Source organism: Salmo trutta, chromosome 22 (assembly GCF_901001165.1).
Source record: "Salmo trutta chromosome 22, fSalTru1.1, whole genome shotgun sequence".
Taxonomy (NCBI): Eukaryota; Metazoa; Chordata; class Actinopteri; order Salmoniformes; family Salmonidae; genus Salmo; species Salmo trutta.
The window spans coordinates 19155586-19443943 of NC_042978.1; the positions used below are offsets into that span (position 1 = coordinate 19155586).

The window sequence follows — 288358 nt, forward strand, 5'->3', positions numbered from 1 at the left end:
CTCCGGCCAAACCCTAACCAGGACGACGCTGGGCCAATTGTGCATCGTCCTATGGCTAGTTGTGATACAGCCTGGAATCTAACCAGTGTCTGTAGTGACGCCCCTAGCACTGATAGGCAGTGCCTTAGACCGCTGCTCCACTCGGGAGTTAAGAGAATGCCAAGAGTGTCCAAAGCTGTAATCAAGGCAAAGGCTACTTTGAAGACTCTGAATTCTGAAATATATTTTGATTTGTTTAACAGTTTTTGGTTACTACATGATTCCATATATGTTATTTCATAGTTTTGATGTCTTCAGTATTATTCTACAATGTAGAAAATAGTAAAAATAAAGAAAAAACCCTTGAATGAGTCGGTGTGTCCAAACTTTTGACGGGTACTGTGTGTATATATATATATATATATATCCTTGAGGAGAATAAATAGTCAAAATAACTGGAGTAAAAGAAGATAGTTAATGTCTGAGTTGTTTATTAGAATAAGAAAGTTGACAGAGAGCAAAGTCTCCATGCTAAGTGACAGGCAGAGCTGAGGACAATGTTGAAATGGTGTTCAACTGCTGAAGGGTATGTGTGTGTGTGTGTGTGTGTGTGTGTGTGCGCAGTTGTTTGAGGGTGCATGCATGTGTTTGTGTGATGGACAGATTTGCGGACACAAGCACACACACTTGCATGTACTGTATAAATTCACACGTTGCTACTTCTGTACACACAGAGGCTGTGTCATGCAGCTACTGCACTTAAATTACATTTAAGCATTGAGATTATGTACACACAGGGACACGTTGTGTCATTTAATGACAGTGTCCCTGGTCACAGGCAGGGACAGACAGCCTCTGGTGAGAGCCACAGGACTGCAGGAGTCTGTCACTGTAGCAGGAGACTCGACTCTGGAGGAGTGGGAAAGGGGGAAAGTTCTCTTTGTTGTGATTCCAGTCTGTATCGCCTCCTCCTCTCCTCTTCTCCTCCCAGACACAACTCAGACACAGCACAGGCATCAGAGTGGGAGCAAATACTGAGATGCTGTTCACAGTACAGAATCTTCATCATCATCATCTTCATCAACTTCATCATCAAACTCACACACCAAAGAGGAAATAGAAAATCCAATACAACAAATCCCAAAAACTCAAACCAAATATTACCACAGAAACAAACAAAAAAAACATGACAAGAATGATCAAGAATGAGTGCCGACTAAATAGAATGCTCTCTACAACTTTACAAAAATGCTAACTTTTTTTGTGCTTATCTTTCAATGATAAATATGTCTGCTGCCCGTGTTTATTCCTCAGCAGATTGGGTTACATGTCTTCTTATTTGGTTTGGGTCTTTCTAGGGCATCCCATCCTGGCATTGGCAGTTTCTGGCTGGGTGGCATTAGCTAAATCACTGGGTTACTCAGGAAAACAAGCCAACAACATACAATGGCATGGTCTCAGGGACACACACAGTCCATGATATTTATACACACAGATCAGGTCATGTGGGTTGGGGGTGGGTGGTGGGGGTGGGGGGAGAGAGAGGAACACTCTGTGAGCTACATATCATGTCCAGCAGAAAGTAATGGCTGCCAAAGAAAGCAATTTACTGCATCAGCGGATTGCAAATGTAGATAAAGGGTTAAAACATTTAAAAACTGATTTCAAAAGAACAAAGATTTTTGAGCGCTTCACAGTAAATTACCCAGATTTCTCATTCTGGTGTTGACACATTTAAAACTACCTCTGTTTGATTGTAGCTGCTAATACAACATACAGAGAGGGAAAGGCTGATTGTGTGTATGTGTCTGTCTGTCTGTGTGCAAGCCTGAAGGGTTGTATTATGGGGAACCACAGATTCCTTAACTGTTTAGTCATGGTGGACTAAGATAATCATGTGTGGCTCTTCCAACGAGCAAATCCCTGGGTCTGAGCCACAAGTTTGGCCTCCCTCCTCCCTGGCCTGGGGATAACAGCAGATCGTAATTCAATTGGATCCTGAATTTGATTAGGGCGCAGTGTGTGTGTCTTAAGTGTGTGTATGTTTATGTGTGTGTAACTGTGTGACTGTGTGTGTATGGGGGGATAGCTGCAGAGGAGAGTGGGTGCTCGTCACCCTCTTGATGTGTCTGTGCTAATCTTCTCAGGGGCTCATCACGCCATTAGGGGCTGGGATGTACTTTGCCTAATCAAGCATGTTTAGTGAAACAGTGTAAGGGAGCTGGAGCACGCCTGGCTGGGCAGGCAGAGCAGGCCTCAATCACACACTGCACTTAGGGGACACCACTGGCTGGGAGAAAGAGAGGAGACGAGAGGGGGCACCAGGGGGCCACTACTGCTTCAAGGCCCCATATTCTCAACCAACACTCCTCTCAGGGCTATAATGGAGATAGGAGGAGGACGACGACGACAACGTGGAGGAGTGGTTTTGTCTACTACAGTATGGAATGTGCTATTTCAATATACTCCCCAACCCACCAACTACTTTACTCATTCATGGCAGCACTCACTACTAATATACTTCAAGTACACAAAAACCAACACACTCACATGAACGCACACATGCATACACACGCATTCAGTTGTTGCTTTGTCTCCCTGGACTCAGCCATGAGTGGGTCTTTTTACCCAGCTAGATCATGTGCTTACATTCCATGAATCTCTTTTAGTATTCTACCTCAGTGGTTTAGCCCTTTACATTAAGACAAACAAATCCACCGTCCAACCCGGCTCCTCTCCTCAGCCCACCACACAGCTGGCCAGGCCTCCCCTCTATCTGCTCCCCCGTTTCAGAGCAGTTCTGAATGTAGCCATAGCTTTGTATTTAAGCCCTGCTAAGATGTATGTTCGTGCTCTCTGGCTCTGTTGTGTGTTTCTCTAACACCACTCTCTACCAGTCCTACCCAGATCAGCCCAGCCTCTGCTCCTCCCATGCCCCTCCAGCTCCATCTCTCTCCTGCTCTCCTCCTCTGCTCCTCCCAGCCCACAGACCCACTAATGAAGCCAGTCTATGCGCTCCCATGCGTGTTGCCGACCAGCACTCAGGGTGAGGGTGCAGTTAACACTGATTTGTGAATGTTGGGGGATTGCGGCAGAAATCACTCAGATAATGGCTACCGGGCCAAAGAACTAGGGGGAGAACAAGGAGATTATGGACAGCTTCCGCTGTAGCCTGAAACAGAGCAGCATCCACACACACAAGTCATGACACGGATGAAAAAACACGAGCCACCGGATCTACAGACAGGGGAGTGAGCAGAGAGGCGGACAAAAAGAGAACATCAAACAGAGAGAGAGAGAGCGGAGGGAGACAATCCACGCCCAAACAGTTCTACTTTGCTTTGTTGAGCCAGTGTCCCTTGTGTATAGACGCTGAAAGGCAGGGATATAGAAGTGATAGCAGTCTGAATGATGCCAGTCTCCCAGCCCCATCGGCCCATCCCTGGCCTACCACCCTGACTGGTCCCAGCCCCAGTCCCAAACGGTGCCAGTGTCTGTGAGGGGGCCGAAGGGATGGGTAGGGGGGCGCTGCTGTCCTCATTGATATTCCGCTGGGCTGGGGCACTGGGTTCGCCCCTCCGGCCCTGACTCTTAACGGCTATTTGTTGCAGCCATCTCCTCCTGCTCCGGGGCACAAAGAGGCTCAGTGTCAGGGAGAGGAGCCTGAATGGAGCTCCCCAGTGGCAGGGCCCTGGGCCCGCTAACTCCCACAGCCAGGCTCACATTCCCCTACATGGGCTATGTGCTCTTCTCTCCTGTCCGCTGGCTTGCCGGGTAGCCCAGGCCTCAGGTCAGGTCACATAGATCCAGGGAGAGACAGACAGAGAAGGAGGAAGGGAGTGGGAGGGACAAGGTTTTCTTATACCGCTGTGCCCTCTGACTGTGTTTCGCTGTTCCCTCCACTTCTCCAAGGAAACAGAGATATTAAGGTACCATCCTCATCTCCTCCCTGATGGTTTTTGTCCCCTCCACCTTGACACGTTCAAGTCCAGTGCTGTTGTTGCTAGATCTGGGCTGCAGACTGGGGGAGGAAACCGTTACAAGGTCTGATTCTAAATGCATAATAGAGATTTAGAAACACACTAGAAATGTGTGGTTTTTCCATGATTGTTAACACAATGGGACGGATCGTTGACATCATTATCAAGCTTATTCCAATAAGATGGTCCAGTGTGTTGTATGCTCACATTAAGACAGGAACCCTTTCCCATACTGCATGATCCAGTGCCACCTGGCATTGCTAATATCTATCAAACACAAGCTGACTGATAGAGCTGACTGATAGAGCTGACTGATAGAGGTGGCCAGAAAAAAAACAAGGAAAAGCACATGGTTGTCTGCTGGATGCTGGCACAAAAGCAAAGCAGAAATAAAAATGTCACACCCAAAGAATGACTTGCAGAGCACAAGATAGTAGAATGAGACCTTTCACCACTGGAACTGAACTAAATTATCAGTGAAGCGGTTCTCATTTCTTTTTGTTTTTCCTTTTTCACAAAATGTCCCTTCCCTCGCACCCCTTCCTAGTCCTTGAGGTTGGTTTTATGGTGTCCAGTCCATGCTCTGTGGGTTAAACCACGTACGGAGCAGAGGGGTGCACCTCTCAGGGTGATAGCAGAGCTGCAGCCATGAGGAGAATAACCTCATCTCTTTAACTCTCTCTCTCTCTAAACTGCTGGCTTCTGGAGACCCAGTCTCTTCAGTCAGTTAGACAGTCAGGCTTCACGCCGGGGGATGTCAGAACATTGAATGACAGTGAGAGAGGACAGACAGGGCAGATTTCGGGAAGGGAGAGTGAGTCTGAGGGGTATTCCAGTTGCTGAGGGGAAATGGGTTTCAGAGAGGGGGGTTCATTGCGCTCTTCTCTTCACTGGCCACTAGGGGTAGGCTCGCCCACGCTCTTTCCCATTAGGTGACTGAAGTCGGCCAGGCCGTGGTGGTTGGCCCGGATCAGGCCCGGGCGCTGGGAGGGGTAGGGAGCTCCGTTATTGCTGTTATAGTTGAGTCCCTCGTGAGTCCAACGGGGAGGCTCCCCAAAGTCCATCTGGGTGCTGGGGGCTGAGACCACCCTCCTGCGGTCTGGGGAGTCCTGTGGCGTGGCTGGGTAGTTGTATTCACCTGCAGAGTTCCTCAGGGTGGTCCTGGGTTGTCCCCCATGGGGCTCCCGGTTGCTGGCCAGGACCAGGTAACGTGTTCGCTCCGTGTTGGGGGGCCCCACATCCCCTGGGCCCTCGTGCCTGCCACCTCTCTCCTGCAGGAACTTGGAGCTCAGGTAGATGACGGAGTTGGCTGGGCAGGGCATGCCCACTGAGGTGAGGAAGGTCTGGCTCTGGTCCCAGTCTACATCTCTCATGCTGGGTGGAGGCCGTTTCTGCTGCAGGGGGGTCTGTTCTGGAGTAGGTAGGCCTGGATCCATCTCTCCTTTAGGCCAGCCGTTGGGCATTACGAACGGGTTGTCTGCCTGGGAATGTGACCGGGGTCTCTCGCTACCGCTGGTACGTGTCACGCTCATCACTGAGCCGCTCCGGCCCTGACCCAGCATGTTCTGCTCCTTGTCCCCTTTACGGCTCCTGTTGGCTCCTGCCCCTCGTGTGCGGTGGCGATGACTCATGATCCAGCAGACAGCCAAGCCCGACAGCACCGCCCCCGTGGCGAAAGCTGAGACTGCAGACACAACCAGCAGGTTGACTGACACCAGACCATCTGGCTCGTCAATGAAAGACTCCTGCAGGAGACCTACAGACAAAGAGAAAGACAGACAGATGAACAGAGACACAGAAAAGGCTGTCAATAAGTCAGTGGATACAGTGGATATGTGAAAGAGGGTTCAGACACTCCTGGGGAACAATGATGTTGAAGAGAAAAATACATTATAAAACAACAATACATTTCTGCATTTAGCCTTCATCAGGGTTCTAAAGTCAGTAGACAGAGCACAGTTAACATCATCTCAGTAAAGTGGGAGATTACAGCTTGAGAAAGTGGCCTATTTCCCTGTGCCTCAGTGGGTGGGGAGGAATGCTCTTCTGCGAAGATATGCTATTGGTGTAACGGCTAATTGTGTTCATTACCTAAAGTGGATGGTGATTTTAATGGCTGTAATAACTGTCTTCCTGATTGAGAATATCTCCCAACCCCGAAGCGTTGCGGAACATTTACTTTGCAGCGGAAGATGCCTGTACATTCCGGAATTAAAGGGATAGTCCGGGACTCTGGGAAGTGGATAAAGGCCTTCATTGAACTATCCTTTTAAAATCGAACTATCCCTTTAATAGTCAGTAATTGCTTTAAGTTGCATACTGTATTAACACATGCACTTCACAAAGTTATTTTTTTCTAACGGCATGAGAAAGGATTTTTAAAAATACAATCACATCTGAAAGAGGACTACGACAATATGCTTATTTTCCCTGCAAAGAACTTGAGAGAAGCTCCTCTGGAGAATGGAATATATGAATTACTAAAGCAGTGGAAAAACAGTAGAGCACAAAGCTGCTGCCATGGATCAATTAAGAAAATGTCAGGAGAAAACTTGTTCTTTGCAGTGCAAGCACCAGGGACAATACCAATAGAAAACAAAGAGCTTACTCCCAGCCAGATGAAGAAATTAGGAAAAAACTATGAAAGAGTGAGCGAGAGAAAGACAGAGAGGGAGAGGGAGAGCAAGACAGAGAGGAAGAACGAGAGAGAGGGAGAGAAGAATAGCGAGAGAGGGTGAGGGATGAAGAAAGAGGAAAGAGGCCTTCAGCAAACTACTGCAATAGAGGCCCCAGACAAACAGTAAATGTTTCTTAAATTACTAGAACAGCAAAGGGATGGTGATGGGTGTGTCAGGGAGATAAGACCCACAGGAAATAGATGGATGTCATTAATGGATGGATGTTGGGAGCCACTTATTCACCCTGCAAAGAAAGCAGAGAAAGAACATGCCAGAATGCAGGGAGCAGAGGTCTGCTTTAAACAAACATACCTTTATCATCTGACAAATTTATTGTAATGGAGACAAATGGCAATAATTAGGAGCAGGTAGGAGAAACCAGCTAGTAGCTAATTAGTGGGTTTTGGGGCTTGGCGAGACAGAGTATTATTCTCCATGCGTTGACACGAGGCAGGGAATGGGGACAGCCTACATTAAAAACCATAACAATAGAAGGTGCGAATTGAAAGGCCACAGTGAAAAGGATTTAGTGCTAATCAAGTTGCCATCTTGGTCAATCTAGGTCCTTTTATACTCTAATTAGTGTTTGATCACTTATTTAATAGACCTTGGAAATACATGGCGGATCGCTGGGTACCATAGTTACAGTGAGTGAATTATGTGTTGTGTGTCTATTGCATCTTCAACTATAGAGTGGATATCCACAAAGTACCTGTATGGGTTTTTGGATTCATATTAACGTGACTGATTTTCCCTTTTCTTCTTTCCCTCTATCTGTCACATAGAGAGCTCATCATTCTGCTGGCTAAGCATAGTCCTTCCCATTGTGCTTGTGTTTTCTGCTAAACACTCATTTATCTCTCTCTCTCTCTAAACATATCCCTGATCCATCATCACCCATCCAGCCTAAAAATTTCCCTGATTCATACACTATTTATTTTCTCTTTTCGGACCAATATTCAACTTGGATTCACTGCCAGTATCTATTATATTACTCTGGAAAGTACTGTGCTCCTAAATGATGATGTTCAGTGGCAGCCAGGCAGCAGAGAGAGACAGTGGGAAAAATGACATTGTCAGGATACGGCACTGCTGTCATATTTATTTACTGTGGCCTCTGTTTTATTCCTAAACCAATGAGGTAATGAATTGGTTCATGGGTTTGGTCATTCCTAAAAACCACAAGCCTTGATGGCTCTCTAACAACTTTGGACCATAATTTCATCCACATCTGGAAATGTTCATACTTCACTTACACTGAGGAGTTCCCATTCCTTTTTCCCTTTCACATTTCTCCCTGAAAATGCACGGCCGGGGTTCACTATGGAACTTCAGATTCAATTCTGTACGGTGCAATAATACGCTGTCATCTCGGTGTGGGGAGAGGTTGTGATGAGCGTCTGTATTCCCACACCTCAACTGGAGAATACGGCGAGGAGGGTTGCCCTTTCCTGGTAATGATACTGAACCACCATTGAAATGCATTCTCCCTATCTGGAGCAGCATCATTCTCCTCCTATTCAGACCCAATGTGTCTCCTTTTTTCTCCTCACAGAGAGACGATGCACATCGCACTCTGAAAGGCCTAGGCCATTAGTGATTGTCGCCTTTGGAGCCACTCTGCTTTGTGTCAATGGCTGGGGGAGACAAAGCAGCTGGAGCAGGGAGGGGTGAAGCGGGAGGAGAGGGGAGGGGGACAGGTCTCTCTCTCTCTGTCCCACCGGGCTGACAGCAACCCTCTCCTCGCCGACTCACTTATTAAACCTTAATGGAAGCCGCCCTGACTGTCAGCCTGACGAACACTGAGCACGTCTTGGGCTTGCAGCTTCAATTACAGGAGAACAACACTGAGGCAGGAGCAGCCTAGTTAGTGGAGGAGATGGGGAGGAATGGGCCAGGCGGAGGGATATGGCGCTATGAAGGCAGACTAACTAACTGCTATGTGTTTGTGTTTCTTTCAGGGGGTAGTCACCAAGCTACGGAGCACACACTCTTTCACAGTCTTTCATTTCTATGTTGCGGTTAATCTTCCCCATCTCTCTCTCCATTCGTCTGCAGCCACCGTCTTCTGTTCCCTCGCTTCCCTGATCTTCTCCTCCTCTCTCCTCCATTCCAGTGGCATGTCCTTTAATCTTCTTCTCTCTCTCTCTCCATCTCCAGGGATATGCCTCTGATTCCTTCCCTCCATTCCTCCACCCTCCATCTCAACCCTGCCTCGCGCCCTCCTGCCCTCTCTCCCTCTCCTTCTCCCCCATGGACCCTGGCTCGGAGTAGCCCAGCCTAATGAAAAGACACAGTGGCCCTGGCTCTTGGTTAAGATTCCCTTCATTAAAACACTGGCAGCGTATGGATTTGCTCTGCCCATGCTTGCAAATTGGCTGGCCTTTTAGCGGTGGGGTTATTGATTTTCAAACCCAACATGGTGTCAGTGAGGCCGGGTATGTGGTGACTGGAAACATGCAGTTATTAACTGTGATGCTGCCTGCTGCAGTGTAGGGGGATAGAAACTACTGTACCAGCGAGTGGGTTGGCTCACACATGAAACACATCCTGCTTTCAAACTACAGCACAAAAGCAGCAACACACTCCCGATGGACATGCATATGACACAAACATATCTGAGGTTGAGTGGGACTGACAGTATCCGTGTTATAAAATGATCTGAGGGACTTTGATCTAGGAACCTACTGTTTCTCTACATGGCAATGTATTTGTATGTACCCTGTGCATGCACGTGTCAGTGCATGTGTGTACTGTATATATGGACGTGATTGTGTGTGTGTGTGTGTGTGTGTGTGTAATAGATGAGAATAAGGGACTGCACTCATGGTTCAGTGATTTAGCTCATTATCCTCTCTTTATCTTGCTACCATTCTTTCTCTCTCTGTTAACAGACAGACTGCAGGCTCTATCTTGCTACTTTCTCTCTTTGTCTCTATTTTTCTTTCTCTGTCTTTCTCTCGCTCCCTCTTACTCTGTTGGAAGTCTGCAGGCTCTTTCTGGGTTGTTCTCTCTCCCTCTTAACCTCTTCCTCTCTCTCGCTCTCCTGCTGTAATCTGGGTCCCCCTCCTCCACTGCTCTTCGGTCAGACAAATTGGAGTTTCAGAGTCTAAGCCTTGCTACACCATAAACACTGTGTTTACTCATAGGGCTGGTGGTCATGGCACATATAGTTCCTCTGACCTCATTACCAAGGTAGAGTAGTGACTGAGTGAGATCGCTGGAGGTTGTGTAGAACCTTATAAGGTCTGGTCTGAGGTGCCTTTACTGATCAATATGGCAAAACATTTATGAACCCCAGCATGTGTTTTCAATTAAAATTCCATAGCATATCCACAAAAATCTGCTATTGGAATCAGGCTTTCACATTTCCATTAAACATATTAATGTTTTACTTAAGGTAGCTAATTCTGTTCTAATTGCATCCACTCAGTAGTCCACTGTGCTGCTACAATGCCCGCTCTGCTGCTTGGGGTAAATGATAGAGTACAGTTGATTTAAATAAGGGTGTGTTAAATTCAAATCCATTGCAGGAAGTTAGCTCCCTCCCATGCTGTGGACAATTTGTTGAGCGGTAAACTGTCAGTCAGTTAAGTGGTTCGTTTGTGTTATACAAAGCATGATTTTTTATTTTAATACATTCTAACCTTGCTTTTCATATCATGCCAGCCTTTTGCAACAACTTAACAAGGTGGATGCTGTTAGCACTTTCAGCTGCATTCAATCCAAATAAAACAGCTGGGCTGTGGATTGTTTTTCAGAAAAGTGTGTCTCGAAGGGATGCCGTTTCCAATAACACCCTGTAGCCTACGGTTATGGTTTTGGCTGGCGTTGGGTAGTAATTTATATCCTCAATTTAGGTGCAAAGGAAAAGAACACCGTGTAAACTATTAATAAATATTCAGGAGATGCGTCACAGGCAATAAATTATAAACTTGGGCCGTGTTATTAGTCTAACGATCCACCGGGAGTTCCAATCTCTCATTCCCTAATCACGTACCTCGCAATTTCAACTTAATCTTTCTCACATGCTAAAGACATACATCTAGTGTGCCATGGCTGTATGCACCATGATATATGACCGCAGGGGAAAACACACTACTATTTGTTGAGGTTAACACCTCAGTGTTGAAGTGTTGGATTTGTTCCCATCACACATTGCTGAAGGTTTAGTAGGTGGATGATTAAACCATCCAGCCTTGGTGCCCATCTGGTTGACTGATTGAATCTTTTCCTCTGCCCTGCTCCTCTTATTTACGACACACGTTTTATAAAATGTCTCCTGCACCATACCTCCGCTCCTCCATGGGTCCTGGCTCTAAAAATGCCTCCTGTACACAATGAGGCCAATCCTCAGAAAGATGAGGCATCAGACACCTAGTTTGTATCCTGACAGGCCTACCCCAGGTGGTGAGGGTAGGCAACAATTCCCTCCGCCAAGCTGATCCTCAAAACGGGGGTCCCCCAGGGGTGTGTGCTCAGCCCCTTCCTGTACATCCTGTTCATCCATGACTGAGTGGCCACGCACGACTCCAAATCAATCATCAAGTTGTAGAGGCGCAACAGCACCTCTACAACCTCAGGTGGCTGAAGAAATTTGTCATGGCCCCTAAGATCCTCTATTACCAGGCCATCAACCTGTTTAACAGCCATCACCAGGTGATGCACACCCACTCACACAAAACACACACACACACACAAGCTAGCACACACACTTCATACTCACGAACAATGTTCCCCATATTTTTCAGGCACTGAGCAAATTTCAAGTCTGCTGAGCGCAAATTTGAACATTGCGAAAATGCTGTGCAACTTCCAGCGTGCGTTTACTGTGAACACTGAGGCTGTACCCGCTTTAAGTTACAGTTTTAACAGTGGCCATGTAGCCTACTGTGGCTATTCTATCATAATGTAGGCCTACCAGAGTTGCCTACCACCAAAACAATGGAGCTAATGTATCCCATTACTTTTTAACATGGAAATAGCTGTTCTTTCATTCAATCTACAGTAGCAGCCAATGTGTGGTGTTCAATGTAAGCCTACATTCCATAAGGAGCGGCAGGTAGCCTAGTGGTTAGATCTGTCATTCTACCCCTGAACAAGGCAGTTAGCCCACTGTTCCTAGGCCGTCATTGTAAATAAGAATTTGTTTGCCTAGTTAAATTAAAAACATGCAAGGCTTGACATTAACCTGTTTATCCACTTGTCCTTCAGACAAGGAGGTGACTGAAAATATGTTGTCTGATGCAAGAAACCCCTTTACAAAATAAAATACATTATTATTCCTATACCATTATTACAGAAAATCTGACAAATTATGCTATCCTCTGCCTTTTGGCTACTTAGTTTCTTCAAAATACAACACTGCCCCTCAATTTTTCTTTTACCTGACTGGCTTTTCAAAAATGTCTAGAAATGTACCCATTTTGTGCTCTTGTAGGAAGCAATCACTCCCCTATTGCTGACTACAAATGATCTATAACTGGGCTAATAACTCACTAACTAGCAAATGAAATGAACAAAATGTGCACACATGGCTACATGCAGCTCTCGCTTTGATCTCAAAACAAGCGCATCTACTCATAAAATGGCACAGATCCATACAGTATGCTGCAATTGTCTATTTGCATGTAGGCCTACTGCAGGTCTGTGTAGAGTACCGGCAGAGTGGTGCTTGTCAATGCAATAGAATCCTATTCCGATGCGTTCTGCCTACAACAAAATCTCTTGCATAGTTAGTTTTGCATTCTGAGTCTTGCGTAGTTCGTTTTGTTTTGGTATGTTGCATTGGAAGTGGCTAGTATTGCGTTGATTCGATTACAATTCCCACAGTAAAAGGAAACGTTAATAGTGTTAACAGGGAAAACTCTAGAAAGTTGAGTGAAGTTCAATCTTCTGCTTCTCTGTGGGTTGATATTGTATTTCTTCTGCGGGGCAGTCGCACATACACTTACACACACACTCACAGCCAACGCTGCTATCCCATGTTATAGCGACATTGAACCACTGGTCAATTCCTGTTTCACACTGTGTATTTAAATACTGTATCCCCGACATAGCTTATTCTAATATTTCTTCTACTGTACATTGTATTTTAGTTACACTGTTTATACACATTGGATATTTATTTATATACTGGATTCTTGACATAGCTCACTCTATATTTTATGTACTGCTGTACACTCTTGACATTCGACTGCATTCTTAGGATGAAGCAACATAAGCATTTCGCTGCACTGCTATAACACCTGCTAAACACGACCAATACATTTTTATTTGATTTGTTACCTGCGAACAGAGTGCTGGATTAGGGAGAGTGGCAATCCCACGGGTCTCAAAAGGATGTCACTCTGTGGGGGTTAAGAATGAGGCATTATGGGGCTCTGGGACCAAACTAACTGCTGTTAAGAACACCATTTCTCAACCATGCAGCATAAAGATGTCGGATCTTAACTTGATCACTCTTTTGTCAAAGAGAATTTTCCTGCTGGATCAGGAAATTCAAATGAGTCTCATGAGTCCCTGAAAAAGAGCAGTTCTCTTTCTCTCCATGTGGGGGCAGTCGAGTCATTGGGATCAGGGCTTGCAATCAAAATAATACCCGTTTTACATTTTTCATTGACAAGCTATAAGTGAATTATTGATGACTAGAGCTGGAAACACATCAGATGGCTTCCACAACATCTGAACAATGTCAGAAAAAAATGGGATTGTTAGACCTAACAACTAGAAATGGGCAGGTGTGTTAATAAGTGGTGTCAGGTGTGGTCACGGGACGTTTCCAAGTGTCCTTAAACCTCTCCAATATGTCTGTAAATTAGATAATTCCAGTGCTATTACATATTTGCAATCCCTAAATGCCATTTGTTCAGTATAAAAACACAATTTCTACCATATCAACCTCACTCAAACATTGTGGTGTTATGGGGTATCCAGGATACATTCAAGTGTCCTTTCAACCTCTCCAAAGTGTCCGAATGTGGTAATTGCACTGTTTTTACACACTGGATGTGCCTAAAGGTTACACTTTACTATAAAAACTAAATTTCTACAACACCAACCTCTCTCAAACATTGTGGTGGTGTTGGGGGACATACAGGGTATATGGATACCTACAGCGCGTAAGCAGGCAACATCATATTTTTGATGCACAAAGATATAGTCACTCGGTGGACATTCGATGTTGCAATTAAGTCATACATTCCTACCAACCTAAAGATTAATTTGATACCCCCCATGTAGCTAGAGCTCAAACACAGAACATATCAAAGCTTACCTTGAATGTTTGCTGATAAATAACAGCAGGTCACAGGCAGACAAATAAGATATCCTCATGATCTGTGGAGTCCTGGCTTTCAGTGTGTATCAACAAATTCTGTGTTTATTTCGTTTATGCTTCACAACACTGACCGGAATGTAGATAGCAGCCATCTTGAAATGAGGTCATCGGCTCGGCCTGCCCTTATAAATGTGTTTGCCCATATATGGTAGTAAGTCATACCAAAGATTTGAAGGTACCGATCATTAGTCAATATACTCAGCTTTCCACAGACACCCTGCTTTTGCAGATAGGGGCTACCGTTCTCATACCAGACTGAATTGAATTTAAAAAAAAATCAAATAGGGTCCCCAAATATACATTTAAGAACATAAGATTAATAATAAAATAATAACAAATAGGCTACACCAACAGTTTCCATTCATACAGTAGATTTGACATGGTAAATGATTAAATACTTTATTTCTATTGTAAATCGCCCTTAGTCTGTTTGAAAAAGTTGTTCCGATTCCAATACCAACTAGAGGGCGAATATACAGTACCAGTCAAAAGTTTGGACACACCTACTCATTCATGGGTTTATCTTTATTTTTACTATTTTCTACATTGTAGAATAATAGTGAAGACATCAAAACTATGAAGTAACCAAAAAAGTGTGAAATGTCTTTCCTTCTTAATGCGTTTGAGCCAATCAGTTGTGTTGTTTCAAGGTAGGTGTGGTATACAGAAGATAGCCCTATTTGGTAAAGACAAAGTCCATATGGCAAGAACAGCTCAAATAAGCAAAGAGAAACGACAGTCCATCATTCCTTTAAGACATCAAGGTCAATCAATCTGGAACATTTCAAGAACTTTGAAAGTTTCTTCAAGTACAGTTGCGAAAACCATCAAGCACTATGCAGTTGTGTAAAGTACTTAAGTAAAAATACCTTAAAGTACTACTTAAGTCGTTTTTTGGGGATATCTGTACTTTACTTTACTAGTTCTATTTTTGAAAACTTTTACTTTTACTCCACTACATTCCTAAAGAAAATTGTCTAACTCACGCACTTATCAAAATAACCTCCCTGGTTATTCCTACTGCCTCTGATCTGGCAGACTTACTCAACACAAATGCTTGGTTTGTAAATTACATCTGACTGATAAAGTGTGCCCCTGGCTTTCCGTAAAAACATGTTTTTTTTAATCATGCCGTCTGGGTTGCTTAATATAAGGAATTTGAAATGATTTATACTTTTACTTTTGGTACTTAAGTATATCTAAAACCAAATACTTTTAGACTTTTACACAAGTAGTATTTTACTGGGTAACTTTCACTTTTACTTGAGTCATTTTCTTTTAAGGTATCGTTACTTTTACTCAAGTATGACAATTGGGTACTTTGCCAACCACTGGTGCAACGATGAAACTGGCTCTCATGAGGACCGCCACAGGAAAGGAAGACCCAGAGTTACCTCTGCTGCAGAGCATTAGAGTTACCAGCCTCAGAAATTGCAGCCCAAATAAATGCTCAAGTAAGTTCAAGTAACAGACACATCTCAACATCAACTGTTCAGAGGAGATTGCGTGAATCAGGCCTTCATGGTCGAATTGCTGCAATGAAACCACTACTAAAGGACACCAGTAATAAGAAGAAACATGAGCAATGGACATTAGACCGGTGGAAATCTGTCCTTAGGTCTGATGAGTCCAAATTTGAGATTTTTGGTTCCAACCTCGGTGTCTTTGTGAGACGCAGAGTAGGTGAACAGATGATCTCTGCATGTGTGGTTCCCACCATGAAGCATGGAGGAGGTGTGATGGTGTGGGGGTGCTTTGCTTGTGACACTGTCAGTGATTTATTTAGAATTCAAGGCACACTTAACCAGCATGGCTACCACAGCATTCTGCAACAATACGCTATCCCATCTGGTTTGCGCTTAGTGGGACTATCATTTGTTTTTCAACAGGACAATGACCCAACACACCTCCAGGCTGTGTAAGGGCTATTTGACCAAGAGGGAGAGTGATGGTGTGAGGCATCAGATGACCTGGCCGCCACAATCACCCAACCTCAACCCAATTGAGATGGTTTGGGATGAGTTGGACCGCAGAGTGAAGGAAAAGCACCCAACAAGCTTGTGATAATCTTAGTGCAATCGATGGTTGCAATAGGCCGCTTGTTATTTTGGTTTATTTTCCATTAGGCTACATTCTGTAGGCTAACCGTTAGCCTATCCATTGTTACATAATGAAAGGTGTGAAAACTAATAATAGGCTACTGTGTTTCCCTGGCTGAGTTGATAAGCTGATTTGGGCCATCAGTTGATTGACAGATGTAGGCCTACTGTAGAATGATACACTTTTCTCCAGTGTGGATGCTCATCCACGTTTTATAGTTAGGCAGCAGGCTATGTATAATTTATCAATATAGTTCTGGTCTTTGGTGTGGATTGAAAGCCTGTATTCTGTGGCTTTAATATTTCATTTCATAAAGCTGTCAAGTTGTTTATGCATTTGAGTCTATCCAAAGACAATTTTGGTGAGCTGAGACACTTTATTTCAATATTTTTAAGAAGTAAAATGAATAGTCTGATAATTTACACAAAGAAAACACATTTAACTTTTTGACCTAATGTAGGCTCAGGCTGGTTACTACAGTATAATCGCTCAGCATTGGGTGTGAACTCATGAGGCTTGGAGCCTGGAGCGCGCTACGTAGACCACTGCACTACGGCAGTTCACAATGCTCTAGCAAGCACTAAGAATACTATGAATACTGATGATATATAGGTGCGTCGTTTTTTTAATGATTGTGTTTTAAGCTTTCCTGAAACCTTAACCACTCGCAATTAATGCCTAAACTGTTAACATTTGAGTTTCTTCTGTTTTAACTCTGTATCCATGCGGAATTAACCCTGTAACCACACAGAATGAACGCATCAAAAATAGACCTTAATCTATGAGTCAAAGGGCAGTAGGCCGGATTCAAACCCATGTTGACTCTGGCATATGTGTGCCGGGTCAGTGGCTAGAACCGCTGGAACACACAGGCATTGTGGAAAACCAATAATTGACTCTGCCTATTGCTTGCCTTCAACATACAATAAAACAAATCGATCTAAAACAATTGCTTTTCCCTAACGTAAAATACATCTACCCCCTACAAATATGTCAGTTTATTATAATCCACATTAGAATTCACACGAGATGCGCTGTAGCCTGCCAATGGAGGTATGGTGGGCATTGTATATACAAACACCACTTCCAGCTGCCCCCTGGTGGTGGTTATAAATATTTTTTCAGCTAAAGGGGTCAAATTAAGATCTGACATCTGTAGAACGCAGCTATCATCACCAGATCAGCACTCTACAGTTCGACATGAATGTGTATCATTGGGGTTCTTTATTTCCTGTTGACATGCAGCAGCCCAATGGTGGTGTGTTAGCCAGCGGTAGGGCCCCTCACGACCGCTGTTTGCTCTCTCTGATACCAGCTGATGGATGAAAGCTGCTAGCCTATCAGTTTTCACCCTGCTATCTGGTCTCTCTTTGCTCTCCCTGCTCTCTCTCTCCTGCAGGTGGCTGACAGATGACTCCCCATCTCTCCTGCCTCTCTCTCTTCACCACACTCCTCACAGGAGAGACCCACGTGAAAGAGAAGAAGCCCTCCAGGAGTTCTCACATCTCTCCAGATATTCAGGATTGATGCTGCCCTCTTTGAAACGAACTGCACCCACCCCCCGCTCATCCTCTGCAGAGGAACGTAGGCCCTCACATTTCACAAACCCGCACCTCTTGTGTAGCGAGGGGCGTCAGAGCTGCAGTTCAAGCATCTCAGATCTTTGCTCCATGGCTGAGATGTGTGCGAGTGGAATGGTAGGCTGGCGTCTGCTGTGTGTGGGTCGCTTCACCCTCCCTCTCGTTGTGTGAGGAGCGGAGCGAAGACAGCCAAGCAGGGATGATTTCAGCATAGTCAAGGTCACCAAGCCCTCCCATAGCAGACAGAAATGGACTTCTGCAGTGTCTCAGCCGGGTTCAGCGTCAGGGAACCCATTTGTCATCTGGAGGTTTAAATGCTGTACTTACTACTCCCACAATGTAAATATAAAGCACTAATCTTTATCCCAATGTAAATATATAGCACTAGTCTTTACTGGCTCCTTTCAGGCCTCAAAGAGGAACACTCCCTAACCCACACCAACCCGCACCAATAAGAATGACCCGATGTCGTAAATTTGCCAACTAATTTTCTCTCCCTCCCGCTTCCACTCCCCCGGAGTCCTTGCTCTGCAGTTGTCACCCACTAACATCACGCAACTGCTTCGGTTCACTCATGCTCTCGCTTCATTGATGTGCTGTGGACCTCAATTAAACTGATTGCAACCCGCTGTTCTCCAAGTCAAAACACCGGCTTGCTTCTGAAAATATTTTCACAGTGCCATAATTGCTTCCATCTGTAACTGCTCGACTCGCTGGTGAAGGCATGTCATTATGCCTGAGTGCTTTCACGGCGGTGGGGAAGGAGCAAGTGGCGAGAGAGTGACGAAGGAGCGTAAGAGTTGACTATTGCCTTTTGTCTTTGTTCACACCAGTAGTGGTACGTGGGTAAAAATCGCTGGGGAAGCCAAGCCAGAATAAAATCCATATTACAACCTATGTGTTGTGATAATTGTGTTGTTTGCTCTATAACCTGCTAGTTCATATGCCTTGACACCCTGATATATAGGCCTAAGGCCGAGACAATGAGAAGACAGAGTGGCAGAATAATTTCAACCACACATTTGTTTCATTACAAAACCGGAGAGCAACATCAGTCTGGTGAAGTCGACAAAACATATTGTATGTTACAAACAATTACACGACCTACAGCATGGTCAAGCAAGGTAATGTTTCCGACATTTCGGACTACTAAACAACTATTAATTTAGAACCACGTAGAGTTACCGCAAGTCGCAAAGAAAACAGGAGCTGTGTCCACTATTCCAGCATCATCAAATAATCTATCCTTAGTCTAATACAGTGACAAGTGAAAGATACCAAAAACAATTTAGTCCAATTAACATAAGCTAAATATGATGCTGCTGTCCATGGATCTGATTTCTGTGTGTGTGTGTGTCTGTGCGCGAGTCTGTGTGTTTGTGCAAGTACAAAAATGTTGACTCCCCCGACTTGTAGAGTAACACCAGTGCCATCCTTCTCTCTTTCATGTTGACGAAACGGTCTATCACTCTGTCATACAGTACACACTTTTATTTGTTGTTGTCCTGCTACCTGGCTGAAATGCTTTCTCGCTAGCCTAACTTAATTTGATGGGCAACGTTAGCTAGTTAACATTAGCTTTCTACATCTAGCTACATATTGAACTTCCATCTTCTCAAGCCAGGGGCACAACAATGTATGAATTAATGGTTGGATCAGAACCACAAGTTATAATCATTGGCCAGTATGGAGAATTAAGTAAAACCACAAGTCCAAATCCCTATCTCCATCAAATCAAATCAAATCGCATTCTCACATAGATGTTCCTTTTGTCCAGGTGGGAAAGGGCAGTGTGGAGTGCAATAGAGATTGCATCGTCTGTGGATCTGTTGGGGCGGTATGCAAATTGGAGTGGGCCTAGGGTTTTTGGGATAATGGTGTTGATGTGAGCAATGACCAGGCTTTCAAAGCACTTCATGGCTACAGACGTGAGTGCTATGGGTCTGTAGTCATTTAGGCAGATTACCTTAACATTCTTGGGCACAGGCACTATGGTGCTCTGCCTAAAACATGTTGGTATTATAGACTTGGACAGGGAGAGGTTGAAAATGTCAGTGAAGACATGCTCGCAGTACACATCCTGGTAATCCGTCTGGCCCAGCGGCCTTGTGAATGTTGACCTGTTTAAAGGTCTTACTCACATTGGCTGCGGAGAGCATGATCACACAGTCTTCCGGAACAGCTGGTGCTCGCATGCATGTTTCAGTGTTATTTGCCTCGAAGAGAGCATAGAAGTAGTTTAGCTCGTCTGGTAGGCTCGTGTCACTGGGCAGCTCTCGGCTGTGGTTCCCTTTGTAGTCTGTATTTGTATTTTTTATGGATCCCCATTAGCTGCTGCCAAAGCATCAGCTACTCTTCCTGGGGTCCAGCAAAATTAAGGCAGTTTATACAATTTTAAAACATTATGATACATTCACAGATTTCACAACACACTGTGTGCCCTCAGGCCCCTACTCCACCACTACCACCTATCTACAGTACTAAATCCATGTGTATGTATAGTGCATCTGTTATTGTGTGTGTGTGTGTGTGTGTGTGTCTGTGCCAATGTTTGTGTTGCTTCACAGTCCCCGCTGTTCCATAAGGTGTTTTTATATCTGTTTTTTAAATGTAATTTTACTGCTTGCATGAGTTACTTGATGTGGAATAGAGTTCCATGTAGTCATGGCTCTATGTAGTACTGTGCACCTCACATAGTCTGTTGGACATGGGGACTGTGAGGAGACCTCTTGCAGCATGTTTGTAGGGTATGCATGGGTGTCCGAGCTGTGTGCCAGTAGTTTAGACAGAAATAAAAGTAGTGATAAAGTCAATCTCTCCTCCACATTCAGCCAGGAGAGATTGAGATGCATATTATTAATATTAGCTCTCTGTGATCATCCAAGGGCCAGCTGTGCTGCCCTGTTCTGAGCCAATTGCAATTTTCCACTTTTTTGTGGCACCTGACCACACGACTGAACAGTAGTCAAGGGACAAAACTAGGGCCTGTAGACCTGCCTTGTTGATAGTGTTGTTAAGAAGGCAGAGCATCGCTTTATTATAGACAGACCTCTCCCCATCTTAGCTACTACTGCATCAATATGTTCTGACCATGACAGTTTACATTCTAGTGTTACTCCAAGCAGTTTAGTCATCTCAACTTGCTCAATTTCCACATTATTACAATATTTAGTTGAGGTTTAGGGTTTAGTGAGTGTTTTTTTCCAAATACAATACTTTTAGTTGTAGAAATATTTAGGGCTAACTTAATCCTTGCCACCCACTCTGAAACTAACTGCAGCTCTTTGTTGAGTTTTGCAGTCATTTCAGTCACTGTAGCAGCTGGCGTGTATAGTGTTGAGTCATTCCGCATACATAAAAACTCTGGCTTTACTCAAAGTCAGTGGCAAGTCATTTGTAAAAATGTAAAATAGCAAGGGGCCTACCCTGGGGAATTCCTGATTCTAACTGGATTATATTTGATAGGCTTCCCTTAAAGATCACCCTCTGTGTTCTGTTAGACAAGTAACTCTTTATCCACATCATCGCAGGGGGTGTAAAGCCATAACACTTAAGTTTCTCCAGCAGCAGACTACGATCAATAATGCCAAAAGCTGCACTGAGGTCTAACAAGACAGCCCCCCCACAATCAGTTTATCATCAATTTCTCTCAGCCATCAGTCATTTGTGTAAGTGCTGTGCTTGTGGAGTGTCTTTCCCTATAAGCATGCTGAAATTCTGTTGTCGATTTGTTTACTGTAAAATAGCATTGTATCTGGTCAAACACATTTTTTTCCAGAAGTTTACTAAGGATTGGTAACAGGCTGATTGGTCGGCTATTTGAGCCAGTAAAGGGGGCTTTCCTATTCTTGGGTAGCGGAATGACTTTAGCTGCCTCCAGGCCTGAGGGCACACGCTCTCTAGTAGGCTTACATTGAAGATGTGGCAAATAGGAGTGGCAATATCGTCTGCTATTATCCTCAGTAATTTTCCATCTAGATTGTCAGACCCCGGTGGCTTGTCATTTTTGATAGACAACAATAATTTTTTCACCTCGTCCACACTGACTTTGCGGAATTCAAAAGTACAATTCTTGTCTTTCATAATTTGGTCCGATATACTTGGATGTGTAGTGTCAACGTTTGTTGCCGGCATGTCATCCCTAAGTTTGCTTATCTTGCCAATGAAAACGTCATTAAAGTAGTTTGCGATATCAGTGGGCTTTGTGATGAATGAGCCATCTGATTCAATGAATGAAGGAGCTGAGTTGGCTTTTTTCCCCAACATGTTATTTAAGGTGCCCCAAAGCTTTTTACTATCATTCTTTATTTAATCTATCTTTGTTCCATAGTGTAGTTTATTTTTATTTAGTTTAGTCACATGATTTCATATTTTGCATCAGTTGGGCTTCCAGACTTAATGCCATATCTTTTGCCTCATCCCTCTCAACCATACAATTTTTCAATTCATCATCAATCCAAGGAGATTTAACAGTTTTTACAGTCATTTTCTTAATGTGCGTGCTTATTAGTAACTGGAATGAGTCGTTTCATAAATGCATCAAGTGCAGCATCTGGTTGCTCCTCATTACACACCCCAGACCAGCAAACATTCTTTACATCATCAACATATGTCTGTAATGGTTTGCAAGCCCTGCCACATCCGACGAGCATCAGAGCCAGTGTAGTACAATATGATCTTAGTCCTGTATTAACGCTTTGCCTGTTTGATGGTTTGTCGGAGGGCATAGGGGGATTTCTTATAAGCTTCTGGTTATGTGTTACGCTTTTCTTGTTCCCCATTTTCCCCTGTTAGTGTGTTTGTGTCCTGGGCATTACTCCTTGAAAGCGGCAGCTCTAGCCTTTAGCTCAGTGTGGATGTTGCCTGTAATCCATGGCTTCTGGTTGGGGTATGTACGTACCGTCACTGTGGGGATGATATCATCAATGCACTTATTGATGAAGCCAATGACTGATGTGGTGTACTTCTCAATGCTATCGGAGGAATCCCGGAACATATTCCAGTCTGTGCTAGCAAAACAGTCCTGTAGCTTAGCATCTGCTTCATCTGACCACTTTTTTATTGATCTAGTCACTGGTGCTTCCCGCTTTAATTTTTGTTTGTAAGCAGGAATCAGGAGGATAGAATTATGGTCAGATTTGCCAAATGGAGGATGAGGGAGAGCTTTGTATGCGTCTCTGTGTGTGAAGTAAAGATGGTCCAGTGTTTTTTCCCTCTGGTTGCACATTTAACATGCTGATAGAAATGTGGTAAAACGGATATAAGTTTCCCTGCATTAAAGTCCCCGGCTACTAGGAGCGCCGCCTCTGGGTGAGCCTTTTCTTGTTTGCTTATGGCGGAATACAGCTCATTCAATGCTCTCTTAGTGCCAGCTTCTGACTGTGGTGGTATGTAAACAGCTACAAAAAATACAGATGAAAACTCTCTAGGTAGATAGTGTGGTCTACAGCTTATGATGAGATACTCTACCTCCGGCGAGCAATAGCTCGAAACTTCCTTAGATATCGTGCACCAGCTGTTATTTACAAAAATACATAGTTCACTGCCCCTTGTCTTACCAGACGCTGCTGTTCTATCCTGCCGGTACAGCGTATAACCAGCCAGCTGTATGTTGATAGTGTCATCGTTCAGCCACAACTCCGTGAAGCATAAGATATTACAGTTTTTAAAATGTCCCGTCGGCAGTTTAATCTTCCGCGTAAATCATCGATTTTATTCTACAAAGATTGCACGTTTGCTAGAAGAATGGAAGGAAGCGGGGTGTATTCGATCGCCTACGAGTTCTCAGAAGGCAGCCCGCCGTCTGGCCCCTTTTTCTCCACCTCCTCTTCACGCAGATCACGGGGATCTGGGCCTGTTCCCGAGAAAGCAGTATATCCTTCGCGTTGGGCTCGTCAGACTCGTGAAAGGAAAAAAAGGATTCTGCTAGTCCGTTGTGAGTAATCGCAGTCCTGATGTCTAGAAGTTATTTTTCGGTTATAAGAGACGGTAGCGGCAACATTATGTACAAAATAAGTAAAAGAATAAGTTACAAACAACGAAAATAAACAAACAAAAAACAATAGGTTGGGGATGTCTGCCTTCCTCTCCGGAGCCATTTTACAGCTACCTCCATTTGACAGCTCCATCCATGTATAATTTAGGAAAAGGCCAGTTTTAGCTAGCTAGCTAGCCACTGGAGGGCAGAAACACAAAGAGATGCAACAATTCAAGTTGTTTCTGTCAATGACGTATGCTCTCGATGCGATGTGATTGGAGAGAAGCCAAAACCAAACTGGCTTCCCTTGACACTTTTTTTTGGTGTACCAACACCATTCACAGTTGAGGTGACAACAATATCATACTCTTTTGCAGCAGACAGCATCAGATAGATGGTCTACACATACAGAGGGGCACTGTTTTGCTCGCTCGGATGCTTTCTTCAGTGAAATACATTCAGCCTCTTGTGAATTGAAGGAAAATTATGAAACACAGAGAGCCAAAAGATAAATAATTTTATATGTTCTCTTTTGTTTTGTTTTTTGTCATTTTGAATACATGCCACTGGTTCACACAGACGGAAACACACTTGGCTTCCCAGTGACGTCTTTCTGGAAAAAGGCAGATTTGAAATGTGCTGACTTGGAACAACAAGGGATTTTGCAAGTGGGACTCAGTGTTAATTGCGTCTATGAAAATACTGACAAACATATTTGTCAAACTGTAACAAGTGCGCTGAGAGTCGGGAAGCAAGTTCAGGGAGTGAGTGTTTTAATAAATAAACTAAACAATGACCACGAAATACAAACAACGCACCGACATGAAAACAGAGTCAATAACACCTGAGGAAAGAACCAAGGGGAGAGACAGATATAGGGAAGATAATCAAGGAGGTGATGGAGTCCAGGTGAGTGTCATGAGGCGCAGGTGTGTGAGACGATGGTGACAGGTGTGCACGAAAATTAGCAGCCTGACGACCTAGAGGCCGGAGAGGGAGTATATGTGACAAACACCTATTTCTCAGTGGCAATTGACAAGACAATAACTGACTAAATAGACTCAGAACAAACTATAACTAAAATAATTGTTCATTTCAGTAGACAAAAACGAGACAAGACAAAATCATCTCTGTGACTAAACTCTGCCTAGTAAGTCGACTGCACAAGAGCTTTTGCTTTTCAGTGTTATTTGTTTGGTCCAATTAAAAGCATGCATGACATTAGCAGAATTGTAAGGCTTCTTATTGCAATGTTGCAATGCTGTTATTAGTAGAAAACAAATATCATGCCCAGGTCATTCACGAGTCACCTCTCTGCCCAGCAACCGTACTCCAATCTGGCAGCAAAAAATCATTGATGCAAATAAAGCACACGCCATGGCTACTCTCCCGGTGGTACAAGCTCCAGGTAGAAAAGTGGAGCCACTTTACTTATCGAGCCAATTCAAACAAGATCAAATGCAACGTTTCTACAGGAGAAGACAGTGTTTGCACCCACAAGTTGACTCAAGAGACATCTGAAAGTATATCATTCCAATATTTAATCTCAGGTAATAACCGATTGTCACGATTGTGTGTAGGAACGGACCAAGGCGCAGTGTGAATATCGTTCCACATATTTATTTATAATGTGAAACTATGCAAGACATACACTAAACAATAAAAAAAACAACAAACTGTAACGACAGAGGTGCAACATGCACTTACTCAAAACAATCTCCCACAAAACAAAGGTGGGAAAAACAACTACTTAAATATGATCCCCAATTAGAGACAACGATGACAAGCTGCCTCTAATTGGGGGATCATCCAAAAACCCCAACATAGAAAAACAGAAACTAGACCCAAACAACATAGAAAAATTAAACTAGAATAAACCCCCCAGTCACGCCCTGACCTACTCTACCATAGAAAATAAGAGCACACAATGGTCAGGACGTGACACCGATTGATAACTCTAGCTAGTTAGTTTGTTGCAACCTATCAGACCACTACTTATGACACAAGTTTTATTACAATATAGCTACAGTATAACTAAATGGTCAAGACTGCGACCATTTAGTCACATTTTGCAACCCTTTGACTTGGCTGTGCGAGTAAAACATTTAATTAGTCGCATCAGTGCGAGCTGAACATTCATTAAAAGGTCACTGCAATCAAATGTCTCAAAACGTTGTATTTTTTTGGCAGTTAAAACCATTATTTGGTCAAACAGTAAAGTGTATTATCCTCATGATTCCTGTAATGAAAGTGTCAGCTCAGCCCCTAGGGCCTGTTTCCCCGGGGCCTGTTTCCCGGGGCCTGTTTCCCCGGGGCCTGTTTCCCCGGGGCCTGTTTCCCCGGGCCCTGTTTCCCCGGGCCCGGTTCCCCGGGCCCTGTTTCCCCGGGGCATGTTTCCCCGGGGCATGTTTCACTGGGGCCTGCTGCTGTGATGAGTGAGACTCTCTCTCTCCCCCGACAATCACTGGATGATGTTGCACATCAAAATATCTTGTATCATGGATACCTGCTTAGACATCTTAGATGAAATAACTTACTTATTGAAATAACTTACTTATTGAAATAACTTACTTATTGAATAACCATCGCAGACGTCTATTACACAGTCTAAAGCACATAATGACTTTATAAGGTGATTACACATTTTTTCGACAACATTCATGTGTCCAGTTTTCTGACGGCGAGGAGAATATTTCATCAATGTCCCACCAAACATACACAGAACATGGTTCCCACGTTCTCAGAACATAAGATAATGTTCTAGCCATGTTTCATGGGAATGTTGCAAGAACATTCGTGTCCACATTTTTTGTTTGTTTTTATCATTACACAACATGTCTTGTTACTGTTGCCAAGCCAATCAAGGCCCTGATTGGTGAACTATTGCTCCATTCATAGCTCTTTGTCTGTTGGCAAGGTCAGGGATACTCCCACACAGTGCTTTTAACATACTGTTTTCAACTTACATATTTGACACAATATGACATTCATGATTACATTGTGCATGTTCAATTAATCTCCATCATCTTCTTGAAATCCACATCACATACTATGTATATCATAAATTGAAAAGTAACAAAAATGGATGTAGCATGGATGTTTATACTTGGTGGGATGTTGATGGAATATTCTCCTAATCCTCAGAAAACTGAACTCAGGAATGTTCTTGCAACGTTCTCATAAAACGTGTCTAGAACATTAATATCTTATATTCTGAGAACGTGGTAATCATGTTCTGTGTATTTTTGGTGGAACATTGATGGAACATTGTCATAACCTTCAGAGAACTTGACACATGAATGTTCTTGCAAAGTCTCATGAAATGAGTCATTAATACTGTATATTCTGAGAACATTAACCACATTCTAGATAAGTTCTGTTTGACATTAAGGGACAGTTCTCCTAACTTTAACACGAAAACATGCTTAAAATGTTCTCAGAAGGTTTCTGCTAACATACAGTTGAAGTCGGAAGATTACATACACTTAGGATGGAGTCATTAAAACTCGTTTTTCAACCACTCCACAAATTTCTTGTTAACAAACTATAGTTTTGGCAAGTTGGTTAGGACATCTACTTTGTGCATGACACAAGTCATTTTTCCAACAATTGTTTACAGACAGATTAACACACATAATTCACTGTATAACAATTCCAGTGGGTCAGAAGTTTACATACACTAAGTTGACTGTGCCTTTAAACAGCTTGGAAAATTCCAGAAAATGATGTCATGGCTTTAGAAGCTTCTGATAGGCTAATTGACATCATTTGAGTCAATTGGAGGTGTACCTGTGGATGTATTTCAAGGCCTACCTTCAAACTCAGTGCCTCTTTGCATGACATCATGGGAAAATCCCCCAAAAATCAGCCAAAAAATTGTAGACCCACACAAGTCTGGTTCATCCTTGGGAGCAATTTCCAAACGCCTGAAGGACCACGTTCATCTGTACAAACAATAGTACGCAAGTTTAAACACCATGGGACCACGCAGCCGTCATACCGCTCAGGAAGGAGACGCGTTCTGTCTCCTAGAGATTAACGCACTTGGGTGCGAAAAGTGCAAATCAATCCCAGAACAACAGCAAAGGACCTTGTGAAGATGCTGGAGGAAACAGGTACAAAAGTATCTATATCCACAGTAAAGCGAGTCCTATATCGACATAACCTGAAAGGCTGTTCAGCAAGAAAAAGCCACTGCTCCAAAACCGCCATAAAAAAAACAGACTACGGTTTGCAACTGCACATGGGGACAAAGATCGTACTTCTTGGAGAAATGTCCTCTGGCCTGATGAAACAAAAATATAACTGTTTGGCCATAATGACCATCGTTATGTTTGGAGGACGCTTGCAAGCCGAAGAACACCATCCCAACCGTGAAGCACGCAGCATCATGTTGTGGGGTTGCTTTGCCGCAGGAGGGACTGGTGCACGTCACAAAATACATGGCATCATGAGTAAGGAAATTTATGTGGATATATTGAAGCAAACAATCTCAAGACATCAGTCAGGAAGTTAAAGCTTGGTCGCAAATGGGTCTTCCAAATGGACAATGACCCCAAGCATACTTCTAAAGTTGTGGCAAATTGGCTTAAGGACAACAAAGTCAAGGTATTGGAATGGCCATCACAAAGCCCTGACCTCAATCCTATAGAAAATATGTGGGCAGAACTGAAAAAGCGTGTGCAAGCAAGGTGGCTTACAAACCTGACTCAGTTACACCAGCTCTGTCAGGAGGAATGGGCCAAAATTCACCCAACTTATTGTGGGAAGCTTGTGGAAGACTACCCGAAACGTTTGACCCAAGTTAAACAATTTAAAGGCAATGCTACCAAATACTAATTGAGTGTATGTACATTTCTGAACCACTGGGAATGTGATGAAAGAAATAAAAGCTGAAATAAATCATTCTCTCTACTATTATTCTGACATTTCACATTCTTAAAATAAAGTGGTGATCCTAACTGACCTAGGACAGGGAATTTTTACTAGGATTAAATGTCAGGAATTGTGAAAAACTGAGTTTAAATGTATTTGGCTAATGTGTATTTAAACTTCCGACTTCAACTGTAGATAGAATGTTCCCATAACTAACGGAAAACTGGACACCCAAACATTAGGGATTACATTACAAAAACATTCTCTCTCCCTAGAACTGTTAGCTGGGACACCACTTTAGGGTTCTAGCCTTTTCTTATTGACTTTGTTTAACATTTTGCGAGAGCTAAAGGTCCCTTACAACAAATGAAATAGTAGACGGTTGAAGTCTAGCCCGACACTTAGCCGAGCTTACCCTGCTGAAACCAATACTCCTGCCAGGCAGGTCACGACCTGGAAAACCTGAACTCTGCGGCCGCGTGGGGCAATAACCGCTGGTAAGTGGAGCTGACATGTTTGATCATCCGTTGACGCCAGGGATAAATCCTGCTCATTATTGTTTTTACACCTCTGGAATTTATTACCTGACATGTTTAGAAGAGGTTTCAGAACTGACTGCGCTCAATGTAAACATGATTAGAAGTATACATCCAGCATTTGGCTTAGGAAGCTCTGGGGACAGAGTGATTGAGTTGTAGGCTGTCGGCCTGATGCGAGGTAGGATAGGCCCTCAGCATGCAGAGCCACGCGCATGCAAAAGCACACACGCACACGCACACACACAGCTCTGATTGGACTCAACTGACTGAGCAGCCCTTCACCACAGGTCAGCTCAATTAAAAGCTGTGTTGTCTACATCTGCTTTGATCAGGCCTGATTTAGAGGAGACAGGCATAACAAGCTCCTGTCCTGATCTCTGAAGATCTCTGTGTTGATGTGTAAAGGAAGAGAGACAGCGACCCTCTTATCTTGGACTGGGCTGAGGTAGACCACCATGGGATATACTGTACATGTACTGAACTTTTGATACAACAGAGGGAGAAGTTGAGGGAGAGGGCGAGAGAGTGTGAGAGTGAGAAAGAGAGCGAAAGAGGTGGGAGCAAAAGCGAGGTGAGAGAGTAGGAGCAGGCAGCCTTCATGTGTCACCTGGCAGAGTTACTGCTTCGTAACGGGAGCATTGACAACTTGGTGACACCAGAGACGGCGGTAGCCTCCTCACTCCATCTGTTACGCCCCTGTCCATGACCCCAAGCTCTGCCACGCCTCCGTCCTCACCCCCCTCATCACCTTCTTCCCTCATCCTCTCCCTCGCTCCTCATCACCTTTGTCCCTCACCCTCTCCCCTCATCACCTTCTTCCCTCATCCTCATGGCTGCAGACTGCTTTATAGATTCACTCCTGATATTTATTTGACTCAAATCGAGCCAAAGAGCAGATGAAAATCGATTCCCCCTCCTTTCCTTCGTACGGCTACTTTTCTCTGGCTAAGGAGAGGGAGAGGCAGTTAAAGGCAAGTTATCAGAGCTGTCCATCCATCTCCCTCTGTGGGCCGCCGACAGGCCTGGACTGGGGGGAGGGAGTGGGGTCTGGCTTGCGCTTGGCTGTAGCTTCGGCTGTGTGCAGTGTCACCACTGAGGAGCTGCAGAGCCCAGCTATGCTCCCTCACTCAGGGAGAGTGAGGAGGGAGGGAGGGAGAGGGTGATGAATGTTGCATTACCCCATAGAGAGACGGATGGAGCATGGCAGGCTCTCTTCTATCTGCCTGCTGGAGATTCAGACAGGTGGGATATGTCAGATAGAGGTATATGGACTCAGCTGAGATTCTTCTGTCTAATCTACCTCAGAGATTTGCAGACTCACACCTGTGTGTGTGTGTGTGTGTGTGTGTGTGTGTGTGTGTGTGTGTGTGTGTGTGTGTGTGTGTGTGTGTGTGATGGACTGATGTGACAATTCACAGGTTTCAAATAGTAACACTGAATGATAAAAGTCATAACTCGTTTCCTTTCTACTTGCAGCTTTTTGTCTTCTTCAGACTGTCTATTGAGTCTGTTGATGGCTACAGAGATCTGTGTAGACCATCTCTGAGTGTTGTACACTGGGGAAGCTATGTGCTGTAAAAACTAAAATAGCATCAATATCAGACAGAGGAAGAAATTGAAGCACAAGTTCATCACTTTCTAAGACACAGCGCTTAATGATTCTGGCAGCCCATATGATGCTTGTGCATCCTTTTGGCAAGCGTACACAGGGCTATTCAGCACCATTCATCTTGTGACAACCAACAGCACCTTTCTCAGCAGAAGTCAGGACCGCAACGCGTTTGTCATGTCAGTATCAGAACCATTATCTAAGACAGATCAGATGGGAGAATCCTGGCAACATCCTCAAAGAGACGCTGGGTGCTGAGGCTAATGCACCTTTATGTATACTGGCCGACACAGGGTCAAGCTAGCTTAGAGGAAGACTCACAAGCCACCGGACCAGCACCGACCGACCAACCGACCGACAGACCGACCGACCGACCGACAGACAGACCGACAGACAGGGACCAGGGGGGTGCAGAGGGCTCCAGGGGTGAGGGAGCATCTCCAAACAGCCCCTCTGAAGACTGTTATGTAATATTGATATGTGTGGCTCTCCAGGTGCATGGCAGATGAACTTAGAGAACTTGAAGAGGCGGAGGACTCATTTGCACGAATGCCTCATCAGAAGTAGTGGTGGGATCAAAAGAGCCAGGGAGTCGAGGAGATTTCTGTCTGAGGGATCGCTTTGCTTTGCTGTGCCGCCGTCATTTTCATATCAGAAAACAACTAGGAAAACATCAAGGCGAGGCTACCCAGAGACGCATAATAATTAGCCAGAAGTAGAAACAACTACAAAGAAAAGCTACAGAAGAGCAAAAAGAGAGCTTCTGAACATTGCCAAAAGACAGAGTAAACAGAGAAGAAAACAAATATGGGTAAAACATAAATGGGGATTTCTACATCTGCATTGCTTGCTCTTTGGGTTTCAGGCTGGGTCTGTATAGAATTTTGTGACAACTGCTGATGTAATAAGGGATTTATAAAATACATTTGATTGATTGATTAATGATGATATGGAGCTAGACAGCAGTAGTAGCGGCAGGTAGCATAGAGGTTAAGAGCGCTGGGCCAAAAGGTCACTAGTTCGAATCCCAGCGACGACTAGGTGAGAAATCTGTTGATGTGCCCTTGAGCAAGGCACTCAACCCTAATTGCTCCGGTAAATTGCTCTGGATAAGAGCGTCTGCTATATTACTTAAATGTAAAATGTAGATGTATGATGTTCTACCCTAGAGTAGGCAGTTATGTAAGAAACACTGAATCAACACAAATACAGCTTAACATTAGAGGATGGCAATAAACAGAAAGAAACACTTCTCTTACCATCACAGTCGCCCAAGTGGGACACGTTCCCGTGTTCTATGTCCTGCTCGAACGGCAGTCTGGAAGAGGGGAAAGACAGTAATTTATCAATTCACACATAAACAACACATAGGCCTACTGCAAGCTTTGGTCACTGACAGAAACCTCTGCTTTTCTCTGGTAAACAAAACATTGTACCAGCAAAGGACAGGAATACTTTTTTGTGTGGAGTTGAGAGAAATAATACTGTATTGTATGTCCCCAACTCTGAAAGCAGGTCTGGATCTTTCAATTCGTACTTAAAAAAAGTATTTACCATTTCTACTTTTTAAATAGGAGACCTTGTAAAATCAAAAGGGGCTTTGACATTATATGATGAAGCGACAAAATAAAAATAAAAACGGGTGAGTTCCAACGGCAGTGAGACCAGACCAGGTGCATTGACCTCCCCTGGAGACAGCAGGCCACTCTTAGTCATGGCCCATATCCACAGAATCATCAGCTAGTTAGACTGTGAATGTATACCATAAAGGTCCTCTAAAGAGGAGAAATAACAGCAGTTTGTGCTTCAAAATGGCCCCTGTCCAATGAGGTAATTTAAACATGGGAAGTGCTCAAGGCTAGAGGGAAGGCTGCACCGCCACAGCCACAGCCAGAGACAGCTCACTGGGATGTGTCTCCTGCTCTACAATTAGTTGAAAAGGCCCAAACAACAAGCAGGCCAACTGAGTGTTTCACTGCCTGAGAATAACTTTGAGAAGTAAGTTTACACTGGAGTGGTTGGAGGGTTATTGTGGATATATTGCTCACCCTGATAGGGTATATTGTGTTGGATAAATGAAAGCTGCAGGCTGTAATCTTTAGTGTAGCTGGGTAAGAAGGCAATGTTTTGTCACAATACCCTCAATGGTGAGAATGTGAATAAGTTTAAGGATTTATTGTCCCCGAGTCTAAAGGAGAGCAGATTACAGGTACAGTTATGATTGAAAGAAATATGAAGGCTAATAAACAGATGCAAAACACCTACAGTAATAAAACAATATCAACAGATAGACTAATCAGTAAGGAACTTAATTATCTTTGTTCCAATATAGTCCATGTTACAGTCTTCCATTCCATCACCCAGCATTGTTTTCACTTTTCCAAATGGAATTTATCCTCAAACTGGAACTGGAACATCACTTGATACAGGATCAATGGACAGGTTGACCGCCCTTGCTAAATCAAATCACAACACAGGGCCCTTAATTGTATAACGGTGAGGCCGTAAGGTGCTCTTTAAAGCTCTGTTGTCTGTAACTGCTGGCGCTCTACCTGTGTTTGCACACATAATTCAATAAGCAGCCTCTCTAAAAAGAGATTTGATTTCACTGGGCTGGGCGGACGTGAGGCAGAGCGGGAGGGAGTGGGAGGGTTTACAGCCCAGAACAAGAGGTGAGCTGCCAAGACAGCCAGGAATCGTTCTGTGGCAGGCGTACAAGAGCAATGCAACCCTGACAAAGATGTACACCCAGCTCTGGATATCAAGCTGTGTTGAAGAATGCAGCATTGTTGTGAACACACAATGGCAATAGCAGATATCCTGGATGAATAAATGTACACAGCTCGCTCTGACAGGATAACTAAATGAGGACATGTTTGCCTAGCCACAGCTTGTGTTGCAGGCTTACAACTGTAGGCTCTGTCAGAGCTTAGGCCTAACACTCAGTATAAATAGAGAGTGTCACAGCAACCCAGGTAGTCCAGGCATCGACTAGGCAGAGAACTGGGCAGAGAACCAGACAGAAAACCAGACAGAAAACCAGACAGAAAACCAGACAGAGAACCAGACAGAGACCAGGTATAGATATGACAGAGGTCAAATGGATGCCAGACAGAAACAAGACAAAGGTACAGGCCAGACACGGGGCAGGTTGATAGCAGACAGGGACCAGACATAGAACTAGACAGAGGCCAGTGCTGTGCCCTCGTTCCCCCCCAGCGCCTCACCTGGTCCCGGGCCTGAGGAAGGAGCAGGTGCTTCCTCTGGTCCAGCCACAGTAGGGGTCCCTGGAGGCGATGCAGTTCCTGGAGATAAACAGAGTAAACACAGTCTTTAGTGATGCACCACCCAGGGCAGATAGACACCATGGATTCATTGAACACATTACACGTTTGACATATAGGTTACTGTATGTCACGCCTCACTAGGTTTAGAGTCTGCTGGCATCAAGGCAATAAGACTCAGTGGTGAGTCGTCAGCAAGGCCAAACAGCAAGCGAGTAAGACGTGTGTGTGTACGTGTGTGTGTACGTGTGTATGTGCTTGTGTATGTGCGTGTGTATGTGCGTGTGTGTGTTGAACTACTGCGCCGAATAGATTTACTGATCTGTCGAAGAGCACTTGGGGATGTGGTAAAGTAGTTTGGTGCACCGAGGGTTGGCTGTATAAGTTGGCAGATGGCTTAGGGCCTGACTAAAGGTGTGATTGTAATGATTGGTAGTGAGCGGATGTGTTACAGATATGGTGTGTGTGGCTGAGAGGCGTGTGTGGGCTACAGAGGTGTGGGTGAGGGGTGTGTGTGGGCTACAGAGGTGTGGGTGAGGGGTGTGTGTGGGCTACAGAGGTGTGGGTGAGGGGTGTGTGTGGGCTACAGAAGTGTGGGTGAGGGGTGTGTGTGGGCTACAGAGGAGTGGGTGAGAGGTGTGTGTGGGCTACAGAAGTGTGGGTGAGGGGTGTGTGTGTGGGCTACAGAGGAGTGGGTGAGAGGTGTGTGTGGGCTACAGAGGAGTGGGTGAGAGGTGTGTGTGTGGGCTACAGAGGAGTGGGTGAGAGGTGTGTGTGGGCTACAGAGGTGTGGGTGAGGGGTGTGGGTGGGCTACAGAGGTGTGGGTGAGGGGTGTGTGTGGGCTACAGAGGAGTGGGTGAGAGGTGTGTGTGGGCTACAGAGGTGTGGGTGAGGGCTGTGTGTGGGCTACAGAGGAGTGGGTGAGGGGTGTGTGTGGGCTACAGAGGAGTGGGTGCGAGGTGTGTATGGGCTACAGAGGAGTGGGTGAGAGGTGTGTGTGGGCTACAGAGGAGTGGGTGAGAGGTGTGTGTGGGCTACAGAGGAGTGGGTGAGGGGTGTGTGTGGGCTACAGAGGAGTGGGTGAGAGGTGTGTGTGGGCTACAGAGGAGTGGGTGAGGGGTGTGTGTGGGCTACAGAGGAGTGGGTGAGAGGTATGTGTGGGCTACAGAGATGTGGGTGAGGGGTGTGTGTGGGCTACAGAGGAGTGGGTGAGAGGTGTGTGTGGGCTACAGAGGAGTGGGTGAGAGGTGTGTGTGATGTGTGTGTGTGGAGCTGAAAGGTGTGTGTGATGTGTGTGACTTACTTCATGCAGCGTGAGTAGAGCTGGCATCGTGCCACAGGGACCCTGACCACACAAGAGGGGAAGGCCAGCAGCAGAGACTGGCTCACCCAGTCCAGAGTCAGGGACAACAACTGCCTCGCCTGCGGAGAGTCCTCCCCACACCTAAAAACACAGAGAGACAGTGAGAGTGTTGCCTTATTGCACCTGCACAACACATAGTTGGCTAAGACGCACCACACCATGATGAGGTCACGCTGACTTCATTATATCACACACTAACTGAACACAACACTACTCTACATGATCTCACTGCACATCATATCAACACAACACATCACTGCTTCATTAAGTATAACTCAAACCAGTTTATGACTAAAAGCACAACAATAAAAGTGAAAGCAGGAAAAGGCCTTCGGAAGCATGGCAATGCCTGCTTGTCACAGTGTCATCTTTAGTATGCAGTGTGTTGATGGCTGATGACTGAGACCTGGGGTTGGATGGACATCAAAGCCACCAGCTACACCCTGCATTAGCTCTAATTGGTTCTTAGCACTTCCATATTATCCAAACACCTGCCTTTGTAGGCTGGATTTATATATATTTATATACATATGTGTACTCCTGCATGGGCTTATTTGGATGGCTTATGGTAATAAACATGGCTGACAGCTGAAGAGTCATTAGGGGGAATCTATCACACACTACAGTACCAAGTTGTTAGTCATACCTCACAGCAAACAAACTATGTGAGAAACCAGACTGACGGAAGGAGAGAGCGAGCGATGGGGAGGGGGAAGAGAGCGAGAGATGGAGAGAGAGAAAGAACGACTAAACAAGTAAACAAAATAAGTAAAATGGAGACAGGTTGAGAAATAATGAAAGTGTGGCCCATTAATCTCTCCGTTTCCCCCGGGTCATTTCATGGTTCATTACCAGGTCCAAAATATAACATATAATCATTATGTCAGACAACCAATCAAAAAACAATTTGGGCTTTGAGGATCTCTATCTGTGATGTGTTCCCGTTGCCCCTGCGATGGTGGCGGGGGCCGTCTATCTACCCTGGGCCCATTAGGGGAGTTAGTCTGGGGTTAAGGAAGGGCAGGGTGGGAGAAGGCTGATCTGATTACTCCATTCCCTCTCTCCTGATTAGCTGGCTCCCTGCTGTGAGGGGGACTGCCAGCCCTGTCACACACCCCTATACCAGGCTCACAGCCACACCACTATCACAGCACAGCAAATCACCCCCAAACACACTCAAACACCAGCACCACCGCTGCTATTCCTGCAGCCTTAACTCATCTGCCCTCTGATCTGATTCCTCTGCTCCCCATTTAGTTGTTTGTGGAATGGAACCTCACATTGACGCCTACATGAATGCGTTGTTTTGAAGGGTGGGAAGTAACGGTTTTAATCTCCTTTCACCTGCCAACGAGGTTTGTGCTGCTGTGCTACAGTGTTTCTTACTACAGTAAATGAGCCCCGTTTTCCCCTCAGTCTGAGCAGAGAATAGATCAGGGGGCACAATTAGCAGCGTCGCCGCCATAGCTCGAGTTAGGAGACTCTTGCTTAAACATTTCTAATTGGGCTCATTGAAAGATAACCAAGTAATACCCCATCTGTTTGCTTCCTATCCCCCCCTGCGGTCCCATGCATGTGTTACAGTGAAACACTTAGAGATAATTAATAAGACCATCACAACAGCACCCATTAGAGACTGTCTGTAACCCGTTAACCCTTACTTGTCAGGGATGAAGCCCTCCAGCTCCTCCAGAAAGACATTGCTGCTGGACACGGTGTTGTCCCGGTTGGGGACGATCAGGAACTTGAGGATGGTCCCCCGGCTGGAGCCCAGGAAGAGCACTGTGCGGTTTCTGTAGGGGCCAGCCTCCGTGTCCATCACCATCTTATTCAGCTGGTACCTAAGGGGAAGAAGACAAGATGATGATATAGAGACACTGTGTTTTTCACCCAATCCTCTCTTGACTCCTCGTCCTGATTAACCAATAGGCTATTGTGTTGATCTGACAGGATTTGAGTTAGCAATATAGAGATAATTCCATCTAGCCTATCAAACGGCATAGTGGAGCTTCTGTTACAATAACTAAGCTTACATGATCCTATCAAATAGGGTAGGGTCTAGGGCTCAATTTGGGACACAACCAATCTGCATACCTCTTACTGTCATTCACTAAATGAAATTCACACAGTAAAATATTCATCCAATTTACATACAGAACTAATTACCAAGAGCAGTCATTAATATCATTCAGATGAATGGACTTGTCTTGAAACAATAGCACCGTAGCTGAACTACACAAGTCTGTGTGTATGAGTCAATGTTCTAAAATAGAAGAAGTCGTTCCACTGGGTAATTCATATTCCACATACAACTTGTCACAGTAATAGTCTCCTCCCTCTGGCTCGGCTGGTGGCCATTGTAGTTTGATGCATCCCAGCTGCTTGCCTCCTGCAGCAAACTCTCACAGCGAGCGGATCAACCGACCGGCATAAACAGAAGGAGAACCAGCCCAGAGGCTAATTTGTGTCCATGCAAATATGTGTGTGTATGTGTATGAGTTTGCCCTGAGACATGGCAGTAGACTCCTATGGTGTCTAATGGTATGAAGCCATACAAGTGTGCATGTCTCAGGGAAACAGCACAGGATGCAGGGAAACAGCACAAGGTGTGTGCGAAAGGTTTCCTAGTTCTGAGTCTGTGATGTCCCCTGATGCGATCACAGAGCCTCACCTGACCATGGTCCTGACAATCCAGGGCCTCTGTCCCAGAGAGGGCACGGCCTCGTCCATCAGGGGGTGGGTCTTCACAAAGTTCAGCATCTCATCGGGGAAACCATTGGATGAGTTGAACCTGGAGCCCTGAACAGCACAGCCACCTGGCCTGTTGGAGGAGGGTGAAACACAGGGTTTAGCACAGGCTCCCCCTTACTGAGGCACAGGCTCCCCCTTACTGAGGCACAGGCTCCCCTTTACTGAGGCACAGGCTCCCCCTTACTGAGGCACAGGCTCCCCCTTACTGAGGCACAGGCTCCCCCTTACTGAGGCACAGGCTCCCCCTTACTGAGGCACAGGCTCCCCTTTACTGAGGCACAGGCTCCCCTTTACTGAGGCACAGGCTACCCCTTACTGAGGCACAGGCTCCCCCTTACTGAGGCACAGGCTCCCCCTTACTGAGGCACAGGCTCCCCCTTACTGAGGCACAGGCTCCCCCTTACTGAGGCACAGGCTCCCCTTTACTGAGGCACAGGCTCCCCCTTACTGAGGCACAGGCTCCCCCTTACTGAGGCACAGGCTCCCCCTTACTGAGGCACAGGCTCCCCCTTACTGAGGCACAGGCTCCCCTTTACTGAGGCACAGGCTCCCCTTTACTGAGGCACAGGCTCCCCCTTACTGAGGCACAGGCTGACCCTTACTGAGGCACAGGCTCCCCCTTACTGAGGCACAGGCTCCCCCTTACTGAGGCACAGGCTCCCCCTTACTGAGGCACAGGCTCCCCCTTACTGAGGCACAGGCTCCCCCTTACTGAGGCACAGGCTCCCCTTTACTGAGGCACAGGCTCCCCCTTACTGAGGCACAGGCTCCCCCTTACTGAGGCACAGGCTGACCCTTACTGAGGCACAGGCTGACCCTTACTGAGGCACAGGCTGACCCTTACTGAGGCACAGGCTGACCCTTACTGAGGCACAGGCTGACCCTTACAGAGGCATAGGCTGACCCTTACAGAGGCACAGGCTGACCCTTACAGAGGCACAGGCTGACCCTTACTGAGGCACAGGCTGACCCTTACTGAGGCACAGGCTGACCCTTACAGAGGCACAGGCTGACCCTTACTGAGGCACAGGCTGACCCTTACTGAGGCACAGGCTGACCCTTACTGAGGCACAGGCTCCCCCTTACTGAGGCACAGGCTGACCCTTACATAGGCATAGGCTGACCCTTACTGAGGCACAAGCTGACCCTTACAGAGGCACAGGCTGACCCTTACTGAGGCACAGGCTCCCCCATACTGACCCATTTCAGTGTTATCTGTGGTCAGTTAATGGTGTCTTACACTCTTACACTTTAGACTCACATAAAGTACATCAATATGAGACAGGAGATGATTGCCAGGTAAGGCAATACTGTACCTTGGTTTGGGAATGAGCTCGTCAGGAACAGGGGTCCATATAGACTCAGGTGACTTCTGCTCCTTGAATCTCCCATCAAACACCCCAGCCAGCTGCTCCATGTCGAAGGCACACACAGCCGAACCAGGGATACTACAGAGAGAGAACCAGATACAATGGATAAGGCAGGGGTGGATAGAGTGGCGCAGCGGTCTAAGTCACTGCATCGCAGTGCTAGAGGCGCCACTACAGACCCTGGTTCGATTCCAGGCTGTATCACAACCGGCAGTGATTGGGAGTCCCATAGGGCGGCGTACAATTGGCCCAGCGTCGTCCGAGTTCAGCCGGGGTAGGCAATCATTGTAAATAAGAATTTGTTCTTAACTGACTTGCCTAGTTAAATAAAGGTTACATTTAAAAAATATATAAATGGACAATAAAGGTTATATCCTGAATGACATTGAAGTTGGCATACAAAATGGAAGTTTTGTGTTAGGATCCGGGAATACAAAGGAAATAAGTAATCAACAAATGAGGAAATACTCAGAGGAAATACTGTAGAAATACTGGCTACAACATGTTCCAGTAAAATGCTTGCATACCTTGGCTGCTGCTAAACTCCTATTGAACTCACTGACCCAGAATGGAACATCTGCTGTGAAAAGAAGCTAAGTCCCCCCACACTGAACGAAGAGCTACAATACAGTTACTGTAGTGTCGAGTGTGGTAGTTAATGGAGGTGTACACCAGAGAGATGGAGGGAGAGAGCCATGTCAGGACAACAGGGGGTGAATACTAGCGTCTCTCTTTCTCTCGTCTCCTGCTCCGAGAGCTTCTCTTCCCTTTGAGACCTCATGTTTTTGCTAAGAAGTTGTGTGAGTCTGTTGAGTGACTAGGACTTCTCTGGTACAGCACAAAGTGAACCTTAGGGAGTGACTCAGTGCCTGCCGAGCACTTCACGCCTACTCTCTTTTCCCTTTCCTAACTCTGACACTACGTCCTGAGAGAGTGAGGGGTGAGAGAGAGAGAGGGTGAGAGAGAGTGAGAGAGCTGCAGAGAGGGAGAGAAAGAGAAAAAGTGAGAGAGCACTGCATAGAAAGGGGGAGAGAGAGAGAACGTGAGAGAGCACTGCATAGAAAGGGGGGGAGAGAGAGAACGTGAGAGAGCACTGCATAGAAAGGGGGAGAGAGAGAACGTGAGAGAGCACTGCAGAGAAAGGGGGAGAGAGAGAGAAAGTGAGAGAGCACTGCAGAGAAAGGGGGAGAGAAAGAGAGAAAGTGAGAGAGCACTGCATAGAAAGGGGGAGAGAGAGAGAGAAAGTGAGAGAGCACTGCATAGAAAGGGGGAGAGAGAGAGAAAGTGAGAGAACACTGCAGAGAAAGGGGGAGAGAAAGAGAAAAAGTGAGAGAGCACTGCAGAGAAAGGGGGAGAGAAAGAGAAAGCAGCAGAGAGAAAGGCTCTCTCACTCTCACTTTGCTGCCCACTCCAATACTCCATTACTTCAGTGTTTAGGTCAAGTAGTGCCTGTGCTCAGGTCTTGACACAAACCGACAGATGGGCTTATGGGCTCTCCCCCTGCGTTGCCCCTGTGCCCCTAGGCCTGCTGGAGTAGGTATCCAGGGATCCTCTGAGAACTGTTTGTTTGGGTAAGCTGTCTGAGTTTTGCCTCTCTCTGCTGAGAAACCAGAGGCTTTTTCCAGCAGGGTGACATGCTAACCTAATACATCATTTGACCAGGTCAACCTCTCTCCAACTGTCTGGCAGCCTACCCTGCCTTTGCCTCTATATTTCTGTATTCTGTTCTCTTCTCCTTCTTCTCTCCCAGTTTCATTTCTCTGTCCTCTCTGCTGTTTCTTGCTCTCTCTCCTGCTCTCCCTCTCATCCCCTCTCTCCTTCATCTCTTTCATCCTCTGTTTCTCTTCTGATCTCTCTTTGCTCATTTGTTTGAAATGAATTGGCATCAGTTTGGCTATGTACAGCTGTTGAATTGTGCAAATAAAGGTCATTCAAATTTGATGTGCAGTGAGAAGGGTTGACTGACAGTCAGTACAGGCTGTAGGAGGCTAGTGGAGGGGTCAGACTTCATGCCAGACCACACCCTCACAGTTTAACCAGCAGACTGACAGCTCTCTATAGCCCAGCTCCAGTGACAGCATGACAGCTGATGGAGGCTAGTGGAGAGGAATGAGTTCTTCAGTTGAGGCCAAGGTTCAAGGAAAGGTGAGAGGATTGTTTATTTTATTTTATCCACCTGGGTCTTTACATCTTTTATGTCTCTTCCCCCTCTCTGCACACAGATTTACCTTCTTCAACCTTTCTGCTTTGTCTTTCTATACTTCTCTCATCTGCTTTCTCTCTGCCTCTCTCCGTCTCTCTCCGTCTCTCTCTGTCTCTCTCTGTCTCTCTCTCTCTCTCTCCGCCTCTCTCTGTCTCTCCGCCTCTCTCTGTCTCTCCGCCTCTCTCTGTCTCTCCGCCTCTCTCTCTCCGCCTCTCTCTCTCCACCTCTCTCTCTCCGCCTCTCTCTCTCTCTCTCTCTCTCTCCGCCTCTCTCTGTCTCTCCGCCTCTCTCCGTCTCTCTCTCTCCGCCTCTCTCTCTCTCTCCGCCTCTCTCTCTCTCTCTCTCTCTCTCTCCGTCTCTCTCTCCGTCTCTCCGCCTCTTTCTGTCTCTCCACCTGGTAAGGCCCAAGTATGTATTCAGCTCCTGCCTCAACCCAGGACCCAGGGGAGGTATCCAGCTGTGACTGCCACCGCATCTCCCTGGTGGCACAGCCTCACTACTCTCCTGTCAACTGGAGACGGCTCCCTCTGACACCATGTCATCCTAATAGCTCCTATGAGGCTGGGTCTCCAGAGGGCCTCCTGCTCTGACTAACTCCGAAGCACCGCCACAAAGCGTTAGATTTTACAGTGAATGCTGCAGAGGAAGCGGAACTCCTTCGTAGGCGACTCTTTCGTTCACATGCGCACGGCTGGCTGGTGGGGCGCCCCGGCTGACTGAAAATGGTCTATACTATATCTTTGTCTATAAAAATGTATCTGAGCTGGATGTGATTGAACAGGAAGCATATGCAATCCTTTCATTTCCTTCCTTGTAGACAGAATAAAATATGGTTGTGAGAATTACTTGAAAAATGTACTAGCCTAATCCGTAAGTTTACTAATACATTCATTAATTAATACAGAAAAACATGCACATATTTAATAGTCTAAAAGAAACAAAGAAACTGAGAGAAAAGTTATTTTAACCTGGTAGTGATTTATTTTCTTACAATTTGCAATATAATATTATTATCAATAATAAAACTAGGCCTAGGATATTTCATTGAAAACTAGACTCAGACAGCATATGTTGGATAGGAAATGCCTTCAGCAAGGCACTGAGGCTTGTTCTGGCTGATCCCCTCAAACTTGTCAGCAGCACACCGAAATCTCCATCCGTTGGAGGAGTATTAGGCTACTAGTGATTGGCACCAATATGTCAAGTCTGACTGTAGCCTATTAATAGACTACCAGTTGCATTTGTTTTCGATACGAAAAGAAGACAGAATGTGACTGACCTGGACAGATAGGAAAGTGTCCAGACAACTGTGTGCTGATTGACCATAGGTTAGGTGTGTGTGTTCTGAAAGATTATTCTAACCAATCATCTGAATACTTTAACAGCCCACATCGACACCTGATGGGCCATCAGCGGGACAAGTAGTCAATATCCCTAAATTGCTGTTGGTCATCTGCTATTGCCTGTTTGATTTAAAACAGCATCTAGTAAGATTTAACAGAGAAAGCAAGGATGCTTCGAATGGGATTTGCTTCTTCAAACTGCCCCCTGTAATTCATACGCAACATTGTTTCACATCCTTTAATAACAGACTCATAAACACGCAATAGGCTACAGCTCGCTCCACAGCTGTTTCCCGTCGAAATGGAGGGAAAGTCGAGGTAGGCTATTGTAGCCCGCGGTGCGCTGAGGGCTCTGTACGCAGCGTTGGACCCTCGGTGCCACGTTTTGAAAAATAAAAAGCAGAGTAAGCGACTAACTCACCCCAGAGCCCTGCACTTCCCTGGAGGAACTTCTCCAGCCGAGGCCCAGGCACCATCTTTTCAGGCCATGTCTAGTCCTGCTAAGCCCACCTTGCCCAGTAGCCAAGTAGCCTAGCCCCAGGCTAGTGTATAGCATAGCCTAGCCGGGCTTGGCTCACCTCCATGTTATCTTCTCAAATAGTCTGTCTCTCTATCCTGCTGCTATAAAAAGCACCCCTCCCCTTTACCTGCAGGCTCAGAGGCTCTCTCATATCCTCCTCTCATAGCCTCCACTGCTCCTGTTGCTCCCTGACCTCCTGCAGCTCCGGGAGGTTTGGCTGGGCTGTGCAGTGAGAAGGATCAGGTGCTCAGAAGAAACCCAAGCCTCCTGTTCATCTCCTCAGACAGGAAGGACCAGAGGTAGGAGTGGTGGACACACTGAACTGTCAAACTGTCAACCAAGGAGGATTTGGTGTAGTTGCTAGGCTAGCTAGCTAACGCCACAGACCAGGAAGCTTCATGGGGCTGTAAACTCTATCCTGGGTTTGTAGGCATGATAAAATGGTGGGAAACTATTAAACCAGAGCTCTTTTTCCACAATTCCCACACTGGTAGCAAATGTGCACATGCGGGAGATGATACACTATCTGAAAATGGCCACTCCAGATTTCCCAAGCCCTCTTCCCTGCTGTGCTCACCACACGCAACCGGCAAAAGCAATATGTCTGGTAAAAGCTTTAAAAGTATGCTGCAGCGGACCACACAGTGTTGGGGAGGTTTACAGCGTACCCCTCTCTCTCTCTCGCGCTCTCTCTCTGATTTATAATGGAGCACAGCGGCGGCGCGGTGCCTAGGCAGGTAGTGTGTGTTCAGCTGGGCTTCTCCCTGACACGTTGGTCACAGTGTTATCTGTAAGCCGTTGTAGGCCCTGTATAAACCATCCATCTCTCTCTGCAGGTGCACCGCTCCCATCTAGCCCCCATCCCTCTCCCAGCCCTCCCAGCCCAAAGATAAGATGCAGCTGATGAAACAGTTTTAACTCTTAAAGGGTGGCGGGGGGTAGCGCTGCAGATGTTTCCCATTATTGACTTCCTTGTCCTTGAACGGGTTTGAGAGGGTCTTCCTCTACTCTCTCTCTTCTCTCCCCCCTCCCTCTCTTCCTCTCCTGGCTGCCACAACAGCAGCCATTATGAGTAGAGGATGTTATTAGAGCTGGCATTAGTTGAGGTTTGCTCTCTGCTGATAGGCATCCTGCTGGCTCATCTGCATGGGAGACCTGCGTCGAATCCCTATTAGTCTGCTCTGCATTCACCAGACACACACACACACACGATAGCCTGAAACTTCTGCATGATATATGGTATATAACACAGGAGGCACATGTGCATGCGTGTGTATAGGCGTCCGCTCACACACCACCCTCATCTTTCCTCTGTGCTGTTCTGTCTGTTTACTGTGTTCTCTCATGCTTTCTCTGCAACCATCTCCAGCCTCATCTAATCCTCCTCTTACCCAGCAGCATCCCTCGTTCCTTTTCTTTCTATTTCATCACTCCAATCTGTTAACATAACTGTCTTCCTCTCTAAAAGCAAACCCATGAAGCAAATAAATGTGTTCCGCCTAATCGAGAACTGTATCTTCCCCCATAAGCCTTAGCCATCTCCCTCTCTCCAGGGACCTCTGTCTGTCTGTCGGTGTGTGTGTACCTGTTGGTGGGGGTGGAGAAGACTCCCAGGATGATGTCCCTGCCGTGCATCCTGATGACAGGGCTGGTGGAGTGGAGCAGGTTGAAGTAGAAGTGGGAGTCTCCAGGGACGGAGCAGTTCAGTCTGGCCTTCAGGAACGACGTCCACTGCTTCTCCAACACCCTCTGAGAACCCCCCAGGTCCCCCTTACACACCCGCGCCACCCGAGACACCTGTACCTGAACACACGTGCACGCAAGCACGTGGAACAGATAGAACAGTCAATGAACTCGCACCATACTACACATCAATGACTATGTACAGAGTTTTCCACGCTGGGACAGTTGGAAGCACACATATTTCACACAGGAGATTTAGTGGTTTCATATTGATGGAGAATGTATAATAAAGTTTGACAGATTTAAGTCAAAACAATCGTTCAAAATGAAGATAACATTTTTATGAGTTCACCCAAGGGCTAAAAAGGTTAAGTATTTGTGATGCATGATACCACATTTGACAGATCATTGTTTTAAAATGGTAAATTAAGATCTAGTATTCATGAAAACTGCTTCTTTGGACAATCTCATCCCAAACTACCGTGGTACAGTGTAAGTATCCACTTACTGTGAGCCCTACAAACATGCAGCACCAAATGCCTGCGCTAGCACATTTCCAACAAATGTGAATTGCTAATTTATTAGATAAAAAGGATTCTTGTTATGGTCATATTTTTTGCATGAGCACGTATTTCCACTCTGATATGACTGAGGCCATTTGGAGCGGTTATGAAAAAGCTTTTCCCCGTCTAGATATGCAACAGCACAGATACACAGAAACACAGATACAGGGAAAAAGATCATCGGAAGTCCTAGGCTGGTATTGATATTTGAATAATAACATGAGGTGGAACAACCAGGCAGGCAGACACACGACACAGAGGAAGCGTGTCCAAAGCTTTACCATTTTGTCTCGTACCTTCTCCAGGTAGTTAAACTCCATGGCCATCTCTCTGAAGAAGAAGTAGATGTGAGGACCCCATTCCACTGAACTGACAAAATAGGGCTCTGGAAAGGACGGGAGAGGACCATGTTACACAGCAAGAGTAACTTGAACAAACATCTGCATAGAGCTGTAAGAGACAGAGCCAGATCCCTCCCTAATCCCAGACACAAACACCAGCGTTGTTAAGCAGGCATACACTTTGAGCATTGAGGCTCATTTTCATTGTCAGTTTCAAAACCTGTTATTGTTTGGTGCCTACTGAATACTACTTAGGCCATCCAGCCACATACAGACACAGAGCAGACCTGATCTCTCAGCCCTGGATCCTCTGACCTCAGCAGGGATGCTGTTGACTAAGGCAATGTAGTGAGTCTGACACGGATATTGATCCTGATAGTAAGTGATGTAGACATAAACAGAGCCTTCTAACAACAGAGGCAACACACACACACACACACAAATACAAACAAATACACACACGCAGGTGGACACATACACACACAGATGCACACACACACGCACAAATATATACACGTGGAAGTACCTCTGAACCATTTGGAGTCGTGTTTGACTGTGCGGAGTGCAGGACTGTCCCCCAGGCTACGGTAGATCACAGCGTCTATCGCCAGGAAGTCCGTCACAGTGGCCGTAAACAGATTCCCCTCTGGCAAAAAACACACACAGTCAGATACTATGGGAACAGCTCATATCACAGCACGGTAACAGCTCATATCACAGCATAGTAACAGCTCATATCACAGCATAGAACATCGCAGAAGGTAGTTTGACATTACATTACACAACTCAATGGATTCGACTGTTGATCAATGAACAATGTATAAGTACATTAGAGATAATTACAGTGGTGCAACAGAGCCTCTAGTGCAGAGTGGACAAATCACTCTATTTCTACTGCTCAGTAATGTGCATTAAAGGCTTCCTATTGTTTCAACCACGGCCAAAGATTATGTGATGACGGGGAACGACTGCAGCTACACAATGAGGTGTTTAAAACAATGAGTGTTTCCAAACCTGCGAACAGAGCCACGTTGGCGTGTTTAGGATCATAGGGACAGCGGGCCATCCCACTGACTGTCTCTCCCACCATCTCCAGAGTGTCTCCCTGGAAAACACGCACACAGACAGTTCACTATACTGTATAATGTTGCTGGAAAACAGAGTGAAGTTCACCTTCACATACAGTAAACATACATGCAACTGCCAAAATGAAGAAAACTCCAACATAAAGTGTTTTAATTGGGCGTTGGGCCACCAGAAACCAGAACAGCTTCAATGCTGTGTCTGGAACTCTATGGTGGAAAACGCTGTCTGAGTCGCCACTCCAGAATCTCTCATACTGTAGGTGTTCAATTGGTTTGAGATCGGGTGACTGAGATGACCATGGCATATGGTTTACATCATTTTCATGCTCAACAAACCATTCAGTGACCACACGTGGCTTGTTGATGGGGGCATTGTCATCCTATGGGGGCATAGCCATGGTAGCCAAAATAATCGCCAAAATAATGGCCTGCCCAAAATGGTTATACATGACCCTAAGCATGATGGGATGTTAATTGCTTAATTAAGTCAGGAGCCACACCTGTATGGAAACACCTGCTTTCAATATACTTTCTATCCCTCATTTACTCAAGTGTTTCCATTATTTTGGCAGTTACCTGTACATGCCCACAGAGTATGGCAATTAGCATATATTATAAAATATTCACAATATTATTATTCACCCTCTGCAATTATGCAAATGGAACAAATACACACAAACGCAACCTTTTGAAACGCATGCAGCTAAACAACCACAGGCAAAATCGTCACACAGACACACCATCACCGATTGAAAATTAATTAAATAAATGAAATACTGCGGTTGCCATTAAAACTAGCTATAAATAAATCCTAGGTTCGCTAACTAGTCCCAGGAGAAGCCCTAAGCACGTCAGCCCAGCGCAGGTTGCCCTGTCATTAACAGCCAGAGATAATGGGCCAGGTAAAGAGGAGGGAGTCAGTGTGCTGGTATGTTGGAGACGTGACAGACTGAACATATCACTTATCTGAAAGCCTTTGATGGTGAAACTGGACCCCCCATCCACCTCCTCCTTTCTCCCTCCCTGTTTCTCTCTGCTAATAGATATTCTGGAGGAACGTTGAGAAACCAACTGAGAAAATGATTCATATTTATGCACACGTTTTTGTTGTTGTCTGTTTGGCAGAGCAAGGATGTGGTTGTGATATGGAGCAGGTAAATGGGGTATGTCTGAAGAGGGCTCTTTCAGGACAGAGTGGGTCGGGTGGTGAGCAGCTCCAGGTACATGAGCAGTGCAACCACTTAGCGTTTTCCTTCCAACTGGCCCGGCTGGGTTTCACCAGAGGGGAAGAAACGAACCACCCAGATACATCATAAGCACAGCCTCCTCCTAAGTTCTGGCTCACACTCTCCCAGCCCTCGTCTCTGTACTCTGATCATCTTGTTAGGTTACAAATGAACCTTAGAAAATTTCACGGATGCTTAATAAAGCTCAAACCATGTTAATTCCCCGATTGGGTCATATAGCTGCATAAGACAAAAAACACATTCACACAAGCACTGATATTTAACCCTACCTCCTATGCTGAGTCTCCTCCTACACATCTGAACAGCCAATGCATCTCTGTTGCTAGACAGAATCTTAGTGATATCTGTTCTTCCTCACTTCATCTGACCTGACTTCTGCTCACTCCTCCCCAACTCACGGCTGGCATGTTGACTCGTACCAGACTGTCTCTTTTCCTCCCATAGGATCCCTGAAGGCTAACAGTAACATATCCGGACAGAATGTAAACGTTATACATTCCCCTCTCTCCCTCAGTGACATGAATAAGTATATTTCATATTTTCAGAACCCAACAATCTGCAAGCTCCACATACAAGTGTAAGCACTGAACAACAGCAACCGATATCTGAGGAAAGCGGGCCTTTGTTGCCTTGCTAAGGGCGTCTATCTCTCTCTGCCTTAGGTATCGAACAAATGAGGCAAATAAGATATAAATGTGCAGTAAGCAATATGCCTAATGGCGTTTGTGATTGAGCTCTAGGTTCCAGGAAAAAATCATAGTCCATTTATCAATGACGCACCAATCATTAAACTCTGATGCCTGACTGAACTGCTGACAGGTAAAGATGTGCTCAGCTTCCCGAAGCAGTAATGACTGCTGTTTGAGTAACAGAGATAGTGTATGTGTGTGTGCGTGCGTTCTATAGGTACTCACAGTATAGTTGGCACACAGCGGATTGAAGGCATTGGTCCCACATACAAACAGACCTCCTTGTCGACTCAGCAAAACCTTCATGAAGTTCCGACACTCGTCCTGATAGGAGACAGAGAGGGAGAAGTAAGGGGGGTAGAAATCAGTATGGATCGTCTGTGACTTATTATCCTACTGCTAGGTGAAATTAAGCTTCTAAATGCATGATGGGAGGAATTATCACATCATTAACATTGTCAATCACCTCATTATTCAGCCCTATGGAGGCTCCCTGTCTGCATGCCTGCCGCATCAAAGAGTTTCCATTGGCTCACACCAGCTATTGATTGACAGATGGTAATCCCAGCTAACCTTGAGTTTTCAACCAGCACTCGTTTAACTGCAGTAGTACGACCCTTATTACCATGTCATGTTAATAAGCAGCATGCCAATCCCTAGCAGATCCAACATGTCATTGGTAGTTGAACAGGGACCATGTATATTATTCCTGTCACCTGTGTGAGTGTGTCTGTGCAGTGAGTACTATCCCTATACATGTAAATCCCCCTCCCTCCCCTCTCCTGTCCCGGGGAGCATGGCTCCAGCTCCTGCACCTGGTGCCTCAGCCTCTGACCCTCCACCGCGGGGGTCCACTCACCGAGCAGAGCCTCTGATGTCATTGGAGGGAGAGGGGGGAGCAGGGATGGGAGGGGGAGGGGCTGATACTCCAGATGCTCCAGTCCCAACAGGGTTCTCATTTTTCCACGGCCGGGGGGGGGGGGGGGGGGGGGCAAAATGTGTAGAGTGAGGCGTGGTGAGAATTCCTCACACTGCGGTTGTACTAGACAGGGAGACGAGTGACATACGAGGAGCCACTGCTCACTGCATACTAAATCATGACTGTGTGTGTGTGTTTGTGCGTATTTGTGTATCTCTCTGTCTGTGTGTGTGTGTGTGTGTGTGTGTGTGTGTGTGTGTTTGTGTGTGTCACTCCACAGATTCAGTGTTCGTGTCAGTGTGATTTGCATGTTTGTTTTTCAGTGGGACTGCAGTCTGAGCGGAAGCTTACAGCCAGATGTAACACACTACACGCACGCTTAATGACAAACGAGACGCAGTGCCAAAATCAATAAATACTTATAAGAGCACATAAGCCTAACTAACACACAAAGTGTGGGCTTTTGGCATGGCCCTGCAGCGTAAATTGAAATACAGGATGTCTGCAGTATAAACAACAGGGATTTATACTGTTTGGAAGCCTCTCATCTCTTACATCATTGTGATCCGTGGTGTATCGCTTTATTTGCTTGACTTTATATTATTTTTTTATTTTATTGTCATAATCTGCCATCATATACAGATTTTAGTTGGCTCCTATATTAAACCATACAGCCTGGAGTCTACAGTACTGTATATAGTGCCACATTCAGCTCTCCTTCCCCCTGTTTCCCTCCTCTTCTCTCCCCTCTCACCCCTCCCTCTCCCTGGGCACACTCCAGACAAAGCGCCACCTGTGCTGGCTGGCAGTTCTTTCACTTGACCCAGACCCAGATGATCGCAGCTCCACTTCTCACTGTTTGTGTTACACCACTGCATTATTAATACAGAGCAGCCCGGATGAATTATGCAGTGTGCCTCACATGTGAATACAAACACGTTGGTGTTTGTGGTATTGTGAGTGCGTGAGCGCGTGAGCGCGTGTGCATGTGTGCATGTGTGTGTGCTTCCACAGGGTTCAACAGAGCACATAGGCAGCAGGGCTATAGTTCAGTATGACTCTGAGCTTTGAGCCAGATGTGTGTGTGGGACTGAACACACTGAGGGTTCGTTCCTCTACAGATGTTGACCTGAACAAGTGCATTCATCTCCCTGCTGATTTCCAGCCTGTAACCCATCCCTCAGTCTTTACCTTCAGTCAGACTCAGGCCTTGCTCAGAGGAACAACAACCCTCTGTTACCACAACACATCTGCTCACAACCCACCGCAGTCAGAGAGCATTACTACTGAAGACTCCCTCCAACAACCCACCACAGTCAGAGAGCATTACTACTGAAGACTCCCTTCAACAACCCACCACAGTCAGAGAGCATTACTACTGAAGACTCCCTCCAACAACCCACCACAGTCAGAGAGCATTACTACTGAAGACTCCCTCCAACAACCCACCGCAGTCAGAGAGCATTACTACTGAAGACTCCCTCCAACAACCCACCACAGTCAGAGAGCATTACTACTGAAGACTCCCTCCAACAACCCACCGCAGTCAGAGAGCATTACTACTGAAGACTCCCTCCAACAACCCACCACAGTCAGAGAGCATTACTACTGAAGACCCTTTCCAACAACCCACCACAGTCAGAGAGCATTACTACTGAAGACTCCCTCCAACAACCCACCACAGTCAGAGAGCATTACTACTGAAGACTCCCTCCACCTAGTGCATCTGGTTTCCACTGATCTAATCCTCCTGATGTTGAACTGGTTGCACAATTGCACACGTCCCCAGTGTGGCTCCCCTTTGTTTCATAAACCTACAGTATGCTATTAACTAAGCATAGAGACTTAAGAAACTCCACTAAATGAAACGGACTTCCTTGGACCATGATGTTTTCACTCAACTGAGGATGAGCTAATTATCATAGCCAAGTTTAGAAATGCTCGAACAACACTGGGCAGAGATACATTTTGTAAATTTTTAAAGCTAGTTTCCTGCAATTCTACACATTTTTGTCATGGCTTATGCAGTGCTCTGATGCTATCAGTGGTCAAACATTAAAACCAAATCATGCCATTGCATTTTTGGAATTTTAGATTCTTCCTGACCGTCTAGTTTTTATTTTGGTGATAGTTAGTTCTCAAAAATATATACTTAAATTATATTTTCTACATACTTTATCAACTAAAAAATATTAAAAATAAATATATATACAGTACCAGTCAAAAGTTTGGACAATAAAGAAAAACCCTTGAATGAGTAGGTGTGTCCAAACTTTTGACTGGAACTGTACAATTTCCAGTGGCACAATGACTCACCTAATGATGAAGATGAAGCCTTACGCTACTCACGGTGATGGCCAATGTGCTTGTTGTGGAAATAGACTATCTCAAGATGAGCTACTTTGAAAATCAGTGGCTATGTTAGCTAAGAGTTGTTGAGAAAAAAAGTATATTGGTTCTACGGACAGATTAGTCTTCTCTTTTCAGCAGTTGGCATTTGCTTTCCCAACTGTATGTTTTCACGCAATTGTATTTTGAATTTTAAATATATTTTGTTTAATTTGTCTAACACTTTTTTTGGTTACTACATGATTCCATATGTGTTAGAAAATAGTAAAAATAAAGAAAAACCCTTGAATGAGTAGGTGTGTCCAAACTTTTGTCTGGTACTGTATATTTTTTTATCATATTTTTGAGACCGCCACAGCTAAATGAATATAGGGGAAACATCGTACCATCACAGCTTCTCACTAAAGCCTCAAAAGTTTCCCTAGCATGCTCGAATGGACCCATCACTGCTGGGACCTGCCAAGAGCTCAGAGAGAGACAGAACTCTTTCCACGCTCCAGCAGGCTACTTTCCTTTTCTCCTCCCCTCTGTTCTCCTCTCCTCTCACTTCCCTCTCCTTGGATGATCCACGCTTGACTCTGATCATCAGAAGCAGATCTGTCATTTCAAGGCAACATTCTGACTTAGACTTTGATGTAAGGCAGAGTGACTGGGGCACGAGAGGGTGGGGGCGGAGGGTGAATACGGAGGACAAATTAACAGCAGTGCTAAATTAGAACAAATTTGCCCGTAAAAAGGCACTTCCTGCCCACGTCCTCTCTTACTCAGCATGTTAGTACTAATCCTCTCCCAAGCTCCTCTTGTATCTCACAGAGGCTGTTTGATGCTAATCCTGTGTGAATGCACTACAGGCCAGCATCAACATCTCCCCTGAAGAGAAGGAGGAAGGGGAGGAGGGAGAGTGAGATTCAGAGACTATCTAAGGCAGCTATGTGGCAGTAATGGTTAGGACACCTGACGGCTGACCCAGAGTTGCAGGGTCAGCTCCCTGTCGGGTACACTGTGGTCTCTCCTTGACCAAAACACTTAACCCAAATTACTGCAGTATGTGGCCTGCTAAGGAAATGAGAAGCATGTTCATGTTCAGCTGGAGAGTTGGTATATTTAGGGCATCTGCAGAAACACAATACAACAAACATACAATAAGATGTGAAACCATATCATGGTGAGACTGGTCTTGTCTTGTTCAGAGGACTGAAATGCAGACCCCCTCTGAGAGTTGGTATTATCAACATATTGATCAAACAATCTTACTAAGTGCTGCACATAAGAATGCAAAACTGCTCTTTAAAAAGCCTACATGGAGTTTCCTTTGTTTGCATTCCGGGTCGACCATGCCCTTGGCATTGAGCCAGAGGAGGCCAGGGATTGATTGATTTATATATTTCTGTGTGATCAACCAACCCGGAAACATTTAATTACAAAACCAATTACTCTGGTGGTGAATGTATCACATTGGACAAAACCATCCCGGGCTGCAGGACAGGACATTTGCAGGAGGTAAAGTGGATGAGTGGAGGTTTGGGGTGGAGGGTGTGAGTGGAGGGAGGATTAGGAGAGCAGAGGGTGAGTGGGTGACAGGGGCCTAGAGGATAGAGGCTTGAGGGAGTGTGTGCAGGGCTGGATTAATGCAGGGGTTTACCGGGGATGAAGCCCCTGGGCCCAGACCTGTGGGGCACCCAAGAGGAAGCAAAACATATATATACTGCTCAAAAAAATAAAGGGAACACTTAAACAACACATCCTAGATCTGAATGAAAGAAATAATCTTATTAAATACTTTTTTCTTTACATAGTTGAATGTGCTGACAACAAAATCACACAAAAATAATCAATGGAAATCCAATTTATCAACCCATGGAGGTCTGGATTTGGAGTCACACTCAAAATTAAAGTGGAAAACCACACCACAGGCTGATCCAACTTTGATGTAATGTCCTTAAAACAAGTCAAAATGAGGCTCAGTAGTGTGTGTGGCCTCCACGTGCCTGTATGACCTCCCTACAACGCCTAGGCATGCTCCGGATGAGGTGGCGGAGGGTCTCCTGAGGGATCTCCTCCCAGACCTGGACTAAAGCATCCGCCAACTCCTGGACAGTCTGTGGTGCAACGTGGCGTTGGTGGATGGAGCGAGACATGACGTCCCAGATGTGCTCAATTGGATTCAGGTCTGGGGAACGGGCGGGCCAGTCCATAGCATCAATGCCTTCCTCTTGCAGGAACTGCTGACACACTCCAGCCACATGAGGTCTAGCATTGTCTTGCATTAGGAGGAACCCAGGGCCAACCGCACCAGCATATGGTCTCACAAGGGGTCTGAGGATCTCATCTCGGTACCTAATGGCAGTCAGGCTACCTCTGGCGAGCACATGGAGGGCTGTGCTGCCCCCCACAGAAATGCCACCCCACACCATGACTGACCCACCGCCAAACCGGTCATGCTGGAGGATGTTGCAGGCAGCAGAACGTTCTCCACGGCGTCTCCAGACTCTGTCACGTCTGTCACGTGCTCAGTGTGAACCTGCTTTCATCTGTGAAGAGCACAGGGCGCCAGTGGCGAATTTGCCAATCTTGGTGTTCTCTGGCAAATGCCAAACGTCCTGCACGGTGTTGGGCTGTAAGCACAACCCCCACCTGTGGACGTCGGGCCCTCATACCACCCTCATGGAGTCTGTTTCTGACCGTTTGAGCAGACACATGCACATTTGTGGCCTGCTGGAGGTCATTTTGCAGGGCTCTGGCAGTGCTTCTCCTGCTCCTCCTTGCACAAAGGCGGAGGTAGCGGTCCTGCTGCTGGGTTGTTGCCCTCCTACGGCCTCCTCCACGTCTCCTAATGTACTGGCCTGTCTCCTGGTAGCGCCTCCATGCTCTGGACACTACGCTGACAGACACAGCAAACCTTCTTGCCACAGCTCGCATTGATGTGCCATCCTGGATGAGCTGCACTACCTGAGCCACTTGTGTGGGTTGTAGACTACGTCTCATGCTACCACTAGAGTGAAAGCACCGCCAGCATTCAAAAGTGACCAAAACATCAGCCAGGAAGCATAGGAACTGAGAAGTGGTCTGTGGTCCCCACCTGCAGAACCACTCCTTTTTTGGGGGTGTCTTGCTAATTGCCTATAATTTCCACCTGTTGTCTATTCCATTTGCACAACAGCATGTGAAATTTATTGTCAATCAGTGTTGCTTCCTAAGTGGACAGTTTTGATTTCACAGAAGTGTGATTGACTTGGAGTTACATTGTGTTGTTTAAGTGTTCCCTTTATTTTTTTGAGCAGTGTATATATTTCTATAATCTACTATCTCAAAATGTTCACGTAGTGTGACTTGCATATCTCAAAATGTTGACTTACATATGTCAACATTTTGAGATAGTATCGACATAAAAAAAGATTTAGATGCACTATTGTAAAGTGGTTGTTCCACTGGATATCTTAAGGTGAATGCACCAATTTGTAAGTCGCTCTGGATAAGAGCGTCTGCTAAATGACTTAAAAAAAAATAATAATAATAAAGAATGGCCTTCCATAGTTTTCTGTAGCTCAGCTCAGCTCAGCCTGCAAGTGGCAGCTTCAGCGAAATGTCTGTACATTTCAGCTGTTTCAAAAACCTTGCTCTGCTATTACCATTTATACTGTGGGAGTGTTGCGCTCAATGAGACAATTCTGTTCACACTGCCCTGCTGGGAGGGGCCAACTTTTGAGCGAGAGGTGATCATTTCACAAGTTTACACAATAGTACTGTCTCTCGAGATTTGATGCCTCTCGAGAACCTCCCAAAAATGTCCCTTTGCTATCGTCAATGTGAAAACGGGCTAAGATTCTACCAACTTAGCACAACTCTTTGGGCAACATACTGTATGTCTATTGTTTTTGTCAAAACTGCTCAAGCTCAGAAAACTTGGTTGGGAGTCATTGATCGATAGCAATATTCAAACCTTCAGGACTGAGACTGGACCACTCAGGAACACTTAACAACTCTTGGACAGCCATTCTGTTGTGTCTTTGTCATTAAAATGTCTGTAATTGTCTCACTGAAAAATAAAAAACTATCCCAGGGTTAGGTTTTCAGAAGACATAGGAAGGTTTTCCTGTAATGTTTTACCTGGGTTTGCTCCTTTCATATTTGTTTTGATCCTGACAAACTCCCCAGTCCCTGTTGGTGAGAAGCATACCGATAACATAATGCTGCCACTACAATACAGAGGGTTTATTTTTCCCTCTTTGTCTTACAGTATTACTTAAAGTACTTGTTGCAAACAGAATGTATGATTTGGAGTGGATTTATTTTATTTTTTTACACAGGCTTCCTTCTTTTCATTTTGTCATACAGGCCAGTGATGTGGAGTGAATGCAATGTTGTTGATTCTCTGTATTTTCAGGTATAGCATCATGTTATGGGCATGCTTGTCACCGGCAGGGACTGGGGAGTTTGTCATGATTAAAATAAATATGAAAGCACGGCCCAGGTAAAAAGTTAGAGGAAAACCCACCGTAGTCTTCTGAAAACCTAACCCTGGGATAGTGGGACAATTACACACATTTAAATGCCAAAAACACACCAGAGGCTTTCCTGAATAGTCCAGTCTCAGTCTGACTTAAATCTGCTTGAGAACCAGAGACAAGATTTGAGTATTAGTGTCCATCAATGATTCCCAAACAAATTTACTGAGGTTGAGCAATTTTGACATAAATAATGGATATATGTTGCCCTAAGAGATGTGGAAGGTTGGTAGAATCTTATTAAAAAAGATTCACAGATGCTAATAGCTTTTAATGGTGCTTCCACCAAGTGTTAACTCAGGGTGTGAAGACATATGCAATCAACACATCTTCATTTAAAATGTATATATATATATATATATATATATATATATATATATATATATATATATATATATATATATATATATATATATATATATATATATATATATAGGTTGTGTAGATTGGTAGAAAAAAACTGGTAGAAAAAAATCCAATGTAATCCCTTTTAAGATTTATTTTTAAGGCGTCAAAATGTGAAGACTGTGTGTTGACTTTCACTTTAGCTCTGTATTTGACCTATTTATTTTATACAGTCATTTCAGCTCATCTTTATCAAGGGTGTCAATAATTTTGGACCGCACTGTACAGTACGTGTGTGTGTGTGTGTGTGTGTGTGTGTGTGTGTGTGTGTGTGTGTGTGTGTGTGTGTGTGTGTGTGTGTGTGTGTGTGTGTGAAGGCCAGGCCACAGAGATCAGGATGAGGGGCCTGGTGCTCTTATCTCTGCCTTATTTCCGTGTGACTCACTGCATTACCACAGTCATTAGGGCCAGGATGGCCTTTTATTCTTCTCAGTCAGGCCTGTGGCCCCCCTTAGGGGCATGCAGGTGGGACTGACTCCCCCTCTCTCCCCCATACCCGTCTTTGTTTCCTCCACCTCCCTCTCCCCATTCTCCATTGTGCCTTTGTCTCGGGGTGTCTCACACAGATTTGATGTCAGGTGTTATTTTCAGTGTTAAATCAGTCATTTTTTCTGCCTGGTGGGGCTCAACCTGGACTGCCTTCACTCCCCTTACTTTCCCACACAGACACCTTTCAATAATTCTCTGGTCGGTTGGTGTGTGAGCTGGGGTAATGTGTTTGAAGTCAGACAGGAAGGCACTGATCCGCTATGTGGTGGCTGGGAGAGAGAAGGGCTGAGGAGAGAGAGTGGGTGTGTGAGAGATAGCTGAGGTAGTCATGCGTGGGTTGGGTTGACTGTGGGGACTGTTTCACTGTTCATTCTTCACCACATCTCAGCTCACCTCCTTGGTTTCACTGCTCCCCTCCATTTTGTGAGGGCACACACCGCAACTGGAATGTTTGCGGGGCAGCCATGTTTGTAAAGGGTGGGAGGGACGGACCTGTGAAGTGTGTAATGATTTAGGTGAGCAGGAACACTGGGGTGACACATGGTCGTGCCCCCTCCACTAGGTAGAGCCAGCAGGATGCCAGTCAAACCGTTGGCACCATGAATGCCCTGCTCCAGGTGGCAAAGTGGGGCCTGTGCCATGTTTCAGTGTGTGTTTGTGTGTGTGCGTGTGTGCATGTGTACAAATCTGTAAGTGTGTGTGTGTGTCTGTGTGTGCGCGATGATGCATTCCCCAGCCCACCTCATGCTTGCCCTTCATTCGGCAGGTCCTGATGTCATTTTTGTTGGACTCCCATGTTCTCTTCTACAACAGACAGACACAGAGAGGACAGAGGACAGAGTAGTTAGCCACAGACAGTCCAACAGTGTCAGTTAAGCTGGTCAGATAGTACTGTAAGACGTCACTGAGGTGTGAGTGCATGGAGAGGGCCTCACCTTACTGTAGAACATCTCGTCTCCCGCCACATTGTCCAGCTCCACACGGAAAAGGTCATCTCTGACAGACAAAGAGCATGGCAGTGAGCCAACAGTAAGACAAAGCTAAGTCTTAGACAGGCACTCAACTGCAGTCCACATGCTCTTGCACATAATGCCTCTACAAATACTCTACTGTCCTATGGACAATTCTGGACATGCTACAGAATAATGATTGGAGAAAATGTAAGAATCCACATCATCTTTGTCTGTTCATACACTGTAGGCTATGACATATGTGGGCTATATCTATGCAACATTTTACAATCAAATCTGAATAAAACAGATTTGTATTCAGTTCTGTATAATGTGGTTCTGTAATGTGATGCATTTCAGGCTATGGGTGATGAATAAAAATGTAGAATTGCATAATAAGAACTCGTTTTTTCCCCTTGGTTTTGTTTAGTCTCATTTGAGTTGACAAAATGTGGTTTTGCTGGGAGGCCTGAATTCTCCATATCTGTCTCACTTGGGAAGAAATTTAATTAATAGATGATTTAATCAAGCAGTTTGCCCGCGTTCATAACCCACCCCCACACAGCAGCATACAATGCCAATGAGAGGACCCATCATATAATACCATCTCCATGCATTCACGCTACTCACTGCCCCGCACTGCACTCACTGCTAATGCATTAATCATTCTTGTATAACCTTGTCGTGCCTGTGAAAGTGTCTTTGGAATCTGAGTTAGTGTCTTCCTTAAGGTTCCTACCCTAACAGCTGATGTTGCATATTGATAAAGGACCTGTATTTACCATGAATAAGATGGAGGCTCATGCTGTGCTGAGCTCCTTTCAGACACCAGGCATTGAATGTTCTAATCTGTAGATCTGCCATAGCTTGTACTGCAGCAGTATCGATCTTATCTCCTAGATCCTGCTCTGCCTCCCATCGGCATTGCTCTGCCTTACTCCTCTCATCAGCAGAAGGCAGGATCTCTCTGAGTGTTTGTGTGTGTGTCAGAGTTTGCATGCATGTGTGCGTGTGCGTGTCAGAGTGTGCGTGCATGTGTGTGTGTGTGTGTGTGTGTGTCTCTGGTGAAGGGAACAGGGTAAGCCTTAGCGCTACTCTAGTGAATTATTCACTGGTGGCTCCTCTAGGTTTGTTAAATGATTCCCTCCCTAGGTTACCTCCCTCACGATGCAGGACATGGCTAAGTAGTGTGGATAGAATTACTATACACTTACTCTGTGCCTCGCTCATTGGGCTGAGTCAAAGTTTAAGCAGGCTACAAACATTGAAGTAGAGCAGTTTGTGTGGCATAATCACATCTAGAGCACTTCAGCCCTGTCCAGTATTAACATATGAAAATGTGAACAGGCCTCCTAGTCGGTGTGGTGAGCAGCCAAGGCTGCTGTGGTTTGAAGAGGTTTGAAGATTGTTCTGCTGTCTCTCCTATCTGACTCTGTCTCCATCTCTGCCTTACTGTTGCATTTTACATTGTTCATATTGCAGGATGCTCAGAAGGCAGGCTGGGCCGTCAATCTCCTTGACAACCACTCATAATTCTTCTGACTGGTATTTGAAGACCTGCAAATTGAGTTAACAGATATGTGTGGATCGCCACTCGTATTTATAGGCAAGAACCCTGTGAACTGTCCAAAATTGACAAAAAAATACTTATTTTTGGGCCGTTCAGACACTGAGCATCTCTGAGCCTTTCTGAATCGGCAGACACTGACTTTGCAGAGAACGCCACACAAATAGATGAAACTGAAAACAAACTGAGAAACAAACGGAGCCTCGCTTTGTAGAAAACCGCAGGTTATCTAGCTCAAAACGTTCAAAACTAAAGACTTATTTTACAGGAGCTACATTTTTTATATTTCTGGCACAGATTGCAGGACGCTCTTAAAGGTGTACACACCAATTAATCATCATGAGTAAGGGACTATGCAAACTATGTAAATAGTTCAAATCAACAGTATTTAATCTATAAAAATGTTTTTCACAGAAAATCGATGATTTGCAGTATGGATCAGATTAGATTGAGGTCATTACCACTAAATAAATTAATAGAGACATTTTAGGTGTGCAACAGAATGTTTTATCCCATCAAGGTATCCCTACACTACAAAAAGGTTTATGAACCACTGCTCTAGATGACCCCCCCCGGTGACCTCTGAGGTCAGTGTCTCTCCACGGCCACGGTCACGACCAGTGGCTCTGCTCACTCTCACTCTTCAGCCTCTAATGGAGAGATATATTCTACTTCCTCCCTCCTGCTGCATATGGTAAAATCATCTTACGGTTTGCCACAATTGCAAACCAATTAATCATGTATTGGCCACGTTCCTTGGTAACCTCTCTCTTCTTCGGGTGAACACTGCTCAATTGCTTTATTTGTGTGGATTAGTCCAGTGGATCTGGAGCTGTGTGACAGGTTCAGGGAGTCCACACATCTGATTACAGAGTGGAGAACGCTGGTGCGCGGTTAGCTAATACAGTACAGAGACTAGGTGTGGGTACTCTCTCTCTCCCCCTCTCTCTTTCTTTCCCTCCCTCTCTCTCCATCTGTCATCAGCCAGTAAATGGGAGAGGACAGAGTGACAGAGCGGTGGTAGCTTCCCACGAGTACTTGGGGCTCGGGCAGGGCTTTAATAGTCCTTGCAGTATGAACACCTATGCTAATGGTGACAGGATTTGGGCTCATTGGAGCCTCTTATCAGGCTAGCCACTCTGCTACAGCTTTCAACCAATCAGCCGGCCTCCCCACAGGTACTCCCCAAAGGTGCCTTCGCACTTTTAAATCTCTCACTGCTTGGCACTCGGCTGCCCAGCTCAACACACACACCATCACAGAAACAGGTGCGCACACACACACACACACACACACACACACACACACACACACAGTCAGGCAAAATAAATCCCCTGCTTTCCAATCAGATTACTTTCTGTCGGTACTGCGAAGACTGCCATTAACCACTACTTATGTAGAAATATATAAATATACATCGTTGTTACAACGGTAGCGTTCTCGTCCCATAAAGCTATTGGATTTCACTATCATCCGGTTCACTGCGACATAGGCATTAGTTTACCTTTTCTATCCTGTAACAGCGGTACTAAAAGATGTGTCAAAGTGTCTCCTGGATGTGGTTACGTTTTATCACTAACCTGCAGTCAGACAGGCAGCAGTGACTATAGCCCTCCCGTATTTTGGCTTTAGGTTTTTATTATTAGGCTGTGTAGCCAGAGTGTCTGGAGCCAAATGCTGCAGGAATTTACATATTTATTATTAGGCCTCTGGATTTGAAGTTAGAGAAACGCCAAAGGCCATAGATCGGGTCATTTCATGACCCAGTATGGGGCTTCTAATTGGGGATGTATATGGCCTAGCTACCTCCTCTGCTGTAACCACCACCATATGTCTGCCCTACATGGACACACATATATATATATATATATATTTATGAGTTTTAATAAGTTCCCAGTAATACGGAGATTGTCTGTGACATTAAGTCATCTTTTGGAGAATTAGAAGAAGATTGATTTGCGTTTTCTACTTCTGGTTGGCTCCTGGTTAGAGAGGGCAGACAACATGACTTCCTCAACCTGTGTGACCTCTGGTCCGACCCCACCCACCACAGATTACTGCATTTACTTGAATATGTGACTGAGGATACACCGACAATGCAGGGTTATAAAAGATGGCTGAATACATTTGGTTGCTTGTGGCTAGAAACATACCTGGCTCCAATGTAGAGGGTCCGGTTCACCTTGAGGACTCTCTGAATATGCAGTGGCTCCTGTCTCAGGGATGAACGATGTGGCCGACCCAGAAACACTGGGTACCGGTGAACCACTGTTTAGAGAGAGAGAGAGAGAGAGAGAGAGAGAGAGAGAGAGAGAGAGAGAGAGAGAGAGAGAGAGAGAAGAGAGAGAGAAGAGAGAAAGAGAAAGAGAAAGAGAAAGAGAGAGAGAGAGAGAGAGAGAGAGAGAGAGAGAGAGAGAGAGAGAGAGAGAGAGAGAGAGAGAGAGAGAGAGAAAGAGAGAGAGAGAGAGAGAGAGAGAGAGAGAGAAGAGAGAGAGAGAGAGAGAGAGAGGGGGGAAGGGAGGATGAGAGAGAGGGATGAGAGAGAGGGATGAGAGAAAAGGAAGAGAGAGGGATGAGAAATAAAAAGAGAGTTACATCACCTTCCTATCATGATAGTAGTTCTCTAGGGGGTGAGCGGAGAGGGGAGAGAGCAGAGGGAGGACACAGGGGAGGGAGATCCATACATCAGCTGGGTTACCATGGGAGACAGGATCTGCCAGCTCTCATTGGCCGCTTCCTTTTTCTGCTATGTCCTTCCACTATTCTGTCCATCTCTGTTCCCCATCTACCCATCCCAGATAAAGGCCTAGACTGCTGCCTCTATATGAGACTGAGTAAAGAAAAACCTCTCTTCCTCCTTCTTCTGTGTCCTGTCCTCCCACTAGTCTGTCCATATCTATTCTGTCCATATCTATTCTGTCCATATCTCTAATCTACCCATCTTCTGCCCTAATCATGCAGGACTTCAGAGACCCTTCTGGTCCTACGTATTAGCATTGATAGCCTGAGAATGGTCTGAATTCAGCTGGGAGGTGTTTGGAAGACACTATTGAGTTGTGATCAATCATAGTCAGCTCTGTTCTGGTCTGAAGGAGGCTCAGAGTCTGGCCGTCTGTGGGATCGGTCTGACCTCAATCCTGACTCTGACCTCACACCCACACAACTCACTGACTGCCCTACTCCTCACACCACGCATGTCAGCCCTGACCTCGCTCTTACAAGCTACACCCTGCGTGTGAGACTCTAACCCTACTTCCATAACCTACACCCTTATACTACTCCACACCTTCCGTGTGAGGCCCTGACTCTTTTTGACCTGATTTCAGAGCTGATTTCCTGGTGTTTTTACAGTCTTTTATGTCCAACAATGAAAATGAAAAACAAAAAATATATATACAATATCTTTGGCTCAGAAACCTCTGGGGACCAAAGAAAACCGCCAGCGGGCCAAATTCGGCCCACAGGCCGCCAGTTGGGGAACCCTGCTGTACAACCTGTGAGTGAGAATAAACCCATACATACTGAGTATGAGAGAGAGGTGTTACCTTCAATGGAGATAAAGTTCAGAGGCCCCGGTTCCTCCGGAAACGCAGAGCTGGCCAATCGGAGGAGCCAGAACAACAGGAAGAAGGGTGATGCCAGGGTTGACATGGCGGCAGCAAAATACAGCGTCTGTGAAGATAAAGAGCAAGACAGAGAGCAGTCAGTCAGATTAAGCCGTAACAGTGACAGAGCAGTACACACACACCTAGTGTGACAGACTCACACTACCACGCACTACACACACTGACTGACTGTCCAGACAAAGCAGGTACCCTATCTGCATTCCCACAACATCTCTCCCTACAGCTGGACAGAGTCAGCCTGAATAGTCTGATCACTGGGGGAGAGCAGAGATCTGACCACAGGAGCCCAATGACACATGAGACACAGTGGAGGAAGGGTGGTTTACAACAAGAGGGCAGTAGATGGAGAGACAGAGAAAGAGAGAGGGAGTGAGGAGAAAAAAAGGAGAAACAGACAGACAGGAAGAGAAAGAGAGACGCATATATAGAGACAGGGAGAAGTGGGAGAGTGAGGCGTGTCAGGTGACTGTTTACTCAAATTAAGATGAGATAGTACTTTATTAGATCTTTGGCAGTTGGTAAACGGCAGGTATTTTCTTATGAAGCCGTACTACAGCAGCTTGAGTAATAAGGAGAGGATGGGAGAGGATGTAATGCACATGAAAATACAAATGATAGCCAAATTAAGTTAATGCACTCAATCCATCGAGAAAACTACTCCTGCACTTAGGAGGAGGAAAGCCTTGGGGATTGCTATTGACTGTTGTCATAAACCTCAAACCCCATCACAGAGCAGAACAGAGCCACTCTTAGTGCTGGAGGTAAAGTACATTGTGTAGTGTCTCTTTATTATGTATAATAGACATAGCACTCTCCATGCTTATCATCGCATCCATCTCTGCCTCTCTTCCTGGATGATTATGCTTCTGTTCTTTTCACATAAAAGCTGAGCGTGACGATGTTAGCAAAAATGTGTCACCGGAACAAAAATGTGTCACCTGAACAAAACATGAACTATTCAAAAATGAAAAGGATGCCACTTCTTTAGCTTTTTACATTATTACTGTTTATACAGTCAATAATTTGCTTTGAAAATCTAAACAAAACGCTGTCAGTCACAGTGTCTGGCAGCACAAACAAATGATTGAATGCTTGGGTATTATTCAGTGGTGTAGTGCTGTAGCCATTATCACATTTGAATCTTCAAGGTTGGATTTCTTTATTCAAAACCCTTTTCATATTTTACTGTGGTTACAAACACATTGTATTGACATACTATAGATGCAAATAAGGGCACTTTCATACAGGGGCGTCATGCACCCATTATTTTAGAGGGGGCATGAAATACTTGAAGATGGATTTTTTTCCTGCAATCTATAGCCATAATCATTATGCCTAATTATATGTAAAACATATGTCTATTTTCTGCATAGGTTATCAAGCATACCTCTTTACCTGTTCAGTTGTCATTTAATTAATGATTATTTAATAACTTTTATGCCTTAGGAGTTTAGTACAACTGTCACACTGGTATATAGTATTATAACCCAATAACTAAACACATTTTGGGCCTACTTAGTAGTTGCGGAGCATCTTTAAAAATTGTTTAGTACAGTGTTTCCGCTGTAGTCATTTAGTTGTGGTGCTGCACTATTCAGTCCCTCCAGGATTCAGCGATTACATTATTCAATGCAAAAATCAATTAATCAGCACATATTATTTGAGAGCTCGCAATTTTGACCAATCCCCGCACTTTAGCGCATAAAAGGGTCCAATCAAAAGCAGGTTTGCAATTTTTACCAATTACTGCACTGTTACCATGGAAAATGGCCCAATCCAACCACAAGTCAACAAAGTTTTTTCCCCCTGGCCTGTCACCGTATTCACGTGCGAAGATGATGGGTGATTGTTGATAGCTGACAGGCAGTACAGTGAACAGAAATCAATCTCATTTGCCAACAAAAATAACAGCTAACGAGCGTGTCGCAAAATCAAGCATTTTTGGCTGCAGAAATCACAGAACAAATTTGCGAAATCCTAGAGGGACTGACTATTAGAAAAATATTTGCCGCCACGGCAAAGAAATATGGAACATGAAAATATATTTCTACGGAGGCACACTTTGAAGATGCTAGAACAGTCCACATGAACTTTTCCTCTGCAAACAAAAAGAGTAATGAATAGAAACAGACAACCCCATCGTAGAATAGTTTATCCAGTTACCTAGTCGGCTTGTTGTGTGTTCTATGAGAGAGAAATATTTCTCTCAAGTTGTGAGTGCCATAGGGAGGGAAACATGCATTCTGACAAGCAGGTAATGCACAACAATTCATAATCCAATTCTGGGGAAAATAGCCGTTTTAACGGACTTTGTTAAAAAGAGGGGGCTCCCAGCTTTCCATTCCTACTTTATTTATTTCTCAACTCCTAAATATGTGCGAACTGCACCATTTTAAACCCAGAGTTTTTAAGAGGCATGGTTAAGTACTTTACCACTCCGCAATTCAGTGTGATTGCATAGGGGACAGTGGGGCTGAATGTAACACTCGTCAATTGTAGGGTAGGCTCGTTGCAAACCAGTCTTCCCTAGATGGGAAGCCTGGGGAAGTTCCAATGCAGAAATCAACTAAAGAGGTGTCGGAACCCGGTGTAAATCAGTGATGCTTCGCAACATGTCAAACCAATCAAATGCCTTGCTTAGGCGGAGCTCCAAAGGTGTTCACCAGATTAGTACTGTAGGAGCAACAGTGAGGACTAAACAGGTCAACAAAACAAGCACTGGTGACAAAATAAGTTTTCAGCACACTGGTTTTCTCAGCATTTCTGTCATTTCAAGATGAGCTAAAGCAAGAGGGCAGAAATGGTCTACAATGCTGACCATATCAATATTTTTATTTAGACATTTCTGAAGTGATATTTGGCTAAAGGACACTGTAGCATGAGGGACAAGAAGTAGCTAGCCACTATGAAGTTTATTTTTTGAAAAGTCAGCTAACCTTGTAAACTACCTAGGTACAGTATAACAAACTAGCTAGCTACTAGCTAGTTAAATGTCTCTCATGGTTATAAAGAGAACAACATTTTCATAAAAACAGCATATAATTGACCTAAAAGGTTAGCTGTGTTAGCCCAGTTGTTATCTTATCAATGGTCAGTGATACATAGAGAGACAGTAGTTGCTCTATGGGAACAACTGCAATCATTCTGCAAGCAACATGACTAAAATGAATCAAATAAAATTATCCTGGTAAAATGTTAATGCCTGTAATGATCATCTCCCGTAGCCTAAATGTTGCCTGTAATGATCATCTAACGTAGCCTAAATGTTGCCTGTAATGATCATCTCCTGTAGCCTAAATGTTGCCTGTAATGATCATCTCCCGTAGCCTAAATGTTGCCTGTAATGATCATCTAACGTAGCCTAAGTGTTGCCTGTAATGATCATCTAACGTAGCCTAAGTGTTGCCTGTAATGATCATCTCCCGTAGCCTAAATGTTACCTGTAACGATCATCTCCCGTAGCCTAAATGTTACCTGTAATGATCATCTCCCGTAGCCTAAATGTTACCTGTAATGATCATCTCCCGTAGCCTAAATGTGGCCTGTAATGATCATCTCCCATAGCCTAAATGTTACCTGTAATGATCATCTCCCATAGCCTAAATGTTACCTGTAATAAACATCTCCCGTAGCCTAAATGTTACCTGTAATGATCATCTCCCGTAGCCTAAATGTTACCTGTAATGATCATCTCCCGTAGCCTAAATGTTACCTGTAATGATCATCTCCCGTAGCCTAAATGTTACCTGTAATGATCACCTCCTGTAGCCTAAATGTCATCTCCTTTTTTTCATACTGTAAATTACAAGGGTTGGATTTCCACTCAACAATTTTATATGTCAGCACTTAAAAGGCATGTACAAAATCTGGTATAGAGTTTGTCTCATATACATTGTCTACTGGTATCATTTTAAATTGAGAACATGTAAACAATGTGTGGGTTTAGCTATTATCTGCTTCAGATGGCAGATGCCCATAAGGCCAGTAATGCAATCAAACTGTAGGCCTTTGGCGGCATTGGTGATATATGCCATATGATAAGCTGCTAAATGGATTCACATAGCTCATATACTGAGAGAGAGTCACAATCAAATAAAACAGATTGGAGATCTTACAACAAGAAAAAAAGGAAATGTTGATTTGAGAAAACAACACAGAAACAAAGCCCTTCCCTTCTTTACTGCAGGATTGTGATATGTGATTAATCAACATTGACACTAGTTCATTTGGAATATTAGTTAAAACAAGTTTAAACACTTCACTTCAAATATCAACCCTTCATCACATCACTGTTGATGTGCCCTTGAGCAAGGCACTTAAACCCTAATTGCTCTGTAAGTCGCTCTGGATAAGAGCGTCTGCTAAAATTTACAAAATTTAAACTCAAATGTAGATAATTGAGTAGTAACAAGTGGGCTATTATTACTAAAGCATCACTTCATGTGAACAAAAACAACTTTGCTCCACTGATCCCTGATCTACTGGGTGAGCAGACTTATATTCCAGCCCAGTAGCAGCACACTTTATGAGCACACAACATTAGATTTGATAAGTTGAATCAGGTGTGTTATTGCTGGGCTGAAACAGAACCCTGCACACCCAGCAGACCTCCAGCAGGGTTGGCCTGCTCCAATTGTAATAGGTTTATACATTGTGTGTGATGTTTAACTATATTTTTGTATACAGCATTTGCTAACATAGGTAGGCCTACACATATAACCAATGGCACATAGGATATGCCCTTAGACTCATGGGACATTCATTGGGACCTCTCTCTTCATCTGCAAACAGGCTTTCACAGCGTTCCATATCTGAGGACAGAAAACATCAAAGAAACAGGCTTCATTTTGCTCAAATTAGACAGCACTGAATATTATGTTGCTATTATATCTCTGTCCTCAAAGTTTTCCCTTCTAGGGACCGGAACTCGATAATATTTTAATAATGTCATCCCAAAAAATTACCTGCCGAGGCTATCCAGTAGCCTAGACTCTCCCTTTACTGACAGCTGGAGCTGCAATTTCACCCTCTTCCATGGCTGTTATCTACAAATACATTTGGAGACTGTGTGACATTTAATTCACTTACCTAAACAGCTTAAACTAGCTAGCAGCTCAGTTGAGTTAGCCTACAAAGTGGCATACTGTAGCCAGCTAGCTAATAATACATTGTTTAAAGAAAAAAATACATACATTTATTTATTTACTTGAATAGGTTCTCCCACTGCCTCCATTTCTTGGGTCCTAACAAAAAGAAAATAACAGGCAATCTTCACGATATTTGCGGTGGTAGCAAAACGCAGGCAGCTGCCATGTGGACGAATGGAGACAAGGGAAAAAGTCTGTTTGTCACCAGAGCGGTTTAGAATGTGTTGTGACATTTGACTTTACCAGCATAATCCACTTACAATTTCAGTAAATATTAATCGCAGACTGTCTGCCACACTTGATCATTTGAAAACTAGCACTTGAAACTAGCATAGGTAACAACTACTGGAGGGAAAACAGTGACGCACATAACATACAGCACCCCTTCTATGGGCGTGTGGGGGGAGGGTTCTTGAAATATAACATCCAATCAAAATATCGCCGCTGGGAGCCATCTGACCATTTCAATCATTTTTGCAATACAACATTCTCCAGACCTCTAAGGGATGCGTGATAGTGACATGATTTTGTAGGTCTGGCAACACAAGACTAATTGTAGGGTAACTTGGGGTAAATCACCCGTGACTTAAATTCTGATGAGACAGATTACATTTTTTAGTTGAGCAAGAGTAGTGGCAACCAGGGAAAGTTGAAGGGGATGAAGTGGTTTCTGTGAGAAGTACAGGCAGGGGGCGTTTTACCCCAAGTTACCCTAACACATAGGCCTACATTATATTCACTGTGTTTATGCAAGTTTTTTTGAGACATAAAATTCATCAATATGATGCTAACTAGTTAATTAACCAACTAATGAATCAGCTCAATAGGGTAAATACAGACAGGCAACCCAATGCTTCAGACTATTTATTTATAGCCACTATGTTGTTATCAGTTGGGCTACAGGTGATAATGCTTATTGCTAATAGCATACCTGATAATATTGACCATGCATAGGCTATATAATTTAACCAAATCATTTGACCAATATGTTATTTGGGCTCATTCTGGAGGTGGATATGATACTTTAGATGGTGTCAGCATCATTCTTTTCCATTCATTTTGGAGTACAATGTTGTTTTTTTAAGTCAATAGAACTAAGCTTCTCAGTACTTCTACATAAAAATGATCCCTAACCCCTGCTACAACCCTGCTCTCCTCAACATTTTTCCCCACTGCTACAAATATTTCCAGAGGAAACACTGGTGTAGTCATTCATTTAACATCTGAAATATTTTAAACAGGAGCAATCTGAGGGAGCACAAAGGTGGTGTAGTCATTCATTTCACATCTGAACATTTTTAAAACAGGAGCAATCTGAGGGGGCACATGCCTTTGTGCCCCCTATGGGCATGACGCCACTGATTTCATACACTTCCCACACTCTGTCTCTCCTCAGCATAGCCACACAAGCAGCCATTGTAGAGCCATCATTATGAGGTGGTGACTCACACACAACTTTATCAGGAGATCTCATCTTAACAAGGAATTGCTCAAATTCCCCTCATTGATGTCAGAACAAGAGAAGGCCCATAACACTAATTGCTCAACACCCAAACCACAAAATTAGAGGAGGATGAGAGAGGAGAGAGTCACAAGCAGAAGAAAGGAGGTCAGAGGAGAGGAGAGAGGGAATGAGAGAGGAGGAGGAGAGAGAAATAAATGTGGAGAATGAAGAGTAGAAGTGGTAAATCGGTATTACCAGAGATTTCATTGTGTCTATTTATTAATAATGTATGACTAAATGTCAGGTTTCCCACATTTGATTAGCATAATTAGAAACTGAGGGCTGTAAGATTTCATGGGACAACAAGCTAAGCAGACACAGAAGACTTCCAGGGCCAAACGAAGCATACAGTTCCAGAGCAAAGTGTTTTCAGAATTATGACAAATAGCTGCAGTGGAGTCAATTCAGTGAACAGGGCTAGCCTTTATATGATAGTCTGTGGCCCTTACTTTAACTGTAGCCCCAGTCTACTGTAAAGGACTCCTCAGCATCCTGTAGTTGTAGGCTATACTGTATTTACTACAATCCACACACACACACACACACACACCACCAGGATTTACACATTCATTCGTCCACTCCCACAGACCCAGATCAATGTAATTACAGACATTTAGCCAGGTAATTTCCGAAATAAGTAATTAAGACATAGATCATTGGGGGTCTGAGACGGAGGGGTGGCGGCAGGCGATATCTTCAGAATGACCAACGAGGGGCCGCCACTGGCTTAGATAACAAATCACTGCGAGAATCAATGACGCCTCAAGTCTTTAGAAATTGTTAATGAGGAGTGATATTGTGCTGATAGAGCGGATAACAGAGGTCTGACAGACAGACGAAAGGAGGCAGGAAACAGGGACCAGGCATGCAGGGAGGGAGTCAGGGAGGCAGAGGGTCGAATGTGTGCAATGCAGCATCAGGCTCTGGGTAAACAAAGAGAGTAACCCTATACTCTGGGTTGAGATGCTTAGCATGCATATGGCACAGCTCATACTTGAATGCTTTTGTTCCTTATTATGGTTGCCATGGATTCCTCTCTCTTCTCTCTGCCTTACAGCCTTGGCGATAATATGTGCACTCCTGAGAAAGTGCTTCCAATACATAGCCCTGAGACACTTGTACTATAAATCACACCTTGGATTGGACAGGAAACCCAGATTATACATGTCCTTGAAAAATAAATGATAATGAAATATTTTGTGGTGTGTTACAGTATTCAGCTGCAGGAGAGCGTGTCTTATTATACAGCGGTATCACACGACAAGAGAAGCACGATCTCCACTAGGAGTAAACAGCTGAGCTCTGGTACAAAACGACAAGCACTAATGACCAGAGTGCCTTTATCTGTGATTTTTACAACCCAGCGATCTAAACTCAATACCATGGGTCAATATTTTAAATATTTTAAATAGGTCCGTGTGGCTCAGTTGGTGAAGCATGATGCTTGTAACGCTGCGGTAGTGAGTTTAATTCCCACGGGGGACCAGTACGACCCAAGTAGGAAAATTAATGCATTCACTATTGTAAGTCGATCTGGATAACAGCATCTGCTAAATGACTAAAATGTAAATGTAAAAATGTATCCAGCAGACCTTCATGGGAAAAGGGAACAGAAAAGCCTGAGCCAGTGAAAAACTGTACTCTGCTTTTCCCCACTACGAATGATTCCCTATATTGTGTGCTACAAGCCCCACTTCATAGATCTTATAGCGGCTCATTGTCACATCAGAGAGGGGAGGGTGTGCTTTATGGAGTGTGTCAAATCAATGACAGACAGCCTCATCCAGTTTGGATCGCTTTTCAAATAGCAATGAAAGTGAGAGGAGACTGATAATGAGAAGGAAGAGACGGGATGAGGAGAAAGTGAGAAAAAGAGAGAAAGCAAATGTGAAAAGTTAAGGGCAGAGAGTAAAGCAGAGAGCAGTCAACGAATCACGTTGGATATATGGAAAGTGAAGCCAAAGTATGTGAGGAATGCTTTCCTAGGTTGGAGGCTGGGAAAGTTGCTGAGAGCGGAAGAGCACAGAGCCAAGACTGGACTGATTCTTTCCTGAACACACCCTAAATCTGCTCCAGTGACCCGGGACGCTTAACCGCTCCTCCTTCTCTCCCTCCCTCCCTCCCTCCCTCCTTCTTCTCCTACCAAGGGACAAGTCAATCAGCTCAACTCTAAACACTAACCCACCAGGACACACTCCGCTCACTTACGCCTTCACGTAAAAACACTGCAGGAATCCAGTCCACTCAACCAAAACATGGCTGTTTGCATGAAGACTGATGTGACTACAGGGTCGTCCGCTAGACTTTGTGTCTATGGCAGAGGTTCCCTTTTTTGGCCCATGACCCCATGTTTGTCAACAACAACAAAAATGTGCGACCCCACCATGTAAAAAAGTGATGTAATCAATGGCCTATGTTGACATTTTTTTAAATCGGGGCTATAACAGTCTATTACAAATCAGTCTGACAGTATGCTCTTCTGTGTAGAAAATAACATCATTGTTGATGTTATTTTTCCCAAGTCTGATTTAGTGCCTGGTCTTGTCCAATCTTTTAATGTGCATTGTAGAGGGCTTGTGGCCATTGTAGAGAGAAACAGAAGACACATACATCTGATCTTTCAGTGATGGGTCATAATATTCTGTTAGCTTAAACGGTTGAAAAGAAAGATCCACATTTGTAGCGAAATGCTCGTGCTTCTAGTTCCGACAGTGCAGTAATATCTAACCATTCCACAACTACCTAATACACACAAATCTAAGTAAACCCTAGTTTGGGAAATGCTGGTCTGTGGGGTGGAACCGTGGAGAAGATACCGTAACACCAACAGATATACTGGGTGCTTTGAACGCATTCTTAGTGTGTGTCATCTTTGGAGGCAGCCATTTCCTATGCATGAGTGACAGAATATAGCTATGTTTATCTATGGAGTTGGAACTATGGGGCCGTGCATTATCATGCTGAAACATGAGGTGATGGCGGCAGATGAATGGGACGACAATGGGCCTCAAGATCTCGTCGTGGCATTCAAATTGCCATCGATAAAATGCACTGTCGTCCCACTGAAGTCAGTTACAACGCTGAACTGCAGTCAGGTCAAGACCCTGGTGAGGACGACAAGCACGCAGATGAGACGGTTTCTGACAGTTTGTGCAGAAATTCTTTGGTTGTGCAAACTGAAAGTTTAAATGGTTCAGACCATCCTGCAGCTGAAGAAGACAGATGTGGAGGTCCTGTGCTGGCGTGGTTACACGTGGTCTGCGGTTGTGAGGCCGGTTGGACGTACTGTCAAGTTCTCTAAAACGACGTTGGCGGCAGCTTATGGTAGACCATTTTTTATTTTTTTTGGCAACAACTATAGTGGACATTCCTGCAGACAGCATGCCAATTGCACGCTCCCTCAAAACTTGAGACATCTGTGGCATTGTGTTGTGGACCACACTGCACATTTTATAGTGGACTTTTATTACCCCCAGCACAAGGTGCACCTGTGTAATGATCATGCTTCTTGATAAGCCACACCTGTCAGGTGGATGGATTATCTTGGCAAAGGAGAAATGCTCACTAACAGGGTTGTAAACAATAATCTTTTTGTGCGTATGGACATTTTCTGGGATCTTTTATTTTAGCTCAGGAACCAACACTTCATATTTTTGTTCAGTATACATGGCCTCTTACAGCACGGCTACATCACTTCTTTCTCTCAGCCGCAAACCCTGGGAACTTTAGTTTCTACTAATTGTAGTTACAAGCAATCATTCTTCAGCATTTATCAGGTTGAGAGCAGAGCAAGAATTGGAGGTCATAGCTGGGTTAACATCATCTTCAACTATTTATCTTAGTACAATATACAGTATCTCACTGTTGAGGGTATGTGGTTAGCACTGAGCAGACAGAATTGCAGAGCCGTGCCTGGCGGAGTACAAAAGTAATACCTGGGCTTATTGTTGCTGAATGGAGTTATATCTCCAGGTATTACTGTAGCGGTATCTCCAGCCCTATGTCACTCCCATTAACCTTCTCACTCATCATCATTACAACTACTGTAGAGCTAGCCAGGAAGAATATGCCAATGTCTGAGAATGCCTGGAGTAGTCTGCAGCTTAATTGTGGGTCTCTGTTTCTAAGTCGTATCATCTCAAGGTGAGGAGGGTCCGAACAGCACTCTTTCCGGGAGTAGTAACGACCATTGGTAAAAGCTCATCAGGTAAAAATAGTGTTTATTATGACATTTCAACCTTTAGGTTGTCATCGGTTCTATCCGTCCATTATGAACACATGTTCTGTCACAGAGAGACATAAACGCATCACAACACAGGACATTAGAGTGACCTTTAACCGGCCCAGTTTATAGCTATCATTAGCAGGTCAGGGATCAGCCTTGTAAATTACACATCAATCAGGAAATACAAGGGGGACTACTTCACGCAGTAAAAGTAAAAGAAAAACATGTTGGAGAGTGACAGGAGAGTACAGCCATACCGTAGCATCCATCACTATGAGCGTCTAGAAACCCAGGCAAGAGGCTAACAGAGGGGAGATCATCTCCAGCCTGTCATAAATAATAGAGAAACCTGCTTAATGGATGGGAGGTTTGCAGCACCACACACAATAAACCTTGATGTGATTATCCTCCTAAAATTCCCCCATGACCCTGTATTGTCTTACATACGTCAATACACAGGGAAACTTAATATCCCAACTTGTTCTCATCCAGCTGCCATTTGCTCTTTCGCTCTGTGAATCACGGGGGGAGATGGATTTATTATGGAAACAACGGTCTGGGTCTTGGCCTGTCAGAGGGATAGTGGAGGGAGAGTGGAAGGGAGCCTCGAAGCTGTCAAGGTAAGCAATTCCTCCTCCCCTTCTTTTCGGAGGGGGAGGAGATGTCAGAAGGGGGAGAGATACAGAGGGGAAAGTAAGAGAGACAGGGAGGGAGGAGAAGGAAATGAGAGTGGGGGAAAGATAGGCAGGGCTGTATACATTATGGGATTCAGAATGACACCTCAGTATACTAATTGTGTTTTTCTAGTTCTACAAAATGTCCTCATGCTTCCTTTTTTCCTTCCTCTCCTTTCCTCACTGTAGAGCTGGTTGAATCTGCTGACTGCAGTACTGTTTGGTCATCAGCACCAAACGAACAGGATAAGAAGAAGCCTGCCTAATGATCGGGAAAGAAGAACACAACAGCAAGTCGAGCAGAACATGCAAAGATAACTTGAATGTGGTCAGTATCTCAACAGAGTCGATGGGAAAACCGCAGCAATCCCCTCTTTCTCTTTTTGTCTTCCACATCTAGTTCAGACGGTAACAGCATATTCCAGGAGGAAATCAGCTCAGGAGAAATCTCACTCTCACGCTTCATCAAAAACAATATCTAAAAGCAATTCCCAGTTTAGACAGTCTGGTTGGAGACACTAAATGTAATAGAAATGCAGGATATCCTGTTCCCTCATTGGTTGAGACAGTCACAACCAATGGTAAAGCAGAGATTGATAAAGGAGAGTACGGGTATAGAGGGGTGTATAGATTCTACAGCCATCATATCCCACACCACAGCCCCTTGCTGCAGGCAGTCTAACTACTCTACACATGCAATCAGACACCATCCTGGACACATATTTATTCAGCAGATCATTTGTCCATCTGCTCCCCCCCATCCCCCCATCCCCTCCTCCCCTACTCGCTTTCTCTCTGTCTCTATCCATTCCCTTTTATCTTTCTCTTTCTCTCCCCTCCCTCTTTCCTTCTCTCTGCTCACTCCCGCTCTCTCTATCCAGAAATCAGCCACCTGCTCATCCAATTTAGTGAGATAAATTCCCCAGTATCTATTTTAATAGAGGAGTGTGCAGTCCTGTCTGCCTGCCTTCCTTTCTGTATCCTGCCTGGTTTCTCTCTCTGGTTGAATTAATGTCAGGATTCAGACGGTGCACATGTATAGTACATACAGTATACAAGTACAATGGTAACACCCACACATTGTGTCAATCAAGTAACATTGTAATTGTCAATTATGCAAAGACAACAACAGGAATGCAGACGATCACACACTCACACACAATAAGACACACAAACTCATACACAATTATACACACACTCACACACAAATCTTTCTATGAGTAGCATGCAGGCATAACTCCCAGCTCTGACTGTGGCTGGTTTGATTCTCCGCACCAGGAATGAGAGGCATGTTAATCAGGGTGGAGGGCTGCCAGCTCAGCCATACACATCTCTCTCCCTCTCCCCCATTATCTCTCTCTCTCCCTATCTCTTGCTCTCCTTATCCCCCCCTCTCTCTCTCTCTCTCTCTCTCTCTTTATCCCTCCCTCTCTCCCCCTTTATCCCTCTCTCTCTCCCCCTTTATCCCTCTCTCTCTGTCAGTCTCTTTCTCTCCCTTATCTCTCATGTTAACACCTTTCTATCTCACTATATCTCCCTCTGTCTACCATACCGTTCCATCTATTTTCTCTTCTCTCCCTTGTCTCCCATTTCCCTGTCTAATAATGCTTTTTTCTCTGGGTTAGTGTGATGAGATTTGTGCTGGGAGGGGTGGTGGCAGTGGTAAATAGTTTATTTAGCAGGACTTCGTTAAGATCCCTCATTCCTCTTTCTCTCCCTCTAGCTGACAGTTTTATTGCCCTCCTCTCCTCTTGTCTCTCTGACACAGCACCGTACAGCCCCTCTGTGCTGTTTACTACAGCGTTAATAGAGACTGGGTTATGCTGAGCAAATCTGGGTGGGTGGGAAGTAGGTTGCTGTAAAGATTTCAAGAGGTGTGTATGTGTGTGTGTATATATATATACGTATATGTAGAGGGTTATAGATTGAACCATGTCAGTCAGTCTTGACAGGAAGGTTGTGGGGGCTGGATGGGCAGGGAATGTTACATGACAAACAGAAAAGGTTGATGCAGGTTTAGTGTTTACCGAGCCAGTTGCTAGGGAGATGCGAACCAAGGGACAGATTTAGTCAGAACAGAATCATAGACTGATAAAAGTGCAGCAGCAGCCATTCACAGTTAGCAATAATCATACACATGTTCAGACAGACAAAGAGGGAGGGAGGGAAAGAGGGAGGAAGGGAAGGAGGGATGGGGGAGAAAAGAAATGAGTGCAAAGAGGAAGAGAAGAAGGGTGGGAGACAGACAAGAAAGAAAGGGGGACTATGGGTGAGAAAGAGAGGGGGAAGGAGAGTGTAAAAGAGCGGTGCAGAGTCAGAAAAAAAGCGTGCCCATTCAATGCCCACATATGCATGGAGGAGAGAGAGTTCACAAGAGTCACTCACACAATAATAAACAATAGACGGAGCTGAGTGATGGATTAAAGGAGACGCTTCTACAACCTGAATGATCCTGTCAGACCCTCCACAATGATATTATGGTTAACGGCTCCTTTTATTTATTTTAGTTGTGCTGGCTTTTCTGCTCCGTCCGCACAATAAATAGGTTTAAAATGACATCCTCAGACCCTTCAAAATAATATCAGCGGGAGTTCCTGAGTTCCTTTATCAAAACATCCAATAATATCCCTGATTTACATAAGCCCCTGCACTCACGCTCCTTGCCAGTTGGAGGGTTATTTGACAGGGTCATTTACTACCTGGCATCTCAAGGAGCGGATCAAATCAATAAAGCCATTTCACTCCAAATGCATTGGCCTCCGTTCCGCTTGGCAATTCAATTCTATGAAGAAGAAGAAAAAGTGTTGTAGAAAAGTCTCTGTGGGGTCCAGGCAGGCTAGGTGAGGCTGAAACTATAGGAGAACAATTTATAACAACAGCACGTCAACATGTACAGCTCCATTTTGTAGTCAGTCAGACAGAGAAGAGACAAACAGGGATGTCCTTCATACTTCACAGGAATGTACTAAAGCCTATGCTGGTTAAGGCACAACACAAGGCTGGGTGAGTGGCCTTCTGTCTATACAGTCGTGGCAAAAAGTTTTGAGAATGACACAAATATACATTTTCACAAAGTTTGCTGTATCAAATCAAATCAAAGTTTATTTGTCACGTGCGCCGAATACAACAGGTGTAGTAGACCTTACAGTGAAATGCTTACTTACAGGCTCTAACCAACAGCGCAAAAAAAGGTATGTGTGTGTAGGTATTTAATGAAATAAAACAGTAAAAATACATTTGAAAATAAGAGTAGCAAGGCTACATACAGACAATGGTTAGCCAGGCTTTTTGAGGTTGTATGTACATGTAGATATGGTTAAAGTGACTATGCATATATGATGAACAGAGAGTAGCAGTAGCGTAAAAGAGGGGTTGGCGGGTGGTGGGACACAATGCAGATAGCCCGGTTAGCCAATGTGCGGGAGCACTGGTTGGTCGGGCCAATTGAGGTAGTATGTAAATGAATGTATAGTTAAAGTGACTATGCATATAAGATAAACAGAGAGTAGCAGCAGCGTAAAAGAGGGGTTGGGGGGGGCACACAATGCAAATAGTCCGGGTAACCATTTGGTTACCTGTTCAGGAGTCTTATGGCTTGGGGGAAAAAGACACTCCGGTACCGCTTGCCATGCGGTAGTAGAGAGAACAGTCTATGACTAGGGTGGCTGGAGTCTTTGACAATTTTTAGGGCCTTCCTCTGACACCGCTTGGTGTAGAGGTCCTGGATGGCAGGCAGCTTTTCCCCAGTGATGTACTGGGCCGTACGCACTACCCTCTGAAGTGCCTTGCGGTCGGAGGCCAAGCAATTGCCATACCAGGCAGTGATGCAACCGGTCAGGATGCTCTCGATGTTGCAGCTGTAGAACCTTTTGAGGATCTGAGGACACTTGCCAAATCTTTTTAGTTTCCTGAGGGGGAATAAGCTTTGTCGTGCCCTCTTCACGACTGTCTTGGTGTGTTTGGACCATTCTAGTTTGTTGTTGATGTGGACACCAAGGAATTTAAAGCTCTCAACCTGCTCCACTACAGCCCCGTCGATGAGAATGGGGACGTGCTCGGTGCTCCTTTTCCTGTAGTCCACAATCATTTCCTTAGTCTTGGTTACGTTGAGGGATAGGTTGTTATTCTGGCACCACCTGGCCAGGTCTCTGACCTCCTCCATCATTGTCGTCATTGTCGGTGATCAGGCCTACCACTGTTGTGTCGTCAGCAAACTTAATGATGGTGTTGGAGTCGTGCCTGGCCATGCAGTCATGGGTGAACAGGGAGTACAGGAGGGGACTGAGCACGCACCCCTGGGGAGCTCCAGTGTTGAGGATCAGCGTGGCAGATGTGTTGCTACCTACGCTCACCACCTGGGGGTGGCCCGTCAAGGAGTCCAGGATCCAGTTGCAGAGGGAGGTGTTTAGTCCCAGGTTCCTTAGCTTAGTGATGAGCTTTGAGGGTACTATGGTGTTGAACGCTGAGCTGTAGTCAATGAATAGCATTCTCACATAGGTGTTCCTTTTGTCCAGGTGGGAAAGGGCAGTGTGGAGTGCAATAGAGATTGCATCATCTGTGGATCTGTTTGGGCGGTATACAAATTGGAGTGGGTCTTGGGTTTCTGGGATAAGGGTGTTGATGTGAGCCATTACCAGCCTTTCAAAGCACTTCATGGCTACGGACGTGAGTGCAACGGGTCTGTAGTCATTTAGGCAGGTTGCATTTGTGTTCTTGGGCACAGGGACTATGGTGGTGTGCTTGAAGCATGTTGGTATTACAGACTCAATCAGGGACATGTTGAAAATGTCAGTGAAGACACCTGCCAGTTGGTCAGCACATGCCCGGAGCATACGTCCTGGTAATCTGTCTGGCCCCGCAGCCTTGTGTATGTTGACCTGTTTAAAGGTCTTACTCACGTCGGCAACTGAGCGCGATCACACAGTCGTCCGGAACAGCTGACGCTCTCATGCATGCCTCAGTGTTGCTTGCCTCGAAGCGAGCAGAGAAGTGATTTAGCTCGTCTGGTAGGCTCGTGTCACTGGGCAGCTCGCGGCTGTGCTTCCCTTTGTAGTCTGTAATAGTTTGCAAGCCCTGCCACATCCGACGAGCGTCGGAGCCGGTGTAGTATGATTCAATCTTAGCATGGAATTGACGCTTTGCCTTTTTGATGGTTTGTCACAGGGCATAGCGGGATTTCTTGTAGGCTTCCGGGTTAGAGTCCCGCACCTTGAAAGCGGCAGCTCTACCCTTTAGCTCAGTGCGAATGTTGCCTGTAATCCATGGCTTCTGGTTGGGGTATGTACGTACAGTCACTGTGGGGACAACATCCTCAATGCACTTACTGTCTTTAGATAATTTTGTCAGATGTTACTATGGAATAGTGAAGTATAATTACAAGCATTTCATAAGTGTCAAATGCTTTTATTGACAATTACATGAAGTTGATGCAAGAGTCCATATTTGCAGTGTTGACCCTTCTTTTTCAAGACCTCTGCAGTCCGCCCTGGCATGCTGTTAATTAACTTCTGGGCCACATCCTGACTGATGGCAGCCCATTCCTGCTTAATCAATGCTTGGAGTTTGTCAGAATTTGTGGGTTTTTGTTTGTCCATCCGCCTCTTGATGATTGACCACAAGTTCTTAATGGGATTAAGGTCTGTGGAGTTTCCTGGCCATGGACCCAAAATATTGATGTTTTGTTCACTTTTGCCTTATGTCAAGGTGCTCTATCATGCTGGAAAGGGCATTGTTTGTCACCAAACTGTTCGTGGATGGTTGGGAGAAGTTGCTCTCGGAGGATGTGTTGGTACCATTCTTTATTCATGGCTGTGTTCTTAGGCAAAATTGTGAGTGAGCCCACTCCCTTGGCTGAGAAGCAACCCCACACATGAATGGTCTCAGGATGCTTTACTGTTGGCATGACACAGGACTGATGGTAGCGCTCACCTTGTCTTCTCCGGACAAGCTTTTTTCCGGATGCCCCAAATAATCGGAAAGGGGATTCATCAGAGAAAATGACTTTACCCCAGTCCTCAGCAGTCCAATCCCTGTACCTTTTGCAGAATATCAGTCTGTCCCTGATGTTTTTCCTGGAGAGAAGTGGCTTCTTTGCTGCCCTTCTTGACACCAGGCCATCCTACAAAAGTCTTCGCCTCACTGTGCGTGCAGATGCACTCACACCTGCCTGCTGCCATTCCTGACCAAGCTCTGTACTGGTGGTGCCCCGATCCCGCAGCTGAATCAACTTTAGGAGACGGTCCTGGCGCTTTCTGGACTTTCTTGGGCGCCCTTAAGCCTTCTTCACAACAATTTAACCGCTCTCCTTGAAGTTCTTGATGATCCGATAAATGGTTGATTTAGGTGCAATCTTACTGGCAGCAATATCCTTGCCTGTGAAGCCCTTTTTGTGCAAAGCAATGATGACGGCACGTGTTTCCTTGCAGGTAACCATGGTTGACAGAGGAAGAACAATGATTCTAAGCACTACCCTCCTTTTGAAGCTTCCAGTCTGTTATTTGAACTCAATCAGCATGACAGAGTGATCTCCAGACTTGTCCTCGTCAACACTCACACCTGTGTTAACAAGAGAATCACTGACATGATGTCAGCTGGTCCTTTTGTGGCAGGGCTGAAATGCAGTGGAAATGTTTTTGGGGGATTCAGTTCATTTGCATGGCAAAGAGGGACTTTGCAATTAATTGCAATTCATCTGATCACTCTTCATAACATTCTGGAGTATATGCAAATTGCCATCATACAAACTGAGGCAGCAGACTTGGTGAAAATTTATATTTGTGTCATTCTCAAAACTTTTGGCCATGACTGTACAGTAATGCACACTCATTTATGACTCAAACAATCCCACACAGTCTCATTGATCACCTCTCATCAAGCCTCGATAGACCTATGCTTTACAACACCCATCCATTCTTCTCCCTGTCTACTCCTGGAGATTTAAGAGTATAAAACCTATTTGTTGTCCAAATCACAGAGTAAGTGATGTGCCATTGATTGGTGTTTTCCCAGGGCCTTCTGACCGGAGATTCCCTGCTGCTTCTGTTGACAGATGCACCAATTTATGTACACAGAAAGGAGAGGGTCAAACAAAACCCAGACAACACACATCCTGCACAGCTCTCTCCAGACACCCACATTCCGACAAGTTCCTCAATAGAGACGTAGAATAGATTTCCATTCATCTTGTGTTGCTCATTGTAGTAGCTAAATAATGATCATTTCTGAAGATTCTGGTACCGCACTATTGATAAACAGAACATAATAGTGACAGAACAGTACCATCCACAGTGTGCTACTGGTACACATCCTAGCTGGTGGAAAGCATGTACAGCTCAAATGCCAATTAAAGTTGAAGTATTGCACAAGACCTAGTAAACACGATTGATTAAACAACTTCGGCAGGCTGTTTATTGATTATCTCCAAGGTTCAACTTGAGCAGAGCGCCCAAGGCCATACAGCCATACTGTGTATTGAGCTACAGACTGGGTCTCTGTCTGTGTGAAACAGGCCCCTACTATTCAATATCCCCTAGTAATGGTTTCCTCATTTTCTATCAGTCCACTGGTTCGGGTTCTATCCCATCCATCATTCCCAGGACTATTGTCTTACCAGCACAGATAGAGGAGATAGATAGAATAAAGGCACTGCTCTGGTTAGATCTGACTAAAATCCAACTTTGCCCAACATTAACCATTCACCATCCAACATTCACCATTCATCAATCACCACCCAACATTCACCATTCATCAATCACCACCCAACATTCACCATTTACCATTCTGCAACATGCCTCACTTGGAGATCTGATGCAACTGAAGGACAGAAGGGCGCCTGTCAAGCAAGGAAAGTCTGATTTGAATCGGTTACAGAGATTTGATATTAATCCAGAGGTGAGGATAGGAAAGATGGAGAGAGCAAGAGAGAGGGGAAGAAAGAGAGAGCGCCGATAGGGAAGAGGAAAGAGAGAGGGGGAGAGAGAGAGAGAACCGATAGGGAAGGGGAGAGAGAGAGGGAGAGCCGATGGGGAAGGGGAGAGAGAGAGCCGATAGGGAAGGGGAGAGAGAGAGGGAGAGCCAATAGGGAAGGGGAGAGAGAGAGGGAGAGCCAATAGGGAAGGGGAGAGAGAGAGCCGATAGGGAAGGGGAGAGAGAGAGCCGATAGGGAAGGGGAGAGAGAGAGGGAGAGCCAATAGGGAAGGGGAGAGAGAGAGGGAGAGCCAATAGGGAAGGGGAGAGAGAGAGGGAGAGAGAGAGAGCCGATAGGGAAGGGGAGAGAGCGGGGGCATAAATGAAATTTAGAGTCAGAGAGATGACAGAGGGAGATAAAACCAAAATAGAGAGAGCTGGATGGAAAGTGGTGGAGACAAATGGAAAGATAGGAGAAGGCAGCCTCCCCAGCGCTGTGGTAATACCGCTCTCTCTCTGAAACAATTCTGCTCATGACAAGATAAGGACAGCCATCACAACCTGAGCCTCCATTTTTTAACTCCTCCCGAGTGGCGGCTAAATAACACTGCCAAAATTCCTCTCTCGTCTCGTTTGCTAGCTATCAAATTCTGCTATTGTATTGTTCAAGCTAAAGTAAGAAGGAGAAAAACAGACGGAGAGGGGGCGACTGAGAAGCAACACTGGCTTTAAATGGAATTTAATGGCATTTGCTGTAGAACAGACACAGAACATCAGTTTACATTGTGCTGTATTAAAGACAGGGTTTATGACAGCCTTAAGTCCTTAATGATGCGGTGCTGGTCCATTTCTCTCAGAGCGGATGGCCAGAGCTGTAGACAAGGGATTCGACCTGTGAAATGTATGGGCTATGCGCTTTGAAATGGCTGCCCACCACGGCCAAGGAGATCAGAATAATTTATTCTCCAAGAGACATGTTAGAGAGAGAGGAGTGAGGGCAGGGTTGGAGGATGTTTAATGGCTGCAGTTTACAAATCAAACAGAGTCATGGCGCCTAATTCCCAGAGTCAATCAGAGGAAGAACCTCCCTCTCTCTCTTTCTCCCGCAGTCTCTCTTTCTCTCTTCGCCACCCCCTATTCCCCCGGCCTCCCTCGCCCCTATTTCTCTGCCGTTCAGTCAGGATTGCTGCGTCCACACTGCCAATGGGCGCTATGGCAACAAGACATTCCCTCTAAGTGTCTCGGCATATGTGAGTGTGAGACATGCGAGTCTGCCTGAACGTTTGTCTAATTCTCTGCCTATTATTTTACTGGTGTGATATGATAGGGAATAAATGCTAAATGTGTTACGGCTTAGTATGTGGGCTAAATATGCTTACATCACCTAAATAAAACATCAAGGGAAGCAAACGTATTCCATATCCTATGGGACAAGCCATTTCAGTACATCTGCTTTGAAAAGAAAACAGAAAAAAATGAATCTAAATTACATATTTTTTGGTGTGTTTTATATATGTAACCCATCAACAAGTTTCCCTGACTGCTTTTGAACCATTATCCTGCCCTGTCAGCCGGGGATGATTTCTGCCTTGGGCCTAGATTAAATGAGAAGGTACTATCCTCTGCTCACGGTAGTGTACAAGTTACCTCTAATGATCCCAAACTTCCCAGACCATCGCTGAGGATTCGCATCCATTCATTTAAACCCTTTACAGAGGATGTGAAAATGTCTAAGTATTTTCTTAGGGTGAAAAAGCGCACGGTCAGAATGTTTTGATTTGCATCCGAGTTCTTGCTTACTGGAAAAACAAACCAAACCCAGTAACTAGTGAGCTCCACCTTGTCTTTCAAGGATGTGAAAAACTGAGGGCGGAAGGCAGCGCTCCCATTGAAGTGTCCTGCTCCAGCTCCAGGTCTTATCTCAGGGCCCTGCAGGACAATCCCTAGCCCAGGGAGAGACAGGCGCTCAGTGGTAGAGGCAGCAAAGTAATGAGGCTGCGCCGTAGCCCAGGGAGAGACATGCGCTCAGTGGTAGAGGCAGCAAAGTAATGAGGCTGCGCCGTAGCCCAGGGAGAGACATGCGCTCAGTGGTAGAGGCAGCAAAGTAATGAGGCTGCTCCGTAGCCCAGGGAGAGACAGGCGCTCAGTGGTAGAGGCAGCAAAGTAATGAGGCTGCTCCTACGGAGCTTCTGAAAGATGTTACACACAGAAGTCTCAAGCCCAGAGAGCTGCTTTCAAGTGATCCCAAGAAGAGCCTGGCTCTGGCTTGCAGGCTGCAAGTATGATGCATGTATTGGGGTGACCAGATTTTGAGATTTACATCCCATTAATATTTTATTTCACCTTTATTTAACTAGGCAAGTAAGTTAAGAACAAATTCATATTTTAAGTGACAGCCGAGGAACAGTGGGTAAACTGCCTTGTTCAGAATGACAGATTTATACCTTGTCAGCTCATGGATTTGAACTTGCAACCTTTCGGATACAAGTCCAACACTCTAACCACTAGGCTACGCTGCCACCCTCTTACATTGGGAAGGAGGAGGCTTGTCAGAGAGCTGACACGGTTTTCTGATCTGAGATGCAGCCACGGTGTGTTAGAGAATAGAGGTGCTTTGATAACAGGGAATTTCTTCACCAAGCTTTGATTGCATGAATATCAAAGGCACCAAACAGAACTAAGTGACTGGTGAGTGTCAGATGAAACATCTACAAAATGTACAGTTTATGCATTACTCACAAATAACACTGAAATATAGCCTGCAGTTTAAGGCTAGTTATATGCAAATATAATTATGTTGGGAAAAAATAGCATGACTGTAATGACAAGTAGGAGTTGTTGTTTAGAATGCGACCTGCAGAGTTGAGGTCTCTCTCTCTTCCCTTACTCAGTCCACAGCAACACTTACTGAAAACACATTTGAGGTCTGATCACGCTCTCCGGTAGCACATGTATCCTTGACTAAAGATGCAAATGACTGTTAAATCTATGGAAATGGGGAGTATTAGGGAGGCGGTACGGCCTGGTTTCTCCAGGGCATGTTCTCTGCACTCCTGTACCTGCGGATAGAGAGGGGCAGAGATTTCTCCCTGTGATCCACACTACAGTATGACAGCTTCCCTCCCACTGCCAAACACTTATTGGACGGCAGCCTTCGCAATCCTCCACAGTATCATTATAATCAGACCCACCATCAATTAACAACCCCATCTGAGTCAATCAGAAGATGATTCAGTGTTAGCTCTTTCCCATCATCCTCCTCCTCCTCAGAAAGAGTGAGGCCACATGCTGTGTCATGATGTTCTGTTATATGTCAACTGGAATGTGCCGGGATGAAACTCCTATCTCCTATTCAGTCGGTCAGATGGTCCAATGGTCAGTTGGTCAGAGGGTTGAGTGGCTGTTGTGGACTGGGGCCTGACCCCTGTGTCTGTCTGTCAGAGTGTTGGTACAGTGTTGATAGCCCCTCCTGCTTGGCTGTGTGAGCTAACCCTGTCAGAGAAGGAAAGAGAGAGAGAGAAAGAGAGAGAGAGGGAAAGGGAGAGAGAGAAAGAGAGAGAGAAGGAAAGGGAGAGAGAAGGAAAGAGAGAGAAGGTGGAATGGCTAGAGCCCTGGAGGCTTGAGGAGAGGGTATTCTGTCACTCTAGCAGCCTGGCATCAGCCCAACCCTGGGCCTGTGTGGAGGCGGAGTGACAACATCTGATCCAACCAATCATGGTGTACTGGCCTCTTCTACCGAGCTGTCGATGTCACATGAAGTGCGAAAACGCAAAACCTGCTGCCGTCCTAAAATGGCATGGTGAGAGTCATCCAGCTCGCCCCGGTGAGCTGTCCGCGGAGGCTCTAACGGATCTCTATTGATCATCCCATTTCCTCTTTATCTTTAATCAAAAGCTTGAGAAACTCTGATGTTTAATTAATGAGGTGCTGAGAGAGGCCCACTCACAGGCTCCGAGAGCCCGTTTTAATTCATTATTAATGAACGCACGCTAATTATCCAAGTGCCGCGTCGTGCGCCGTGGCGTTCGGACGGGAGAGCGAGAAAAAGAGAGACGGAGAGAGAGAATCGGAGTGAGAGAGAGGGAGGCTTGTCACCTGTCCCCTTCATCCACATCCAATCCATCTCCACTCACATCTCCATTGCAACAAACTTTCTCTCTCCTTTTTATCCGCTTATTAAAGCACTCCAACTTTTATATGCTCGGGGAGGGACAGAGTGAAGAAGGGAAGATAGGATGGAAATAAGGATGGAGATAAAGAAGAATAATGCATCAGGGCTCATGATCTGTGTGTGAATATATATATATATATATATATATATGTGGGCTCAACTTCTCCTTTAATATCCACTCATGAAATCATCAGAAAGTTCTTCAGAGAGCCGCTGCTGTGGATCCCCGAACTTAATATGAGATGGGCCTGGGACGGGTCGTTTGCTGCAGATGGATGGGCTGCTTCTCTCTAGCATGGGCCCATCTGTAGGTGTAGTGACCCGCCTGCCACTGCCTAATGCCCATTGATTCATCACAAGGCTGTGTGACGGTGCTGCTGGGGAGGACTGCAGGGAAACTAGGACGGCTGATCAGATCCACAGCTCCAGCACCTGACTCACTGTTACTGGCTCCTGCTGCTGCTGCTGCGGAGACTCTCTGTAACAAGGTGTGTTCAGTGTCTATGGAGCACAGAGCATTTGACAGCATTGGCCCCATGATCTCACATTCAGATTATGAATTGTATTTCTACTGAATTTATTCAACATAGAATCCTACAAAATTGTACTAGAATAAAGTAATACGATAGTTATGGGAGAAGTTACTTTTATTTCACATGTTCACTGTGCCTCACGTCTCACGTCTCTGGTGCCTGTTCTGCCTTTCCCTCACCTCCTCCCTCTCTCCTATTCCCTTCTTTCCCCACACTGTGCAAAAATGAGATGGAGAAGAGGAGTTGTGACTGCAGCACGTTGCCCTCTGAGTTGGATCCTCCTATACCACACTGATCTCCTTGCCTAACACTCCAGTGTTCCATCTATCATCCTGTCCTTTAATAATAAACACTGTAACCTCTCCTCTTCCTCCTCTGTCCTGCTCCTCCTTGTCACCTTGGGCAAGCTGAGTCTCCTCTGGCCCTGCTATCCTCAATCTCCTCTGCACATCTCCCTGGCTGCTATCCTTTCTTCCTCTCCCTCTCTCATTCCCTCCCTCTCTCTTCGCCCTGGGCCTCCATTCACCCCATCATCTCAACGCACGCTCTGTTCCCTACCCAGGATGCATTGTGCCTCCTACCCCTAACCTCTCAACTGACTGTGACCTTGGCTTCTTAGCTGAAATGGAATCCAGTCAGATAAAAAAAATCAGAAACCCCTATAGCATCAATAAACATAACACAACGTATGAAAAACATTAATCAAATTCTCCCACATACTAAACTTTTTGATAGAACTTTCAAAATAACAAATTCTGTTATTGTGGGTTCGAAAATCCTTCATGAATATTACACACGGAGATACAGTTGCACCAATCTACAGGGAACAGGCAGTGGTTGGTAGATAAAGTGGTATCTCTGATGACACCATCCTAACTGACTCATTCCTCTACGTGTGGTACAACATTGAAATGAAAAATGAACAAATCAACTATGCATGTGTTTGAAAAATGAATTTCCCCCAAAAAAAGCTATAAAACGGTGCCCTTTTTCTGTGAAATCGAAACAGATGTTTGCCCCCCCCCGTACAGTACTATTTCATTACAGCGTGGCCAATACGTTAGACTAATCAGGAGCTTCCCTGCTTGTATTGCCATGGTGAGCTGTACTGTACCAGGCACTATGAAGACCTCATATCCTGCCTGGTGTCACAGTACATCTTTTCCCATCTCAATTGTGATTGGTCAACAAAAAAATATGTATTCAAAAAATAAAAAAATAAAAAACAGGAGTCGAAGGACAGAGGGATACACTAGCTAGAACCTTCTCATCGCGGATCTGGTAGGACAAAAAATCATGGCCAATTTTGTTTCCCCCATGTTGTTCATCATGTTCTACAGTAGGTGACAGGGCGACATGTTGAGTGGACTAAAACAGCATAAAACCGGGTGTATCACAAAGCATGATCATATTGATTAGCCAGCAACAGTAATTGTGAGGAACATTGAGAAATGGTTTGGTCGATTTCTTTTGTCAAATTAACTAGTTATCTACCTTTGATAGTTGGTAGCTTGCTAGTTAGTTAGCTCCCATGCCAATTTCAAGTCTTTCTTAACTAATATCTGACTAACTAAGAAATATGAAGCTATGAATGTTAACTGGCTAGCGCATCATGCTTTGTGACATTATGTTAGCTAGTTATCCCCAGAAAGATACAACTGTGGCAATGAACGCCACAAAATCCACCTTTTTAACACACAGGGTATCTTATGACTGGCAGCAAACATTTCAGGCTGTGGTGTATCCACTAACATATCTTCACTAGCTTCACTTTCTCAATTCTTTAAATTGCCTCCGCATAGGAGATTTGATTGAACTTCTGCCACTTCAATCTCCTTCACCCTTACAGGGCACTCCAGGAACTCGGGATCATGATTCCCACCACAATTGCAACACTGTCGTCCTTCTACATACCGTTCTTCTGCACACACCTGATACATGGCCAAATTCTTTACAATTCTTACACTGCAGTGGTTTGGGGACAAAAGCTCTTACAGGGTATCTTACATTACCAAAACTTCACGAGTAAGTATTTGCTCTTTATCAAAAAACAACAGGACCGACAGACTTTCTTCTATATCTCCATTGACCCAGCGGGTCAGACACTGGGCACCAACCACACCAGGAATTCTCTTCAGGTATTCAACCTGAACATCCGTCTTCACCCCTGAGATGACGCCTTTGACGGGTGCTCTACTCCGAAGTTCAAAACACAAAACTTCTGTTGTCTGGATTATTTTGAGGCTCACTGCAATCTTCCTCTGTTCTTCAGAAATACAATGAATCAAAATAAGACCACTCCTGATCACTCTGACAGACTCCACTTTTCCCAGCGCATACCATTTGACTCCTCAAACGGGTCTCCCACATATGCATGCGTACTCAACAAGAAGCGATTCATTATCATTCATACACATATCCTCCACTCCAATTTTAGACAATGTCCTTTTTTTCTAGTTTTCGATACTAGTGTTGTCCATTCAGAACATCCGTCTTCCCCAATTTTGGGGATAGTGAAGACAGCCAAAGAGACATAGATGTTTCAAGATATTTTGGGTGACCAATAGACCTCTGTGCTCTAAGACAGGGAGGTAGGCTATAGCCATAAGATAATGTCTACTGCGGAGTGTAAAGGCATGGTGTATGGCTTGTAGTACAGTCTCCATAGTGCACAACCTCTAGTCTAGTGCATAGGGAAGTAGAGTAGAAGGCCCAGTGTATAGTGCCCTGGCCACTGAGTGTGTTGTCTTTGTTCATAGTGAAGTACCTGGGCCTGCTGGCCATGTCCAAGATACTGAAGACTCATCCCAAGTCTGTCCAGTCCCACAAGGACCTCATCTTGCAGTGTCTGGATGACAAGGACGAGTCCATCCGCCTGAGGGCTCTAGACCTGCTCTACGGCATGGTGCGGATAAGGGAAAGGGGGATTTTAACTCATCATCCATTTCCACTATCTTTCTCCCTCGCCCAGAGTGCAGCGTTCTAAGGTACTGCATCGCAGTGGCATCACTACAGACCCGGGTTCGATCCCAGGCTGTGTCACAACCGACCTTGACCGGGAGACCCATAGGGCGGTGCACAATTGGTCCAGCGTAGTTCGGGTTAGAGGAGGGATTGGCCGGGGGAGCTTTACCTGGTTCATTGTGCTCTAGCAATTCCTTGTGGCGGGTCGGGTGCCTGCAGGCTGACTTCAGTCATCAGTTGAACGGTGTTTCCTCCGACACGTTGGTGCAGCTGGCTTCCGGGTTAAGTGAGCGTGTTAAGAAGCGTGGTTTGGTGGGTCATATTTCGGAGGTCGCATGACTCGATGGGGAGTTGCAGCAATGAGACAAGATCGTAATTGGATTGCAATTGGATATCATGAAAAAGGGGGTAAAATACAACAAAAACATTTAAAGAAGATATATATATATATCTATCTTCTCAAAGAAACTACCGGTAGTTCGAAAACTTGGCATCATATTTCTGTCATGCTGCTTTGTTGACAACTCCAACCACCTTGCGCCCCGGGTATTCAGCCAATCAGCGGCTGTCGCTGTCCCCTCTTAAACAACCAGGCTGATACTGCTGATGGCTCTCCCTGTCGTTACTGTCACTCAGCCGCAGGCCGCACTGCCAGTGTCCACACCAGACAGGAGATACAGGCATATAAGAGGCCGCTCTGTGCTAGAGATAGACAGTAAACATATTTGTTTTCAGTTGAGACTACTTCTGGGTAAAAAACACTCACAGGGCTCAGCCTGAACAAACACAGTAACACGCACACTGAGTCTGAGAAACCCTAGAGACTCAGTCTAACAGTGGAACAGTCTCCAGCCAGCTCCCTCTTTGCAGCCCCCCCAGCCCGGCTCCACGACCCTGCCCCCATCCACCCCCTCCCTGACCATGGACTAAATATAGTGGTGGGCTGGGGCCCGGGCTGTCTGATGGGCTCCATTATCTGCCTGTGGGGCTCTTGTGTTCTTCCATGATGACTGGTCTGCACCTGTCTCCCGCCTGGCTTCCCTATGCCACTCAGGTCAGCCTAAATATAGCCGCACTCCTAATCCAAGTACCTCTTTCAAACCTCACTTGGAGCTACACTACATGACTAAAGGTATGTGGACACCTGCTTGTCCAGCATCTCTTTCCAAAATCATGGGCATTAATATGGAGTTGTTCCCCCAGTCAAGTTCTTCCACACCAATCTCAATAAAACACTTCTGTATGGACCTCGCTTTGTGCGTGGGGGCATTGTCATGCTAGAAACAGGAAAGGACCTTCCCTAAACTGTTGACAGCTCACCGGGGCGAGCTGGATGTTGCGTTAAGATTTCCCTTCACTGGAACTAAGGGGCCTAGCCCGAACCATAAAAAACAGCCCCAGACCATTATTCCTCCTCCACCAATCATTACAGTTGGCACTATGCATTGGGGCAGGTAGCGGTCTCCTGGCATCCGCCAAACCCAGATTCATCCTTCAGACAGAGACTGTGAAGCGTGATTCAACACTCTAGAGAACGCGTTTCAACTACTACCGAGTCCAATGGTGGTGAACTTTACACCACTCCAGCCGATGCTCGGCATTGCGCATGGCGATCTTAGGCTTGTGTGCAGTTCTTGTGCTGCCGTTGCTCCAGAGGCAGTTTGGAACTCGGTAGTGAGTGTTGCAACCGAGGACAGACAATTTTTATGCACTTCGTGCTTCAGCACTAGGCGGTCCCGTACTGTGAGCTTGTGTGGCCTACCACTTCGCGGCTGAGCTGTTGTTGATCCTAGACGTTTCCACTTCACAGCACGTACAGTTGACCGGGGCAGTTAGCAGAGCAGACATTTGAGAAACTGACTTGTTGGAAAGATGGCATCCTATGACAGTGCCACGTTGAAAGTCCCCGAGCTCTTCAATAAGGCCATTCTACTGACAATGTTTGTATATGGAGATTGCATGGCAGTGTCCTCAATTTTATACACCTGTCAGCAACGGGTGTGGCTGAAATATCCGAATCCACTAATTTGAAGGGGTGTCCACATACTTAATATATATAGTGTAGGTAGAAGTGTAATAGCCAGCTTCGGGTTAAACTTTCCCTAACCCGATAACTTTCATAGAGACACTATGACATTATACTGGCCAGAAATAACAAATGCTCCTCCATTAGCCCCGGTGAGATGCCAATCAGATGTTATCCCCCCACCCATGATTTAATCGTTCACAGTGCTAAAATGTGTCTATCTTTAGAAAATCACACCAGCTAACATCAATATTTGTATTGGTTGGACAACTCGTTATCAAAACCTCTAACTGACTGGATGAATGAGAGGTGATGTGTCTTTGCTTTATGCAAATCCTTATTGACAGGAGGCACAAGAGATTAGCAGCCTGACAGACAGTATTATATTATGGTCTGTCTGTCTCCTTTGCTCTGTCTGGTGGTGACAAAATGTCCAATACTGCAGGCAGAGAAAACATTTGCAGCGCTGGCTGCAGCCAGAGCCCCCACGGGAGAATGACTTGCTGAGGTAATAAAAAAGGAATGAGATGGAGTGATTAGGAAAATGTCATGGAGTCCCTGCAAGGCATCTCAGCCTCACTTGTTGCAAATCCTAATCAGGGTTATCTCCTACAATGGCCAATCGCTCTTACCTGCAGCCCAGAGAAAACGAGCCGATTCACCATAACTGGGTCGCTCCACCAATTCGGTGCTTTTTGAGAATTGTAACTTTGTTAAAAAAACAACTTTGATTTCACTTAATTTTAATATTCTGTCAAACACCACATGTTCAACTTCATTAAAAAAAAGCCAAAACAGCAGTAAATTGACAAATAGAGTAGAACCAGCTCACTTGCTTTTACACTATCATTTGACTATTAGATGTTTCTTTTGAAAGAAAAAATATTTAAAACGAGAGTTCCGTTCACGTAACAAAGTTGACCTTAAAATGAGGGACAATTAATCACTAATCACATTAAATAAATAATCTTCAGAAATGAACAAATAAACAAAATAACTAAGGCTTTACAATGATGGTGAAAATGTTGGGTTGACATCTTCCTGGAAGTCGCAGAGGGTGAACTGAGGGGCATGTCAAAATGCTGAATTTTAGCACATTAGCAAGTCTTTATTCATATTAAAAATCTGATGTATTGAATTGTCTATGCGGTCTATATTAAAAAGGCACTTCATTTAATATAACAGGCTTTTAAAAATCAATATTGGTGCACAATTAAAATATCAAAAGGGACCCAAAAGGCTTTTTCCATGGAACAACCGTTCTTAACTTTATTCTGGTGGGAAAGATAGCATATGCCTATAAAAAAGGCTATTACATAAATGGAAACAGGTCATTATGACTGCAGAAGTTACATTTACAGACCTCTATGGTTATGTTACGCTGTATCGGGCCCAAAACATCCCAATGATAAAACTGTCTCCACCACACCACTGCACTCACAGCATATTCTCCCCTGTCTCTGTTACCGTGGAAACTGTTAGCCCTGTTGGAAAAGCAATTCTATTACAGCAAGAGGAGGATAGGCAACCAGTTCCAGTTCCCTCAGTCAACAAACAGAACTATAAAACATGACTTAAAACAGTCAGAGAGAGGAGGGGGGAGACGGGGATGTGGAGACAGCGAGAGAGAGAGAGACAGCGAGTGAGAGAGAGACAGCGAGCGAGAGAGAGAGAGAGAACGAGAGAGAGATGTGGGATGTGGAAGATAAATTGAATAGGAAGAGAAAGTCTAGCAGTGGATGTTATGAAATTCAATCATACCTGGTCAGTGTGACCATGAGAGAGAGATGAGGTGTGGAAACATAAAGAACAGGATGTGTTAAACAGCAAATGGCATAAGATAGAGACCACCATTGCATATAAATGACTCCTACTACACGTGATTACTGACAGTACTGCAGGTCTGAGCATGGAGACAATGGAGAGCCAGGAGCCCTAAATTGGTTAAGCAGATTGTCAGATGTAACTATGCCTCCCTCATATATTTACATTCATTCAATGCCTCATCTTCCGCCCCATAATGGACCTAATGAGTCAGTCCATTTGTCTTCCGTCTTATGCCCAAAGCAAAATCCCCTTTCTCTCTCCCTCTCCCTCTTCCTTTCTTTTTCCTTCTCATTCTACTTAACACCCCCACCCCCTCTTAACACAACTCCCATCGCTCCTAAGTAGTTGTGTTACTAACAGAGAGGAGAGTGCCAGGCGTCCGCCATACTGGGTCTATAAGGGTTGAGGGGAATAGGGGACAGGGTGGAAGGCAGACAGCCAGTGAAGGTCACAGTGGTGCCTGGGGGACAGTGGAGAACGGCACGAGTGGAGCGAGAGGAGCTACAGATGTAGGATCTTAATGTGTTCACCCTGTTGCAGAAGAACTTTCCTGCAATGCAAGAAATGTAAAACTTGTAGTGTATTTGGGGTTTAAAAAGGCTTCTGAAGTTTGTAATTTCCATTTAGAAATTTCAGACTCGATTTTCCCTTACGCAAAATCTATCAACCCCTACATAAATGTCTGTTAACTATAATCCACACAACAATTCACATTTCCTGTTGCTACAGGACTATTTTCCTGCTGTTGCAAACTGGCTGAAATTAAGATCCTACACCTGTAGTGGCTAGGATCAAATACTAATCAATACCAAGCACATGCTCTGCGAGGGCTTGGGCTCAGCCATGTCCTCTTCACACTACTCCTGCGATGAGCACCATGGATCAGGTTACTCTCCCTTGGCCCATAGTGGGGGAGAAAACAGCTGTCTCAATGACATCGCCTTTCAAATAGACGTTCCTCCCAGTAATGCTGCTGGATGCATTGTTCCTGAGTTGGCAATTATGTGTTATGGGGATGAGGCCAAATAGTCTGTTTGTGAGCGCATGTATAGACATGTGCCAAGGAGAGAGAAAAAGAGAAGGAAAGAAAGGGAGAGCGAGAGAGTGAGAGAGTGAGAGAGAGAGAGAGAGAGAGAGAGAGAGAGAGAGAGAGAGAGAATGAGAGAGAGAGAGACAGAATGAGAGAGAGAGAGACAGAATGAGAGAGAGAGAGACAGAATGAGAGAGAGAGAGACAGAATGAGAGAGTGAGAGAGTGAGGAATGAGCAGTGGTTAGAAAGAGAGAGAGAATGAGAGAGAGAGAGAGAGAGAGAGAGAGAGAGACAGAATGAGAGAGAGAGAGACAGAATGAGAGAGAGAGAGACAGAATGAGAGAGAGAGAGAGTGAGGAATGAGCAGTGGTTAGAAAGAGAGAGAGAATGAGAGAGAGAGAGAGAGAGAGAGACAGAATGAGAGAGAGACAGAATGAGAGAGAGAGAGAGAGAGACAGAATGAGAGAGAGAGAGACAGAATGAGAGAGTGAGAGAGTGAGGAATGAGCAGTGGTTAGAAAGAGAGAGAGAATGAGAGAGAGAGAGAGGAGCGGAGGTTAGAAAGAGAGAGAGAATGAGAGAGAGAGAGAGAGAGAGAGAGAGAGAGAGAGAGAGAGAGGAGCGGAGGTTAGAAAGAGAGAGAGACAGAATGAGAGAGAGAGAGACAGAATAGAGAGAGAGAGAGAGAGAGAGAGAATGAGAGAGAGAGAGAGAGAGAGAGAGAGAGAGAGAGAGAAGCGGTGGTTAGAAAGAGAGAGAGAGAATGAGAGAGAGAGAGAGAGAAGCGGTGGTTAGAAAGAGAGAGAGAGAATGAGAGAGAGAGAGAGAGAGAGAGAGAGAGAGAGAGAGAGTGTGTGAGGAGCGGTGGTTAGAAAGAGAGAGAGACAGAATGAGAGAGAGAGAGAGAGAGAGAGAGAGAGAGAGAGAGGAGCGGAGGTTAGAAAGAGAGAGAGACAGAATGAGAGAGAGAGAGAGAGAGAGAGAGAGAGAGAGAGAGCGGAGGTTAGAAAGAGAGAGAGACAGAATGAGAGAGAGAGAGACAGAATGAGAGAGAGAGAGAGAGAGAGAGAGAGAGAGAGAGAAGCGGTGGTTAGAAAGAGAGAGAGAGAATGAGAGAGAGAGAGAGAGAAGCGGTGGTTAGAAAGAGAGAGAGAGAATGAGAGAGAGAGAGAGAAGCGGGTGGTTAGAAAGAGAGAGAGAGAATGAGAGAGAGAGAGAGAGAGAGAGAGAGAGAGAGAGAGAGAGAGAGAGAGAGAGAGAGAGAGAGAGAGAGACAGAGAGAGAGAGAGAGAGAGTGTGAGGAGCGGTGGTTAGAAAGAGAGAGAGGGAGGAAAGGCTTATTTTGAGAAAAGGTGAAACTAGATTGTGGTATATCAGCTCTCCACCACTCGAGGGCTTCCTCTCCAGAGATGTTTCACCCTCTTCTTTCCATTTCTATTCCTTAAAATTGAAGATTGTGGTGTGTGAGAGTTTGAGTTTGTGTGCGCGTCTGTGAGAGTGTGTTCCTGCATGTGCGTCAGAAAGAGAAATCGGCTGAATACTGGGTTAGTGTGTGTGTGTGTGTGATTATAGGCATGTGTGTAAGGCCCAGGCAGGCTCTGTTCTTTCATCCCCTCAGCCAGAGGAGTCTCATTGATCCCTGTATCTAGCAGGCACAGAGTGCCAGAGTGAGAAACCCTGATCCCCACAGCTTCATGACCTAGCCCTCCATCCAGTCTCTCAGAGATCTGCCGTCATTCTTACTCATAGCACAATCACTCTCTCAGCACAATGTCTCTGCATATCCCCAACCCCCAGTCCCTCTGACCACCCTTCCTGGCCCCATTCCAGCTCCTATCCTTCTGCCCACCATTCTAGCCATGAGTCCCTCTACTCTCCCTGCCTGTCTCCAGCCCAATTAATACTCTGCCAATCCCTTTGTCCCCAGGAGGTGGAGGTGTCTATATCTCTCTCCCAAAGCCAGACCCATGCAGCCTCAGCCCCAGTCTGTCTCTCCCCAAGCCAGGCAGCCCCAGCCCCAGTCTGTCTCTCCCCAAGCCAGGCAGCCCCAGTCCCATGCAGCCTCAGCCCCAGTCTGTCTCTCCCCAAGCCAGGCAGCCCCAGCCCCAGTCTGTCTCTCCCCAAGCCAGGCAGCCCCAGTCCCATGCAGCCTCAGCTCCAGTCTGTCTCTCCCCAAGCCAGGCAGCCCCAGCCCCAGTCTGTCTCTCCCCAAGCCAGGCAGCCCCAGTCCCATGCAGCCTCAGCCCCAGTCTGTCTCTCCCCAAGCCAGGCAGCCCCAGTCCCATGCAGCCTCAGCTCCAGTCTGTCTCTCCCCAAGCCAGGCAGCCCCAGCCCCAGTCTGTCTCTCCCCAAGCCAGGCAGCCCCAGTCCCATGCAGCCTCAGCCCCAGTCTGTCTCTCCCCAAGCCAGGCAGCCCCAGTCCCATGCAGCCTCAGCTCCAGTCTGTCTCTCCCCAAGCCAGGCAGCCCCAGCCCCAGTCTGTCTCTCCCCAAGCCAGGCAGCCCCAGTCCCATGCAGCCTCAGCCCCAGTCTGTCTCTCCCCAAGCCAGGCAGCCCCAGTCCCATGCAGCCTCAGCTCCAGTCTGTCTCTCCCCAAGCCAGGCAGCCCCAGCCCCAGTCTGTCTCTCCCCAAGCCAGGCAGCCCCAGTCCCATGCAGCCTCAGCCCCAGTATGTCTCTCTCCAAGCCAGGCAGCCCCAGCCCCAGTCTCTCACTTTGTCTCCCCAGGGAGGTAGAGGGGGAGGAGAGGTAGAGGCAGGGAGAGTAATCTGCCGCTCCACAATACAGCCCTATAATCAGGGGCTTTGCAGGGGTTTCACCTCAAAGTTCACACCACATACAAGAGAGAGATACCACCTGGAGAAATAACAACGCCATCCGCCCATCCCCTTTCTTTCACAGTCCGAGCAGAAAGTACCAACCTGTTCATAGGGCTGGGAGTGTGAGAGGAATACAAATGTGGAAGTAGCCTACGTTACAGGGCTCACATCAGTCCCTCCCTTCATGTGACCTTCCATTATGCAGTCCTAGTCGCATCTCTGCTCTCAGACTCCCCAACGCAGTGGCCACATTGGGAGAATAAATCCTAGATTTGATCTTCATCTTGCTGTGTGATCTTCACATCACTCCATAAAGGGTTTACCCTGGAGCTTGTCTATTGGTGGAGAATTACAGCAATGTCTCAATCATCTGTTGACGATGTTCTAAATTACAATGTAAATTCAACTGTTTTAGGCTGATATACCAGAGTCTGGCTCAGTGGTAAACAGGCCAATTAAATGCTTACTTTCACTTGATTAGTACAGTAAATGTATTATCTAGTAACACCACTCCAGGGGCTGACTGGATTTAAGGGAAATAAATGGCAATTGAATCAATAGTATAAATAAGAGTTCATTAAATAATGCCGCAACCATTTAAATGACCATCATAATGGTCATTAAAGCATGTAACTTAGCGATGGTTCAGGAGGTACCACAATATAATGTAATTATTTGGCTCAAATATAAAATCAAATTCAGTCTGATCTAATTACATGCAGAACAGTTGGTGTGTTTTTCTCCAACATAACAATTCCACAGTAAAACTATTTCATACTCAGTCAGTCTAAAAGTAGTTTGGGATTTGATCTTCTATAATAATCCAGTGAGATTGTGCACAACCTATTTGAAATGCCAATTTCATTTAATTCAATTGCAAACATGCCAAATGGCTATTTGCGCCATGTGTTACAATAGACTTTGTGGTGGCTTAACATTTTCACAGTAAAAATGCTTTCTGCTCAGTGTTTGTGTAGTCTCACTGGCAGCCGTCGAAAGAGACTCGTGTGAGTAGCATGGGATTTGGTCTTCAACAATCCAGTGATTTTGTGAGCAAACTAATTAATTCAATATCAAATATGTGCCAATATGCGCCTTTGGGTTATAATTACATTTTTGTGGTCATAATTTAAATATATGCAATAGCAGCATCCATTGCAAATGTATAATGATGTTCAGAAATGATTTTTAAACAGAAAGTAGAAAGTAATGCTACCATTCAATATCATTTGAATCCATCTCAGAGAGTGAATTTTTTTATTACATTTGTCCCTGAGTTACAAAGACCAACCATTGAAGACAAACTCCCCATTTAGTGTCCATGATTCCACCTGCCACCCCCAGACCCAGAACCAGATCCATATCCAGCCCCAGCCCCAGATCCACATCCAGCCCCAGAACCAGCCACAGAACCAGATCCATATCCAGCCCCAGATCCATACCCAGATCCAGCCCCAGCCCCAAAACCAGATCCAGCCCCAGATCCATACCCAGATCCAGCCCCAGATCCACATCCAGATCCACATCCAGATCCAGCCCTATACCCAGATCCATATCCAGAACCAGACCCAGATCCAGCCCCAGCCCCAGATCCACATCCAGACCCAGATCCAGACCCAGATCCATATCCAGACCCAGATCCATATCCATATCCAGATCCAGCACCAGACCCAGATCCATACCCAGATCCACATCAAGACCCAGCCCCAGATCCATATCCATACCCAGATCCATCATACGTTCCAGACTCCCTCTGCCTACCCTACCCAAGGACGTCAGAGGACAAAAATCAGTTAACCACCTAACCGAGGAACTCAATTTAACCTTGCGCAATAACCTAGATGCAGTTGCACCCCTAAAAATTAAAAACATCTGTCATAAGAAACTAGCTCCCTGGTATACAGAAAATACACGAGCTCTGAAGAAAGCTTCCAGAAAATTGGAACGGAAATGGCGCCACACCAAACTGGAAGTCTTCCGACTAGCTTGGAAAGACAGTACCGTGCAGTATCGAAGAGCCCTCACTGCTGCTCGATCATCCTATTTTTCCAACTTAATTGAGGAAAATAAGAACAATCCGAAATTTATTTTTGATACTGTCGCAAAGCTAACTAAAAAGCAGCATTCGCAAATGGAGGATGGCTTTCACTTCAGCAGTAATACATTTATGAACTTCTTTGAGGAAAAGATCATGATCATTAGAAAGCAAATTACGGACTCCTCTTTAAATCTGGGTATTCCTCCAAAGCTCCATTGTCCTGAGTCTGCACAACTCTGCCAGGACCTTGGCTCAAGGGAGATACTAAAGTGTTTTAGTACTATATCTCTTGACACAATGATGAAAATAATCATGGCCTCCAAACCCTCAAGCTGCATACTGGACCCTATTCCAACTAAACTACTGAAAGAGCTGCTTCCTGTGCTTGGCCCTCCTATGTTGAACATAATAAACGGCTCTCTATCCACCGGATGTGTACCAAGCTCACTAAAAGTGGAAGCCTCTCTTGAAAAAGCCGAATCTTGACCCAGAAATTATAAAAAACTATCGGCCTATATCGAATCTTCCATTCCTCTCAAAAAATTTTGAAAAAGCTGTTGCACAGCAACTCACTGCCTTCCTGAAGACAAACAATGTATACGAAACACTTCAGTCTGGTTTTAGACCCCATCATAGCACTGAGACTGCACTTGTGAAGGTGGTAAATGACCTTTTAATGACGTCAGACCGAGGCTCTGCATCTGTCCTCGTGCTCCTAGATCTTAGTGCCGCTTTTGATACCATCGATCACCACATTCTTTTGGAGAGATTGGAAACCCAAATTGGTCTACGTGGACAAGTTCTGGCCTGGTTTAGATCTTATCTGTCGGAAAGATATCAGTTTGTCTCTGTGAATGGTTTGTCCTCTGACAAATCAATTGTAAATTTTGGTGTTCCTCAAGGTTCCGTTTTAGGACCACTATTGTTTTCACTATATATTTTACCTCTTGGGGATGTCATTCAAAAACATAATGTTAAATTTCACTGCTATGCGGACGACACACAGCTGTACATTTCAATGAAACATGGTGAAGCTCCAAAATTGCCCTCGCTAGAAGCCTGTGTTTCAGACATAAGGAAGTGGATGGCTGCAAACTTTCTACTTTTAAACTCGGACAAAACAGAGATGCTTGTTCTAGGTCCCAAGAAACAAAGAGATCTTCTGTTCAATCTGACAATTAATCTGGATGGTTGTACAGTCGTCTCAAATAAAACTGTGAAGGACCTCGGTGTTACTCTGGACCCTGATCTCTCTTTTGAAGAACATATCAAGACTGTTTCAAGGACAGCTTTTTTCCATCTACGTAACATTGCAAAAATCAGAAACTTTCTGTCCAAAAATGACACAGAAAAATTTATCCATGCTTTTGTTACTTCTAGGCTGGACTACTGCAATGCTCTACTTTCCGGCTACCCGGATAAAGCACTAAACAAACTTCAGTTAGTGCTAAATACGGCTGCTAGAATCCTGACCAGAACCAAAAATTTTGATCATATTACTCCAGTACTAGCCTCCCTACACTGGCTTCCTCTTAAGGCAAGGGCTGATTTCAAGGTTTTACTGCTAACCTACAAAGCATTACATGGGCTTGCTCCTACCCATCTTTCCGATTTGGTCCTGCCGTACATACCTACACGTACGCTACGGTCACAAGACGCAGGCCTCCTAATTGTCCCTAGAATTTCTAAGCAAACGGCTGGAGGTAGGGCTTTCTCCTATAGAGCTCCATTTTTATGGAATGGTCTGCCTACCCATGTGAGAGACGCAGACTCAGTCTCAACCTTTAAGTCTTTACTGAAGACTTATCTCTTCAGTAGGTCCTATGATTAAGTGTAGTCTGGCCCAGGAGTGTGAAGGTGAACGGAAAGCCTGGAGCAACGAACCGCCCTTGCTGTCTCTGCCTTGCCGGTTCCCCTCTTTCCACTGGGATTCTCTGCCTCTAACCCTATTACAGGGGCTGAGTCACTGACTTACTGGTGTTCTTCCATGCCGTCCATGGGAGGGGTGCGTCACTTGAGTGGGTTGAGTCACTGACGTGGTCTTCCTGTCTGGGTTGGCGCCCCCCCCTTGGGTTGTGCCGTGGCGGAGATTTTTGTGGGCTATACTCGGCCTTGTCTTCGGACGGTAAGTTGGTGGTTGTAGACATCCCTCTAATGGTGTGGGGGCTGTGCTTTGGCAAAGTGGGTGGGGTTATATCCTGCCTGTTTGGCCCTATCCGGGGGTATCATCGGATGGGGCCACAGTGTCTTCTGATTCCTCCTGTCTCAGCCTCCAGTATTTATGCTGCAGTAGTTTATGTGCCGGGGGGCTAGGGTCAGTCTGTTTCATCTGGAGTATTCTCTTGTCTTATCCGGTGTCCTGTGTGAATTTAAATATGCTCTCTCTAATTCTCTCTTTCTTTCTTTCTCTCGGAGGACCTGAGCCCTAGGACCATGCCTCGGGACTACCTGGCATGATGACTCCTTGCTGTCCCCAGTCCACCTGGCCATGCTGCTGCTCCAGTTTCAACTGTTCTGCCTGCGGCTACGGAACCCTGACCTGTTCACCGGACGTGCTTGTTGCACCCTCGACAACTACAATGATTATTATTATTTGACCATGCTGGTCATTTATGAACATTTTAACATCTTGACCATGTTCTGTTATAATATCCACCCGGCACAGCCAGAAGAGGACTGGCCACCCCTCATAGCCTGGTTCCTCTCTAGGTTTTTCACCTTTCTAGGGAGTTTTTCCTAGGGAGATTTTCCTAGCCACCGTGCCTCTTTCACATGCATTGCTTGCTGTTTGGGGTTTTAGGCTGGGTTTCTGTACAGCACTTTGAGATTTCAGCTGATATACGAAGGGCTATATAAATAAATTTGATTTGATTTGATCCAGATCCAGCACCAGACCCAGATCCAGCACCAGACCAAGATCCAGCACCAGACCAAGATCCAGCACCAGATCCAGACCTGGGCGGTTGTTCTCACTGTGTAGTGCACCTGCATTATTTCAGAAGCGTAAACATGACATGAGTTGGGGAGTGTGGCAACTCCTGTTTTCGCCACTTACAATCACAGGGTGACAAGTAAGAGATGGAGGACGAGGAGCGAGAGTCTGAGGTGAGATGGAGGGAGAGAGGCATGGAAAAGACATTAACCCACTGCAGCCTCCCAAAAGCAGTATGCCTGCCTGACTGCCTTCTTGTGCTGGGCTGGATCTGTAAATAGGACGCAGTGATTAGTGTCTCAGTGGGAGAACGTGTTTTGGGTTCAGATAGAACGGGCGGCTGGGACCGTGGAGGAGAGGAGGATTGGGGGCTGGGACCGTGGAGGAGAGGAGGATAGGGGGCTGGGACTGTGGAAGAGAGGAGGATTGGGGGCTGGGACCGTGGAGGAGAGGAGGATTGGGGGCTGGGACCGTGGAGGAGAGGAGGATTGGAGGCTGGGACCGTGGAGGAGAGGAGGATTGGAGGCTGGGACCGTGGAGGATTGGGGGCTGGGACCTGGGAGCCGTAGTGGAGGAGGATTGGGGGCTGGGACCTGGGAGCCGTAGTGGAGGAGGATTGGGGGCTGGGACCTGGGAGCCGTAGTGGAGGAGGATTGGGGGCTGGGACCTGGGAGCCGTAGTGGAGGAGGATTGGGGGCTGGGACCTGGGAGCCGTAGTGGAGGAGGATTGGGATCCATCATGGTGAAGATCAAAGGCCCGTCTGCTTTCTCTGCCTTGGGCACTGACAACATTAACATCAGGTAGAAAACCTCTCACTTCTTCCTCTCTCTCGCACACACACACACACACACACACATTGATAAAAAACACATGCATACACACACACAAACACAGCTGAGACGCAGTAGGGGTGGGGTTAAAGAATGAATAAAACAGAAGCCCCCACAGGCAGTGGGGATCAGCAGGCTGACCTTGATCCTGACAGCCCTCTCACTGGACACCTGTGCCTCTGAGCCAATCACACTCAGCTCTCTGTGAAGCAGCTCAAAGAGTTCCTGCCCAGAGCACACTGGGAGACACAGATAAAACCCCACTACATTGACTTTGGGTGCCCTGAGTATAAACATTTTCTCACAACAGGAAGAACAATTTACATTACAATTAAAACAAGAAGAATAAAAATAACCACAAGGCACAACCTCAACCCCACAATGTCAACAAATAAACCACTACAATCAAAACAACTGCGATCCTCAATGTATTCATTCAACAAGAGAGTTCTAAACTGCCATTGTGGCACCAGTGAATCAAGATGTAAGGAATTTTGTAGGTTTTTCCAACAATGGGAGGCACTAAAACTAAAGGAGGATTTACCTGAATTAGTTGAGACCATCAAACTATTGGTGCTATGGTAGACGGCATCCAAATGTTTAAGAGTAGTGGCTGCTGCAATCTGGTAAAGGTGTCATCATAATCAAGAACTAGCATGAAAGCTGACTGTACAATCTACTTCCTGCTATTCAGGGAGAGGAAAGATCTATGTCTATAAAAAGAAGCCCACTTTTAATCTCAGCCTTTTACCTAGCTCATCCGTATGTTTTTGAAACATGAGGTCTTTGTCAATTCAAAACGCCCAGATATTTGTAGGCGGGAACCCGATCATTGGGAGAAGCATCCAATGAATAAATATCTAGTCCATCTGGAACATTCTGGAGAGAACTAGAAAACAACATGTATTTAGTCTTCCCCAAATTAAGTACAAGTTTTAAACCAACCAGGGCTTTCTGTAAGGCAACAAGGTCAGATTGCAGCTCTAACAGCCTGGCTAACAGTTGGGGCAATGGCATACATAAGTGTCGTCTGCATGCAGATGAATATTACAAGTTTTAACAAATAGACCAATATTATTTATATAAACAGTAAAGAGAACAGGTCTCCGTACTGACCCAGGCCTATTTCAGTCAACCTTTGAATGAGAATGTGATGGTCAACAGTGTCAAAGGCCTTGGAAAGGTCTAGAAATAAGGCAGCACAATGATTTTTATGATCCAAGCAATTTAACACATCTTCTAAAAGAAGTGTAGCATCTGAAACAGTGCTATGTCCAGGTCTAAAACCGGACTGGTGCATTATTAAGAATACAGTGAGTTTAAAAAGTTTAAAAAGTTCGTAGCTGAAAGTCAGGGATTCTAAAAGTTTGGAAAGGCAGATCGTTTGGAGATTGGACGGTAGTTTTGTAAGTCAGAAGGATCTCCTCCTTTATGTAGGGGGAGGACGTGCTGCTTTCCAGATCTTAGGGACAACACCAGAAACAACTGTCAAGTTAAAAATATACTGTAGGTCAGTGGTTCTGCAATAAGTGGGGCAGAGAGCTGCGTTAAGAAGGGATCAAGTGAAAGACCCTGTGTTTTTTTTTAACATCAACCCTTAGCAAAGCACTTAGTACATCATATACATCAAAGGGTTGAAATGAAAATAAAGTATGAGTCTGTTTGTGAATCATTCTCTATAATCTGTTCTGAGATGATAAAAGGACTCCCTCTAATGCAGTGGTCACCAACCGTTAGATCGCAATCGACTGGTCAATCTCCAAGCCATTCCTAGTCAATCACCAAACATTTCTGGGAGAAAAAAAAAAACACTAAAAGACTTGCATTCCTATTTTTTAATTTGTTTCATTCTGTTGGCAGTAGATGCACTTGATTCAGCAGCCCTAGTGCCCTGAAGGTAGAACTCCGCCTACCCGGTAGGCCCAGAGAGAAAACCAAGTGCACCTACAGGCCTGTGCTGGCTAATCAGATAGCTCAGATCACCGTTTCTACACAGCTTCCTCGAGCCATAGACTGTCAAAAGAAGCCTTGAGTGCACAGCAAAGTTGATACTGTGAGATTTCAAAAAGTTTAAAACCATGACCAGAAAAAGACTCAACGAATACAGCAAAGATATGCTGTTTTTATGAGTGAGTTCATGTTTAAGTTGTTATTCAGCTCTGTCAACACGTTGTTCAACACTTTCATAAGCCAGAAAATGTGCTACAATGAATATAGCAAAGTATTTCAATAAGCTTGCGTTGTTATTATTAGCTGTAATATTTCACTTTATCTAGACATCGGATTAACAACATGAATTGGTGCATGAGGCAGAAATAATGCAGTGCTACTTGAGTTTCACCATCAGGTAGAAGACTGTGTCCCCTTTTCCCAGCGGAGGGAGGGAGATCGGAGGGACGGTGAATCGGGTGAGAGGCAGCCTCATCACTGCTCTAATCATCAGAGCAGCAGCCTCACCCTCAATCTGACCATCATTTGCAGGCCATTAGTCCAGTAAAATAATTTTTAAAAAAAACATTTTTATGCTCACTCAGCTGTGCCTCAAAAGTAACACAACAAATGATCTGTTACCAGTGTGATCATATACCTAAAATGTTGAAATATAATAAAACAACAGTCTGAGAAGAACAACATTGGCAGGGCAATATAAGCATAGCCAATATGCAGTGATAATGTTTGGGCATATATCCTACTACAAACCGCATTGCTACAGATCTGTTTTTAATAGGTTCATGTTGCATTGGTTTACGTTTTTTTTTTTTTTATCTGAGCACTAGATCTCGGCTTGCAATTTTACTCAGAGCGTGATCTTGGCTCAGAAATGGTTTGTGACCACTGCTCTAGTGGGATGAGATTCATTTTCAGAGATTATCCTTTTAAACAGGTGGCCAGCTGAAGCTAAATGGTTATTAAAAGCATCATACATTTCCATTTTGTCTAGAATGGGACCAGAGGCTGTGGGGTGGAGTTTTGTTTCAAAGATTTGACCACTTTCCAGAAGTTGGCTGGATTTCCACCACTCTCAGATACACAAATCAAGAAGTAGGTTGACTTTGCTTTTTTAACCAGGGATAGGCATCTATTTCTCAAATGTCTGAAGGACTGCCAATCAGATGTAGAATCAGTCCGTCTAGCCGTAGCCCAAGCTAAATTTAGTTCCTGTAATTTCTTAGACAATTCATAAGTAAACCAAGGATTACATCAGTCTTTTACCTTTAGTTTTTTGTACAGCACGTTTATGCATGTTTATGTGAGAGTTAAACAGGGAAATTTAAGGGCCTGATCTCATTGATAAATATCCCATTGACTGTAAACTTATAAGTGGCATTTGTTAGAATAATATCTAATAGAGTAGATTTTATTTATATATAAATATATATATAAAAAACCTTTTTTTTCAGAGTATTGCAGCATCAAAATGGAGATGGAAACTTGGACTAGTGCTGCCAACTTTTGTACTACTTTGCAAGATTTTTACAAAGTATGTCTTGTGGTGAAATCTGTTCTGTTTATTTATTTATTTATTTTATGTTAATGTGGCTAGAGTTGCTGTTGACCTGAAACAGTTTAAAATTCAACTCAGAACATTTAGAAATCCAAACATCTGTTATGCCAGAATACCTTTGGCCCACAGACAGTAGCCAAATGCATTTAGGTTTTTAAACAGGGATGGGGGCCAAACGGGGACTGTGATGGTGCGGAGACAAGATGCATCAAAAGTGATTCTGCTGAGACAAAGCAGCACACACAGCAGCATGGAAATAAATCAGGACAGTTCTTTATCTTATCAAGAAACAGGCATTATTGGGTAATATACCCTTTTCTTGCTTCTAACCGAAAGGTCTTGGAGAGGGAAAAGGAGAAACCAAGTCTTTTGTTAAATATCTTAATGCTCAATTCAATTGCCAGGCAATTTAAATGCTAATTTGCAGGTTAGTCTATATCTACATGGGCTCGTGGGTTATCAAGTGACAAATTGAAGAGATCTCCCTATGCTTAGTCAATCTGGGCTGTTTGTCCAATTAGACTGAGTGTCTATGGGTTTGGCAGTGTGATGATGGAGCACAGCTCTCTCACCTCTCCTCCCCCTATAAACCATACATCTCCTCCCAGACGTGACATGAGGGAAATGGGGAATCTGCAGAGTAAACAGAACCTCTGACCCTGTTTATCCACAACTCCAGAATAGCATGACAGTTCAGCATCCCCCCTTCAACCGGCCTATCAGAAGACAACATTCCATTAGAACTTTCAGTCTGGTGCTAGCGGAGGTCACGATATGCTTGAGTATTGTGAGATAGAGGTCTCCTCTGCCTTAAAGCATGATACACATGGAAATAAAATGTTTCTGACGTCTGGAGGAGCAGAAAGCAATCTGGTGGGATCAAGTCCCGTGATGGGAACTGGAGCCGCAGCAGGGGGAGGAACAAGGAACGTTGGGTTGTGTTCTTGCTGCTGCAACAGGAAACAAACGTCTTCTTAGTTATGAGATTTCAGTCATGACCCCATTAAAACACAGCTTTAGATAGCTGATACAATGCACGTACAGGAAAACTAGCAGCAGGAAAAGGTGGTCCACCAGCCTGTACGCTAGTAATATCATTCACACTCATTTGTGCCAAGGCACTTTCAGGTCAACTCTGTTTCCTTAAATCCGAGCTTTTGACCCCCAGGGCACAATACTCAGGGACAAAACCATGAGCAGAGAGAACAAGAGGGGATCTTAAGTTAACAGGACGAATGGGAGCCAACCATAATAGCTGTTTATGGAGAATGTTCCTGAACGCTGTGTATTTCCCTGGTCTGGGCTTGCGGACCCCTGGCGTATCTACCCACACCTTGGACCCTGGAAGCCACAGACCCCATACATACCACCGCCATGCTGCCTGCTCCCAGCATAAAACATGTTTAACTGCACTGCACCCCCAGGGCAGTGATTGGGGACATTGCCCTGTGTAGGGTGCCGTTTTTGGGATGGGACGTTAAAACGGGTGTCCTGACTCTGTGGTCACTAAAGATCCCATGGCATTTATCATAAGAGTAGGGGTGTTAACCCCGGTGTCCTGGCTAAATTCACAATCTGGCCCTCATACCATCATGGCCACCTAATCATCCCCAGCTTCCAATTGGCTCATTCATCCCCTGTAACTATTCCCCAGGTCGTTGCTGTAAATGAGAATGTATTCTCAGTCAACTTACCTGGTAAAATAAGGCTCAAATAAATTAAAACTATTATATGCATTTACATGTATATTCTTCCACCATAGCAAGAGAACAGTAGGGAGAGTGGAGGGAAAGAATGATCCGAGTGAAAGGAAACATACTCAGCAAACAGAAGAATAGCGTGATAGAGGGATGGAGACGCCACTCCGCCCAAAAATCTTGGGGCTTTATTCTGTCTCTCACATTGCTCAGTCCTTCCACAGCATAACATTTTCATTTACATTCAGCAAAGTCCACTTAATTGTCAGGGAACAAATGCACTTTTCTGCAGGGAGGCAGCCCAACATGCTGTCTGGTAAGTGAAGAGATTTGGGCCAGAGGAGCCATCTGATAGGTTGATTACGACTCTGAGGCCCCTGAGAAAGTACAAGCAGGCCTGGGAGGGCCATATTTGCCTACCATAATAAAATTGCAATCCTTGATAGCATTCTTATCATGCGTTTTCTCCGTCAACTTTATTTACTGTCTCTCTGTATTTTCACAAATGCATTGAACTGATGCACAATTTGGCACACTGAGCACACAATCTATGACTGGAGCGAGGACATCAGTAATAGCCCGATAGCCGGATCTGACCGTGCTTTAGTTCCATGAAACGACAGTTGGCTAAAGCACTGCCAGATCTGGTGGCTGGCTACCAGGCCACATCAGTATAGTAGTAAAGACACAATCCGTCCATAAGCCGTGGCTTCCACCCTGAGCACTGTTACTGTTCAGTAATGTCTCTTGCCTAAGGAAACACTTCATGTGGGGGGGCATGTAAGTGGTCTGTCAGGAGATGGCAGATGCTCCTCTGTGTTTACACTGTTTACAGGGGGACAGAAGTTAAATGAAAAAGCTCAGAGAGGCTGCAGCTGTGCAGTCTGCAGTATGCTTCTCCTCCAGTGATGAGTATGGCGTTGGTTAATGCTGTGAGAGAAAAGGCTATAAACTAATTCACCGCGGCTCTCCGCAGTAAGCAGCTATGAGGGAGGGAAGACACAATGTGTTTTTAAAGAGCTGGACTGGGAGCCCTGTGACAGAGGAGGACTGTAAAGACCTGAATAGAATGTAAGCTCAGTAGAGCTCATTATCCAACCACACAATTTACAGTACATTTCATTTGAGGGGTGGTTTGGTTGGCTGGGACACTTGCAGTACAAGTGCAGTACAAGGTATTCCTCAAGCAGTATTGAAATCAGGCCATTCAACTGCCATGACATTAAAGTTCTTTGTGTTCTTTTTCACTCAATGTATGCCTACAGTGAGAGCCATTACGTGCAGAACCAACTAGACACCAGTCCCACTACTCACTTCTGATTGCATGAGGTAAGGAAATCTCTGATTAGGTTTCTGTGTGTAAAGCGTCTCAGCTAATGCGTTCTGCTCGCTGTCAGGGCTCAATGAAGTGGCCGGCCCTGCTCAGCGCATGAGGAAGTGCGTGAGCAGGAACAGTGCAGAGTGGGTTGAGGACCAGGGTAAATACTGTAACCCACTGTCTGTCCAGCATCCCACACAATCACATGAACACTCTCACAAGCAATCCTCACAGTGACTGCCAGGCCAGATACAAAATGTTGGAACAGCCCTCTGATGTCCATCAGTACCTCTAATAATGTTGTAGGTCAGCACTAAAAATAAACAGGTTTATGACATGGTGATGTATTAATTATGAATACTAATATGCACGGTTTTGAGCTCTGGAATAAGTGCTTTGAAGATTTCCTGTATGATAATGCCACATTTAATCACCAGGAACCCCGGACATACGCAGGATGGGACATCCATATCATCTCCCTCATCATCTCATTAGCTAATCCCTGTATCATTAACTTCAGCTCCACTCAGAGCACAGGTAGGTGCCAGCCAGCTATTAGGTCAGGGTGGCTCAGTTGGTAGAGCATGGTGTTTGCAACGCCAGGGTTGCGGGTTCGATTCCCACGGGGGACCAGTACGGAGAAAAAATGTATGAAATGTATGCATTCACTACTGTAAGTCGCTCTGGATAAGAGTGTCTGCTAAATGACTAAAATGTAAATGTTCCATCATTGCAGCTCTATGAACAACAATATAGATTTTTTGCAGAGCAGACTCTAATAAAGGAAATATTTCGATAGGCAGAGCACAGTCACGCATGCAGGCACTGAGCATTTCAGCATGAAGGCAATGGGCCAGACAGAGCAAAGGCAGAGGAGAGAGAGTATAAGGTAGCAGAAATGGGCTGAACAGAGCAGCTCGGGTGAGGGAGCCAGTGGGCAAGGAGGGCATAGGGTCATCCTCTCTCTGTTCACTTGGATAGTTGTCAGCCAGCGTCATCATCAGGAAGTCTCTCACCACTCAAAGTGGACTCACTGTGCACTTTGTCTCCCAGACACCCCAGTCTGCGCTGAGGGAGCGAGCCAGACAGCCATGGGAGAGAAGTGAGGGAGTTGTCATCAAACACCCCCCTACCTCCTCTTCCCAAATTATCCTCCCTACCAACACCCTTACAAAAGTGGATTCACAGCAAATGAGGCACAGTAAAGGAGGCAGGGGTTCTTCTGGGACGGCGAGAACGTTTATCATTTCCACCAGCACTTTACATGATCCCAGCATGCTCTGTCTGTTCAGTCCCCTGTGACGCTTATTTACCTGCAGTCATCAACATCCTCCTGCCACGCTGCACGCACACACACAACACATGGAGTGGCGCACACACACACAGCCAGTCTAAATCCACAGCCAGTCGACACTGAATGCACAGTGTATGCACAAATGCCCACAAATGATAGAAAATGTGCTATATCAGATGAAAAGAGGACATGTATCATGGACAGAGGTTACATAAATGGAGTAATTTATTGGCTGATGTATCATAATTATCATACTTCAGAAACAAAGGAAGATGTAATACTGAAATCAGCATCACCTCCTCATACTAGATAAGATGTCTACTTTTAACATCCTTTGTTGCTGATGGAAGAGCAAATAGCCTGAACTGACTTGGAGTCCCTCTCTCTGGTGGAGGAGAGGAGGGGGCGTGAGAGTTCCCCCTATTCCTGTTTATCACTCTGGTGAATCAGTGTAATTTTTTGGTTAATTAACTAACTGGTGTCTCCAGGGCTTGTCTGTGCTCCACTTGATGCCAAACTGTATCAAACCACCCAAGCGTCTCAGAACTTTGGAGACCGCTGCTGGTCTCAAAATGACTTTGTAAAAGCAACAGCGAGGGGGTAAGTACACACACATTCAAATACACACACGAGCATGAACAAAAACAAACACAGACGCATGTGAGTGCACACACACACACACACCCCAGTAAAAAAACTCTCTCTCTCTCGTCTTGTTTCCCTACTTCCTGGAACACTCGTTCATGTTGTGCTGATGGTGTTTGCTCCTCAGGGTAACGGTTCATCTGAACTCAGGCCAGCATTGTCTCTTCCTCCTCCTACTATGCACTCCAAACTCCTCCATTTCCTCTCCTCCTCGGTCTTGGAAAACAGACTTCTTCGGCACTCCAACCAACTTCCACTGACCCACTTCAAACCCTCACTCTAGGCTCGTTTATTTCTTTACTTTCCTGGCATGCAGTACACAACATCCTTCCAAACTCACTTACACCGCAGTGGAAATAACTCTGGAGATGTCCCAGGCTCCTCCTGCCTGCCCTGGCCTGCCCAGTAGAGGCCCACAGGCAGAACACTACAGAGGAACTGGATCTCTGGCTTGGCCACAGGCCAAACCCCCAGGCCCAGGCCGGTCTCAGACCGCTAGACTGGAAACACACACGCACTCTCTTACACACTCAAAAAGCCACTCAGCACAGCGCCGTCCCCAGGTCCCCATGGAGAAACTTTGAGACGCTCGCTCGGCCACTCTCCTTCCGAGTGAACGCACACTGTACCAGGGTCGAAGGCCATTACCCCTCTCATTCACAGATATTGACCTGGGTACTCCTCTTGGATATTGATGCTCAGTGCAGCATGGCTGAGTTTGTTGATGCAATCTATATAATTGGCAGTGATAGTAGAACTGGTTGGCGGGGGGGGGGGGGGGGGTCCTCTGGTTGTCAGGGCTAATCTGGCCAGGCTAACTGTCTATCTAAGTCTTGCCATGGGCACTGAGCCTTCCAGAGGAGTGGTTCTATTATATCCCAGTAAAAGAGCCTGGCTGTATGTCACACACTGACACCCACCATTACATTAAGAGGGATGGTGGACGGGGGTTTCTGGACTGGTTGAAAGGATGCATTTGGATCTCTATATTAAGCAGCCCTGCTAATGGATGGGGGAATCGGGTTGTGCGCTATATTAAGGGGCTCCTATTAAATATACACTGAAACATGTGACACAATAGACAGTCCCAGACCAATTTCCCAAGCTATTCTGAGCGGAACAAACGAAAACACTTCCTGAAATAACAGGCTATTTACGCTGTGTTCCGGTTGTATTGGAATACATAACCGCTGTAGCTCGGCGACGTGATTGCTCTCGGGTTTTTCTGCTGTCCTCCTCTCTCCACGCTCTCTGAAGTCTGCATTTTAAACAAACACGCTTCTCACTGGGATAATTATACTAAAATTGCTCAGGCATTCTTAAAGTGTTATGTTTATGACGTTCCCTCTTTTCTTCAGTGACATCACTTAACAAAATGAATGAAGTAGTGAGAAGACCAGGAAAATATTTTCCTTATTTGTTTTTCTGGGTTAAACACCTCTGTTGACAGAGGTGTTGCACTGTCCTCCTCCCTAAGGCACAAAACCCACAAAAACAATGAACGCAACAAACACAACACTCATATTAATTCTTAAATATACTGTCACTCAACTTCTAGAGCTACAACCCTACTGCGGCACATCCTGATTGGCACATTGTCACATACAGGATGTATGCTAAGAGATAGTGGGCTAGAAAACTCATTTATAGACTTCTTGGTACGCATGTTTTACATCGAGGTCAGGAGAAGGGTTAATTACACCATATCACAAGAACAGCATGCCAATCTACTTTTAACTTCTCTGAGAAACAAAGCGCTAAAGCAGATGCACTATTCTACCAAACTGCTATATGAGGTGGCAAAGTATCTCTATCAGAACAGGAGATGTACATTCCAATGCAGTATAAATGACTGACTGAGAGATAGCTATATTGACACAGGTCACTCAACCTTGATTGGGCATTCTCATTTTCCAGACTATTTGGCCAGTAACGCTGCGTTGGTTGGTGGGCCTGCCTGCCTCTGTCAGCTGGCTCCTGACTGGGTTTGAGTGTATAATCATTCACATTAATGAGTATGATAATAGAATGCAGAGGATTTACTGTCTTGCTGGCAACTCTGTAAGCCTTACAACAATCATGCCGTGGGTTTTCCTTCCCCACGACACATCACAACAATACCAAATTCTCTGTATACAGAGAGATGTACAGACAGACAGACTAAATAACAATATCAGCCTGATGTTAACCCTGCTCTCCACTACGGCTGGGATGGAGCTCAGACTGAGACTCTGTTTACCAACTGTAGACTCCAGGGCAAGATCACCCAGAGTATGCCTTACTCTCATAGGGTTTAGTCAGGGAGAGTTAATGTCAGCAGTTCAACAAAGTGCACCAAGTAGCAGAGCACGCATGGCTTTAAGATGTTTTTCCACAGCAGGAGTTTAAGCTTACAGCAACACTCTCCCTCAGGACAAACATCCACAATATCACACAAACACTATAAAGGCCTTTTCTGTGGCAGAATTATTTTTGTTCCTGGGCTGTGTGTGTGTCTGGGCCCAGGGTCTCCTTGGCAGTAGTAATGGGCTCTAGTTGGGCTCCCTGCCTTGCTGCTGTGAATGGAGGCAAGGATAATGTGGGTCAGGGGGGGTTCTGTCGGGAGGTAATAAGCCACACACTGTGACAGGGGGTGGGGGGCCATGGTAACTCATTAATCCACCTTAGCACCAGCGGCGGGAAGGCCATGCTGGGCACAGTGCCACGGAGCAACGGAACAGCGAGGGGAAGTGTCCTGGTGTCCCCCCCCATGCCAGGCCAGGTAGAGGGCAGAGCTGACTGAGACCCTGGCTGGAATGTGGGAACAGACATGCTGCACTGGTCAGAGGTGTGACTCATTAACATACACACACTAATGAAGAGCCTGGAGTGAGACAGTAGGGCCCAGATGAGGCTCTGGGGAGACACACACAGAGACACACGCCCAGCCTGTTTGGTTGAGCACTGCTGTTGGAAATCTGACACTCCTTCGCAGACTGAGAAGAGGAGACACTGTCTCATTCGAGGTGAAAAAATAGAAAGGGATTATCCGATGGGAAAACCTCCAGCAACAGTGGAGCAGACAAAGACTCATATTTAGACTCTTCGTTTGAACAAAAAGCGTCTCAGAGGCTGCTTGAGCCTGGATACTGCGTGAACTCTCGATGAAGAGCCCAGCACAGCCACACCAGCAATTATTCCTTATCAGCAGCAGGGAACAAGCGTAACAATGCAGCCAACGCACAGCCCAGTAAAAGACAATCCGATTAGATTGCAGGCAGCATAATCAGCTTTTCCACATTCCTTGCAGCGAATATATAGTATATAAATATATAAAGGTGTTTTTCGGGCCGGACGACGATCCCCCGCCAGCAAGGCAGCCAGTCGGTCAGCCATCAGGAGTATGTGGATACGGTGCTGGACCTGGTGTGAAGCTGGGGCTGCGCTGGAATAATGAAGTGTTAGTATATTAATGAAGGGCTCTACACAGCTGCCGACACAGGGATTTGCATGTCCTTTTCTGCTCAGCGCTGGGCTGATGGCTGATTCAGCCCACACATTTAACCCCCCCAAACCCCCCGGACAGCTCTGTTAGCACGAGTAGACTCCCAAAACAAAACGGCGCGTGTGGAAACCATAGAGACATCCTTGGGAGACAAGGAGGCAGGGATAAAAAGATAGGATCAACCTGCTTTCCATACTGCCAGCTGGTAAATGTCCCCAAGACAGTAAATTAACCATCTGATTAGGATTTGAAACACAATCAAGTAAATGCACACGAGGCATCCACTTAACACTAAAAAAGCCAGGCCTTGAGGGAGCCAATGAGCAGCAATTTTAACTCTAACAGTCTAATAAATACATTTCATATTGTCACGTCCTGACCAGTATAAGGGGTTATTTGTTATTGTAGTTTGGTCAGGACGTGGCAGGGGGTATTTGTTTTATGTGGTTCGGGGTTTGTTGGGATATGTATTTATGTAAGAGGGGTGTTTGTTTTATGTGTTCCGGGGTTTTTGGGTATTGTTCTATGTTTGGTATTTCTATGGGTTTTCTATGTTGTGTATTTCTTTGTTGGCCTGGTATGGCTCTCAATCAGGAACAGCTGTACATAGTTGTTGCTGATTGGGACTCATACTTAGGTAGCCCTGTTTTCACCTGTCTTTTGTGGGAAGTTGTTTTTGCACTGCTGTGTTTAGCCTGTAAGACTGTCAAGCTGTCGTTTGTTGTCTTGTTTTTGTTATTTAAGTGTTAAATAAAAGTTTAATATGAGCACTCAACCCACTGCGCCTTGGTCTACTACATACGACGACCGTTACACATATATCCTATCAAAAAAATATTCTTAGGTTGTGTTTATACATGTCTTGGATAACATCAGAATACTTGATTAAAAAAATAAAATAACAATAGCATTTTCATGAGTATCTGTTGCTGCTTGCTCACCTGTGGAGCGCGTGCTTGCTCACCTGTGGAGCGCGTGCTTGCTCACCTGTGGAGCGCGTGCTTGCTCACCTGTGGAGCGCGTGCTTGCTCACCTGTGGAGCGCGTGCTTGCTCACCTGTGGAGCGCGTGCTTGCTCACCTGTGGAGCGCGTGCTTGCTCACCTGTGGAGCGCGTGCTTGCTCACCTGTGGAGCGCGTGCTTGCTCACCTGTGGAGCGCGTGCTTGCTCACCTGTGGAGCGCGTGCTTGCTCACCTGTGGAGCGCGTGGAACAGTGGTTATTCTATGAAAAAATGTTATTTTCAAATAGAACTCATCTCTGCAATTTCGAGAGTAATTTGGTAATGGTAAGGGTTTTGGAAACATCAGAATGAGCTATTTCTGATATTATATAAAAATCTAAATATCTTACTTGTATGTGACTGTAGGAGAATTTAAGAAAATCCCTTTTTGATACTCTGGGAAAGTAAAGGACATGTCCTCTTAAAACTGTTTATAACACAAATTATGTTTGTGATAAAGATTCTTACAACATACGTGTTAAATATACTTATTTAGGAAAAGTCAAGGACAGAGGAGGGCATGTCTTTAAAAATGGCAGAGATATAACTAGAAATGTTAATATGTTAAAATGTTAATATGCTAACAGTTGCTACATCCGTTTAAAAAACTGATCCATGTCTGTGTTAGTGTATCATTTTAAAGCATGACTTCAGGGCCTATTTTGGTTTTAGGTTCCGTCTTTAACATTGATATACTGTATGTTACTATCAAAGCATGTTACTGTATCAACTGTAAAGTATTCCATTTCAAAGTGCGGAATGTTTCACCTGGTCACACACAGCATGAAAGAGGGAGGGGGAGAGAGCGAGAGAGAAAGAAAGAGAGAGTACAGGGGGAGAGTAATTGGCCCAGCTGTCCTGAGGGCCTTATCGTATAAGAGGTGACAGAAATCTGAACGAAGGAGCAACACTGGAGCCTCCGAGCTGTCCCTCTATAAGGCCCTGAGCCCTTGCGGAGCTTCAAAGCCACTTTGTTGAGACCGTTAATGGTGCCGATGACAACAGCAGTGAGAAGCACCAAGCGGGTGAAATGCCCGGGCCAAAAGAAAAAGTAGCAGAGGGAGGAACACCACTGTCCAATGGCTATAAAAAACCCATTCTAAAATAACTTTAACAATTGGCAGTAACAGCACTCTCCAGTGTTACTTAAACTAAGCACTCAACCCCGGGGCAGCACAATTATATACACTCTCACTGAGATTCAACACAGAAAAAGTGCCAAAAACTGTTTCATTCCCTAAAAGCCAGGAGCATGCGGTGTAAAGGGGGCAGTTGAGAATGTTTACAGCTACATATTTCTAGGATGATTGGGCCATTCTTTGTGCCAACATGTGCTTACAATTTCCACACCAACGTAATATTTGATTATTTTCATTGCTATTCCCTTTTCGTTGCTATTCTTCTTGAGTTGAGTGAACATGGAAAAACTCTGACATTGCCGTGCCCTTGTTACCCCGCCCTTAGAATTTCATGGAACATGCAGTTATGACAGGTTACAGGCTACAGGCCTGTAAGAGCTGGGTTCTCAGGCATTTCAGCCTCTACTGATTATTTTTTTAGTTTAGACTCAGGGATTGAGTTTCCTTGGCTACAGCAATGACTAAGAGAGATAGACCAGGCCGGAATTGAAACAAAACAGAGGGGACAAGCTATGCTATTTATATGAAGCAAGCATTTAATTGTTTAAAAGGTTAGACTACAAGCAAGGGGTAAACAACAGAGAAATCTGGGCAGTGCAACGGTGTCACTGCAGGCTACTGAGAAAGGCCATTTTCCAGGCCTGTCACATGGCAGAGGAGCTGTCTACCTAGGAGACACACAGCTCCAGCCAACGGTCTCCTAGTTAGCTGGGCATGCTCCAGAACTCACAGACCAACCACACAATCACCAGCAGGAATGGGGCAATCACTGAAGTATTATCGTAACACATACATTACATACAGACATAGTCACATACACAGTCGTGGCCAAAAGTTTTGAGAATGACACAAATATACATTTTCACAAAGTCTGCTGCCTCAGTTTGTATGATGGCAATTTGCATATACTCCAGAATGTTATAAAGAGTGATCAGATGAATTGCAAAGTCCCTCTTTGCCATGCAAATGAGCTGAATCCCAAAAAAACATTTCCCCTGCATTTCAGCCTTGCCACAAAAGGACCAGCTGACATCATGTCAGTGATTCTCTCGTTAACACAGGTGTGAGTGTTGACGAGGAAAAGGCTGGAGATCACTCTATCATGCTGATTGAGTTCGAATAACAGACGAAGCTTCAAAAGGAGGGCGGTGCTTAGAATCATTGTTCTTCCTCTGTCAGTCATGGTTATCTGCAAGGAAACACGTGCCGTCATCATTGCTTTGCACAAAAAGGGCTTCACAGGCAAGGATATTGCTGCCAGTAAGATTGCACCTAAATCAACCATTTATCGGATCATCAAGAACTTCAAGAAGAGCGGTTCAATTGTTGTGAAGAAGGCTTCAGGGTGTCCAAGAAAGTCCAGCAAGCACCAGGACCGTCTCCTAAAGTTGATTCAGCTGCGGGATCGGGGCACCACCAGTACAGAGCTTGCTCAGGAATGGCAGCAGGCAGGTGTGAGTGCATCTGCACGCACAGTGAGGCAAAGACTTTTGTAGGATGGCCTGGTGTCAAGAAGGGCAGCAAATAAGCCACTTCTCTCCAGGTAAAACATCAGGGACAGACTGATATTCTGCAAAAGGTACAGGAATTGGACTGCTGAGGACTGGGGTAAAGTAATTTTCTCTGACGAACCCCCTTTCCGATTGTTTGGGGCATCCGGAAAAAAGCTTGTCCGGAGAAGACAAGGTGAGCGCTACCATCAGTCCTGTGTCATGCCAACAGTAAAGCATCCTGAGACCATTCATGTGTAGGGTTGCTTCTCAGCCAAGGGAGTGGGCTCACTCACAATTTTGCCTAAGGACACAGCCATGAATAAAGAATGGTACCAACACATCCTCCGAGAGCAACACATCCTCGAGAGCAACTTCTCCCAACCATCCAGGAATAGTTTGGTGACAAACAATGCCTTTTCCAGCATGATGGAGCACCTTGACATAAGGTAAAAGTGATAACTAAGTGGCTCGGGGAACAAAACATCAATATTTTGTGTCCATGGCCAGGAAAGTCCCCAGACCTGAATCCCATTGAGAACTTGTGGTCAATCCTCAAGAAGCGGGTAGAAAATCAAAAATCCACAAATTCTGACAAACTCCAAGCATTGATTAAGCAAGAATGGGCTGCCATCAGTCAGGATGTGGCCCAGAAGTTAATTGACAGTATGCCAAGGGCGGATTGCAAAGGTCTTGAAAAAGAAGGGTCAACACTTCAAATATTGACTCTTTGCATCAAATTCATGTAATTGTCAATAAAATCCTTTGACACTTATGAAATGCTTGTAATTATACTTCAGTATTCCATAGTAACATCTGACAAAAATATCTAAAGACACTGAAGCAGCAAACTTTGTGGAAATTAAAATTTGTGTCATTCTCAAAACTTTTGGCCACGACTGTATACACACATACACCTATACAGGCACGTACACACACGCCAACAAACAAAAACACAAATACACACACACACACACACACACACACACACACACACACACACACACACACACACACACACACTAGTGATGGCAAAACACCAAGGCTATCGACACACACAGGGGGGGCGACAGGTAACCTAGTGGTTAGAGAATTGGACTAGTAACCGAAAGGTTGCAAGATTGAATCCCTGAGCTGACAAGGTAAAACAAATCTGTTGTTCTGCCCCTGAACAAGGCAGTTAACCCACTGTTCCTAGGCCGTCATTGAAAATAAGAATTTGTTCTTAACTGACTTGCCTAGTTAAAGGTTTAAAAAAAAAAGTATAATAAAAAAAAAAACACCAAAAACCAATTGAAGTGAAGTGATGACCAAAGCAAATCACCAATACACTACCTCATAGAGAAATGTCCAAAGCAGAGATCATTCCATGGCATTGTACGACCAGCTTTGAAATAAAGTGAATACTGTCATAGCTAACTGAACTCACTCCCCATGCTGCAAAGTCAAACTACTCAAGCGGAGGTGTAGATGTACCATTCTGACGACAAGGACTGTTAGGGCCGTCATTGAAAATAAGAATTTGTTCTCAACTGACTTGCCTAGTTAAATAAAGGTAAACAAAAACTAAAAAAACTGCCAAGCTTCAAATGGCCATCCCTGACATGTGAATGTGAGTCAGACGGGCACTCTGAAAAAAAAAAAAAAAAAACATTTACTGGAAGAACTGTGCAGATGTAAAGTTGGTTATCAGAATTACAGAAAAAATGTCCTTCAATTTTTTTATGCGGCCAAGTTTCCCAAAAACTTTTCCAAAAATATCTGCTCCGAATTGAGATTCATAGATGTCTGCATAAAGAAGGGGGTGTCAGCTATGACATGACACATTGAGCTTGAAAAAATATAAGTGAAGTGGATTTACACCTGGTAACAGAATTGCAGTAACGGAATTACATCATGGGTCCCTGATCTGTACTAAGCAGATATGCATAATTATGAGTATAAAGTATTCAGACACCTTGACTTTTTTCACATTTTGTTACGTTAAAGCCTTGTTCTAAAATGTATTAAATAATTTCTTTCCCCTCAATCTACACACAATACCCCATAATGACAAAGCAAAAACTGGTTTCTATAAATCTTCGCAAATGTATTAAAAATAAATGTAAAAAATATCTATTTACATAAGTATTCAGGCCCTTTACTCAGTTCTTTGTTGAAGCACCTATGGCAGTGATTACAGCCTCGAGCCTTCTTGTGTATGACACTACAAGCTTGTCACACCTGTATTTGGGGAGTTTCTCCCATTCTTCTCTGCAGATCCTCTCAAGCTCTGTCAGGTTGGATGGGGAGCGTCACAGCACAGCTATTTTCAGGTCTCTCCAGAGATGTTCGATCGGGTTCAAGTCCGGGCTCTGGCTGGGCCACTCAAGGACATTCAGAGACTTGCCCCGAAGCCACTCCTGCGTTGACTTACCTGTGTGCTTAGGGTCGTTGCCCTGTTGGAAGGTGAGCCGTCGTCCCAGTCGGAGGTCCTGAGCGCTCTGGAGCAGGTTTTCATCAAGGATCACAATGTGCTTTGCTCTATTCATCTTTCCCTCGATACCTGCCGCTGAAAAATATCCCCACTGCTGCCCCGACGCTTCACCATAGGGATGGTATTGGCCAGGTGATGAGCGGTGCCAGGGATCCTCCAGATGTGACGCTTGGCATTCAGGCCAAAGAGTTCAATCTTGGTTTCATCAGACCAGAGAATTTTGTTTCTCATGGTCTGAGCGTCCTTTAGTTGTCCTTTGGCAAACTCCAAGTGGGCTCTCATGTGCCTTTTACTGAGGAGTGGCTTCCATCTAGCCACTGTACCATAAAGGCCTGATTGCTGGAGTGCTGCAGAGATGGTTGTCCTTCTGGAAGGTTCTCCCATCTCCACAGAGGAACTCTGGAGCTCTGTCAGAGTGACCATCGGGTTCTTGTTCACATCCCTGACCAAGGCCCTTCTCCTCCGATTGCTCAGTTTGGCCGGGTGGCCAGATCTAGGAAGAGTCTTGGTGTGTTCTTGGGGACATTCAATGCTGCAGAGATTTTTTGGGACCCTTCTCCAGATCTGTGCCTCAACACAATCCTGTCTCGGAGCTCTGACATGCACTGTCAACCTTGGGACCTTATATAGACAGGTGTGTGCCTTTCCAAATCATGTCCAATCAATTGCATTTACCACAGATGGACTCCAATCAAGTTGTAGAAACATCTCAAGGATGATCAATGGAAATAGGATGCATCTGAGCTCAATTTAGATGATCATTGCAAAGGGTCTGAATAATATGTAAATAAGGTTAAAAAAAATTATACATTTGCAAAGATCTCTAAAAACTTGTTTTCGCTTTGTCATTATATATATATATATATATAAACAATGTCGGTCTTGCCGCGGGGGATTCCCTGATCCACCTCTACGCAGACGACACCATTCTGTATACATCTGGCCCTTCTTTGGACACTGTGTTAACTAAACTCCAAACGAGCTTCAATGCCATACAACACACTCCTTCCGTGGCCTCCAACTGCTCTTAAACGGTAGTAAAACCAAATGCATGCTTTTCAACCGTTCGCTGCCCGCACCCGCCCGCTCGACTAGCATCACTATTCTGGACGGTTCTGACTATAATATGTGGACAACTACAAATACCTAGGTGTCTGGCTAGACTGTAAACTCTCCTTCCAGACTCATATTAAACCTCTCCAATCCAAAATTAAATCTAGAATCGGCTTCCTATTTCGCAAGAAAGCATCCTTTCCTCATTTACAAAATAGCCTCCAACTCTACTCAGCAAACTGGATGCAGTCCATCACAGTGCCATCCGTTTTGTCACCAAAGCCCCATATACCACCCACTACTACGACCTGTATGCTCTTGTCGGCTGGCCCTCGCTACATATTTGTCGCCAGACCCACTGGCTCCAGGTCATCTATAAGTCTTTGCTATGTAAATCTCGGCCTTATCTCAGCTCACTGGTCACCATAACAACACCCACCCGTTGCACGCGCTCCAGCAGGTATATCTCACTGGTCATCCTCAAAGCCAACACCTCTGTTGGCCACCTTTCCTTCCAGTTCTCTGCTGCCAATGACTGGAACGAATTGCAAAAATCACTGAAGTTGGAGACTTATATATCTCCCTCACTAACTTTAAGCATCAGCTATCTGAGCAGCTTACCGATTGATGCAGCTTTACATAGCCCATCTGTAAATAGCCCATCCACTCTACCTACCACATCCCCATATTGTTTTAATTTACTTTTTTGCACACCAGTAGTTCTACTTGCACATCATCATCTGCACATCTATCATTCCAGTGTTAATTTGCTGAATTGTAATTACTTCACTACTATGGCCTATTTATTGCCTTACCTCCTCACGCCATTTGCACACACTGCATATAGACTTTTCTATTGTGTTATTGACTGTACATTCGTTTATTCCATGTGTAACTCTGTGTTGTTGTTTGTGTCGCACTGCTTTGCTTTATCTTGGCCAGGTCGCAGTTGTAAATGAGAACTTGTTCTCAACTGGCCTACCTGGTTAAATAAAATAATAAATGGAGTATTGTGTGTAGATTGATGAGGAAAAACATTTATTTAATACATTAGAACATTTAGAATAATGCTGTAACGTAACAAAATGTGAAAAAGTCTAGGGGTCTATATACTTTCCGAATGCACTGTACAGCATATGGAAATAGATGGGGCTCATGGGTAGGTGTCAGTAAGAGAGAGAGGTGACATTAACTGGAGAGAGAAGAGAGAGGCAGAGAGAGAGAGGGAGTGGTTGTCCAGACCGTTTTCATACTCTTGCTTTGACCACCAGACGACAGAAAGAGAGAAAACTTATGAGCTGAACAGAATTACGAGTTTTTATCACGTCATAATTCATAAACAAAAAAGTGTTTCAGTAAAAATACTGTAAGTCATTGGTGGGTCTACCTTTACTTGTTACTTCTGTGAACTTTCAATATCCTCTCTCCTCGTGAGGGAGAGAAATTCGAAAATATCTTTAAAATGTGGGTTTTTGGTATAGGAATTACAAGGTAATGTTTCTTAAACTTACAGAACTCAAATAATTGATCCAAAACTAAATATAAGTGTTGATATTAGTTGGCAGTGGTCTTTACTTCAACAATAGTGTTTTTATGTATTTCTACTAACGTTTTAGACTTTCTAAGTCCCTTTTTCCATCTATTTGACCAGAAATCAAGGGCATTATTTACGCCTCATTTTTAAGATGGAAAATTGCTGAAAAAGGTATCTATGCCTTCATGTCCCCAAAAAATAGACTCTTAGCTTTCACTTGACATGCTCCTATGAACTTCACATGTTGGTTCTCATGGGTTCTTTCAGATGGAAATTACCAGCCATATTCCTCTCAATCACATATAAATTGTTCTTTGAGCATGCAGAACACTCACAGATTGATTTTCTACCTATAACCCAAACCACTCATCTGGAAAGATTGTGTTAATGCCATTTAATAATCAAACATCCAGTCAATTTCCACAATTATCATGTCCCGTCGACCACCAGCTCTCCGATCAATAACGCTTAACTGCACAACTTGAGCTGATAGAGGATTTCAGGTGACAGATTGTGGCCTGTTAGAAGAGAGGATCAGACAGGGGGTCTTGGATGGGGGAGACCCTGGCTCAGACTCTGGCCCAAACCCAGGCCATGAGATGCTCTGATTGGAGACTGCCTACTGTCCTGAGACCTGTTGCCTCCAGATGGCCCCTGGGCCCCTCTTCTCTTCCCTCCATCACATGTTCCCTATCCTCCTTTCATCATCCCCTCATCTCTGACTCACAGACCCTGGCTCTCTGACTAGCTCCACAGAGAGGGGGCAGAGCAGACGCTCAGCACAGCCAGACCCCTTTGATTCCTCACACAAGAGATGCCGGCTCCATACATTAATTGGTGCTTGTGAAACGTGGATTTAGTGCTTTCGAGGGCCCATTTCATCTGAGTAAGCGGTCTCCAGAATCTATTCTGCCTCTGCCCACCCAGTGGAATCCTGCAGGTCTTCCACCCCTGCCCCCTGACTCTGACCGTCATCCCTCTCCCATCCAGCCCCCTCCCATCCAGCCCCCTCCCTGGGTCTTTGAGAATATTACCTCACACTCCTAGCTAGGCTTAACCTATCACATAGTATAGCCAGGCCTTGGCACTAGTCCCTCCTCGAGCCTCACCCCCTCACCCTGCCCTCCTCTCAGTACAGAGTCTCTTCAACATGACTGCCTCACGCATGACTGGATCCCCTGGTTCACAGAATGCAGTAAGCCATTAATTACGTCAAAGCAGAAAACAAGTGGCACTGTGCATGAGAAAAATAAATACAGCAATGCAGGCAGAGAGGAACAGAACGGCCCGGTAATGAAGAGAACCACAGTACACTGACAACAGCAAGATGAGTCTCTAGGTAAAGAATGATAAACAAGCACAATCTCACAGTTTCTCAGCAAACATAAAGCTATCGGAGAGAGCAATCTGAGTATATAGTCCCTAAAACCCAAAGCTGACATAAATGAGGAGCATCCTATCCGTGGGCCTACAGGGCATACTTCCACAGCATACTTCCACAGCATACTTCCACAGCATACTTCCACAGCATACTTCCACAGCATACTTCCACAGCATACTTCCACAGCTTAACACTGTGCTGGTGATGTTTGAAGTGTGACTCAGGATGTCCATGCCATTGTTTCTCTGTACAATTACTTCCACTTTATCTACATCCAACAACAAGGACCTGTTAGTCAACACCAACACAATGAGAAAGAGCCATGCTCCTTGCAAGCCCCCTCATTGTGTGCGTGTGTGCATGCGTGTGTGCGTGTAGAGAGTATAGGGGGGACCAATCTGTCCACATCTCTCCTTGCGGTGGCACCTCATTAGTCCCTCCCCTTGTTAACAAACCTCTATACGCTACAACGGTGATGTCAGCACAGCGGTCGCACAAACACGACCAACCAGCCTCATGCACAGAGGGGAGAGAGCCATGTGAAAACGCCTCAATGACAAGCAAACCGGCCGTGAAAATCCACCCGCCAAAAGCATGGAATGATTTTCATGGCTAAGTAATATATTAACCATATAGGAGGATCTTTATTCAACAGCTAGCCTAGTCAGTCCTCAGTGAGACTGTAGCATTGTGCTCCTCCATCATCCCAGGCTTATGTAACAGATACCCTTCACCTTCTCAGAGACTTTTCAGAGTCCACAGACAGCAAATTAAAACAGAAGACAAATGACTCAAAACGAGAGAGAGCAGCAATGTGAAAGCTGTTGAGGGAAAATGAAAGAGCTCTCATTATTGACTATTTCAGGGGACGTTCTCTTTGAACTTCACTCATTTATCCTCCTGCCTTGCTTTAGTATTGCACTAGATATACAAATTATTAGAGGAGGGAGAGATGGAAGATAAAAGGGAGAGTGCGGATGATGAGAGAGAGGGAGAGTGTGATTAAACGACAGAGCCGGTCCCTGTGGGATAGAGGGCTTATTGCATTTTAAATGGGTGGATTGGTGGCTTGGTGACCCCTGGCCAGCTCCAGCCGCACCTCTCCACAGGTCAGGGGCAGCCTCCACCCTGCAAGCCCATTGGACCCTGGGAATAAAGGCTCCAGAGGTCACCGGCTAACCTGTTTATCCTGCAGCCATAGCAACCCCAGTACTAGTCTTGGGCAAACATAAACAGCGGGAGCAGCGGTGGGTTGCTGTGTGCTGGGTGTAAATGGCGAGGTCAGATGGATATAATACAAGGCACTGCTGATTCATGCATCAGGAGCCCTGTCTGTTCACTCCTCACGCTGCTCTCTGCAGCACGGCCTGCCACTCACCAAGCCTCTCTTTCACCTTCCCTTTCTCCCCACTCCACATGCTAAGTGGTAACATTGTTACGGTCAATTTGTCCCATTCAGTCCCAGTGGGCAGTGTCCTTCTCGTGACAACCCACAGAGAGACCACACTGCTTGGGAGGGCCTGACACCAAGGTCCAGCGGAGGGAGAGGGGGTGAAAGGGAGTGGGAGGGGCGGCAGAGCAGGTTAGCCTTGGGGCCCCCAGGCAGGCAGCTCAATTGTATTGGTGTTAGGCAATCAGTCAGAGGGTGGTGGAGATGTCGCCAGCTCTCTCACAGAGCCTGTGATCGGGCTCCTCTGGCCAGGTGACGTAACCCACAGGAGGGGGTGGCGGGGACAGGATTAAGTCCTCCTGCAACAGGACAGGGGCACCTGTTATTTTAGCACAGTAGGCACAACACTTGCTTTGGGGGGTGCTGGCGTGCACAACTGTTAGAGAATGGAGAGGGTGCTAACAGGGCCCCCATTCAACAAATCCTGGACGGCACTGAATCACACACACACACAGGAAAACTAACAGACTGTGACAAACATATTCTCCCTTTCTTTTTATTTCTTCCTCGGTCCCCCTCTCTCTCACATACACACTCAGACAGATCCTGCAAATTAGTTGAGAATTCCACAATGAGAGCAGTAGGGGTTCTTTGGCCCAGAGTGCAGGGAGGGAAGAAGGGAGGGAAGTTGTGGATCTTTCCAAATTAAGTAACTTTATAATAAATCACTGTGCTCTGCTTGCTGGGGATTAGCTGAGCTTCACTGGGCAGTTTGTTAAGCTGTGAGGAGCACTGGAGAATAGGAAAGCGTCGCACAAAAAAACAGTGAAATCAGCACCACCTTGGAGCAGCGAGAGAGTATAAAGTTACCATAGGCCTACTGATAGGGGTCTGTTTGCTCTTATTTAATACATCCTCCTTGGCTCGAGGAAATTAAAAATGAAAGTACAATGAGGAGATCACAGCGTTTATCAGACAGGCGTTTCCTCTGTTCTTATCACCTAATGTATTCCTTATGATATTTATTCTGTAACGAGTGCCAGTGGGATGATGAGTGTACAAGAGGAGGTCGAAGGCATTAGCCGGGAGAGCGGTGTGGGAGAGAAACTCCCTAGCCAGGAGAACACACAGCACGCAACACAACACAGCACGCAACACAACACAGCACGCAACACAGCACGCAACACAACACAGCACGCAACACAACACAGCACGCAACACAACACAGCACGCAACACAACACAGCACGCAACACAACACAGCACGCAACACAACACAACACAGCACGCAACACAACACAGCACCAACAGATGAATCATTAGCCAGATGCAGCCAGCAGCCCTCCATTCTCTTTCTCTTCTCTCCATTTCTCTCTCTCTCACCACACAGGCAAAGAAAACAGCGGCACGAGGCTGGGACTGTAGAACAACAGCCCAGCATCTGGGCATCAGGAGAGTATAGGTTAGAGAAGGTAGGTAAGGTATGCAACCTGTGGCAGAGTCCAGGGAGAGAGAGAGGGCTTTCAGGGGATATTAAAGAGCCCCTTGTCCTTCGAGCCTGATTGACACATGAGAGTGAGGGGAGGGCTTGTGCTATTCCCTTGGCTATATCTTAGCTTTCACAAAACTGTCTCCACTCCATAGCCCCCTTTTCTCTCCTGCTCTGCTCTCCTCTCTCACACTTGGGCTCATTATTGGAATGCTCTGACCCTTGGGGACTTCACTTACTTTTCTCCCTTTCCAGTCACAAACCTCAGCGCCCAACAAAAGGCAGCTCAAAGGCAATTTGAATTTGAAACCGGGAGCACAACAAAAACCTGCAGCTTCCTCCCAAAATAAGAAACTTTGGGGAGCTAGCTCAGTGTCATCAACTCAGAAAAACGCGAATTTGATTTTGACACTAGCCAGCCGGCTAACTGTACTGTAAAGTGTACTGTAAAGGCAGCAGCAGCTGCTGTAAAAAGAGAAGGACAGAGGGAAAGGGAGAGAGAAGAGCCCGAGGGGAGGACGGGTGTAGGGACACCCGGGCCTTGGACAGGATCACAGCGCAGCATACACACACACCAGTCACAGAGAGGGCTGCTGCTCTCATAGCTACTGAACTCTTCGTGTGAAAGAAGAGTAAAATGAGTCATTTTGTGCATTTACATTTTTTGATTACATTTAATCAATAATGATAATACAGTTTTAGTGTTCAATTCATTGTAACGGTAGGCTAGTTGGGAAAATACATTATCATAGCCTACTATTGCACATTCTTTTGAATATAGCAAAAAATGTCAGTCTCGGTTACTTTCCTAATATATAGGGAAGTCAGAGATTAGCATACCTTCTTATAGTCGTCAACAATAAATCGTGTTGTCTGTCTGTTACAACAACAACAAAAAATGTATGTGGCTTGGACATGGAGCTACGCAGTATGAAATCAAGAAACTACACAATGCTAGAAAAATCCAGGTAATATTAGCCTATTGAACAAAATTGTAGCCTATAATTGTCAAAATTATGTGTGTCGACAAGTGTGGCTGGCTGGTGACACTCCCTCAGAGGGAAAATGCCGTATAATTTCAAGTAAGTTCCCCACATTCGTTTGAGACGTTTTCAAACCCATCACAATGCATCACATTTCATTATGTTCAGAACACCATTATTCCCTAAAGCATCGGCATGGCGCTACGGGAGGCAATGTCCCATAGCGCGCACCACCACCCTCAACCACCGGACCCCAATGTTGGACAGCTCTGCCCACTTACCGCTGATTGTCGAGTAAAAGGTGCGCCCGGAACGCGACGATTACACAGTTCTTGCCTCCACAGTATGATGTCCCCTGGATTAATATCCAGTATGTAAGAAGATAGACAGGTCCGAGGTTTTCGTCAACACCAATCCCAACGTCGTTTGTAAACTACTACTCCTCTCTGTCGCACCTGTCTCTGGCAAAAACTGATCCCGTACGGCGGCGTGACATCCCTAAAACAACTGTCTCTCGGGTTGTGTATTCATATACCCCCACCAACCCCCAGCACACACAACACCACCTGTCCCGGTGGACAAGACACCACAAAGCGGTTCTTATGTCGCGCCACGACACATGGCATTCCCGTTGAGCTCTGCAGCAATATTGCTCCTCAGACAGCCGTCCGGAATTCCTAAGTAATTTGGGATTGCTGGTAGCAGTGGCTGATGTAGAAGGACTGATTGCAATAACAATCCATGCAGCACCCAGTGGCACTGAACCAGCTGTAGCATAAGAAAATTACATCTGTTTTTCGCTCTCCCGGCCTGCACTATAGCAGTTGCGTTATCAATCATCTATCCCCACAATAGTTATTTTGTGCTCGATGTAGCTGCGCACGGCTGCTGCTCTTGCCAGTATACTGTCATTCATTACTGCGTCTTTTCACTTCGGGTCTCATTGAGAGAAAGAGCTGTTCATCAGTCTGGTATGCGCCCCTTTTCCAGTATGCTTCTGCTTCAGGATTCCGCGGGTAGAAAATTCCCATTCATCAGCTTATGAAAAATATGTATTTTTTCTGTAGTTTACCCCTCATGAGCTTTGTGAAGATAGGAAGATCACAGGGTGTTTCTTTACTAGCGGTGGAATACAGATTATTCAGTTGGCTACTGCTCCCTCCTGTCACCCACAGGGACAGAAACGAGGCGATACCAAAACCTGAAGCAGAATTACGCAGTGACTGGAATGGAATTGATTACTAGATTATCATATTTAATTAGGCAAATTATTTTATTCTTAAATAAAACAGTAAACATCAAATCAATACATTTTAGGCATGGGCCTCTTTGTAACTCCAGAAGAACAATAAGGAATGAGTTGTTCCAAATAGTCAGATGGGACTTTTGGAGTCTTCAAACTATCTACCAGAGCCCGCTATAGAAAAGATTGTTTTGTATCATGCTCGATGAATATCCTCACATGGATAACATAATACGATTTACCACTTTCCAAAAGCCATTAATTATAAAATTCTAAGGACATTCATCGAAATTACAAGTATGAGGGGCGGCACGTAGCCTAGTGGTTAGAGTGTTGGACTAGTAACCGAAAGGTTGCACGATCGAATCCCCGAGCTGTAATCCCCAAGGTAAAAATCTGTTGGTCTTCCCCTGAAGGCACAGCATTGTTCTTAGCCCGTCACTGAAAATAAGAGTTTGTTCTTAACTGATTTGCCTAGTTAAATAAAGGTAAAAAAAATTAACAGAACTGTAATGACCCTGGGTTTATAAGCGCGGAAATCGACTCTGCCACTTGAGCATGCTTTGCGGCACAGTCGATAGCGCGCCGGACTTCGGGCTTGAAGGTCGACCGTTCGAGACCTGCTCCCTGCCTGTTCATTACATTGGTGTCAGAAGTGATCGGACCTTGTATCCACGACAGTGCGTGTGCTTGGCCGGTGAGCGCGTTCCTGTAAGGCGTTGAGTTGCAAGCTAGCGCGAGGATGCGCTCTTTGAAAGGAGGGAGTAGTGTAATGACCCTGGCTTTATAAGCGCGGAAATCGACTCTGCCGCTTGAGCATGCTTTTGCGGCACAGTCGATAGCGCGCCGGACTTCGGGCTTGAAGGTCGAGGGTTCGAGACCTGCTCCCTGCCTGTTCATTACAGAACACTTTGTGTCCTAGGTCAAACATATAATCTCTTGATGGTGTTAATGCAGCACACATGTTTTGTACAAAAAAATCTGATAGACATTAGCCAAATATATTAACATACACTATTAAACAGCTGATGTTAGCTTATAGTACCGAACTACAGTGTTATGATACAAACTATTGTTTCGATCAGCTGATTGAGTATAGGCATACTCAATACTTCAGAAAGTAGTCACACCCTTGACTTTTCCCACATTTGGTTATATTATAGTCGGAATTTAAAGTAGATTACATTTAGAATTTTTGTCACACCCTGATCTGTTTCACCTGTGTTTGTGATTGTTTCCACCCTCCTGCAGGTGTCGCCCATCTTCCCCCTTAGCCCCTGTGTATTTATACCTGTGTTCTCTGTTCGTCTGTTGCCAGTTCGTCTTGTTTGTTATGTCAACCAGCATTTTTGCCTCAGCGCCTGCTTTTCCCAGTCTTTCTTTTTCTCGCCCTCCTGGTTTGGCCCTTGCCTGTCCTGAATCTGAGCCTGCCTGCCGACCTGTACATTTGCTCACCTCTGGATTATTGACCTCTGCTGACCCTGAGCCTGCTTGCCGTCTGGTACCGTTGCCCCACCTCCGGTTTACTGACCCCTGCCTGCCTTGACATGTATATTGCCTGCCCCTGTTGGATTATTAAACCATTGTTAATTCGACGCTGTCTGCATCTGGGTCTTACCTTCATACCGGATACTACAAACTGGCTAGTACGGATAGTACTAGTACGAACACCACCTTCCCGGCAGCCCCGTTTACCTCCACCAGAATGCTTTAATCGAGAGCCAAGCCACTGAGGGGCGTTTTTAGCTCAGTGTGCCCTCATTTGAGCTTCAGCAATCCTCCTTCCCCTTGAATTGCTCCAAGATAGCCTACCTCATCCTGCTGATGTCTGGGAGGGCTCTCACCTGGGCTGCCGCCGTATGGGAACAGCCGGCCATGTGCATGAGTCTGCAGGGGTTCGGGGGTTCGGTGAAGGTTTTTGATGCCCCGTTCTCCGGGAGAGAAGCTGTCTGGAAGCTAATCCAGCTCCGGCAGGACGCCCACAGGGTGGCCAACTATGCGGTGGATTTCCGCACGTTGGCAGCGGAGAGTGTGTGGAACCAGGAATCACTGTTCAACATGTTCCTGCACGGTGTCTCGGAGGAGGTTAAGGACGAGCTTGCTGCTCGGAAGTTACCCATGGCTCTTGACTCCCTCATCGCTTTGACCATACGCATCGATGGATGATTGTGGGAACGACGGATGGAGAGGAAATTTGATTTAGCTCGCACGTCCAGGGATTCCTCAGACATCCCCGAAGTCATCGATGGTCCCGTTGCCGAGAGCACCCGAGGTTTCCTGACCTTCCTTGAGAGTCACCAAAGACGGCAGAGGCATTGTTTACCGAGCCTATGCAACTAGGCAGAGCTGGGCTATCGCCAGCGGAATGGCAACACAGAATCAACACAAGGAGCTGTCTGCATTGTGGGACTTTTGGTCATTTTGTGTCCTCTTGCCCGGTAAAAGACCAAGCTCAACGGTAGGAGCGAGTACTCTGGTGGGACATATGGAGAACTTTTCTGCTTCCCTTACTCGCACCCCTTTTCATGTGGGGAAACGAGCCCAAATCTCTCCGGGTCCTCATTGACTATGGGGCCGATGAGAGCTTTTGGACGCCACACTGGCTTCCGAGCTGAACATCCCCACTCAGCCCCTCTCCATTCCCATGGATGTTAGAGCGCTGAATGGGCGCTCTATAGGTCAGGTCACCCATAACACCACTCCCATCAACCTACGTGTGTCAGGGAATCACAGCGAGACCATTCAATTCCTGCTCATCAAGTCCCCCCAGATTCCAGTGGTTTTGGGATTCTCCTGACTCCAGTGACACAATCTCCTCATAAACTGGTCTATGGGTGCTATCATGGGCTGGAGTCCGTTCTGCCCCGCCCATTGTCTGAAGTCAGTGCACCCTGCCCCGGGATGTCTTCCTGGGGGCTCGGACCTCTCCACCATTCCTGCGGAGTACCTGGACCTCTGGGAGGTGTTCAGAAAGTCCCGGGCCACATCCCTTCCGCCGCACTGCCCCTATGACTGCGGGATTGACCTTCTCCTTAGCACCACGACACCTCGGAGGTCTGTACTCTCTGTTGGGACCAGAGACCAAGGCTATGGAGACCTACATTGGGGACACTGTCCGCTCCGCGGTCCTGGAGTGAGCCCATTCCTCCAGGCTTGCCTGACACCCGGGCTCTCGTCGGACCCTGGCCTTCATGCAACAACACTTTTGGTGGCCTACTATGGTTCCCGATGTTGCCATGTTTGTTGCCGTCTGCGCACAGAACAAGACACTTCGTCAAGCTCCGGCTGGTCTTCTCCAACCACTGCCTGTCCCTCACCGTCCCTGGTCCCATATATCCCTGGATTTTGTCACGGGTCTCCCCCCGTCTGAGGGCAACACTGCCATCCTGACTGTGGTCGACCAGTTTTCCAAAGCCGTCCACTTCATTCCTCTCCCCAAACTACACTCGGCCAAGGAAACGATCCAGCTTATGGTGCAGCACGTCTTCCGGATCCATGGACTCCCGGTGGACATGGTCTTCAACCGCGGTCTGCAGTTCTCGTCCCGGTTCTGAAAGGCGTTCTGCACGCTCACTGTCATCGGCCAGCCTGTCCTCCGGATTCCACACCCAGTCCAATGGCCAGTCGGAGCAAGCCAACCAGGACTTAGAGACGACTCTTTGCTGCCTAGTCTCTGCCAACCCTGTTCCCCATCTCTAGAGTTATTAGCCCCACCGCTGTTTGTCTTTTGTTACTTCGTACTCTCCGTATTCACCCTACTTTCCATGTGTCTAGGATTAAGCCCGTGTCTCACAGCCCTTTGTCTTCTGTTTCCAGGCCCACCCCTCCTTCCCGTGTCATCGATGGCCATCTGGCGTACACAGTGAGAAGCCTCCTGAGTGTTCGACTACGGGGCAGGGGTTTCCAGTGCCTGGTTGACTGGGAGGGTTATGGCCCAGAGGAGAGGTGCTGGGTCCCTGCTACATCCTATACCCAGCCCTCATCACCGACTTTCACCGCCGGCACACCGGTAAGGCACACCGGTAAACCAGGTATACGCCCAGGTAGGACGCCAGGTGGTGCCCCTGGGGGGGGGGGGGACGGTACTGTCACACCCTGATCTGTTTCACCTGTCTTTGTGATTGTCTCCACCCCCTTCAGGTGTCACCCATTATCCCTTGTGAATTTATACCTGTGTTCTCTGTTCATCTGTTGCCAGTTCGTCTTGTTTGTCAAGTCAACCAGCGTTTTTGCCTCAGTTCCTGCTTTTTCCAGTCTCTTTTTCTCGCCCTCCTGGTTTTGACCCTTGCCTGTCCTGACTCTGAGCCTGCCTGCCTGACCACTCTGCCTGCCCCTGAGCCTGCCTGCCGACCTGTACCTTTGCCCACCTCTGGATTATTGACTTACTCTGAGCATTCCTGCCGTTCGGTACCGTTGCCCCACCTCCGGTTTACTGACCCTTGCCTGCCTTGACCTGTCTATTGCCTGCCCCTTTTGGATTATTAAACCATCGTTAATTCGACGTTGTCTGCATCTGGGTCGTACCTTCATACCTGACAGTTTTCACTTTGTCATTATGGGGTATTGTGTGTAGATGGGTGAGACCTTTTTTGTAATCAATTTTGAATTCAGGCTGTAACACAACAAAATGTGGAATAAGTCAAGGGGTATGAATACTTTATAAAAGCACAGTATACCATTAGTCAACTAGTTTTCCTGATTAACAACTTGTGTCATGACCATGTAAAGGCAGCTGCCAAAGTACCACACAAAGTACAGGCTACATTTCCTCTAAGAGTATATTTCCTAGTAGGACTATAGAAAACGGCCCAGTGGATCACTGCACCCACACACCAGAGGACAGGGCAAGCAGCAGCAACATTATTCAAGCAGTGCAATGCTGGGGCCAGGGCCTGAATAGTGATGTGTTCTCCTCTCAGACACAGCACACCTGAGAAGAGCAGATTCAATAGGAGGATAGGATCGCAGCCTAAACTAAGGTCTCCACAAGGTAATATCCCATTAAACTGGAATGACGGCCAGTCACTATAAATATTACAGTGACCCGAGGACACTTAAATCAATTAAAATGTAAAGTATGGCTGTAAGGAATGCTCTGGTGTGCCAGCCTTTCATGGAAACTTTTTACTAAGTGTTGTGCGCGTGTATTTTATTTCCTAACATTCTGAAAGGGGGCAAGTACACTTGCAATTTCAGTCTATTGTGGTATTCTCTGGACTGGACTTAAGCTTTTTTCAAACTAATAAATGAGGACAAAGAAACTTTGCGCCAAATTCAGCAGAAAAATTGAGCTTCTGTTAATTTGGTCTATTTGCTTTCTTGTCAAGGATGGAGGAGGATGGGGAACGGACAATAAATAAACCAAAAACATGTTTTGTTCTTCCTCCCTTTCATCCCACACAGTGTCTCGCTGTAGACCTGCGCTAGATAAGACCAGAGCTGAGTGGGATGGGAAAATGAAATGGCTTAGCAAAAATCGTGACCTTCGAAGAGAACACTGTGCTTTTTAATCTTTAAACAACGTGGGGAGAAGGGGCAGGGCAATGCAGTGCAGGCTTCCTCTAAGAGGAGATGCTAAAACTAGATCAGTACTGAATACAGCAGTAATTATTGTTCTGCTGCAGAATGTGCCTGATATGAATGAACCCATAGGGCAGGTGTCATGACGAAGGATATGATGTTAATGATGCATAGTCCATTGGCTATTGTCGATTTTTTTTTATTGTCAATTTTGTAGTATGAGCACTAACAGCACGTTGTCCTCAGAGATGTAAAAACCTACAGTAGTTCAACTATGGGCAAAGATACTGAAATATAATAAGCTCATGTGATCAGGTTCAATTGGATTATATGGTGTAACAAATCTCAAGTCTCCATCTGCCTGTCTCCACCTCTCCTTGAGAACTGATGCCATGTTTGATAAAGGAATAGCCAATCAAAACCACTCAGACATTGGTGAAGTTATGTATCATGTAGGGTGTAACTTTGTGTTGGATATTGTGGGGTTCAGGGTCAGCAGCAATGGGTTCTCTAGAGTACTTTGGGGCATTCCCCCTGTAATATATACTGTATATATATTTTTAATAGCTTTGAAATGGTTGTTTCTGGTAAATTTTGAATGGAAAATGCATCCAAAAATGTCCTAATAATTTGGTCAATATACCCCAATCACAACTGAAATACCAATATTTGTCTATATTACTTTAAACTGTGTTCTTCTTAACAGTTCAGAAAGTTCACCACCACACCCCTTTAAGTGCATTTAAATGTCAGAACACATTTTTCTATCTTTGTACCCTTGGCTCGTACATAGTCTTGAATAACTCATTTCTTATTCCCAATACCGTAGGTGCATAAAGATGGCGGCACCCATGCACTTACCACAAATTCCTCGTTTTGCTCACCGTATTGTACATTGCTCTCTGTTGCTCTTTTTTTGTATGGTCATTAGCAGAGTATAAATTATCCCAATTTTAGATTCAAGATTCTGGCAATTTGAAAAGCATAAAATGTAGACTGTGCTGACTTGTTGGCACATTGAACCATATTGTGGACCGTAGTTTTTAAACTCAGTGGATGGTGCTAAAACAATGACGCCATATCTGAATTCTGCCGTCTTTATGCACTTTTGCAGTTTAACTTAACAGGAGTCGAGGCAATCGGAGATCAGAAAATTCTTACTTGGTTACACAATTTAATTGGAGTATTAATTCATACATTTATTGCAACCTTATACAAAGGTGGGCATATAGTGGTACAGAGAGGGGTCAGATCTTCAGTCTCAATTCACTTAAATGCACCAAATACCTGTTTACGCCTGTCACTACCAGCAATAACATTCTGGCATATTGTTTTCCTATCTATGGTATTCCGCTTCTCCTGGTGGATATGACAAACGGCAACGTGGTTCAATCTGCTTTTTGTCATTGTAGCGCGCAACCACGTCTTCAACCTACATGACAACCAAATGAAATCAGAATGTAGGCAACAAAATTTGTTATAGCACTTGGGCTACAGTCAGCAAAGATGAGGAGCTGAACCGATAGATCCAATCTGTGTGCGATGTAAATAGCTGTGCAACGTACCCTATCAGACTGCCTTATAACTCAAATTCTCACCTGAGGACCTTTTCATCCTCTCCCTGCTTCAATATGGCAGTGCCCTTTCTCTCTTTACTGTCTCTGACCCCTGCGGTGACAATCAATTAAATCAGAATGTAGGCAACAACATTTGTTATAGCACTTGGGCTACAGTCAGCAAAGATGAGGACCTGAACTGATAGTGCCTTTATAAATCAAGTTCTCAACTGATGACCTGTTCATCCTCTCCCTGCCTCTACATGGGCAGACTGGGACCAGAAATTGGCCCTGGCATTTCAAAAATACCGGGCCATTTATTTCATATAGGTCTCCACACCGGCCCATTTTTTTTCTTGAGCCCCCCATTATTAGCTAGATAATGATCATTTTGTGCAAAAAAAAATAATAGTTAGACAGGAACACTGGGCTAAAAATGGACCAGCCCATCCACCCCTGATGGGCGGTACCAGCTCTCTCTCTCTCTCACTCTCTCTATTGCCTGTCTTTGAACCCTGCCATAATCATACTAATTTTCCCCCAACTTCAGACACCCCTGAACTTCAGACACAATTTTCATGGACTGGAAAATAATGGAAGTTTTAAATACACCCTTCAAGCTAGCTGACCACCAATTGTCATTACAATTTATGTAAGTTAAGTTAGGTTTTGAGAGTTTTTTAAAATTTATGTATTGACATTTTGTGGGACACGCTGCAAATCATAAAATTCGACTTGCGCGACAGACCACAAATCATTTAATATCAAGCTTTTAACCTCTAAACTATAGCTAACGGTTTTACTAAAGGTGATAGCTTATTTGCTCAATGTTGATAGGACTGTTTAGTAATGAGAAATAAATAAATTGTAAGCGTTAGATAATACATATCATATATCATATCATGAAAACAGCTGAATGTTGTCAAGCTTTACCGTTTCAAATTTGAAGCGTTTTGCACAATCTGCAAGAATGAACTTTGAACCATTAACTTTTTTGACACCTATCACTGTGTTGATTATGTTTCATCTTACAACAGCTACATAGAGGCTGTATTTAGTAAAATGGTAGCTACAATGTATGCATCAATATTAAACTATTTGTGACTGCAATTTTAATTACAGATAACAACATCAAACAAAAAACGTGAGTATACTTTCAGTTTATTGTGAAACCTTTCATCTTCAAATGTCAATACCTTAGTTTTGAATTGTAAATGTTTATACATATTGAAATTATCTTTCTAAAATGAGTATATTATGCCAAGTTATTTAGCAAAATGTATTTCCCACCGGAGCATGGAGAAAGTAAAAAGGCATCAGCCACGGAGGATTGCGGTGCAGGGATGCTATCCCCCAGGCTGCCAAGGTTAGTCTTCTTTTGTTTTGAGGAGATTAACACGGGAATGTGAATTTCTTCTGCTAATAACAGTTTTTCTTTTTTTTATCTGCCAAGGTGCATGGTGTACCTTGGCAGACCCTGGCAGGCTGAGCGGCCGGGTGACCCATGGTTGTCGTAGTGGACTATCCACATTCCTTGCACCAGAGGATGAAACTTCTCTGGTGCAGTACTGTATCTTTCCCTTCACCAGACAGAGGCTGGTGAATTACGCAGACAAAATGTGCAGGCATTTGCTGTTTTATGTGCTAGTGTATGCAGAATACTGGACTGACTGTTCTCAATGTGTGTGACCTTAAATGTGAATGTGTATGATGATGCCAAAAGACACATTTTCATTCTGGATGGACAATTAAGTTATATTCTATTCTAGGTTTCAGTACCCAGGGGAGACAATTTCACCAGTGGGGAAGAGGTGTTGGAAAATGTTCAGGAGGAGGCACAAGAACCTGAGCATGAGGAGGCCGGACACTCTGGACAGGCCGAGAGCTGAGTGTGCCACAGTAGTGCTTGCAAGTGGGAGTGAAGGGCACTGTGTCCCGTTGGTGTTGCCATTCATGCCCTCCCCATTGAGAAATAGACAATGTATGTATCAAGGTCACATCTAGATGGTTATCAATATTAGTTATTTCTTGTGTAGGCTCCTATCCTACTTGAAATAAAATAATGGGAGGGGAAAAAAATGACCACATTAGCTATCGCTGGTGACACCCCCATGATACAGCTGCCCAGTATGAAGCACCTCAGGTCAGCAGGCCTGTCTATACACCAGTGCACTGGTCGCCGGCTTATCGACTCGTCATGCGGCCCAGTCTTGAGTGGCAACAAATCCGCCCAATTAGCTGATTCTCTTTCCATGCACCCACTCCTTTCGACACACCCACTCCCCCATATGCCAGTCACCATATTGGGCTTCATGATCACCTCCCCTTGTCCGCCCCCCGCAAGTTATGCACCTTGTCTTTCTCTCTTATCAAGCATTTGTCCTGCAATGGTTTGTCGAGAAAGCACAGTGTTTTATTGCAGTTGATGAATCTGCTGAAAGATGTCTCCCAAATAACATGGCTTGCGCACTAGTCTAAATATCTTTCCCTGTCACACGAACAGTAAGTCATCCAGTCAAACTTTAGATTTGTTCTGCTTCCTCTGTGAAACCAATAAACTCAAACTGTAATCTAACGTAGCAGGCATAGAAAGAAGCCTGAGCAGAGTCCCCACTTCCGTTAGGAAGTTAGGTTGAAAATACTGTTTCCCTGAAAACCAGAAACACCCGCTTTCTGCCAACGCAGCTAAGGTGCTGAAATCAAATTATATTTTATTAGTCACATGCTTCGTAAACAAACCTGTGAAGTGAATAGTTTCATGTCATTGGCTAGATGTCATTGCCATGTTTCTTTACACACAGCATAGAGAAACAGAAAAGGGAATTGTCCACTACTCTCATACATCATTTCTATTGCACAGCCTTTACTTATCCTGACTGTTGCCCATAGTTATGAGCACATGCACCAATTAAATCAACAAGTATAATGACCCACTTTCCAATGGATATATTCTCCATTAACTTGAGCTTTACTAATGCTAACACAATTACTGGTGATTTTCTCTTGGTAGACATCCAGAGCTGATAAAAGTGCTCTGCTTCTGATGTCTGACCACTTGGTATTTCTCTGAGAGGGGCATTGTCATGGTAGCCAGTGGTGTCATGCACCCCAAAAAATCTGAGGGGGCACAAAGTACGTGAGGATCATTATGCTTAATTCTATGTCAAAAATATATATATTTTTCTGTATATCTAAGCATACCTCTTGAGCTGTCTGTATATGCAAATATGCTTTTCTGCATCTCTGCTAAAATCTGGGTTGCAGATTGGAAGGAATGTGAGTATTATTTAATACATATAGTAACTGCTTGCTTTTTTAAAGGATACCAGTCTTGCCAGCACGCATGCTAGCTGAGATAGTTAGACAACCTAGCTACTCTAACTTGATTGATAGCTTGAAATGGCTTCTTTGTACATAGTTATTCGGTTGGGAACCTATCTGGGCTAGCGAAAGCCAACTTCATAAAATTGCCAGGTGGCTAGTAGTACTACAGAGAAACAACAACACCAATAAATACAAATTCAAAAGTAAAATATTTCAAATCTAATGGGGTGGGTGCCCCCCTGTGCTCCCTATGGGCATGACGCCTCTGATGGTAGCCATGGTTTGAGTGGAGCGTGCAGCAGGGGAAGAGATGATGAAAGACAGGACAGGGGGAAGAGGAGAAGGCCACTGGCATACCACACAACCCCCACGTGTGTGGGGGGGGGGGCACACAGGCTCTGGACTTTTGTTGTTGTTATTGTGTTGGAGTCCCCCTGGAAGTCACCCTGATAGAATTAGGAATTAGAATAATAGAATGGACATGAACCTTCCTATGATGGGATAAAGGTTGGATATATTTGTCAGGGAGTTGGTCAACCATGGTTTGCCAGTGCTGTGATAAGATATTGTGGAAAATAATTAATTTTAAGAATTTATCTGCACTGTATGTTTGTTAGCTAGCTAGCCATCCAGTTTTAAAGGAATGATTCCATAACATTTTCAAATTAACTGCCAATATGACAACATACCATTCAAACGATGCAGTCAATCCACTGCCATACACTGGCTGAAGTCAGTAGATGATAAGACTTCAGACAAATTGTAAATGCAACAAGTACTGATATTGTATCATATAATTGTCATGTCCTGACCAGTAAAGGGGTTATTTGTTATTGTAGTTTGGTCAGGACGTGGCAGGGGGTGTTTGTTTTATGTGGTTCGGGGTTTGTTGGGCTATGGTATTATGTAAGAGGGGTGTTTGTTTAGAGTGTTCCAGGGTTTTTGGTCTATGTTCTAGGTTAGTGTTTTTCTATGTTCAGTCTAGTTTTCTACTTCTATGTTTAGGGTTTGTTGATTGACCTTCAATTGGAGGCAGCTGTTCCTCGTTGCCTCTGATTGAAGGTCCTATGTATAGGGGTGTTTTTGTAATGGGATTTGTGGGTAGTTGTCTCCTGTTTTGTGTCTGTGCACCTGACAGGACTGTTAGTGGCGGTCGTTGGTTTGTTTTTTCCTTCTTTTGATTTAATAAAGAAGATGAGTATACACGTTCCCGCTGCACCTTGGTCTAATCCTTACGACGCCCGTTACAATAATAGCACTCTCAGCTTTCCAATAACACTAAATTGAGACATGTATGGTCTGTTTACATATACACTGCTCAAAAAAATAAAGGGAACACTTAAACAACACAATGTAACTCCAAGTCAATCACACTTCTGTGAAATCAAACTGTCCACTTAGGAAGCAACACCGATTGACAATAAATTTCACATGCTGTTGTGCAAATGGAATAGACAACAGGTGGAAATTATAGGCAATTAGCAAGACACCCCCAATAAAGGAGTGGTTCTGCAGGTGGGGACCACAGACCACTTCTCAGTTCCTATGCTTCCTGGCTGATTTTTTGGTCACTTTTGAATGCTGGCGGTGCTTTCACTCTAGTGGTAGCATGAGACGGAGTCTACAACCCACACAAGTGGCTCAGGTAGTGCAGCTCATCCAGGATGGCACATCAATGCGAGCTGTAGCAAGAAGGTTTGCTGTGTCTGTCAGCGTAGTGTCCAGAGCATGGCGGTGCTACCAGGAGACAGGCCAGTACATCAGGAGATGTGGAGGATGCCGTAGGAGGGCAACAACCCAGCAGCAGGACCGCTACCTCCGCCATTGTGCAAGGAGGAGCAGGAGAAGCACTGCCAGAGCCCTGCAAAATGACCTCCAGCAGGCCACAAATGTGCATGTGTCTGCTCAAACGGTCAGAAACAGACTCCATGAGGGTGGTATGAGGGCCCGGCGTCCACAGGTGGGGGTTGTGCTTACAGCCCAACACCGTGCAGGACGTTTGGCATTTGCCAGAGAACACCAAGATTGGCAAATTCGCCACTGGCGCCCTGTGCTCTTCACAGATGAAAGCAGGTTCACACTGAGCATGTGACAGACGTGACAGAGTCTGGAGACGCCGTGGAGAACATTCTGCTGCCTGCAACATCCTCCAGCATGACCGGTTTGGCGGTGTGTCAGGCATGGTGTGGGGTGGCATTTCTTTGGGGGGCCGCACAGCCCTCCATGTGCTCGCCAGAGGTAGCCTGACTGCCATTAGGTACCGAGATGAGATCCTCAGACCCCTTATGAGACCATATGCTGGTGCGGTTGGCCCTGGGTTCCTCCTAATGCAAGACAATGCTAGACCTCATGTGGCTGGATTGTGTCAGCAGTTCCTGCAAGAGGAAGGCATTGATGCTATGGACTGGCCCGCCCGTTCCCCAGACCTGAATCCAATTGAGCACATCTGGGACATCATGTCTCGCTCCCTCCACCAACGCCACGTTGCACCACTGACTGTCCAGGAGTTGGCGGATGCTTTAGTCCAGGTCTGGGAGGAGATCCCTCAGGAGACCATCCGCCACCTCATCAGGAGCATGCCCAGGCGTTGTAGGGAGGTCATACGGGCACGTGGAGGCCACACACACTACTGAGCCTCATTTTGACTTGTTTAAGGACATTACATCAAAGTTGGATCAGCCTGTAGTGTGGTTTTCCACTTTAATTTTGAGTGTGACTCCAAATCCAGACCTCCATGGGTTGATAAATTGGATTTCCATTTATTATTTTTGTGTGATTTTGTTGTCAGCACATTCAACTATGTAAAGAAAAAAGTATTTAATAAGATTATTTATTTCATTCAGATCTAGGATGTGTTGTTTAAGTGTTCCCTTTATTTTTTTGAGCAGTATATTTTAGAGGCTATTTATACAGAAAATGTTTATAAAACCCGAATAAACTATTTATGATTATATGACAATATTTTAGGTTGACAATCATTATATTACACAATTACTGATATATCACAAGGCTTTGTTTTATTTGCCTGCATAAGTAAAACCAGGATTATGCCACCTGCCATTCATTCCAATTAGACTGGTTTAGACTTCTTCCAAACCAATATAGCTGCCGTTTTAACCCCATTCTGGACATAGCCCCCCATTTATTTTACAGTACGTCACCTTGCTATTGTCACTCAGCGTACTGCAACACATCCGTCCTTTGTTTGGGGATAACACAGTTGTAGGCCATCACTGTCAGGACAGATCCAGTCATATCCCAGCCAGACAATGAATATTTTAGGGCTAGTCGTCTCCCCCGTGTTCCCAGCACCTCTGCTGTTGCCTCTGTGCCGTTGGCAACCCCCTCTGCCCAAATAATCCCACTAGAATAAACATTCGCCTGTGTTTCAGACATGATGAAAAGTCATCAATTAGGAGGCTATTGTATCCCAGGGAGGAAACTAGCTTATTTGTTACTTTTCATTTTGTATGTTGTTTTGGGGGCTTTTCTAGTTTGTTGTTTTAAAGAGCCAACAGAGACTCAGTAGAATCATATTGTCAATATCATACAACCTGGAAAAGATGTAGCTTATTTAAAGTCTCAGGCTGTTCCAACTTCCTCAACAGAGGCCTTTGTGGTTATAACTGAAAAGATACAAGAGACGTACACTCACACAGAGCCAAATACAGTTAATGACTATGATGAGTATTCATTTTAAAAGAATAAGGATGAGTTCATGCTTCTTGAAAATGTCAAATTTGAATGCCCCCTGATGCACATAATTAGGCCAGTTTTTCCATCCACTATTTCTAAGACATGATTTTTAATCTGAACACATTGTACAAAAGTAGAATAGGGAAAAAAGACGTTAGAAAGAGCAAGAGAGTATTAGACACACTAACCTCAAAGCTGTTTCAGTTATCATGACGCGTTGACAAGCCACATCATTAAACCCCCAAAAAACATTGAATCATTGGTGAGATGTAATCAATATGTTTATTCATTCATTGGAACAGGAGATATAAAAATATAAATATAAAATAGATATTGTACTCTCTTAGAGGATAAGGGTAGATGGAGGCAGGCAGGGCTACAGTATACTAACAGTATAGTACGTGTGTGGTTGACTTGACCACCTCTGATGCATGGTCAACCTCTGCTCTCTATATCCCTTCCACATGAGCTATGTTCCTGTTCATGTCTAAGACCTACATCAGCTCAGCCAAGGTTACACCTTATTAATGTGTTATTACACCATAAATTGGCAGGGCAAAAGCTCATATCAAGTTTCAACCTTGAGATGATTTATAATGGTGTGGTCCATGTTACTGATACCCGATGTTGCAGCCAGGATGCCCAAAATATGTTGCAGTGCATTGAAAATAGGATTTCTGCTGATGGTGTGTAGAGGGTCGATCTTACTTAAACAGACTTGAATTGAAATGGGCATAAAATGGACAGATGGTAAATAATTCAAATAGATTTAAAATGCAGCTCTTTTGACCTTAGAAACAACATTGAAGTGTTGCATTTGCACATTTTTTTCAAATGCAAGAAGTTTCAAAAAGCATTTTTTTTTAATGTTCTTCGTGTAACACACCTGTACCATCTGTTTTTCTATGTAAACATGAATCATTACTTTATAATTCTACTGCATTTTTGTTTTGCAGAGTGATCACACTAACATTACCTCACAAAGCCTCCCTTGGACCAATTCATCTTCCAATGCAAAGAAGTTTATATATTCGACCTGTTTGGGCCTCCTTGAAACCTTTATGGTGGATGTGTCCTCATCACTAGTCAGTTTATTGGGTTTGGGTAAAATAAATAGAATCCTAATCAGATTTTTAAAACCCTGGGCTTGGTTAATTTGACCCAGACATGTTCAGTAATGCTAAAGTAATATACAATCTTGCTGATAAAACTAACAGCTGCTGCACCATACAACCCTAGCAACCTGGCTATGTTGCCAATTTAGTCTGCTCATCTAGAATGGTATGTTCTCAGACACAGGGAAAGTTCTAATTGTCCTAAGGGATCAGTCATTTTCTTGTTATCTCCTAATCTTCAATTACTCAATATCCAGAACAATTTGGGCCACAATCAATTGATCCAGTGGAGCAGAGTCAGAGTTAAGCAGAAACAGATGACACTACGGGCCTCCGGGGCACATGCTGGTAACCCCAGTCTGGGGAAATTGAAGGAGGAGGAAGTAGGGGGACACTGGGGAACAATAAATCCCCACACTCTCCAAAAACACACAAACTAATAACTGAAATATATATGATAGAGGGGTAGGAACACAGACACCCCACTGTTCTCCAGCTACCAGACTTGTTTAATCTCTCATTCGTTAATATGTCTGCATGCTGTGTGAATATGTTTACTTTCAGAAGGGTTGGTGATTATAAATGTAACCACAGAATTAATTTCACTTCAAACATGAACCAAAATGTAACTGCGGAAGCCATTCAGAGTATCTCTGATAGCAATATTAAAGTAATCTCTCTCTGCATTTTGGCCTAATAGCTGTGAAAATATAAAAGGGCAGATAATGAAAATTATAATGGGTCATATTTTATCGTGATTAGAATCTCCTAATGAAATGGAGGAGTTTTTGTGGAAATGGAATCCTGCATAACAAATAATGGTAATGGAAATGATTGTGCCTGGCATGCGGAGATAACATTTTACCAGCCACCAGTAGCCGTGCGTGGGTAAAATCACTGGGGAAGCCAAGCCAGAAAAAAAACATATTGCAACCTGTGTTGTGATAATTGCATTGTTTGCTCTAAAACCTGTTAGTTCATATGCCTTGCAACCGTGATATATAGGCCTAAGGCCGAGACAATGAGAAGACAGAGTGGCAGAATAAATTCAACCACACATCTGTTTCATCACAAAACCGGAGAGCAACCTCTGTCCAGTTAAGTCCACAAAACATATTGCATGTAACAAACAGTTACATGACCTAAAGCAGGGTCAAGTAAGTTAATGTTTATGACATTTTCGGACTACTAAACAAATATTAATTTAGAACCACGTAGAGTTACCGCAAGTTGCAAAGAAAACAGGAGCTGTGTCCACTATTCCAGCACAATTTCAACATCATCAAATCACCTATGCTTAGTCTAATACAGTGACAACTAAAAGATAACAAAAACAATTTAGTCAAGCTAAATACATATCATACATGTCAGTTAAGAACAAATTCTTATTTACAATAACCGCCTACTCTGGCCAAACCCGGACGACGCTGGCTGCCCTATGGGACTCCTAATCACAGCTGGTTGTAATACAGCCTGGAATTGAACCAGGGTCTGTAGTGACACCTCTAGCACTGAGATGCAGTGCCTTAGACCACTGCGCCACTCGGGAGCCCCCAAATATGATGTGGCTGTACGTGGTTCCGATTTGAGTGCGTGTGCGTGTGTTTGTGCAAGTAGCAAAACATGTTGACTCACCTTACTTGTAGAGAAAAGCCAATGTGATCCTCCTCTCTTTCATGTTGATGAAACAGTCTATGATTGTCATACAGTACACACTTTTATTTTTTGTTGTTCTAGGCTACCTGGCTAAATTGCTTGCTCGCTAGCCTAACTTCCTTTCATGGGCAACGTTAGCTAGTTACCATAAGCCTTCTACATCTAGCTACAGTTGAAGTCAAAAGTTTACATACACCTTAGCCAAATGCATTTGATCACAGTTTTTCACAATTCCTGACATTTAATCCTAGTAAAAAATTATTGTCTTAGGTCAGGTTAGGATCACCACTTTATTTTAAGAATGTGAAATGTCAGAATAATAGTAGAGAGAATGATTTATTTCAGCTTTTATTTCTTTCATCAAATTCCCAGTGGGTTAGACATTTACATACACTCAATTAGTATTTGGTAACATTGCCTTTAAATTGTTTAACTTGGATCAAACGTTTCGGGTAGCCTTCCACAAGCTTCCTACAATAAGTTGGGTGAATTTTGGCCCATTCCTCCTGACAGAGCTGGTGTAACTGAGTTAGGTTTGTAGGCCTCCTTGCTCACACACGCTTTTTCAGTTCTGCCCACAAATTTTCTATTGGATTGAGGTCAAGGCTTTGTGCTGGCCACTCCAATACCTTGACTTTGTTGTCCTTAAGCCATTTTGCCACAACTTTGGAAGTATGCTTGGGGTCATTGTCCATTTGGAAGACCCATTTGCGACCAAGCTTTAACTTCCTGACTGATGTCTTGAGATGTTGCTTGAACATATCCACATATTTTCCATCCTCATGATGCCATCGGTTTTGTGAAGTGCACCAGTCCCTCCTGCAGCAAAGCACCCCCACAACATGATGCTGCCACCCCCAGGCTTCAAGGTTGGGATGGTGTTCTTCGGCTTGCAAGCCTCCCCCTTTTTCCTCCAAACATAATGATGGTCATTATCGCCAAACAGTTCTATTTTTGTTTCATCAGACCAGAGGACATTTCTCCAAAAAGTACGATCTTTGTCCCCATGTGCAGTTGCAAACCGTAGTCTGGCTTTTTTATGGCGGGTTTGGAGCAGTGGCTTCTTTTTTGCTGAGCGGCCTTTCAAGTTATGTTGATATAGGACTCGTTTAACTGTGGATATAGATGCTTTTGTACCTGTTTCCTCCAGCATCTTCACAAGGTCCTTTGCTGTTGTTCTGGGATTGATTTGCACTTTTCGCACCAAAGTACGTTCATCTCTAAGAGACAGAACGCGTCTCCGGCCTGAGCGGTATGACGGCTGCGTGATCCCATGGTGTTTATACTTGCGTACTATTGTTTGTACAGATGAACGTGGTACCTTCAGGAGTTTGGAAATTGCTCCCAAGGATGAACCAGACTTGTGGAGGTCTACAATTTTTTTTCTGAGGTCTTGGCTGATTTCTTTTGATTTTCCCATGATGTGAACAAAGATGCACTGAGTTTGAAGGTAGGCCTTGAAATACATCCACAGGTATACCTCCAATTGACTCAAATGATGTCAATTAGCCTATCAGAAGCTTCTAAAGCCATTACATCATTTTCTGGAATTTTCCAAGCTGTTTAAAGGCACAGTCAACTTAGTGTATGTACATTTCTGACCCACTGGAATTGGGATACAGTGAATTATAAGTGAAATAATCTGTGTGTAAACAATTGTTGGAAAAATTACTTCAGTCATGCACAAAGTAGATGTCCTACCGACTTGCCAAATCTATAGTTTGTTAACAAGAAATTTGTGGAGTGGTTGAAAACAAGTTTTAATGACTCCAACCTAAGTGTATGTAAACTTCTGACTTCAACTGTACATATTAAATGCCCATCCTCTCAGTCCAGGGGCACAGTGTATGAATTTATGGTTTGATCAGAATCACTGTTATAATCATTGGCCAGTAAGGAGAATTAAGTAAATCCAGAAGTCCAAATCCCTATCTCCATCCATGGCTAATTTAGAAAAGGGACAATTTTAGCTAGCTAGCTAGCTAGCCACCGGAGGACAACAACACAGCGAGGTGCAACAATTCAAGTTGTTTCTGTCAATTACATATTTCTCTTGATGCGATAGGAGTGAAGCCAAATCCAAACTGGCTTCCCTTGACACATTTTGTTGGTGAGCCAGGACTATTCACAGTTGAGCTCGCTCAGTTTAGCTCAACTCTGATTGGCTATTATTTTATATATTCTTTTTCTTATTAAGGGAGGCCAAATGCTCGCTGGCTTCCCTTGCATTCAACGCTACAGGCGGCAACAATGTCATACTCTTTATGACCAGACAGCATCAGATAGATGGCTTACAAACACAGAAACAGAGGGGTGCTGTTTCTCTTGCTCGGACACTTTCTCCGGTGAGTTATATTAAGCCTCTTGCGAATTGAAGAAAATTCAGAAAACACAGAGAGACGAAAGCTAAAAAAAATTGGAAGCCTGGCTTCTCTTGGCATCCATGGATACACACCACTGCCAGCCAAACAGAGATACACATTGTTCTAGCGTTTAAAACAATAGGAAGAGCTTATATCATATGAACTCCACATGTCAGGGAATCATGAATATCCGTTTTATCTTCCTATGGACAATCCTCACTAGATGTATTTTATAGAGATAGCCTACATATGATTCCCATACATTTTATGTAAGCCTCACACTTGCATTTATAAATGCATCCACATGCTCTTCACTTTCATCGGCTTCATAGTGGATTTACTCTCTGTTCTAAAATATAAAAATGAACTTGTAGTTATAATTTGATAAAAAAGGATCCTCTCAATAAGTCTTCAATATGGGTGCCAAGCAGACTTGAAAGACCTTGCAGAGGTTCAGCCACATACAGTGAGTGAGGCTGCAGCACTTTGGCCTCTCTTTGTGGGTAAAGATTGCCCTCTTCAGGTGTAGCTACCCATTGCAGTTACACTGCATTACACAGAAATACAAAGCCACTCTTGCTGTAGTAATTATTACTTGCGTCACAGATAGAACAATGAGACAGATATTTCACCAGATGTATAAATGTGAAGCATCCGCTTGGCGTTTCACCTCACTACCAAATTTGGTAGGAAAATTATGAAAGGAGATGGATTTTGGCCGACATTCTGCAATTTTTCTCATCAATGAAACATTTGATCTCAATACAGTTTTCTGTTCCCATAACTAGAATCTGTTTTAAACAGCGTGGACTAAGTTTTGTAGACTTTGGCTTTTGCCAAAGTTTTAAAAAATCGCGTTGTTTTGGAGTGCAAAGACGAATTGAGTTATTGCACACGCGCATTTAACAGAGTAGGCGTTCCCTAACGGAAATATGCAAATGTTTACTAGAACAGGAAAATAGGACCTCGCTATTTCGTGCTTGGCTCTGCCCACCTCCTTACTTGTTCTGCCCACTATGACTCATTTGTTCCCATTGGAAACGATATGCTGTGGTCTATCTTGGTTTAGTTATACACATCTTTGCTCGAATTTTAATCACGGCAACCCAGAAGCAAAATATCACCTTAACTACTAGATTAGGTTCTAGGCATGGAAGAAGAGATGAGAAATACGAAACGTTGACTACCACGTCAGACTTTCCACGAGCGATTGTATTTATTTTGATTTACTTTAACCTTTATTTTATCAGGGAGTCATACTAAGATCACGGTCTTTTTTTACAGATGAGTGCTGAATTAAATACAATACTAAAAATACACACATCAGCATATAAATACAAAATATAAGCAGAAAGAAAAACACGGTCATAAAAACAAATACTTAAGTTACTTACTTATTTACTAAGATTACATGCTAATCAGAACTAGGAAAGCCGGACATTTCCGACTTACTAACTGGTTGTAGTTATACACGTGCCGCGTTCAACGATTAAGGAAGTCCGAGTTTCCTAGTTCCGACTAGTACATGAACGAGGCATTTAGCCTACCTGCAAATTGCGATTTCCGTCATTGGGGCAGGTTGAAAGCTGCTCATCAGGCATCAACATTAACCTAAATGTCGCAGGCGTAAAATAAACCGTCCCCATAGGCAATTAGCTTTCAAGACATAGGGTAACATATTTGGTTGGCCGATGTTCCTATTTATTGCAGGTAGGCTATAAAACATAAATTATATATACAGCTACTTTGCATAGAACAAAATACCATACAACGTGAAGTGAGGTAAGAACCACAACTGCAACTTTTGTAAACGTTGTAGGGTAACAGTTTATGGGTCTTCAAGATGTAAATTATTAAATATTGCCAGGTCTAAATCATTTATTGACCCTTAAACCAGATTTCATTGAAGATGTGAGGCACCTGATTGCATTGAAGGGTAGGCCTAATAATCACAACAGATGTTCTGTGATTTTACCAGGCTTTATGAATTCAGTAAAACTCACGTTTGTGTGACATTTTTCAACACCCGATGATGCAATGTGAGGTTGTGTTCCCCATCTATTTATAATCTAAATGTATTAGTCTATACCAATAATCAGTCTCATCATCAATTATGACATGAACACAACACTAACATAAATAGAAATCCACAGACATTATAGATGACGTTGGATATTCCAAAATATATAATCATACAGGCACAACTGGTTTCATGTAACCTAACTACATTCATTGGCAACTGTTGCGTATAGCTAGTTTCGTTTCAGTTTACAGTGATTGGTTAACTTTCAGGAACAATTTGACAACCCCGCCTTTGCTCTGCCCATGTTTTGCCAAGTGTGCTGTCAGGGCTTAGTCGGGACACGGCTGTCTGGGTTAAACTTCACAGCCAGGTCAACGGAGGACAGGAGCATGCCAAATATATTATTTTTATTATCAGCGAGGTCAGTGACTAAATTGACAACCTGTCTGGAAACTAATATTTAGAAAAGCATGCAGAGCTGTAACATGCGGTAACATTAGGATAACAACTTGTAACCTTCTAGCGTTGTCTTTGACCAGGCTTGCTAACAAACTCTACTGTTATTTTAGATGTCCGCCTAAGTGCCTGTTTAATATATATTTAGTTAGAAGTTAATCAAACTACTGTAGGCTAGTTGGTCACATCTACCGGAGAAGCTGTTCCTTTTACGGTACTGGGAAAATCCCTTTTGTGGGGTGAAGTTCGGCAAAACTATGGCCCAATTTTTCAAAACACTTTTAAAGATGGCTTATTTTCCAATTGTCATTAGGGCCCTCAGACCTCTTATTTGCTTCTTTGTGAAGTAGTATTTTTCATACGTTCACCTGTCATAGCTGTAAATGATTTGACTGGAATTGGAACGTTGTAGGCTGCTGGGACCACTAATTTATATGGCTGTGACCAAGTCTTTCTTCATACAGTCAGTCATTGCTTGCATACCAACTTACTGCCATCTAGGCCTGCTCTACTGGCTTCAGGGGTCACACACAGAGGGGTAAATCCATTTGAATTCATTCACATTTTGACAGAATTCCTTTTGATTTGAATGAAACCTCCCATACATATTTGTCCCTTGTAGAAGTGTTCAGAATTTGTATATAGATATTTTTTTTACCTGATATGGAAAAACATACAAGACAAAGTTGTTCAAGGTTGACCCATTTTTGGTGGGGTATATGCATTTTTGCATACCCCACCATCCATGTCGAGTTTAATATAATTTAAGGTGGTGTTACCAGGCTGCTTGCTGGTAGAAGGCTCCGCTACGCTATCCTCAGCATGGCCAAGTGCAGGCAGCTGCATCAGAATGCACATGTAGAACTCCCTAGTGGGGAACTCTGCTCATGTCCATGTAGTAGCATGTGTTTCCACCTTCTCTGGTCAGACAGCTGCTGGTAGTACTGCATGCACCTCTGCCAGTACTCCTCCTGGCTATAGCACCCTGGGTGACTGAATGAAGGGGCCTGCCATGGACCAGGAGAGGGGCCTGCTGTGGTCATGAGCTGGGGATGTCCAACTGCTTCCTTCCCCTACGTCAGAAACTGCCTTGAGTGGGCTCAGCAGAGGGCTGTTCTTGGGCTGCTGGAGGTAAGGCCTGGTAAGGCCTGGTCAGGAGCCTGAGGGAGGTTTACCGTTCCCAGGTAGGTCAGTGTCAAAGGCTCATCCGGCTGGACCTTCAGACCCTTTAGAGAGCTCAGACGACTGATGAGAGAGAGAGAGAGAGAGAGGAGGCATGTGGAAGATCCTTCATGATGACCACATATCGGATATGGGTGTCTGGATGGGTCTCCTTTACCTTTGGGGCCTGCTCTGAGGTGGGTGGCAGTTTGCCTGTCCCACAGAGGTTAGGGGATCCACCAGTGAGGCCTGGTGAACAGGGCCAGTACCAGAGCCACAGGGCTGGTTGCTGCCACAGTATTGGTTTGACCTGAAAATGACACATCCATGTGCAATAAAATAAACACTTACCTAGACAGTAGGGATTTCAAATTGCTTTGAAGATCTAAGATTTTGGTGACATCAGAATACGGTTTTCAACTGTCTTTGGCAATTGGCTATAGTGACATCCAAAGATTTTGTCATCAATAGCTAGGTTTCCATCCAATTGGTGACAGATTTCCATGCGAATATGAAAAAAATATGTGAATTTTTCCACCAGTGATGTTTCCACCAAATGGATTTGTTGTGGATAAAAATCAGTGTGTGAATGTAGTGCACACAAAATATACTTTTCACTTAAGTTTTCATGTACCAAACAAAAATCTAAAGTTCAATGTGTTTCCTTTGCATTTTCAACTGTACTGATAGATTTGTCACAAAAAATGTTGTGTTAACTGTTGGTCATACTCTGGTCTTGGCTCGTGCTCTCTAGCCAACAGCTTGCAGATACAGCGGGTAGGCTAGTCTACATGAGATTATTAAGAGTGAGAATATTTGTATTTGTCAAATGGCAGTCAAGCATCGATAATCATGTCACCAGAATAAGACCCTCAATATTTATTGGAAAGGAGCATCAAGATTACCGTGCACTTTAACCACTGTGAAGTCATCATTTAATCTGTATCCTCAAACTGCGTGGTTTCCCCGAGTCGCAGTAGAAGGACCACGCACCATAACATCACGTAACTCCAAGTTTACTTCGATATGATGGTTATTATACACTATATATACAAAAGTATGTGGACACCCGTTCAAATTAGAGGATTTGGCAATTTTAGCAACACCGTTGCTGATAGGCGTATAAAATCAAGCACACAGCCATGCAATCTTCATTGGCAGTAGAATGGCCTTACTGAAGAACTCGGTGACTTTCAACGTGGCACTGTCATAGGATGCCACCTTTCCAACAAGTCATTTTGTCAAATTTCTGCCCTGCTAGAGCTGCCCCGGTCAACTGTAAGTGATGTTACTGTGAAGTGGAAACGTCATGGAGCATAAATGGCTCAGCTGCGAAGTGGTAGGCCACACAAGCTCACAGAACGGGACCGCAGAGTGCTGTAGCGTGTAAAAATGGTCTGTTCTTGGTTGCAACACTCACTACCGAGTTCCAAACTGCCTCTGGAAGCAACATCAGCACAAGAACTGTTCGTCGGGAGCTTCATGAAATTGTTTTCCATGGCCGAGCAGCCGCACATAAGCCTAAGATCACCATGCGCAATGCCAAGCGTCGGCTGGGCTGGAGTGGTGTAAAGCTCGCTGCCATTGGACTCTGGAGCAGTGGAAACAAGTTCTCTGGAGTGATGAATCATGCTTCACCATCTGGCAGTCTGACGGACAAAGCTACCTTCCCAAATGCCTAGTGCCAACTGTAAAGTTTGGTGGAGGAGGAATAATGGTTTGGAGCCGTTTTTCATGTTTCGGGCTAGGCCCTTTAGATCCAGTGAATGGAAGTCCTAACGCTACAGCATACAATGACATTCTAGATCATTCCGTGCTTCCGACTTTGTGGCAACAGTTTGGGGAAGGCCCTTTACTGTTTAAGCATGACAATGCCCCCGTGCACAACCAGGTCCATACAGAAATAGTTTGTTGAGATCCGTTTGGAAGAACTTGACTGGCCTGCACTGAAACCTGACCTCAACCCCATCTAATAACTTGTCCCTGCAGTAATGTTCCAACGTCTAGTGGAAAGCCTTCCCAGAAGAGTGGAGGCTGTTATAGCAGCATAGGGGGGACCAACTCCATATTAATGCCCATGATTTTGGAATGAGATGTTCGACGAGCATGTGTCCACATACTTTTGGTTATGTAGTGTATCAATATTTGCGCATAAAGGCGTTTCCACTGCCATTTCTCGCATAATACATTTTACTGACACAAAAAGATGCCAACACGTCAAACTATCTGTCAGCGTTTATAAAATTGTACCGAAACTTCCAGTTTCCATCATAGCAGTTTTTTTTTACAGTATGACTTTACTCGTATAAAAATTGTGGATGGAAACGTGGTAATTGTATACCAATTACGTCTCAATGACACATCAATGACTTCTGCCATTCCACAATCCTAAGACTAGACAAAGCAACAGCATCACCTCCACAGAGGAATAAAATGGTCTTAGCATTATAGATGAAAGTAGATGGTCCTGCTGGAAGATCTCCCTGCCCCATCAATGGTACACACTGATCAATTACCTGAATGAATATATATATATATATATATATATATATATATAAAAACACATTTTTTTGAAAATTGGTAATTTGTGTACCAGCAAGTTAGGTATCAAATTTGTTACCGCCAAAACTGAGTTAAGAAATAAACAATAAGCGCATTCTTGGCCCAAACATACAATTGTTGTCATCCAATTTTACATTTGAATAACGATCACATTAAGAATTACCATGACATTAAGTTCTACAGGATTTAAATGTTCAATTGTGATGTCATCCAATTTACATTTTTGCCAACATTTTTCAGAATCTTCATAAAATAAAATTTTGCCAAGCATTTAGTTTAAGGTACTGAAAAATCACATGATCAAAATGCCACATCATTATTATAAAAACAAACATCAAATTGATGGCCTACATGAGTAACTTTGGTCTGCAGTGAACAGGGCTAGGGCCCAGACAAATGTGTAGTGGAGGAGCTCCTAGTGCTACTGTTTGTAATATTAGCAAGTATTGTAATCTGCCTCCATCATAATGATATACACCGCTCAAAAAAATAAAGGGAACACTTAAACAACACAATGTAACTCCAAGTCAATCACACTTCTGTGAAATCAAACTGTCCACTTAGGAAGCAACACTGATTGACAATACATTTCACATGCTGTTGTGCAAATGGAATAGAAAACAGGTGGAAATTATAGGCAATTAGCAAGACACCCCCAATAAAGGAGTGGTTCTGCAGGTGGGGACCACAGACCACTTCTCAGTTCCAATGCTTCCTGGCTGATGTTTTGGTCACTTTTGAATGCTGGCGGTGCTTTCACTCTAGTGGTAGCATGAGACGGAGTCTACAACCCACACAAGTGGCTCAGGTAGTGCAGCTCATCCAGGATGGCACATCAATGCGAGCTGTGGCAAGAAGGTTTGCTGTGTCTGTCAGCGTAGTGTCCAGAGCATGGAGGCGCTACCAGGAGACAGGCCAGTACATCAGGAGACGTGGAGGAGGCCGTAGGAGGGCAACAACCCAGCAGCAGGACCGCTACCTCCGCCTTTGTGCAAGGAGGAGCAGGAGAAGCACTGCCAGAGTCCTGCAAAATGACCTCCAGCAGGCCACAAATGTGCATGTGTCTGCTCAAACGGTCAGAAACAGACTCTATGAGGGTGGTATGAGGGCCCGACGTCCACAGGTGGGGGTTGTGCTTACAGCCCAACACCGTGCAGGACGTTTGGCATTTGCCAGAGAACACCAAGATTGGCAAAATCGCCACTGGCGCCCTGTGCTCTTCACAGATGAAAGGAGGTTCACACTGAGCACGTGACAGAGTCTGGAGATGCCGTGGAGAACGTTCTGCTGCCTGCAACATCCTCCAGTATGACCAGTTTGGCGGTGGGTCAGTCATGGTGTGGGGTGGCATTTCTTTGTGGGGCCGCACAGCCCTCCAAGTACTCGCCAGAGGTAGCCTGACTGCCATTAGGTACCGAGATGAGATCCTCAGACCCCTTGTGAGACCATCTGCTGGTGCGGTTGGCCCTGGGTTCCTCCTAATGCAAGACAATGCTAGACCTCATGTGGCTGGAGTGTGTCAGCAGTTCCTGCAAGAGGAAGGCATTGATGCTATGGACTGGCCCGCACGTTCCCCAGACCTGAATCTAATTGAGCACATCTGGGACATCATGTCTCGCTCCATCCACCAACGCCACGTTGCACCACAGACTGTCCAGGAGTTGGCGGATGCTTTACTCCAGGTCTGGGAGGAGATCCCTCAGGAGACCATCCGCCACCTCATCAGGAGCATGCCCAGGCGTTGTAGGGAGGTCATACAGGCACGTGGAGGCCACACACACTACTGAGCCTCATTTTGACTTGTTTTAATGACATTACATCAAAGTTGGATCAGCCTGTAGTGTGGTTTTCCACTTTAATTTTGAGTGTGACTCCAAATCCAGACCTCCATGGGTTGATAAATTGGATTTCCATTGATTATTTTTGTGTGATTTTGTTGTCAGCACATTCAACTATGTAAAGAAAAAAGTATTTAATAAGATTTTTTCTTTCATTCAGATCTAGGATGTGTTGTTTAAGTGTTCCCTTTATTTTTTTGAGCAGTATATTTTGGCTGTGGGAGACGTACTGTACCTTAATTGGAAACAGAAAGACTTCAATCATCCAAATCATATTTTATTGGTCGCATACATGTGTTTAGCAGATGTTATTGCAGGTGTAGCGAAATGCTTGTGCTTCTAGCTCCGGCAGTGCAGTAATATCTAACAGTTTCACACCATATACACGTAAATCTAAGTAAGGAATGGATTAAGTGTATGTATGTATGGTATGTATGTGTGTATATGTATACACACACACACGTCAGAGCAGCCTTGGACTAAGATACAGTGGCATAGTATAGAGTACAGTATATACCTATGAGATGGGTGATGCAATATTTACAAATAATTAAAGTGACTAAGATACCGTAGAATAGTATAGAGTACAATGTACACATGAGATGAGTAATGCAAGAAACAGAGACATTATTAAAGTGGTTAGTGTTTCATTTCTAAAAGTGGCCAGTGATTCCTAATCTTTGTATATAGGCAGCCGCCTCTGATGTGCTAGTGATGGCTGTTTAGCAGTCTGACGGCCTTGGGATGATAGCTGTTTTTCAGTCTCTCGGTTCCAGCTTTGATGCACCTGTACTGACCTCGCCTTCTGGGTGATAGCTGGGTGAACAGGCAGTGGCTCGGGTGGTTGATGTCCTTGATCTTTTTGGCCTTCCTATGGCATCGGGTGCTGTAGGTGTCCAGGATGGTGGGAAGTTTGCCCCCGGTAATGTGTTGGGCAGACCGCACCACCCTCTGGAGAGCTTTGCGGTTGTGGGCGGTGCAGTTGCCATACCAGGCGGTGATACAGGTTGACAGGATGCTCTCAATTATGCATCTGTAGAAGTTTTAGGTGTTAAGCCAAATTTCTTTAGCCTCCTGAGGTTGAAGAGGCGCTGTTGTGCCTTCTTCACCACACTGTCTGTGTGGGTGGACCATTTCAGTTTGTCAGTGATGTGTACGCCAAGGAACTTGAAGCTTTCCACCTTCTCCACTACGGTCCCATCGATGTGGATAGGGTGCTCCCTGTGCTGTTTCCTGAAGTCCACGATCATCTCCTTCGTTTTGTTGATGTTGAGTGAGAGATTATTTTCATGGCACCACTCTCCCAGAGCCCTCACCTCCTCCCTTTATGGCTGTCTCATCAGTGTTGGTAATCAAGCCTACTACTGTTGTGTCGTCTGCAAACTTGATGATTGAGTTGGAGCCATGCTTGGCCACGCAGTCATGGGTAAACAGGGAGTACATGAGGGGGCTGAGCACACACCCTTGTGGGGCCTCAGTGTTGAGGATCAGTGAAGAGGTGTTGTTTCCTACCTTCATCACCTGGAGGCGACCCGTCAGGAAGTCCAGGACCCAGTTGCACAGGGTAGGGTTCAGACCCAGGGCCTCGAGCTTGATGATGAGCTATGGTGTTGAATGCTGAGCTATAGTCAATGAACAGCATTCTTACATAGGTATGCCTCTTGTCCAGATGGGACAGGGCATCCTTGTTCAGTCCAACTTCTGTCTAGTGACGTGAATCATTCTATAATTCAGCCCTTTCCAGTTCCATCCCGGCTGTATCCTGTTGCATGACAAATGAAGCAGACATGACTGGGTTGTCTACAAACGGATAGATGGAGGGACAACACAATAAATCCCCTCACTGCTGTTCAGCTGCATAATAATATCTGTCTTATGAAGCAAGTAAAAGTTCTGTCTCATAAACCATGTAATTTGAGGTGAATCTTCTCTTTTTCATGTCAGAAATTTTGAGAAACATCCTTAAACACATCCTGCACAATGGCCGACAGCGGGAAGACTAATGAGCCCAGTACAGCCCCAGCACAGCCAACTAATGGACACCAGCAGGTGAGGAGCACCATGACTACGACATTAGTTTACCATACAACACAGCTCTGATGAAGGGTTTGATACACAAATAACATTGAAACCAGCATTCAGTATTTCACTCAAGTGGATAAATTGGAAATATGCAAGCACTCAAGTATAATATGTGCATGTACACCAAAAAACTCCAGGTGCAGATTGAGTGATCAGTACAAATCAAACAAAAATATGCAACATGCAATTGCTGAAATTGGCAACACAAAGGCTGTTTCCCCTCTACTAACTCAGGCTAAATACTAACCATTGTGTTTTGTTTCCAGAGTGTTGTGTCCCGTGTGGGCAGCATCCCCCTGGTGAGCTCTGCGTGTGGTGTAGTGTCCAACGCCTACAGCAGCACTAAGGACAGCGTGCCCCTGCTGAAGGGGTTCATGGAGGCTGCCGAGAGCGGGGTGCGCACTCTTGGGGCAGCTGCCACAACCGGCTCCAAGCCACTCCTGGACAGACTGGAGCCACAGAGTGAGTTCTGCTGCGTAGTGACCACAGACGGACATCACAAAAAAAATTATATATATATATATTTATTTATTTATTTTAGTGGATAACTTTTTTTATTCGGAGTTAATGAATGATTTGTTGCAGTTTCTGTGGTGAATCATTATGCTATGATGGGACTGGACAAGATGGAAAAACTACAAATCCTCCAGCAGCCAGCTGATAAGGTGAGTCTCCAAATCTAGTGTTGACTAGTCAACAATGCTTCCTCATGCATCCAATTCAACTGAAGTCCCCAAGAAAACACTTTACTTGATGTAATACCTTGTATATTCATAACAGGTTTTTAATTGTTTCTCCCTCAGCTAGTTTCAGATACAATAGGCATGATGTACCAGTCTGTGAGCGGGACAAAGGAGGCCATGACTGGGGCTGTAACCGGGGCCAAGGAAGCCATGACTGGGGCTGTAATGTCGGCAGTGTGCGGGGGTGTGGAGATGACCCAAGCAGCAGCCAGTGGATTGTTCAGCTCATTCATGGTGACCGGTGTGGGCCAGATGGTCAGCAGTGGGGTGGGCCTGGCCCTCAGCCACTCTGAGAACTGGGTGGACCATAACCTGCCTCTCAGCGACAGAGAGCTGGGTCAGTATGAATGAGAAAATGAACTAATAACCTCTGAATTGACTGTACTTAAATGGAATTGAACCCATCCCTGGTGTGGGTGCTGCTGAGTCAGGTCTAGAGCTGCAAGATGGTTAATTTATGTGTAGCTATGTACAGTTGAAGTTGGAAGTTTACATACACTTAGGTTGGAGTCATTAAAACTCGTTTTTCAACCACTCCACAAATTTCTTGTTAAACTATAGTTCTGGCAAGTTGGTAAGGACATCTACTTTGTGCATGACGCAAGTAATTCTTCCAACAACTGTTTTAGACAGATTATTTCACTTATAATTCACTGTATCACAATTCCAGTGGGTCAGAAGTTTACATACACAAAGTTGACTGTGCCTTTAAACAGCTTGGAAAATTCCAGAAAATGATGTCATGGCTTTAGAAGGTTCTGATAGGCTAATTGACATAATTTCAGTCAAATGGAGGTGTACCTGTGGATGTATTTCAAGCCCTACCTTCAAACTTTGTGCCTCTTTGCTTGACATCATGGGAAAATCAAAAGAAATCAGCCAAGACCACAGAAAAAAAATTGTAGACCTCCACAAGTCTGGTTCATTCTTGGGAGCAATTTCCAAACGCCTAAAGGTACAACGTTCATCTGTACAAACAATAGTACGAATAATTAGTATAAACACCATGGGACCACGCAGCCGGCATACCGCTCAGGAAGGAGATGCGTTCTGTCTCCTAGAGATTAACATACTTTGCTGTGAAAAGTGCAAGTCAATCCTAGAACAACAGCAAAGGACCTTGTGAAGCCACAGTAAAACGAGTCCTATATCGACATAACCTGAAAGGCCGCTCAGCAAGGAAGAAGCCACTGCTCCAAACCCGCCATAAAAAAATCCAGACTACAGTTTGCAACTGTACATGGGGACGAAGATTGTACTTTTTGGAGAAATGTCCTCTGGTCTGATGAAACAAAAATATAATTTTTGGGCCATGATGACCATCGTTATGTTTGGAGGAATAAGGGGGAGGCTTGCAAGCCGAAGAACACCATCCCAACTGTGAAGCACGGGGTGGCAGCATCATGTTGTGGGGTGCTTTGCTGCAGGAAGGACTGGTGCACTTCACAAAATAGATGGCATGTTGAGGAAGGAAAATATGTGGATATGTTGAAGCAACATCAAGACATCAGTCAGGAAGTTAAAGCTTGGTCTGAAATGGGTCTTCCAAATGGACAATGACCCCAAGTATACTTCTAAAGTTGTGGCAAAATGGCTTAAGGACAACAATGTCAAGGTATTGGAGTGGCCATCACAAAGCCCTGACCTCAATCCTATAGAACATTTGTGGGCAGAACTGAAAAAGCGTGTGCGAGCAAGGAGGCCTACAAACCTGACTCAGTTACTCCAGCTCTGTCAGGAGGAATGGGCCAAAATTCATCCAACTTATTGTGGGAAGCTTGTGGTAGGCTACCCAAAACCGTTTGACCCAAGTTAAACAATTTAAAGGCAATGCTACCAAATACTAATTGAGTGTATGTAAACTTCTGACCCACTGGGAATGTGATGAAAGAAATAAAAGCTGAAATAAATATTTCTCTACTATTACTGACATTTCACAGTCCTGAAATAAAGTGGTGATCCTAACTGACCTAAGACAGGGAATTTTTCCCCAGGATTAAAAGTCAGAAATTGTGAAAGTGAGTTTAAATGTATTTGGCTAAGGTGTAATGTAAACTTCCTACTTCAACTGTATATGTAGACAAGGCGACACTAAAATCCATGGCTCTGATCTCAGACCGTGAATTATTGTTTATAGATTATCGTTATTTTTTCCGCATACAGCTGCTTTGGCGGAGCCTGCAACAGGTGAGGTGGCTCCTGCACCAGTGGTGGGCTCTAGCTACTTTGTCCGTCTGGGCAAGCTGTCCTCCAAGGTGCAGGAGCGGGCCCTGGAGCAGTCCCTGGTGAGAGCCCGATACGCCAGAGATGCCACATACGCAACTTTGACACAGATCACCAGCACCCTGGACCTGCTGGAGAAAGCCCGCTCCACCCTGGCCACTGCCAACCACCAGCTGGGAGGGGCACCAGAGCAGCTGCTGCAGCGCTGGAAGGAGTGGCAGGAGAAACAGCCTAAAGATGGAGGGGTAGATATGGGGGAGGTGGATGTTCCCAAAGACCAGACTGAGGTAGGGAGTCCTGCGTTAGTATTTTCTGTCCAAGTAGCCATGTGAATGAATGTACTTGGAACTTTATAAACACTGTATTATAGTTTCCACAGATGACTGTAAATGCCTATGTTTGTGTAGCTGTTGGAGTGGCGAACCCTCTCGATGGTGCGTGGTCTCAGTGACCAGTTGCGGTCTGCATGCTCTGGGGTGGTGTCCAGCGCCCAGGGCTTACCTGGTGCTGTCCAGGACCAGCTGTCAAACGCACGGAAAGCGGCTGAAGAACTGCACTCCTCCCTGGGCAACACTAGCACCCTCACACGCCCCCTCCTGGAGCAGACCCGTCACCATCTAACACAGGTATACCAAACTCTGTTGCTCCATTTCTCCTGTGTGCATTCATTATGAATACACCAGCTGCTGGTTTCTCATTATTTATTCAGTTTCAATATTTCAACCAACACATTGTATGTACATCATCAGCTCAGAGTGATTCATAATTATCTGTTATTTGTGTTGATTGACACATTTTAAATGTTCACAGGTGCGACAGTCTCTGGATGGTGTCGTAGAGTATCTGCTCAATAACACTCCTCTCAACTGGCTGGTGGGACCCTTTGCACCTCAGATCACAGAGAAAGGGGAGGGTGGGCGGGCTGCGGATAAGGGGGGCCCTCAGAACTAGGATTAGAGGAGGACCGAGAGGTTGAAGTAGATTACTCCAAAAAGGCTTGTGCTTTTCATCTCCGAGGCCTGGCATGCCTGCATCTTTTTGTACAGTGCGGTAAATGTGCTTTCTAAGAACTTACTGCCCGCATCCATAAGATATCCTGATTTTTTTTTTTTTTGTATTTATTATTATTTTACTTTATTTAACTAGGTAAGTCAGTTAAGAACAATTTGTTATTTATAATGGCGGCCTAGGAACTGTCTTGTTTAGGGGCAGAACATTTTTTTTTTTTTACCTTGTCAGCTCGGGGATTCGATCTAGCAACCTTTCGGTTACTGGCCCAACGCTCTAAGCACTAGGCTACCTGACGGTAACATATGGAAATCACAATGCTGTGTTATAAGGGGAATCTACAACATAAAACTGCCATATTTGGGGTCTAGATCACACTCCAATCTGTGAATGTTGAGAAACGATTTAAAAACACATAGTAATTTTGTTTCTGTAACTGTATGAAATGCAGTATAAACTTCACATGCAACTGATCTTTAGTCCTCTCAAATTTACAAATTGGTGTGACATTTGTCTGTCCTCTGCTGTATGTGTAAGCTCCAGCAGGGTCTTGGTGTTTGAGTACTGATACAGTAGGCTAAATAAAGTCATTTTGGCTCTGGTCCTGGGCTTCCATTCAATTATTTTAGTTATATAGGATTTCATTTACCTGCATCTTTCACTCATTATAGTTCATACTGCCTAGTGAATATTTAGAATTAATTAGGTTGTACTTTGCTGTCATTTTTCTTTATTCCTTTAACTCAAACATGTTTCCAAGAACCTGTAACTTATTATAACCCTGTTGTCATTGCTGATATTGACAACAATGTTCAATGTCACAAGACTCATTAACAAGCATTTTGGTTATATCATGCTTATTTCTATGTTATTGTATTTGGCAGATGTGAGAAAAATAAGGCTTACAATGACGTCACGGTCGTTGTTTCGAATGTCGGGAGCTAGCGCTCGTTAAGAGGCCGCGCGCACAGAAGGGAACGGTTATTACTACATTCTGGAGAGCAAGGTCGTCGACATCTGCAGCACTAAGTATTTCAGGTACTGTTTTGCTGTCGCAAATAATGGGAAGGTTTCGTTAATGTAAACCGATTCGATGCATTCTCTGACTAGCTTAGAGCTTCATGATAGCTAGCCAGCTAACGCAACGTTCGTTTTTATCCACTTGATTTAAGCGAAAGTCGTGTTTATATTTGCAAGGTAATCCGTCTAATTCATTTCAGACATTACCCAGGTAAGCTAGAACATAAATTACTTCGCTTGTCCTTGTTTTCAATCAGCTAACGTTAGCAGGTCTCTAGGGCAGGCTAAAGTTATTTGTTGGCTGGCGTCGTTATGAGCTGAGAGGAAGGAATTGTTTTGAGCCAAACCCGACCTGGGTTAATGACAGTCAGCTGTAGTTACTAATTTAGCTAGCTAGTTAATTTTACCAGCCAGAGCTATTTTTATTATCGTCAGTATATGGCAAGAAGTCTAGCTAGCTAACTAGTTGGCAAGATAATGTAGACATTTTGTTTTCAATTTTGCTTGTCTGAGACCTAGTTATGGACCGCTCAACTCGGTCTATGGAGGAAGTGTTGAGTTTTGATAACTGGTCGCCGGAAGTCACCATCAGTCGATTCTTGTAAAAATGTCAATTCTAAAGACGCTTACCTGTACCTATGTTTGTTCTGTAGAACTGCAGTCCTTCCGCGGTGTGCTGAAATTCATACTTTTAATAAACGTAGCGAATTCAACCACCGACTTTTTTTCTCATTTGTTTTGTTCATACAATGTAAACAGATTCAATTGGCACATTACAGTATGGAACGCCGTTTGGGTCTTTGCGTGTCAAAGATACACGTCAAATAACAGAATTTGACATGTTAAATAACACCGTTTAATTGTAAAATGTTGTGTAGGACCACAACTTCTGGGGTAGAGGGTTGGCTTTAGCTTGGTACCTAGCTAGCACCAATACAACCAGCCTGAAAACAATGACCAGTAGAAACTGCTGTCATCTTCATTATTCTTAGAAATGATTTAGGAATCCTTGTAAGTATTGTTGTGCACTAATAGAACTTCAGTTCATGAAAATGAATAGATAGCCAGCTACTAAACCGTGTTGCCCAAAGCTAACCTTATAAGCAGACAGTTTGCTTCATGAGGCTCAACCAGACTGGGTTAATGGTTGTGAATGTAGCCACAATAAGGATTAGGCACACTAGTGGAATTTGCTGTTTCGCTTCAAAATAAAAGTACCTCTTTGAAAGTGATGAAGGTTAGAATTGGTGGACTCATGCCATATTTGGAATACTGTTAAACAAGGTTGGAATGTGAATCAATGAAATTGTATGTCTACTCGGTGACACCCACAGAACACAACTGAAGACTTTACACAAATATAAGAGCTACGACACTAATAGCGGGACTGTGAAATCACCTCCCCAGTCAGCCTATTGTGTGTTGACATTCATATTGAACTGTACAGCTTTACCTAAGGATTGGATATCAGTCTACTCAATAACCAGTGTATTCCCCCCCCCCCCCCCCCCCCCCCCCCCCCCCCCCCCCCCCCCCCCCCCCCCCCCCCCCCCCCCCCCCCCCCCATGTCCTGTTATCAGACTAAAACATCCACGCGGTATTGTTTGTTTTCTGGAATAGTGTTCAATACATATAGGTTGACAATAAATGTGGCTCATTTCAGTTGAGTCCCACAATAAGGGCTACGTTGTGTTCTCTGGGTGTCACTGAGTAGACTGGTACCCCATGTCATTGATCCACCCTCCATAGGTAAGGCTGTACAGTGAAATAAGTATGGCCCCAATGCAATTCTACAGTCTAATACATCCAGTGTGATTTCAACAGATTTTTGTCAAATTAACAAATTATTCTGTATTTTATATAACAGTCCAACCTCGTTTAGCACGATCTATTCAATTATGGCATAGTTCTATTTGTATTCATTTGCATCACTTTCAATGACACTTATTTTGAAGGCTAACCGCAAAGTCCACTATTGTGGCTAATCCTTATTGTGGCTAGCTTCACATAGATGGGTCTGACCACCATTAAGAACTGTCTTTTACATTAGGGTTATTTTAGATGACACCTAGCTATATAGTTAGCTAACAATAGCTACTGAAACGGTGTCGTTTTTTGGAAAGAACATTGTTTCATCCATGAGCTAGCAAGCTTCTTTATTTTTTTTAATGAACAGCACTGTAGGTGCCCGAAACAACTTTACCAGCATCATAGCATATGAATCGTTGTGACATATGAAATATGAGTGGTTGTGTAATCAATGTGTAATATCTACGTAAAAAATGTATGAACTTGTTAAATTGTGTATTCAGGTCCTGATTGGTCAACAAGCTTATGTGACAGGTCAAATAGTGGTAATTGATACGTATCTTTTTTGACACAGACACAAATGAGGGAAAAGTCGGTTGTATTCGATACAAGATGAATAGGGGTATTGCGATATGTACAGTGCATTCGGAAAGTATTCAGACCCCTTCCCCTTCTCCACATTTTGTTACGTTCCAGCCTTATTCTCAAATTGGTGAAATTAAAATGTTCCTCATCAATCTACACACAATATCCCATAATGACGAAGCGAAAACAGGGTTTTATAATTTTGTGCAAATGTCTTAAATACAAAAACGGAAATACCATATTTACATAAGTATTCAGACCCTTCACTATGAGACTTGATATTGAGCTCAGGTGCATCCTGTTTCCTTTGATCATCCTTGAGCTGTTTCTACAATATGATTGGAATCCACCTGTGGTAAATTCAATTGATTGGATATGATTTGTAAAGGCACACACCTGTCTATATAAGGTCCCACAGTTAACGGTGCATGTCAGAACAAAAACCAAGCCATGAGGTCGAAGGAATTGTCCGTAGAGCACCAAGACAGGATTGTGTCGGGGCACAGATCTGGGGAAGGGTACCAAAACATTTCTGCAGCATTGAAGGTCCCCAAGAACACAGTGGCCTCCATCATTCTTAAATGGAAGAAGTTTGGAACCACCAGGACTTTTCCTAGGGCTGGCCACCCAGCCAAACTGAGCAATCAGAGGAGAAGGGCCTTGGTCAGGCAGGTGACCAAGAACCCAATGGTCGCTCTGAAAGCTCCAGAGTTCCTCTGTGGAGATGGGAGAACCTTCCAAAAGGACAACCATCTCTGCAACACTCCAGCAATTAGGTCTTTATGGTAGAGTGGCCAGACGGAAGCCACTCCTCAGTAAAAGTCACAACAGTCCGCTTGGAGCTTGCCAAAAGGCACCTAAAACAAGATTCTCTGGTCTGATGAAACCAAGATTGAACTATTTGTCCTGAATGCCAAGCGTCATGTCTTTGGGAACCATGGCACCATCCCTACAGTGAAGCATGGTGGTGGCAGCATCATGCTGTGGGGATCTTTTTCAGCGGCAGGGACTGGGAGACTAGTCAGGATCAAGTGGAAAGATGAACAGAGCAAAGTACAGAGATCCTTAATGAAAACCAGCTCCAGAGTGCTCAGGACCTCAGACTGGGCGCGAAGGTTCACCTTCCAACAGGACAACGACCCTAAGCACAAAGCCGGACCAAGCAGGAGTGGCTTCGGGACAAGTCTCAATGACCGTGAGTGGCCTGGACTTGAATCCGATCGAACATCTCTGGAGAGACCTGACAGAACTTGAGAGGATCTGCAGATAAGAATGGGAGAAACTCCCCAAATATAGGCGTGCCAAGCTTGTAGCGTCAGACTCAAGGCTGTAATCGTTGCCAAAGTTGCTTCAACAAAGTACTGAGTAAAGGGTCTGAATACTTTTGTAAATGTGATAGTTCTGGGGCAGGGGGGGTTATACATTTGCAAAAAATATCTAAAAGCCTGTTTGCTTTGTCATTATGGGGTATTGTGTGTAGATTGAAAAGAAAAATAATTGAATCAATTTTAGAATAAGGCTGTAACATAACAAAATGGAAAAAGTTAAAGGTTCTGAATTCTTTCCGAATGCACTGTAGCCACTAATTTTCCCACTGTCAATGATATCTGACCATTCAAGTGAAGTGAATACGTTGATTTTGTGTTTTGAAAGCTACTGTATGTTATGGGTGTCAAATTCTAAACCTAATTTAACAGAGTAAGTACAGCCTCTGGATTGGGTAGCCTCCCTGCTAGTAACAAGAAACGCTATTTGTATTGTATCTAACAAATTGATCACTCATGACCAATACTGTCAAGATCATCTCTAATAAACTAAACCATTTATCAATCATTCGTACCTACTCCTAGCAGAACCACTCAACTGGTCTCCAAGCTCTTTTAGCCCGTTTTGTTAAGAATGTTCATGTAAACAAATGGCCACTAGTTTGACTAACTCTTCAACCTCATTTCAGGAATATCCTGTCCCCCTCCCCCCTCCCTTTGTCAGAGAGCATGGCTCAGGAGACCAATCAGACGCAAGTGCCAATGCTTTGCACTATGGGCTGCGGTTTCTATGGTAATCCCCGCACCAACGGCATGTGCTCCGTCTGCTACAAGGAACACCTGCAGAGACAACAGGGTGTGGGCTGTTCCAGCCCCCCAGGTGAGAAAGGTAGGAAGATGGGAGAGGGACACAAAATGGGGGGGGCTGGAGAAGGAGGTAGCAATCACTACCAAAACCTTGGCATTATAAAGCAACAGTGATTTATCAGTTTGTGAAACACTTTTTTTTGTTTGTTCATTTGAAGCCATCATTCAACATAAGTAAAAGGTCATTCATAGTCACAAACAATAAACATGTGGTTTGTCTACAGGCTCGGTTGCTTCATCGCCAGTGGGGTCCCCGGGAGCAGCTGGTGTGTCGGTGAAGCGCAAGACAGCGGAACCCAGCGCGGAAGGGGTCACTCCGCCCGAGGAAAGGACATCCAGGTATGCTGACAGAGAATCAGCTTGTCTCTGCAAACAAACACACAGACTGCTAAATGGAATCCATTCAATTGACAGTAAGCTGTTGCTCAAGAGGCTTTGGTTTATCATTGTGTTTGAGTTCCCTAGTCTTCCTCCTGGGCTGAATATTGGATTATGGTTTCAGTTGATCAACTCATTATTGGTCTGAGTGTGTATGTGTGTCTTTAGTCCCAGCTCCCCCAGCCCAGTAACCCAGCAAATGACAGCCATGAGTATCTCCCAGGATACTGGAGCCACTGACTCAGACCAGGCTAATGGGGAAGAGGAGGGGACATCCAAAAACACAGGTTAGAACAACTGGGGGGGGGGGGGGAACTCAATACTTTCTTGGTTTCCAAACTCTTTTCCATGTCTATATCATCAGTAACGTTATATGGCATGCCTCCTGCCTTGTCTTGTAATACATAACTACACTGCAGCAACAGTCTTATATGGGTATCTATGTTTGAAGTTCAGTCAGATGTTGTATTTTAACAGAGCCGGTGGGGGAGGCAGCCCAGACCTTGTCTGATGGTGATCAGACCCCTGACAAAAATAAGAAGAACCGATGCTTCACCTGTCGGAAGAAAGTGGGCCTCACGGGTAAGACTGAAGAGGGTTTTAAGCCAGCTGGACACTACATGTTTTTAGTCTGATCTACAGGCTCCTGATTGGCTCCTGGCACATTTTTCAAATTGGAGTAGGACTTAGAGCTGCAGCTTGTAAAAGTGTAAGCACATACTTGATTTGCGGTTGATTGCTGTAATAGGCTCCCGTGTACTTGCGCATTCCCAATAATTTAACATGTTGAATATATTCTACCTCAAATCGACCATTGTCGCGAAGTGTGAACAATGCTCAGAGCAGATGTGAGGCATTTCTCACCATCAGCCAATAGCAGCTACTCGGGGCAATAAATTGTTCTCTTCACCTACATTACAAGTTCATCTCTAACCATGTTTCGTCCAACCTTTTTTATACAAGTAAAGTACATGTTGGATAAAAATAATGTTATGACAGCCCTGATGGAAACGTAACATTTTTTGCTGAACTTTGCAAAAGTCAACAAAACAAAATACGCTAGACAAGGTGGGATCTTTTTGTCGGTAAAATGAATTCTGCCAGAAATGCCGGTGGAAACACTTTTTTATGAGCAATTATTGATATAACCATCATATTGAAGTAAAGGTGGAGTCACGCAATGTCATGTTGTGGTCCCCCACTACGACTCACCAGGAAAGCATGCCGTTTATTAGGAGGCTACAAATAAAATAAGTGATGAACTTCACAGGGTGGTGAAAGTGCAAGGTGATGAGCTGGATGTTCCTTTTCAATAAATATCAAGGGTCTTATTCTGATGACATGATCATCGATGCTTGGCTGCCGTTTGACAAATAAAAATCTTGCTCTTTTGTCGATAATAATCTCATGTAGGCTATACGTGCGCTCTAGCCAGTAGCGCACAGATACAACTAGAGTGCACGTGCCAAGACCCGAGAGGGCACGCTATATAATGCAAATTTTTGGGGGGAGAAAACCATAAGTAGAAATAAATGTGATGGAAACCCATTTAACTTGTATTTTTTTTATTCGATACAAGGGAATTTATGTGTACTACGTCATCACTCACAGCCTTATAATAGTATAGACATCAACTATGAAATAACACATATGGAATCAAGTATCAAAATATATTTTGAGATTCTTCGAAGTAGCCACCCTTTGCCTTGATAACAACTTTGCACACTCTTGGCATTCTCTCAACCAGCTTCATGTGGTAGTCACCGGGAATGCATTTAAATTAACAGTCGTGCCTTGTTAATTTGTGGAATGTATTTCCTTCATGCGTTTGAGCCAATCAGTTGTGTTGAGTCATGGATGGGGTGGTCTACAGAAGATAGCCCTATTTGGTAAAAGACCAAGTAATGGCAAGAACAGCTCAAATAAGCTAAGAGAAATGACAGTCATCATTACTTTGATACATGAAGGTCAGTCAGTTCGGAACATTTCAATATCTTTCAAAGTTTCTTCATGTGCAGTTGCAAAAACCATGAAGTGCTATGATGAAATTGGCTCTCACGAGGACCGCCACAGCAAAGGAAGACCCAGAGTTACCTCTGCTGCAGAGGATAAGTTCATTAGAGTTAACTGCACCTCAGATTGCAGCCCAAATAAATGCTTAACCGAGAAAAGCAGCCAACAAGTGCTCAGCATATGTGGGAACTCCTTCAAGACTGTTGGAAAAGCATTCTTCATGAAGCGGGTTGAGAGAATGCTAAGAGTGTGCAAAGCTGTCAAGGCAAAGGGTAGATACTTTGAAGAATCTAAAATAGAAAACATTATTTTGATTTGTTAAAAAAAAGGGTTACTACATGATTCTGTATGTTATTTCATAGTTTTGATGTCTTCACTATTTTACAATGTAGAAAATGGGGAAAAAAATTAAGAACCCTTGAATGAGTAGGTGTGTCCAAACCTTTGATTGGTACTGTATTTCCACACTAAGGTTTGAATAATACTGTGAAAATTGTTATAATGCCCTTTTTAGTGTAAGAGCTGATTGAAAAGACCGCCTGAAGTTTCAGCCTGTTTTGGTGGGAGCGAGTTTTGGCCTTCCATGTTGACATCACCGTGTGGTAAATTAGTCAATAGACCAATAAAGAATTCCAAACCGCTCTACCAGTAACAGCTCATGTTCAGTTTTCCCCTTTCTACTCAAACCACTCCCAGACAGTCCTACCAAAATACTTGCTTGAGAAATTGCTCTTAGTTAAGAAGCCATTTTAATTTAACTTTGTCCATCTCCTCACTCACTAGGCTTCGCTTGTCGCTGTGGTAACCTGTTCTGCGCCGTTCACCGCTACTCTGACAAACATGACTGTCCCTACGACTATCGAGGTGCTGCCGCGGCACGCATACGCAAGGAGAACCCTATCGTGGTGGCTGAGAAGATCCAGAAGTTATGAGGACTGAGTAGAAAAATCTCTGACGTGCAAATTGTGGAACAATGGCGGCATGGAATAATACCAGATAAAATTGTATCATGGTAGGATGGGGTGGCGGAGTCACAGCCCCTGCCCAGCCACTTCCTTTATTAACATCTCCCTCTCTCCTAGAGTGACCGCTTGAGTGTGAATGCCTCTGGTGAGATGGTCTGTGTGTGTGTGGGCATTAGAAGTCTACTGTGGGGCGGGAAGACATTTCATTTTTACCCTTTTTATTGTTTCTTAACTTGGGGGGACTTGAGTTAATTTTTATATTACCCCCGTGTGGTGGTTAAAATGAGCCAGAAGTAACATGTTTAAGAGCATGCTACATCTCCGATAAGGACATCAGGAGGTCAAGTTCAGATCATCCTGTGAGTTTCTGTGTTTCAGCAATATCTTTTGAGGGCTTCAGATTAATTGACTCCCAGAGAAAAACCCTTGTTCAGTTTCTGTCAAATGGGCCTTTTTGTTGTAACTTTTCTTTCCCTTCTGACCCTTAGGTGAATAGTTTACAACATGGCAACATTTTTTCAAGAAATGTTCTTTGACTTACTGATATTGGGTGCATGAAAGAGCCTCGATATATGAGTGATTGAGATTTGTTTTTATGAGTGTATGACATCAGAAGATCTATATTAATATATTGTTAGCTTGAATTGTGATTGCATTCTATTTTTTTTTAATATATATAATTTGGTTGGTTTGTACTGGAGGATTGGCAGCATGTCAGAAAATAATTTGATTTGTACTTAACCTTTTCAATTATATTTTAGCATTTCCATCTGATTTATGTAACCATTTGAAAAATATAACTTCTGATATGTGATGGAGTGGAGTCCTGTTAATATGTTCAGATTAGGACCGTGCAGAAAATTCCATTATTATGGAATCAAAGGACAACAATTAAGGTTTCAACTGCAGAGCATAAGACATTGAATGTGCAAGTTAACTTACTCAGTTTTCTTCAGCATCCGGGTCTTTATAGTTTAGCTTGATCTCTCTCTGCAGGTTGGCTACAGAGAATAAAACATGTTCTGCCAGTCCAGGCAGGACATAATGTAGTGTTCTCCTTGAACGCCCTCTTCTGTTCCATAAAGCCAACACAGTGAGCCACCTTGTTCCCTAACCACCAGCAGACCACTGATATATGCTGAATGATAACAGAACTGGTTGGCAATTAGTCCAAATATTAGTGTGTGTAATAATGTTTTCATAACTACCCTAAAAGAACTGCCGTGGCACTGCTTTCTTTTCCTTGTATTTTCTTTCACCCACAGGTAATTCCTGTGTCTTCGAACAGGGGGTGGAATTTAGTCAAAGGGCTAAAATCACCCTGGATGGCATTTATTCTCAACGGTGTAATTCTAGGTTGCTTTCCTGTTCCTCCTGACTGCCCACATTCGGTGAATCAATAGACAGCCAAACACAACCCTTAGTACCAGTACTTTGGACATGTCTCAATCCTCAGCAAGGGCCTTCGTGTCCCTGTGGTTGTTTTCAGGATTGGTCACACTAGTTGGTTCCAAATAATTAGTGTCCGTTTTGCATTTTTAGGTGAATCAAACATTGATTTCCGATTCTTCATGCTTTTTTTTGTTTCATAACACAGCGAATGTCATTGAGAAAGATTGTGTGGAAAAAAGCAGGTGCTGAAAAACATCAAGTGTGACACTTGGCAAAACAACGATGCCCTTTTGAGAGAAAGTCTGAACTGAATGAGCTTTCTTATATGAACAGGAAATAATCGGGACTTGACGCCAGGCACCACAGGTTGAAATGACATTTTTTGCATCTACTGATTGAGATTTGTTGGTATTTTTGGTCCATTATTTGTATTTTCACAAAGTAAACAATTTCAAACTTGCTGAAAATGTATAATTTCTTTAGTTTGTCATACTACTGACATCAATTGTTATACATTTTAACCACTGTAAAATGGACATGCATCATTAATTTCAAAGCCCATTTCATAGAGATTTACAAACTGGACTACATTTAGCAACTTATTTTCAAGAGCTGGTGATTGGGTCTGAGTAGACTTTTGGCGTTTGGTAGTCCTAATTCAGTCTTTGCCTTTTAACTGTCATTTCCCGAAAGTCAGACTCTTCCCACACACCAACACATTTTTCTCAGCTTCAGAAGCATCTGCGTTCACCAAATGTTGTGGTTATCCTTAGATGCATTACATGACCAAAAATATGTGGATATCTGTGACTATCTCATTCCAAAATCATGGGCATTAATATGGAGTTGGTCCCCCCCTTGCTGCTATAACAGCCTCCACTCCTCTGGGAAGACCTTCCACTAGATGTTGGAACATTGCTGCGGGGTCTTGCTTCCATTCAGCCATTAGCGTTAGTGAGGTCGTGCGATTAGGCCTGGCTCGCATTTGGCATTCCAATTCATCCCAAAGGTGTTGGATGGGGTCAGGGCTCTGTGCAGTGAAGTTCTTCCACCCTGATCTTGACAAACCGTTTCTGTATGGACCTCGCTTTATGCACGGGGACATTGTCATGCTGAAACAGGAAAGTGTCTTCCACAAAATTAGAAGCACAGAATTGTCTAGAATGTAATTGTATGTTGTAGCGTTAAGATTTCCCTTCACTGAAACTAAGGGGCCTAGCCTGAAACATGAAAAACAGCCCCAGACGACTATTCTTCATCCACCAACCATTCCTGTTGGCACTATACATTGGGGCAGTTAGTGTTCTCCTGGCATCTGCCAAACCTAGATTTGTCCATCGGACTGCCAGATGGTGAAGCGTGATTCATCACGCCAGAGAGCGCGTTTCCAATGGCGACGAGCTTTACACCACTCCAGCCGATTCTTGGGATTGCCCATGGTGATCTTAGGCTTGTGTGTGGTTGCTCGCCCATGGAAACCCATTTCATGAAGCTCCCGACTAACAGTTGTTGTGCTGAAGTTGCTTCCAGAGGCAATTTAGAATTCAGTATTGAGTTTCGCAACCGAGGACAGATGATTTTTACACGCTTCAGCACTCGGCGGCCCCATTCTGTGAGCTTGTGTGGCCTACCACTTCACGGCTGAGCAGTTGTTTCTCCTAGACGTTTCCACTTCACAATGACAGCACTTACAGTTGACCAGGGCAGAAATGTGACGAACTGACTTGTTGGAAAGGTGGCATCCTATGACGGCGCCACGTTGAAAGTCAAGAGGTCTTCAGTACGGATTCTTCTACTGCCAATGTTTGTCTATGGAGATTGCATGGCATTGTGCTTGATTTTTATACACCTGTCTGCAACAGGTGTGGCTGAAATAGCCGAATAGACTAATTTGAAGTGGTGTCCAAATACTTTTGTGTAAATATAGTGTATATTCTCCCGACATGCCCAGAGGGAATTGTTTGTGCTGTCTTGAATTCTTTTCTTCTAGTTAATAGTTTTAATTTGGAAGAATGTTCCAAAAATACATTTTTAGGTACATGTCTTTATTATTTTACAGATAGAAAGATGGATAAAGTATTTATCCACAATCGGCTCTGGCCAAGACCCACGACGGGAATCTTTAACAAAAATATTTATTCGGACTTCGTCCATTGTCCAGAAAAATGTATGTCTTATGCAAATATGAACATATTTAATGATATCACCTTTATTTGCATATATATATTTTTTAACTCAAATGTAATACAAAAGTATTTTGTGTGTCAACATTCAACTGTTAAAAGTTGATTTGTGATATGATTAAGAGAGAAAAAAATCTATATGGGGATGTGGTGCCTGGTCTGGATTTAGATGGACCTGTGATTGGAGCATTAGCCTGTGTAGTGTTGCCAGTTAAAGAACGTATTTTATTTATTTAACCAGGTAGGCAAGTTGAGAACAAGTTCTCATTTACAATTGCGACCTGGCCAAGATAAAGCAAAGCAGTTCGACAACATACAAAAACACAGAGTTACACATGGAGTAAAACAACATACAATCAATGATGCAGTAGAAAAAAATAAGACTATATACAATGTGAGCAAATTATGTGAGATAAGGGAGGTAAAGGCAAAAAAGGCCATGGTGGCAAAGTAAATAAAGTATAGCAAGTAAAACACTGGAATGGTACATTTGTAGTTTGAAGAAAGTTAAAATATAAATAATATGGTGCAAAGGAGCAAAATAAATACAGTAGGGGAAGAGGTAGTAGTTTGGTCTAAATTATAGATGGGCTATGTGCAGTGATCTGGGAGCTGCTCTGATAGCTGGTGCTTAAAGCTAGTGAGGGAGATAAGTGTTTCCAGTTTCAGAGATTTTTGTAGTTCGTTCCAGAGAACTGGAAGGAGAGACGACCAAAGGAGGAGTTGGCTTTAGGGGTGACCAGAGCGATATACCCGTCTTAGTGAAGGACAGGTCTAAAATTGCTCAAAGTCTTGGCATGCAAATACCAAGGTTGGCTGTTCCCACTATATAAAATATCTGAGTGGAGATGGTGTAGTGCCTGTGATACCATGTAAGAAGGGCACCTGAGAAGAGGTATGCGTATGATGGTCAAGACTCCCGTCTGAGATAAAAAACGACTTTGCTGTAGGTTTTATTCCCTATTGTGATGTTACTGTTTTAAGGGCATGCAGTAAACTGGGTTTAAAGAGGGCAGAGATGTGGTCTTGAGTTTACCTGATGAGTATACCCTGTTTTAGGCCAAGGGAAAAGAGTTGGCTTGTCCTTCAGTTTGGCTGATTTGTCTTCTTTGCAATTGTGATGCTTCGCTGGTTGATAGTTCCCTTGAATACTCAAACTACCCCAGCATTTAAAAAGGTGAGCAGTTTGAATGTTACCAACAGGGTTATCAGGCTATTTTTAGCTCTGGAATTGACCAAACAAAGCCTTCCTTGTGGGGTCCACTGGGTTTATTTTAGGCTTAATAAGATTTATTTTAATTTAACCTTTATTTAACTAGGCAAGCCAGTTAAGAACAAAGCCAGACCCGGATGACACTGGGCTAATTGTGCGCTGCCCTATGGGACTCCCAATCATGGCCGGTTGTGATATAGCCTGGAATGGAACCAGGGTGTCTAGTGACACCTCTAGCACTGAGATGCAGTGCCTTAGACGTGCTGCGCCACTCGGGAGCCCCTGTTGGATCGTTGCAATTGTATGTAAATGAATCAACTTAACCAGATCAGAATCAGCGCTTGATGTTACGAAAACATCCACTACAATTTCAGTCTGTTGCACTTTAAAACCTCTACAGGATCGGTGTCCCACCGCAGGACTGTTGGGAAATTTCCTTGTTACTTACAACGTCATGCTCAAGACATAGACATGTCTTAAATGGACAGTCAATTCTTGTTAATCTAACTGCACTGTCCAACTTACAGTAGCTATTAGTGAAAAAAGACCATGCTATTATTTGAGGAGAGTGCACAACAAAACTTATCACGGCAACTGATTTGATACGTTCACCTCTGAAGGTAAATTATGTACTTAGATTCAGTAATCTTCCTCTGCTTTGTCATCCTGAGGGTCCCAGAGATAAAATATAGCGTGGTTTTGTTTGACCAAATCAATTTTTATATTAAAATGTAGGAACTGATTCTACAGTTTGAACCCTAAAGTGTTTCTATTCAAATGGTATCAAGAATATGCATATCCTTGCTTCCGGTCCTGAGCTACACAAATCTAACTGCCTGAATGTCATTTTAGGCAAAAATTGGAAAAAAGGGTACGATCCTTTTAACAATGTCATGAAGCTTGTTTGTAGCACAACATAATCATTGTCTGCATTTTGAGACCATTACTACAAAGCTTTTGATCCGTGACGATGAGTGACCAAATCTGGCAATATCTTCTCAATGTGTCACTGCAGAACTGATTAACCATAAATGACAGTGAAGTACTTTACTCATTTCACTGATGTATGAGAAATGATAGCGTGGACAATAATTGAGTTCCAGAATGTTCCAAGTAGTAGATCTGTCCTGCAGGAAATTGCAGAAGTGCAGTGAAGTCCTTTGGCTCACCAGTCACACAGATATATTTTTTGTTTTTAAAATGTAGGACTGTATGGTCTGTAAGAGGAAGTATAAAAAAATAAAATCAGTTTATTTTAAATTGACACTGACTTTTTGTATTTATTTGTACAACTGAGGTTAAGCAGTACAAATCTGGTAAAGCAGAGGCAGCCCTGGAATGCCAAAAGCATTTTTCTCGCATGGGTTCAGACTTTCCTCTCGAAGGGTTAATCCTATAAAAAGTCAAACATTACATCACTACCTTCCAACACCTGCAGTACATTCAATGGACAACACTTAATACAGTAGCCTGTATTAAGTCTGACCGACATGTTCTTAAAAATTGATCTGTGGATACCGTACATCGGAATGGCTTGAATTGGTTCTCACAGAAACAGTATTTTTTTCTGAGCCTGTGTGATGTAGGACGTTAGACCTGAAACCACTTCATGCTGGGATGACCCTCCAACCATTTAATTCGCTCTTCCGACTGTCCATAAACTCCAGGCAAATCATATGCCTGCAATCCTTATCGTAGCGCAGCAGTAGAGTGGTTTCATCATGGTAGCACATTCAGAGATCGATTTATAGTCATTAACCTAAAATAGATCATATTTTTAAACAAAACACTTTCCGTTTGTCATAGATGAACAGGGTTAATATGAGGGCTCCCGAGTGGCGCAGCGGACTAAGGCACTACATCTCAGTGCTAGAGGCGTCACTAAAGACACCCTGTTTCGAATTCAGGCTGTATCACAACCGGCCTTAATTGGGAGTCCCATAGGGCGGCGCACAATTGGGCCGGTGTAGGCCGTCATTGTAAATAAGAATTTGTTCGTAACTGACTTGCCTAGTTAAATAAAATCAGATGAAAGGTGAGTTCTGGAAGCCAAGCTAGAGCTCTGTGAGACATTAACAGTGACGGGGGCAGATGTTTTGATCAAGAGAGACCTTTAGAAAATATTCAAATTTTCTTTAACACAAAACATACATATGTATTTTACAGTTAAGGTGAAATATTAGTTATTCATTTTAAAATGTGATTATGCTATATTTAAAAAGCATGTCACTTCCAACCTTTTTCATTGTTTTGTTGGATAAGAAATATAAAATATTTCATTTTTACTGTACTTGAGCTTGTGTCCTCAAGTGACTATCCCACAGAAATGTATAACTATTTTTACCAGAAAGTTGAGATTTTAACTTTTGCGTATGCATCATTACTAGTTATTATTTATGGCCCTCATGATAAATAATTACTTTTTTGGGTTACGTCGATTTACATTTAACTGAGACATGGGTTTACACCAATGGTCACCGACTGGTCGATCTCCAAGGCATTACCAGTCGATCACCAAACTTTTCTGTAAAAAAAACCAATGATAAAGTCTTGCATTCTTATTTTTTGTATTCCTTTCACGCTGTTGGCGGTAGGTGAGGTGCACTTGATTCAGCAGCCCAGAGAGCAAATAATGTGCATCTGTTGGCCTACAGCTCGCAGCTCAGATCCCCTTTTCTGCGGTGCAAAGTTTCTCTGAGCCATAGATGGTCAAAATAAACCTTGAATGTCAAAACTTTTAAAACCACGACTAGAGAGAGACTCAACAAATAAAGCAAAAACATTGTTTTTATGAGTACCTTTGTTTGCTCAACACTTTTATAAGCCATAAAATGTGTGTTCTCCCTACGTCCACTCACGCTACAACCAGCACTGCAGCTGCAACAATGAGTATATCAAATTGTTCCGATAAGTTTGCATTATTATTATTATTAGCGACTTGTTCATAAAAGAGAATTTACTTTGATCTCAGTCTTATGAACAATTCTCTTATGAACAAGTCTTATAAATGGCTATATTCTTTCTAAAGCCCATCAGTGTACACCCAATATGTTCCCCCTGTTGATGATGCTTATTATGCATTATGGTTGAACCAAAAGATTACATGTAACATGGTTCAAGCATTCGTGACATTACCCTGAAGAAGGCACAGTGATGCTGAAACATTGGTGATTTACCCAATAAATTACTGGGACTTTATATATATATATATATAGAGTTTGCAATTTTTTTTTTATAGCTTATAGTTTAATCGCCATTAGTCAGCACCTCTACATAAAATAATTTTCTCTGGGTGTGCGCCAGCACATCTTTTTTCAACATATCTGGGTCTAACAGTTTATACACACAGGACATGTCAGAAGTGGCATCTTTCTTTTTTGAGAGGTAAAGTAGCAATAACTACTTTCTCTGGCTTGAGAGGAATATGCCATGTTTTTCACGTGTGGGCATCCCCTCTCTCTACGTACTCACTCTGTCCTGTCTGCTCCCCTCTTCCTTGCTGTCTGAAGTTCTGCTTTCCTGGATCTCCTACATTATTACAGAGACGGCATACTATCAGTGCCGTAGCAATACGTTGTATTCTGAACAGACCAACACACACAGAAGCAATACACACACTTTGAACAGCAGGCCAATAATTTTTACCTAGATTGCGCTAAAGGTCAAATCTGGGATAATTTCTATTCCTTAATGATAAGCAGTTCTCTCAATCTTAAACTTGATTAACATTCAACTGTCTTACCCGCCACATATTTAGTCTCCAATGTTTATTGAAAACATACATTTGCACAATGACCGCTTGTATTTGAAACAACATTGTTCGTTTTTGGTTAGCTACCTAGTGAATTTTAGCAATAGTGGCATTGACATGAAATCAATCAAAACACCTCAAAACAAGACATGGTATCAATAACATGAAACATGCTGAAATAAGCCATTTATGATTCCCCACATGGCAGTGTCATTCTTGCTAGCAATCTAGCCATCCAGAATCACAACAGGCTGACTTATGCCCCATAGAACAGCGCACATCGTTTTCGTGACATCAGCCAACCATCTATGTTAGCAAGATGCTAAATAATTATTGTAAACACAATCTATTCACTTTAAAAACATGTATTGAACTTTTAACTAAGCAAGTCAGTTAAGAACAAATTCTTATTTACAATGACTGCCTACCAAAACGCAAAAGACCTGCGGGAACGGGGGCTGAGATTAAAAATACAAAAATGTTATAAAAATATATAGGACAAAACACACATCACGATAAGAGAAACACAACACTACATAAAGAGAGACCTAAGACAACATAGCAACACAACATGGTAGCAACATTATTGGGCACAGACAACAGCACAAAGGGCAAGAAGGCAGAGACAATACATCAGGCGAAGCAGCCACAACTGTCAGTAAGAGTGTCCATGATTGAGTCTTTGAATGAAGAGATTGAGAACTGTCCAGTTTGAGTGTTTGTTGCAGGTCGTTCCAGTCGCTAGCTGCAGCGAACTGAAAAGACGAGCGACACATGGATGTGTGTGCTTTGGGGACCTTTAACAGAATGTGACTGGCAGAACGGGTGTTGTATGTGGAGGATGAGGGCTGCAGTAGATATCTCAGATAGGGGGGAATGAGGCCAAAGAGGGTTTTATAAATAAACATCAATCAGTGGGTCTTGCGACGGGTATAGAGATGACCAGTTTACAGAGGAGTATAGAGTGCAGTGATGTGTCCTATAAGGAGCATTTGTGGCAAATCTTATGGCCGCATGGTAAAGCACATCTAGCCGCTCGAGAGCACCCTTACTTGCCGATCTATAAATGTCTCCGTAATCTAGCATTGGTAGGATGGTCATCTGAATCAGGCTTAGTTTGGCAGCTGGGGTGAAAGAGAGTGATTACAATAGAGGAAACCAAGTCTAGATTTAACTTTAGCCTGCAGCTTTGATATGTGCTGAGAGAAGGACAGTGTACCGTCTAGCCATACTCCCTCAGTACTACCCTCAGAGGTAGTAATCACACTTCTGGGGAGAAGAGCATTCTTCTTACCAAACCACATTACCTTTGTTTTGGAGATGTTCAGAACAAGGTTAAAGGTAGAGAAAGCTTGTTGGACACTAAGAAAGCTTTGTTGTAGAGCGTTTAATACAGCATCCGGGGAGGGGCCAGCTGAGTATAAGACTATCATCTGCGTATAAATGGACAAGAGAGCATCCTGCTGCCTGAGCTATGTTGTTGATGTAAATTGAGAAGAGCGTGGGGCCTAGGATCAAGCCTTGTGATACTCCCTTGGTGACAGGCATTGGCTGAGACAGCAGATGTTCGGACTTTATACACTGCACTCTTTGAGAGAGGTAGTTGGCAAACCAGGCCAAATTCAAATCAAATGTATTTGTATAGCTTTTCTTACATCAGCTGATATCAAAGTGCTGTACAGAGTGTTGATATCAAAGTGCTGTACAGCCTAAAACCCCAAACAGCAAGCAATGCAGGTGTAGAAGTACGGGGGCTAGGAAAAACTCCCTAGAAAGGCCATAACCTAGGAAGAACCCTAGAGAGGAACCAGGCTATGAGGGGTGGCCAGTCCTCTTCTGGCTGTGCCGGGTGGAGATTATAACAGAACATGGCCAAGATGTTCAAATGTTCATAAATGACCAGCATGGTCAAATAATAGTAATCACAGTGAACAGGTCAGGGTTCCATAGCCGCAGGCAGAACAGTTGAAACTGGAGCAGCAGCACGGCCAGGTGGACTGGGGACAACAAGGAGTCATCATGCCAGGTAGTCCTGAGGCATGGTCCTAGGGCTCAGGTCCTCCGAGAGAGAGAAAGAGAGAATTGGAGAGAGAGCATACTTAAATTCACACAGGACACCGGATAAGACAGGAGAAATACTCCAGATATAACAGACTGACCCTAGCCCCCCGACACAAACTACTGCAGCATAAATACTGGAGGCTGAGACAGGAGGGGTTAGGAGACACTGTGGCCCCATCTGATGATACCCCCGGACAGGGCCAAACATGCAGGATATAACCCGACCCACTTTGCCAAAGCACAGCCCCCACATCACTAGAGGGATATCTTCAACCACCAACTTACCATCCTGTGACAAGGCCGAGTATAGAGAGACGCAGACTCGGTCTCAACCTTTAAGTCTTTATTGAAGACTCATCTCCGCAAAGATCTCCGCCACGGCACAACCCAAGGGGGACGCCAACCCAGACAGGAAGACCCACGTCAGTGACTCAACCAACTTAAGTGACGCACCCCTCCTAGGGACGGCATGGAAGAGCACCAGTAAGCCAGTGACTCAGCCCCTGTAATAGGATTAGAGGCAGTGAATCCCAGTGGAGAGAGGGGAACCGGCCAGGCAGAGACAGCAAGGGTGGTTCGTTGCTCCAGTGCCTTTCCGTTCACCTTCACACTCCTGGGCCAGACTACACTCAATCATATGACCTACTGAAGAGATGAGTCTTCAATAAAGACTTAAAGGTTGAGACTGAGTCTGCGTCTCTCACATGGGTAGGCAGACAATTCCATAAAAATTGAGCTCTATAGGAGAAAGCCCTGCCTTCAAAGACCCCTCAGAGACACCAATATTCCTCAGCCGGCCCACAAGAATGGAATGGTCTACCGTATCAAAAGCTTTGGCCAAGTCAATAAAAATAGCAGCACAACATTGCTTAGAATCAAGGGCAATGGTGACATCATTGAGGACCTCGCAGTGACACATCCATAACCTGAGCGAAAACCAGATTGCATACCAGAGAGAATACTACAGACATCAAGAAAGCTAGTCAGTTGATTATTGACAAGTGTCGTGTCTTTGGGTACCATTAAACTGAAGATAGGTTTATCAATTAGCTCCCTGTAATTATTATCACGCGACCAAACTGATTAATCGTTTAATTGTAATTACCTAGGAGATCGGGGCACCAAGGAGAATATTCAGATTACAAAGCTATAATTTTCCTAATATAACTTTCCTGTACTATAATATTCTATTATAGTATAGGCCGATTATCTTCTAGTTTCAATGGTGTATTTTACCTCGCGTCAAGTCTCATTCCCAAACGTCGTAAATTGTTGTATCTGCACGAACCCAGTCTTTACTAAAATCATCCATACATCAATTGTCTTAAAATCATTTATTTACTACACTAAGTAATTAACAGAAAACATACAAACAGTAATTATCGTCACAAAGGATTGGTATAGTAATGTGCCCTAATGGCTAACAAGCATGGCTGGTCTGTTAGACAATGGGTCATAAACGGTAAGCTGAGAAGTTACACAGAGTTCATTAATATTAACAATTGACAATTGAAGGCTCACTCATTCGGGAACAATTGCAATCAATATATATTTACGCTCATGTGTCGTCGGGATCCCTTTGGAAGAGTTATGTTCTGATGGAGAGTTTGTCCGCGTTCTCTCTCTCTCTCTTGGTTAGAATGGATCTTTCAGAGCGACATTCATTAACGTCGTCATAGAATGGATGTGGTTGGTCTTCGCGTTCGATGATATAATTTACTTAGCTGCAGACTAATAATTAATATCAAAGACTTGTTCTTATTCTGTCGATATCGATAGTCTAAAAGTTAACCACGTGGTATGGTTCACTTTCAGTAGAGTACTTGGATGATAAAACCTAATGAGCCAACTCGCAATGGAGTGTAGGCCTGGTCTGAAGAAATGTAAATCAGGGGGTGTTTTATAGTGCCCATAGAACAGGCTTGTCAAATGACGCCTGGTCCTGTATGTGTCCCTGGGGGCGTGCCTATGACTGAGTTAGACTTGGTTACAGAAATACAATTCTATCACATTAACATCAGTACATAGCATCTCAATGTATTACAAATAGCTTTATCCTTATTAATACATTTTATACAACCATTATGATGTTTGTCTCATCGCTGAGGCTATTATATAAACAGTTTTATGGTAATATGGCTATATTGTCTCTTCTGAGAATCACAAAATTGTACCAAGCGGATCAGTTCGTAGCTGGAGTCTTCACCAATCTTCCATATCTTCTCCAGAACACACATGTCGCTCGGTTCTCCAATTCTATGAGTTGGAAGAATTTCCTTTGTCTCTCTATGAAACATGTGTAAAAACTCCTCTTAGAGTTTTTACAACCCTTTCACACAGGGCCTGGGTTGGGGGGAAGGTAGGTTGGGGGGATGGTACAAAGGGGATGGGGTCAACTGATAGCCCTGTACCCAAAGAGGCCAACGTCATGACACAAGTTTTCCAACACTTTTGATAAACAGGGCAAAATAGAAATAGACCTATAACAGTTAGGATCAGCTTGATCTCCCCCTTTGAAATAAAGGACAAACCATGTCTGCCTTCCAAGCAATGGGAACCTCCCCAGAAAGGAGAGACAGGCTTGGTGATGATAGGGGCAGCAACCTTAAAGAAGAAATGGCCTAAACCATCTGACCCAGATGGTTTTTTGGGGTTAAGTTTCAGGAGCTCCTTTAGCACCTTGGACTCAGTGACTGCCTGCAGGGAGAACCTTTGCAGGGGAAAAAGAGGGAGAAGCGTCGGGGCTAGTCGCATAAGAAGGGGTGGAAGATGAGGAAATGTTGGATGGGCAAGGAGGCATGGTTGAGTCAAATAGGAATCCTGACTTAATTAAGTGGTGATTAAAGAGCTCAGCCATGTACTTCTTGTCAGTAACAACCACATCATCAACAGTAATGGACATGGGCAGCTGTGAGGAGGAGGGTTTATTCTCCAGGTCTTTAACTGTTTTCCAGAACTTCTTGGGGTTAGACCCACAGAAAGAGAACTGCTCCTTAAAGTAACTAACTTTGGTCTTCCGGATAGATTTAGTGCACTTATTTCTCATTTGCCTGAACGAGTGTTTGGAGTCATACCTTGTGGGATTGGTAATAATCTGAGAAAGATTTAGGGAGTCCCATTGCTTTAGGACTTGGTCAGGTGGTTTAACCATGTCCCAGTTTAGGTCACCTAGCAGGACAAATTCAGACTTAATGTAAGGGGGGCAGGAGAGAGCTTAGGGCAGGTAGGATACAGACTGGTGCTGATGGAGGACGATAGCACCCAGCAACAGTCAACAAAGAGCTATTTGAAAGTTTAATGCTTAAAACCAGCAAATCAAATTGTTTGGGGACGGACTTGGTGGAGACAATCGAGCACTGAAGGTGATCCTTGGTAAAGATTGCCACTCCCCCACCTTTGGAAGATCTGTCTTGCCAAACAAGGTTATAACCAGAAAGTTTAACATCAGTATTCAGAACACTCTTCCTTAACCACGTCTCAATACTGACCAACACATTTGGATTGGAGCTGTGAACGCACACTTTCAATTGATCCATTTTAGGTAATAAGCTTCTAGTGTTAACATGCAGAAAACCCAGGCTTTTACAAGAGCAGAAATCAGTGAAGCAGATATCAGAGCACAAGTCAGAATTGGGGCTTGCAACAGTAGATGGGCCAGGGTGTACATGCACATTTCCTGATATCATCAACAGTAATACAATCAAGGCACGGCATAGGACAGAAAGAGCTCTGCAGTGCTGATTTATGACATCTGAATGTGCATCAGATGGCAACAAGATCATATTGTACAGCAATTTCATCAGGTAACATGAATACAAAGCAAGAGGTGGTTAGAATAGGATGGGAGGCCAAAAGTCTATCTAACCAATAGAGAGTCAGAGTCCCAAGTGTGGTAAAGAAAGTTTGTAGTCAACAAAGTATGCAGGAGTCATGAGGCAAATAGCCATTGTAAGTTCAGAGTCACTCGCCCCAACAGTGCGTGTGTGCTGGAGGTGAGCGAAAGCTCGGGAGTGTGGTGGGGGTACCTGTACCAGAGAGGGGGAGACAGGGCAGACGGTGAACAGATTGCCAGGTGGAATCCAAGCAGCAGTGCAGCATGCAACGGGAGTAGGGAGATGCTTTTATTTCTGGAAGAAGATTTCTTGTAGAAAATGCCAGTGAATGGTCTTTGAACAGCGGGAGGGGGCTTCAAAGGCTCCTGCCACTTGTTGGACCCAAAGGCCTCGACACCTGTCACTTTACACCTCAGTGCTAACTGAAGTTGTTTCTGGTCTATCCTAGCAAGCCCGGCAGCCTTAACTCAGCATTCAGTCCCCGTAAATTAAAATATATAATTGTACTTTATTGTAAACTGGTCTTTTTTTAAATTGGCTTTCAAAATAGCATCAGACCAAACACTACTCACTCAGTTCCAGGTTGGATGGTGTCCTCAGGTCTCTGCTGTTTGTTTGCTTGAGCACCCTCCGTATAGCTTGGAAAAAGGAATCCTTGGTAGCAGTAATCCCTCCAGGTAATTTTGGGCAAAATGAAGTTGTAGGTTTGGAGTTTTGATCTGAAATAAACTGCCATGCTGTGGAAGGTAGCATCCTGCAAATGTCCCTGCCTGAAAAATGCAAGTTTATCTAACTCCAAATCTATAATTTTCTAAAAAACATGTTGAAATATGTGAAAGCTCACATGCATCTGTGTCTCTCTCTCTCTCCAGTTTGCTATATCTTAATGTGTGGCCATGAACACACATGTTTCCATAGTTGTCAGTCACCCAGCATTGATCCCTCAGCAGCATTTCACACCACACAAAGAGTTAGCAAATACACAGAGGCCAAAGAAAAATATTGCAGTCCAAAGACAATATCTTGCGCTGAGAGCCTTCTCACAGCATCAGTTCCCCAAAAAATTATCCTGAAAAAGAATTATTCTGTGCCAGGAATATTTCAATATGGAATTCTCCTAGAACAGTAGTTTGCTGTTTCCCCATTTGTGTGTGTGAGGTTGAAGAGACGAGTAATGCCTCTCGCTTCTCCTCTTCCTCCACTCCTGCAAATACAACAACCGTCTGTGTTTGATAAGCTGCATCCCTCGCCCCCTTTCTCAAGGAATTCCGTATGTCCATCTTCTATAAATTAATTTGAGAAAAAAATTAACTCAGCTATCCAGCTTTGTTTTTTCAACAGATAACTAGCTAATTGAGCTGCCTTTACCAAAAGTAGCTAACGTCATGTTAGCCTTAAGTTAACTAGATAGTTTATTAGTCATTTTTAGCATATTTGGACAGTATTTGATTAGACAATAATTGGTAAGTTAATGATACTTTGTCGGGTGGTGAACAGAGTTCCAGCAGTTGGTTTCAGTGTCCAGATATCTAATCTATAACTGAACTGTCAAATCCCTGCTCATAAAATGTGTTAGGTTGTTAATGAAGCAGCACTTCTAATGTTAGCTAGACTGGGTAGTCCCTAACGTAAGTTAGTTAGCTTATTGTTATCTGTCAGTGCAGCTTTTGAGTCAACATCTTGAAATGTGAATGACTCGAATCTTGCTTACTGTGAGGTCAATAACTCTGAATAACATCCTCATGGGCTATAATAATAGCAAGCTAACAAAGTTTACCTCCGGTTCTCCTTCTCATCTTTGTCTCGCTCCCCCAGAGAATGAACAGTCGCCCGCGTGCGCCAAAATTTAATTTATTTGGACGAATCAAAAATCACTTTGGAAAATCACTTTGACTCCCCCTCCTAAAGTACACACTAAAAGTGCATGGCAGGCCAGCGCTTATGTTTGGAGTGTAGCCTAGCTTGTTTTACACCATCCCAGCAGGGCAAAAGACTCTGGGCTGAGACCAAAGCCCGGGTCTGGTGACTTCAATGCTTACCACTCCTGTCATTTACCTCATAGATGTGACTTCTGTTTTGGAGATGGAACACTCAACCATTAATGGTGATTGAATACCTTGCCTTTCATCTGTTTTATGTGTGTTGAGTTGCATTTACTATACATATATCACCTATGAGACATAACTTCTAACTTATATGTGCTGGAAGAGGTCCATGCAACAACAAAAGATAGTGAAAATATGCTGACAACTATTTTCCAGAGAAATGGTAAAACTCCAGGATCCCCCCCCCCCCTCCTTTGTACCTCACTACAGGAAATCTTTTCTCACCTGAAGAATGCCAGAGCTGCTAGTCAGTCTCCTCCTCCAACCTTTCCCAAGACCTCTTGTTTCCTTCATTCCTTCAAGTGTGGTTACTGTTTTCAAGAGTAGACCTTGATTCATGGCAGTTCCTTATGAAGTCCTAAGAATGATTCAATGGATCTTTACAAGCAAACTGTATCTTACAAAGATAACATTGTCACTCCACACAGGAATACTTTTTAATTTAAATCAACAAGAGGATTAATTTGAGATAAAAAAAAAACAATTGAATAAATTGAACAATAAGTGACTCACATGTCATGATTGTATATCATGGTAAGTGATTCCCATGTCATCAGCCCATCTGATCTGGTAGTTAGAGAAACAATGGGGATACATTGCTCATGGAGTGTATCTATTGAGGTCTAAAAATGATACTGTATATTGTAATCTGTTTGATAACGTTACGAAGTTCCCCCTGCTTATCCATTGGAAGCTGCCCTCTCCGTCACGTCCTGTCCCTGTCATTTCCGGAGATGAAAAAACACTGCACATCCAATGGATTAATAAATGACAGTAGCTGCTAATCATTTCAACCACTAAAAAACGATTTGATTATCAAAACGGATATTCGTGACGCTTGTTTTTTTTTTTGGTTCCCAGGCTATATATTTGCGTCAGTGTCCACAAATGACTGTCCTCCTAAAATTGGTGTTTTCAGGTCTGGATAACTAAACTAGCTAGCTACCCAATGCTAGCTGCTTAGCTGATACATTTCTGTGACCTAATTTAGCTAACGTTAGCTGGCTACTTAGCGATACAAAATGTGTCGAAAATTAAGCTTTGGTTTGGTGTTTGTGGTTAAAAATAATATTGTTTGTGTGTGTCGTCATTAGCATTGCCGGGATGTGTTTACTTATTCCGTTGCAGGCACGACTTTACGCTTTGAATCATTTGGCTGTACTAGCAGTAGAAGGTCAATATTGTTGATGCCAGCTACAGCTAACTATAGTGGAATACTTCTCAACAAACCGTTAGGCCTATGCGCAATGAGATGTAAAGCTACTGTTAGGCTATGCGATATGAGATGTAAACAGAGTGGGGGCCTCAGCTATCCAGATTCACAGTTGCTCATTAGTTAGCTAGCTAGTCATTAGCTAACAGGAAGCCATACCCAGTGTTGGCTGAAGTTAACTTTACTCGATTCTCTCCAACAATGATTAAGTCGATCACTACGAAAACACCTCAATAATAACAGAATACTTGGAAATATGGCTTTCATGTGGACTTCAGCCATACTACAAAATCACCTGATTCTACTTTCAAAATAACATTTTCTTATAACCGTCTTAATTTTAGATTTTTGCTGACAGGAAAACTTTCATGTTTTGCTTTGGAGAGTAGGGGTTGGCTTTGGATCAATTGTTGATTTTTGCATGTGTTATAGTTCATTTTTTTGCAAATATCCTCTCACAGGTAGGCAGAACTTTTTTATTCTTTAACCTTAAATGTGTTAGTTTGTTACTTTGTTAGAATTGACGATAACTACATATAGTATTTCTGAAAATTTTGAACAGTAGTGTAATTGTAAATGCAACTTTGCATATCAAATTTTGTTGTACTCCTTTGTTTTGAAATCAGATCAACATACAATGTCGTCTTTGCCCCCACAGTAGAAAATGAATGGCCTATCTGTCAGTGAGCTATGCTGCCTGTTCTGCTGCCCTCCCTGTCCGAGCCGTATTGCCGCCAAGCTTGCCTTCCTGCCTCCTGAGCCTACATATTCCCTCTTGCCGGACCTCGATGGGTCTGCGGCCCCAGGGACAGCAGGGTCAGCGGGGCTGAGATCCAGGGGAGGGGTACCTGGAGCAGCTGTAGGGGGTTCAGGCAGCACTGGTCCAGCAGAGGGAAAATGGAAGCTCCACCTGACAGAGCGAGCTGAGTTTCAGTACTCCCAGAGAGAGCTGGATGCTACAGAGGTGTTCTTCACCCGCTCCAGCCGTGGCAATCGAGTGGGCTGCATGTACATTCGCTGTGCCCCCACTGCCAGGTTAGTCGCGCAGAATAGTGTGTGTGCACGTGCGTGTACCTTGGCTCATTTAGGTATTTTTGTCTGACCATGTGTCCCGCTTCCTCTGATGAACTTGCCCCTTTACCTCTCGTCTTTTTGTAATGCCATTATTTTTCCACTCCCTTGTGTCCTATTTCCTTACTTCCTGTACTGGCATCCTCATTGTGTGTGGCTATCTCAAATCTGTTCTCTTCCTGCTTTCGGCATTCATTTGTTTAGGCCTTATCTTTTGACCTACAAATACCATTCTACTTATTCTTACCCCAATTTATGCTAAAATGTTTGCCTGTGGTCTTGTCAATTGGTCTTTGATAGTCTGGTTTGCTGAGTTTATACCTCTGTATGTCTTGAAATTGTATGACTTCAGGTAGCAAAATTGTTTCTCTAGTTGTGGCGTTCAGTAATCAACTAAATTGCTTTGCAAAGACATGGACTGGGTCTTATTACACTTCAGTAATATCAGTGTCATGCATGCAATGTAATATCGTCTTCCTTGTTCAGGGTCACATTTTGAGCAAAACGCCCAAGAGCAAAGATATACCTTACTGTATGGGAGAGGCCCAGTCTATTTAAAGAATAGAGAGTATCCAGTTGCTTTAGGGAGCACAGCTCACATTCATGAATATAAAGCACATGGATGATGCCTGGGTTATAGCAACCCTATTATTCATGTAGTACAGAACAAGCAAAAAGACCTGATTCAAACTTAGTGAACTAGTCCTCTCTTAAGTCTGTGGCCATAACCAATTTACCTTATACAGCACATTCATGTCCCATGCAAAGAGGTAATTCCTGAGGTTTCAATGGAAATCTGCTGTTCACACAATACAGGTTAGGATAGGTAAAAATACCAGGTAGAGTCCATAGCCGCAGGAAATAGGGGTGTTGGTGGTGCTGCAGCGCCCTCTGATAAATTTAAATACATTTGCCAAAATTATATAGTCTAATTACTCCTGTCTGTAGCCTACAGACATCAACAAAATCATTCAAAACACCAGAGAGCCGCAATTTGGGCAGACAGCGCCTAGTACTTGTTGCTATGCAGCCATAGAAATATAATCTATAGAATGGCTTTGGAATCTCTAACCCTGGCAATTTGACTGGTAAACTCATGGGTACACTCACAATGGTTGCCAGTCATGACTTGAATCCGAACCTCCGTTCTATGGATTCTATTTTTGTGGTTGTGGCTGTAAGTGAACAGCTATAATCTGCCTTTTGCACATTTTTAAATACAATCGTGGGAAAAACTGTTTATAAAGCAAATGCCTACTGCTGAAAATAGTAGACTAATCTGTCTATAGAAACTACCAAATGTTTTCGCAACAACTCTACATCTTTAGCATAGGAACATTAGCCATCACCGGTGAGTAGCCTATGCTATCTTCATCATTGGGTGAGTCGGTGCCACTCGATAGTTTATTAAGTAGCCTGTAGTACTGTAGCCTATTTATATTTCATCCTAATATTGTTCAATCTATGTGTCTCCCCTCTTTTCATTGGCTTTGGCTTTTGGTTGCACCCTCAGCTCAAAACATCTTCCTGCGGCTATGGTAGCATCCATCTTTTTAACCTAGTCGTTGCTCTGTGGCCTCTCTCACCAGGTTTACAGTGCTGTTCTCCCATGGCAACGCGGTGGACTTGGGCCAGATGAGCAGCTTCTATATTGGCCTGGGCACACGCATCAACTGCAACATCTTCTCCTACGACTACTCCGGCTACGGTGTCAGCACGGGCAAGCCTTCCGAGAAGAACCTCTACGCTGACATTGAAGCCGCCTGGCAGGCCCTGCGCACACGGTACATACGGCACCGCCACAACGCAGTCAGTGTGGGAGATGTCACCTTACAGAGAGAGGAGGAGGGGTGGTGTGGGTGGAGTAATTTCACACCAGGAAGGGCTCATGCAGCTAATGGACTGTCTCATTAGATTGATGGGATGCTGTGCTATCAACGGCTGCCCTTGGCTGGATGTTAGAGATATGGGGCTACAGCTGGTTTTTGTATTAGGCGTGCCATGTTTGCAGACATTTGTTACCCGTCAACTCCTGGATCTATGTGATAAAAATATATATTATCATTCCATATTATCACAGTTTAGGTTTCATAGGAGTGATTTATGTTCAAATCGTTTGCCACTACAAGCATTTCCTTGACATTATTGTATTTTATTCCACTCTCTTCCTGGTTGTGATCAGATATGGCATCAGTCCAGAGAACATAATCCTGTATGGGCAAAGCATTGGCACCGTTCCCACGGTCGACCTGGCATCACGGTATGAGTGTGCCGCAGTGGTGCTCCACTCCCCCCTCACCTCTGGCATGCGGGTGGCCTTCCCAGACACCAAGAAGACCTACTGCTTTGATGCTTTTCCCAAGTGAGTCATCTACCACACCTTCCTCTTGTCTCCCATCTTCACATCATTGCAGACTTGTCAAGATTAGCAGATCATTATAGAACTAGAAATGTCAGTGGCAAAATATTTCTGTCCAACTAAAAGAAGAGCTGCAATCTCTTTCATAGCTTCCACGTATTTTATTATTCAGCCTCTCTCCCTCCTCCCTCCCTCCCTGGGGAATCAGCCTTAGTACATAACTGAGTCATCTCTCGCTCTGCATCAGATCATAAGCAGGTGTCAGAAACACTGACTCCTCCAGTCATTTGTCATATCATCACCCGTTATTATGTCAAATGTGGTCGTGTGGTATCTGAACCATTAGGATCACATGCTGGTTCACTGAATAGGATTCCATTACAGTCCAGTTCCAGTACCAGGCAGTGCAGTGTGGGAGTAGAGTAGGTGGTGGGGAGGGAGCTGGGGATGCCTCTTATCTGTGGTGAAAGCCTCCAGTGTTCTCCTCCACCCTCCTGAGTTCTCCCGTGCCTGTTGCCCAGTTGGCACTCCCCAGCCCACACAACTCAGCTCCCATACTCAATACTCCATCTAGTCAGAGTGGACTCCAAGTGATGTGATACTAGCTTGGTTCAGATCTGTATTTGCTGTTATGTGGGGGATGGAGGACTGAAAGTTTTCTCTTCCATCTGAACTAGCAGATGGAGCTGATCTGGGAGATGCATTTACATGCAGCAGGATTGTGTTCTCATTATTCTCCCCTTCCTGTCCTGTTTGTCCCTCTACCTGTTAGAGAACAGTTGCTGCTCAGTGCTCACAGTTGCAGGGCATTTTGCACTAACTGGCCATGCTAGAACAGACTGTACAATGCTTTCTATCCACGGTTACTCTTTAAGAACATACTTGCCCATTAGTTATAACAATGTTGTTACATAATTCCTATCGTACATTGCCGTCTAGGGACTACCTTTGCTTCCCTTATCCCCAGTCACTAACTCCTTTGCCCATTGTGTCTCTGTCAGCATTGAGAAGGTGTCTAAGATCACATCACCGGTGCTGATCATCCACGGGACTGAGGACGAGGTGATCGACTTCTCCCACGGTCTGGCTCTGTTCGAGCGCTGTCCCAAGGCCGTGGAGCCACTCTGGGTGGAGGGGGCGGGACACAACGACATCGAACTGTACAGCCAGTACCTGGAGCGCCTGCGCCGCTTCATTGGCCAGGAGCTGGCCGCACAGCACGCCTGAACAGCCCCACACCGCCTCCAGGCTCCAACCCTCCTTTGGCTCCCCTCTGTTCCCCTGGGTCTAAGTGGGTCAGGAGGAATGGATGGCTGGGCTCTCAGAATGAATGATCCTTCACCTTTTGGGGCGACTTTGTCTGGATGCTCGGCAGCCCTGTCTTTTAGTTGTTTTCCTATTTTTCTGTCTCTGTCACCTGTCATTAATCCTGGTCAGAGAATCTAGTCCACCTCCCACCCCTTGGACAGTGCAAGAATGCACCCAGGCATGGAGGGCTCTCTACCTTCTGCCTGTTTTATTTCTGTCTCTCTAAAGCCCCTCTCTATTACCTCAGGCATGGAGGGCTCTCTACCTTCTGCCTGTTTTATTTCTGTCTGTCTAAAGCCCCTCTCTATTACCTCAGGCATGGAGGGCTCTCTACCTTCTGCCTGTTTTATTTCTGTCTCTCTAAAGCCCCTCTCTATTACCCCAGGCATGGAGGGCTCTCTACCTTCTGCCTGTTTTATTTCTGTCTCTCTAAAGCCCCTCTCTATTACCTCAGGCATGGAGGGCTCTCTACCTTCTGCCTGTTTTATTTCTGTCTGTCTAAAGCCCCTCTCTATTACCCCAGGCATGGAGGGCTCTCTACCTTCTGCCTGTTTTATTTCTGTCTGTCTAAAGCCCCTCTCTATTACCCCAGGCATGGAGGGCTCTCTACCTTCTGCCTGTTTTATTTCTGTCTGTCTAAAGCCCCTCTCTATTACCCCAGGCATGGAGGGCTCTCTACCTTCTGCCTGTTTTATTTCTGTCTCTCTAAAGCCCCTCTCTATTACCCCAGGCATGGAGGGCTCTCTACCTTCTGCCTGTTTTATTTCTGTCTCTCTAAAGCCCCTCTCTATTACCCCAGGCAAAAACAACCTCAGACAGGCTAGGTGTTTTAAAGACATGTACTGTTTATCCTCTTCTGAGATGTTTACACATGATTGAATTTTAACTAACAACCCTAACATGGGTAAATCATTGAGTAATGAAAGTCTGTTTTGAGCACTGACATTTTGGTATTTAATTTGGATGGGGAATGTGTGTATTTCTCTTTTCTAACACAACGATGACACTGAGCCACTACTTGATAAATCCTGTGGTGTTGACGTATGAGTATAACTGTGTCCTATTTGAAAGCAGGTTTGTTGCTAATGTTTCGTGTGGAATCTTTTTTTCTTTGCTCTCTCTCCTCTCTTCTTTCTCTCCTCCTGTCTCTTCCTCTCTCTTCCTCTCTCCTCTCTGTCTCATTTACAATTAAGCTGTCAGATTAATAGTCCATGTCTATGAATAATTTCTTTCAATAGACATAAATCTTTTACGTTTTTATAATTATTAAGCATGGTTTAATTTTAATCTAAAAAGTGATTAGAGCAAAAATCATTTTAAAAAAGTTGCTGAATATTGCTTTGGCTAAAGTCCAAAACCTCTCTGCCAAATTAATTGTTTCAAAAGCATCATTAAGTCGCTAACATCTCTTTAAGACGTGATTGATTTCTAACTCGGCAACCACTCTCATGTTTCACTCCCTGATCCATATTCTACAGTAGTTGTACTGCAATTGATGTTATGGACATGTGAGTTTACCTTTAGAACACAAACTAAGTCCTGCCACGTTCTCTGAGTTAAGGAGGCATTAGTTGGTCTTTACTCACACGGAACTCAATTCACCTCTTACTGGGTTTCTATATGGGATGTTTTCCAAAGGCTTTTTAACATCTTTGTAAGTGATTTACAGAGTTGTACATATTCAATTTCACTTTAGTTATTTCATCCCTCTAAAAACACAAAATCATTGTAAATTACAAGGCTTATGCTGGTAATGGCCATTCGCATAGTAAATTGGGTCAGGTCAGTTGAGATTAAGCTGGTTGGGTGGATGGAGTATTAACTGAACTTGCTGCTAAAGATGAGGATCATATGGATTGAAAAGGGTCAAACCCTCCACATCCATTGTATACATTAATGCTGCTTAGTTTGAGGGGAAATGTAACAGTCACATGTTATTTTACGCTGTACAGTGGAATGGATCCAGTGATGTACAGTACTCTCTGCTGGTGTCATGTTGCATGTTTGATTGGTTGCTCTTTTGCTTCATTTTAGGGGTAATAACACTTCATTATAACACTAGTAGAGCTATGGAATAGGATGTGCTCTAATTTGTTATTCACTAGGTTTATTTCCAGCAGGCTCCCTTTTCAGCTCCATCTAGCCCTTTTCACTGACTTCCTACTGTTGCCACACTATTTCAGACAGACTTAAGATTCCACAATTTCTGACCGATGGTGTGAAAGTCGACCGAATGCCCAACTTCTCTGGAATACAGGGTCCACCACCACTCACAAGATAGTGGAGGTCCTTTGTTTGGGTTGGGTTTTGGGGGAGTCAGGATTACTTGTACACAGCAACCAAATTTTAACAGTAAATGTTCTGTCTTGAACAAAGCATACCTCTTATATTGGTATGTTCATCAGAACCAAAGAAAGTCCTTCATCACCCATAGTACTTGGGTTTATTGTCCATCACCACATAAACAGTTAGGGAACAAAAGTTGTGCGCCCTGAATCAGCCAGGATATGCTCTTGTTCAAGCTGCTTATAGTTTGGTTTGGGACAGCTTAAGCGTGTTTACTCCCTATTATGGACGATTGTATGGAGAATACAAGCAATACAGCAGATTTGTGTGTCTGGGTGGCCTGAGATAGGAGTGTGTGTAGCAGATGATGGACTGTACTTCGAGTATGAGGAGTTCCAGACACACATTCAGAGCTTTTGTTTTAAGAAACTAAGTTATATTTTTTATTCAAATGTATTTACTATATTACATTGTTTGCTGATTGTTTATTTTTTTGCTGAGGGTTAGGATCCAAGTGGATGATGGGGGTTGGTATGTTATTGTATCCAGTTGCATTGTTTATTTACAACTTTGTTATATTTAGTTTAAAATGTTGTTTTCCTCACCCCCCCCAACAAAAAAAACATCTTAGAAAATAAAATAATGAATTGATAAAATTTGACTTCCATGTCTGACTTAATTTCTATGATGTTTACCCCATTGGTGTAGCACAGCTCTCTGTAAATGAAAGGTAAAGTCCACTCTATTCACCAGTTTCCCTTTCATCTCTGTGATTCAGCTTTGGCATGCTCTGAAGAAAGAACAGAATGAGTGTTGGATCAGGTTTCAGAGGACTAGTCTACCAGATGCTATACATATACGGCTGGTGGGTGACCAGGTGACAGGGCATTGTATTGGGGAATGGGGAGCCCATAAAAATAGGCTTAGCTATTTATCTGTGACAAAAATATTAAAATAATCTGTGTTTTATTTTTGTAGTACAAGCCCTTTCAGTCTGTCGAACCTCTCTTCGCAGGCTAGGATGAAGAGTAGGGGGATGTAGCACTGCCAGATGGGACTTAAGCGCTGCTCCCCCTTCCCGCAAACAAACACACACACACACACACTTCTCCCAACTCTTCTCAATGGGCTACATACATGAGCACACAGTCTCTCTCACACAAATGCGCTTATCGTTTGGCACAGAGATTAAGGCAGATGCAACAGCACTCCCCTTCTGCCAGGCTGCAAACAGCACAATAGGAAGTTAGAGACTGAGTGACCCACTGTAGCAGTACAATCACACCCACTGTCACCACCTTGCACTTATACAGTCTACATGGACCATTCATGCATCCATGTTAACTTAGACATGCAACTAGCAGGTTGCTACTAGTAATAGTACTGCTACTACTATTGCAAATAGCAAGTGTGTCCTTTTTGCTAGACAGAGCAGTCAGAACTGTTCATACATTCTTTACATAAATGAATGCAAGATGTTTGTTATTTTATTAAGTCCATATAGGCTGTGCCTCAATATTTTCCATTAATGTCACTGATACTGATGGCCGAATAGACCATCTTGCTGCCACCTGGCATATTCTGCCAGATCAGCGCTCATGGAGGAAAGGACACGAGGAAAGGATTGTGGACTCAAGTTAAAATGATTGAGTCACAGCTGACCCTGTTGCAGGGCACATCAGATGTATTTTTTAAAGTGATGTGTCGTTTTCCAGGAAATAGCCTTGTAGTTTTTGAACTTTTGTATACAATAGGAAAAAAGTTAATTTGTCAGAAGTAAATTCCTCAAACAGGAATATAATTGTATATATCTTAAATTACCATGTTTTCACAAATTTGATGACATAATCGTCAAGCCAATTCAAAAGATTAGGGGACAAGACATGGAAGTATGACGTAGGACAACATTGTATACAGTGCCCTCCGTAATTATTCAGTGATCATTTTGTTGTTGTTCTGCCTCTGTACTCCAGCACTTTGGATGTCAAATTCTACAATTATTATGAGGCTAAACTGCAGACTGACAGCTTTAATTTGGGTATTGTCATCCATATCGGGTGAACCATTTCGAAATTACAACACTTTTTATGCATAGTCCCCCCATTTTAGGGGACCAAAAGTATTGGGACAAATTCACTTATGTGTATTAAAGTGGTCACAAGTTTAGTATTTGGTACCATATTCCTAGCACGCAATGATTTCATCAAGCTTGTGACATTTGCTGTTTAAGGTTGTGTTTCAGATTATTTTGTGGCCAATAGAAATGAACGGTAAATAATGTATTGTGTCATTTTAGAGTCACTTTTATTGTAAATAAGAATAGAATATGTTTCTAAACATTTCCATGATTACAGATAGTCCTGGATCAATCGCGAATAATGATGAGTGAGAAAGTTAGACGCACAAATATCATACCCCAAGACATGCTAACCTCTCACCAATAACAGGGGAGATTAGCATTTTTGGGTGGGAGGGGGGATGCTATTTGTGCGTCTATATCTTTATCACTCATCATCATTCAAATCAAGACCTGTAAGTGCCTTACTAGTTGAGGCAGGTGAAATGCCTTTGGACATGTGATTGAAAACTGTCACTAGCATATTGGGTAAGAGGGGATTCTGCAACTACGGGTACTTCTATGTCCTCGCGTCAATCTTTTTTTATTTTTATAAAAAATAAAACAAATACAAATATTTGTATGTTAAGTTCCCACTGGATTCACCCCATACTTATTTAAACACCTCTCTATCAAGTATTTTAGCTACTTTTCAGATGCATTTTACACCTCAATTTCACTATTTTGCCCTATTCCCAGACTCAGACTTTTAAGCTTCTACTATGTTTTTCTATGAGAAAACATTAATAATTACACATTATATAATGTTATGTACTACTCGAAGAGTCAATTAAATTAAATCTATATCAATATTTATTGTGAGTATGCCCTTTATATATTTTTTTACACAAAATATACCTGTCCTTTGGGAGTGGTATCATTTCCACCACTGAGGACAAATTCCTAATTAATAAAGTTTTTTCAAAAGAATGTTAATTTAGTTACCATGGAAACATATTGTGACACTGAAGCACATGGCTGCAGCAGACAGTTGTTCAAGATGTGATGTCCAGAAGTTGAAGAAAAATCGAGGTAAACATTGCTTGTGTAGAGAATATTTTAATTGTCAGTCATTTCCAAACAGGCTATAATTTCTTTAATATGTGGTAGAACCTTTGTTTTTTTTAAATATTTTATATATTTAGTGTAAACGATATGCTAGCTGTAATACTAACCAAAGCATGCTAAGCAGTCTGACAATTGTCTCCAGAAACTGTAGAAGTGTCATTTCCATCACAGTCATTTCCATCACAAACTTAAGTGTGGTGGAAACGACAAAAATCGATTATCTTATTCGTTTTAACTTTACTTTCTTTTTTACTTTAGGCTTATTTAATCATGTTATAAATTAATTTAATCTAGAAAATGCTCCAAGGTGTGCACAAGTTGAAAACGAAGTAGTATTTGTCTTTACTTTTTGAAGATGCCGCATAAAACAGCACAGAGGTCACAGACGTATATATATATATATATATATATATATATATATATATATATATATATATATATATATATATATATATATATAAATATATATAAAAAAATAAAAAGATCCTATACAATACCAGGAACATCTGCAAAAAGACAGGGAGAGATACGAAGAAAAAAGAGAAGGGGAGAAGTGAAATCTATCTCTGAGCTCACAAAGCGAGAACAAAGAAACAAGAGAAGGCAATGGAAATGCAACCAACGGAATAGAAGACAGACTTTAAAGAGAACAGTTGCAATGGAGACCTACCTATCAGGCAACACACCACCTCAGTCACCAGATGGAGACCTACCTATCAGGCAACACACCACCTCAGTCACCAGATGGAGACCTACCTATCAGGCAACACAACACCTCAGTCACCAGATGGAGACCTACCTATCAGGCAACACACCACCTCAGTCACCAGATGGAGACCTACCTATCAGGCAACACATCACCTCAGTCACCAGATGGAGACCTACCTATCAGGCAACACACCACCTCAGTCACCAGATGGAGACCTACCTATCAGGCAACACACCACCTCAGTCACCAGATGGAGACCTACCTATCAGGCAACACACCACCTCAGTCACCAGATGGAGACCTACCTATCAGGCAACACAACACCTCAGTCACCAGATGGAGACCTACCTATCAGGCAACACACCACCTCAGTCACCAGATGGAGACCTACCTATCAGGCAACACACCACCTCAGTCACCAGATGGAGACCTACCTATCAGGCAACACACCACCTCAGTCACCAGATGGAGACCTACCTATCAGGCACCACACAACCTCAGTCACCAGATGGAGACCTACCTATCAGGCAACACAACACCTCAGTCACCAGATGGAGACCTACCTATCAGGCAACACATCACCTCAGTCACCAGATGGAGACCTACCTATCAGGCAACACATCACCTCAGTCACCAGATGGAGACCTACCCATCAGGCAACACACCACCTCAGTCACCAGATGGAGACCTACCTATCAGGCAACACATCACCTCAGTCACCAGATGGAGACCTACCTATCAGGCAACACACCACCTCAGTCACCAGATGGAGACCTACCTATCAGGCAACACATCACCTCAGTCACCAGATGGAGACCTACCTATCAGGCAACACACCACCTCAGTCACCAGATGGAGACCTACCTATCAGGCAACACACCACCTCAGTCACCAGATGGAGACCTACCTATCAGGCAACACACCACCTCAGTCACCAGATGGAGACCTACCTATCAGGCACCACACAACCTCAGTCACCAGATGGAGACCTACCTATCAGGCAACACAACACCTCAGTCACCAGATGGAGACCTACCTATCAGGCAACACATCACCTCAGTCACCAGATGGAGACCTACCTATCAGGCAACACATCACCTCAGTCACCAGATGGAGACCTACCCATCAGGCAACACACCACCTCAGTCACCAGATGGAGACCTACCTATCAGGCAACACATCACCTCAGTCACCAGATGGAGACCTACCTATCAGGCAACACACCACCTCAGTCACCAGATGGAGACCTACCTATCAGGCAACACATCACCTCAGTCACCAGATGGAGACCTACCTATCAGGCAACACATCACCTCAGTCACCAGATGGAGACCTACCTATCAGGCAACACACCACCTCAGTCACCAGATGGAGACCTACCTATCAGGCAACACACCACCTCAGTCACCAGATGACCTGCAGCCAGAACATGAAGCCATCATACCTGCCCCTAACTTACCTGCCCCTGATGCACACCCTGATACCCCTTCCTCATCGTCTGCAACAGGAAGGAGAAGTCTAATACTTGCTGGAAGGAAAAAGGTTGGAAGAGGTCACTCAAAAGCACAGAGATCTTAGTATGACAAATGTCAAACTTGATAAAGCTTTACGGAAAGCTGAGAAATACAAAAAAAGGTATGATCGACAGATGAACAAAATGGAGAGACAAGATTCCCCAAAGACAAAGACAAAACACCAAATGAAGGGAAATCCAAAGAACTTGAGAAGGATTTTATTGTTTCAAAATGCCATCATTGCAGAGTTAAAACAAAAGTATAATTTTTTTTGCAGTGCCAAGGACAAACAAGTGGCTTCAAAAATGCTCAGAGGCAACATTCTGAGAAAGTATGGTCTGGTCAAAGCTGCAAACAGAGAATTTGGATTTTCAGCAAAAGCAATGAGGGCAAAAGAAAACAGGCCAACAAGTCTTAAATACTCCAGGAAAAATCTGTGTAACATAATTAGCACAGCCACAGAAGAGAAAATCACTAGATTCAATGAACGTGATGTCAACAGTAGAGCAACAACAGGGAAAAAGACACACTAATGAGGAACAAGAAGAAAAAGCAGAAGCGCTTCTTGAATGGCACAATTCAGAACCTTTATCAGAAGTTTAAGAGGGAATATTCAGAAATTAAAATTTCCTACAGTGAATTGTGCAAAATACGTCCTTTTTGGGTTGTCAAGCCAGCAGTCCAGGATAGGGACACATGTCTCTGCAAAACCCACGCCAACCTCCAGTTCATGGTGGACAAACTACAGCATCACAAAGTGATCAGCTGCAGCAACAATGAGAACCTTATTGAGTCTTTGTGCTGTGAGAACCTGAAGAAAGAGTGCATGTACACAGAGTTCTCCCTTTGCCAAGCAAAAGAGCTTAAAACATCTCCTTTGATGCTGGTGAGCAGACATGGTGGTTTGAGTGTAAAAACAAAGCTGAAGAGAGAGAGAAGAAAAACAAAGAGAGAAACATGAAGAAGTTCACTGTACATTTGATAGTAAAAGAAAAGGTATGTGGCACACTGCAGATTCTATTGGAGGACTTCTCCAAAGGATTGAAAGAGATGTTGGGGAAACACGTGTACAACATTCGACACCAATACTCCAAACTGAGATAATTAAAAGAGAATCTGGGGAAAGAGGAGATCATTGTGCATATTGACTTCACTGTGTAAATACACCAGTGAAATCCAGGCAGTTCACTTTGTTTTCATGTTGTTGTTTTTTTTACATAGATGTCATTTCCATCACACCTTGTCATTTCCACCACACCTTGTCATTTCCACCACACCTTGTCATTTCCACCACACCTTGTCATTTCCATCACACCTTGTCATTTCCATCACACCTTGTCATTTCCACCACACCTTGTCATTTCCACCACACCTTGTCATTTCCACCACACCTTGTCATTTCCATCACACCTTGTCATTTCCACCACACCTTGTCATTTCCATCACACCTTGTCATTTCCACCACACCTTGTCATTTCCACCACACCTTGTCATTTCCATCACACCTTGTCATTTCCACCACACCTTGTCAGTTCCACAACACCTTGTCATTTCCATCACAACCCATATTTTTTACCTTATGTATAATTTACATACATTTATTTGTTTTAGGTATGGAAATCATACAGTTGTTATCACAATCTCACAAAAAGGCTGGATTGAAATATACTGCTCAAAAAAATAAAGGGAACACTTAAACAACACATCCTAGATCTGAATGAAAGAAATAATCTTATTAAATACTTTTTCCTTTACATAGTTGAATGTGCTGACAACAAAATCACACAAAAATAATCAATGGAAATCCAATTTATCAACCCATGGAGGTCTGGATTTGGAGTCACACTCAAAATTAAAGTGGAAAACCACACTACAGGCTGATCCAACTTTGATGTAATGTCCTTAAAACAAGTCAAAATGAGGCTCAGTAGTGTGTGTGGCCTCCACGTGCCTGTATGACCTCCCTACAATGCCTGGGCATGCTCCTGATGAGGTGGCGGATGGTCTCCTGAGGGATCTCCTCCCAGACTTGGACTAAAGCATCCGCCAACTCCTGGACAGTCTGTGGTGCAACGTGGCGTTGGTAGATGGAGCGAGACATGATGTCCCAGATGTGCTTAATTGGAGTCAGGTCTGGGGAATGGGCGGGCCAGTCCATAGCATCAATGCCTTCCTCTTGCAGGAACTGCTGACACACTCCAGCCACATGAGGTCTAGCATTGTCATGCATTAGAAGGAACCCAGGGCCAACCGCACCAGCATATGGTCTCACAAGGGGTCTGAGGATCTCATATCGGTACCTAATGGCAGTCAGGCTACCTCTGGCGAGCACATGGAGGGCTGTGCGGCCCCCCAAAGAAATGCCACCCCACACCATGACTGACCCACCGCCAAACCGGTCATGCTGGAGGATGTTGCAGGCAGCAGAACGTTCTCCACGGCGTCTCCAGACTCTGTCACATCTGTCACGTGCTCAGTGTGAACCTGCTTTCATCTGTGAAGAGCACAGGGCGCCAGTGGCGAATTTGCCAATCTTGGTGTTCTCTGGCAAATGTCAAACGTCCTGCACGGTGTTGGGCTGTAAGCACAACCCCCACCTGTGGAGGTCGGGTCCTCATACCACTCTCATGGAGTCTATTTCTGACCGTTTGAGCAGACACATGCACATTTGTGGCCTGCTGGAGGTCATTTTGCAGGACTCTGGCAGTGCTTCTCCTGCTTCTCCTTGCACAAAGGCGGAGGTAGCGGTCCTGCTGCTGGGTTGTTGCCCTCCTACAGCCTCCTCCACGTCTCCTGATGTACTGGCCTGTCTCCTGGTAGCGCCTCCATGCTCTGGACACTACGCTGACAGACACAGCAAACCTTCTTGCCACAGCTCGCATTGATGTGCCATCCTGGATGAGCTGCACTACCTGAGCCACTTGTGTGGGTTGTTGACTCCGTCTCATGCTACCACTAGAGTGAAATCACCGCCAGCATTCAAAAGTGACCAAAACATCAGCCAGGAAGCATAGGAACTGAGAAGTGGTCTGTGGTCACCACCTGCAGAACCACTCCTTTATTGGGGGTGTCTTGCTAATTGCCTATAATTTCCACCAGTTGTCTATTCCATTTGCACAACAGCATGTGCAATTTATTGTCAGTGTTGCTTCCTAAGTGGACAGTTTGATTTCACAGAAGTGTGATTGACTTGGAGTTACATTGTGTTGTTTAAGTGTTCCCTTTATTTTTTTGAGCAGTGTATATTATTTTTCATGATAAATAAATGTTTTCAGCTGTCACCAAGGCAAGTTTCTACATTCAGGCGTTGTGTTGAATTATCAATATTAGGAAAACCAAAAAAATCACTTCAAATAATATTAAATACAAGTTCATGTACAAATGTATAAGAAATCCATTATAAATCAATTGTATGATATTTGATTTTCAACTAAAATGGATGTTTAATGACGTGATGGAAATTACATTTGTCTATGGCTGTCTGGGAAAAATTACAAAAATATATACATTCCTGAATAGTATGATTGCAGCCATTATCAGATTTAGTTTCTAGACAAATCAAAGAGAAGTACAATACTGGTAAAATGGTGTTTGAATAAGTTTTCGTTTCTGAAAGACAAAGTGCTCGAAGTTCCAGAATCACTCAAGACTGAAAGGCTGTGAGATTGACCATCCCACTGCTATTGTTCTAGATCAGTGCTATTCCATCTTTTTCAGCAGGGACGCCATTTTTTTCACCAGAATTTCTGGGGATCCCATTTTCTCGCAAGAATATCTCGCAACCCCTTCCCAAATCTAACGACACAACCTTAAAATCGGTACATTTTGATTTTTTTTTTTTTCATTACATTTTCAGAATGGAAAGAAACCAAAAAATATATTTACTCAATAAAAGGTTATTTTTCAATTATCTTTCTCAAAAACATTTGTATATTGTCCCATACAAGAATCTTTACTCTTATTTATTTTTGGACGATCCCACTGCCATTACCCCGCGATTCCGACTGAATACCACTTCTAGACAAACGTTAAGAGTACGCTAGTCAACAAGGCAGTGGATCTGGTTGTATAGTTGAAAAGCTTGCTGAGGAATGAGGGAGTTGGAGGTGGGGCCTTCTGTGGTTATAGGGGATGTCCCTCTGTGGTTACTCCTGGCACCTGTTATTGATTTAACCTTGGTGGATAAGAGAAAAGATTGGTCAGAAATCAGTGGTTCCCAAACTTTTTATAGTCCCGTACCCCTTCAAACATTCAACCTCCAGCTGTGTAGCCCCTATAGCACCAGGGTCAGCGCACTCTCAAATGTAGTTTTTTTGCCATCATTGTAAGCCTGCCACACACACACTATAGGATACATTTCTTAAACATAAGGAGTGTGAGTTGTCGTCACAACCCGGCTCGTGGGAAATGACAAAGAGCTCTTATAGGACCAGGGCACAAATAATAATATAATCAATAATTTTGCTCATTATTTAACCATCTTACATATAAAACCTTATTTGTTAATCAAAAATTGTGAATAACTCACCACAGGTTAATGAAAAGGGTGTGCTTGAAAGGATGCACATAATTGTATTGGCGTGAGTCTCAGTCTTAAATCATTTTCCACCCACAGTCTGTGCCTGTATTTAGTTTTCATGCTACTGAGGGCCGAGAATCCACACTCACATAGGTACATGGTTGCAAAGGACATCAGTGTCGTAACAGCGCAATTTGCCAAGGCAGGATACTCTGAGCGCATCCCAATCCAGAAATCTGGCAGTGGCTTCTGATTAAATTCAATTTTCACAGAACCACTTGTTGCAATTTCGATGAGGCTCTCTTGTTCAGATATCGGTAAGTGGACTGGAGGCAGAGCATGAAAGGGATAACGAATCCAGTTGTTTGTGTCATCTGTTTCGGGAAAGTACCTGCGTAATTGCGCACCCAACTCACTCAGGTGCTTCGCTATATCACATTTGACATTGTCCGTAAGCTTGAGTTCATTTGCACACAAAAAAATCATACAACGATGGAAAGACCTGTGTGTTGTCTGTGTTAATGCAGACAGAGAAGAGCTCCAACTTCTTAATCATAGCCTCAATTTTGTCCCACACATTGAATTTAGTTGCGGAGAGTGCCTGTAATCCTAGATTCAGATTATTCAGGCGAGAAAAAACATCACCCAGATAGGCCAGTCGTGTGAGAAACTCGTCATCATGCAAGCGGTCAGACTAGTGAAAATGATGGTCAGTAAAGAAAACTTTAAACTCGTCTCTCAATTAAAAAAAATGTGTCAATGCTTTGCCCCTTGATAACCAGCGTACTTCTGAATGTTGTAAAAGCGTTACATGGTCGCTGCCCATATCATTGCATAGTGCAGAAAATACACAAGAGGTCAGGGGTCTTTAATTAAGTTAACCATTTTAACTGTAGTGTCCAAAACGTCTTTCAAGCTGTCAGGCATTCCCTTGGCAGCAAGAGCCTCTCGGTGAAACTGGTGTTGGGAGCAACTGCTTGCACGCGCGTTACCACTGCACTATGTCTCCCTGTCATGGCTTTTGCGCCATCAGTACAGATACCAACACATCTTGACCACCAAAGTCCATTTGATGTCACAAAGCTGCCCAGTACTTTAAAAATATCCTCCTCTTGTCCTGGTTTCCAGTGGTTTGCAGAAGAGGATGTCTTCCTTAATTGACCCCCCATAAACGTAACGGACATATACCAGGAGCTGTGCCAGGCCCGCCACGTCTGTTGACTCATCCAGCTGTAACGCATAGAATTCACTGGCTTGTATGCGAAGCAGTAATTGTTTCAAAACTTCTCCTGCCATGTCACTGAAGCGTCGTGAAACAGTGTTGTTTGATGAAGTCATTATCTGTATAGGTTTTGGGGCGTTTTCCCCCAGCATTGTCCCAGCCATATCCGTGGCAGCAGGAAGAATTAAGTCCTCCACAATAGTAGGGTGCTTGCCTGTCCTAGCCACTCGGTAGCTCACCATATAAGACACTTCTAGCCACTTCTTATTAATGGTATCTGTTGTCTTACTACTCGAAAGTCGTCTTAATTCTCGCTCAAAAAACTCCTGTGGCTTATTTTTCAAATAGCCATGTTTTGTTTCTAAATGTCTGCTCAAAAGTGAAGGTTTCATTGAGTTGTGAGATAGTACTTTTGCACATACAACATACTGTGGCGGAGGAAAGGCACTACTCCCAGTATAATTGAACCCCAAATCAATGTAGTTCTCATATTTGCGCCTCTTCGATGGTCCAACGTCCCTGTCTGTTGTTCGGTGCTTTCCCGGGTAAGGGGGCAGTAGCTCTTCAGCTACATCAGATTCACAACTGTCAGTGTCCATGCTAGCTGGACTAACAACAAATGTAGAATGACTGATCCTAGCATTGGATGTGCTCATGGAAGCAGAACAACTTGTGTTGTTGACAGGTGCAGTACTGCTGGTAGTAGCAATACTACCAGTAGAGCTGGTATGTGTCTCTATGGATGCGGGCCTTACTTTTTTAACCATTTTCGAGCAAACAGAATGAGCAGGAGCTATGTTTGGCTACATACGGACCGTTACTGGAATTCCTGCGAGAGAATAACGGTTAATGTGATTGGATGTTAATTATTTGACTAGGCTACCTGTATTTGACATTGTGTTATTTCACTGAACACTAGATGGTTTAAATGTTATTTTTGGCAGTGAAACGAGGCTACTCAGGCGAGAAAAAAACCTCACCCAAATGTATAGTCCCGTTGGAAAATATAAATGGACTGTTTGAATATGTGAAGATTTATTTTTTTAAAACAAAACAAAAAAATATATACTTTTTAAAATGTTAATCATATTTTTATTTGGCATACCCCCAACGGCATTGCGCATACCCCTGAGGGTACACATACCCCAGTTTGTGAATACCTGATACGAGAACTGGTTGAAAATTAGAAGATTGTATGCTTATTTACAGATGGATCCTGATAGTGGACACAGGAGCAGGAGTTTACATTCCTGAATTTGATGTGCAGATATGTAGAAAAGACTAACAGATGGACCATCTGTACACTCTGCTGACTGTTGCCAATGGTAGTGGCTCTCTAGCTTAGATTCTTTGTACTGTGTAGTTTATCTTCTGGTAACTCTAATAGGAGTGATCTACTATTGGAAGCATTAACTCTGCTATGGAGAATTGAGAGACTGGGTGTAGTAGTGCTACTGGGTCCCAGCCCATTCAGGTGTGGGAGGACATTTAATTGAAGACCAAGTAGCCAAGAGGGCTTTAAAACAAGATACAATTTATATTCATGCCCCATTGGGTAGAGGTGAGGCCAAATGTTATAAGTTAGTAGGGATCTTTTGTATCGTCTTAGTGGCACATGATTAGGTAAGATTTATTTTTTATGTTTGTTTTCTTTTATTCGAAAGTCTAAGCTGTGATTGACCACAAACCCCAGTATACTAGGTGGCAGCATGCACCTCTAACGTTTGTTTTGCAGAGAACCATTATTTACATTTTAGTCATTTAGCAGACACTCTTACCCAGGGTGACGTACAGGAACAATTAGGGTTAAGTGCCTTGCTCAAGTGCACATCTGCAAATGTCTCACTTTTTACTGTTGCAAAACCATGAAATAACACATATGGAATCATGTAGTAACAAAAATAAAGTGTTAAATCAATATATTTTAGATTCTTCTAAGTAGCCACTCTTTGCCTTGATGACAGCTTTGCACACCCTATAAAATATAGATTTAAAACTTTTTGGGTTACGTCATGATTCCATGTGTTATTACATAGTTTTGATGTCTTCACTTATTATACAAATGTAGAAAATAGTCAAAATAAAGAAAAACCCTTGAAATCAGTATGTGTGTCCAAACGTTTGACTGGTATTGTATTTCTGAACATATCCAACTGATTTCAAAATAAAGCATATTTATTTTTCATGGAGGTGATCTCAACAATGAAAATATGTTCACTGAATTATCTTGTTCGCTGACAAACAAAAACATTGCGTATTAGATTTCCATGTATACTCTTTATCGACTTGGCTCTAGAGTATTTATGTATATTTTCTCAGGGTTAAATACATTTGCTCAAAATCCTTTAAAACACATTTGTCAATGAATTTCTATGAAATTGCACATGAGCAGGACGTAGCTTCGAGAGGAGAGGTCATGACTGCATTGAAGTCAGTAGAAATGTCTTAAACGATTTACAAATGATATGGTACACTAGCTTTACAGGACTTCATAGTTACTTGTCATCTCATTCTAACATTTTATGGTAAAGAAATGACCAATTATATTGTTAAATGGTATTTACAGAGTAATAACCCATTACTAGTTTGTACCAGAATAATAATTTGAACTATCGTTCAACTCTGGAAATCTTTTTTGTTCAAGGTCAAACAAAAAGACAATCATAGTAATGATAATAATTTATTTAGGTAGAGAATTCTTTGGCAGTGAAGAAGTACACAAAGTTCATGAGAAAAATCACAAGTGCTGAATGAGAATCAAGATAGGAGGAAATCGACCACAGAGTAAACCTTGCCCAGCCTTTAGTATGACCAATAACAGACCAGTACATTGCGCTCAGTGAGATGGCCAGAATGTCAGTATTAGAGAACGAGTGATATAGCCATAACCACAGTGTGCAAGGAGAGAAAAGGTATTTATGGCACAGTAGGGAGAGCATTGTGTGTGTGTGTGACAGATGGGGTGGTGGTGTTAATGCTGGTTAGGCAGTGTGTGGGAACCGGTATGGGTTTCTGTTAAAGTGGGAGGTGTGTGCGTGTGTGCGTGTGTGTAGAGGCCTGGGCTCAGGAGGAACTGAGTTAGTGTCATAGTGTGGGATGGTGTGATTTATTTTTTTTCATATCGTCTGTGACTCAAACTATTTGGAGTGAGTGATTGGCTGAGGCTCGGTGCACAGGGGGCTGCAATGTTGAGAATGTTGTAAGAGCAAACATGACTGCCTATTCTGAATGACAATTTCCATCTGAACGTTTACGCAAACGGAGCGCAACGCAGTACTTGAATGTCGTTTTTTCACCACAAAATGGGCGGCTCCTTGTAGTACGTAAGCCTGCCTAGTCGCTTGCTACGCCGATGTTCTCCACAAAAATGTTGAAATGCAACATATTATTCCTTTTGTGAGGGTGGGGGCACTGTTGTGTAGATAATGAGGCTGTATTTTACCACCAAACTCACTTGGTTGAAATTGAACCCCCCAAAAATTAGATTTTGTTACTTTCTCTTTTGGCACAGTTGTTTCACACACTGATGTAGTGGTAAAAAAAAGTGGGGTTGCAGTGAAAAAAGTAAAGCTCCATATACGTTCAATTAATTTTCCCGCAAAACATTTACCCTTCGCTACACCACTGGTTTCACTAAATAATTAACTCTACATTATCAATTTGCTCTAGAAATAAGCACCAGTTTTGCTATAAATCCGTGAAAACAAAAGTGATCTGATGCTATGAACTAAAGTAGCCTATTCGCATTGATAACTAAATATAATCTCAGCGACTGTTCAAACAATAAACCAAACATTATAGCCTTATTTGAATCCTCCCACAAAACATATTTTGTTTAGAAGTAATTACTTGATTTTAGGCTATTTCTAAATGGTAAAATAGCTGCTAGCCATGTGCTTTTTCTCCATGAGCAAAAAGCATGACATTCTATTTTTAGCTGATATGGGAGCGAATACATTCAAGCAGCAGATTCAACTGGAATAATGTTGTAGGTTAAACTGGCAAGTAGAAGAATATTTGCCAGGGCATTTATTTAATTATAAATTGGGAAGATGTGGGAAGATGGAAAGGCTAGCTTGCTTGCTGTTTTTAGCCTACAGCCAACTGGCAGGCACAAAATGAGGTAACGTAAAACAAACCGAAACGTTCATTACATTTAGCTATTATTCAAAAATGCAGTTTTCTTTTAAATTAGCCAACAGTGGTAGTTTTCAATGTGATTCTTCGTTTTATCCCAAATGGGAAGACAAGAAAATCTCTGCTATTGCAGCCTTGTGAATGTTTATAAATCGGGGGTCTAGGAACATATGGACCGGCGAGGGTATCATGTGGACAAAAGGTGCTGCTCTAAAAAATCTGACTACACCCAAGTGCACATGATAAGTGACGGAGTGTTCAGAGGATAGACCTTAACCCTGCACCCCCCTGAATAAGCCCCAGTACTCATTAATGTAATGTGCACCCACTGAGCACTAGAGCGGGAGTCTGTCCCTCTGTCACGATTCCAAATGCAGCACAGCAAATCTGGCACTGGCTTTTTTCTGACAATCTGAATTCACATATAATTTAAGATCATTCTCCTTTGGAATCCTCTCCAAGTTTGATACATATAGTTTTTTCTTCTGCCCTGTAAAAAACAAATCAGAGGAAAACAAAACTATACTTCATTTTGTGCAGAGGTGAAAAGAAGAAGAGCAGGTCACTCATTCCACCTATTTCCCACCTCCTGACGTCACCTAGCCACCAACAAGTGCATCTCTATCAGGACTGCTAATCAGCGCAGCAGGCCGCTCAATCCGGGCCTCACATAGAGACCCATCCTATGTGTCACTACACCCTACAGATGAGATAGGACAGCTAAGCAATTTCAAAAGGAAAGGACTTGTTAAAACCCAAGTAGGAACCTATCAGAATGCCTCTATAATGGTATTCGTCACACAGCTCAGAATATTAGAGGCGCAGTCCGGTGTGTTACACACAGTGCACATAATGAGGTGAAGGAAACAAAAGAAGAAAGATATTGACATCACACAGCTCCTGTCAATCAGTCACCCAGATTAACACTGACACAGGAGTTCATCATCAATAATAAAGGCAACAGGACTGGACATCGCAGTCTCACTCTCCTTCCCATCTCCCTCCGAATGGGAAACATAACAGGCATCACAGGAAAGAAGAGAGTTGATAAAAAAAAGCTGAATACTGATGGAGGGCAGGAGTCACTCCTCCTGCGTGTGCAAAACCTCTTCATGTGGAGAGCGGAGGGTTGGGGGGGGGCACTGTCTCGCTCTGCCAAAGGCATCTATATTCTATATGGCACTGAAGTCCCACTACACATCCATAATAGTCCATAGGGGGGTGGGGTGGCAGGGACAGGGATTGGAAGGCCACAGGCTGCTTCTGGAGTTGGGGGATGTATGTGGGCACTGAGAGGTGGGGTCCGATTAGGGACAGGGGTTTTGGGAATAGGGTACTCAGAGTCTCATTGACTTCAACTCACTCCCACATGCCTGGTCCTTCTCAGTCTCCCACCCCCTCCAGTCTGTGGTCCCTCCAGTCCTTGTGCCCCTGTCCTGGGAGTCACAGTGTGACCTTGCTGAGGCGCAGAGACAGGCTGGAGCGCTGCTGGGCGCGGGGGAGTGTGGAGGCGCAGCGACTTCTCAGCTGGACCGGCCTCCCCGCGGTGCCTCGCACACGCAGCAGGAAGTCAAAATTGGCTGAGGTGTTCATGGCGTAAAAGACATTGGCGTTGTCTGGAATCACCAGCTCTGAAAAAGGACGTTTTTTTTTTAAATGACTTTTTCACATTATCATCACAACTCAAAGGCTAAAAAGAGTGTCAGGGAGAATGTTGTACCTCTCTCATCAGAGATGACCTGCACCAGCTCGTATCCCTCCCCAGGCTCACTCTCCAGGTTGTGTTTGGTCACAGCTCTAGAGATCACTGCTGGAGTCTTATCCTGACTCGTCAACTGGGGAGGAAACAACATATTTTAATATGAAAATTAAATTAGAATCAGGATGAATCGTCACTTTTGAAACACCTTTTTCATAATCTCACATCTTAACATGAGACGTACCAGGATGCTCTTGTAGAGGTTGCCATTGCCCTGCTCCAGGCTGACTCTGATGATGCAGGCGTCCTGGGCCTGGGTGTTGTAGGCCGGGGGCAGGGGGGAGGAGGGGGACATGGGTGTCAGGGAGACAGAGCGACGGTGCATGCAGGGTGGCCCAGGGAGAGAGGGAGAGGCCGGGGTCACTGGAACACTGGCTGAGGATGAGGTGGTGTCCATGGAGTGCAGAGAAGTACAGGAAGAAGACTCGGACAACTGGAGAGACACAGATGATGCACAGTAATTAGCACATATACGACCTTCATATTGCCAACCTTTTGGATAGAATTATAACTATTTGCACACATTGGTAAACAAAATACAGAATAGAAAGAAAATAAAACAATAGGGCTTGTGCAAAACCCCCACCAACTAAATACAACAAAAATGTATCAAGGCAAAAAAAAGTGAAGTATCTTAGTGCCATACCTTGTTCTGCTGAGTGTCGGAGGTGTGTATAGGTGTCATGGCCATGCCCTCGCTTTCTGAAGGGCTGGAGTCACTAGACGACACACTTACTGAGTCCATGCTCTCCCCAGAGCTGCCAGTAGGGGGCGACCGAGGTGTTTCCCTCACCGGGGAACTCGCTGCCGAGGAGTCTCCACCCAGAAACAGTCTGACAGAGAAAAAAGTCAACAAAAAAACATCACAAAACAAAAAGGACCAACATCTGTCAGATCTAATATAAACAATGATTTAATGGAATTCTGTTAAAACATCAATATTACGGCAAAGGCTCCACAACTGATTGTAGAATTCTACACCATTACAATAATGTCTATATTATTCAGTGTAGATTTATTGTAAATCAAAATATCAAGTACAGTATATGTTAGAATTCCTCTAGAGTGTGCTTACAGGCTAAGTCTCTTGACCATGCTCTTGCGAGGTTTGGGTGAAGTAGGACTGCTGTCTCCCACTCCTTCAATGTCACAAGACATAGCATAGCTGCAAGAGAAACCGAAAAGAATCATGACATCACTGCTACCAGTCCACTTAACCTGAGAAACAATCAGAAAGAAAGAGAGGATAGCAAGAGCTGATGTGGTGATATATAGTGTGAATGACTGATGATGTTTGCACCTCTCCTCCTCGCTGTGCTGGGGCTGGCTCTTGAACCAGCGCAGGAAGGCAGAGTCAGCACTCAGACAGTAGCTGTTACACGCAGACTGCAGCAGCTTGATCTGAGCTATCACCTCAAACTCCTGCAAGAGAGAGATCAATGTCAATCATGTCAATTGAGCTGACACTACCAACATGAATGACTTTTCCTAATCACCTAATTAGTGGTTTAGAACAGGTTGAAAATGACACTCACCCTTCGCCTCTTTTCAAAGTTGATGAGCCCACCCTGCAGAAGACACAGAGGACACTGAAAGACTGAACTCTCATCCCACACGGGGCTGGCTAGACAAACAGCAGTGGGCTTCTCCAAAAACTGCCAAACTAATTCCTCACATACTCATGGAAACTCATGCTGTAGTTGCAAACAGTGGTCACAACACACAAGTCTCTACAACCAGAGTCTCTACAACTAAACAGAAGGAGTGAGTAGGATGATAGTAAGGCTCACCTCTACTAGGTCTGGCAGAGCAGTATCTAACATGGTCAGGTCTGTCAGGAAGGTGCCCAGGTAAGGTATCGTCCCCTGCATGGCACCCTGGGAGGAGAGACAAAGCATAGGTTAAAACATACCACTCAGCAGGCACAGCTAAGCTACTCACTTTTACCCCCTTCCTGAAATGGAAACAAACAGGGCCGCAAACTCATAGTGGCTTGTAACTTGCTCCATTGCTCACCATTTCCTTCTGCAGCTGGAGTCGTTTGTGAATGCGTTTCTGGTGCTCCTTAGCACAGCCTTCCAGATTGGCAAACTTAGAGGTGCCCTCCTGTAGGGGAAAGAGTAGATTGATTTTAGTAGTGATTTGATATTTACACAATCAATTCATCATCAATTAACCACTTCCTCAACATCCACAATGTCTGGTATGCAGGCATTCCCAGTGCAGAGTCTCACCCTCATTAGCAGCTCTCGACTAGTCAGGTAGTTGTTGTGATCTGAGAAGATGTCTGATAGTTCCTCGAACGTAGAGATGCCGTCTCTGTGGAAATGACAGAGAAAGGTTAGAACTAATTGGGAATGCATAAGAACTCTATCACATGAGTTGTGAGTGACTGATCAGTTCATATGCATTCAGCTTGTGAAAGACCCACTTGTGCACGCAGGACCAGGCCCTCTTCAGTCTGTAGAGTGGGTTGGACTGCAGTGCAGATACGATGGCGTGCAACGAGGAGAAGTTCTTACGCATGCGACACTCCTGAGCGACGTCTATCCAGCGCTGGATGACCCGTGCCCTGAGGTGCGGGCGGATCTGGCGTCGGTGCAGTATGGTGCTGACCACACATGCTGCCACAGCATTGAACTGGGTGATGGTGGCACGGATGGTGGAAGCACTGTGCTTGTTTTGCTTCTTATCCCTCTGGGACCAGATGGAACCCAGGCAGTGGTGAGGAACCACCTTCTTGAACAACAACTGGAAACAGACAAACAATGAGACTATTAGCATTCAAACTTTTAAAGTAACTGTCCAGTGAAAATATTACTTTAAAAAAAGTTATTCTGTTAACGCATACCAAAATATTGTTGCTGACCTATATCGTATGTGGCCAAAGCATAAATTGGCAAAAAAATAAAAACACTTAAATAAAAACTCACCTCAAAAACTTGTATCATAAAAATGCTTGCCATTTCCTCATAGAACATGAAGTCATGTTGGCTCATTGGTTGAGCTGGCCAAATCAGCGGTCTACTCTCATTAATATTTTTTGGGGGTCCGCACACACCATCACAACACAGAAAAGCTGATTTATGACCTACTTAATTAGCATTTTTAACAAGGAAAACTACTTCACTCGTATTATAATTATTTAAAAATGTATTTCATAGAAATATGGTAATACTGGACAGTTACTTTAAAATGTATATTTATCCTATATTGTTCAAATACATTGGCAGCCCATACTCCCACCCAGCCTCCCTCAGCCTCTCTTACCGCATCCATATAGGTTAGCTGCTCAGCCACCAAATCTGCATCAAATGACAGGAAGTCTTCCTGGACCTCGATCTCCACTTCCTCATCCTCACCCAGGCAGAAGGAGCTGTTGCCATGGAAACCGCCAGAGAAACCTACCAAGAGGAGAAATGATCAAATGATTTCATTCATAATGGCAGGGCTGCCAACTTTTGGAGATAGCTTGGAGTGTGATCTCCTTTCGTGAATGTCATTGCCTCCAACCCATAGCCGTGGTTAAAGTTCATTTCCTGCATTTCTACATATTTTCATATGGCTTAGGCCCATGACCAGGGCGGAATAATTGTTATTTTTTAAATTATTATTCAAGATTCTCGTACAGTTTGAAAAAAAAAATCTAAACAAAATCAAATCATTGTCACATGCACCAAATACAACAGGTGTAGTAGACCTTACCATGAAATGCTTACTTGCAAAGTACTTAACTCTTATGTTAACTGCATTGTTGGTTAAGAAAATATTTACTAAATAAAGAAAGAAAAAAGTAACAAAATAACGAGGATACACACACACACACACACACACACACACACACACACACGGGGTACCGGTACCGAGTCAATGTACAGGGGTACAGTCAACTGCGTTTATTTTCAGCAAACTTAACATGTGTAAATATTTGTATGAACATAAGATTGAACAACTGAGACAAACTGAACAAGTTCCACAGTCATGTGACTAACAGAAGTGGAGTAATGTGTCCCTGAACAAAGGGGGGGGGGGTCAAAATCAAAAGTAACAGTCAGTATCTGGTGTGGCCACCAGCTGCATTAAGTACCGCAGTGCATCTCCTCCTCACGGACTGCACCAGATTTGCCAGTTCTTGCTGTGAGATGTTACCCCACTCTTCCACCAAGGCACCTGCAAGTTCCAGGACATTTCTGGGGGGAGTGGTCCTTGCCCTCACCCTCCGATCCAACAGGTCCCAGGCGTGCTCAATGATATTGAGATCCGGGCTCGTCGCTGGCTATGGCAGAACACTGACATTCCCGTCTTGCAGGAAATCACGCACAGAACGAGCAGTATGGCTGGTGGCATTGCAATGCTGGAGGGTCATGTCAGGATGAGCCTGCTGGAAGGGTACCACATGAGGGAGGATGTCGTCTACCCTATAATGCACAGCATTGAAATCGCTTGTTGTCATTGCAGGCACAGTCCAATGATGCTGTGACACGTCGCCCCAGACCATGACGGACCCTCCACCTCCAAATCGATCTCGCTCCAGAGTACAGGCCTCGGTGTAGCGCTCATTCCCTCGACAATAAAAGCGATTCCGACCATCACCCCTGGTGAGACAAAACCGCGACTCATCAACGAAGAGCACTTTTTGCCAGTCCTTTCTGGTCCAGTGACGGTGAGTTTGTGCCCATAAGCGACGTTGTTGCCAGTGATGTCTAGTGACGACCTGCCTTACAACAGGCCTCCACCCCTCAGTCCAGCCTCTCTCAGCCAATGAGCACCGATGGAGGGATTGTGCGTTTCTGGTGTAACTCGGGCAGTTTTTGTTGCCATCCTGTACCTGTCCCGCAGGTGTGATGTTCGGATATATCGATCCTGTCCAGGTGTTGTTACACGTGGTCTGCCACTGCGAGGATGATCAGTTGTCCGTCCTGTCTCCCTGTAGCGCTGTCTTAGGCGTCTCACAGTACGGACATTGCAATTTATTGCCCTGGCCACATCTGCAGTCCTCATGCCTCCTTGCAGCATGCCTAAGGCAAATTCACGCCGATGAGCAGGGACCCTGGGCATCTTCCTTTTGGTGTTTTTCCAGAGTCAGTAGAAAGGCCTCTTTAGTGTCCTACGTTTTCATAACTGTGACCTTAATTGCTTAAGCTGTTATCTGTTAGTGTCTTAATGACCGTCCTACAGGTGCATGTTCATTAATTGTTTATGGTTCATTGAACAAGCATGGGAAACAGTGTTTAAACCCTTTACAATGAAGATCTGTGAAGTTATTTGGATTTTACAAATTATCTTTGAAAGACAGGGACCTGAAAAAGGAGCGTTTATTTTTTTGCTGAGTTTATGTACATGTATGTAGAGGTAAAATGACTATGCATAGATAATAAACAGTGAGTAGCAGCAGCAACAAAAAAAGGGTTGGGGTCAATGCAAATAGACCGGGTAACCATTTGATTAGCTGTCAAGCACTTATGGCTTGGGAGTAGAAGCTGTTAAGGAGCCTTTTGGACATAGACTTGGCACTCCGGTACTGCTTGCCATGCGGTAGAAGAGAGAACAGTCTATGACTAGTGTGGTTGGAGTCTTTGGCAATTTTTTGTGCCTTCCTCTGACACTGCCTAGTATAAAGGTCCTGGATGGCAGGAAGCTTGGCCCCAGTGATGTACTGAGACGTAAGCACTACCCTCTGTAGCGCCTTCCGGTCAGATGTCGAGCAGTTGCCATACCAGGCGGTGATGCAACCAGTCAGGATGCTCTCGATGGTGCAGCTGTAGAACTGAGTATCTGAGGACCCATGCCAAATCTTTTCTGTCTCCTGAGGGGGAATAGGGGTTGTCGTGCCCTCTTCAAGACTGTCTTGGCGTGTTTTCACCATGATGGTTGTTGTTGATGTGACACCATGGAACTTGAAGCTCTCGACCTTCTCCACTACAGCCCCGTCGATGAGAATGGGGGCATGCTTGGCCCTCCTTTTCCTGTAGTCCACAAATACACACTCAAAACCCGATGACTTGGTTTGAAGTTACTTTGAGATTATTTGGGCATGGAATTTAGAGTATGCTAGCTGGGTAACATTGACTTACATTGGTGTTTGGTTAGAAAATGCTAATACTCACCTCCTGAGTGCATCGCAGTGCTAGCTGTGCCACTAGAGATTCTGGGTTTGAGTCCAGGCTCTGTCGCAGCCGGCCGCAGCCGGCCGCAACCGGCTCATGCAAGTGGTGGATTCAATCACTATAGTAGGCTAAGCTATATTATCACATGCTGTCAAAAGGAAACATTCTGCGACAGGAGTGACAGAAAATTCACTTGTTGACAATTAGCGCTACAGGTTGGCATGCTGCGGTTCTGAAAATGTTGTTCACAAACTTTGATCAGCGGAGAACAAACGTGCCTGTCCAGTCTGCCGTTGTGCCCCAGTAGAAAGGCTGCTCCACGCTAATCGTGAGGGATTTTTTTTTTTTAACCAACGCGCATCCAATTGGCTTGGTCCTGGACCCCCACTAAACCAATCACAAGCTTCAATCTGCTGCAGTTCACAATGTGGTGGTAGGAAAATTATGGATCTCCCGGGTGAAGGTGCTGCAGTTACAACGCTTATGATATACAGTTGAAGTCGGAAGTTTACATACATTTAGGTTGGAGTCATAAAAACTCGTTTTTCAACCACTCCACACATTTCTTGTTAACAAACTATAGTTCTGGCAAGTTTGTTAGGACATCTACTTTGTGCATGACACAAGTAATTTTTCCAACAATTGTTTACAGACAGATTATTTCACTTATAATTCACTGCATCACAATTCCAGTGGGTCAGAAGTTTACATACACTAAGTTGACTGTGCCTTTAAACAGCTTGGAAAATTACAGAAAATGATGTAATGGCTTTAGAAGCTTCTGATAGGCTAATTGACATAATTTGAGTCAATTGGAGGTGTACCTGTGGATGTATTTCAAGGCCTACCTTCAAACTCAGTGCTTCTTTACATGGGAAAATCAAAAGAAATAAACCAGGACCTCATAAAACAAATTGTAGACCTCCACAAGTCTGGTTCATCCTTGGGAGAAATTTCCAAACGCCTGAAGGTACCACATTCATCTGTACAAACAATAGTACGCAAGTATAAACACCATGGAACCACGCAGCCATCATACCGCTCAGGAAGGAGACGTATTCTGTCTCCTAGAGATGAACGTACTTTGGTGCGAAAAGTGCAAATCAATCCCAGAACAGCAGCAAAGGACCTTGTGAAGATGCTGGAGGAAACAGGTACAAAAGTATCTATATCCACAGTAAAACTAATCCTATATCGACATAACCTGAAAGGCCGCTCGGCTAGGAAGAAGCCACTGCTCCAAAACCGACATAAAAAAGCCAGACTACTGTTTGCAACTGCACATGAGGACAAAGATCGTACTTTTTGGAGAAATGTCCTCTGGTGTGATGAAACAATAATAGAACTGTTTGGCCATAATGACCATCGTTATGTTTGGAGGAAAAAGGGGGAGGCTTGCAAGCCGAAGAACACCATCCCAACTTTGAAGCACGGGGGTGGCAGCATCATGTTGAGGGGGTGCTTGACAACAAAGTCAAGGTATTGGAGTGGCCATCACAAGCCCTGACCTCAATCCTATAGAACATTTGTGGGCAGAACTGAAAAAGCGTGTGCAAGCAAGGAGGCCTACAAACCTCACTCAGTTACACCAGCTCTGTCAGGAGGAATGGGCCAAAATTCACCCAATTTATTGTGGGAAGCTTGTGGAAGGCTACCCAAAACGTTTGACCCAAGTTAAACAATGTAAAGGCAATGCTACCAAATACTAATTGAGTGTATGTAAACTTCTGACCCACTGGGAATGTGATGAAAGAAATAAAAGCTGAAAGAAATAATTCTCTCTACTATTATTCTGACATTTCACATTCTTGAAATAAAGTGGTGATCCTAACTGACCTAAGACAGGGAAGTTTTACTAGGATTAAATGTCAGGAATTGTGAAAAAACTGAATTTAAATGTATATGTCTAAGGTGTATGTAAACTTCCGACTTCAACTGTAGAATTGCAGGTGCATATGCACCGATTTGGAGGCACAATTGAAAAGTTAACACACTGAACATACACTGTATTCATCTGAAAATGAAAGCAGCAGGCCTACTTTTTTCAATGCATGAGAAGAGGGTCAAGTGTGTCTCACACACGCCCAATGGAGAGAAAGAGATGGAGATAGAAATAGAGAGAAATGAAGGAGAGGGATAGAGACATAGATAAAAAGACTAAAGAATTGAGGGAGGATAGAGTACTAATTAACTAGATATCTTAGACTCTTCACCCACCCTCGGAGTCTGGATCCAGACTGGCCTCGGCTTGTAGCTGCCCCAGTAGACTCTGGGCTCTACGAATGGGCTCCGATCCAGGCAGGGCCCTCTGTAGATAGGCCATGACTCTGTGGAGGCAGGGGTAAGATGGAGGCTCCTGGAAGTCCTCTGGACACTGGTCCAGCCAAACTCGAAGGATGGAGGCCAGGGCACTGAGGGTGAGGAGGGAAGGGGGGCAGAGATAAAGTCAAGGAAGCCTGCTGGGAGCAAGCTGCTGCTGACAGAGGGAAAGGCAGACTGAGGAGCTACACAGTAACAACTCAGGTTGAATCCATATGGAAAGTAAGCAAAGACAGACAGACTAAGAAAGTAGGAGATGTTGAGAAATCTTACGTTCGAACGGCTCCTTTGGTTTCAGAGGGTCTACATCGCTCCATCTGTCCTTCACTATCCTCTGGAATTCCATATCTGAGAAAGAAAACAAGAGAAAATAACATTTCAGCACCAATGTCTACCATCAGTCTGTAAAAGAAGTGAGACCAATAAGTTTCCTTAGCCTCTCAATGTAGAGCGGTAGTGTTCTTCAGTCACAGTGTGTCACAGCCCATCACTTATACATACAATTGACCTCATAAAAACCATGTTGATTAGCTAAATTATTTGAGCCAGGTCTTATAGCACTATGGCTGGGAGAAAAGCCTGAACACACTTGGGCCCACCAGGACCAGGACTTGCCAGCCTCTGCTGTACACTACAGCCCCCAGACCCAGACGTACTTGTCCAACAGCAGCTGCAGCACGGTGTGTGTGCTGGCGAAGGCGCGGTACGTGGACAGGAAGATGCTGGTGTAAGTGAGGTCATTGTCCCCGAACGCCGTCAGCAGGGTCTCCACCAGCCGTTCCAGCGTTCCCGCCCGGATACTCCGGATCTTACAGGTTTCCAGCTGGCTCACTGTGTGGCCAGGGGGCAGCCGGTCCCCCTCCGCCTGTGATCAGACAAGATTGAAAGAACCAAGGATATTAGAATGATGAGAACGGGGGAGAGAAATGGAGGGAGACACAGAGGTGTTGAGACAAAGGCACCCTATATTTAATTCTTAAGCAGATGGGTATGAGTATTGTGTCTGCTGGGAGAAGAATTAGAAGAGAGATATTTGGTGCTGCTAGCACACTAAAACAGGAAACTCTCCAATCTGCTTCTAATCACGGAGTGGAGCACCCCTCCTCCACCCTGTCCTCTGGCTAAGAGAGGGAGGCAAAGAGGACAGCAGACTCAGTTCAACTCACAGTAGCTCTCCACTCTCAAAGTCAGTACTGCTCTCCGGCAAAATCTCACCACAAATGTACTGACTGTCAAGTACCAAACATTTACATTCACATTTGTATAGCATTTCTTCAGATGGCACTCTATGGGCAGTGCCACAACAGTAAACAAAGCGCCAGTGTGGCTCGCTGTTTACATTATCTTGCTTTCCCACTAAAGAAATGAAGGGATTACAATCACCAACAACCACAAAGAGACAATCAACAGAACAGACAATAGTCTTGTTTTCACTAGCTTACTCATACATTCGCATATACAGAACTCCCACTCCCTCCCACTCAGGGGCTACAATAAACAAGCACTCTAAATGTATACTGCCATATGATTATGTGGGGTAGTTGTTCTCATCCATATGCTTTGCTTTTACAGGATGCAACATGCAGGGAAAGAAGAATTGTGGTGGCAGTTGGGTCGTTCCACTTCAAAAAGCACAAGAAAGACGATTTCAACACCCACCATCTCAGATTGTTGTTAGAAACAGATATGATTAGCATTCCTGCTAAATTGTTTTTTTTAAATATAATTTGTTCCCTGAGAAATGAAGCTGATTGATTGCACACAAATTGACCATTTTAATTTCTAGGATTCATATAATATTCAATATTCAAAAATTATAGTACCCAACCTATTTGGACCTAACTTTTTTCTAATGTGTAAGACATGAGGACTCAAAAGAGGTGGTCAATAGCCCGTTGTATCAATTCTCTATGTTTGACAAGTAGTATGCCGCTGCAGCTCAGAGTATTGTTTCTTAATCCTATATCATGACTTCTCAGTGAATTTGGTGATGGTTTCTTTCCCCTGTGGAGAGAAATTAGTAATTGAAGTTGTTGGGTGTATGTCCCATCCTACATCCTGATAATACCAGGTTCTGACCACTAGATGGTGCTGTTCCTGCTATTAGGCTTTTTTTTAAAGAATCCCCCATTGTTAAAGGGATAGTTCACCCAAATCACAACATTTACTTACATACATACATACATACATACATACATACATACATACATACATACATACATACATACATACATACATACATACATACTATATTGTTTTCTTACCCTGTAAGCAGTCTTTGGGCCAGGTATGACAGCAACCCATGCTTTGGTTGCTTTTTGGCGTTTGTGGCACAAATCCAATGCAAGTCAATGGTAACTACATTAGCATTTCTGCAATTCATATCCCAAAAATCTGTAAGCAATATCCTTGAGTTACACAATCTATTGCTAGATACTTTAGGATGATTTGCAAGAAAATGCTAACATAAGTACCATTGACTTGCATTGGATTTGTGACAAACATTCAAAAAAGTTTGCATTTTAAACAGTGACTTTAATGACTCATTTGTCTGACCAGGTGGGGTGGGACAAATTCACTGAGAATACATTACATAGGATGGAAAAAAACAATACTCTGAGCTCCATACTAGTCGTCAAACAGAGAACTGATACTATATACTTGTTGTTGGGGTGAGATTGGCGTGGGGTGTTGGGCGCCCGTGGATGGCTTTTGACCACTTCTTTGGATTCCTCATGTCTAACTCATTGTTAGAAAAAGGTTTGGTCCAAATCAGATGTTAGGTACTATAATTATAGAATATTACATTAATCCTATAAATTAAAATGGACAATTTAGATGCAATCAATTAGCTTCATTTATCAGAGATCAAATTATATTTCAACAAAATAATGTTTCCGGAATGCTTATCTTATCTGTTTCTAACTACAGAAACAATTTCAGAATAATCTGAGATGGTGGTTGTCAAGGCTTGCTGAAATGACATGGAATGACCTAATTAGAACCAGACAGAGAGAATTAGAGGACGCAACATTGCACCTGTTTCATTATGGCATCTGTGAGAGCATGGGCAGTGCCATTGTGGCCATCTCCATTTTCTTATTCTGCTACTTCTATGAGTTGGTATACAAACTGAAAGGGTGCATACTGCCACCTGGAATGTGCCGTTTGAACAGGTATAAAGCCAAGGTTGGCATTTTACTGCCACCTGCAGTTATGGAATGTGAGTATAATTGATTATAATTCATGAGTATAATTCATTGGCTGATCCCTCTTGATGATGTGGATGGAATTTTGTGATTCTTCCTTAACCCATAGGAAGTCCCTCCCAGTTGACTACTTCAAAATTGTAAAAGTCCTTAATGGCGCTGCCAGTGCTAAAACAGGCTTTTGGGCACCAGAGTACTCTCTCTCTATGGAACTGGCAAATCAGGAAATCACATGACTTTGACAAACAGTTGAGTAGGCTATTTGTGTAAAGGTTTTTATATGGCCTGCGCAGGGTGTTGGCAAAAATGGGAGAATTCAACAGTTTAAATGTTAAAACGCCCAGTGATTGCAAATGGACATTACTGCATATCTTACAATGAAACAGACAAGCTCTATCCACGAAACTATTATTGTAACCCTCTCCTTTCACAAAGAACTATAGACTTATATAATTGCAAAGTGATTCAATCTGTCCTATGTTGCCATGTTAACTAGTGATTATATAATCAATTCTCCAATGGAAAGATTCAATCTGTTTATAGATATAATGCATTGATCAGGGTCATTGTTTGAGCAAGTTCTCAAGTTTGCGTGCTTTCAACCAGTGTGTTGTAGTGAAAGAGCAGAGTGGTCCACTCACCCCCAGCCATCTTGCTCCCTTGTTGGCAGCCTGCTGAATCTGGACCCTCTTCAGTGTCACGTTGTATATTGCTCCCTCCTCCACTTCCTCCCCCCAGTCCTGCACCGAGCTCTGTGGGAGAGACATAATTACATTTTAGTCATTTAGCAGACGCTCTTATCCAGAGCAACTTATGAATGTATACATTTCATACATTTATTTCCGTACTGAGCTGTTGACACACAGACAAACCCTCCTCTAGAACACACGACCACAACAAAGCTGAACATACCAAAACTGTAGCAAAATGTATCACATTTAAAAAGAAGTGTGTCTAGAAACAAAAGAGGAGTTTTGTTATGACTCAAGGACAGAGCAAAAGAGATAGAGAATGAAACCCATACTGAGCAGAGTGCCACTGAGTAGGAGAGACTGTCTCCCTCACCCCCATACCTTTCGCCCTCTCTGAGAGCTGAGGTCAGAGCTGGAGAGGGCCACTGGAGCGCAGGAGATGAGAGCTAAAGCTGAGAACTGTCTGTAGACTAAAGACAATAAAAGATCGCCTGCCTGTCTGAGACTGGCTCAACCTGAAGCCTCCCTCCCAGAGCCTGGAACTGGTGGAAATACAGTACATGTACTGCTCACTGCTCCACACACACACACACACACACACACACAATGTAGTCTACTCTCTGGCTCTGAATCCATATTGGCGACATATTGCCTCTCAGCTATGCAGAGCACACACAGAACTGCAGTTCACTCAAATCTGCCCAGTCAAGGAAGGCAACCACATGCAGTGTAACGGTGACCAGATCTAATTTGAATCCCATAAAGAGGAGCTGTTTAGAGGACAGAAACACTCCAGCAAGTCCAAACTCTCACTTTGCACCGCTGCCATAACAGGACAATGGCAATGTCCACTCCCTCCCCAGACAGAGTGGTGGCAGCTAGAGTCAAAGGTTACGGCTGGCCGTTAACAGGCTTAAAACGCCAGCTCTTAAGGCCAGTGGCACTTAGCCCAGGACTGTTGTGGGTGGATGTTTGGGTTCTAACAAAAACACAGCACAGAGGGCCATGCAGGGAACCCACCCCAAACAATCAGTCAGGCACTGATTAACAGTGTGTGGTGGCAATGGGCTCTGGTATAGAGAGAGAAAGAGGGCCACAGCGGAGTAACTGAGTGCAGGAGATATAACAGGCCAGAAGGTCTGTATTTTCCATCCGTTTCCTGTACAGTGCTGCCTCTCTGCCTGCGAGATAAATACTTCACTCAGTGAGTTATGCAGTCCAGTCCACTCCAAAACAATAGCAGGAGGTATTTCTGCTCTGTGGCCCAGCCTGCTGAGTCCACAGTTTGCACAGAGCCTGCTCTTTGTGCCAGGCAGAAATGTTTTTCAGACTGGGGTTTAAAGGCCTGCCTGCTTTGTGGACCAAGTTGGGGCTTATGGTGTACCAAAGGCCCCGGGTGGGAGTTATAAAAAGAGAGATCAAACAAGTTATTCTGTCACAGGGGACATTTTAGCCTCTAAAAGGACCCAGCTCAGTGTGTCATCTAATAGGCCTATAATACAAAAGCTGAGATAAACATGGTTGTGAATAGGAATGAGTTTAGAGACTACATGGCACATAAATGACCCCAGGATATAAACAGAAGATGGCTTGTTTACTAACTCCAATTTCATAATTGCTGGACAGGCTTCAGTTTGGAAGGATGCTCCAAATCAGCGGAGAAGGATGCCGACTACAGAATTGACTATTTACTCGGGCAAATAACAGTCTGTCTCCAACCTGCTTCTGCTGACATCACAGAACACTAGTGTTGAGCCAAGTGAAAACAATGCGCTCAAGATAACAACAACGGTGTCAAGTCTTTGGGCTGATCCGTAGGCTTTGTGCTTGCTCCAGACGCAGCTGCAGGGACCCGTGAAAAGGAGCTCACGCCCCAGGGCCAAGGCAATTGTTCTACCATTTCACTCTCGGCTCAGAGACAAAAGTTTTTCATTTCTATGGGGAAAAACGAATGGTATCATATTTATTCGGACACTAGTTACATTTCCATAGCGCGGCCGCGTCTTTACGCAGAACGTTTACGCGCAGGCGATACATACCATTTAAAGTGCACCACGAGACCGTTGAGGGAGAGAAAACAATTAAAACTCAATGTTCAAATTCATCCCCCGCCAACCCCCCCCTGTTTCTTTCCTTTATCCGCTACTTTCCCAAGCATACCCCCTCCCTCTCCAGCCTCTCTGAAAGCTGACTCTCAAACCACAAAAGCAACAGTCTGCAGCACGGAAACAGCGGAACTTCTTTTTACCATCTTAGCTTTGCAGGCGAATCTCATGGTCAGCGCTTCCCTCATGATCCGGGGACTGCATCAGAACACGGTATAAACAATCAACCCAGGCAATACATGTTTCCAGTCCCCAGCGACATACGGTGCGGTCCTGCTCTGTAAAATATTTTCTTCACTACACAATCCGTCACAGCTCTCTTGTCCGTGTCGTCCTCCTCTCTTTCAGTCTCTCCTCTTCCTCAGCCCCCTGTTGAATGGCTGAGCTCCGCCCACTGCTCTCGCGGTCCTCCCAATAACCCCTCCCGTTACCATTTTCTTTAGATTTTTCCTTTTCAGGGAGAACATTATGTGAAAGATACAATCTGACAGTAAATTTAAGATAGTATTTTAGTGCCCGTCGAGATTTTCGTTGATATTACGCATGCATGCTTGTGTGTAAAGCTTAAAGGGTCAATCTGAAGTTCCTTCATCCATTTTTGGATTCCACTTTCATTAATAATATATACATATTGATTATTGAAGAATATCATTTATAATTGCCTCATGAGCTTAGTTCAACTATCAAACCCCATCAGAAACCCAAATATAGGCTTGTTTTACTCCAGTGTTTGTAAACATTGTGAATAAACGCAACATACCCCCAAAACATGCTTGAAACTATCATTTGTATATCTTGGATGGTCAGTCCTAGCTCTGGCCATGAATATGAGTGGTTACATTTCTCCAGGCCCACCCTTTAGCTTTTAACCAAAACAGAGGCGGGGTAACGCTTTGTTATTGTTTCAACTAAGGATTGGCCCTTTAAACCAGATAGTCCTTGTTCCAGTGAGACAATACTAGAAGGCTGGAGATGCAGTCACGACTGTGTATTGTTTATGTGAATAGGGTGTGTGTGTGAGAATAGTTAACAACTGTTCCACTGTTTATGTATTTGTACACATAGTCAACCACCAGTGATGTAAAGTACTTAAGTAAAAACACTTTAAAGTGTTACTTAAGTCGTTTTTTGGGATATCTGTACTTTACTATTTATATTTTTTACAATTTTTACTTTTACTCCACTACATTCCTAAAGAAAATAATGTACTTTTTACTCCATACATTTTCCCAGACAATCAAAGTACTCATTACATATCGAATGCTTAGCAGGACATGAAAATGGTCCAATTCATGCACTTATCAAGAGGACATCCCTGGTCATCCCTACTGCCTCTGATCTGCCAGACTCACTAAACACAAATGCTTTGTTTGTAAATTATGTCTGAGTGTTGGAGTGGGCCCCTGGCTATTCATAAATTGTAAAAAATAATAAAAATGTGAAATGATTTATACTTTTTACTTTGACTTTTGATACGTAAGTATATTTTAGCAATTACATTTACTTTTGATACTTAAGTATATTTAAAACCAAATACTTTTAGACTTTTACTCAAGTAGTATTTTACTGGGTGACTTTCACTTTTACTTGAGTCATTTTCTATTAAGTTATCTTTACTTTTACTCCAGTATGACAAGTGAGTACTTTTTCCACCACTGTCAACCACTTACTTGAGTCAGTGGAGAGATAGAAATCAGCAGGTGGTCAAACATTTAGAGAGTTATTATGAAGTCATTAGGATGATCAATAACAGTATGTCTCATGTAATAACTTCAGCCACCAAGGCCCACACAATGTACTGTGAGTCATGTACTGCACCAGTAGGACTAGACTTCCAGTGGACAATGGGAGCCCTCTGTAGGAGAGTAGGCTGGCCATGCCGTGACCCGTGTCCTCTGACTCTCATACACTGGCCCATGTAACACACAACGTCACACAGCATCACACCAAACGTCACACACAGTGTCAGTCGGTGCCCACAGACGTACAGGCCAGCCATGGTGTCACTGCTCCCCAAACAGCCCAGTCCAGGTTGGCTGCAGGCCGGGCCAGAGGCCAGAGGCTGCCTGCCTGGAGGGCCAGGGGTCCAGGGAAGCCCAGTGTAGCCTGGCTGGAGGCCAGTTCCCAGGCTGGCTTGCCCCACCATCCACATCAGTCTCCAGGGCTCTGGGAAGCATTAACAGGCAGTGGGAAAGGTTGTGACCCCTGGCTCTCCCCCCGGGACTGTTGTACTGCTCTCAGAGGTGAGTGATGTCATCCTTCTGTGCGACAATACTCCTTCTGACAAATGTGACAGGCACAGCTCAACTCTACTGGACCGATGTGCACACATCTCCCATTTCACAAGGAGTTGGTTTGGGATGCAGAGAGAGAGGGCTAAGATCTTTGGTGCAATCTACGGAGTTTGGTGCTGCACTGTTCAGATTAAATAAGAGACTGTTTGTATTGGCACAGCTGCTGGGGATAATAAATAAAGCCATATATCTGGTTGATTTACAGTACTAAGATCCTACTGCTGCTCCAACAGATCTTATAGTCTGGAGCAAGTCTCTATGGAAAAGGAGGTTTGTATGTCTGGGGGGCCGGAGGAGGGGTGCTGTTCTTCCTGAGATCTGGGATAAAATATATCTCCAATATCATAGCACAGACTGGGGGACTGCACAGAAGGGTCAGCTCTCCCCCTGACTGGACCCCTGGACCCCCGGCTGCCAGCCTTCCCTCTGGGGGACTCCTGTCTACCCCCCCCCCCCCCCCCCCATCTTCCCCTCTGTCTCAACAAAACCAGGACAGGGAGCTGCAGCGCGGAGTGGAGCCGGACAAAAACAGGAGGAGCACGGTGCTGTTGTTGCACCACTGTGGGGAAAAAGGCACATTCCAGGAAATCTCCCGACTCCACAGAGCCTGCTGTCCTCATACATGACGGGTGGGGCTGGCAGGGCTAGAGCCATAAAACACTACTACTGCTACAGAGGGACAGGAGAGGAGAGGAGAGGAGAGGAGAGGAGAGGAGAGGAGAGGAGAGGAGAGGAGAGGAGAGGAGAGGAGAGGAGAGGAGAGGAGAGGAGAGGAGAGGAGAGGACAGGAGAGGACAGGACAGGAGAGGACAGGAGAGGACAGGACAGGAGAGGACAGGAGAGGACAGGAGAGGACAGGAGATTAAAAGAAAAGTAGAGGAACCATAAAACTCTACATCAAGGGGACAGGATTGCATCAGAACACTCACTTACAGAGAGAAGAGAAGAGAAGAGAAGAGAAGAGAAGAGAAGAGAAGAGAAGAGAAGAGAAGAGAAGAGAAGAGACACTCACAGTACAGCACTATAGGGATCTAACTATCCATCTCAGAGCCAAGAGGGTTTTGCAGATCAGACAGCCAGACCGTTCAGGATGGTTTGAAGCTGCTCTGTTTAAGTGAAGAGGATCAAGAGGTCATTGTCAGAGAAAGTGTACTGTACTGTTTAGTGGGTGTTGTCAGAGCTGTGTGTGTGTGTGTGTGTGTATGATTGTGTGCGTGTGTGTGAGCGCATGTGCTCGTGTCATAAAGAGTTCATAGAGCTCATAGAGAAGCCATTTAAGCCAGACGAGATTAAGCCAAAACAATAATTAGTGCAATTCAGAGGGAATTTAGGAATAATTATAATATTTTGTACAACAAGCTGGATGGAAATTTTAAGTTGAACCTTTATTTAACTAGGCAAGTCAGTTAATAACAAATTCTTATTTACAATGATGGCCTTTCATTAGCCTGATATGAGCAAAAAATAAGATTCATCCTCACTATTAAGGTATTGGCAGCTGTTAGAGCCAGAGATTCCAGTGGAAACTCTGTCATTACATCATTACATAACAAGCAGTACTAGGAAGGTCCTGTCAGCATCCAATGCCAGTCTGTCTGTCTGTCTGTGAGACACAGGGAGGGATCACTTCCCCGAAGCCTCTACTCCCACTACTACTGTCACTATTGTGACTACGTTATGGCAGGTACACTTTGTGCCTGTGTGTGGGTGGGCCATGTGTCCTGCTATATGTGTCTGTGTGTAATTTACACTGTCCGCGCATGCAGATCAGTGTGTGTGTGTGTGTGTGCCTGTGTTTGTGTTTTTACCACACTATCCAGTAGGGAGTGGTATATATGTAAGATGGTGAATTTATCCAATGCAACGTGCAGGAGCCACAACGCCAGAGGAGTTGGTTGTTTTTATGACTTTATGATCTTCTATAGCTTTGTAAAACCTAAAAGCTGAGCAATCAAAGTTAAAGGGGCAAAATGCAGAAATTTCCCCGCCATTTCCTGGCTGCTAAAATTTGAATAGTTACCCTAATTTCAGTTTTTGTGACAAAACAAGCATTGCATAGTATAGAGAATCATTGTACCATCTAAACTGCTGTGAAATATATTTTCTATAACCAAAAATATTGTATTTTCAGTTGTTTGAAGCTGGCGTACAAAACTGAAAGTAAAAGACTCAAAAACGAAACTTAAGAATAGGAATCGTATAAATAGCGCACATAGAACAGATATACCGCCTCGTAGACTTGCTTTCAATGAGAATAACAGATCTATAACTGAAATTTCTATATGAGTTTGGTCAGGTCTCCCAAGAAGTTACATATTGCAGCTTTAAATGTCATGCTCCTTGCCCAAGGCCAAGCTCTTGCTGTGGGTGAATCTCTGATCCACCTCTACGTAGACGACACCATTCTGTATACATCTGGCCCTTCTTTGGACACTGTGTTAACTAACCTCCAAACGAGCTTCAATGCCATACAACACTCCTTCTGCGGCCTCCAACTGCTCTTAAATGCTAGTAAAACCAAATGCTTGCTTTTCAACCGTTCGCTGGCCGCACTCGCACTCGCCCGCACTAGCATCACTACTCTGGATGGTTCTGACTTAGAATATGTGGACAACTAGAAATACCTAGGTGTCTGGCTAGACTGTAAACTCTCCTTCCAGACTCATATTAAACATCTCCAATCCAAAATTAAATCTAGAATCGGCTTCCTATTTCGCAACAAAGCCTCCTTCACTTACGCTGCCAAACATACCCTCGTAAAACTGACTATCCTACCGATCCTCGACTTCGGCGATGTCATTTACAAAATAGCTTCCAGCACTCTACTCAGCAAACTGGATGCAGTCTATCACAGTGCCATCCGTTTTGTCACCAAAGCCCCTTATACCACCCACCACTGCGACCTGTATGCTCTTGTCGGCTGGCCCTCGCTACATATTTGTCGCCAGACCCACTGGCTCCAGGTCATCTATAAGTCTTTGCTATGTAAAGCTCTGCCTTATCTCAGCTCACTGGTCACCATAGCAACACCCACCCGTAGCACGCGCACCAGCAGGCATATCTCACTGGTCATCCCCAAAGCCAACACCTCCTTTGGCCGGCTTTCCTTCCAGTTCTCTGCTGCCAATGACTGGAACAAATTGCAAAAATCGCTGAAGCTGGAGGCTTATATCTCCCTCACTAACTTGAAACATCAGCTATCTGAGCAGCTAACCGATCGCTGCAGCTGTACATAGCCCATCTGTAAATAGCCCACCCAATCTACCTACCTCATCTCCATATTGTTTTTATTTACTTTTTTGCTCTGTTGCACACCAGTAGTTCTACTTGCACATCATCATCTGGACATCTATCACTCCAGTGTTAATTTGCTAAATTGTAATTACTTCGCTACTATGGCCTATTTATTGCCTTACCTCCTCACGCCATTTGCACACACTGTATATAGACTTTCTTTTTTCCTATTGTGTTATTGACTGTATGCTTGTTTATCCCATGTGTAACTCCGTGTTGTTTTTTGTGTCGCACTGCTTTGCTTTATCTTGGCGAGGTCGCAGTTGTAAATGAGAACTTGTTCTCAACTGGCCTACCTGGTTAAATAAAGGTGAAATAAAAATACATTTAAAAAAGGGCACAGTCAGTACCCACTAACAGGTCAGGAACTGGTCCAACAGATCTTGTGACCTCTCAGCCATGCAGATTACAGTTTCCACTCTCTTGCTCATGTTCCTCCTCTCTCTTCATATCTCTCCTCCATGTTTCTACCCTCTCCTTCGCTCTCTCCCTCATGTTTCCCCCCTCTTCTTGTCTCCCCCAATCTCCCTGTAGTGCATGTTTCTCGCCTCACCTCTCATTTTTCTCTCCCCTGTTTCTCTCCCGTCTTCTTCTCTCCTCCTCTTTCCTCCTCAAAATCAAATCAGATTGTATTTGTCACATGCGCCGAATACAACAGGTGCAGACCTTACCATGAAATGCTTACTTACAAGCACTTAACCACCAATGCAGTTCAATGAATAGAGTTATGAAAATATGTACTAAATATAATGTACTAAAAATGAGGCTATTTTCCGGGGGGGGTAAATGTAGACTTGGTGCTCCGGTACCGCTTGCCGTGCGGTCGCAGAGAGAACAGTCTATGATTCGGGTGACTGGAGTCTGTGATCATTTTTTGGGCCTTCCTCTGACTACGCCTGGTATATAGGTCCTGGATGGCAAGAAGCTTGGCCAGCCTATAGTCCACGATCAGCTCCTTTGTCTTCCTCATGTTGAGGGAGAGGTTGTTGTCCTGGCACCACACGGCCAGGTCTCTGACCTCCTCCCTATAGGCTGTCTCATCATTGTCGGTGATCAGGCCTACCACTGTTGAGTCAGCAAACTTAATGACGGTGTTGGAGTCGTGCTTGGCCACGCAGTCGTGGGTGAACAGGGAGTACAGGAGGGGACTAAGCATGCACCCCTGAGGGGCCCCTGTGTTGAGGATCAGAGTGGCAGATGTGTTGTTGCCTACCCTTACCACCTGGGGGCGGCCCGTCAGGAAGTCCAGGATCCAGTTGCAGAGGGAGGTGTTTAGTCCCAGGGTCCTTAGCTTAGTGATGAGCTTTGTGGGCACTATGGTGGTGAACGCTGAGCTGTAGTCAATTAACAGCATTCCCTTTGTCCAGGTGGGAAAGGGCAGTGTGGAGTACAATTGAGATTGTGTCATTTGTGGATCTGTTGGGGCGGTATGCGAATTGGAGTGGGTCTAGGGTTTCCGGCATGATGGTGTTGATGTGAGCCATGACCAGTCTTTCAAAGCACTTAATGGCTACTGACGTGAGTGCTATGGGGGGGGGTAATCATTTAGGCAGGTTACCTTCGCTTTCTTGGGCGCAGGGGCTATGGTGGTCTGTTTGAAGCATGTAGGTATTACAGACTCGGTCAGGGAGAGGTCTCTGATCCATTGTTACCCTGTGAGGCCCTGTGTGAGGCTCTATCAGTGGCCTCCTGGCCTCATTAGCATAGTGATTCATACAGCCGGCCAGACTCCAGAGGAATGACATCATCACCACTGCCAGTAAACCCCACTAAGACACTGAGAGCCCATCCCCTCCCTCTGGATGGCCACCAGCTGGGGCTGCAGTGTCTTACAGAGGTCTTTGGGAGCACCGACAACATTACATCATGGCTTAAACAGATTGATCCTAGAACTGCCCAGAGAAGAGTAAGATGAAATTGCTCCTAGATACTGAGGTCAGTTTTACATTTTCCCCCACCTAAGCTGATCCTAGATATGTGCCTAAAGGCAACTTATAGGCCTATCCAAAGCTTTCCGAGAGGCAATATTACAGGCTGATCCGGAGTGTACCACAGTGTTCATCTGGGGTCAATAGGCTTGAGCCGCACTCGGCACCAAAACAAGGATAATCCTCAGTTCTAGGCTGTGTTTTATGATGACTCACACTGTACTGCCATGTCTTATAGACATTACGGTAACTTGGGGTATCCCCAGTAGCCCTCCATTCCCACCCCTGACCCCCTGCCTATAAGCCCTAATTAAGAAGTGTGGGTCTGCCTGTCTGGCCTCCTGTTACAGTCAGAGCCATCTGTTTCTCATAGCTACTGTAGCACTACAATTCTGCTGAGATGAACACCCACGGACGCATAGAACCACTCACTCCATTCTATATTGAAAACCTAGAAATGGACACGCTAGATCTGCAAACATTTTATGGCCTGAGGGTTCAGACTACAAGTGGGTGAGATGCTGACATGCCAGATTGCACTAGTGCTGACCATTCATATTAATAACTGTCCTGAGTACACCACCCTGCACTGCCCACTTGGACATCAGCCCCCTCTCTACCCTCTCCTCCACACACACACACACACACACACACACACACACACACACACACACACACACACACACACACACACACACACACACACACACACACACACACACACACACACACACACACACACACACACACACACACACACACACACACACAGTCTGCCTGCCTGCTCAGGCAGAACACGCAGTAAGCTGGGACACATGACTGGGATCAGGCTGGGGTGTTGTGGGGGGGGGGCTCACATTGTTTACCGCAGTCCTCTTGCACAAGCTGCCAGGGGCTGGGGTTTTTGTGGTGTGCAGTCCAGGTTTTGTTTGCGTGTGCATGATTTAGTTCATCTATTTGATTTAAAAAAGCTTAGTGTGCTTACACAGCCTACAGCCACTGTACCACTATCATCCGCAGCCTGAAGCCCATCCAAATGTGTGTGATCAACATCGACCCCCCCTCACACATGCACACACAGCTGCTACAGTATCAAAACCACTCAGAATTGTGTCACCCAGTAGGGGGGCACCATATTGCCTTGTGCCCCTATGGTCTGATGAGTTTCTGCCCCAGTTGAGTGATCTGACCCTCTGGTGTGATGTGTGATGCCCAGGCCTGGACTGGAGGATGACAGGGACAATAGCCTGACTATTGACTCTTCACAACTTCTCTATGCCCCAAATAATCCAGGACCCATAATACAGTGTGAACCATGGAGCAGCTAGCTAGACTTGCAAGATGCTACCCAAGAGTGTGAAATTAATAGGATGCCAACAAAGAGGTGTACTTTTTGTATTTATTTATTTATTTCACCTTTATTTAACCAGGTAGGCAAGTTGAGAACAAGTTCTCATTTACAATTGCGACCTGGCCAAGATAAAGCAAAGCAGTTCGACAACATACAAAAACACAGAGTTACACATGGAGTAAAGCAACATACAATCAATGATACAGTAGACAAAAATAAGACTATATACAATGTGAGCAAATGATGTGAGATAAGGGATAAGGGAGGTAAAGGGAGGTAAAGGCAAAAAAAAGGCCATGGTGGCAAAGTAAATAAAGTATAGCAAGTAAAACACTGGAATAGTAGAATTATAATTTGAAGAAAGTTCAAAGTTCAAATATAAATAATATGGTGTAAAGGAGCAAAATAATAAATAAAATAAATAAATACAGTAGGGGAAGAGGTAGTAGTTTGGGCTAAATTATAGATGGGCTATGTACAGGTGCAGTGATCTGGGAGCTGCTCTGATAACAGGTGCTTAAAGCTAGTGAGGGAGATAAGTGTTTCCAGTTTCAGAGATTTTTGTAGTTCGTTCCAGTCATTGGCAGCAGAGAACTTGAAGGAGAGACGACCAAAGGAGGAGTTGGCTTTAGGGGTGACCAGAGAGATATACCTGCTGGAGCGCGTGCTACAGGTGGGTGCTGCTATGGTGACCAGTGAGCGGAGATAAGGGGGGACTTTACCTAGAAGGGTCTTGTAGATGACCTGGAGCCAATGTGTTTGGCGACGATTATGAAGCGAAGGCCAGCCAACGAGAGCGTACAGGTCGCAGTGGTGGGTAGTATATGGGGCTTTGGTGACAAAACGGATGGCACTGTGATAGACTGCATCCAGCTTGTTGAGTAGGGTGCTGGAGGCTATTTTGTAAATGACATCGCCGAAGTCGAGGATTGGTAGGATGGTCAGTTTTACGAGGGTATGTTTGGCAGCATGAGTGAAGGATGCTTTGTTGCGAAATAGGAAGCCAATTCTAGATTTAACTTTGGATTGGAGATGATTGATGTGAGTCTGGAAGGAGAGTTTACAGTCTAACCAGACACCTAGGTATTTGGAGTTGTCCACAAATTCTAAGTCAGAACCGTCCAGAGAAGTGATGCTGGGCAGGCAGGCAGGTGCAGGCAGCGATCGGTTGAAGAGCATGCATTTAGTTTTACTTGTATTTAGGAGCAGTTGGAGACCATGGAAGGAGAGTTGTATGGCATTGAAGCTCGTCTGGAGGGTTGTTAACACAGTGTCCAAAGAAGGGCCAGAAGTATACAGAATGGTGTCGTCTGCGTAGAGGTGGATCAGAGATTCACCAGCAGCAAGAGCGACATCATTGATGTATACAGAGAAAAGAGTTGGCCCAAGAATTGAACCCTGTGGTAGCCCCATAGAGACTGCCAGAGGTCCGGACAACAGGCCCTCCGATTTGACACACTGAACTCTATCAGAGAAGTAGTTGGTGAACCAGGCGACGCAATCGTTTGAGAAACCAAGGCTACTGAGTCTGCCGATGAGGGTGTGGTGATTAACAGAGTCAACAGCTTTGGCCAGGTCAATGAATACGGCAGCACAGTATTGTTTCTTATCGATGGCGGTTACGATGTCGTTTAGGACCTTGAGCGTGGCTGAGGTGCACCCATGACCAGCTCTGAAACCAGATTGCATAGCGGAGAGGGTGCGGTGGGATTCGAAATGGTCGGTAATCTGTTTGTTGACTTGGCTTTCGAAGACCTTAGAAAGGCAGGGTAGGATGGATATAGGTCTGTAGCAATTTGGGTCAAGAGTGTCACCTCCTTTGAAGAGGGGGATGACAGCAGCTGCTTTCCAATCTATGGGAATCTCAGACGACACAAAAGAGAGGTTGAACAGGCTAGTAATAGGGGTTGCAATAATTTCGGCAGATAATTTTTGAAAGAAAGGGTCCAGATTGTCAAGCCCAGCTGATTTCTAGGGGTCCAGATTTTGCAGCTCTTTCAGAACATCAGCTGAATGGATTTGGGAGAAGGAGAAATGGGGGAGGCTTGGGCGAGTAGCTGTGGGGGGTGCAGTGCTGTTGAATGCAGCAGGGGTAGTTAGGTGGAAAGCATGGCCAGCCGTAGAAAAATGCTTATTGAAATTCTCAATTATGGTGGGCTTATCGGTGGTGACAGAGTTTCCTATCCTCAGTGCAGTGGGCAGTTGGGAGGAGGTGTTCTTATTCTCCATGGACTTTACAGTGTCCCAGAACTTTTTAGAGTTTGAGTTGCAGGAAGCAAATTTCTGTTTGAAAAAGCTAGCCTTGGCGTTTCTAACTGCCTGTGTATATCGGTTTCTAACTTCTCTTAAAAGTCACATATAGCGGGGGCAGTTCTTTGAAGAAAATATATTTGGTAAATCGGTCTGCAATATATAAAATCAAATCAAATCAAAATGTATTTGTCACGTGCGCCGAATACAACAGGTGAATACAGTGAAATGCTTACTTACAGGCTCTAACCAACAGTGCAATTTTTAAGTAAAAAATAGGTATTAGGTAAACAATAGATAAGTAAAGAAATAAAAACAGTAAAAAGACAGTGAAAAATAACAGTAGCGAGGCTATATACAGTAGCGAGGCTATAACAGTAGCGAGGCTATATACAGTAGTGAGGCTATATACAGTAGCGAGGCTATATAGAGTAGCGAGGCTATAGACAGTAGCGAGGCTATATACAGTAGTGAGGCTATATACAGTAGCGAGGCTATATACAGTAGCGAGGCTATAGACAGGCACCGGTTAGTCAGGCTAATTGAGGTAATATGTACATGTAGATATAGTTAAAGTGAATATGCATATATGATAAACAGAGAGTAGCAGCAGCATGGGGGGGGGGGGGGGGGGGGGGGACACACACGACACACACAATGCAAATAGTCCGGGTAGCCATTTGATTACCTGTTCAGGAGCCTTTTGGCTTGGGGGTAAAAGCTGTTGAGAAGCCTTTTGGTCCTAGACTTGACTCTCCGGTACCACTTGTCATGCGGTAGCAGAGAGAACAGTCAATGACTGAGGTGACAGGAGTCTTTGACAATTCTTAGGGCCTTCCTCTGATACCGCCTAGTGTAGAGGTCCTGGATGGCAGGCAGCTTAGCCCCAGTGATGTACTACCCTCTGAAGTGCCTTGCGGTCGGAGGCCGAGCAGTTGCCGTACCAGGCAGTGATGCAACCAGTCAGGATGCTCTCGATGTTGCAGCTGTAGAACCTTTTGAGGATCTGAGGACCCATGCCAAATCTTTTTAGTTTCCTGAGGGGGAATAGGCTTTGTCATGCCTTCTTCACGACTGTCTTGGTGTGTTTGGACAATTCTAGTTTGTTGGTGATGTGGACACCAAGGAACTTGAAGCTCCCAACCTGCTCCGCTACAGCCCCGTCGATGAGAATGGGGGTGTGCTTGGTCCTCCTTTTCCTGTAGTCCACGATCAGCTCCTTTGTCTTGATTACGTTGAGGGATAGGTTGTTATTCTGGCACCACCCGGCCAGGTCTCTGACCTCCTCCCTATAGGCTGTCTCGTCGTTGTCGGTGATCAGGCCTACCACTGTTGTGTTGTCTGCAAAGTTAATGATGGTGTTGGAGTCGTGCCTGGCCATGCAGACATGGGTGAACAGGGAGTACAGGAGGGGACTGAGCATGCACCCCTGAGGGGCTCCAGTGTTGAGGATCAGCGTGGCAGATGTGTTGCTACCTACCCTTACCACCTGGGGGCGGCCCATCAGGAAGTCCAGGATCTAGTTGCAGAGGGAGGTGTTTAGTCCCAGGATTCTTAGCTTAGTGATGAGCTTTGAGGCCACTATGGTGTTGAACGCTGAGCTGTAGTCAATGAATAGCATTCTCACGTAGGTGTTCCTTTTGTCCTGGTGGGAAAGGGCAGTGTGGAGTGCAATAGAGATTGCATCATCTGTGGATCTGTTTGGGCGGTATGCAAATTGGAGTGGGTGTCACGTCCTGACCAGTATAGGGGTTATTTGTTATTGTAGTTTGGTCAGGACGTGGCAGGGGGTATTTGTTTTATATGGTTCGGGTTGTGTGTGTATGTAGAGGGGAGTTTGGTTTATGTATTCCGGGGTTTTTTGTAATTGTTCTATGTTAGTATATTTCTATGTTCTGTCTAGTCTATTGTATTTCTATGTTTAGTTTATTGGGGTTGGACTTTCAATTGGAAGCAGCTGGTTATCGTTGCTTCTGATTGAAGGTCCTATAATTAGGAGTTTGTTTTCATGGGGTTTTGTGGGAGGTTGTTCGTTGCATAGCTGTGTGTTGCCTGCACGACTGTTTGTCGTTCGTTTTGTTTTTCTTGTTTTGTTCTTAAGTGTTCTAATAAAGTGAATATGAGCACTCAACCCGCTGCGCCTTGGTCCATCCACCACGACGACCGTTACAGTGGGTCTACGGTTTCTGGGATAACGTTGTTATCATGACCAGCCTTTCAAAGTACTTCATGGCTACAGATGTGAGTGCTACGGGTCTGTAGTCATTTAGGCAGGTTACCTTAGTGTTCTTGGGCACAGGGACTATGGTGGTCTGCTTGAAACATGTTGGTATTACAGACTCAATCAGGGACATTGAAAATCTCAGTGAAGACACCTGCCAGTTGGTCAGCACATGCCTGGAGCACACGTCCTGTTAATCCGTCTGGCCCAGCGGACTTGTGAATGTTGACCTGTTTAAAGGTCTTACTCATGTCAACTACGGAGAGCGTGATCACACAGTTGTCCGGAACAACTGATGCTCTCATGCATGCCTCAGTGTTACTTGCCTCGAAGCGAGCATAGAAGTGATTTAGCTCGTCTGGTAGGCTCGTGTCACTGGGCAGCTCGCGGCTGTGCTTCCCTTTGTAGTCTGTAATAGTTTGCAGGCCCTGCCACATAAGACAAGCGTCAGAGCCAGCGTAGTACGATTCAATCTTAGTTTTGTATTGGGGCTTTGCCTGTTTGATGGTTCGTCGGAGGGCATAGCAGGATTTCTTATAAGCTTCCCGCACCTTGAAAGCGGCAGCTCTACCCTTTAGCTCAGTGCGAATGTTGCCTGTAATCCATGGCTTCTGGTTGAGGTATGTACGTACAGTCACCGTGGGGACGACGTCCTCGATGCACTTATTGATAAAGCCAGTGACAGATGTGGTGTACTCCTCAATGCCATCGGAAGAATCCCAAAACATATTCCAGTCTGTGATAGCAAAACAGTCCTGTAGTTTAGCATCTGCTTCATCTGACCACTTTTTTACAGACCAAGTCACTGGTGCTTCCTGCTTTCATTTTAGCTTGTAAGCAGGAATCAGGAAGATAGAATTATGGTCAGATTTGCCAAATTGAGGGCAAGGGAGAGCTTTGTACGTGTCTCTGTGTTTGGAGTAAAGGTGATCTGGAATTTATTTTCCCTCTGGTTGCGCATTTAACATGCTGATAGGAATGAGGTAAAACGGATTTAAGTTTCCCTGCATTAAAGTCCCTGGCCAATAGGAGCGCCGCCTCTGGGTGAGCAGCTGTTGTTAACAAATATGCACAGACCGCCCCCTCGTCATACCGGAGTGTGCTGTTCTTTCTTGCCGGTACAGCTTATATCCCACCAGCTGAATATCCATGTCGTCATTCAGCAACAATAACATAAAATATTACAGTATTTGATGTCCCGTTTGTAGGATATTCGTGATCGTACCTCGTCTAATTTATTGTCCATTGATTGTACGTTGGCAAGTAATACAGATTTCCCATTCGCCGTCGGCGTATCCTTACAAGGCACCCCGCCATGTGTCCTCTGTACCTGCTGTCGCTCTCTTGCCAATGACGGGGATTTCAGCCTTGTCGGGTGTCTGAAGTACATCCTGTACGTCCTGCTTGTTGAAGAAAAAATCTTTGTCTAATCCGAGGTGAGTGATCACTGTCCTGATATCCAGAAGCTCTTTTTTACCATAAAAATACGGTGGCAGAAACATTATGTACAATATAAGCTACAAATAACGCAAAAAAAAACACATACTAGCACAATTGGTAAATTGGTAAATTATGTGACTGGAGTAGTCAGCCTTTTTCTGTACTTTTGGGTCAACACAGAAACACAGTTCTATTTAGGACAATCAAGTGTCAGTTTCCTTCCCCGGACTGTAGCAATGGGAGGTTTGTTGAATGGCAGTGTTTTTACAGACAACCTCAGTTCTCCTCTGTGTCATAATAAATCCCTCCATAACATACCCAACTCCATTGTCGTGTCATAATGGCACATGACTGTCAAGAAATGAAAGGTTAGCTAGAAAGGAAACATTTGAACGTCACATAAAAATAAAAGTGCAAGAAAAGAAGAAAAAAACGGGAAGGAGGACTGCTTGGTCAGCTTTTCTATTTTTCCTTGGAAACCACATCATCATTGTGGATTTACTCTCGTGGTCTGCTATTGCTTCTGCTATTTCAAAGGCCCACTATCGAATGGCCCTGCTTGGTTTATTACCAGTCATTGGGTTTTGTTGAATATCGCCTGCATTCTAGTTTATTGAGCTGCGTGCTTTATCACCAAACTGCTCTGTTACACTCTCTGTGGCTGTGAGTGGAAAAACAGATCACAGTATCATCTTCCAGGAGCCAGGAGCCAGGAGCTAGGAGGCAGCTCTATCTGTCTTTATGAGGCTCTAAGTCCCCAGTAACATGGAACAGGGACACCTCAGCATTAGATCTCTCTTTCTGACCTGCCCTTTGAACCTGACGGCCATCATCCACAGACCACAGGACCACATAACAGCGCCATTAAAACACATTAGTTCAATCACTGCTTTACTTTATGGCTGGCCTGGTTTCGTAACCGATCATTAAGAAGAGGAGAAGAGAGGAGGAGGGGGAGGGAGGGACACAGATAGATTACAACAATACTTCACAAGCCAAGGGAGCAGAACTGTCAAAGTCTCAAAGTTCTACTGGACATAAATGCATAACAGGCATAAATGTTATGTAACTGTAGTCTGTAAAATTGGAGTAATTCTTCTCTTGTAACCACTAACAGGAGGAAAAAATGAAATACTAAATGTACCTGTGACATTCAAATAGATAGGGAGGAGAGAGTACACTCTGTTTCCCTATATTAGACTCTCAGAGTACAGTGAGGTTGGCCATTCTCTGACAAACAATCAAACAAACACGATTCAGACTGCATTTGACTCACACAGGCTCATTGTTTGGTGTGTCAATGTCAAAACGAGCTTAGGCCTACTAGCCTACACACTGTGATTGTGTACATGTGCGTATGTACACAAAATCTGTGTGTGTATTATTATTTCATGTGAAATCACAAATCTGTGTGTTTGGAATATGTATGTTTGGAATATGTATGTTTGGAATCTGTGTGAGTAGTGGTCAGTGGGAGAGGCCTGCCGTCCGGCCTGGCCTTTCTGTCCGGGGAACAATGGGCGGAAACTGTCCAGCGAGTCGGGAAGAGACGTCAGCCAGGATGTCAGATAAGAGGACCAGTGGAGGACCATCACAAACATTCACAATGCCACACTTTATATCCACTGAGCACATGCAGACCTCCATTCAGATTATATCCATATTCACCATATCAACACTATGTACTTTAGTACTGAGGCACAGACCTACTAATAGTTGCCGTATCTACATTGCATTGGTCAAACATACACAGACCACCCAAACACCTCTATTCTTAGATACCACATCAACAATGTTTAGGTAAATGCCAGATTCAAAAGATTCAGGGCTCAAATAGATACACAAAACATCTCCCTCATGCAAACACTCAAAGTGACATGGTTAATAAACTGTTATTACCTCTCTATAAACACACACTAATAGTACATCATATGTAAACACAACCATGATTCATGTTCCAGCTACATGGCTGATAGACTCTGATGTAACCACTTCTTGGTAGTTGGAACTTAAACTGTGTGGAAGGCAGCAGTGATGCAGGTTCCCTGAATGGATGGATGACCACTCAGCAGGTCAGTAGCGGTCAGCAGTGGTCAGAGAGAGAGACCTTGTGTTACCAGCGGTCAGCACTACCTACATGCTTCTGTGCAGCAGAACTGCTGACAGGGGCTAGAGACGAGGCTTCGCTTCCCGCTCAACAACAACCCCCCTTCTTCTCCTCCCCTCTTTCCCTCCTCCGTTTCCTCAGAATCCCCACAACCACACAGATTGACCTTTGAGGAATAAACAGAGCTCAGCAGAAGTACAGGTCACACTTCTCTGCGAAGGTAGAGCTGTCCCCCTGTCTGTCTGCCATCTGCCATCACTACTGTACACAATCACATTGGACTGTTCCTTCTAGAACACTAAAGACTTTTGGACATTGAATGGTCTGCCATCGTCTACTTTTCTGTCAATTTCCTGAATCCCTTTGTACAGAGTCTCTCTCACACCTCAGCCCGAACAATGAAACTACCAAAACGTATCTCCTCGAATTAGGCCCTGCAGACCTGAACACAGCATCACTGAGAGATTGAACACAGAGACAAATCAGACAGCGAGACAGAGCAGGAAAATGTATAGACCCACTTCAGATGAGAAGACCAGTCTATCGTACTGGAAGGACACAGCAGAAAGTGTGAAACAATGTTTCCCTAACATTAAAGACTATCCACCATAGACAGAGACACACAGAGAAAGGTACACGAAAGACAGCTACACACGCACACACCCACCCACCCACCCACCCACCCACCCACACACACACACACACACACACACACACTCCGTTAGTGACTGACCCAGTGTCGGGGGCTGCTCTCTGGTGATCGAGCCTGGTACCTCTGCAGGGCCACCCCTCCCTCCCCATCCAGCAGAGAGGCCTCCATGTTGGAACAGTGTCCGTGGGGGCCGGGGGGCCAGGGCAGCAGGATGGCCAGGGGGTAGTGGGATATCATGGTGCCCCAGCGGCTCAGCGGGACTGTTGGCTGGGCTGGCAGGACATATTCTACTCTGGAAGGCAGCGCGAGGGTGCTGTTGGGGGTTCCTCTGGATCTCTGGGTCTCTGGTTCCTCAGTGTCTGGATCAGGGTGGTAGAATGTTGTTGTGGATCCACTGGCTCAGAGTGGCTGTTGTCCCTGGTCTTCTGTACCCAAAGGGCTCAGGTTTTATTCTGTTATATTCTCTGCCTGTGTGGTTCAGTAGGCTGGTCAGTCCTCCTGCTCCCAGGCTAGGTTGCTGTGTCTCCGGTCTTGCAATTCCCTCTTCGCTATGTTCCTGGAGGTGTGAGTGAGGCTTCCTCTCCAACTGACACCGTTTCCTCTTTCTCTTCTCCTTTAAACTCACTCCTTCTCTCTCTTTTCCCCTCAGTGTGTGTGGAGCTTGGCTGTAGCCTACCAGCTCTGACCAAATGAGTGATTCAATTCTATTGTCTATCTCTCCTTCTCTCCCTCGCTCCCTCTGTCTCAGCCAAGAGTGGGAGGAGCTTAGGATAAGCCCCTTAACTATCCAGTGACTAAAAATGTGGATGAAAGACGGGAAAAGAGAGAATGGAGGTTGATGTTATGGAAGGAGGATGTCAGGATTTACAATACATTCTAATGGATGTTTTCCATGATGTTAACTTGGATGGCCTAATTTATGTGGTACCTGAGCCAAAATTAATACACCACTTAAACCACTAAGCTCCATAGTCACAGCCATTATGAGAAAAGTAACACAGATCATGTTAAAGTATGGTAGAGGTCTGAGTTGTCCCAGAGATCTGAGAGTAACAGTACAACCCTAACTGCTCTGTGCTTCAGCAGTTACTAATTCTACTGGTTTGTTAACCAACACTCAACAAAAAGTGGCAGATGATGCCCTTTGAGACTGGAAGCAAGGTTCAAATGGTCATAAATGGATAACGTTGGAGAATAGGATTTAATAGGGACTGAGAGAGAAAGAGAGAGAGAAGAGTGTGTGTGTGTGTGTGTGCGCGTGTGTGTGTGTGTGTGTGCGTGTGTGTGTGTGTGTGCGTGTGTGTGTGCGCGTGTGTGTGTGCGCGCGTGCGTGTGCGTGCGTGCGTGCGTGTGTGTGTGTGTGTGTGTGCGTGTGAGTGCGTGTGTGTGTGTGTGTGTGAGAGAGAGAGAGCGTGTGCAGTAGGGAAGAGAGTCAGTCATGTGTAAAACACAGCCGTTGCTGAGGAGGATTATCTGGGACCAGGCACCGCTCACACACAAACACACACACACCACACACACGTAGGCCTACACTCAGACCGCCATGCCTGGTTGCAACAGTGAATAGGACACAGGGTGAGGAAAGTTGCTTCCGGTTGTTGCCAAAGCTTTGGATTCAGGCCTAACATCCTGTCCTCAGGTGAATCAGCAGCCACTGTAGAAACATCAACACATCCGGAGCACCCCTCTAAATACTCCTGTACACACACCAGTCATCACTAATTCACTCACGACCTAGTTAGTAACGGTTTCCTAACTCAACCACATACACACTCACATGCAATCTGGTGGAATCTGACATATCCATTCACTCTGTGCTACCATGGAGTGGAGGTAAGGCCTAGCTAGCTAGTGTAACCTCATCCCCTAAAACATCAACTTCCCTGAAGCACAGTAACTGTAACCTCATCCCCTAAAACATCAACTTCCCTGAAGCACAGTAACTGTAACCTCATCCCCTAAAACATCAACTTCCCTGAAGCACAGTAACTGTAACCTCTGGATAATAGAAGTTGAACTGTCCTTGTAGTGTTATTGCCATTTGATTTCGGAGTACTGGTGGTAACATGACAGGGCTTGTACATTCTACCGAACACACGTTGACACACCCAATGAGAGTCAATCAACCCAAGTGTGGTCAGAGTTCAATGTGTTTTTGTATGAATGAGATGACAGGTAGGAATAGTGAGTGAATCACTATACAATGTCAGCCTGGTCGCTCCTAAAGTCAGATTTCTTCTGGACTTCTAGTGAACTGGCATCCCCCCTCTCTTCCTCTCCTCTCCTCCCTCGTTTCCTTTTTCTGTTGTTCATTCCACTCTTCCACTCTTTCCCCCCAAGAAAAAGCAGAACACTCCAATACTTACTCTCTTTCCCGCTATCTCCTTCTCTCTTTCCTGTCAATTCTCTCTCTCTCTCATAGTGTAGCCTACACAATTTTACACAGCTGAAGTCTCACAACACAGCTCACACGCAATAAACTCACACACTCACACGCAGTACACACAGCAGATACTGCTGATACAACTCACAGCACAGTGTATCTTATGAGTATACAACCCAAATGAAATACCAGAGAAGTAAAATAAACATACTTTTTTGTATCATATTACCATTTCACATGTATCTTGTGCGACAGAGAGCAAAAACATCTCAAATTTCCTTGTCTGATTTCATAACAATTATTCAGAGAGTCTTCGCCATGACAAAATCATATTACTTATTCAGAATTGTATAAACAGAGACAAATAGAGTATTTAGGGTGTCCTTCCCAACAGTAACTCTTTACACAAAACACTCCAGTGCCCTTGAGTGGCCATGGTACGTGGTACGGCCAGTGCCGTGCAGAAAACAAAACACTTCTTGACATAACTACACAGTGACTGTCTGAAGAGCTGTGGATGACAAAGACTGAAGGAAGTGTTGCACATTACCAGACAGACACAGAGGGGACAGTGCGGCACAAAGCCTACACTATCTCTGGATCAGTGACGGAAGAAAAGGACAAAGGATGGAGGCAGACAGAAAGACAGTAAGAGAAGAAGCACTGTGTTTTTTAGAAACCAATAGTATTTCCTTTCTTTTCCCCATTTAATGTATCTTATCTTTTACTCTACCCACTGCTTTCCTGCTACAACAGCCCTGCCATTTTGTTTTGTAAATAACAGAGCTGCACCACAGGGTTCCTAAGTAAGGCCAGGTACACTTATTCTCCACCAAGCTCAGCAAAACACCATTCTGCTATTTTTACAAGAGAAACTGTTAAGAAGAAGAGACTTGCTTGGGCCAAGATACACAAGCAATGGACATTAGACTGGTCTAAATCTGTCCTTTGGTATGATGAGTCCAAATTTCAGATTTTTTGTTCCAACCGCCGTGTAGGTGAACGGATGATCTCCGCATGTGTGGTTCCCACCATGAAGCATGGAGAAGGAGGTATGATGGCGAGGAGGTGCTTTGCTGGTGACATGGTCAGTGATTTATTTAAAATTCAAGGCATACTTAACCAGCATGGCTACCACAGCATGATACGTCATCCCATCTGGTTTGCATTTTTTTTTCAACAGGACAATGACCCAACACCTCCAGGCTGTGTAAGGACTATTTGACCAAGAAAGAGAGTGATGAAGTGCTGCATCAGATGACCTGTCCTCCACAATCACCCGACCTCAACCCAATTGAGATGGTTTGGGATGAGTTGGACCGCAGAGTGAAGGAAAAGCACCCAACAAGTGCTCAGCATATGTGGGAACTCCTTCAAGACTGTTGGAAAAACATTCCAGGTGAAGCTGGTTGAGAGAATGCCAAGAGTGTGCAAAGCTGCGATCAAGGCAAAGGGTGGCTACTTTGAAGATTTCTCAAATATAAACTATATTTTGTTTTGTTTAACACTTTTTGGTTACTACATGATGTGTTATTTCATAGTTTTGATGTCTTCACTAATGTTTCTTCACTATTATTCTACAATGTAGAAAATAGTACAAATAAAGAAAAAATCTTGAATGAGTAGGTGTGTCCAAACGTTTGACGGGTACTGTATGTCACAAGCACTTTTTTTAAAGACTTCATCATTCCTGGTGTCCAAGATATAAAATTGGGCACCACACAACAGAACACTTAAACTGGAACGATACTCCCAGTAACGGGTGCAGAAAAAGGCCTGTGTGCACACCATACCCCCAAATATTCTGATGAGCCCCCTCTTTTAGCTGGGCTTGGTGGTGGCTGGCCTGTGTGCACACCATACCCCCAAATATTCTGATGAGCCCCCTCTTCTAGCTGGGCTTGGTGGTGGCTGGCCTGTGTGCACACCATACCCCCAAATATTCTGATGAGCCCCCTCTTTTAGCTGGGCTTGGTGGTGGCTGGCCTGTGTGCACACCATACCCCAAAATATTCTGATGAACCCCCTCTTCTAGCTGGGCTTGGTGGTGGCTGGCCTGTGTGCACACCATACCCCCAAATATTCTAATGAGCCCCCTCTTCTAGCTGGGCTTGGTGGTGGCTGGCCTGTGCTGGGCTTAGTGGGGTCTAGCCCCTGTTGGGCTAGTGTGGGTTAGCCTGTGTTGGGCTAATGTGTGATTGATGTGGGGTATTCTGTGTTGGGCTTGGCGTGGGCTGGCCTGTGTTGGGCTGGTGTGGGCTTGGTGTGAGCTAGCCTGTGTTGGGCTGGTGTGGGCTTGGTGTGAGCTAGCCTGTGTTGGGCTGGTGTGGGCTTGTTGTGGGCTAGCCTGTGTTGGGCTGGTGTGGGCTTGTTGTGGGCTAGCCTGTGTTGGGCTGGTGTGGGCTTGGTGTGAGCTAGCCTGTGTTGGGCTGGTGTGGGCTTGGTGTGAGCTAGCCTGTGTTGGGCTGGTGTGGGCTTGTTGTAGGCTAGACTGTGTTGAGATTGGTGTGGACCGTGTTGTGCTGTTGTAGGCTGGTCTGTTTTGGGCTGGTGTGGGCTAGTCTGTGTCCACCTTGCCCACCAAATACCCACATGGGGCCAATCGGGTCATGTTTGCTCTGTAGAGACGTCTCTACTTTCCTTCCAGTGAAGCTGTTACTCATCATGAATCAACTGAGTCAAGAGCCCAGTCTCTCCTCTCCTCTGGCATAACTGAGTAATTTCACCCCGTTACGCAAGAATATCACATCTTACATAATAATAATCAGCTATATGCCCCTCAGCAGCTACAATACATCTTAAAGAAAAATCTGTTTTCCCTTTGGTGAATAACAATGACCATTTACATAGAATACATTTGTCTCTCAACAGACACACTGCAATAGATATGCCCTGCTGTTCCCACACATTTAGTTGTGCATCTATTCTGGTAAAGTGGTGAACATGATGTTCTCGTGTACAACACTTGTTAACCTGGAAGATTTTCACTGTGTCTGTGTGTACTGCCCCCTGCAGGTCAGTGTGATGAGTGACTATCAGGCAGCGTCCAGCTCTCCTGACTGCCCTCAGTGCCCCCAACACATCCTGACAGGGGCAGAGGCAGCCGTGTCCTACTCCCAGTTCTGTGAAACATTTGGCTTCCACATGGGGCCCTCGGGGGCCAGGGCCCTGCTGCTGTTCTATGAGCTATGGGGCCCCAGTGGGACCTTAGTGCAGAGGTGCCAGGCTAGCAACTGTCTTGCACAAGGTCAACACCCTGAGCCCCTGCTGTTTGACCATCAGGGGTGAGTCAGAGTTTGTCACTCATACTCTCAATGCAAACTGTGTAGCAATGTCGATATTGTATGCGTTTACTGCAAGGCTCTTGTGTGTGCCTCCCCAGCTACTTGTCCTCAGTACTAGAAGTGTGTGAGGAAGTGCTGTACTGTAACTACATGCCGTGCCAGGAGTGTTCCCAGACCCTGATCTCCTTCTTGCTGCGCTATCCCTGGGTGCCCTGGACCTGCTCTTCTCCCAGCTCTACCACACAGCCCCCAGCCAGACCCACAGTTTGGACAACCAGCCTGGCTGCCCTCACCCTCAGCCCCAACTCTGGAGCTGCTTGGGGGCATCTGCTAAGGTGTTTTGTTAGATGTCCCACCGTCGGCCCTACAGCTCCCTCTGCTGCCTGAGAGGGTAGAGGCGGACAGGGTTAATGCAATTCACATATCAGCTACTACAGGCATAGGCCCTGCCTTTTGGACCTCCCACTGAGGACATACACAGAGCCTGTGGAGAGAACCCACACTCCCCAGGCGCTCAACCTGCTCCCTCCCCCACACCTGAACACATCCATGCACATCTCCACACCCCACCCTAGGGTAGTTAATGCCCCCTCCCAGCCTATCTTCACCCTATCAATGTGGTCAGACATGTCAGGATGCCTCCACCTTGGAGGGGCCAACCCCAATCTCCTCCCTCTTCCTCTGGGTTTTTCTCCCTCCTGCTCTCTCTGCGGGCGCCTGGGCATCTGGTGGAGATAGTGCGGGAGGTAGAGAAGGAAGTGCGAACAGCAGTCAGTCAATCCCAGCACAGAGACTCGAAAAGAGGAAGAAGATCCAGAAGAAAATAGTGCAGGGGAGTCACAACACAATTCTCAAAAATGAAACTGTCGTGTGCATAATATTTAACCAACAATAATGAATGGAGTCGATGTCAGCTGTGTTTTGCATTGTGTGCTCCGTATACTCTGTTTGTGTTTGCTGTGAGTGTATACTTGCCTGCATTCCTGTCTGCCTACCCATGTAGATGCACCCTGTTTTGGCACTGCGCTAGAGGCTAGAGGACAGGAGGGTGAGAGGTGGGAGGACTCTGCATGTGTGCGTGAGTCTGATGCTCAGAGGGGCACAGGGTCCTGGAGCACACTGGTGAATACTACACAGCCCCATCCCTACCCAGCCTAGCTCAGCACTGCAGCCTATAGCCGGACAAACAAACAGAGAGAGAGAGAGAGAGAGAGAGAGAGAGAAAGAGAGAGGGGCGGGTGGGGTGCAGCACAGGGCAAACAAATAGAAAGAGAGAGAAAGGAAGGGAAGTGACAGAGTAGAGAGAAGTGGAAAGGGGGAAACGAGGAGAACGAGGAGAACAGGAAGAGAGAAAAAGGGGAGAGGGGAGGAGAAGCAGGGGAAAGCATGTGCCAGAACAGACTGGGACTGATGAATATTGCAGACTTCATCTGAGCAAACGGATGTTAGGTATGCTTTATCGCTCTCTGCACTCCCCCCTGCCACCCCCCTAAAGTACTGTACATGTACGCATACTGCACAAACACCCTCACATATGTACAAACAAATGCAGCTCAAGTATGTAGAAAAGCAGACAGGCCAGTTCTCCAACTCCCCATACAAACATATTATTTATAAAGCTGAACACATTAATATTTCAAATCTACCAATCTCATTACAACCATACCCTGCCCACTCCAAACTAAACTATGAAGTCATTTGGTGGTGATATTAAACAAAATAGGAATGAACAGATACACAGAGAAAGGTAATAACTCAGTGTGTGTGGTCAGCAGTATTTCCTACCTGAGTGCGTGTGCAGAATCCCTCCATTAGAGACACTAGAATCATGTGCTCTGCTGCATAGAGGAGGAGGACAGAAAGAGAGAGAGAGAGAGAAAGATGGAGGGAAATCTCTTAAAGATATAGTCTCTTCATTTTCTCGCACTCCATCATGTGTCTGTTCTGTCGTCTACTGTCGTTTGACACATTCATCTCCGCGATGCCTCAGCCTCTGTCCAGCAGCAGCAGCAGCAGCAAATCAGAACCACTCGACCCCAGCTTTATCTCTTGCTTTCACACTCACATACGTACACACTCACACACAGTACAGCAATCACACACTATCTCTCCCGTCGTGCTCCCTCTCCAGCTGCAGTGCTGAACTACTGACTCACTAACAGCTGCAGTGCCGCTCTGCACCTGTCTATCTTACGTCCTCTGCGGCCGTCTATCTGCGGCCGTCTATCTGCATGTATGTGTATGTGTGCCTGTGTTCCTGTGTCTTTGGGGTGAGTATTTTCACGCGTACTGCCTGACAGCACTTTATTACTACATCTTGAGAGTGAACCAAAGTATTTGAATAAACAGAATTCAACCTTGTACTCTATGGTCATTGGTCATTGAATGAAAAGGGGACTCCTACTAAATGAGCCAAGCCGTTGTTGATTTAGTCAGATATTCCCCTTCTGTACCATCGGTATCCCCTGGCTGGTTGTCCTTTGCATTCAGGTAATAACTCTAATCAATGAAATTTGCATTATCACTCACAACCAGATAAAAAGTAGGATCAAAAGTACATTATAAAATGGGTGGTTCGAGCCTTGAATGCTGATTGGCTGAAAGACGTGGTATATCAGACCGTATACCACGGGTATGACAAAAAAAAAGTTTTTACTGCTCTAATTACATTGGTAACCAGTTAATAATAGCAATAAGGCACCTCGGGGGTTTGTGGTATATGGGCAGTATGTGGTATCCATAAGAACAGCCCTTAGCCGTGGTATATTGGTCAGATGCTACACCCCCTCTGGCCTTATTGCTTAAATAAACCAGGGTTAGGGTTAGAGTTGAGCCAGGGTGTGGACATAGGACAAGAGGAAAGTGTGGAGAGACATGGAGGATAACAGTCAACATGACTCAACCCCAACTCTAACCTGTCAAATGGGGCTCCTCCTTCACCTTTGATTTCCAAATTCAACACCTGCTCATGACCAGCAGGTGGCGACATTGCCTCTCTTTCTACTTCAACAGAAGGAGATTGAGACTCAGGGACAATGTCAACACAGACAGACAGAATATCAACATGTTCACAGGTATTTTTGCTGTTAGTTAAATCACTCAGGCAAACAAACACCACACTGGGCTCTCATGATAGCTAGCTACTGTTTGAGTGTGGTTAGAGGTGTGGTTCTGATATGGTGCCGTAGGTTACTGTGGCCTCCTCCTTATCATCCTCCTGTCCAGCAGTAGAGGTATTTAGGGCTCAGAGGCAGACTTCTTCATATCCAACCTGCCTGTCTCTTTACGGAACTCATGTGTCTCGTAAAATCCTCCGTTCTGGACAGTTTCTCCTCTTCTCTCTCTCCCTTCCTCTGTTCCCCATGCAGGTCTGAGCCTCAATGACTGATTCTACGGACAGGAACAGTAAAACCCAGAGAGGAATGTCCTATAACCAGACCACGGTGCACACCGTGGGATAGAACATAGTGTACTGAATACTGTCTACCTGTACATGCATACAGTGAACATGCTTTGACTATGACTGGAGCCCGAAAAACTGTGGCCACCAACTAAATGGGATTTACTGTACATGAATCGTGTTCTTGAGTGAAATGCTGCCGTCGACCAAAGCTGTGTCTATGCTACAGACAGTAAGGTTGACATGACAAGGTCGTGGGAACAGTGCGGTAGTTTAGGTTAGTGATACAATTGAAATAACAGCAATACACAACCAAAACCTTACACCATAGTCGTTTCAAACCCTGTAGCCATAACAGAGATGATAGCAGGAGATATGTCCAAATCAAACAAACAAACTGCAGAGTGAATGAAAACACAGATTTGGAGCACCACCATTCCAGTTAGATGAAAGGCCAGGTTCAGCTCAGCTTAGTGTAAAGCCAGATGAGTGTAGTCTGATCTGTGTGTAACACAGCCTGCTAACTGCTACAACAGTATCTACAGGTTCACAGGTGGACTGTCTCAGGGGAACACTGTCCTCCATCATCCCTGACCTGCTTCTTACAAAGAATCAAATGGCAAATGATTGTGACAGTGTGTGTGTGCGCTCTTGCATGTGTGTATGAGTGTGTATGTACATGTGTTGAGTGTGTCTGGTAGTGACAGTGATATGACATCATAGCAACTGACAGCACTCCTGGGTATACTTCAGATCATGGAAAAACACAAACACCAGCCTGCATGCACACTAGCGCACACACACAACGTCATTTCAGACAGCTGTAAGATTCCTTTATTCCCTGGGCTGCCCATAAACCACATGTTATTTTTAAATTACAATAATCCTCCTTTTTTAACAATACAATAAACATTGGTTTGTTAGTTTTATCTCTGTACTGCAAACAGCAATATCTGTCTTCCACATGTTGCAGTCTCAGGTCGTCCAGTCTCTGTCTCTCTCTCACATCGTCCCTGCATGGTGTGGGTGTTCAGGTCCCCCCAGTCCTTCTCTCTGCGTCTCTGCAAGGTCTCTCTCTGACTGTGTGTATGTGTTTGGTGTGTGTGTGTGTGTGTGTGTATGTGTGTGTGTGTGTGTGTGTGTGTGTGTGTGTGTGTGTGTGTGTGTGTGTGTGTGTGTGTGTGTGTGTGTGTGTGTGTGTGTGTGTGTGTGTCAGACTGTAGAGCGCATGGGGAATAAATACATCTGAGGTCCTGGGCCCACTTCCTCAGTGCACAGACCACTCCGCCCCTCACCAGGCATCCAATGGGATTCACATCTCAGCCTGCTAATATGCTAGTAGACAGCAGATAGCCAATGAGAAAAAGCACTGAGCAGAGTAGTTGACTGTGTATCCAGTTGGATGTGTGTGTGTGCGTGCGCGTGTGTGTGTGTGTGTTTGTGTGTGTGTGTGAGAGAGAGTGAGTGTGTGTGTGTGTGGGGGTCTGTGTGTGCATGCGTATGTGCATCAGTGTGTGAATGTGAATGTCCGTGTGTGTGTCCGTGTGTGTGTCCATGTGTGTGTCCGTGTGTGTGTCTGTGCAAAAACACGTCTACAAGTCTCTCTCGCTTCTTTCTCAGAGTTCATCTCGTGTGGAGCGGGCGGCGGGCGGAGGTGAGTCTCCCGTCACACTGTTCTGAGCCACGGTGTGGATGCGGCCTTGCTGCTCTGTCTTCCTGTCGTGCTGGTGCAGGCGGTCCCAGTCGGTGGCGGTGGCCTCATCGTCCCAGATGGTGGAGGTCTCTGTGTCGCTCACGTAGCCCGGCTCGCCCGTGTAGTGGGTGGGGTACAGGAGGAGGGGCTCCACAGAGAAGGCCTTCAGGTCCCGAGGCTCAAAGTGAGACATGAAGTCAGAACTGACGGAGAGAAGGGGAAAGAGAGGAGGGTTCATTGACCCATCAGAGACTATCACACATAGAAGGAGGGAGGAAGACATAGTAATCTGTCATTTGTGCACCATGCAGAATGATACAGGGGCACAGAAAGGAGAGGCTCATATATGGTAATTCAGCACCACCTGGTCAAAGTTGCTCCTTTGCACCCCAGTATCTCTACTTGTACACGCATCTTCTGCACATCTATCACTCCAGTGTTTAATTGCTATATTGTAATTATTTCGCCACTATGGCCTATTTATTGTCTTACCTCCCTTATCCTACCTCATTTGCACACACTGTATAAATACTTTTTTTCTATTGTATTATTGACTGTATGTTTGTTTATTCCATGTGTAACTCTGTGTTGTTGTTTGTGTCGCACTGCTTTGCTTTATCCTGGCCAGGTCGCAGTTGTAAATGAGAACTTGTTCTCAACTGGCCTACCTGGTTAAATAAAGGTAAATTAAATAAATAAAAACATTAATCTAAGTGAGCCAGAGAGTGACATGGGTGCAGAGAGGGGAGAGGAGTGACACGTCCACTTCAATCAATCAGGCCCTGTCAGCCAGAGGTCAGCTGGTGGAGGTCAGCTGGTGGAGGTCAGCCCCCCCCCCCCCCCCCCCCCCCTGTGGCCATTTGAGTGTCAGCACTCAAAGAGAGTGTAACCTAATGCCTGAATTTCTGCCCAGGGAGGTGAACCCTGAGAGAGACTTAGTGTTTAATTCTCCCAGCGTCAGCACAGAGCAGGCAGAGGGAGAGCAGAAACTGCAGGGCATCCCTAACCCACTTTCACACTCATTCACTCTCTCTTTCTCGCTCTCTCTCTCTCTCTCTCTCTCTCTCTCTCTCAGATACTCACATATTGAAATTTCCCACACATATTACACAACCTACGTTTACCAACTACACACATTGCTGACTGTGTGTTTACAAAGCACTCCCTCTCTTTCCCTCTCCTGTGCTCTCTCAACACACACAAACAAATGCTGTGGTCTGTATTTACATAGTAATTCATACTCACACTCAGACACGCACGCACACGGATACACAGACACACAGACGGATACACACACACACACCCTATAGAGAGGTCAGTAGTGCTGAGTGGTTAACTGAAATGTCGGTTATTTTTCAGTTTTTAAACAACTAATTGACCAAAGTCGGTTCGATTATTTGAACTCCATTTCATTCAGTTTTGTTTTTTTTTAGCTCAAGGAGCACATTGTGCTCAGTTTCTCTAGAGATAAATCAGATCATTCCCGAACTGTGCGATGTAGTAGGGAGTTGTAGTTTCCAACAGGCCATGCTGTAGTTCTACATACTGTAGTTTAGCGCATAAAACTTTATAATTAACTACAATGACCATAATCCATTGCATGGCTACTTGTCCGGAATGTGTTCCTTTTACGCCTGCTACATAAGGGAAAGAAGAATGTGTGATCAAGAGGGGACAGAGAGCAGTTTCTTCGTGAGTAACTACCCCAAATAGGTATTTTGTCAGACAGCATAGACAGGCAGCAGCTCTATAGATCTGAGAAATAATATAGTCATCAAATAAAACAAATGTAAAATACACAACAAATATTTTATTAAAGTACTGTGAATAACTGATGATTAATAAGTGATGGGCAGCCACTACCATAGGACTTTTATTCATTGTTCTATTCTGTGTTGTTACAGCACTCAACCCACAAAATGCATTTACTGTAAAAAAGAAGAAGATTGAAACCAAAATTGAAAATCTTGATAATTTTTCAATAATCCAACCGAAACGGAACCGACCTCAAAGAGCACTAATCGCTCAGCGACAGAAGAGAGCGACCTAGCAGTGTGGTGCCAAGACAACAACCTCTCCCTCAACGTCAGCAAGACAAATTAACTGGTCAAGGGCTACAGGAAACGTCACATCGACGTGGCTGTAGCGGAGCGGGTCGAGAGTTTGAAGTTCCTTGGTGTCCACATCACTAAGGAATTAACATAGTCCACACACACCAACACAGTTGTGAAGAGGGCACGACAACACCTCTTCCCCCTCAGGGAGCTGAAAAGATTTGGCATGGGCCCTCAGATCCTCAAAAGGTTCTACAGCTGCACCATTGAGAGCATCTTGACTGGCTGCATCACTGCTTGGTATGGCAACTGCTTGGCATCCGACCACAAGGCGCTACAGAGGGTAGTGCATACGGTCCAGTACATCACTGGGGCCTAACTCCCTGCCATTCAGGACCTCTATATCAGGCGGTGTCAGAGGAAGGCCCTAGCAATTGTCAAAGACTCCAGCCACCCAAGACACAGACTGTTCTCTCTGCTACCTCATGGCATGCAGTACCGATGCACCAAGTCTGGAACCAACAGGACCCGGAACAGCTTCTATCCCAAGACATAAGTTAACCAAATTGCTACTCGGACTATCTGTATTGACATATGTGATGACCCTTTTGATTCATCACATACGCTGCTGCTACTGTTTATTATCTATCCTGTTGCCTAATCACTTTACCCCTACCTATATGTACAGTACATAGCTACCTCAATTACCTCGTACCCCTGCACATCGACTCTGTATATAGCCAAGTTATCATTCATTACTCATTGTGTATTTATTCTTTGTGTTATTATTTTTTATATATTTTTCTCTCTGCGTTGTTGGGATGGGCCCTGTTTACAAAGCATGTGACAAATAAAAGTAGATTTCATTTAATTGAATTTTATTTCACACACACACACACACACACACACACACACACACACACACACACACACACACACACACACACACACACACACACACACACACACACACACACACAGTCTCTCCCTGTCCATCTCTCCCCACCCCCATGCTCAGCTCTGGATCAATGGGAATCCTGTCCCTCTCACCAGTAGCAGGAAGAACCATTCCGGACCCACATTCCTCGGAGAACCAGAGTGAGGGAAAGAGAGAGGGAGAGGAAGAGAGACGGGAAGAGAGGGGAGGACAGAGGGGAAAATGCAAAGAGGGGTAGGAAGAGTGAGGGAAAAAGAGGGGGGAGTGGAAAGGGCAGAGAGGGTTAGGAAAGAGGTGAGAGAGAAAGGGGGCAGGGGAGCAAGGAGAGGCAGAGGGCAGGGTGTCAGAGACAGAGACGGGACTAAGAGGTGGAGAGAGGGGTAGAGCAGGATTTCCCCAGGAGGATGCAGACAGATAGGGAACCATTGTGTGTCCTACGAGGGACACCTTACCCATTGATCCTTGGGAACTTTCCATGGCCTGTGGGTAAGGGACCCACTCCATACAGGAGAGAGAGGGGGAGACAAAGATGAGTGAGAGAGAGGAAGAGAAAATGGGGAGGCAAGATAGAGATGGCGTGGGGAAAGGTGTTGAAGAGAATGAGTGAGGGGCAAAGAAGAGGAAGACGGGGACATGCTGGTGTACCTCTAAAACAGCACTCACCATACCATAGAGTCTATATAAACACTTGTATTTTTGCCTATGAATGCATTATTGTGCGTCACACTTCATTTTCGTTCTAATTGATTGTCTAGTCTGTTTCTAGTCTCTGTGTTTGTCTGTCTGACTTTGACTGTCGAAAAGTGACTCTGTCTGCATCTTCTCTGTGTTTGTTTCTGCACACCTCTGCTTACAATGTAAATGCTGTTATAAATGTAGATGCTGAAGTAAGTCTGTCCTTCATGCAGATGGTATCTCAATACGAGTCTGTTTGTCTTTCTGTCTCTAGCAGTCTTTCTATGCACTTTCCTGTCCCTCTGTCTGTCCCCGTCGGTTCTCCTGTCCGTTCCCTGTCTGTCCGTCCCTCTGTCTGACCCCCTACCTGTCCCCGTCTGTGTCAGCCAGTCACTTACTTGGGGTGTTTGTTGAACATGACAGGGAGGAACTCATCGACAGGTAACATCTTGCTGAAGGCCTGAGCAGCCAGCAGCTTCCTGGCACCCTGCGCTGACAGGGCATAGCCCAGCGTCCAATAAGAGTAGTCAGCCTCCACCAGGTTATTAACCCCTTCCACCGAATGCTCCGGCTGCTGCACCTGCATACGCTTACGCCCAACATAGCTGCAGGAGAGAGCGAGAGAGAGAGAGAGAACGATAGATGGAATGAATTATATATAACCCCAAAATTTAGAATTACACATCATAACAATGCTACTTGTAGACTTATTTCTTACATGAGATCCCAGTCCAGCTGGGCCTTCTCTACTTCCTCTATGATGGTCATCATTCGTCTCTTAAACCTGGGCTCAAAGCGCACGTCATCCTCCAGCACCAGCACCTTGGAAAGACCACGCTCCACCATCTGACAACAGCACAGAGAATAGGTCTGAGGTCACAAATCCGCAAGAGGACACAACCACTGAGAGGATAGGGGATCTGCATCCATCCATCTATCGTAAGGATAGTATGGTTAGTTCAGCGTACCTGTACCCAGGTGGAGTGGTGGCTGAGGAAGCAGCCTATCTCTCCTCTGGTTAAAACACGGCCAGAGTACGGGTCCTTATAACCTGGAATCATCTCTATACCCAACGCCTGCAGCTGAGAAGAGTTCAGAGCCCTGAGAGAGAGAGAAGGAGAGTGAGAGAGAGAGAAAGAGAGGGATTGTGATCGATGAACAGAGAACTCATTTAAACCATAGTGTCCCATGCAGCTATGCAGTCCTGTGTGTGTGTGTGCGCGTGTGCGTGTGTGTGTGAGAGAGACCTACTTGCCGTCCACTGCGTCAGTGAGGGTGGCCTGCAGACCCAGAGAAGCCATGGTGCTCAACATCCGCTGTCTCCTGTCCAGACGACGTTTCAGATTGATCAGGAATATCTGAAACGAAGGGAGGGAAGGAAGGGGGAGAGAGGGAGTGAGCATTCAGGAGGAAGAGGGGGAGTAATCCGAGTAGGAAAGTTGAGTTGGAAAAAAGGGGAGAGACACAGGGGTAATGGATGAAGGAACAGGAAGTAAGAGCAGGAAAGGGAGGGGGATAAATAAATGTCACATCACTCTAAATAGTTCCTCTAAACCAGGGGTGGGCAATAAATTAGGCTTGAGGGCCACATTGGGATCTCAGAATTAAGTGAAGGGATGCAGAGAATGTTTTCGGACCGATTTGTTTTGCAAAAGCAATTTGTGGGCCAGAAAAAAGGGCAGTTATTTGAAAACTTGTAGTTCCATTATAATTTCTACATACTTTCTATCTGGTTTCAGACGTTTAGGAGTGGCCTGGTGTCAGGTCTACACCCACTCCTCCCCTCCGGCGCTCAACGTCACCGGTTTACGAACCACCGTTCCTGGCAACCATCATTACGCACACCTGGCATCAATCATTACGCATACCTGCGCTTCATCATGAGGCACACCTGGATTCCATTACCTCACTTTTTACCTCCCCTTTATCTGGCACTCCCCAGGCAGTATTGACTATGTGTTTCATGTCTGTACGCTACTCTTGTTTCTTGTATTGTGCCATGTTCCATTTATTATTAAACTCACCACCTGCACTTGCTTCCCGACTACCAGCGTCTCCGTTACAGAATACTGCCTCAACAAATGGAAGCAGCAGGAAATCAGGACATCTCCCAGACGGTTGATGAACAGGGATACCTACTTCGTCAACACCACGACCAGCTGGTGCAACTGGGGAAGGCTATGTAAGATGTGCTTCAGTCTTCAATGTCTCGAACATACCAGAGAGGTGTTGCCTTCAATTAGTGGAGAATACTCTGCCACCGGTCGACCCAGCACACCAGTCCATGTAACAGTCCGCCCAGGTCAGCGATGCCCTTCTGTCCCTCCTAGATGGATATGACGAAACCCCATCTAAATGCCGTGGCTCCCTATTCTAGTGCTCCCTCTATTTTGCACAACAGATGGGAACCCCAACCACTGAAAGGTCCAAGGATGCCACGGTTATTTCTCTGCTGACTGGGTGGGCGTTGGAGTGGGCTATGGCTGTCGAGGAGAGGTGGAGCTGGATTCGTATAAAGGGTTCATGGCTCTGTTCAGAGGCATCTTCGATCATCCACCGGAGGGTAGAGAGGAGGGTGGGTGCCTATTCCAACTATGTCAGGATGACCAGACTGCTGCAGAGTACTCACCTTCCGGACTGTTGCAGCAGCCAGCGGATGGAACGAGCCGGCGCTCTGTACGCTATTCAGAGGAGGACTGCACGAGGAGGTCCAGACGGAACTGGCATGTCAAGATGACAACCTCTCCTTGGACGTACTCATTGCGATGGCCATCTGTCTGGACAACCTACATTGGGAGCATCGGTACCCTCGTCAGTTCTCTCCCTCCCTCAGTGACCACTCTGTATCAGATTCTGAACCCATGGAGGTAGGGGTCACACGCCTCCCTGTGGCTGAACAACGTAGACGGAAACAGCTGGGGCTCTATCCCTATTGTGGTCAAGGAGGGCACCAGCTTCAGCATTCTCCGGTATGTCCTAACTCGGGATCCACGAGAGTAGAGAGACGGTCATGTGATCTTCTACCTCCTGGGGCAGCTGTGTGTATCCCATCTGCATCATTTTCTGCCAGACCCTTGTGTCAATCTACAGTGCTAGTGGATTCCAGTGCTGTGGGTAACTTTATTGACCAGGCCCTTGCCTCCTCTCTCAACATCACCTCATACCCACTCTCCTCTCCGTTTCCTGTTCAAGCCCTGGATAATTGATCACTATTATCCGGAACCATTGCACACATCACCACACCCCTCACCCTCACTGTGGAGTCCACTCATCAGGAAAACATTCCATTCTAACAATTAGTGCTCCAGTTCACAAGATCATCCTCGGCCTCCCATGGCTCCAATGCCATAAACCCACCATCTCATGGTCGAAAATTAAAATCATGGACTGGGCACCCGAATGCCGGAGGACCTGCCATCTCTCTTGAGTCGTATCCCCTGTGGTCTGGGACGTCGATCTGGACATTTGCCAGGCTCTGGAGAGGGAACCCGCAGCCACTACCTATCCTCCTGAGCGCATCTACATTCCCACGGGGATAAGGGAGCGGCTGTTGACCTGGGCACACACAGCTGTCATCACTGGACATCCTGGGATCACCCGTACTATTCAATCTCTCTCCGAGAAGTATTGGTGGCCCACCTTGGCGCAGGATGTTGTTCGTTACGTCAACTCATGTTCTGTGTGTGCCCAAACTAAGTCCCCGTCCGGCACGCTCCAGCAGGGGAACTCCTTCCCTGGTCTCATCTGTCCATTGACTTTGTTACCGATCTCCCCTCTGACGGTTTCACCACCATTCTGGTGGTTGTGGATAGATTTTCAAAATCATGCCGGTTTATTCCACGCTCTGGTTTCCCTACAGCTCTCCAGGTCGCTGAGGCACTGTTCCAGCAGGTTTTCTGGCACGATGGCCTTCCAGAGGACATCGTCTCTGACCGTGGACCACAATTCCCATCACGGGTATGGAGCGTTTTTATGGAGTAACTGGGGTTCAGTCAGCCTCACTTCCGGGTACCGACCTCAGTCCAACGGGCAGGTGGAGAGGATGAAACAGGAGCTGGGGAGGTTCCAGAGGAGTCTCTGCCAGGACTGGCCGGGGGAGTGGGCCCGACTCCTTCCCTGGGCGGAATACGCCCAGAATTCATTACGTCATTCCTCCACCGGGCTTACTCCCTTCCACTGTGTCCTGGGTTATCAGCCGGTCCTGCAAGAAGCTGAGCCCCTGGTTAGTGGGCCGTTCAAAGTTCTTAGGTGGGTCAACGAGGTGACGTATAGGTTACAGCTTCCCAGTGACTACCGTATCTCACCTTTTCATGTCTCCCTTCTCAGGCCGGTGGATCCTGGTCCCCTGGCTGATGCTGTCCCCCACGACACCCCTCCGCCCCCCTTGGACGTCAAGAGGTCCCGCCTATGCTGTCAGATCCCTACTAGACTCCCAACGTTGTGGGGGTCGGCTCCAGTACCTGGTGGACTGAGAGGGGTACAGCACAGAGGAGCGGTGTTGGGTTCCGCTGGAGGACATTCTTGATCCCAACATTAGCTGTGATTTCCATCTTCACAGCCTGGACCAGCCCGCTCCTCGTCCTCGGGGCTGTCCCTCTGGGAGGGTTACTGTCACGTCTACTCAGGCTCCTCCCCTCCCCCTTCGGTGTTGCCGGTTTACTAACCACCGGTCCTGGCAACCATCATTGCACATACCTGCGCTTCATCATGAGCCATACCTGGACTGCATTACCTCACTCATTACCTCCCCTTTATCTGGCACTCCCTTAGGTTCATCCCCCAGGCAGCATTGACTGTGTTTCATGTCCGTATGCTACTCTTGTTTCTTGTATTGTTCCGTTTATTATTAAACTCTCCACCTGCACTTGCTTCCCGACTCCCAGAATCTGTTACACCTGGGTAGTTTTTTTGTTAATCCCAAATAATAATTCCCCCACAAATGTGTGTCTATATATACTTAAACCTCCTCAAGGGCCAGATTGAATGGTCTCGTGGGCCGGGTCTGTATACTGCCCACCCCTGCTCTAAACAGTCAGGGCCAGTGTCTTACTGTACCTCATCAAAGCCCATCTTGTCCTGCGGCATCTCGGGATTGTACAGGTACTCTGAGGGTGCTATGTTGTGATCAACTGTAGAAACAGGAGTTAGAGTTAATATAGCAGAGTGGGAGCAGAGAGAGTATTTCCTCTAGGGTCAAACTGGTTTGTTTACCATTATCATGAGCGAGAGAAATGCTGAGGGAGGAAGGAAAGAACTAGAGTTGGAAGAGGCGAAGCGAGAGGGTTTAGTCTGCCCATGACAATAAGACCACGAAGTGAGAAATTGTGGTCAGTGTCAAATTTGGTCAACAAAAAATGTCCTACTTGAGGCTTATTTGATTGAATAGATGTTTCGTGATGGTTAGGTAATGAATGTTCTGTTTGTCTGTTGCCAGTTCATCTTGTCAAGCTTACCAGCGTGTTTTCCGAGTTCCTGTTTTTCCTAGTCCACCCGGTTTTGACCTCTTGCCTGTCCTGACACTGAGCCCACATGCCTGACCATTCTGCCTGCCCCTGACCTCGAGCCTGCCTGCTGCCCTGTACCGTTTGAACTCTGACCTGGTTATGAACTCTTGCCTGTGCTCGACCTGCCCCTTGCTGCTCAATAAATATCAGAGACTCGAACCATCTGCCTCCTGTGTCTGCATCTGGGTCTCGCCTTACGTCGTTATAGTACGAACTGGCCATGACTAACCCAGCAGATGCAGACCAGCTCCGTCACGCTGTCTCCCTGCAGGGAGCCACCATTAAAAAACATGAGGAGCTTCTCCTCATTGAATCCCCTCACGTCCCTGTTATGTTGGGATTTTCTTGGCTCCAAAAGCACAATTCCATTATTAACTGGACCACGGGTTAAATCCTAGGTTGGAGCCCATTCTGTCACTCCCACTGCCTTAAAGCGGCGCAGCCGCCCCCGAGACGTCCTCCTCGGGGTTTAAGTAAAGCCTCTGATTTCTCTACTGTTCCCACAGAGTACCATGATCTCTTGGAGGTATTCAACAAGGCTCGTGCTACCTCTCCACATTGTCCCTATGATTGTGCCATTGACCTCCACCCGGACACCACACCGCCTCGAGGTCGGCTATATTCCCTATCCGGCCCCGAGACCAAGGCCATGGAGGAGTACATTGAGGACTCTCTGGGTGCTGGGAGCATTCATCCTTCTGCATCACCTGCCAGCGCAGGACTTTTCTTTGTGGAAAAGGACAAGACCGTGCGTCCATGCATCGACTACTGGGGCCTCAATGACATCACGATTAAGAATCGTTAGCCCCTGCCACTCCTCTCCTCTGCTTTCGAACCTCTCCAGGGGGTTACCATCTTTCCAAGTTGGACCTTCGGAATATCTACCATCTCGTTCGGATATGTGAGGGGGACGAGTTGAAGATGCCTTTCAACACGGCCAGTGGACACTATGAGTATCTGGTCATGCCGTTTGGGCTCACCATCGCTCCTGCTGTTTTCCAGGCCCTGGTCAACACTGTGATCCGTGACATTCTGCATTGTTTTGTGTTTGTCTACCTCGACGACATCCTTGTCTTCTCCCGGTCTGCCCATGAACACGTCCGACAAGTCCTTCAGCGCCTCCTGGAGAACCAGTTGTTTGTGAAGGCTGAGAAGTGCGAGTTTCACCGCTCTACTATCTCCTTTCTGGGATACATCATCGCTGAAGGAAATGTCCAGAATGATCCTGAAAAGGTGAGAGTGGTGGTGCATTGGCCCCAACCCACGTCCAGAGTGCAACTGCAACGTTTCCTGGGGTTTGCTAATTTCTACAGCTGCTTCATCCGGGGCTACAGCACACTGGCGGCTCCCCTCTCTACACTCACTTCTCCCAAGGTACCGTTCACATGGTCCCCAGCGGTTGACAGGACTTTTGTGGATCTTAAGCATTGGTTCACTACTGCCCCCATCCTCGTCCATCCGGACCCGTCCCGTCGGTTTGTGGTTGAGGTCGATGCTTCTGATGTTGGAGTGGGGGGCCATCCTGTCCCAGCAATCTGCCCAGGACCAAAAGCTCCATCCCTGTGCTTTCCTGTCCCATCGTCTCAACTTCGCTGAGAGAAACTACGACGTAGGTAACCACAAACTTCTGGCGGATAAGATGGCGCTGGAGGAGTGGAGGCACTGGCTGGAAGGTGCGGAACATCCATTTTGGTTTGGACCATAAGAATTTGGAATATCTCCGCACAGCCAAGTGTCTTAACTCTAGGCAGGCCCGTTGGGCTCTGTTATTCACCAGGTTCAACTTCACCATCTCCTACCGCCCAGGGTTTAAGAATGTGAAGCCAGATGCTCTCTCTCGCCTGTACAGTTCCGCTGCCACACCCTCTGACTCTGAGACCATCCTCCCTACCTCATGCCTTGCGGCTTCAGTTGTCTGGGGTATTGAGACCCTGGTATGCAAGGCACAACGGTCCCAACCGGACCCTGGAGGGGGCCTGGCTAACCGGATGTTTGTCCCTGATTCGGCCCGGTACCAGGTCCTGGAATGGGCTCATTCCTCCAGGCTTACCTGTCCTCCTGGCTCCTGTCAAACCCTGGCCTTCCTCTGACAATGCTTCTGGTGGCCTACTATGGTTCCTGATGCCTCTGCCTTAGTCACTGCATGCACGGTATGTGCCAAGAATAAGATTCTGCAGAAAGCTCCGCTGGGCCTCTTTCAACCACTGCCTGTTCCTCATTGCCCCTGGTCCCATATTTCTCTGGATTTTGTCACTGGGCTTCCTCCGTCTGATGGCAACACCGTCATCCTGACAGTAGTGGATCGGTTTTCCAAAGCTGCCCATTTCATTCCTCTCCCCAAACTACCCTCAGCTCATGGTGCAGCACATCTTCCAGATCCATGGACTCCCAGTGGACGTGGTCTCCGACCGGGGTCCTCAGTTCTCTTCTCGGCTCTGGAAGGGGTTCTGCACCCTTATTGGGTTGTCGGCCAGCCTGTCCTCCAGATTTCATCCCCAGTCCAACAGCTAGTCGGAGCGAGCGAACCATGACCTGGAAACGACACTACGGTGCCTCGTCTCAAGCAACCCCACTACCTGGAGCCAACAACTGGTCTGGGTGGAGTATGCCCGGGAACACTCTTCCCTGCTCGGCCAGTGGACTCACCCATGGAGCACTCGAATGGGGAATCAGCCCCCGCTCTTCCCTGAGCAAGAACAGGAAGTCAACATACCCTCAGGCGGCTCTTCTCAAGACCAACTCCAGGTATCGTCAACAAGCGGACCGCAGCTGGACTTCGACTCCCTGCTATCGTCTTGGGCAGAGGGTATGGCTATCAACATGGGACTTGCCCCTCCGGATGGAGTCCCACAAACTGTCCCCCCGATTCATTGGTCCCTTCCCCATCTTTAGAGTCCTTAGTCCCACCGCTGTTTGTCTTCTGTTACCCTGTACTCTCCGTATACACCCTACTTTTCATATGTTCAAGATTAAGCCCTTGTCTCACAGCCCTTTATCTTCTGTTTCCATGCCCACCCCCCCTCCTCGTGTCATCGATGGCCATCTGGCGTACACGGTGAGAAGCCTCCTGAGTGTTCGACCATGGGGCAGGGGTTTCCAGTACCTGGTTGACTGGGAGGGTTATGGCCCGGAGGAGAGGTGCTGGGTCCCCGCTAAAGACATCCTGGACCCGGCTCTTATCGCCGGCACCCCGGTCAACCCAGGTAGGATGCCAGGTGGTGCCCCTGGGGGGGGGGGGGGTACTGTCACACCCTGATCTGTTTCACCTGTCCTTGTGATTGTCTCCACCCCCCTCCAGGTGTCACCCATCTTCCCTATTACCCTCAGTGTATTTATACCTGTGTTCTCTGTTTGTCTGTTGCCAGTTCGTCTTGTCAAGTCAACCAGCGTGTTTTCCGAGTTCCTGTTTTTTCTTGTCTGTTTTTTCTAGTCCTCCCGGTTTTGCCCTCTTGCCTGTCCTGACACAGAGCCCGCCTGCCTTACCATTCTGCCTGCCTCTGACCTCAAGCCTGCCTGCCGCCCTTTATCCTTTGCACTCTGACCTGGTTATAAATTCTTGTCTGTCCTCGACCTGCCTCTTGCTTGCCCCTTGTTGCTCAATAAATATCAGAGACTCAAACCATCTGCCTCCTGTGTCTGTATCTGGGTCTCGCCCTGTGTCGTTATAACGAATGTACTGATATAAATGGACGCAAGTGGCATTTCGTCAACTTGAAAAAACAACTTCATATTGGAGTTGTGGCTGTTTACAAGTGTATCTGCTCTCTAATAGACTGGAATGGTCAATGCCTCTTCCCGCCATCTTTGAGGACATGTATTTCCATTGTTAGAGTGGTCACTTGACTATCTTGTCAATATAATAGATAATCTTTGGAGTTAGTAAAGCACTGCTGTCACGTCCTGACCAGTATAGAGTATATTTAGTTATTGTAGTTTGGTCAGGACGTGGCAGAGGGTAGTTGATGTATGTATTATGGGGTTTGTCACTGGTCTATGTCTGTGTTTCTATGTCTAGTTGATTGGGGTTGGACTCTCAATTGAAGGCAGGTGTGTTGAGTTGCCTTTGATTGGGAGTCCTATATAGTAGGGTGTGTTTGTCTTTGTTTTTTGTGGGTAGTTGTTTGAGAGCACTGCTTTTTGTTGAGCCTGCTTTCATTGTTTCATGTCGTTAGTTTGTTTATTGTTTTCTTCTGTGGTGTTCGCATTATTTTATAAATAAATATGTTGAGCACGAAACCCGCTGCGCATTGGTCCCTTTCTCTCTACGACGACAAGCGTGACAACTGCAGCAGGCCTGAGACAGAAAGAACTAGTGATGGGCTATAGATACTTAAACTATTAACTGCAATTCCGGTGATAAGCGTCAGGGTTAAAGATAGGTTTTGGCTTAAGGGTTAGGGTTAAGTTCAGGGTTAAGGCTGGGTCAGTGTTAGTGGACCATCTGTAGGGGACTGTGTTATTTAGAGAGGTGTGTGTGTGTTTGTCATAGGTGTGTGTGCTTACTCATGGCCTCAGCGATGGTGTGTGTGAAGCTCTCCTTCTCGTCGTCAACATTCTGCGAGGCCTTCAGAGGAACCGGCAGGAAGCCATAGTGCTCTCTGTTACACACGTACATCTGCACATCTGGAAACAAACACAGTCACACAGAGTTCATCAAAAACACACTGATACACACATACACCTGGACATCTGGAAACAAACACTGCTATACACAAACACTACCATGATTGTATCGGCGAAGTGCTGGTAGACAGCCTACAGACTCGCACAGCTAAGCATACACAATGTCTCATATAACCACAGTATTTAAAGGAAGATACAGTAAGCACAAGGATTTACAACTGACGGAATATATACAACAATGTCCTGGCCTTGTGATTTGAAGTAATCCAGAGCAATTTTTTGGGAGAGGCTGGTGATCCTCTGTGGCCGAATCACGCTCTCTGTTGTCGTGTTTTGAAGGATTGTATTTGTTTTTGTGTAGACAGGAGTAGTTGTATGGTTTTGGCGAGTTCAATTCGGTTTACTTTGGCTTCCGCAGGCCTATTGGACAACTAGGGTTTTGTGTCTAAGTAACTTAGCCACTTTAGTGTACATACATACCATGTCTACATATTCATTCAATAACATGTACCATTTGTGGGTATTAGGGCCTCTTCTGAAAGGTAACTAGGAACTCAATATCTGACAGGTTCAATCACTCATGATCAGTATCATTCTGTGGTCACTGGTCCTCATCATATTCCTGTAGCATTTCAGACGGTTATTATCTATGTTTAGAGCACGTCAATGGTTGTATTGAATTGTTTAATGCCCTAACCAAATGGAAGAAACACTTAAACAACATGGCCGTGTGTGTGTGCATGCGTGTGAGAGAGAGACAGAGAGATGTGAGTGTGTGACATTACTGTGTTTTTAGCATGTATTTGTGCATTCCTGTTATGTGTGTAATAGTTCTGCTTGTACTCTACCGATCATTAGCCACAACAAATAATTCAAATCAACTGATATTGGTCACATACACGTGTTTGCGGGTGTAGCGAAATGCTTGTATAATTACACACATTCAGTCAAGTAATTAAGTCACACATCTGGTGTCAATTACCCAGCCTGCCTTGTTTCCCACATTTAAACACCTGATCGGTTATTTTGTAAAACATGCCTTCAGCACAAGACAGTACTAGCAGATGTTTCTGAACCAGGCTATATGACTCTAAGCTTACACAGTTGGTGCGTGGGTGGGGTTGCTATAGTGTGAGGGCTATGTTTTACAACACATCCAATAACATGGACTAGGATTTGGTTTCTGGACAGGCTCATGGTGACCACACGTGGCGGGGTTGAAGAGATGGGGGGCGATTGGGGGTGGGTGTGTGTGTTGAACTCTGACCTGCCTGCCGGGCAGAGAAGGAGAACACCATGATGTCATCGAAGGCCCAGCTGTAGTCAGGGTGAGGGGGGTAGAAGGCCAGCTCCCTGCTGGCGCCACGCCTCAGGTCCAGCAGGAAGGTAGAATGCACCATGGGTACAGCGAAGCAACCCAGACGCTTCCACTCCCTGATTGGCTGGTAGTCAGGGGTACGTTTGTAGTAACCCTGGGGGAGAGATGGAGAGAAATGGAGAGGGAGAAAGATGAAGATAGAAGGAGACAGAGAGAGAATTTACAATGTGAAGGGCTTAGGGGTACAGAGTGCTATGAGGTCCCAAATGGTAATTGGAATGACTTTAATTGCCAAGGTGAAGAGGTGACAAAGAGAGTAATGATGGGGTCTCTATTAGGCTGTTTACCTGTGGGGTGATGCCACACCAGAAGTTAGAGTAGAGAGAGCGTGACTCTAGCATGGGAGCTACCAGAGTCAGGTTCTCAGCCATGAGCAGGTTGAGAATCTTTGGGTTGGTCAGCAGGTTATCGCCGTCTGCAAACTAGATACGGAGAGAGACAGAGCAGGATACCGCATAAACACACAGAATGTAATCTAACAAATATCTAGTATTGCAGGTATACAGTCTCATGAAACCATAGACAGAAAGCAGGTATCATCATTCACATACAATAATAACTAATGTTACACTGAAATGTAACACATGTAATCTGGAGACACCTGAAACCCCACCTCTTTAAGGAATACCTGGGATAGGATAAAGTAATCCTTCTAACCCTCCCCCCCACCCCCCCCCCCCCCCCCAAAAAAGATATAGATGTACTATTATAAAGTGGTTGTTCCACTGGATATCATAAGGTGATTGCACCAATTTGTAAGTCGCTCTGGATAAGAGCGTCTGCTAAATGACGTAAATGTAATCTCATAGGTATATTATGAACTGAGTCTCACCAGTATATAATCTGCCCAGCGTTCCCGTGCTGCCTTAAGAGCAGCCTGCCTCAGTTTCATCACATGGTTGAAGCGGGACGGAGGCCAGTGCTTGGGCCCCCACTCATCAGTATATGACCTGAGGGCAGGACAAAGAGCTTCACTTTCAGTGTCTCATATTCACCATGCACTGATGAGCAGTAAACTTCCAAGATGTAGAAAATTAAAGAATGTGAACCAGACTAGATGGTGTGGTGAGATGCCCTGAGTGTGGGGAGGGGAGGTTGGCTGGGAGGTGGTAAAGTAGACTTACTTGGGCTCCTCCATAGGTCTCCACTCCACATAGTGGTACTGGTCCTGAGCCTGCTTCAGCCACTCCCTCAGCATGGCTGTGCTGTTGTCCACACTGTGGTCTGTCGCTGCCCTGAGACACAACATATTATGGGACACTATATTAACACAACGTAATGCACAAACAAGGTAATGAAGTACGATCTCACTGTCGCCCTTTCCTGCAGTCAAATGACGAAATCACCCTCTAGTGGCCTCATAGGTGGAGCGTTATTCATATTTTTCATTATTTCCAAAAAACTGCAGAAAATGTGGTGTTTCTATGTCAAACGGTTTTGTTATATTTCAGGCTTGTGTAATATAAAGTGTAATATTGTGATGCAAACTCGAAATTGAATACATTTAAACTCTATATCTGACATGATACAGGTGTCTTATTTTTTTATGCTTAGAACCATGTGTGTGAGGTGTACACGTTTGTTTGAAAGTAGATTTGTTTAAGACTACCGAGAAACACTTTGACCCTGATTTAGCCCACTCCAGTATTAAAAAAACCATGATGAGAGTGTCTACATAATACATCAAGGTAATGTGTCGACATGATACAGCAACATAGCTGATATACTGTGTGTAGGATCAGAACACACGCACACACACAGTGTCCTGTGTAAATCAGGTCTGGCAGACAGTTTGGAAAGCTATAAGGTGGAAAGGCTGTAAGCACAAACCACAGAGAGTAAAAAGAGCAACAAACAAACAGGCCAGAGTGTACAGTACAGTACTGCAGCTGGAACACCTCTACCCTCCTTACTGCCACTGCTGCCACTGTCTGCACACCGTTTGCCTGTCCTTACACACACCTACCCCAACTCTGTCACACACTCACCCTCTCTTTCTCACCCATGCTATCACACTATCACTTCTACAGAGTTGTGGCCTCACAGTAATAGCCTATGACCTTGAGAGGGTATCTATAGTTCAACTTCAACATAATCAAGTAAGTCTAACCTGCTTCCCTCTCTCTCTGCACCTAATACATTATGTGCTTAATGGAGGAAAGGTCAATAGAGAGAGAGCGAGGCCAGCAGTGCCACTGCTGGCACACACACTCACACACACACACTGGAGTTTTCCACTGCTGGCACACACACACACAAACACACACACACACACACACACACACACACACACACACACACACACACACACACACACACACACACACACACACACACACACACACACACACACACTGGAGTTTTCCACTGCTGGCTGTAATATTCCCGGCCATAACCTCTCCAGACAAACTCTCACCCTACTATGCTGGAGTGCAGACAGACCAGAGATAGCAGTGTACACATTTTACAAAACCACTGCTAACACTGTCCACCGTGAGATAACACTGTGGAGAGAATTCATTACACACACCCAGTTCAGAGATAACAATATTGACATCTGTGACACACACACACAGAGAGAGAGAGAGAGAGAGAGAGAGAGAGAGAGAGAGAGAGAGAGAGAGAGAGAGAGAGAGAGAGAGAGAGTGAGAGAGAGAGAGAGAGAGATCTCTCAGCAGACAGTTGTGACTTCGTATTAACAGCTAGACACTAACAGATTTCCAGACAGACAGCGCCAGTCCAGCTGGAGGGAGAACGTGGGCCTGAAGGACCACAGGGGCAATCATGGGGTTAATGACAGCCCTTTCACAATGTGTGTCCCAGTGTGTGTGTTCGTTCATGTTTGAGCCTGTGTAAGGAGGTATACAGAAAGGCACACATCGGTCTATATAAGGTCCCACAGTTGACAGTGCATGTCAGAGCAAAAACCAAGCCATGAGGTCGAAGGAATTGTCCGTAGAGCTCTGAGACAGGATTGTGTGTGTTTTTGCGTTGTCATTATGGGGCATTGTGTGTAGATTGATGAGGGGAAAAAATGATTTAATACATTTTAGAATAAGGATGTAACGTAACAAAGTGTCGAAAAACTCAATGGGTCTGAATACTTTCCAAAGGCACTGTACATGTTGTATGGTAATGTCAGCAGTGGTTTGTGTGTGTGTGTGTGTGTGTGTGTGTGTGTGTGTGTGTGTGTTGCAGAGACATGGGAAGAGAGGTTTAATGAAATTAGCGAGTGGGTGTGTTTGCACATGAATGGGTATGTGGGCGTAAGCTGTTAAGGTAAAAACACCTGACTTGGAGGTAATGAATGCATGTGCATGTGCACTGTCTTTTACATGTTTTTTCAACCACAAAATTGCTGCAGGAAATACATATGTTGGTACATGACTTTTTCAAATGAAAGACATAGCTCTGGGATTTGAATAGGCGTGGATCTGTGAAAAGGTCCAAAACAGAGGAGCTTGGATATGTTCTGTATATGAGGATGCGTGCATGTGCAGGTGTGTGTGTGTGTGTGTGTGTTCTGCGAGTGCGCATTCTGGAGCATGTGTTTGAATGTCATTACTTTGTTCCCTTGTCGTATTCCTTATACGAGTCAGTGAGGTCACACTGACAAATATGTCAGAAGGATTGTATCTCATACCTTAGGAAAAAGTAAACCTATTTAGTAAATTCCTCACCATGCTCATTAAAACACAAACAAACAGATGACCACACTAAGGTTTGGTTTCCACATTCCCCACTAAAATGTTAACACAATTCTAGGAGGAGCCTATTCAACCATATAGCAGTTGAAGGTTTCTGACTGATCTTCATTCTTCACTAAGCCCCTCTGAGCCTTAACACACAGCTCACAAGAGAGGGGTGGGGGGGGCGTACAGGCAGAGGTTAGGCAGGCACACAGCCTGAGATGTCTATCTTTCTGTGTCTCTTCCTACAGTTTTTTGAGGTGAATCTCCATCATTCCATCTCCTCTCTCTATCATTCCATCTCCTCTCTCCATCTCCTATTCCACACATGCATGTCCTGTTTCCGGGAGGATCTATCCTTTCCAGGCCTCTACAGAGCAGCAGCTTGAGTCCCTGTGTGTCCCCTGTCTCCCAGGCTGCCTGGTCATCCCCACATCCCCCTAACCACACTCACATGCACTGCAGCCAAGCCTGGAAGTCAATGGCAATGATGTGTGAATGGAAAAAATGAATGTGCTTGTGGGATACTGTGTATATCTTAAAGTGTATTTATCAGTGCACATAGTGCCCGTGTCTTAGTGCTTCTGTGAATGTGTGTGTGCTGTACATGTGAGAGAGAGTGTTGAAGTGTCAACTCCTGCTATGTTTTGTAGGTGTTTAACCCTTTACACTAGTGGGAATTGGCCTATATGGATAGGGTTAAATATACATGTTTCTGACAGAAGAAATATGAAAAGCAAATGCAGACACATGGTAGAAATTACAAGAGAACAGTTTGGAGATTATGGGAAAATTATTAGACCGAAGTTGAGAAGAGTTCACCTGACACAAGACTGAATACAAACATTACACTGTTGATTTATATGTGCATTTTACATTTACTGTACTTTTCACCGTATTTGTTGAATGCGAAATATGAAAATACTCTGGATACATTCAGTAACACGATAAGAATATTCCTGGAAAATGTGAGGTAGGTGAAACGTAAGGGGAAAAAATGACAAGGGTTTGAGTGAGAGGACTAACTGGGGACTCCAAGTGGACACAAACCTCTCCATTGTGTGCACAGCTCCTAAGTCATTTCACTGCATTTTTATGACTCAAAGAAGAGTCTTCAACAAGCACACTTGTAGTTGTTTTGAACACAACACTATCCCCATCACACAATTATGGTTGTTGTTTACGCAATCCAAAAACGGCCATTTTAAATCTCAGTCTGGGTCAGGTGAGCATAATTTCAAAGCTTGTTCTATTGCCAACATGACTAGCTATGTTTTAAATATGATCTTACAGTGTTAGGCTTTCACAGGGCAATTCAAAGAAGCAGATCGTAATTTTGATGCGCATAGAAAGGAGTCATGAGTTCATCCAGGTGCGTGTTCCATGGCGAATGTTCTTCACAACAGATAAACATAGGCTCATTCTGTTCAGAACAACCCAGGGTAGGACTCCATGTCATCACACATATTGATCATAAACGTTGACACTGTATATGAGATGGGTTTTATGATATGGAAATGTGAAGTCCTCTTGACTTAGAGCATTTTCCTCACTCAGACAACAAAACATTTGCAGAAGTTGCCCAATTAGTGGGAGGGATGGGGGCAACTTCTTGTTGCATGAAGTGATCAAGTTCAAAACAGCCGTCAGTCAAAACCCACACAGAGCTGTGAAGCGCAGAGCCATTTATAGCATTTTACTGTACAGCTTCTCAGTGCCCAAATCTGCCATTTTCAACCCATATACAAGTACGAGTGTAAAGGGTTAACAATCCAGGCTTTGAGGGTTTGGACTTAACACTGGTCCCCCCTCCTTCTTTTCACTCATCTCTCACTTTATTCATTCACGCTGCCCTCTTGGAAGTTTCCAGAAACTCTCCATCTCATTATCTTCAGCCCGGAGCACTGCATCTCCGCTCTCTTTATGATATGCATCTGGACAACACATGCTCCTAGGTTTCACCTACACATCCTTCCCCTCTCTTTCTCTCTCTCCATCCCTCTCTCCTTTATCTATGGGTCCCACCTGGACTGGCTATGCCATCATCAGTGAGGAAGGTATGATTAGCTGACAGTGACAGTGATCAATGGGAGGGGTCAGAAGGGTCACACCTGGTCCAAAAACACTCAACAAACACTCCAGTGAAAGTAACAAGGCCTAAAATCCTTCTAATGTATCTGGATTGGACATGCCCTCGTACTGTAACTAGTGTTAACAGATATGCATCACTCTGTCTAAAGTGTGTGTGTGTGTGTGTGTGTGTGTGTGTGTGTGTGTGTGTGTGTGTGTGTGTGTGTGTGTGTGTGTGTGTGTGAGAGTATTAAGTCTGCAGTAGCCGCCCTCCCCTCCCCAGGTTGACGTGGCCGAGGCAATGCATGCTGGCCTGGCAGGGAGGGGGGGGGGGGGGGGGGGGGTTGAGACCTACTAGCCAAATTCCTCAGAACATTCACAGTCGTTATAACGAATGCACTGATATAAATGGACGCAAGTGGCATTTCGTCAACTTGAAAAACAACTTCATATTGGAGTTGTGGCTGTTTACAAGTGTATCTGCTATCTAATAGACTAGAATGGTCTGGCCTCTTCCCGCCATCTTTGAGGACATGTATTTCCATTGTTAAAGTGGTCACTCGACTATATTGTCAATATAATAGATCATCTTTGGAGTTAGTAAAGCACTGCAGCAGGCCTGAGACAGAAAGAACTAGTGATGGGCTATAGATACTTAAACTATTAACTGCAATTCCGGTGATTAGCATCAGGGTTAAGGATAGGTAGCCGCCCTCCCCTCCCCAGGCTGACGTGGCTGAGGCAATGCATGCTGGCCTGGCAGGGAAGGGGGGCTGGGTGAGACCTACTAGCCGAATTCCTCAGAACATTCACAGTCAACACACGGCAGAATGGCCCATGCTCCTCCCCCTTAGAGCCTATACAGCACCTCATCCTCACACACATGACTTATCCATACACACTCTCAGTCAGGCCAAACAAGGTAACTTGCAAATATCATCTGTCAGAAGAATCTCTGTGTTCTTGCCCTCTGGGCTACCCACGCATACTTTTTACACACTTTCATCCATAAATTCACACTGTCGATTTCTACACACATTGAATGCCTTGCTCCCTAACATGCAATTTCTCACACTTAGTCACCCACATGAAATACACAGACAGCTTTGAAATATACACTGAGTGTACAAAATATTAGGAACACCTTCCTAATATTGAGTTGCACCCTCCCCTTTTGCCCCCTGAACAGCCTCAATTCATCAGGGCATGGACTATACAAAGATTCAAAAGCGTTCCACAGGGATGCTGGCCCATGTTGACTCCAATGCTTCCCACAGTTGTGTCAAGTTGGCTGGATGTTCTTAGGGTGGTGGACCATTCTTGATACACAATGGGAACTGTTGAGTGTGAAAAACCCAGCAGCGTTGCAGTTATTGACACAAACCGGTGCACCTGGCACCTACTACCATACCCCATTCAAAGGCACTCTTTTGTCTTGTCCATTCTCCCTCTGAATCCATGTCTCAATTCTCTCAAGGCTTAAAAATCCTTCTTTAACCTGTCTCCTCCCCTTCATATGCACTGATTGAAGTGGATTTAACAGATGACATCAATAAGGGACCATAGCTTTCACCTGGATTCACCTGGTCAGTCTATGTCATGGAAAGAGCAGGTGCTCCTTAATGTCTTGTACACTCAGTGTATTTGTCACTATCACTCTGAAGCATAAACGCTCTCATCCATCTTAATATGCTTTCTGAAAACCCTAACCTCTGGCTCACTGCACATCTAGATGAATAACCTACTCAGTCCTGTCTAGATCATTTCAAACTGATAGTAAATTATACAATCACAATCACTTTGCTTATCAGGGACAATAAGAAAGACAGATCGACTGAGAGAGAGAGAGAGAGACAGAGAGAGAGAGAGAGCAAAGAGGTAGGGGGAGAGAGACGGGAGGGATAGAAGAGGGATGGATAGAGAGTGAGAGAGCATGAACAGCGGTAGTAAAGTGTGTCTCAGTGTTTAAGACAGGATGATGACACACAGACAGGCAGACTGACTGGGCTACAATGGTATGAGCTCCTCTGGCCACTGTCCTGTCATCATTACATCCCTCAAAACACATCTCTCTCTCTCTCTCTCTCAGGTATTTTCTTGTCTTTCTGAAGAGAAATCAAATACTTTGTCTGGATAGCAGTTTATTTCAGCATTGGCCAGATCCATTGTTGCTGGGCTGCTTCCAGAACTATTAGGCAAGAGACAATCACTTCCATGCTAACAGGCCCTTCTAACTGAGCACTCTGCTCTGTTTCAGCTCTCCTTTGGGGATCCACTAACACATGGCCCGGGATGTTCTGAGTACAGCCACAACTCCTGGCAGGGGACATGGAGCTGTTTTCTCTGATGTCAGACATAGGTCTGGGAACAGTCCCATATCCTCTCAGGTTCTATGAGGGAACAACTGGTATTAACACTCCTCAGGTAAGAATGGTGTGTGTAAATCATATCAGGAGTGTGTGTGTTCATATTATGTTGAGTGAGTTAGAAGGTGGTTATGTTATGTTGTGTGAATAATGTAGTTCCTGTGACACTGAGCTACTCCCTAAGCATAAGTCTAGCCCAAGGCGATGGGAAATTTGGTATGGGATTGGTAATGGGAATCAGAAGGAGAGGCAGGGTACTGGCCAGCTGAGTAGAAACAGACACACACACACCACCACATGCAGACCCCAACGGACTGACACTGGGCCAGAGCACTGAGGATAATTAAACACACACTCACATACCAGCCATGTGCCAGTGATATGATCTAATGCACAGAGTGAGAGAGGGAAATCAAATCAAAGAGAGAAAGAGTGAGAGGGAAAAAGAGAGAGAGAGAGATGGGGAGAAGATGATACAGAGAAACCAAGAGAGAAAAAATCTGATATAATCATTTACATTCACAAAAGCCCAAATTGTCTGCTTCAAATTCAACAAAATCTTATCCTGTCTTCTTCCCCCTTTCCTTTCTGTGAAAAAAACACTCCCAAAAATGTCAAAGGATCTCCTGACATGGTCAAAAAGACATAAACCAAGGCCCTCATCCCCAGGCCTGACAGAAGAATTAGAACCATGAGATACCCCTCCAGATCCCACACTGCTATCATCCCTGGCAAAATAATTAAAACCATGAGATACCCCTCCAGATCCCACACTGCTATCATCCCTGACAGAATAATTAAAACCATGAGATACCCCTCCAGATCCCACACTGCTATCATCCCTGGCAGAAGAATTAAAACCATGAGATACCCCTCCAGATCCCACACTGCTATCATCCCTGGCAGAAGAATTAGAACCATGAGATACCCCTCCAGATCCCACACTGCTATCATCCCTGACAGAAGAATTAGAACCATGAGATACCCCTCCAGATCCCACACTGCTATCAGGCCTGAGGTGACACAGTTGCACTCTGAGGTGGATCAAGGTTCTATACTCCCAGCAAGATTCTACACAGCACAATGGAATTCTAGGAGATCCCAGGGATGTGTGTGCTTTGGGGACCTTTAACAGACTGGCAGAATGGGTGTTGTATATGGAGGATGAGGGCTGCAGTAGATATCTCAGATGGGGGGAGTGAGGCCAAAGAGGGTTTTATAAATAAGCATCAACCAGTGGGTCTTGCAAAGGGTATACAGAGATGATCAGTTTACAGAGGAGTATAGAGTGCCCTATAAGAAGCATTGGTGGCAAATATGATGGCCGAATGGTAAAGAACATCTAGCCGCTCGAGAGCACCCTTACCTGTCGATCTATAAATTATGTCTCCGTAATCTAGAATGGGTAGGATGGTCATCTGAATCAGGGTTAGTTTGGCAGCTGGGGTGAAAGAGGAGCGATTACGATAGAGGAAACCAAGTCTAGATTTAACTTTAGCCTATAGCTTTGATATGTGCTGAGAGAAGGACAGTGTACCGTCTAGCCATACTCCCAAGTACTTGTATGAGGTGACGACCTCAAGCTCTAAATCCTCAGAGGTAGTAATAACACCTGTGGGAATAGGGGCATTCTTCTTACCAAACCACATGGCCTTTGTTTTGGAGGTGTTCAGAAAAAGGTTAAGGGTTGAGAAAGCTTTGTTGGATACGAAGAAAGCTTTGTTGTAGAGCATTTAACACAAAATCTGGGGAGGGGCCAGCTGAGTATAAGACTGTATCATCTGCATATAAATGGATGAGAGAGCTTCCTACTGCCTGAGCTATGTTGTTGATGTTTATTGAGAAGAGCGTGGGGCCTAGGATCGGGCCTTGGGGTACTCCCTTGGTGACAGGCAGTGGCTGAGACAGCAGATTTTCTGACTTTATACACTGCACTCTTTGAGAGAGGTAGTTAGCAAATCAGGCCAAAGACCCCTCAGAGACAAGTCAATAAAAATAGCAGCACAACATTGCTTACAATCAAGGGCAATGGTGACATCATTGAGGACCTTTAAGGTTGCAGTGACACATCCATAACCTGAGCGGAAACCAGATTGCATACCAGAGAGATACTATAGACATCAAGAAATCCAGTCAGTTGATTATTGACAAGTTTTCCCAACACTTTTGATAAACAGGGAAAAATAAAAATAGGCCTATAACAGTTAGGATCCGATTGATCTCCCCCTTCAAATAAAGGATGAACCGTGGCTGCTTTCCAAGCAATGGGAACCTCCCCAGAAAGGAGAGACAGGTTAAAAAGATCGGAGATAGGCTTGGCGATGATAGGGGCAGCAACCTTAAAGAAGAAAGGGTCTAAACCATCTGACCCAGATGTTTTTCTGGGTTCAAGTTTAAGGAGTTCTTTTAGCACCTCGGACTCAGTGACTGCCTGCAGGGAGAAACTTTGTAACGGGAAGGGGAAAAAGATGGAGAAGCATTGGGGATAGTCTCATTAGAAGGGGTGGGAGATGAGGAAATGTTGGACGGGCAAGGAGGCATGGCTTAGTCAAATAGGAATCCTGACTTAATGAAGTGGTGATTTAAAGAGCTCAGTCATGTGTTTCTTGTCAGTAACAACCACATCATCAACATTAAGGGACATGGGCAGCTGTGAGGCTGAGGGTTTTATCTCCAGGTCTTTAACTGTTTTCCAGAACTTCTTGGGGTTAGACCCACAGAGAGAGAACTGCTCCATAAAGTAACTAACTTTGGCTATCTGGATAGCGTAAGTGCACTTATTTCTAATTTGCCTGAACGAGAGCCAGTCAGCCTGAGTATGTGTGTGCCGAGCCTTCGCCAAATGCAATTCTTGAGGTAGAGTAACTCTGCAAGATCACGGTCGAACCAGGGGCTGAACCTGTTTTTAATTCTCATTATCTTCATGGGGTCGTGTTTGTTAACAATACCACTGAAAATATCCAAAAATAAGGTCCAAGCGTCTTCGACAGAGGGGATCAAACTGATTCTATCCCATTTTACATAGGCCAGTTCATAAAGGAAGGCTTGCTAATTAAAGTTTTTTAGCAAGCATCTATGACAAATCAGCACAGGTCGTTTCACTGAGCAGTCATTACGAACCCAGGCTGTAAAACAGTGATCATTAAGGTCAATACAGAAAACACCAGACTGATACCTATCAGGATTATTTGTGAGGATAACATCGAGGAGAGTAGCCTTTTCTGGGTGTTTGGAGTCATACATTGTGGGATTGGTAATAATCTGAGAAAGATTTAAGGAGTCCCATTGCTTTAGGACTTGGTCAGGTGGTTTAAGCATGTCCCAGTTTAGGTCACCTAGCAGGACAAATTCAGACTTAATGTAAGGGGGGCAGGAGAGAGCTTAGGGCAGGTAGGATACAGGCCAGTGCTGATGGAGGACGATACACCCAGCAACAGTCAACAAAGAGCTATTTGAAAGTTTAATGCTTAAAACCAGCAAATCAAATTGTTTGGGGACGGACTTGGTGGAGACAACCGAGCACTGAAGGTGATCATTGGTAAAGATTGCCACTCCCCCAACTTTGGAAGATCTGTCTTGCCAAACAAGGTTATAACCAGAAAGTTTAACATCAGTATTCAGAACACTCTTCCTTAACCACGTCTCAATACTGACCAACACATTTGGATTGGAGCTGTGAACCCACACTTTCAATTGATCCATTTTAGGTAATAGGTTTCTAGTGTTCACATGCAGAAAACCCAGGCTTTTACAAGAGCAGAAATCAGTGAAGCAGATATCAGAGCACAAGTCAGAATTGGGGCTTGCAACAGTAGATGGGCCAGGGTGTACATGCACATTTCCAGATATCATCAACAGTAATATAATCAAGGCACGGCATAGTACAGGGAGAGCTCTGCAGTGCTGATTTATGACATCTGAATGTGCATCAGATGGCAACAAGATCATATTGTACAGCAATTTCATCAGGTAACATGAATACAAAGCAAGAGGTGGTTAGAATAGGATGGGAGGCCAAAAGTCTATCTAACCAATAGAGAGTCAGAGTCCCAAGTGTGGTAAAGAAAGTTTGTAGTCAACAAAGTATGCAGGAGTCATGAGGCAAATAGCAAAATGCACAAGAAAAAAATAAAATATATAACGACTTGCGGCTAGCCATTGTAAGTTCAGAGTCCCTCGCCCCAACAGTGCGTGTGTGCTGGAGGTGAGCGAAAGCTCGGGAGTGTGGTGGGGGTACCTGTACCAGAGAGGGGGAGACAGGGCAGACGGTGAACAGATTGCCAGGTGGAATCCAAGCAGCAGTGCAGCATGCAACGGGAGTAGGGAGATTTCTGGAAGAAGATTTCTTGTAGAAAATGCCAGTGAATGGTCTTTGAACAGCGGGAGGGGGCTTCAAAGGCTCCTGCCACTTGTTGGACCCAAAGGCCTCGATACCCTTTACTTCACACCTAAGTGCTAATTGAGCATTAACTAAGCATTCAGTCTCTATAAAGTAAAATATATCATTGTAATGTACTTTTTTTCATTTTTCTTTTTCTTCTTGGCTTTCAAAATAGCATCAGACCAAACACTACTCACTCAGTTCCAGGTTGGATGGTGTCCTCAGGTCTCTGCTGTTTGTTTGCTAGAGCACCCTCCGTATAGCTTGGAAAAGGGAAATCTTGGAAGCAGTAATCTCTCTGGTTAATTTTGGTTGAAAATTAGGTTGTAGGTTTGGAGTTTTGATCTGGAGTGAAGGGTAGCATCCTGCATATGTACCTGCCGAAAAATACAAGTTTATCTAACTCCAAATCTATAATTTTGTAAAAATGTGTAAAAATGTGAGAGCTCACATGCAGCTGTCTCTCTCTCCGAGGGAGGCGTGACATCTGTGCTAACAGCACTATAATACCTAAGGCCTAAGGGCACACATGGTTTAGATGGTACTCTCTTTCATCTGCATGTAGCATTAAAACATGATGTGTGGTTCAGATTTTTTCTTTGTGGTTCAGATTTCTTGGTGTGTGCATTGTGCAGTGGGTTATGTCATATGATACTCTAACATGGGGATACGAGCATAGAAACCACGTGGAATTCTCTGCTATTAGGCTATTTCACATCAATACAGTTCATTCAGGGAACTGTTGTCTTTTCACAGTCCTGACATGATCTATGTCGAAACACATCGACAAACCATCTCTCCCTCCAGTTCACCACCTGGGAAAGCACTTAAACAGCCCACAGACCCAGCTCCAGACTACTGAGTTACTCCTGAACGCTGCCCCAAAGATGAGCTCAGCCTTTCCCTCCAGTCACAACACGTAGTCATGACCTGGTGACCAATCACAGGGCTGAGTTACATTCCATCAACGAATCATTGGCCTGGGTCCAGGCCCGGGTCCAGTTGTTGGCCTGTAACCAGCTCAATGTTGTCCTGGGGGCAGAGGAGGGAGGGGAGGGGGGAGGGTACACTGTTTGAGCATGGATGGAATGTGGGTTCACTTTACTAACCTGCTCAGTGCCCCTGTGTAATTCTCAACACAAGCCTGCCAACCACCCTGCCTCCGCCCCCTGTCTACCTCTTTCCTAATAACCATTCCCTGCATTCTTTCACATTACAGTGTGAGTCTTTCTCACCTCTCTCTCAGTCCTCTCTGTCAGACAGACACCTCCATTTGCTTTTCAGACTACTGAAGCTTTCTGTGGAGAATGTGTTATCCCATCTGTTCTGTGTCTCTATCGTACACACAGACTGCCCTTCCTCCAGCCATGACCCAGTTGAAACTCTCATGTGTCCCTACATACACACATGAACAGCGACAGTCTCCGTGTCGCAGAGGAAGGGCAGGGAGAACTGAAAGGTGAGCAGGGTGCAAGCTCTACCCGTCAGCCCCAACACAAACACACAGCCTTGGGCCTTGCCGCCCAGTAATCAGCCACTAGCACTGGGTCTGTGGCCAGCACACATTTAATCACACAATCAGCTTTAATTTCACGAATCATAATTCTACCATTCTGTTGCTTTCACTGCCTCGCATTATTTAGGTTGTATAACCACATATACAATACATATACTGTATATGTATTGTTGATGGCGCCGACAGACATGAGAGCTCTGCTTCTAGCTCCTAAGCAACTTTGCAGTATTTCGTTTTTTTTGTGAGTTATTTCTTACATTATTAGCACAGAAGGTTTTTTGTGTTATTATATACAGCCGGAAATAACTTTTGGATATCAGAGCGGCGGTAACTCACCAGCATTACGACCAGGAATACGACATCCCCGAAGTGGATCCTTTGTTCATACCCCCCAGGGCAATTGAACTTATCCCATTGGCTGCTCCAAAACACCGACGGCGGAGAAGAGGTATTCCGAGTGGACTTCTAGTCTGACTCAGGAGGTGTGCACACCATCCACCTCTTCTGAGTATATTACTCGCTAATGTTCTGTCTATGGACAATAAAGTAGATGAGCTCAGGGCGAGGATCTCCTTCCAGAAAGACATCAGGGACTGTAACCTACTCTGTTTCACAGAATCATGGCTCTCTCCGGATATACTGTCCCCGTCCATACAGCCAGCTGGGTTCTCAGTACATTGCGCAGACAGGAATAAAGAACTCTCCTGGAAGAAGAAAGGCGGTGGTGTATGTTT

At 44.7% G+C, this 288358-nt stretch overlaps 6 protein-coding genes across 16 annotated transcripts in view; 3 read left to right on the forward strand and 3 right to left on the reverse strand.

The window, feature by feature from the left end:
• Nucleotides 1-453: 453 nt before the first annotated feature.
• Nucleotides 454-131572, reverse strand: sema6bb (sema domain, transmembrane domain (TM), and cytoplasmic domain, (semaphorin) 6Bb). Of its 4 annotated transcripts, none has more exons than XM_029707086.1 (17): nucleotides 130694-131572; nucleotides 63829-63955; nucleotides 62437-62551; nucleotides 58702-58762; nucleotides 58508-58570; nucleotides 49325-49423; nucleotides 47093-47183; nucleotides 46605-46724; nucleotides 46034-46122; nucleotides 45077-45288; nucleotides 39372-39503; nucleotides 37976-38125; nucleotides 36966-37145; nucleotides 35245-35385; nucleotides 33884-33961; nucleotides 31916-31974; nucleotides 454-5715 (listed from the first exon to the last, which is right to left on the reverse strand). In XM_029707086.1, exons 2-17 carry the CDS (start codon nucleotides 63932-63934, stop codon nucleotides 4847-4849), a joined length of 2565 nt encoding a protein of 854 aa, XP_029562946.1. In that variant the 5' UTR covers nucleotides 63935-63955; nucleotides 130694-131572; the 3' UTR covers nucleotides 454-4846. The 4 variants fall into 4 exon arrangements, with proteins under 4 accessions (XP_029562946.1, XP_029562945.1, XP_029562944.1 ...); XM_029707085.1 differs by having other exon boundaries at nucleotides 45077-45294; XM_029707084.1 differs by having other exon boundaries at nucleotides 46019-46122.
• A 20812-nt stretch (nucleotides 131573-152384) lies between these two features.
• plin3 (perilipin 3) lies at nucleotides 152385-165583 on the forward strand. 5 transcript variants are annotated; one of them, XM_029707090.1, is made up of 9 exons: nucleotides 153160-153329; nucleotides 154293-154495; nucleotides 160870-160974; nucleotides 161274-161469; nucleotides 161593-161672; nucleotides 161811-162087; nucleotides 163914-164260; nucleotides 164381-164599; nucleotides 164784-165583. In XM_029707090.1, the coding sequence occupies exons 3-9, from the start codon at nucleotides 160906-160908 to the stop codon at nucleotides 164922-164924; spliced, it is 1329 nt and encodes a 442-aa protein (XP_029562950.1). In that variant the 5' UTR covers nucleotides 153160-153329; nucleotides 154293-154495; nucleotides 160870-160905; the 3' UTR covers nucleotides 164925-165583. The 5 variants fall into 5 exon arrangements, with proteins under 5 accessions (XP_029562949.1, XP_029562948.1, XP_029562950.1 ...); XM_029707089.1 differs by lacking the exons at nucleotides 153160-153329; nucleotides 154293-154495 and adding an exon at nucleotides 152385-152667; XM_029707088.1 differs by lacking the exons at nucleotides 153160-153329; nucleotides 154293-154495 and adding an exon at nucleotides 152385-152595.
• Nucleotides 165584-165898: 315 nt separating this feature from the next.
• Nucleotides 165899-175734, forward strand: zgc:77486 (zf-A20 domain-containing protein). 2 transcript variants are annotated; one of them, XM_029707093.1, is made up of 6 exons: nucleotides 165899-166019; nucleotides 170350-170540; nucleotides 170752-170866; nucleotides 171074-171192; nucleotides 171383-171487; nucleotides 173702-175734. In XM_029707093.1, exons 2-6 carry the CDS (start codon nucleotides 170390-170392, stop codon nucleotides 173848-173850), a joined length of 639 nt encoding a protein of 212 aa, XP_029562953.1. In that variant the 5' UTR covers nucleotides 165899-166019; nucleotides 170350-170389; the 3' UTR covers nucleotides 173851-175734. The 2 variants fall into 2 exon arrangements, with proteins under 2 accessions (XP_029562953.1, XP_029562952.1); XM_029707092.1 differs by having other exon boundaries at nucleotides 165900-166019; nucleotides 170350-170549.
• Nucleotides 175735-191124: 15390 nt separating this feature from the next.
• Nucleotides 191125-199314, forward strand: abhd17ab (abhydrolase domain containing 17A, depalmitoylase b). 2 transcript variants are annotated; one of them, XM_029707094.1, is made up of 5 exons: nucleotides 191125-192095; nucleotides 192293-192669; nucleotides 194295-194489; nucleotides 194888-195067; nucleotides 196066-199314. In XM_029707094.1, the coding sequence occupies exons 2-5, from the start codon at nucleotides 192299-192301 to the stop codon at nucleotides 196289-196291; spliced, it is 972 nt and encodes a 323-aa protein (XP_029562954.1). In that variant the 5' UTR covers nucleotides 191125-192095; nucleotides 192293-192298; the 3' UTR covers nucleotides 196292-199314. The 2 variants fall into 2 exon arrangements, with proteins under 2 accessions (XP_029562954.1, XP_029562955.1); XM_029707095.1 differs by having other exon boundaries at nucleotides 192296-192669.
• Nucleotides 199315-212470: 13156 nt separating this feature from the next.
• On the reverse strand, nucleotides 212471-248405 carry rgl1 (ral guanine nucleotide dissociation stimulator-like 1). Of its 2 annotated transcripts, none has more exons than XM_029707096.1 (17): nucleotides 247753-248405; nucleotides 227979-228089; nucleotides 224785-224993; nucleotides 224402-224476; nucleotides 224027-224220; nucleotides 218973-219106; nucleotides 218134-218453; nucleotides 217937-218021; nucleotides 217719-217808; nucleotides 217493-217579; nucleotides 217238-217270; nucleotides 217003-217124; nucleotides 216778-216867; nucleotides 216349-216535; nucleotides 215887-216135; nucleotides 215664-215778; nucleotides 212471-215574 (listed from the first exon to the last, which is right to left on the reverse strand). In XM_029707096.1, the coding sequence occupies exons 1-17, from the start codon at nucleotides 247906-247908 to the stop codon at nucleotides 215387-215389; spliced, it is 2445 nt and encodes an 814-aa protein (XP_029562956.1). In that variant the 5' UTR covers nucleotides 247909-248405; the 3' UTR covers nucleotides 212471-215386. The 2 variants fall into 2 exon arrangements, with proteins under 2 accessions (XP_029562956.1, XP_029562957.1); XM_029707097.1 differs by lacking the exon at nucleotides 247753-248405 and adding an exon at nucleotides 230278-230548.
• Nucleotides 248406-256993: 8588 nt separating this feature from the next.
• colgalt2b (collagen beta(1-O)galactosyltransferase 2b) overlaps nucleotides 256994-288358 on the reverse strand; it is a 38431-nt gene continuing 7066 nt past the window's right edge. Inside the window, exons 2-12 of the mRNA XM_029707098.1 lie at nucleotides 274727-274837; nucleotides 274435-274552; nucleotides 273890-274024; nucleotides 273492-273696; nucleotides 272105-272224; nucleotides 267153-267226; nucleotides 263349-263455; nucleotides 263066-263198; nucleotides 262816-262943; nucleotides 262496-262702; nucleotides 256994-258634 (exon numbers count right to left, since the gene is read on the reverse strand). Coding sequence (XP_029562958.1) covers nucleotides 258355-258634; nucleotides 262496-262702; nucleotides 262816-262943; nucleotides 263066-263198; nucleotides 263349-263455; nucleotides 267153-267226; nucleotides 272105-272224; nucleotides 273492-273696; nucleotides 273890-274024; nucleotides 274435-274552; nucleotides 274727-274837 — 1618 coding nt within the window. The 3' untranslated portion in view covers nucleotides 256994-258354. The remainder of the gene's footprint in view (nucleotides 258635-262495; nucleotides 262703-262815; nucleotides 262944-263065; nucleotides 263199-263348; nucleotides 263456-267152; nucleotides 267227-272104; nucleotides 272225-273491; nucleotides 273697-273889; nucleotides 274025-274434; nucleotides 274553-274726; nucleotides 274838-288358) is intronic.

What these genes read in the sequence shown, in the direction of transcription:
- sema6bb (XM_029707082.1), bottom strand. Translation starts at nt 63,934, where the DNA reads ATGTCAACCCTGGCATCACCCTTCTTCCTGTTGTTCTGGCTCCTCCGA. An exon ending in CAACGTGGCTCTGTTCGCAG is followed by an intron (nt 46,725 to 47,092) that starts GTTTGGAAACAC and finishes GTTTTTTGCCAG; the next exon opens with AGGGGAATCTGTTTACGGCC. An exon ending in TTCCTCAGGCCCGGGACCAG is followed by an intron (nt 31,975 to 33,883) that starts GTGAGGCGCTGG and finishes CCCCTCTTCCAG; the next exon opens with ACTGCCGTTCGAGCAGGACA.
- plin3 (XM_029707089.1), top strand. Translation starts at nt 160,906, where the DNA reads ATGGCCGACAGCGGGAAGACTAATGAGCCCAGTACAGCCCCAGCACAG. An exon ending in CAACTAATGGACACCAGCAG is followed by an intron (nt 160,975 to 161,273) that starts GTGAGGAGCACC and finishes TTTTGTTTCCAG; the next exon opens with AGTGTTGTGTCCCGTGTGGG. An exon ending in GGACAGACTGGAGCCACAGA is followed by an intron (nt 161,470 to 161,592) that starts GTGAGTTCTGCT and finishes GATTTGTTGCAG; the next exon opens with TTTCTGTGGTGAATCATTAT.
- zgc:77486 (XM_029707092.1), top strand. Translation starts at nt 170,390, where the DNA reads ATGGCTCAGGAGACCAATCAGACGCAAGTGCCAATGCTTTGCACTATG. An exon ending in CAGCCCCCCAGGTGAGAAAG is followed by an intron (nt 170,550 to 170,751) that starts GTAGGAAGATGG and finishes GTTTGTCTACAG; the next exon opens with GCTCGGTTGCTTCATCGCCA. An exon ending in CCCGAGGAAAGGACATCCAG is followed by an intron (nt 170,867 to 171,073) that starts GTATGCTGACAG and finishes GTGTGTCTTTAG; the next exon opens with TCCCAGCTCCCCCAGCCCAG.
- abhd17ab (XM_029707094.1), top strand. Translation starts at nt 192,299, where the DNA reads ATGAATGGCCTATCTGTCAGTGAGCTATGCTGCCTGTTCTGCTGCCCT. An exon ending in CGCTGTGCCCCCACTGCCAG is followed by an intron (nt 192,670 to 194,294) that starts GTTAGTCGCGCA and finishes CTCTCTCACCAG; the next exon opens with GTTTACAGTGCTGTTCTCCC. An exon ending in TGCTTTGATGCTTTTCCCAA is followed by an intron (nt 195,068 to 196,065) that starts GTGAGTCATCTA and finishes TGTCTCTGTCAG; the next exon opens with CATTGAGAAGGTGTCTAAGA.
- rgl1 (XM_029707096.1), bottom strand. Translation starts at nt 247,908, where the DNA reads ATGATATCCCACTACCCCCTGGCCATCCTGCTGCCCTGGCCCCCCGGC. An exon ending in ACCAAAGGAGCCGTTCGAAC is followed by an intron (nt 224,221 to 224,401) that starts GTAAGATTTCTC and finishes CCTCACCCTCAG; the next exon opens with TGCCCTGGCCTCCATCCTTC. An exon ending in TCTGGATCCAGACTCCGAGG is followed by an intron (nt 219,107 to 224,026) that starts GTGGGTGAAGAG and finishes TCCTCTTGGTAG; the next exon opens with GTTTCTCTGGCGGTTTCCAT.